Source organism: Platichthys flesus, chromosome 21 (genome assembly GCF_949316205.1).
Source record: "Platichthys flesus chromosome 21, fPlaFle2.1, whole genome shotgun sequence".
Lineage (NCBI taxonomy): Eukaryota > Metazoa > Chordata > Actinopteri > Pleuronectiformes > Pleuronectidae > Platichthys > Platichthys flesus.
Genome location: NC_084965.1, coordinates 18158170 through 18367154, shown reverse-complemented (window position 1 = coordinate 18367154; position 208985 = coordinate 18158170). Strand labels below are relative to the sequence as shown.

Genomic DNA, 208985 nt, shown 5'->3' with positions numbered 1-208985 from the left:
GTCACTAGATTCAGCAAACTATGAGTATTGAATATTCCATGAGCATTAAAACCCCCTGAGCAGAACATGGTAACAGTAAAGATAGCACTATGGTGAGTGGGTGTCTTCTTTTGTCTTTTTGAAAATCAGACGTTTCAGAGTAAAAGCCAGTTTTGAACTGAAATTGTTGCTGTGATGGACTCACTTCTCACTTCTAAAAAGATGTATCGTTGCCTCTCTGCAGCAGTGTTGTCATTTACCCTCCTCTAAGACTTTGTATCTGAGTTGTCTGACTTTATTGTAAAGTAAGATCAAGTGATTATGGTTGATTATTTTAATTCACATGAAGATGCCGCAATTGATCCCCTAACAAGTGTTTTTGATAGAGTTTTGAAACTTTTTTGCCATTTTATACTCAGGTATGACACTTAGCTCTACAAAATTGGATGATTGGATTACTAATATATTATGATTAATACAACTTAACCTCCTACCCTTTTAATCCAGATGCGACCTTTAAAATGTCGACTCATTAACATCTCAGTACTGACGTGTCATTTGTGCATCTGCTCTATTCTTACTTATAGCTGCTTACTCCAATAATTCCATCCCCACAAACACAATCTTGTTGGTCATCTTCTAAATAATTTAGACTCCTTTAGTTGAGGATTGTTAAAAGTTATCCCTGAATATGATTATCCTTTAAGACCTAACATCAACATAATTGGAACAGGTTGCAAAAAGAAATACAACACAAATCAGGCTGAAGGTGAAATCCATTCCAATCAAATTTATTGTATAACGCCAACTCACAACAAACATCATCTCAAGGTACTTTAACTTAGTAAGGATGAGTCTTTTGTTGTGTGTTTGAGTCATTGTTATGATATCGTTGCTACACAAGCGGTGACATCTCAAAATTGAAAAGCTGTCCAGCTGAGATTGTCTGAAATTAAATCAGAGCAAAGCTGAGGTTTAGGTTTTCGCCCTTGATCCGTTTTGTACCATCATCCTTCGACACCTTGGCTCATTAGCAATGGGTTTTTCACAAAAATCCATTATGACTCAAAGTTGATAAAAATCAAGTCAGTTTTTCAGTCCGGTTCCTTTCACCTGAGAAAAATCGCAAAAATATCCCAGGCCCAGAACACATCAGCAAACCAGTACTGCCTTGTTGTGTGTTGTGATGTTATGTTAGGTCATCAACGTTCTCAGACCTTTCACATATACAGAAAATCTATGTGAAGCGCTAGAGGAAAGTTTCACATGCACCTACATGTGAAACTGAAATTGCTACATGCTGGCTGAATACGATTACAGTCTATGACAAGCTGTGCCACAGACCCGTGTAATCTAAATTATTTTAAGATGACTCAATTTATCTTAAATACCCCTCCATTCCCAGCATCATCAGTCTCATTACTCATATATCGTCTTTGCCGTGTCACTGTTTTCTGTTGCCACGGATCTACTTTCCTGTGGGGTCACGACAGCCTCACCATGCTTTCTTCCACCATCTGTGATTCCTGTCTTTCCTCTCTTCTCTACCCAGCTGTGTGCTCACCATCCATGCAGGGGGGTGGGCAAAGTAGCGTTCTGCCCTTCCACGAGTGTTAATGGGACCAGCAACCCCCATCTGTCCCATCATGAAGCCACTTGTGCCTTGACACCATCTGCTGCCAATACATTCTTCGCCATGACAGGTGGGTTGGAAAGGAAGGTAGAGAGGGAGGTGATGTGGGATGGGAAATCGGGTGGAGGGTGACAGATGGCACAAAGAATGAGTGGGAATCAGACTAGAACTCCTAAGAAATACAGACATTAGCTGCTCCCTACGCTGGCCCTGAGAGCACAACGAACAGCAAGTTAAGAAATAACATGCAAGTTGACAAAACACAAGCAAAGTAAGAAAACATCTTCATAAAGTTCACAACACAACACAACACATTACAGAAACGCGCAGCAAATAAACAAACGCGCTACAGCTAGACAAACGCGCCGCAAATAGAGAAGAAGCGACAACGGAAGTGTTTCCAGAGGACAGCTAAAAGTGAGCAGTGGCTGTACAGTACAGTGTTGTGCATATGTTTCGCGAACGCTGAACTTAACGAATCAGTTTTCATATTATTAAGTCAAACGTCATGTTCATGTTTTAAATCATCATCGTATCAGGCCATCATGAAATACCAGGAGCGGGCGAGTGTGTGTGGGTGCGTGCGTGTGTGTGTGTCCCGGCGCTCCGACCCCGCCCACTCGCTCGGAGAGCACCAGTGTTGCCAGTCGCCAGTGTTGCCAGTCGCCAGCTTTAGCGACAAACCCTCATGGCGACTTTTTTTGTCATAAGCTAGTAGCGTCAAATCTAGCGACTTCTTCTGGTGATATTGGAGACTTTCTGGTGTTTTGGAGACTGACGTGAAAGCACGTATCGTTCTGCAGTTACTGTCCTCAACGACCAGCGTGTGCTCCCGTGAGCGCCTCCGCCGTCCCAACGCACTCACAGGCGGTCTGTCTCCCAGTAGCCTTGCGCAGTAGTCCCCGCTGCAGTCAGTGCAGAGAGGAGACCCACGCTCCGCGTCCTCCAGACTGCAAATGAATCGCGCGAGCGCAAGCCGCCGCTGATCTCGCTTCACTGTCACTGGAAAACATGAGTCATTGAGTTCAGTCTCTTCATTGATGCAGAGTCCACATCGTGATGCATCTAAGAATCGAGACATTTCCAGACCTCTAGTGTGGAACGTGGTGAAACTGAATCCTTTCAGGACCCTGAAAACAAAACCAAACGAAACTTGCTCTGCCAGAGTGTCTCTTTTGGATCATTTTGCCAGTCCCAAGCCCGGATAAAGGAGAAGGGTCCAATATCACCAGAAAAAGTCGGGGAACACCACCAACCAAAATGACACAAAATGACACTCTGTGGCCTAACACAGTACATATAATACATATAGTTAGTAATATAGTTACTAAATGTATTTACACTCACTCAGTGTAAAACCTTGGCCTGTTTAGGTGAACACAAAACTGATATCCTGGCCGGAACGGAAGAAACACACACACAAAGCTCTTCCTCAACAGCTCTAAGTGTCTCTCTGTTATTAGTTTTTATCGCAGTCATCTCCTGCAGCGCACATCTCCTGCAGCGCAGATGTGCGCACATCTCCTGCTGCTCACATCTCCTGCAGCGCACATCCTGGCGCACATCTCCTGCAGTGCACATCTCCTAGTGCGCACATCTCCTGCAGCGCACATCTCCTGCGGTGAACATCTCCTACTGCGCACAGCTCCTGCAGCGCACATCTCCTGCCGCACATCTCCTGCAGCGCAGATGTGCGCACATCTCCTGCGGGCACATCTCCTGCAGCGCACATCTCTTGCAGCGCACATCTCTTGCAGCGCACATCTCTTGCGGCACAGATGTGCGCACATCTCTGCTGGCGCACATCTCCTGCAGCAGATGTGTAAACATCTGTACCAGCGCACATCCTGTGGCGCACATATCTTGCTGCACATCACCTGCGGCGCACATCTCCTGCTGCGCAGATGTGCGCACATCCTTCAGTGCACATCTCCTGCAGCGCACATATCCTGCAGCACATATCTCCTTTTATCAACCCTAAAGAATAATCCGACCCGTATTACAGCTGATCTCCATTCCTGCAGTTTGTCCAAGGTATTGGACAAATCTCCTGCGGGAACATCTCCTGCAGCGCACATCTCTTACAGCACACATCTCTTGAGGCGCACATCTCCTGCAGCACATATCTCCTGCAGCGCAGATGTGCGCACATCTGTGCCGGCTCACACCCTGCGGCTCACATCTCCTGCAGTGCACATCTCCTTTGGCGCACATCTCCTGCTGCACACATCTCCTGCAGCGCACATCTCCTGCAGTGCACATCTCCTGCAGCGCACATCTCCTGCGGTGCACATCTCCTGCAGCACACGTCTCCTTTTATCAACCCTCAAGAATAATCCGACCCGTATTACAGCTGATCTCCATTCCTGCAGTTTGTCCAAGGTATTGGACAAATCTCCTGCGGGAACATCTCCTGCAGCGCACATCTCTTACAGCGCACATCTCTTGCGGCGCACATCTCCTGCAGCACACATCTCCTGCAGCGCAGATGTGCGCACATCTGTGCCGGCTCACACCCTGCGGCTCACATCTCCTGCAGTGCACATCTCCTTCGGCGCACATCTCCTGCTGCGCACATCTCCTGCAGCGCACATCTCCAGCAGTGCACATCTCCTGCAGCGCACATCTCCTGCGGTGCACATCTCCTGCGGCGCACATCTCCTGCAGCAGATGTGTGCACATCTGTGCCGGCGCACATCCTGCGGCGCACATCTCCTGCAGCACACATCTCCTGCAGCACACATCTCCTTTTATCAACCCTAAATAATAATCCGACCCGTATTACAATTGATCTCCATTCCTGCAGTTTGTCCAAGGTATTGGACAAATCTCCTGCGGGCACATCTCCTGCAGCGCACATCTCTTACAGTGCACATCTCTTGCGGCGCACATCTCCTGCAGCACACATCTCCTGCAACGCAGATGTGCGTACATCTGTGCCGGCTCACACCCTGCGGCTCACATCTCCTGCAGTGCACATCTCCTTCGGCGCACACCTCCTGCTGCGCACATCTCCTGCAGCGCAAATCTCCAGCAGCGCACATCTCCTGCAGCGCACATCTCCTGCGGTGCACATCTCCAGCAGCGCACATCTCCTGCAGCGCACATCTCCTGCGGTGCACATCTCCTGCTGCGCACAGCTCCTGCAGCGCACATAAAACAAAACAATAATCAATGGAAGAATACGGATATAACACAATAATATGTATCAGTTAGGCGTTTAAAGAATAGTTTATAGCGCTTTAGATGCAACAGGGACGTCTGAGTGCAAATTAACAAGTTTGACAAAGCTAATAAATGTTATTTGGATGGTGGATCGTGGTCCTGCTGGTTGCTGACCATGGACTGTGATTGCAGCGGGACTGCTTGGCATGTCATGTTGAGGTTGTCCCAGGTGGAGGAAGTATTTGGTAACCGAGGTCTATTAAAACCAGTCCTTCCTTTTCGCTCACCTTGGTCGTTATCAAAGTTTACCTTGAGCGTCAATACAAACTTGTCTGCTAGAACAGCAGCCTTATCAAGAGTGGTCACTTCTTGCTGATTGAGATAAGTACACACGGCAGTAGGCAGACAATCTTTAAAGTCCTCCAGCAGAACTAATTGTCTAAGATCTTCCTTAGTTTCCGCCTTCTGTGACTTGCACCAAGAGCTAAAACTGATCTCCTTTTCTCTTGCAAACTCAACATAAGTATGTTCATCCAGCTTACTGAGGCCTCTAAAACGCTGGCGGTACGCCTCAGGAACGAGCTCATAAGTTCTTAGAATAGCACCTTTAACTTTTTCATAGTCCTTGATATCCTCAATGTTCAAAGCAGTGTAAGCGTCTTGTGCTTTTCCCTCCAGAACACTTTGCAAAAGCGATGTCCAGGCATGTCTTGGCCAGTCTGACACAGTAGCCACTCGTTCAAAATGAGCGAAGTACCTCTCAACATTTTTCTCAGCAAATGGAGGTACTAGTCTGATGTTGCTTGCTACATTAAACTGTGCCGAGGCAGAACTGGATGAGCTCAAAGCAGCATGCTTAAATTCAAGCTCTTTTAGGAAACGCTCATGTTCTAGGTGCATTTGTCTTTCCCTAAGGATACACTCTTTTTCTTTATCCTCTAGTTCTAATTCTCGAAACGCCAACTCCTTCAACCTGAACTCCAGCACAGCATCTGACATTTGATGCTGATATGCTGGTAAAGCAGACGGCTTTAGGACGCCTCCTTCTGCTAGGCTAGCCTTAAGTGCTTCTCTTAAATTATCTTTAAGACGTTTATCACCACTGGCAATCTCAATGTCATAATGGCTGGCAAGGCTAAGGAGCTGTTCTTTAGTGAGCTGACAAAGCAACTCCTCCGAGGGTGCACTAATAAAGTCATCGATAGCCTCCATACCAGATAACTTCAGTAACCAAACATACAAAATACACCAATCGCCGCTACCCAAGGTTTCAACTTAAACCAGTACGCCCAATACACACCTCATCCAACACTACAGCTTAACACAAATTCTCTCTACTAAATGATTCTTGAAACCATGATCACAGAGATAGGCCTAGTAACTCCCATCTAGCTACTAAGTAGCACAAAATATTACCCATAAAAACCCATTACCAAAATGGACCCTGCTGGTAATCAAGACCAAGGCAACAACAACCTCCGGGAGAACTAGCCCACAAGGTCAAGCTAGACACCACACACACCGCACCTGACAAATCCACAAGCTTTACAAAACAAAGTTAGGACCCTGGACATGTTACCACAACTGTCCCCATAAAGCAGTCACTAACTCAAATAACTTTACAAATCAATCACTGCTGAGCACAGTGAGCAAGCCTCCGAGTGCAAATGATCATCTAAGCAAGCCCCCTGGTACCTGCCTAACTTCAAACTAACCCTAACTGTCTTCTGAGGCGTGCCGGGCTCGAGGCCTCTTTAAAGCAAAATTCAGTTAACCTCAGCCATGTGACCAAGGCCCTGAAATGCTCGCCCCCACCAGAGAACAAGGATCTCCACCCAGGATTACCTCGAAAAAAAATAAATAAGTAAATATAACAAATAGTGCACCGATGGAAGGACAGATTGCTCTGCCCAGCTGGCACACTCCCTAACTAACCAGGGAGATCACTCACAACTTAAAATCATAGCACTCAGATTCAATGCTCACCATACTCACCATGACAAGAAGAAAAATAACTCATCCAGATTGATCCGGGACGAGCCCCCAATATGTTACAACCCGGCTCGACGGAAGTAACATAAAGTAGACAAACAAGGATTAATTATAAGAAAACTGGGTTTATTGTTAATTTGGTAATCAGACTGGTGAATGGGATCCAGCCCTGCCTAAAGAGAGGGCCATGAGTGAAGCCTCCCAGGCTTTTAAGGCAGCAGCAGGTGCCAGGTGACGAGGAGAAGGAGGGGCTGAAGGAGGAGCTCCAGGAGCACTGCAAAACAAGGAGCAGATCTGCACATAACAGGGATGCTTACCCTCATCAAATGCTGCTAGAGACTTTAATCTTTAATCTTGAAGACTTTAATCTTGATGATGTTTTCCTGCACGTGGCATCTATTGCACTTCTGTCCGTCCTGGGAGAGGGATCCCTCACATGTGGCTCTCTCTGAGGTTTCTACGTATTTTTACCCTGTTAAAAGGGTTTTTAGTAGTTTTTCCTTACTCTTGCTGAGGGTTAAGGACAGAGGATGTCACACCCTGTTAAAGCCCTATGAGATGAATTGTAATTTGTGAATATGGGCTATATAAATACAATTTGATTTGATTTGATTTGATTATTTCAAAAGCCATTTTCACAGAATCTTTTTAGTTTTATCTGAACATAAGACTGAGAATCCTCTTCACACAGAGTGAAGACAAACGCAACCCTCTGCCTACAGCGGCAGCACAACCCGGTCATGATCCACGTGGATTTAACTAAGCTGAGCCTGTGGATAAGACATTAAACGAACCGATGATGAGACACCATTATGATGTCCACCTCCTCCTGTCTCCTTCCTCCAATGCTTTCCTCACTCTGTTCTGTAGCGCAGGGATTTTCAACCTTTTTTGAGCCGCGTCACATTTAATTTACAAAATCCTGGGGCACACCACCAACCAAAATGACCCAAAACGACACTCTATGGCCTAACACAGCACATATAATACATATAGTTAGTAATATAGTTTCTAAATGTATTTACACTCACTCAGTGTGAAACCTAGGCCTGTTTAGATGAACACAAAACTGATATCCTGGCAGGAACGGAAGAAAGACACACACAAAGCTCTGCCTCAACAGCTCTCAGTGTCTCTCTGTTTTTAGTTTTTTATCGCAGTCAAGCTTGAAAGGCTGAGCTCATACATATGTTGTGGAAAACAGGAGCAATGTCCAAATAGCTTTGGTGGCCAGATTTGGAGAACTCCTTTGCAGCAGATAACCAAAAACAGCAGATATGATGTGTGCTGGCGCACATCATCCTGCATCGCACATCATCCTGGCGCATATCATCATCACTGCACATCATTGAGCGGCGCACATCATCCTACGGCTTACATCATCCTGCATCGCACATCATCCTGGCGCATATCATCATCACTGCACATCATTGAGCGGCGCACATCATCCTGCGGCTTACATCATCGTGCAGTGCACATCATCCTGCAGGGCACATCATCCTGCAGCGCACATCATCCTGCAGCGCACATCATCATCACCGCACATCATCCTGCAGCACACCTCATCCTGCGGCGCACATCATCCTGCTGCACATCATCACCTCACATCATCGTGCGGCACACGGCGCACATCATCAGCGCACATCATCCTGCATTGCACATCATCCTGGCGCATATCATCATCACCGCACATCATGGAGCGGCACACATCATCCTGCAGCTTACATCATCGTGCAGCGCACATCATCCTGCAGGGCACATCATCCTGCAGCGCACATCATCCTGCAGCGCACATCATCATCACCGCACATCATCCTGCAGCGCACCTCATCCTGCGGCGCACATCATCCTGCCGCACATCATCACCTCACATCATCGTGCGGCACACGGCGCACATCATCCTGCATTGCACCTGGCAATGCAGCATCCTGGCGCATATCATCATCACCGCACATCATGGAGCGGCGCACATCATCCTGCAGCTTACATCATGGTGCAGCTTACATCATCCTGCAGGGCACATCATCCTGCAGCGCACATCATCCTTGCGCACACATCATCCTGGGGCGCACATCATCCTTGCGCACACATCATCCTGGGGCGCACATTTTCCCAGAACATCTTCGTGCGGAGCACATCATCCTGCTGGCTATATCATCATCAACGCACATCATCGTATGGCGCACATCATCCTGCAGCGCACATCTTCCTGGGGCGCACATTTTCCCAGAACATCATCGTGAGGAGCACATCATCCTACTGGTTATATCATCATCAACGCACATCATCGTTTGGCGCACATCATCCTGCAGCGCACATCTTCCTGGGGCGCACATCATCACAGCACATCATCGTGCAGAGCACATCATCGTGTGGCCTATATTATCATCAACGCACATCATCCTGCAGCGCACATCATCCTGGGGCGCACATCGGCGCACATCGTCTTGTGGCACACATCGTCCTGCAGCGCACATTTCCTGCGGAAAACATCTCCTGCAGCGCACAGCTCCTGCAGCGCATATGTGCGCACAGCCTGCGGCGCACATCCTGTTGGGCACATCTCCTGCAGCACACATCTCATGCTGCGTACATCCTGCGGCGCACATCTCCTGCAGCACAGATCCTGCTGCAGGAATCCTGCGCAGACATCTCCTGCAGCGCAGATGTGCACATTATCCTGTGGCACATCATCACCTCACATCATCGTGTGGCACAAGGCGCACATCATCACCGCACATCATCCTGCATCGCACATCATCCTGGCGCATATCATCATCACTGCACATCATTGAGCGGCGCAGATGTGCGCGCATCCTGCAGCGCACATCGTCCTGTGGCGCACTTCATCCTCAGCGCATATCATCATCACCGCACATCATACTATGGCGCACATCATCCTGCAGCGCACATCGTCCAACTGCGCACATTGTCCTCCGGCGCACATCATCACCTCACATCATCGTGTGGCACAAGGCGCACATCATCACCGCACATCATCCTGCATCGCTCATCATCCTGTGGCTTACATCATCGTGCAGCACACATCATCCTGCGGGCACATCGTCCTGTAGCGCACATCATCCTGCAGCGCACATCATCATCACCGCACATCATCCTGCAGCGCACATCATCCTGCTGCGCACATCATCCTGCCGCACATCATCACCTCACATCATCGTGCGGCACACGGCGCACATCATCACCGCACATCACCCTGCATTGCACATCATCCTGGCGCATATCATCATCACTGCACATCATGGAGCGGCGCACATCATCCTGCAGCTTACAGCATGGTGCAGCTTACATCATCCTGCAGGGCACTTCATCCTGCAGCGCACATCATCCTGGCGCACACATCATCCTGGGGCGCACATCGGCGCACATCATCCTGCTGCGCACATCTTCCTGGGGCGCACATCATCACAGCACATCATCGTGCTGAGCACATCATCCTGCTGCCTATATCATCATCAACGCACATCATCGTGCTGCGCACATCATCGTGTGGCGCACATCATCCTGCAGCGCACATCTTCCTGGGGCGCACATCATCACAGCACATCATCGTGCTGAGCACATCATCCTGCTGCCTATATCATCATCAACGCACATCATCCTGCAGCGCACATCATCCTAGGGGGCACATCGGCGCACATCGTCTTGTGGCACACATCGTCCTGTGGCGCACTTCATCCTGCGGCGCACATCATCCTGTGGCGTACTTCATCCTGCGGCGCACATCATCCTGTGGCGCACTTCATCCTGCGGCGCACATCATCCTGCGGGCACATCGAAGGAGGAGGGGTGGAATTGGTTTTATCTGTATACATGGTATTGAAAATACAGATGAATGCTAGTTTGTATCACCACAGTTCGTTCACTGAATGAACACTCTTTATTTAATCTTGCATGGCAGCACAGAACGTTGCTGATAATTGTTTTAAGATTTCACTTTATATTAGCTTTTATGCATAACTTGTGGGAGGACTTTTAACTAGAAGTTCCACCCCACATAACAGCCTTTTGATTAAATTTGGTATTCTAACATTTAAAAATACAGGACAAAATCAATTATGTATGTGGGTCTAGATACAGCATTAAAGTTATGAAGTTATTTTGAGAAGTGATGGCGTATTTCAATGGCAAGATAAAAAAAAGAATCAACAGAAGAATACGCAAGCTTATTGGATTCACTTTTATTTTTTTGGGCAATTGTCTCTGAATTTCCGAGATAATTATCCCAGAAAAACCGAATAATTGAATGTGAAGTGAATGTAGTACGTTTCTGTAGAAGAAAGCTTTTTTTAAGTTCTAAACATATTTAGTGTGTTTTTTTCTCACTTTTTCCTCACTTTCTGTACGTCCTATAGCGACCATTAAATTATGCAAATTAGGCGATGGCGTCATTTAGCGACATCTAGCGACTTTTAGGACAGCAAATAGCTACTTTCCTTACTGAGGAGTTGGCAACACTGGTCGACACATTTCTGTCCATTGATCGTGACACCTTTCATATTGAAGGTCCATGCCAAACAAACAGATGCAAAAGTCATCTCCTTTTCTGTCAGTGAACATTTTTCATATTCATTCATTTCAAACATTTAACTGCTCCTCACATCTGTCAAGGCAACTGACTTTGAGAGGCTGTCGACTCGTTATTATGCCACAAACCCTGCTGGTATGTCCATTTGTTGTATAACGATGTTAAAGGTGAGCATTGAGAAGTTCATCTATTCAGTAAATGACTGGGAAAACAAATCTATCGCAGTGAAGTAAATAGAAGAAAAACACAGTTTTGAATGAAGGGGGTTCTTTAAATTTGTATACACCAATTCAAGGACTTCTTATTTTATCTCTACAGAGCAAATTAAACCATTTCACAGGGAATCCAGACACTTCAACAGTAGTGTTCAGAACAATAATCAGTACAGACTCGCTATCATCCGTCACAGTGAATATGCCAATCAATTCGTTCATAAATAATGAATTGAATAAACTTAAGGAGTAATTGGATTAGAAATGGGTTCCTCCAAACACTTCAGATGAAGTTAAGTTCCACAGCTGAGCAGCAGACCAAGAGAGAAAGAAATGATGGAACTAACTCTTCTTCAGCTGCAGGGTCCTTTATCACACAGAGGTCCTCTTCATCACTAGCCTGTGAGCGAACTCATGAGTTTAGAGTAATTGACTTATACACTGCATTAACTGACTTTGTTGCCTTAACATTATATCCTTATCATACATTTCAGTATATGGAACCGAACTTTATCTGGATGACGACATCTGATCCACAGACATTTGCATTTACACTGGGGGAAGTTATTTTTATCTAGTCTACCTGTCACCCGCCTGATCTACGATTGTCCTCACGATATGTTCTTCAGCTAACCTGCTCAGCTCATAACCAGGTCCTCGGTCTTAGCCAGTTGCCAGCTGAGCTGGGGGGCGCACCAAGACCACACCGTGCCGAGCAAACCCCCGCAGCACGCCTTGCCTAGAATCCTAAAATAGAAGAATCTTGCCCTGAACCAACAGGTGTCATAGTTTTGAACTCTTCATTTAAACCTTTTTCTTGTTCGTTCCGCTGTGGTCTGGCTCGTGCGTTAACTGGAACAGAGTGATGAGGGAACCATTCGTAAAAGATGCTTTGAGCAGGGCAACCTCTGCAAGTCCAAATGGGTCTGGGTCCTTCTACTCATCCACCAGCCATCCAGGGGAGTGGGTGAGGGAGTGAATTGCCTTTCCATGAGTGGAGCAGAAGCACCATTTGCCTCAATATGTTGTCCTACACACACTGGAAGGGGTGGACCAATCACAACAATGTGGACCAGCTGGCCAATCAGAGCAGACGGACCTTTATCAGGAGGCCTTTAGACAGGGAACGAAACCAAGTGTTTCAGACAGTGGATGAAAAGAGGAGTATGAGGAACATGATGTATTGTCTGAATGTTAGAGCAGGTGAATCTCTTCAAGTAATAACCAAATTGAAAGTATGGAACTTAATACAAGCACAATATGTCCTCAGATTATAACTCACTTTTTGTGAAAAAAATGTATTTACTCTCTGGGCCTGGAAACAGTATCTGCAGTAAATATGCGCCTACTGTTGATGAAGGACTTAAATAAGCAGAAAGCGAATATGTTGCTAGGCCGTAACCTTTACGCTTCCATCCATTCATCCATCATCTTTTCTGAATTGACTATTCTGTCATCGTTCAAATCGGTCAAGACAAAATCATCCATTCTGTGCCACGATGATAAACTCCTCTTAGTTGATCTCCTCCATCATTTAAAGATTGTTTCCTGTATTCACATATTTTAATACAGTAAACATTTTTGAAGTGAATACAATGTATTTGTGATTTATTTTACTTGATGTGCATATTACGTGTTGCAACATTTTCTTTGCCTTTTCATTCTATCTCTGCCTTTCATCAGTGCTTATTTTCCTGCTTTGGCTGTCCACCCCTGGCTACCATGCTAAAAGAAATCCTGCACCTTGTTAAAAACCTTGTTTGTTTAATGTACTAATTCAACTAATGTCTGTCTGTATGCGATAAAGGAGACTTTGTTTTGTTTGTGAACAGCCGTCTTTAAAGTGTTGAGTCTGGGACTATGTCCAGCTCCACTTTGGATTTGTGAAACCAGAAGTAGTCAGGTGTGTGTGGCAGGGGGCGTGGCTGGCTTCTCCTTCACCAGACAAGGTACGCCTGCTTCCATTCATCTACCTGCCTATAAAACCCTGCTCTTCACTCCACTGCTCTGCTAGATAATTTAGTCTCGTTCAGTAGTGCCCTGCAGTCCTATCCTCAGTGAACCATCAGTGTTTTTTTTCTGTTTGCTCAGGTAATCCTGTATGCCTTGCTGCTCCCCTATGGGTCTTCAGTGCAGAGTTTCTTCCATGAGCTCAGCCCTTGTGCCGTCCCTTGGATTCTGCCAGCCTGCTCTCTGCCTCCACTGCCTGCTCCTTTTTGCTTTTTGTTGAGCAATAAAAACGCTTTATTTTTCTACCTACCTCTGTCAGTCTCCACTTTGTGGTCCAAAAAAAAACTAAACCTAACATAGAGTATGACAATCATTTACAAATATTTAATACAAAGATTGTTTTACAAAATATAAACTAAAACGATGAAATCTTGTTACAAACAATTATATTAAAATTAATGTACATGAATAAGTAAAAACAAAGTAAAAGCCCCCAAGATTCAAAAAATCTGTTTCAACAAGGAAATTAAAAGGCCAGGAAAGATGAGAACGTCCTGAAGGTCAAATAAAATGTCTCATTGGCCATTTATAGGAAAAAAACATCAGGTCATGAACCTGGACAGCCTGCAGTTGTTCATCATCACTGCAGTACAGTGCACTGTGGTGAAATCACCACAGTGCACCCGAGAAGAGCACGAGGCTGACTTCCAATGTCAGCGTCAAGAACCCTCACACTCTGTGGACATGAAGGTCTGTGATGGTTCACAGACTCCTCACTGTGAAATCAGCTAAGTTTCTCTTTCCATCTTCTGTTAGTCTGCAACTCTGCAGACTGTGTTCAAATAAACGCCCACAATGCAATGTGATGTTACATCAAATCTGGACGAGTTTTGAGAGAGGGAAACTGTCAAATAAGATAAGATAAAATAATCCTGAAACTGTCAAATAAGATAAGATAAGATAATCCTGAAGTCCCTGGGGGAATTTGCCATGTTACATCAGCAAGGGGACAGTCAATTGACATTGTTGTGCAATAGTAGGAGTAGAATTGACGTTGGCTAATTATTAATAATCATGAAATATGATTATTAAAATAACAATTATTTCTTAAAAATAATCAAAAAATGATAAAGCTATTAATTAAGAATAGTAACACATTTAATTAGAAATTATACGGTTATCCATAATAAATAATAGTTAAAATAATTAATGAAAACAATAAAATTATCAATTAAGAATAATACAAATCTGTAATCATTGCTTATTGTCGCGGGGCACCACCCTGGTTACAGGGACCAACAATTCAATCTTTAAATATCAGTCTCAATGATATAGGTTATATTAATAATCTCAATATTTAATATTAATGATTATATAATAAACAATGAAGGGTTTTAAGTTCGAACACAGGCTATAGTAATCCAGCTGTATACACATACATATGCACAAATAATCACAGAAATACAAATACTTTAATTAAAAAAGTATTTATTAAAAAGGGGAAATAAAGTTAATGTTATTTCAATGATTCTTCATTTAACAAACTCCAATATTTCAAAGATGGTAACAGCAGCAGCACTTATCACAATTGTCACACATGTAATACAGAGTATCTATGTGTGTGTGTGGTCGTGTGTGTCTGACTGTCAGTGGCTATGGCGTCGAGACGTGGTGACGTCCTCTCGCCGAATTCAAAGTGATGTTACATTCACGTACTTTCAAGATGGAGGTTACCTTAGTGAAGCCACGTTGCGAAAAGCAAAATGGCTGCCGGTCACTGACCTTAACAAAGGGGATCTTTAAGACAAAGAGATTTCTTATCTCGTGGTTTTGGCGCCGAGATGTATAAATGCTCGTCAAATCTAGATTTCTCCATGTAACGTGAAATGTATAAATGTAGGTCGGGACGTGTGTAATAACAGGTTTAGGAGAGAGAGAGAGAGAGAGAGAGAGAGAGAGAGAGAGAGAGAGAGAGAGAGAGAGAGAGAGAGAGAGAGAGATCAGGAAAGCTCTCAAAAAATCGTCAGAGACAAACTTCCAGCGAAGCAGACCAGTTACGTGAGATTTATCTTTTAACAAATGTAAATCTCCGCACAATATCTCTGACGGTAACACGCAAAAAGGAAGCGCAGGCTCTGTACCGCGCTCTTCTCAAAAACACAGTAAACAAAGGAACCGGATGTGTCGTTTCGGCCCGCCGTGTAGCACGGCTAAAAACAGATCAGCGATCTACAAACAAACATACAATCAAACAAATGACACGCTAAGTATTTAAACTAGTCTCTGCCCAGACAATAAAGCCTCTTACTGTGACCTCCGCGGTGTTGCTTGCGCGTGGGGCGTGGATTTCCGGGAAGTCCAGTGAATCTGTCGTTAAACCTCAGGATGCGTGCGAACGGGCGGATTCCTGGAAAACAAATCAATGTCCTGGCCTCTTAAGTGCTCCGGTGGGTCTCATGGTTGCAACGGAGGTCAGCGCTGGGCCGAATACAGCGAAGTCTCTTGCTCTTGGAACGGAATTCGGCTTCGTCTCTTCTGCAGGGATGAGCAGCGGTAACGCCGCTGTGGATTTGGAAAGAAAGTCTCTGAGCTCGGCCAGCGAGCGAGTGAGTTCCTGTGCACGGCCTTTTCAAGTTAAAAACAAAAATAGTCTCTATCAAAGTAAGATCAAACTTAAGATAAAAGAAAATGAAAGAAATGAAAGAAAATAACTCTGGTTGCCCCCTTTAGCAACTAAATCATCTGGAAAGACCCGGAGGGGTCTGTTGACGTCTTCAGAGCAGGGAAAATGGCAGCGATTATTGATGTCTCAGTGATTTTATTCTACCTGAGAGGTTCTGCCTCCTTGAGGTGCTGGTCATAGGATGATGCTGGCTTTAAGCCAATTGAGTGTCAGAGTTGGACCTCAGTGGGCGGGGCTTGGAACTCAGCAGGGGTCCTGAAGGCGCTTCAGGACATGTTCCAACCACCAGGGGGAGATTCTCAGGCCTGCTGGAGAATGTTTTCCCTCCAAAAGTTTTACAATCCTTTGTCCTCACCGTCGGCTCCAGTGTCTGGTGTTCAGCCTCTGGACTGTGGCCCAACAACATAGTACTTAATAAAAGTTATAATTGCAAGGATACATATATATAAAAAATGCAAACAATATGGATGTAAAAATAAGAACAAAAACACGGAAAAAAGGATAAAAAGAGAGAGTAAAAGCTTCAGAGTAGAAATTGATAAAAAGCGAGGGAGAGCTGCTCCCAACAGGCTGCCACTAGTGAGGCACCCTTTTGTTTTCACTTCGTCTAAACTATCATCGCCACGCTTTAAATGGGGAACACAAATGTAGTTTTCAGCTTTCAAAGCCTCCTGCACTCACAAACAACCCGTGATGCTGATGAAAGGGTGTGAGCGTTCACTGCTCCAGGTTTAGGAGACACATTGGAACTGATTCATACAGTCAGCTGTCAGAGCCAGCCCTCACCTGACCTGCAGCCCAGACAAGATATTCCTGTCTGTGAGGATGACCACTGCGTCACAGATGATTTTAGAGTCATAACTTCATCTTGTCTCGTGGCCAAGAGACATGAAGGAAAGGAAGAAAAGAAAGGAAGGAAAATAAAATGCTTGTGACTGACTTGTGGGGACAAGTGAACCAGAATGGCATATGAAGTGCTGTGTAAGACACCTAAAACCTTTCCTCCGCTTCACAGCTTCACTTTGAGACACCAACGGTATCCCATATTTCAAAGATAACAGCAGCAGCTTATCACAATTTAGAAAACACATGTATTAATCTATGTGTATCTGTGTGTGTGTATCTGTCTGTGTCTATCAATGTGTCTCTGTGTCTGTGTGTGAGAGAGCGAGAGAGAGAGAGAGAGAGAAAAAAAAGAAGAGGGGGCGTGGCGATGACGCAGTCACGTCACAACCAAGATGGCGGCCGATCATGATTCGTGGAAACAAGGCCTAAAAACTCTCAAAATGGCGGATTGACTACAAAACAAGATGGCGGAGCCGTTATGAATTTAGAGCCAGAATGGGAGGAGAGGAAGAGAGGAGGCGTGGCAATAATAGACTCAAAATGGTGGTTTAACTTGCGTTCTTCAAAATGGAGTCTATGTTAATGACACCATGTGGCCGGAGCTCACACTGGTGGTCGTCACATGAATTACACAAAGGGATTTTCAGACAAAGGGAATTCTTTGTCTCTACTTTGGCGTTCGGCCGCATGGCTTCCAGATGTGTCCAGCCTCTCTGAATATAGATTTAACTATGTTACATGAACTGTATTCTAAATACAGATCGGATGTGTGTATAGGTCGGTTTAGAAGGAGAGAGAGAGAGAGAATACAAGCTGAGAGCAAAGCTTTTAAAAGCACCGTCAGAGACAAGTTACATTTACTTTACCACTCAGCACCCAAGTGGCGTTGTGTGCTGAGGTTTGACCGGTAAAGTATCTTTAAAGTTGTTCAAACGGTCACAATGAGCTGGAGACGCTGCTCACAGCGCTTAAAAACTATGGCACAAGGCCGTAACCGGAAACCGGAAGTGGCGAATCGCCGCTAAAACACTGGAGACTCGGCGGTCTCATACAAAACAAATACATTCAAGTATTAAAACAATACGCTACGTATTAGATTAACATCTGCCCAGACAATAAAGCCTCTTACTGTACCACCCTCGCGGTGTGCGTGCGCATCGGGCCAGTGAATCACGTGGTCTCTCAAGCGGTGAGCCGCCGCTGCACCGGACAAGCAGCGGATTTTCTCGTGCTGCCTCGACGGGATGAACATCGTCCTTCTTCTTCAGGGATGTGGAGGTCGTGCTCCTCAGCGGAATGAATCTCGCGCTTCTGCAGGGGACGGCTGTGGAAGCCGTTTGTAGATCGTTGGGAAAAGAAAGTAAAGTCCGTGGGGAAAGTGAAACAGTTTGAGATTGTTCCGCGTGCAATTTCCTTTTTGGTCTTTTCAAGTTAAAACAGCAAAAGTCCTTTTGAAAATAAAACGTCGACTGAGATAAAGGACAATGAAAGGAATGAAAGAAAATAACTCTGGTTGCCCCCTTTAGCAACTAAATCAGCTGGGAGGCCCCGAAGGGGCCTGGTGATGTCTTCAGAGCAGGGTAAAATGGCTGATAAACTAAAAGTTAAGGTTGCCCCCTTTAGCAACTAAATCATCTGGAAAGACCCGGAGGGGTCTGTTGACGTAGTCAGAGCAGGGAAAAATGGCAGTGATTATTGATGTCTCAGTGGTTTTATTCTACCTGAGAGGTTCTTGCTTCCTCCAGAAGTGGTCACAGGGTTCAGTTGGCTCTCAGCCAATGAGTGTCAGGATTCCGACCTTAGTAGGTGGGGCTTGGAACTCAGCGGGGGTCCTGAAGGCTCTTCAGGACATTTTCCAACCACCAGGGGGAGATTCTCAGGCCTGCTGGAGAATGTTTTCCCTCCAAAAGTTTTAATCCTTTGTCCTCGCTGTTGGCTCCAGGCTGTTTGAGGAAGGTGTGAATTAAGACTGAAAACTGGCCAAACTGGTTTCAGCTTGGCCTAGCAGGGCCCAAGTATTTACAACCCTTAGATGAAACTAAATGAACATTTTGAAGAATATGTTTGTATTTTCCAGTTTTAGAAAATATTTAAAATCATGTAGCTGTCGCTACTTTAATATATGAACAATATTTATTTTTGGTAAGGTCATGTTGAATACTTAGCACTGGATGATCTTCCTCACACCGTTTCCTTTGCCTGCTGATTTTACCTCTATCAGTCCTTTGGGCACAAGTTGGGTTTGGCTCTTTGATTATTAACATCGGGAAGGATCGACAAACGAGGGCAGTCACTTCTGATTTGATAACATCGAAAAGATAAGGCAGCGCTGCCCTGCAGGACATCATCCCAGATATAGCGAAAGGCAGGCCTTTAACATTAAGAGACGACATAGAGGGCATATCTTTCTGTTTATTAAGCAGTGTTACCTGGTCATAGTTTACATATTATTGAAGGGCATCTTCAGCAAATGTGAACTGTGAATCAAGTGAGGCTTTGTGAGCAGAAAAATAAAAAAACAAAACAAAGGGTTAGGGTTAGTTTCAGTTTGTTTTCTTCTAGAAGGGCGTCATGTGACAGGAGCCCAACAAATCCCAATCTGCAAACGGTTGTGAGTATGTGCGTCATTGTTTCGAAACATCTCTGTTTCTGCCTGTTCAGACTTAAACGTGGCCACAGGCGGCTCCTCTGTAGCCGAGTTGATACATTTTCCCTTGATAATGAAGAAGTATGGATGCAGTCTTGGTATCATCCTTCACAGCTTTCAGGCTGCAGACAGCAGAGCCAGATGCTGAGGATATACCACATGATTTTTCCTTCTTCAGCCTCAGCCCATGGATTCAATGGGTCTGACACTATTTTACCAACTTGTTTTACACGCATCGCAGGATTCAGCATTTCATCCAGAAAAAGGCACCAGGGATGTGGCTCACTGAGGAGCCCTTGGTTGGAAACAGTTCCATCACCGACCTGAGATCCAGACCTTATTTTATGTGGCCCGCGAGAGTGGTTGCATTATTGTCCTAGAAAAAAGTTCACTGTATGCTGCTTAAAAGCGCACGTTGACCGTAAACTACATCCCCCACAATGCATGTCGATGCACCCGCCAAGGTAACGTATCTCACAGACACGGAGCTGTCTAGCTTTTTCATTAGCTGTGGATGAAAGCACAGACAACGTGGATACAGCGCATTTATCCATTTTTATTAAAGGCGTGAAGCTGGACCTCTCTGTCATTGAAGAGCTATTGGATGTAGCCGCCATGCATGGGACCACAACGGGTCGGGACATTTTTGAGGCAGTGGAGAAATCCGTAAGTAAACATAAATTGCCGTGGGGAAATTGGTGGCACTAACTACAGATGGAGCACCTGCTATGCGTGGAGGAAAATTAGGCTTGGTTAAACGAGTGAAGAAGAAAATGCAAAAAAGTAACTGTCACACGCCCCTGATAACCTATCATTGCATTATCCATCAAGAAGCTCTGTGTGGAAAGGTCCTGGAGCTGGATAATGTAATGAACACGCTCATGAAAACAGTGAACTTTATTCGGGCGCGTGGCCTGAATCAGCGGCAGTTCCAGCTGCTCTTGCAGGAGGCGGGCTCGGAGCACGGAGATGTGCCGTACCATACGGAACTAAGATGGCTGAGCAGGAGCAAAGTCCTCAATCGATTTTTTGAGCTTAGAGAATAAATTGCTCTTTTTTTTCAAATAGGTAAGCATTTTCATAAATCCTTTTTTTCAACTTGGTTTTTACTTTTATTTAATAAATGCTTTTTATTTACCAAGACTAAGAACAGTTGAATATGTGTACAAATGAATGATTGTGCTGGCATTTTGTTTTGTGTCTGTTATTTCCAGAACATGATCTATGAATGAGGATGTGTGAGGTGGCGTCTCAGGATGAGGAGGGATCTACTTGTGTGTGTTCAAGGACAGGCAGCATTACCTCATTGTTTTGTAAAATGCTGCTTCTGTCATATGCTGGTTGTGCCATAGTCCTACCCCCCTTGACTTGAATACATAATCAATACAGAAACAGTTATCTAAGAATATAATAAGTTGTAATTTAATTTATTTTAAATTACATTTAATTTAGTTACATTCATACTGTTAATCTGGCCCTTAGAGGCCAACCATTATGCTGATGTGGCCCTTGGTGAAAATGAGTTTGACACCCCTGCCTTAGAGAATATGCTTAGCAACGCACTCAATCTCACCTATGGGATGATGTTTCCCCCTCCCTGGGTCACTCTCCAGAGTTTAGAGTCTGTGAAACTCTGGTGCAAAAAATCTGCCAATCATATCAATGCGTAGGTTTCAGACTTAACTTGCAGCCAGGGGTGAATGTGTTAAGTGGTTAAATCTCTATTGAGAAACAAGCTATCTCCAGTAGAGATTTACACATTGAGTATAACTACAAACTGGCACCTCAGTATGGGTTTTTATTCACTAGTTATTTAATGTCAGGTTTTGGGGACTTGGAGACACTTTTTAACTTTTGGTCTTTTTATCTTCGATTCAAGTAAATAATCACTTCATATAAAAAATATTTGATGTAGGTTTGAGCTGGTCAAATAATAATTTGTAAAACAATTAAATTTATGCGAGGGATCAGAAGATTAGGCTATGATGGTGACTAACAATTCTTATGAATTTATCTCTATGTTTTCATATATTTTGTCTCTGTATAAGACAGGATTTATTTAGCAAAAAGGATAACAGGGAGATCCTTGGCAGACAGAGTTAGGATTTTAAGAGAGGCAGACTCAAAAACTGAAAAAAAAGTTTACAAAAGGTTCAGACCAGAGTTGGCCAAACTACTCCTACGACAGGGGTATACCCAGATCTGGCAAAGTAGTGGGGCTCAAGCTGCTCCTTATATACTGCAGCCAGAGACAGGTGATTATTGTGCATTAAAAGCAGGCAGTTGAATGATGTGGCAGAAGAAGCAGGCAAGTGGAAGCCATGCCCAGCCAGCTGCACACACACAAACATACAAACACACAAACACAATCAAAAAGCAATCAAAGAATGTTCCGATAATTTATGATCCTAATGAAACAGTTGCAATTATTGTGTGTGCAATTTGTTTGGAGTATCAAATTAGTTTGTGAGTTTGGGGTTATGATATAAAACAACATCAACAACAGGGTGGGTGTGTGGTTGCCCTTTAAAAATGTCCTTGGTGTATGATATGTGGGATTTTGACCTGTCATTATGGTCCAAAAACACAACTATTGATAAAGTATTACAGCCATTGATTCCAAAAGGTCTACTCAGCATCTACAAGGTTTTGGCAGGAATCCCATGCTGACTCAGGGATCAGTGTGGAACAAGGGATAGGTAGTTTTTTGCTGTTTTGGAGCTGAAAGAAACAAAAGGATGTTGGTCAAGGCCACAAATACTGCCAGGGAGAAATGGAGAAAGTAACACAACAACCGAAAGCCTCAGAGTAAAGAAGTCAGAGTAATAGTAAAATAAAATTGTATGTAAAAAAATTAAATTATTTTCAATTTCTTTCTAAAATGAGTTGAGCCAAAAAAATGAATGGTATCAAAAAAACGTCCCAACATTGTTCAACACTATCTAGCTAGCTATGGCTAGAAAGCTAGGCTAAATGCTAGTCTGCGTTGCTATAGCCGATTATTGCTTTGGATATGACTGGTGATACCAGCTCATAAAAGCATAATTATTCTTGCTACACAAGAAACTGGAAGATCAGTGGTTCAGTTCTCGCTGCTGATGTGTGAGTACATAACAGCTGACAGCTATTATTTTATATTATATTTTTTGACACTAGAAATGAAGAAACTTAACATCTACCGCCATTAAAAAAATGTAAAAAAAAATTCTAGGGCCGCCTTCTTCCACTTGCGTACTATCTAAAAAATCTGACATGTCCTTTATCAAAAAGATGCAGAAAAACTAGTCCACGACTTTGTTACATCCAGACTGGATTATTGTAATTCATTATTATCAGGTTCCAGCAGTAAGTCGTTAAAGACTCTGCAGTCCAAAATGCTGCAGCATGTGTCCTGACAAGAACCAGGAAATGAGACCACATTTCTCCAGTTTTAGCCCCACTGGCTTCTGCTTAAATCTAGAATAGAATAAAAAAGATTATCCTTCTCACCTTCAAGGCCCTTAATAATATGGCACCATCATACCTTAAATAGCTGATCGTACCATATCAACCCACTAAAGCATTGTGCTCCTGAATTCAGGCCCTAAAGTCTCTTAAAGTAGAGTAGGAGTCAGAGCTTTCAGCTATCAAGCTCCTCTCCTGTGGATCAGCTCCAACTTTCAGTTCAGGAAGCAGACACCATCTGTACACTGAGGGAGCTTTCCTCTTCCTTTTTTTTCCGTCTTTGACATCGCGCCCCCCCTGGAGAGTATTTGCGCCCCCCACTTTGAGAACCATTGGTCTAGATGGTCGGGGGACATAAGACAGGCTGATTGTGATAATAATGGCCGATCATGTATCGCGTTGGCATCTGATAATGGTGGTGGATCCGATCAAGGTGGCAGCTGATGGTGGATCCTGATGGCGGCAGTGGACAATGACTCTAGACCATAGTGGTATCCGATCTTGATGGTGGATCATGATCATGACCATAGACTATGATTAGAACATGTCTTGTTGATATATAATATTTCTCCTCAGATACTCAAAAATTACTGATAATAATCCATCAATACATTTACCTTACATTATGCTACAAAGTGTTTACTCTAATCAATGCGAATACCTTTATCTTTCTGATGTTCTCCTTTACACGTGGCATCTATTGCACTTCTGTCCGACCCTGGGAGAGGGATCCCTCAAATGTGTCTCTCTCTGAGGTTTCTAGGTTCTTTTTAACCTGATCAAAGTTGTTTTTCTTAGTCTTGTTGAGGGATAAGGGCAGAGGATGTCACATTTTGTTTAAGCCCTATGAGACAAATTGTGAATTGTTAATATGGGCTATACAAATAAGATTGGATTGATTGATTAACAGTGTTGTGCAAGATTATCACTTTATAGATTACAGTTAATAAAAGGAGGGTTTTATATTCGTTATAAGAATATACTGTTCTTTCAGTACATTGGTCCTTGTTGAGCTCAAGGCCCCATGTGATGCTTCCACATACACTAACAACTGTAAGTTCTAATCTTGGCTGCTTGATTTTACACAGCTGATATAACATTGTTACAACAAGTATATAATGATCTATTTTTTGAGGTGTTGCTCCTTTGTTCAATTTGATCCAATAGCTGCGGTCTTATGACTGCTGACAACATAAAAGGAGCAGTGGCGGTAGTGATATGGTGAAGGTCAGCAGGTTCAGGCTTGTCGACCAGCTTCACCTCCTCCACACTTTGTGTTTTCTTTTCTGAAACTGCTTACAGTTGGCAGAGTCCATGTTTTGGGCCTTTAGGCCCCCTCTTGTTAAGCCTAAACAAATTTTTGTTCTTTATGGTTGATAAAAATCTGTATCTGTGACATCTGTAGCCACAACACGGTTATCACTGCACTAACAAACTCATCGTACTGTATTTACCCGACACATTGACTCTGAAGCTCTGAGCCTCTATGGGCTTCGGTGTTTCTGTTTGCGGAGGCCAGGTCTTTAAGATGTAATCAAATAAATTAGTCCACTTTAATGTTTTATAATTTTATAACTTTCCTTTTTCTGTTTATGTCTATTCATTTAAAAATATATAATTTGAGAATTAATCTATAATAACCTATTGTTTACATTTTAACAAATAATGTTTGTATTTCTCAAATTACAATTTAATACCACTGAATATATTACATTTCACTTTTAAATTAAGTGTCAAATTCAACTCAATGACTGCCTCACGATACCTGTATGATACTTGCACAATGTCCCCTATATATTCTTAGAGGTAATACAAGATAAATTGTGTCTCCTAGACGGGCTTCAAAACGATTGAATGTGGAGGTCCAGTTTCTCAATCAATGTTGTGCTATTGTCCTAAAGAGACCTTTCATCTTTTACTTTCTGCCGATCTTTTTTCAAAGTTTAGTACATTTAAGAATTTGATACAATCAGAATGTGGTATTACTGAACACTGTATTAAGTCTGTTCCATTAAACCACTACAAAAGCAACATTTTGAAGGTTGAAAAGGTGCAAGTGGGTTTGTTTGACTTGTTTTGAACAGTTATCACAATTCGCAAAAACAATTACAACCCAGTGTTTAATTTGTCATCTTCGACTGGAGGCAGAACAATTTTGCAAAGTCTTTCAGGCTTGTCCTTCCCTAATGAAATTACAAGAAACATAATAATAGGGTTAGGGCGGTGGACTAGTGGCAGAACCTTGGACTATGGGCAGAAAAGGTCTGTGGTTCGTCTCTGGTTCGACTCCACGGAGAAACAACAAAAAGACGACCTGGATTGATCTGTCCAAAAATCCAAGAGGATTCTCCCTACCCTGTCTAGTGCCCCTGAGCAAGGCACCTTACTCCCCCAACATCTGCTCCCCGGGCGCCGTACATGGTCACTCACTGCTCTGTGTGTCCTGCACCAGATGGGTCAACATTTCCCTACCTGCATGAGTGTGCCTGTGCATGTCTGTGCATGTTTTTGGGACAAATAAATGCATCTTTTTTGTGATCAACTTTTTATTTTACTGAGAAATGTAGCAAGGTACAGATCAATGTTACAGTAATCAATAACAATATATATATTCACATGTACTCATACCTGTCAATGTATATAGACACACAAAGGTAAACAATAAAGGAAAAATAATAACTAGGCATAAGTCAAATAATAAAATAGAAAAAATATATATATATGAAAATATTAAATAAACAAACACAAATATACAATAGGTCATTAATACAAAAACAATAACATATGTATGTAATAAAACACAGGGAAATAAAATAAAATAAAATAACATAAATGAATAAAATAAAATAAAACTACCCCAAACATAAACCACCCACATCCCGGATCCAGCTTCCTAAAGAAACCTTAATCACATATTACAGTTGAAGCGCACGGAGGACAGTTAGGAGCGATTCCCAGGCCTTTATAGCGGATTCTTTGGCTCCATGTACTCGAGCTGTTGACAGTTCTAAATAGACAATGTCCAAGTATGTTAAAATCCATGCTCGGAAAGAAAGTGAGTGTGGAGGTTTCCAGCGTGTAGCAACAAGTTTTTTTGCAGCAGTGAATCCCGCCAACAACGCTTTCCTCTTGTCCAGGGTCAACCCCAGTCCTGATAAATCATTTAAAATGAATGTAGCAGGCAAACAAGGCAACTTAATATTAAACAACTTAGATAGATTCAAGGAGATCATTTTCCAAAATTCTGCCACAGGTGTACACTCCCATACATATGAAAAAAGCTGCCGATCGCTTTGGAGGAACATAACGTACATGTAGAATCATTTATAACTTTCATCAGATGAAGCCTTCTAGGAGTAAAATATACTCTATGTATATAATTATAGTGAATTTGTTGATGGTCAGGATTTCTGGATGCTAACCTCACATCAACCCATACTCTACCCCAGTCAAATGTAGTCTTCAGATTTGGAATATCTTTTCTCCATATTTTATCAAATGCCAGAGGTCTGTAAGAGTGTTGCAGAACAAACCAATAAAGTTGGTGATACCTGAGCGTTAGGTCGGAACCACGTTAATAAAGGTCGAAGTGTAAAGGCCCACTTATAAAATTTAAAGTTCGGGAGAGACAAACCACCAGCCTGTCTCTCCCGCTGCATTGTAGTGAGATTAATGCGGGATCGTTTACCTCGCCAAATAAATGTTGTTATAGCTGATTGTAATTTGCACCAGTATTGCGGGGGCGGAGGAAGGGGGAGCATCGAACTCACAAAGTTAACTCTGGGCAGAACATTCATTTTAACTATAGCTACCCTGCCACGAAGTGAATTTGGCAGACCATACCACCTGCCCAGATCTGCAACGATTTTATTAAGCGTATTACCAAAATTGTTTTTAGCTATTGTCTGTACAGAAGAATAGATATCTATCCCCAGATAAATAAAGTTTTTAGAGACTGGAATGGATGCAGGGATAGAAACATTACACATGGCCTGATTCAAAGGGAATAACGCTGATTTCTGCCAATTTATTTTAAAACCGGAAAGCTTGCCATAATCTTCAAAGGTTGACAGAACATGTGGGATACATTGCTCCGGGTTATTTAAATACAATAAGACATCATCAGCATAAAGCGAAATGTGATGGTGTGTTCCTTTAATGGTAATCGGAGAGATTGTGGGAGACCTACGGATGGCCTGTGCCAGTGGCTCAAGAGAAAGAGCGAATAACAAAGGGCTAAGAGGACAGCCCTGCCTTGATCTTCTCGATACAGCAAAGGGAGGAGAGCTGGTCTTGCCTGTAAGCACCACGGCTGTTGGGTTTTTATACAGCACCTTAATCATATTAATGAATGACATGCCAAACCCCATGACCTCAAGCACTGACCATAAAAAGGGCCATTCCAGGCGATCAAAAGCCTTCATCGCATCGAGTGAGAGGACAGCAGCAGGGGAACCCAGGCTCTGAGCACTATCTATAACATGCAATAACCTTCTAACATTATCTGTTGCCAATCTAGACTTTATAAACCCTGTTTGGTCACTGTGAACCAACTCAGTCATATGGCCTTGAAGCCGCCCGGCCAGTAATTTGGCATAAATCTTCAAATCTGCGTTTAAAAGTGAAAGCGGCCTGTAACTGGAGCACTCGCTTGGGTCCTTTCCCTTTTTAAGAAGGAGCGAAATTAACGCCGAGTTAACATCCCTCGAAAATGAGCCCACTTCGATCGAATATTGGATCATGTCCACTAGCAGCGGGCCGATCAAAGGCCAAAAAGTAAGATAAAATTCCGGTGGGATTCCGTCCGGCCCTGGAGATCTACCTTTACGCATGTCTCTGACCGCCGCCTCGCACTCCTGTAATGTAACAGAGGCATCCAGTTTTACAGAGTCACCTTCGCTGAGACGAGATAATTTAATGTCATTTAAGAAATTATTGCAAACATGTTTATCAAAAAGGCTTTCCGAACTATACAGCTCCTGATAAAAGGAGGCAAGAGAAGCATTTACTTTTTTTGGATCAGATTGTATAATGCCATCTTTATCTTTTACGCAAAAAATATCAGCAAAATGTTCATCTTTTCGGAGCCTCATTGCTAGTAAATGACTGGGTTTAGAGGAGTTAAAATAGTAAGTTTGTCTCGTTTTGTGCATGAGAAATTCTGAGCGGCGTTTCAAAAGAGAGTTAATCTCCTTTTTAATCAGTTCCTTCTGTAGGGCTGCGTGGTCGTTAAAATTATGTTGCAAGGCGGCATCAAGTGTTGCATATTTTAATTCTAATGCTTCCAATTTGGCCGAGCGTTCCTTATTTCGCATTGAGGCATATAAGGTGGTGTTGCTTCTTATAAAGCCCTTCACTGCCTCCCAAAGTATCCTGGGGTCAGAAGCAGAGCCGACATTAAACTCCAAAAATTCACTAAGATTGCTTCCAAACTGAGTTTTAAATTTTTCATCTTGAAGTAAGGATGAGTTAAAGCGCCACCTAGGGGCTTTAGTAGAAGATGGGCGAACAGTAACCGAACAGTGTACTGGTTTATGGTCAGACCAAGTTACCGGAATATAATGCGCATTTTGAATGCTCTGAAATAAGTCCCTGGAGGCAAAGATAAAATCTAGCCTCGAAAAGGACTTATGTCTCCCTGAGTAAAATCAGAAGTCCTTTAGAGAAGGGTTTAACATACGCCAAATATCAACCATGCCTGTATCGGCTACCCACTGGCGCAGTGCCTCAGATGCGAGACGTTGGTCTCTGGTCTCAACGCCGCCCGTTTTGTCCATACTGCTGTCCCACACCGCATTGAAATCTGCCCCTAGAACTAAATGAAATCCTGTGAGATTAAGCAAAGCTGTGGTTAATAGTCCGTAAAAAGCGGCATCAAACGTATTAGGGGCATAAGCAGAAATAAGTGCAATGTTTTTCCCATCCATACGGATTTTGGCAATGGCCATCCGTCCCGCATCATCAGCCCAAGAGTCAATCATATCAAATTTCAATTTTCGTTTACACAGTACCATTACTCCTCTGCATTTAGTGGGTGCAGAAGAGGTTGCAATGGGGTGATAAAATTTGTTGGCTAATCGACCTGCATCTTTGGATAATAAATGTGATTCCTGAATCATGGCAAAGTCTATATTTTTCTTACGGAGAAAATCTAATACAGTGGTTCTTTTATGTGGGATGTTAAGACCCCTGGCATTGACTGAAATTAAATTGAGAGCTGTCATATGTTGAAAAACGTTGGAAAATAAAAAATGAAGATACTTCCATGGCAGTAAGAAAGAAGTCTGGATCCAAAAAAGAAAAACACCCCAAAACAAGAGACAAAAAACATCAAAAACACCAAAAAGAACAGAGGAAGGTGAAGGAGAAAAAACCTTTCAAACCCTCCTGATAGATCCGCAACCGGACGACTAACTCAGAGAACTATGAGTTTCTGGCCACCCAAGTAGGGCAGCAGCACCACCCATTCATCAAATATCAAAAATAGCAGCAGTGTGAACTTCTCTCTCTTCCTCTTCAACGATAAAAACATCTGCCTTGTAACAGTTAGGTGACACCTTTAACAGCCCATGGCATCTTTTGGTCACCCTCCCCACCCCACATACACCCCCCCGGATCCACATCACTAGTAGCATAGGCACCAATATTAAAGCACACCTGTTGATAATACCCCTATGGCCGGTAAATTATAGAAAAATAAATAAAATAATTGTATGGTTATAAAAACAACAGTGACGGCAATAGCAAACATAAGGACAAGGTGTTAGACCTACACTATGAGGACTGTTACAGGTGATAACATGGACCCATGGCCGGGGCGAAAAAGCAAAACATTCCCCTCCTCAACTTTATGAAACTAATATGTCCAACTAAATGTCCATCATAAATAACGTTGTCTTACCCGTGGCACTCTGACGGAGGAGGGGGGGGGGGGGGGAGAGAGAGAGTCAATAACAGTTTGTGTCACCTACAAGTTTTTGATGCATTTCAGGGCCTTCTTAGGGTCATCAAAACGATGCTTCATCCCGCTTGCTGTTGTGAATGAAAGCACAGCAGGATAGCCGATGCCAAACGGGATTTTAGCTGAATGAAGCAGGCGTTTACACTCCAGAAAGGAGTGTCGTCGCTCCTGCGTGGCCTTGGAGAAGTCTTGATAGAAGCTTATCTTGTGATTCTGCCAACGGACGTCTCCGATTTCCCTCGACAGTTGTCTCACCCGCTCCTTCTGTTGAAACCTCAGGAAGCGCACGATGAAAGGCCTCGGTGGAGCACCGGGTCTAGCCGGCATTAGCGATCGATGAGCCCGCTCCAGATCCAGGCCCCCCCGGAAGTCAGCTTGGAGGATCTCGGGGAGAGTAACTCTCAAAAACGATATGGCATCTTTATCTTCAACCCGTTCTGGGAAACCATAAATGCGTAGATTTACTCGCCTTTCCCGGTCCTCGTATTCAGTTAGCTTGGCGTTCAGTCTTTCAACCTCAGAAGCCGCAGCCGGGGGCGAGTCGCACCGCTGCCTCTCCGCCTCCTCCAGCATATCCAGACGGGCCTCCACGCTAGTCATCCTGGTTAGCATGTCCGCTAATTTCGCTTCGACCGCCTCGACAGCTCTTCTCGTGTCTGACACGTCTTTGCGGACGTCTGCAAAGTATTTGGCTTGGTCGTTGAGGATTTTTGTTTGGGCTTCTGATAGTTTCTGAAGAAGCTCATGTATTTTAGCGATGGAAATCGGGTCATCCGCGACCTCCGGGGCCGGCGCTGCAGGAGATGCCTGGTTAGCTCTGAGGCTAGTAGCCCTGGAGCTCTGCTGTTGTTGAGGTGCATTTGCATCATTTTTCCGGTTATTCGGCATTTCGGTGGTGAGAAAAGGTTTCAATCGGCAGTTTGTGAGAGGAAAAAGTATGAAAAAAAATTGCAAGGAGATATATTCACACAAAGTGTAAGCGGGTGGTACCGCAGCCATCTCACTCGGCGTCATCACTTGACCACCAAATAAATGCATCTTAATCTTAATCTTTATCTTAATGAATAATCAATCAATCATTCAATCAAATTTTATTTGTATAGCCCATATTCATAAATCTAAATTTGTCTCATAGTGCTTTAACAAGGTGTGACATCCTCTGCCCTGCTGTTAGTCAAATAAAGTTTGTGTGTTTACATTCTGTAGAAATTTGACTCTGAATTCGATTGTGGTTTTAGATTTAACAGTGTACTACTAAGATAATGAATGCACATTATGCAGTCCAAAATGCCAGACACGGTCGGAGTTCTTTTCTAAAGTGAAATGTTTAGGGCTCTACTGCAACAGCAGAGGCCAGTCTGAGGCACAACACAGTCTTACCTTTGTGGAAGTGCTCAAACAAACCACAGGCAGTTGAAGCTGTCAGGCCAAGAAAACTCCACCTTGATATGTGCTTTTTACCATCTCCTCAAGGCTGTTGAGTTCTCACAGACAATATGCATAACTATGAAAGCTTGGCCCTGTGCGTATGGGCTACATGGGTAGGGGAGAGCGGGGTAATGTGGGACATTTTTTACATTTGCTCCCCTCTAGGCGAGCTAAAATGATATCTCAGTAAAATCTACACATTTACCATTAATTCAGGATGTTTTCTAGCAATGGAAATTATCAGAATGTCTTCAGGACAAAGAGCAGTGAAAATATGATTGTTTTTCAAAAAGTGGTCTTGTGTCTCGCTTTACCCCAGCTAAGGGGTAAAGTGAGACAGACCAGAGAAATCAAGGGGGTAAAGTGATCCACTTACCTTTTCTACTTTAAAACTCCCATAACAACACATGTTGTAATAGATAAAATCCTGACAGCTAGATTGACAACCACATATTCCAAAAACTAATATTGGACTACTAACAGAATCATGGGGAGGGTATTTTAAGCATATTTATGATTATTATGATTCATGTGATCTGTTGCACACCCTAGCTTACCTCCACATTTTTTTCTCTGTCCAATTGGCAGGGACAGGGATATTGTTTTCTCTGCATATTCAAATGCCAGTTCACGGCACTTAACTGGAGCAAGGCAATGGAACTGGTCAGCTAGTTGTTTCAAGTGTTTGGCAAGCTCCTCCTCCATTTCATCTGTGAATATTCTCTTTGCCTCAGCTACTGCACCCCAGGCTACTGATTTTACTTCCCCTTTCTCTTATTTTTCTTTAGGAATCTTTTGAGGGTTGTCTTGTCAATATTTCTATCCCTTCCGCCTTTTCTTAAGGACTTCTTTCCCTGCATGACCTCAGCGGCTGCACTCTCCATCTCTGCGAGGGGTGTTTGGCCCCAGGTTGTCTTCTTGGTGTAGTTTATTGGCATGATGGCTTTTCTACAATGTTTAAAATGACATTGACATTAAAAATAAAAGATATGTAATGAAATATTACACTAAAATATGTTTAAGACCAAACTTAACTTGTGCTGCATGTCTCACTTTACCCCACAGCCAACGTTTTAGAAAAAAACACATCTCTCAGCAATTCAGGCTAATCTTCAGCTAGCATCAAGCACATGGTTTTATATTTTGGAAGTTCATCAACATGTATGATATAAGTTTTTCTACCTGAATTAATTCGTTTTTTTGAAAAATCATAGTAACCACAGCACCAGCACCAACTTCTCCTTCATGGCAAGGAGGGAATGGGAGGGGCTTGAAAACATAATGGTCACATGACTACGAATGTGTTCCGTTGCCTAGAAACAGGGGGTGTCTCACATTACCCGATGTCTCACATTACCCCGCTCTCCCTTACAAATGGCCTATCTTTGATCTAGAAGCATGACTCAGCCTTAACTTTCAAGATCTGATATAGATTATCACTTTATTTTGTATGGGCTCTTCAGGCTTGTCCCTGTTGTGCCACATGATTCAGATAATTAACAATTGTGCTTAAGCAATTTCTTAACACCTCCTGCTGCTTCCCTGGATAACTGTGCACTGATTGGATTGGTTAATGTGCTTTAATAATTACACAGTGGCAATCGGTTTTAGAGTTTTGGTGCCCTTTGAATTTTTCTGTTGCAGTTTCTGAACCTGCACTAATGAAAGCAGCAGAAAGTCTTTGTCCAATAAGCTGTAGAGGAGTTTACACTCCTCCAAGCTATATGTGCTGGAATAGAAAACTACAATTCCATGCCACTTGTGCCATTTGTCACGTTTCCAGATAAACTATTATCTTGGCCAATTTTTAGAATTGAGAAAATGTCCTTTTTTTTGCCCCCCAACTTGATTAAACAGAAAAACCGAAATTATTGATGTTCAAGAAGTCTTTCAGAAAGTCTTTATTCAACAAAGGGTCTTTAGCCTGCTTAGGCATGCCAGTGTCACTCTGTTTATTTCAGAATCATGTCTGCCCTTGGAAACTATGAATAAAAAATTATGTCAAAGGGCCATAAGGATGAACAGTATCTTTTGCTGCTGTTTTTGGATTTCACCCATATGATAAGCTGATACATCACCGCCAGTGAATGATGCATGCTGGACAGATGTTACAAAAGTGTAAACGTATCCGTCTCTCTATAACGCATGTGATCTTATGTAATCCTCATAAGTGCAACTACGTCAGTAAGTGCTTTGTGGAAATAGCTGCTTCCGAGCAGGGGGGGTTCCCTGTGACAGCAACAGCTGAAGTCTCATGATTTTACTCTGGATTAAGCCGCCGTCACTATGTGGCCAGCAGTGAATGATGTTGGAGTGCTGGTTTCTGTGCAGTATGAGAAAAGAAAGACAGATCGCCATTTCTTGGATGATCTGACTAACAGGGATACACACACTCAGTTAGTATTATTAATATTAGTTACATTATAATAATCTATCTCTCTTCTCTCCCGTCGTTGCCACCCACACTGAGTCTGGTTCGTCCAGTAAATGAGGGAGGTTTTTTTCTCCACAAATGGCCGCTCATTGTGGGAACTGTTTGGTGTCTCTTTAAAATTGTAAGGTCTCAACCTTATTATTAGGGCCTGAGCACTGACAGTGGGAGGCCCTATTTAAATTTTAATGATTATTATTATTATTATTCAGGCAAATGAATTGGCTTTTTGAGGGCTTTAACATGCTCACATTTTTACCATAATTTGCAGAAACTTAGAAAGTGGTGAAAATGTATGTATTCTGGAGGAATTTTCAATGGGCGTCGCAAAATGTCTCAATGGTTCCTCCCGGGACCACCGGAACGTGTTCACATTGACCGATCTTTACAAAAATCGATGCACAAGTGTATCATGACCAGACAAACAAAAAAGTATTTTTGCCATTTTTACTTTGATATACTTGTACCAGGGCTTTCATTCGATTCTTCAAATTGAGATCAGTGACATCACAACAAGATGGAGATAAAAAGACATTAAAAGATAGATTTTTCGTCACACTGTGGCGTGGCGTCAAAGTTTCCATTACACGCCATTAAAACAAGATGTTGCTTTGATGCTGACCCGTAAACAAACAACTCCACTCCTGCAGTGACAGTGTTCAAAGATCAAAGGAATTTTTATGTCTTGCAAAGGTGACGTCTCATTCTCTCTCTTTCTCCCTCTCAGAATTGGGTGATTTCCTCAAACCAGGATGAAGATGAAGCAATTCTTGATCATGATTCTGAGTCTGACATCTCTGATGCTGATGACCTAGAATATGTGCCACAGGGTCAAGCTGTAGTTGTGGGCGTGTCTAGAAATCAAGTAATCAATTAACTAAACTTCGAGCATGTCTCAAGGACATAAAAACCTGGATGACCCGCAATTTTCTCTTATTAACTCAGACAAAACAGAGTTTATAATACTTGGCCCCAAACACCTTAGAGATACATTATCTAATGATATAGCTGCGCTAGACGACATTGCCCTTGCTTCCAACAAAAACTTGGGAGTGATCTTCGATCCTGATTTGTCCTTTAATAGTCACTTAAAACAAATTTCTAGAACCGCCTTTTTCCATTTGCATAATATCTCAAAAATGTCCTTTCGCAAAAAGATGCAGAAAAACTAGTCCACGCCTTTGTTACATCGAGATTGGACTATTGTAAATCATTATTATCAGGCTCCAGCAGTAAGTCGTTAAAGACTCTACAGCTTGTCCAAAATGCCGCAGCACGTGTCCTGACGAGAACAAAGAAAAGAGAGCACATTTCTCCTGTGTTAGGGCGGCTGTGGCTGAGGGGTAGAGTGGTCGTCCTCCAACCTGAAGGTCGGCAGTTCGATCCCCAGTCTGAACAATCTGCATGCCGAAGTGTCCTTGGGCAAGATGCTGAACCCTGAATGGCCCCCCATAGAAAAACAAAGTGCTGGGATAGATGCACTGTATGAATGTGTGTGTGATTGGGTGAATGTGAAACTGTACTGTAAAGCGCTTTGAGTGGTCATCAAGACTAGAAAAGCGCTATATAAATACAAATCCATTTACCATTTAGCATTGCTACACTGGCTTCCAGTTAAATCCAGAATAGAATTTAAAATTCTCCTCCTCACCTTCAAGGCCCTTAATAATATGGCGCAATTTTACCTTAAAGAGCTGTTATTACCTTATAAACCCGCTAGAGCACTCCGCTCCCAGAATTTAGGCCTACTTGTCGTCCCTAAAGTCTTTAAAAGTAGAGTATGAGCCAGAGCTTTTAGCCATCAAGCTCCTCTGCTGTGGAATAAACTACCACTTTCAGTTCGAGAGGCAGACACCATCTGTCCATTTAAGAGTAGGCTCAAAACCTTCTTTTTTGATAAAGCTTATAGTTAGAGCTAATTAGTGCGGCAGAACGTTACTTGTTCTATTTTATGACACATGACACACGGAGCTTCTTTTTCCAGCTTCTCCTTCCTCTTCTCCATCCCTATTCCCCTTCCCCGGAATCCCTTTGCTTTATCACCCGCAGATCCAGGGCCTCTGTGGCCGCACCATGGATTGCGGTTTGTTGATCGATTAATGGACTGTGATTGCAGCGGGACTGCTTGGCATGTCATGTTGGGGTTGTCCTTCGGGATGCTTACCCTCATCAAATGCTGCTAGAGACTTTAATCTTTAATCTTGAAGACTTTAATCTTGATGATGTATTCCTGCACGTGGCATCTATTGCACTTCTGTCCGTCCTGGGAGAGGGATCCCTCACATGTGGCTCATGTGGTTTCCATGTATTTTTACCCTGTTAAAAGGGTTTTTAGTAGTTTTTCCTTACTCTTGCTGAGGGTTAAGGACAGAGAATGTCACACCCTGTTAAAGCCCTATGAGATGAATTGTAATTTGCGAATATGGGCTATACAAATAAAATTTGATTGATTGATTGATTGATAGATGAAGAAGACTCCTTGGATTAGATCGAAGACTCGTCTGATGAGTCCTCAGAAGAGGAATCTCAGACCCAGGCCAATAGACTGAGTAAAAACGGGTCTTAATTCATTGAGGTGGTTCTGAAATGAATCAATTTAGAGGGACGAAGAGCAGCAGCAGCAGCAAATGAAAATGAGTGGAGATGCGTCGACAAAGTAGAATTCATGGCCTTTATTGGTTTCTTTGGTCCAAATCACTTCAAAAATAAATAAAATTTACATAATCATTATTACAGTATGTCTTTTTTTTTTAATCACACTCGCATACCTGGCTCATTTTTGACCCATGTGCATGAACCTGATGTAAAAATACAAACATATTTTAGTTCATAAATTTAGAAAGATAAAATGAAAATAGTGATTTGTGGTAAACAAAAACAAGATATTTAACGAATACTTTGAATATTAAATGCTCAAATGAATTGATTTCCAAAAGTATAGCAAAGAAACCCTCAGCCCTGCATGAAATAACATTGTAGGTCAATAAGCGTCATTTTTGACCAATGTTCTGCCTTAGAAGGGGTGTGCATAGCTTTTGTATCAAAGGGTTAAAGGGAAGTTTTAACCTATAACATTAAGGTAAATTCTAACATCATAAAGAACTATATAGTATAAACAATGAAGAGTAAGAATCGAAGAAGTAGGGTAGTGAGACATATCATTCTGCCTATCAACAAACTGCTAGCTAACAGTTGGAATTACTTTTGCTTAACTTTTCATAGCAGCAAAAATGTCAGCCAAAGACATTCCTTGCAACACATATAGGGTTCTGAAGCAACTAGGATCAGGGGGTTTTGGTAAAGTGTACAAGTGCATTACTTTAGACACCGAGGAGATAGTTGCTGTGAAGGTCATTCCCAAAAAATATGGCTGGTATGCTGAAAATGAGTTGGAGGCTCTTACGCAACTCAGGCAGCATGGCCGACGTGAGACCATAGTCAGACTTAACAGGCATTTCATAACCAAGGAAAGTTATATACTGGAATTTGAAAAGCTTGATATGACTCTTGATGATTTAATCATTGAGACTGGTAGGCCACTGTATCTGAATGAGATTCAAGAAGTCACACACCAGATAGTAAGGGCTCTCGATACTCTCAGCAGTATACATATGGTAGATCTGGACATCAAGCCAGACAACATAATGTTGGTTAACCATAAACGCTGGCCGTTCAAGGTGAAGCTGATAGATTTTGGTTTGGCTTTTTCTGTCGACAGACTGACCACTGGCTACAAAATACAGACCCTTGATTATAGGGCCCCTGAAGTCATTCTGGGCCTCCCTCTAACTGAGGCTGTAGACATTTGGTCTCTTGGCTGTATAGTAGCCTTCATGTTCTTTGGCAAAGACTTTTATTCAGCAAGGTGTGAATTTGATCGCATAAGAGAAATGGTGCGCTTGCAGGGCCAGCCAGAGGACAAACTGCTGAATTCTGGAATTTACAGCAAAAACTTTTTTTTTCACAACGTCCAATCAGTTTCATGGGAGCTACTTGAACAGTGTAACTGTCATGTCAATGGTCCTTCAACAACCCACAATATACACCCTTCTTTTATGTTAAAAGATCTTGATGAGATAGTAAAGGATCTCCCGAATACTACTGAAAATGAGGACATGCCAGCATTTGTAAACCTTTTCAAGCAGATGATGGAAGTAGATCCGGAAAAAAGAATCACCACAGAAAATGCTCTTTGGCATAATTTTGGCATAATTTTTTTGGAAATTGTGACTTGACCCAACAAGGAAGATTCCATAGAGAAACCTGTATTACCACCAATGAGGAAAGCAGAGTGGAGGAGCCAGCAGTGAAGTCTAAGTTAAAGTCCCCAATTCACATAAAAGAAGCAGCCAATACTAACTTGGATGCCTCACATCCAGTTCAGGATGAAACTGCCGCTTGCACCAGTAAGGAGTGCACATTGACGAAACCACCAGTGAAACCCAAGAGCAAGGTAAAGGTCGCTGTGCGGAGTGAAAGAGCATCATCTACTAAAATCGCTAATGCACTTTCCAATCATAAAAAAACTGCTGCTTACATCAAACTTCTATCAAGTCAGAAGAAAGCACCAGCTAAATCTAAGCACATGGGAAAGTTCAGAATTCACGTGAAAGAAGCAGCCAATACTAACTTGGATGCCTCACATCCAGTTCAGGAAGAAACTGCAGCTTGCACCAGTAAGGAGTGCACATTGACAAAACCACCAGTGAAACCCAAGAGTAAGGTAAAGTTTTCTGTGCGGTGTGAAGGGGCATCCTCTACCAAAGTCGCTGATGCACTTTCCGATCATAAAAAAACTGCTGCTTACAACAAACCTCTATCCAGTCTGAAGAAAGCCCCAGAGAAACCTAAGCGCAATGGAAAGTCCAGAATACACATGAAAAAAGCAACCAAAACTAACTTGGATACCTCACATCCAGTTCAGGAAGAAACTGCAACTTGCACCAGTAAGGAGTTCAGACCGAAGAAAGCACCAGTGAAACCCAAGAACGAGGCAAAGTCTTCTATGCGCATTGAAGTAGCATCCTCTACCAAATTCGAGGATTCACTTTCAGATCATAAAGAAACTACTGCTTCCATCAATGCTGAAGGAAATCTGAAGAAAGCACCAGAGAAACCTAAGCGCAATGGAAAGTCCAGAATTCACATGACAGAAGCAGCCAATACTAACTTGGATGCCTCACATCGAGTTCAGGAAGAAACTGCCACTTGCACCAGTAAGGAGTGCAGACTGATGAAACCACCAGGGAAACTCAAGACCAAGGCAAAGTCTACTAGGCACACACTGAAGAAAGCACCAGGGAAACCTAAGAACAAAGCAAAGTCTACTACGCGCATTGAAGTAGCATCCTCTACCAAATCCAAGGATTCACTTTCAGATCATAAAGTAACTACTGCTTCCATCAATGCTGAAGGAAATCTGAAGAAAGCACCAGGGAAACCTAAAAAGAAGGCAAAGTCTACTACGCGCATTGAGGTAGCATCCTCTACCAAATCCGAGGATTCACTTTCAGATCGTAAAGTAACTACTGCTTCCGTCAATGCTGAAGGCAATCTGAAGAAAACACCAGGGAAATCTAAGAACAAGGCAAAGTCTACTACGCGCATTGAGGTAGCATCCTCTACCAAATCTGAGGATTCACTTTCAGATCATAAAGTAACTACTGCTTCCATCAATTCTGAAAGAAATCTAAAGAAAGCACCAGGGAATCCTAAGAACAAGGCAAAGTCTACTACGCGCATTGAGGTAGCATCCTCTACCAAATCTGAGGATTCACTTTCAGATAATAAAGTAGCTATTGCTTCCATCAATGCTGAAGGAAATCTGAAGAAAGCACCAGGGAAACCTAAGAAGAAGGCAAAGTCTACTACGCGCATTGAGGTAGCATCCTCTACCAAATCCGAGGATTCACTTTCAGATCATAAAGTAACTACTGCTTCCGTCAATGCTGAAGGCAATCTGCAGAAAGCACCAGGGAAACCTAAGAACAAGGCAAAGTCTACTACGCGCATTGAGGTAGCATCCTCTACCAAATCCAAGGATTCACTTTCAGATCATAAAGTAACTACTGCTTCCATCAATGCTAAAGGCAATCTGAAGAAAGCACCAGAGAAACCTAAGAGCAATGGAAAGTCCAGATTTCAAATGAAAGACACATCCAATACTAAATTCAATAAGTCACTTGCAGATCACAAAGACACTGCTGCGTTCATCAAAGATGTATCCAGTCTGAAGAAAACACCAATGCAACCTAAGCACAAGGAAAAGTCCATAATACGCGTGAAAGAAGCATCCAAAATTGAATTCGATGAGTGCAGACACACCCCTCTCTGTTCCCATGGACTGTTAAAAAAATCTGGACTAGTTAGTTAAAATAAACAAAAACTGTTATTTAATTAGTGTGATTTTTATAAGTCTGATTGATGTTGCTTTGATATTTTGTTAATAAAAGCATTATTGACAGAGGTGTCAAAAGCATTCACATTCATTACTCAAGTAGAAGTATAGATACCAGGGTTTAAAAAGACTTCTGTAGAAGTTGAAGTATCAACTCAAGCTTTTTACTTATAAGTAAAAGTGTAAAAGTACTGGTTTCAAACTACTTAAAGTATAAAAGTAAAAGTAATGTAAGGGGAATTATTTTTTCCATTAAGGACAAACTCTTAAGCCGCGTCTCAGGAGCCTATAGTGCACTACCCCACTCCTCCAAAAAAAAACATTTTTCTAAAGGCCATAATGTTATATCAAAAAGGTTGTGTTGAAAAATGTGGGATGCACTAGGCCAGTGGCCCCCAACCCCTGGGTCGTGGACCGGTAGGGGAGAGCGGGGTAATGTGGGACATCGGGTAATGTGAGACTCTCCCTGTATCTAGGCAATGGAACACATTTGTGGTCAGACCATTATGTTTTCAAGCCCCTCACATTCCCCCCTTGCCATGAAGGAGAAGTTGGTGCTGGTGCTGTGGTAATTATGTTTTTTCACAAAAATGTGTTGCTTTGAACTTAATCGACTGTTGTGTCAAAAGAAATTGATTCAGGTAGAAAAACTTATATCGTACATGTTGATGAACTTCCAACATATAAAACCATGTGATTGATGCTAGTGTTATGATTTGGTCCTTGAAATTGAACTGAATTGAATACCTTTTATTTTAGTTCACTCATCTTTTTCTTATATATTCGTGTGAAGTAATTTTTAACCTTGTTTAGATAAGTGTTTAGATAATACGCATTATTATAATTATTATAACCTGTTTAATAGGTACACCTATCAGTCTAAAGCAACACTTTTATAGAACATAAGGCATACAAAAATAATCACCCTTGTTTTATATCATCAACTCTAAATGCTGTTTGTGGATTCATATGTAGGCAAATTTATATGTAGAACTATATCCATACCTCCTCAATGCTAGTGTTTCTGTTGTACACATCTATATATAGAGTAGGGAGGCGGGCCAGGTATGAATTCTTAGTTTGAATGAATTAGTAATGGGTGTGAACAACTTATCAGAGATTTCACCCCGTCCCTGCCAGGCTCCATGAGAGGCATGACAATACATTATTTCATCTAAGTCAGGTCTGACCTAACAGAAAGATAATGGCATGGAATCAAAGACAGCGATATCAACCTCATAAATGCAGTATCAGCGGTGGTGAAGGCAAAACTACTCATTTTTTTAGCTCAGCTGGAAACAAGAAGCGATGTCCAGAGTTGAGGAAAAATGACTGTACTCAACCCCAACTCTTCCGCTGCCCGTCCCTCTCTTTCACTCTCAATGCTATTCTTAGCTGCTCTCTGCGTCCGTGTCAGGAAAGTGTTTGATCACAGTTGCTCTCCTGCTGAGCAGATGAAGAGATTGCATTCTGCAGTCAAACTTAGCCCCGTGCCTCCCCTCATTTGCAATTACAACAACAGCACGAGAATTCAGCCCTGTCATCTTTAATAATGTTCGTGTGTATAACAGGTTCGGCTCTATGGGCACAGTTGCCCAGAGTGGATTCTTTTGTATTGTCAGTCGTGTGATGAAATGAGGAACATTCACTGACAGAACTTTGTGTTTATTTTGGTATTAAAGGCTTTGCTTGACTACAGCGTTCAGGTCAACTTGTTGTCAGAATCCTGGCTTTAAAGGTCAACCTGCGGAGACAGGATACAGGTAACAAGCTGACATCTTATACAACAAAGCACAGCAATACTGTGGTGAGTTATGTTATCTTCTTTTCTATCTCTCTTTCTGCTGTAGCCTGCTATAAAATTGTTTTCAAAGAAATGATTGTTATTCAAATATTAATATTTATTATAAATGCATGACTTTGACTCAGCTCAACTACCTGCGGCAAATGGCCACCCATCCACAGAAAGAATATCCCATCCTTTCTCGTCACTTTCGCCACGTTTGCTCATGTCTCCAGACCTACTCTATTTAAAAACTGCCCTGAAATAACTCTTGATATGACGCTACATAAATAATGAATAAAAACTAAAGTGACTTGAATCATAGTTGTAGAATACGTGCGTTGAGGGGGCAGTTCTGCAGATCAATAATGTCATGTTAAAGATAGCAATATCTTTATGACCTTTTTTAATGATAAAATTCAAACTATTAGAAATAAAATCAACCATCTCCTGCCCTCAATTGGCACTAATACCCTCCCAACAACAGAGATCTCAGAAACGGCTGAGAATCCTACCCATTACTTAGACAGCTTCTCTCTGATCACCCGTGATCAGTTTACCAAATTAATCTCAGGTTCTAAACCAACAACCTGTATCTTAGATCCCATTCCTACCAACTTACTTAAAGACATTCTGCCCCTAATTGATAGTTCGTTACTTAACATTATCAATCTGTCATTATCATCAGGTTATGTACCACAGTCTTTTAAAATAGCTGTCATCAAACCCCTACTCAAAAAACCCACCCTAGACCCAGAGGTTTTAGCCAATTACAGACCAATATCTAACCTCTCCTTCATTTCTAAAATCTTAGAAAAAGTGGTAGCCAATCAGCTGTGTGAGTTTCTCCAGGAAAATAATATATATGAAGACTTTCAATCGGGGTTTAGAGCCAATCACAGTACAGAGACAGCCTTGGCAAAAGTCACTAATGACCTTTTAATAGCCTCAGATCAGGGACTTGTGTCTGTCCTCGTTCTGTTAGATCTCAGTGCAGCATTCGACACAATTGACCATCAAATTTTATTACAAAGACTAAAACAGTTAATTAACATTAATGGAACCGCCCTTAACTGGTTTAAATCGTATTTTTCTGATCGCTCCCAATTTGTGCAAATTAATGATGAGTCATCTGTGCGCACCAAAGTTAATCATGGTGTTCCACAGGGCTCTGTGCTCGGCCCAATTTTATTCTCATTATATATGCTTCCACTAGGAAACATTATCAGGACACACTCGGTAAATTTCCACTGCTATGCGGATGACACCCAGTTATATTTGTCAATAAAACCTGAACAAAGTAATCAATTAACTAAACTTCGAACATGTCTCAAGGACATAAAAACCTGGATGACCCGCAATTTTCTCTTATTAAACTCAGACAAAACAGAGGTTATAATACTTGGCCCCAAACACCTTAGAGATGCATTATCTAATGATATAGCTGCGCTAGACGACATTGCCCTTGCTTCCAATGAAACAGTCAGGAACTTGGGAGTGATCTTCGATCCTGATTTATCCTTTAATAGTCACTTAAAACAAATTTCTAGGACCGCTTTTTTCCACTTGCGTAATATTTCAAAAATTAGACATGTCCTTTCACAAAAAGATGCAGAAAAACTAGTCCACGCCTTTGTTACATCGAGACTGGACTATTGTAATTCATTATTATCAGGCTCCAGCAGGAAGTCGTTAAAGACTCTACAGCTTGTCCAAAATGCTGCAGCACGTGTCCTGACGAGAACAAAGAGAAGAGAGCACATTTCTCCAATATTAGCATCACTACACTGGCTTCCAGTTAAATCTAGAATAGAATTTAAAATTCTCCTCCTCACCTTCAAGGCCCTTAATAATATAGCGCCTTTATACCTTAAAGAGCTGTTAATACCTTATAAACCCACTAGAGCACTCCGCTCCCAGAATTCAAGCCTACTTGTCGTCCCTAAATTCTCTAAAAGTAGAGTAGGAGCCAGAGCTTTTAGCCATCAAGCCCCTCGGCTGTGGAATAATCTACCACTTTCAGTTCGGGAGGCAGTCACCATCTGTTCGTTTAAAAGTAGGCTCAAAACCTTTCTTTTTGATAAAGCTTATAGTTAGAGCTAATTAGTGCGCCAGAACGTTACTTGTTCTATTTTATGACACATGACACACGGAGCTTCTCTTTCCAGCTTCTCCTTCCTCTTCTCCATCCCTATCCCCCTTCCCCGGAATCCCTTTGCTTTATCACCCGCAGATCCAGGGCCTCTGTGGCCGCACCATGGATTACGGTTTGTGGATCGCGCACCGGGGGTCGCGGTGTTGGATCCAGTGTGGCGGATTCTGAGTCATGTGGGCTGATCGTGGTGCTGGTGGCGGACCCTGTGTCGCGTTGGCATTGGGCACGGGCGGTGGACCAGGACCGCAGTGGTGGCTTGTGATGGGTCCTCCTGGTGGGCGGCGGTGGACGGTGACTGAGGACTGAAGTGGCGTCTGGTCTGGATGGTGGATCGTGGTCTAGATGGTTGCTGAGCATGGACTGTGCTTCATCAATGCTGCTAGAGACTTTGATTATTGCTGATGTTCTCCTGCACGTGGCATCTATTGCACTTCTGTCCGTCCTGGGAGAGGGATCCCTCACATGTGGCTCTCTCTGAGGTTTCTACATATTTTTACCCTGTTAAAAGGGTTTTTTGTAGTTTTTCCTTACTCTTGCTGAGGGTTAAGGACAGAGGATGTCACACCCTGTTAAAGCCCTATGAGATGAATTGTAATTTGTGAATATGGGCTATACAAATAAAATTTGATTGATTGATTGATGTTAATAGGAGCGTCAGAGGAGAATGGTGTGACAGGTTCAAACTGACAGGTCAGTGATACCTCCTTTTAGGGGCCAATGTTTACTCATTCCTTATTGATTACTTCCAGATGGATTATGTCTCATTTCACAAATCAACACCAAACGTGTTGTATGTGCTCGACTGTGGCTTAGGCCACATTTTTCTGTCCGACCACCTTGGTACCCAAGAGAAAAGTAACTCAGCGTGGATTAACCAATTAGCTTTTCTGTGTTTTGTTTGCTGATTTGACCTGAGCCCAATGCAATCAATCTAAGATGTACAAAGTTTGTGTTACCCTTTCCCTGAAACACATAGTTATTTTCCTGATAACAGACATATTCAGAAATTGACCCTTATGCAAAATTTGCCATTAGAAAGAGCAGAGGTTGTATAACACAAAGCAATAGTTTCACATACAGTTGTCCAGTTGAGTGGTCAACAATTATTAATCACTTCAGCATTTGGATGTGTTTTCTAAATGAATGCATGTGATGTCATATTCTGCAATGTTGCATTTTCACGGCTTCCACACCCAATGACATGACTTGTGTACCGTGCGTACAGGAAATTTATCACAGGCTCTCAGGTAAACAATAGTTACTTCAGAATCCAATTACCTAGAGCAGGGGTTCTCAAACTTTTGCAAGCTGGGCCCCCCCAAAGCTGGTTATGGTTATTTGGGCCCCCCCCCCCCCCCACCCACCCGCCGCCCGCCACCGCCGCCCTCAACTACACCTCCATAGATAGATAGCATATTGTTATTGATAGGCCTGACATGTCAAGGTTAGGCTATTCTTAGGCCCAAACAGACAATTATTTTTTTTTCTTTTTTAAATATGTATTATTATTATTGTTATTATTATTATTATTATGATCAGTAGTAGTAGGCCTGTTAATAGGCTATTAATATTAGCAGCTATGTGAGCCTGCATGCTTTCTTATTATAATAATCATCATTATTATCACCATCATTACATTATTATTATTAGCATAATAATAATAAGTGTTATTATTGCTATCATTAGGATACTGTTATTATTATGGGCCTTTTGTGATCTTTAAAAAAAAATCTTGCAGGTCTGTCAATGTGAGACATGAGGTCCTCAAATCTTGGGGCAATGTTTGACAAACATATCCTCAGGTCATCCTCGATCTGTGCGCTGTTGCGATATTTAGTTTTGAGCGCAGTCAGTCTTGAAAAGCCTGCCTCGCACAAATAAGTCGACGCGAAAAGGAGGATCATTTTTAAGGCTATGTCGCAAAGCTGAGGCTATTCCGGCATCAATGCTACCCAGAATGAAGAAAGAGTGGTGGTGGTAAACAAATGCTACTGTCACTCTTCAGCTCAATAAGCTGCTCTTGCATGTCTATTGACAGCTCGTCTGCTGAGCAGAGAAATGGATCCCGAACCCAGGCGAATGAACAGTAGTCCTCTTTGAAATAAGACCCAAACTGATTCTTCAGCACTAAAAGGTGATCAGCAGCTGATTGGAGGAGAGAGGAGAAATCAGTGCCACGTGCATCGGCAATGAAGTCTGCAAGGCTGGGAAACATGTTGCAGTTTCCAGAACTGATGTGACCATGCCAGAGAGCAATTTTTTGCATGAAGGCATTCACTCTATCAGCGAGGAGCAGAACGTTAGATTCGCGGCCTTGCAAAGAACGATTAAGGCCATTCAGCCGGTCAAAAATATCCACCAAATAGGAGAGGGAGGCAAGCCACATGGCATCATCCAGGTGCTTCGCCAGATCTGTTTGACTTTCAGTCAAAAACAACTTTACCTCCTCTTGCAGCTCATACAGCCGTTGTAACACCCGCCCCCTGGAGAACAGTAAATAAACCAATTTTATTTCAGCTGTCATCTTATGCTCCAAGGTTGGAATTCAGACACAAACAACATTTGCTGAAATATGATCCAAAGCTAAAGTGGGTGGATTTTGTGGGATTATCATCTCCAAGATTTTTTTTTTTTTGGGGGGGGGGGGGGGGGGGGGGGGGGTTTGATTCCCACTCATTCATACATCTAGTTACATGTTGAAACCTCATCATTTTATGCATTTACAAATCCCAGCACATTTTAAACAAATTCAAGTGTCTGGTAAAAGCACAAAGCTTTCCACACAACACAACAAATTGGGCGTCAACAGTGGCTTTATTGTTTTTCTTTTTTTTTAAACATAGGCCATTTTCAGATATGACCTCTGTCTTGAGAATTGGGTACGGAACTTTCTATGGATTCGCCTTTCACACATGGGCATCACAGCAGGAGACTCTTCACTCTGTGGCTCAACTATCTATTCATCTGCTGGGATTTTTTTGTGTTTTTTTTTTTTTTCATTTTTGTGTCTGTTGTGTGTTGAAAAACTTCATTAACACACCCTTGCTGTATTCTCACATCAGCTCCTCCGGACTCTATACAGGGGACTGGCCAGAGAACGTCTGCAGAACGTCTGCAGAAAGTCTGGAAGCTCTTACTTGTACATTTGCATTCACACATACAGCCCCTGCAGGGAATGTGCAGAGGTCAGTGCATGTCTGAAAGCAGCTATACAGTCACACTACCATCATGCACTTCCTTTGCAATTCAAACACATTCAGACACAGAGTGACAGCAAAGAAGTGTTTTGATGAAACCACAGAACAGTATGTGGGGAATATATTCAAAGTAACTGAAACATCTTACATTTTCCTTGATGCAGACTGTGTCTTTGAACACTGCAGGACATTGAGATATATTTTAACCCTCATCTTTGAAAAGTGCAACACAAATATGGTTTTATCTTGTTTACTTGGGTAATTGTGCTCTTGATGCTCGAGGCAAGAAAAACAAACAGATGGTAAATAATTTAGTGTCATGTCAATAAACTTTCTCTACCGTGTACATAAGCAGCCGGGAAGTTAGAACAAGCTTTAATTCAGTGGAAAATGACTCATCGCTTGAAAATTGCAAAAGTTATACAAGGATGCAGTGATTTATTTCTATATCATTTCCTTCAGTTGTCAGTATGCACCGTCGTTTGCAGCCTGGTTACCTTGTGAGTCTTGTTCAAGTTTAATATTTGACATATTGTGTACCGTGAAACATAAGGAACATAAATATTCATAGTCCTCAGGGATCACGATCGTATGTCTGTATCTTTGTGCAAAAAACTGCAGTACTCCCCACAAGACTGGAAAGAGTAGTCATCATGAACACATGTGACCACCATTAACATGGCACCAACATACATCAGGGCTTTGGACTGTAGACCTGACTGTGCTGGAACAGTTTCAACGAAGTCTGAGAGACAGACTCTCAAATTTCCAATCTCTGCATTGTAACCCTTTCTTTACTCTTGTCTCTTGGGCTGACCAGCCGATCAGCATGTTGCCCATTGAAATCAGACAAAGTCAAACTGTCCAATGACCCAAACTCAAGTTTTCAAGTTTTACGTAATTTCAGGACATAAAAGTAGTTTAATTCAGACACATTGGAGGTTTTTTTCGAGTAACACAGCATCCCAACTTGATTCAAGTTTACTTATTTTGAGCCGATGTGGACTTGCTTGTGTTCTTCAGATCATTGCCCTGCTGCATAGCCCAACTGCTTTTCAGCTGTGGGTCACAAACTAATGGGAGGACATTCTCATCGAGGATTTTCTGGTTCCATCGAAGATGGAGAATCGTTCAGGTCCTGAAAGGCTGTGATAGGTTTACAGCATGTGTATCCGGAAACATGTCTTTCAAAAAGTTCTACTTTTGACTGATCATTCCACAGAATATTTCCCCAAATGCCTTGAGAGTCATCACGTTTTTTTTTTGGCAAATGTGTCTTCCTTATTGCAGAATCATGGCCATTGAAGCAAGGAGCCCTGGAGTTCTTCAGATGTTTGCATTGGTCCTTTGTGACCTCCTGGATGAGTTGTCAAATCCCTCTTAGAGGAAATATGGTTCACCACTGTTCCATTTTTTCTCAGGTAATTTCTCTCACTGTGGTAAACTTAAGGCTCCACTTAAGGCTCCTACAGCCTTAGCTGTTACGCTCAGGATGTATTTTAGAACCTCAGCAAAGAGATGGAACAGTGAGCATGATTCAAAATGGAGAGCTCAAGGGTGTTTATTTTTCAAAACGCTGGATCTCAGATGTGGTAGCTGAGAGAGAATATATCTCTGGGAAGTCGTCAGCGAGGAGGGAAGGCAGATGGATCGACAGGTGAATCCTGGAGGAGATGAGGAGACAACATAGTGAGAGCGGTGTATAACAACACGAGAAGGTAGTCTGATTAATCTAAACAGAGGGGCCAAGGATGAAAAACTACCACAGCTTGTGACGAGGACGAACTGGCGATGACTGCGAACACGACCACAGTAGATATCCTGTTGCTGATCAGCGGATAAGCTGTGCCTGGCCGTGCCTCCGCCGAGTCTACACGAGAAGATGGCGCACACCTGCGGAGGGGAGAGAAACTGAGGGGCACAGAGGAGCTGTGTCACTTTTATGGCTGTGTAACCCTATCCACACTGATAGATTTGAAAGACTTTTTGTACTTGTGTTCTTCTGTTTCTTTCGCGGCATCATGCTTTTCCCATTGAGACCTTTAAGCTAACTTCACATTGCTTTAATAATTATGTTCTAGTGACCTTTAGATTGGACAGGTCTGGCAGGAATCCTGTCTGGTTGTGGCTAATGACATTTATCCCAATTAAATTTGGTTGGTTGGTGGATTAGGAAACCGAGGGGGACCAGTCTTCACAGGCTCAGGCAGGTTAGTATAGCTTTCTTCCTTTAGTAAATAACATATATCAGTTTTTTTGCGATTAATTCACCCTAAAACAATAAATATTTTATTATAATTATTTATAGTAGAAGTTATAATTTTTTCTGACCTTGGTCGATTTTTCTAAGGTTTCAATTCCGATGTGTAATTTGAATGAGTGTTGTTGACAACTCCACTTTTTTAAGTTGTAGAAGTAGAAGAAGACCAGCTTCCTCCTTTACTCAATCTGATATGAAGTATATTTGCTAGTTTGTTAAATATATTTGTCCTTGGCTATGCTCTCAGTTATTTTTGTCTTTAGAAGGCTATGAAATGTATTAAACCAAATATGCGCAGCTGGGACAACAGCAACACATCGGACCTTCCTCAAATTAAATACTCACGAAAACACATTAAGCTTGGTGTCAACTGTTGGAGCAGTTCTTCAAACTGTCTGATAGACGTCCTGATACATCCTCACACAGCTGTGGTACAGTTTGAGCTTGTTAACCAAGTAATGACATTGGATATTGGAGGTACCCAGGTATTTAATTTGGTTATTTTCATAAAATACAACAAGAACCAGATCATCATCATATCATGCATCTCTCTTTACCTGAGGTGCAATTTTTTAAATCCTTGTAATTTATTTATTTAGTGTGAGCTGCCCATAAATTTAGAATACTTAAAGTTTTATTAATCACAAGGCCATCAACGTTCTGGGTCTAGAATATATTTTAAATTCTTCTTATAGCCCAACAAGGTCCTTAAGAACAACTGATCAAAAACTTCTAGCTGAAAACTGAAAAACAAATGACATTGATTTTCAGTTAAAGCTTCTATATCTCTATACACAGCCTCCTACTCAGTGTGAAATCCACATAATCCACTGCAGTATATAAATCACTGCTGAAGACTCACCAAAATGGCCAATTTTTTATTTTCTTTGATTGTTTATTATTATGGTTGGATCATTTAAATCTATTATATTAAATCTGACGTCTTTTTTATAAATCTGATGTTTCATTTATTATAATTTCTGTATTAATTTGACCTTTATATAATTTTAGAATTGGAAAAATACTGTACACACCCGTTTGATATGAGATTATCTTTTTGATATGAGACGTGGACTAGTGGCAGAAAGTGCGACTATCCGACGGTGGTCTCTGGTTCGAATCCACGGAGTGACAACAAGAAAAACATACCTGGACGGACAACACCTGGACAACCCCTGGATCTGTTCCACACTGTCAAAGTGCCTACCCCACCCAACTGTCTAAGTGCCACTGAGCAAGGCACCTTACTCCCCTAACACCTGCTCCCCGGGGCGCCATGCATGGCTGCCCACTGCTCTGTGTGTCCTCCTGTGTACACCAGATGGGTCATTGCAGAAAACAAATTTCCCCCCTTGCATGTCGTGTGTGTGTGCATGTGTGTGGGACTAATAAAGTGTATCTGTATCTCAAGAGTTACAGTGCAATTCTTCATCCTTACCTTGTTATTTCCCACAATTAAATTTCACCCGTATCAATTGATGATGTTAGGGGGACTACAGTTGATGCATATGCTCATGGTCCAAACTAAATAATAATAAAAATGTTATTAGTCCATTATTGTTTTGTATAATATGCACAGACAGAATGTGTGTAGATCTCTTCTAGCAGGAAAGTCTATGTTTTCATCGTCGGCTTAAATAAAATAGTTTCCGACAGACTGAATTTAAAGGTGTCCTTCATCTTCCAGATGCCGTTAAAGTAAACAAACAAGCTTTGCTCTAAGCTCATTTCTCACTCAGATCATTGAGTTAGACTGCAGGCTGCTGTACTTTCATTTTGTGACGCAGTCAGCATTTTGGAGCGCAGTTTCTTTGTCAGCTTTCATTACCAGTCTACATATCCAGGTTTATAGCTACTGTCTGTTCCTTTGGATCAACGCAGTGCATCCTTATTTCCATTTTGATTTCAATGTATAAATATTTCCTTAGCATTTAAGTCTCTTGAGATGCATTATCTCTTTCATTGAAATTATTTGGCAAAAATCACTGCACTATGATACTGTAACGGACTGGGTTTATGGTTATGTGCGTTTTTGACGTTGTCAGTAAAACACTGTGTTCAAGGAGTATTCTGATATCCTGGGGTCTGTGAAGGGGTCAGGGGTGGGACATATGATTGCTTGCACCGATAGGATGGGGTTGTTCGGGGAAGACAGTCTCTCATTGGCTGTTTGTGTTGATGAGCAGGAGTTAATGAGGAAGTGGGGTTGTTGTGGAGGTGTACGAGAACGGAGTGAAGCGAAGAGTGACATGTCCGTGTAAAGATTAATAAAAGTTGTAAAACTACAAAGAAGTTCCTTGTCCTCTGTAAGCGAATCAGCATGTTCCATAAGAACAAATCATCATTTGACACGAGTTTAGGGTGATAACATTTCATATTTAAGCTATACACCTAGGTGGTGTTTATATGCCAATACAAGTAGCAACAAAAGATTCAGGTGGATTCAAGCACTGGAATGTAAATGTATTTAAAGATTTAAGAATGATCCATGTGGTCCAGAACCGCAACCAACCCTTCAAGTTCACTCGTCTTTGAAACCCAACTTCCCCTTCTGCCTTAAAAATGTGAGTAGACTGGATTTATGATTGGTTCAGCATAATAAGATATGAAGTTGAACCAACTGCAGCAGTTGAAGTAAAGTACCAGTACAAAGATAGGGACACTCACAGGAAACAGATTAGAGATCTTAAGGCCAAGTCTTTACTGATAATCAAGAAGGTCTAACACAGACACAGCAAGGAAAAAAATCCCCATGCGCTAACACAAAGAACAAATGTTGAGAGCAATTAACACACAAGGGAACAAAGAGTGGCAAGGAGACATGGGGAAGAGGGAAGGGTCTACTATGGGGAACACCAGGTGCAGGTAGGTAATGAGGTGTAGGGGTAGAGGGAATCACAAGGGCAGGACCTGAGAAGATAACATGAAATGTAACACAAGAAGTACAGGTGGGACACAGACAGAGGGGCAGCTGGTAACCCCCTTCTTCAAGGGACAGACGCAGCCAAGACCCTGAAGACTGCTCTGGGTTTTTTAGGTTCGGGATCAGTCAGGACACTGGCTCAGGATTAGACAGTGGATCAGCTGGATCAGAACAGAGCACATTTCTTTATTTTATGTTTTGATATCTATAGGAAGATGACTCTCCGCTTTACATAACAAAAGCCATCCCAGTTTTACATCTCTTCTGATTGTGTAGACCGTGAGCAGTTTTGAATGAGATCAAGTGGGACTCTATCTCAAAGTGAGAGTGCATGGAAAGGACATCTACCGCCAGTGTCATAATGTCAGCGTAGATGGTGAACTTTTAGGGTAAATAGGCATTGTCTCTGTAACTTACTAGTTTTTGGAGCTCACAGTCATTATCATAGCTGGTTTTCGGTCTATGTGTAACTCATAAATCAAGACAATGGATAAAACTGACAACTTAAACAGCAATATAAAAGGAATACAACTTTTGGTAGAAGAATTTCATAAAAAGATTATAAGCTAAAATCAATAGAGAACATGACCACAACACTAATAACAGTCCTTTATAGAGACTGACCTCCAAACAGAGGAACCAGCCACTGCCCCACATAGGCTATTTTTGTTATCAAGAGCTCGTTAATTTGTTGACTTTTGCTGCACAAACATATTCACACGCAGGCTTACATGCTAAACTAGTTGTTTACTTCTGTACAACAGCATGTTGCGCGACATTTTTTTTTCACATGCAGGTCAGTTCAGGACCATGACCAGTTCATCTGATACTGTTTACATTCTGGCCAGAATTACGAAGTTATGCAAGGCCAAAAATCCAGATCTGAGCAACAATCCAAACTGAGCACGAAGACTTGCAGTGTGAGTGTAGCTTTAAACATAAAAATCTAAATTTTCCCCCAACTCCTTGTGCTTCATGGTTTGCAGATCCAGGACTGCTGCTTTGGCTGCACCTTGGATCGTTGTATATCATGATCATGGATCATGATTGTGGATCATCCTCCATGATGGTCGCATTTTCTTAAGCCCTGTGATACAAATCGTGATTTGTGGATATTGGATATACAAATAATACATGATTGATTGATTGGTTGATTGAAAAATGTCAATCACACTTAAGCATTCGAAAAAGAAAACATTGGAGTGGCATGTTTTGTTGATGGTGTACGTTTCTCATTACTATCTCCAAACACTGATGTATGAAAAATTTTACGTTTTTCAAAAGTGACAGGAATGAAGTTCGAGGTACTCAAACATTTTACTCAAGCAAAAGTACAAATAAATACATTTAAATATACTCAAGTCAAAGTAAAAATACCTCTTTTCTACTTGAGTAAGTAAAAGTAAGCACTTGCTTTTAAATATACTTCAAGTACTAAAAGCAAAAGTAGTTGCTGAGCGTATCATATTGCCTTATGGTTATCTTCATCATATCCTGCGGCTATTGTGTATTCTGCTTAATACAAGAATGATACAGATTCTGAATACTGCAGGTGAAAATATTTTTGTTATAATATTAATTGTCTCTTCTGGATGTTTCCTCGTCGACAGTGTGATGAACCTGCTGCAGGAGGCGGGGTTTAATTGACCTGCCCTCTCTGATTGGATCAGTACAGATATATATATATAAACATACAGTAGTACAGTAACAAGTAAATGTACTTTGTTTCATCCCATCACTGGTTGGAAATTTGACATTTGGTATCAGGTCTGCAGAATAAACTTGTATTCTTTCTGGATTCCATCTTGACAAATTGAAACTGACAGGCTTTATTTCTATGGGAACTGCAGGACATGGAATGGGACATCCAAGTTACATAGAGTAGCAATCTGAGATGCAAATGATTTAAAAGGTCTGCTGGATGAGCACACCTGCACTGAACACACTCTGAGTTGTGTGGGACATTTGTTTTCTGCTTGTGTATCTGTTATGAACTTCTGTCATGCTGGACAAACAAGCCTAAAGGGATCAAACTTTCAGAAGTATACACCCATTCAATACTTGTCCTCATTGCTTCTGCCAAGGGGGTGATGCTTTCATCTGCGTTTGCTTGTTAGTCAGCAGGATTTCACAGAAATCTACTGGATGGGTTATTATGAAACTCAGTGAGGTGTAACGTTTGACCAGGACATGGTCAAACGTTACACCCCACCCCGTTCACTCCGCTCTGCTTTGGCCAATCAGCTCGTTGCTCCCTCACTGCGAGCTAAACACTCATCAAAAACACGACTGTTTTCCGTCCTGGCTCCTAAATGGTGGAATGAGCTCCCCATTGACATCCGGACATCAGAAAGTCTACACATCTTCCGCCGAAAACTAAAAACATACCTCTTCCGACTTTACCTTGAATAAAAAAAAAAAAAACTAACAACTTTTTGAAACTAACACTTTAGTAGCACTTAAATGGCACTTACTTATAGCACTTTGTAGTTTTGCTTTATTTGAAGAAATTGTATTTTCTTGATTCTTGTCGTCCTTGGTATGTACCCTCGGGTTTGAATGCACTTATTGTAAGTCGCTTTGGATAAAAGCGTCAGCTAAATGAAATGTAATGTAATGTAATGTAAAAATAATTCAGTAGTAGTCAGTGAAGAAGCCATTCAAGTTTTGGGTGACCGTTATTTATGAGGATGTGTAATTAGATGCAGATCCAAACAGAAAACCATATCTTGGGAATTTAAACATATATTCATAAAGGGAATGTTGGGCATTAATATAAAGTGAATGTAGTGTGGATGTAGCTATCAACTATTTGGTAAATGGTTTTGTATTTATATAGTGCTTTTCTAGTCTTGATGACCACTCAAAGCGCTGTACAGTACAGTTTTACATTCATCCATTCACACACACACATATATACAGTGCATCTATTCACAGCACTTAGTTATTCTATGGGGGGGGGCATTCGGGGTTCAGCATCTTGCCCAAGGACACTTTGGCATGCAGATGGGTCAGACTGGGGATCGAACTGCCGACCCTTCAGGTTGGAGTACGACCACTCTACCCCTCAGCCAGAGCCACCACAGAGCTCCAATCTGTAATATATTATTTTGTCTTACATATTGCAATTATCTTTGTACATGAGTGAAATTACGATGTGTACTTCTACTTTACATACACAGTGATAATGTGGTATGTGGGCTGTATAATGATTAAACAGTATGAAAAAAGGTTGGAAACACCATTTTGTTTTCTAGAACTGCACTCCATTGTTACTAAATATTTACAAAAGTACAGAGAAATACAAGATTTATTTATTTCTCCTTTACTCTCTCTCGTTCCCCAAAGCCTTGTTTTCTTCCACTGTACCTACATTGCACATACAAGTGCCAGTAGTAAACCAGTGAGAGTACACTGTAAATTGTGGGTTGTATTAAGTCTGAATCAGTGGAGACTGTTCAGAGAGTGTCAGAGTTGAGACATCTCCAAAATTGAGTAATGACTCTCCTTTATTTGTTTTTTTCGACCACAAACATCTTGCAAAGACAGCGAACCCTCTTTTTATCAAGACCCCAGCTCCCTATCACAGTGAATGACACAAGAGAAACACGAGCAAGTCCCTTCGTACAGTTGTACAACTTCAAGAAACCTTGACCTGGATGACTGAGCATCTTTAGGGAAACATAAACACACTCATCTCCAGTGTGTGACAGGGGTCTCATTCATAAACAATGATACAGGTTGAGATAAATACATTTACAATGGATGCACTTTCCATGAGAGAGGGGCGTAAGCCCAATTCATTCTTCTGCTTCAAAGCTACATATGCATGTAGCTGAGCATCCATATTTGTGTGAGTCGTGCCGCAATTACACCACCAGTTTCTATGCTGGTGTTGAGTGTCTTCCGGCTTCTTTGCAAATCCTCCAATCCTCCGTTTACTTCAGAGCAATGGCAAGTGTTCGTAAGCGAATCGTGTTGGATTTGGAGCTGAAAGATGTTGAAGGCGAAATTACTTTTCCTTGAAGAATTCCCACGAAGAAAAGAAAGCGGTTGTTAATGCTCTTTCCTTCAACTCAATTCAAGAAGGGGGGCGAGTCTGCCGGAAATGCGACGCTACAAACTATACCAACAGCTAAAATCTACCGTGAAAGATTCGATGATTGGTTAAGTGTTACAGAAGAACTACAGTTTAACAGAGAGTAGATCAATATAAAAATGTGCAACAGAAGAATCCAGATGAGTGGACAGGCAGGTGATGAGATGGATGGTGTGAACCTGAGACACAAGAAACAGGCAGAAGTCAGGACAGCAGGCGAGCAGGCAAGAACACCATCAAGAAGGCAGGAGGCAGTAGCAGGAGTCTCAGAGTTACCACAAGGTTAACAGGAGGATTCGATGAATACTGGTCGTATAGAGCCAGTGCTTAAATATTGTGTTAGCATGATAATTTGCAGAGGGTGTGATTAGGTAATGAGGAAGCAAGATGTAGCAGATCTGCGTGCCACACCCTGTATGCAAACTTACAGTAGCCGTTTTCAGACATGAACTCCAACCACACCAAGGCAATTTCCTGTATGTGCAAATATACATGGCAATAAAAATAATTCTGATTCTGATTCTGACTTTCCCCGGAGTTTGCCTTTCACACATGAACAATGCAGCAGGAGATTCTCTGCTCAGATGGGTTCTCAACAACCTAGGAATCTGTGGAGCGTTCAGGAGAGCGGCTGTGCAGCAGGCAGAGGATGTAATGTATTAATGCCATGGAGAATATCGTGTTTGTCTTCACACCGGCGTCGATCTTTATCACCGAAACCTTCTTTCAGATTAGTTAGTGTCTTGTATGGTCCAACTATTTTCATTCAGACAAATTAGATTGCGTGTCAGAAACGTCATCAACACTGCCACTCAATTGCACTGATTCCTGCGGAGGATCTGCTTCTGTTCTCTCACATTCTTCTTGGGGGTTTGACAGGAACAGCATGATAAAACAAGAAATAAGAAGAAATGGAGAGAGGAGAACTGCAGATCCCCCCCAAGATTAAAGAGAAATAAAGTTTTTGTGATGCCCTTTACTTTATTATGAATAAGAGTGAAATAAATGTAAGACAATAAAAGTTTTAAGTGAAAGGAAGCACCAACGGTCTTCAAATGCAGCCTCAGAAGACTGATGATGAATTGAAACACAGCTTTACTGCCATGATGACAAAGGGTTGTACAGAGTGAGCTGGTGAGTGAGCGCGCAATGTGGCACGAATGAAGACTGATGAGACAAAGAGATGTAGTACACCTTAAAGACTCTTCAATACATTCAAATTAATTGGAATAAATGGGAAGGGTTTCCTGAAAACATCTATAGCGGAAGCTTAGCAATTTGGTTTGAGCCACAACAAATGAATGCATCACCTCCTCATAGGTACTGTCCAGGGATAAACCCATTTTTTTCTTTGTAAGAAAAATGTTGGCTTTCAACTTTTTGTGTCAGCTAATGATTACATTTGTATATGCCATATCCTAGACAGACAGGGCTTCAGTAACAACACTATCAGAAGGAGACATGACAAGAAAATATTCACAGAGACAGCACAGTAAAACTCAAATGTCATTTAAAATGATTGTACGTCTCAAATCCAACAGCAAATCCCCTCCAGTCATGTTATATTTTACCAATTCATGCATGTATAGTATACATATATGTTGTATATGTATAAACATATATTGCATTCCTTCCTAAAAAATATTTATTTTGTGCCTTTGCTTTATCACATGAAGTACTTGTGAAGGAACAAAGATATGAATTGATAGTCTAATAATCTCTTTATCAACAATCAGGTGTTTGAATGAAAAAAATGTACAGTCCAAACCTACAAAAAACAGGAGACATGTTAAGAAAAGGCATCATGCTCTTCTCAGGACAAAGGAAAAACATACCCTGCTGTTATCTACAGCGAGACTGACGTTAGCAAAATATAAGTCCAGCTTCCCCTCCTTACCTGTGGCGGAGGTTTCATACTCCAGGAAAGGATTTATGGGTCTATGTGCCGAGTGAATGAGTGTAAGTATCATGAGTGATTGTAGGATGGTGCAGGAGACTGACATGCAGACTGAGGCAGCGTCTGCAGTAAAGCACACGCTGTACCAGACTGTTGTAGTGAAGAGGCAGCTGATGCAGAAGGCAAAGCTCTCCCCTATATATACGTTTCTAAGCTTTGGGTAGAGACTGAAGGAACAAGAAAATGGATACAAGACAGAGAGAGCTGATTAGATTTCCTCTGCAGTGTGGCTGAACTCAGCCTTAGAGATCGAGCAAAGTGCTCTGATATCAGAGGGAGAGCTCAGAGTAGAGCCTCTACCCTCTCTCACCTAAAGGAGTCAATTGAGGTCGTTCAGGCATCTGACTTGGATGTGTTGCGAGTTAATTCCAATGAGAGTCTTCTCTGTGCGTCCAGCTTTTAAGAGGCCACAGGCTAGACCCAGAACACACTGGAGAAATCCTACATCTTGTCTTGTCTAGGACTGCCTTGAGATCCTCCAGGAGGAGCTGGAAAACGCCTGGGAAGAGGGACGTCCGGGCGATACTTTGCTTGACCTACTGCCATCCCAGCCCCGGTTAGGCAACAGAAAATGGACAGATGGATGGACTGATGGATTGATGGATGGATGGATGCTGAAATTCTTTGTCAGTAAAAAAACATTGAGTTCTAGCAGCGATTAGGTCCTTTGTGAGTGGCAGAGCTCCATCCACAGCACCAGATATCAAGGTGGAGAACTAGAGTCCCAGACAGGGCACGGTCCGTTCCCTTTAATTAAACATGACAACCACATTGTGTGTGTGGGTGTGTGTGTGTGCAGTTCCTGGAACATAATTATAACAGGGCAAAATATTTATGAGTTTTCCGAGAATATTCTTAAATATTTGTTACCAAGAATGATTTTTTCATCTGACTGCGTCATCATAATTGAAATGTATTTTCATTACTATTTATCATGTGCACTGGGGCTGGAACAACCTAAAGCCATTCATAAGACCACCTCCTAAGACAGATCTACATTCCGCAAAGGTGATGTTTATTTCTCCTGTTGAAATTTGTCTTTTTAATTAGATAAAATAGCATTTATTAAATCCAGCTGCATGGAAGCTTTCTCCATCAACATAAATCAGCCAACATTAAATTTATCACAGCAATATGTGGTGCACAGTTTGCTTTCGAATTCCAATTCATATAAATTATTTAGCACTTATGTTTGGAACTTTTGGATTTCACATCATTGTGTTGAAAATATGAATTGAAACTCCTTTTTGTAAATAATATAAAACATTATCATTGAGTACCGTTTTTAAGCCCAATATTGACTTTAAATTATTGAAATAAACTACATGGGTCACGTAATGGTTAGTCGTTTGCCACAGCTGAAGCAGCTTTGGTTTTAATATCAAATCATCTGCCTTCTTTTTAATGATTTTCACCAGCTCTCTTCATCCATTAAACATGTAAGTATTGTTTGTATGTATTGGTTTTTCACTGGTTATGTCCATGTTTCCAGCCTGAGAACATAGTGAATTAAATATTGCACTACATGTGTAACAGGAACAGTGCCAGCCGCAGGCTGTGCACAGGGACCGATTTAAGGGGAATACAGGGGAAAGGAGAGGGGCTTGACTGAATGAGCAGCGACATCTCATCAAGTATAGAAATCTCGAGGATTCAGACAGAGGTCAGGTGCATTACTTTACCCTCATATCCTGTTGGGATCAAAACAGACCCATTTTTTTATTTAGAAATAAAAAAATGATCAAAACACAGCTTTGTTGCCTCCTCAGCAATCACCTGCTGAATACAAGAAAACACATCAGTGCTGCCAGATGTTCAAATGTCTTACCAGATTAATAGTACCATTCAGCCTTTCCTACCTGAAACATCATACCCACGGAACTATGGAACATATAATGTCCCTCCCCAATTGTTTGTGTGTAAGTGTGTCTTATTTTAGCTTGAATATGCTTTTGGTTGAGTCTTTAAATGGTTTTACTTCTTATCTGTAGTGCCTTCCATCTAATATATGCCTTTGTTCGTGTTTTCGTATTTCATACAGTTATGTCATTGCTTTAGTAATTTATGCAAAGTGACTTTTTAAGTACTTCTGAGTTCTTTCAAGTTACTTTATGTTGTATGTTTTTTGCCAACAACCTGCAAGGGATTGCAGATGAAAAAAATAGTTGCCTGGGACATTTACATGCTGAACTTAAGTACACATGTTGATTAACGATCATTAAATAAACATAATAATACCCAATACTTTTAACTCTATGTTTAATCCCCAAATATCATATTGTCTTGAAAAATTTCAATCCAATGTTTTTGGTTGGTGATGTTTGTGAGGTTAGTGCAGAGGGTCACATGCCCTCTCGGCTACGGCGCCGTTAATTAAACATTTTACTATCTTTTGTTGTTCTATTCATTGTTATTGACATGTATCACATCTTTTAATATGTTTGATACACGATTAAATATTTGGACGTCAATAGAGACAGAACATGCTGTGAATATCTGAGAATTTATAATTTGTTGGAGAACAATCACAGTTTTCTTGGAGCCAGCATCTAGAAGAACTGCAGCTGTAAATACCCTCACTTCAGTCTCATTATTCAACTGTTGTCTCCATCTTTTCTGCATGTCTATCATTTTCTAATCACAGTAAGACCTGGGTCATAATTAATTTAACTTCTCTTCCATTTCAGACAGAAACTTAAATTTGTTCCACAAAAAACAGTTATATATATATAGAACATTTGGATGAGTGGTGTGTGAATACATTCTGGGCAGGTTTCATGGCTCGCAGCGACATTTGATTGACTCACACACTCGGAAGGCTGGGTGTCAGAAAATCAAGTGGAGTTATCAAAGTAATGGAACTGTGTTCAAGAAGGCAGCAGAGGAAGGAAGGGACAGAGGGGACAAACAAATGACCAATGACATAAAGCTTTGTTTGTCTGTGCTATCGCTTGTCCCTCCCAGTTGCTCTTTGACCTTCTTGCTCTAAACACAACCAGAGAAGGGGTGAAAATATATTAACTAGAGGCATATTTACCACTAATACATCTATAACCAATTATTGATTTTGTCCTGAAAAAAAAACGTATTCATCGTCATTCATTTTCCACAGCAACAACCTCAACGACCTTAATACTACTTACTATTGGTCGCGTGTAATTTTGTGATTAAAGGTCGGAGCATTTTGACCACTCTATACACACTGTACGTCAGTGACTTTGTGTGTGTGTTGGTGGGTTGGGCATGAGTTGTCAGAGGGCCTCTCCATTAAACAACATCTGTTTGAGTAAACATCCCATTTAGAACTTTATCAAAAATCCTACATATGGTGTGTTTCTGACTCATCTTCAGTTTACAGTAAACACTGTCTGTTGCTCTACTCATTGGACCAGCAGCATTATTCTTATTCTCCCCCTTGCTGGGATCATTATGATAAATATGCATGAGCAAGAGTGTACCTGTGTGTGTGTATGCAGGACCATGCAGGGCTCAGTTGGACATCAAATAATAGGCCATCATCAATCTCTGTCACACTCTCCAGGGACTATGGAGGGTGTGTTAGTGCGTGCACACACCAGAGGGAGGGGGAGGGAATGGAGGCCCGGACAACTGTGTGTGTATGTGTGTCTACTCAAGTGATGAAGTTAACGTGGCAGAGAGGAAGCACCATCAGCTTTAGGACAATGTGCGAGGGCTGTCTTTGGGCATATGGTGCTGTGGCCATGATATGTTCCTTCAGTCAGAGTCACGGTGAGAAAATCTTTATGTCTGGCAAAAATCACATGAGTGTCTCCTTCCTGTCTGCCTTCCTCCAGGACTAAATAGATTTTTCCCTCACCAAGACACACTTTTCTGTTTTATTAAAGCCAGATTGTGTGAGACATGTTTAGAGAAGTCATACATCTTTTATTCTTTGACAAACCTTTTTTGGAGGCCAGAATGCAGTATGCCTCAGAGAAACTTTAAAATAACAAGATTACATGTAATAATACTAAGTTTTAAGAGCTATTGGGTATACAGGAATAACTGCTATATTATAAGATGTTTGTTAAAAAATTCGAAACTGTTTTTTGTAAAACATTGGTTGATGTGAATAAAAATGAATGAAGCCTGTAAATGTACACTTTGTCATTACAGTGAATGGCAACAGTGTTTGTTTACAGCAGTGGGAGCGTTGCTCCAGTGGGGCGGGGTGGGGCAGGTCCCACCGCCAATCAGGGCCGCTCTTCCCCCCAACAAACGCTGGAGAGGCAGGACTTACGGTGCTGTCAGCCAATCAAAGGCTACCTTCCTGAGCACTCGGAGAAGTTAGCACTGGGCTGCCAGTCTGGTCCGTAGCCACGATGGATGCAACACCATGCCTCCTGCTCGTCCTCCTGCTCGGGACAGGGATTGAAGTAAACAGCGGTAAGTGGCTTTTAACGGACAACGTTCAATTGGCGTTTTTCTCCGAAGTTTCTCCCGCGGCTCAGGCGGGCTCCGTTAGAAAAGCTCTTTGTTCAAGAGGCATGAAGAAGCGGAGTGTGTCTAACTAAGATGGCGCAGGGTCGGCGGCCAGCCTGCCGCTGCCTGCCTGAGGAATGTTTATTGTCTGGGGGGGGAAATGGAGCAGCGGAGCTAAAAGTCACGCTGGATGTAGAGGAGAGCCCACGGCCACCGCCCGGAACCGGAGAGGGTGTTTTCCTCGGCTTTTTGCGGATTTAGCGCCAACAAAGAGCTCCGGAGTGTTGTCCGGTCGACGGAACAGCCAGTTTCACAAACACAAAGTTGGCAGCATCCCTGGCTGGATGTTTGCCGTTTTGAGTCGGACAGTGGTTGTTCATTTACCTGCTGGTTGTCCCATCCCGAGGTTTTTTTCCTCCTGAGCACACAGTTGAACAGCAGAAGTTCACGGATCCTCTGGGCGGAGTGTCCGGATCCCCGTTACTTCTCTGCGTTCGATTGTTGACACCTCACTGAACTGTCCCCGTGTCAGGTCGTCGCTCTTGAGGGTTAAGCTAGCGATTTAGCTATTAAACGCGAGTTAAGCCCTTAAGGTATATTTTGATTTTTTTTCTCGCAGTTATTTTTCTGTCTATTCCATCGGTAGGTTTGTCTCTACCCTGTATGTCCTCTTGTCTATTTAGTTTATGAACTGTTCGCTGCTAGTTTGACTTCTCGTCCATATCTACTCTCCCCCGCGGTAGTTAGCCCGTTAGCATTTAGCCGCAGCGATTCACTAAAACAGACTTCTGACATGTGCCCGTGTTTTAGCTGCAAGTTTAACAGTTTCTCTTAGCGCGGGTCGTTGTCCTCATGTGCACCACATGTTTGCAGCTTACTGTGAAGACACAAGGCGGTCGATATCTTCCATACTTATCTAAATTTAACAGCATAACGGACTCGTGTGCGACAGTCACTGTTCAGAAAATGACGATTTAATGTCTTCGACCCCTCCTGTGAGCCTTCTGATGCATTTCTAATATGCACATCATTCTTTTCGAATCCCCTCTGCACACCGCTCTGCAGGGATAGTTTGAGTTCACCTCATGTGAACGCGGCTGAAGAAGACTGCGGCTGAAGCGGTGAAGGGAACCCTGCTGCTATGTGCTACCTGACATCATTTCTGCATGCCAAGAGGTGCACGTCTCTTAAACACACTCGGGGGAATCGGCGTGCTGATTTGTGAATTGGGCTGAAGCGTTTGTCCCTGCTCATTAGGGAATGACTCTGGTCCACCAGCCAGCACCGATGCTTCCATTCATGCATTGTTGTTATTGCCGCAAAACTGGCCATCTCCTTTGTTTGCATTAGCCAGCATGCTACTGCAAAAGGTGAGGGCTATTTTCCTCATATGTGAAAATAGCTGGTAGAGTCTGTTCTTTCCTATTGACTCGCAGAGTTTCCTTTGTGTCACATTCCTTTGTGTTGACGGAGAGGGAGAGAGAGTACCAGCCTCATAATGAATGGAGGAGCATGCTTTTCGGGCAGCATGCATTAAGATCTCATCGGAGCCTCCTCGTGCCGAAACGCATGGTCGTGTTCGCATGTTCCCCCCGCCACTGCTTCAGATGCAGGCTGGTTATCAAATTGATATGCTGGCTCAGGGACACGCGAGACGAGAGAGCATTCCGCCCCTTTGTCCAGCAATAGGATTGTCATGGCTGGAGTCCACGCTCAGGACTGCGTCATTTACATCAGACAAGAATCCAATATTGTAGATGCAGATAATCAGTCTTCCAATTTTCATTTCAGCAGTAATGTGACTAACCTGAATATCCAGCGTCTACAGCATGCATACATGTATATATGTGTCTCCACAAAGGAATCAATATCAGTTTGCCAGAGAACACCTTAAATTACACCTTTTTTAATATGAGCCGCTGTGGGGTGTTAAGCACCACACCCCTGCAGCTCACATGCACTTGTCTTATGTACAACCGTGTAGTGCACACACAAAAGCATCCACACACATCCGAGTCCCGGCAGCAGTCTAAATTAGGTGGTGTCACTACTACTCACCTCATCCTACCAGCCTAATCGGCTCTGTGCTCATGCTCTGTCACTTGTTTCTCCCTCTCCTTTGCTCCAGCCCTCCAATTTCATTTGACTGCTCTGAGTCTTGTGTTTCTCCCCCTATGTGCCCCCCTTTAGGCATAGTAAGTAAACGGGCCACATTTAGCTGGAGTGGCTGGTACAATCAAGTGCTGTGTCAGCACTCTGACTCAAATGTACACGGCAGCCAAGCAAGACTCCAAATCAATCCTGTAGGTCCCAGAACACAAATGATGTGATTAGTTTAGCATGTCATCACAGTTTTTGCTCCAGGGTTACTGCTAGTAATGACGCATCTGGTGATTTAGAGAGATACAATTTACAAAACCTGTGTCCCACTTTCATACAACATATTGCAAAGCATATGCGATATACTCACAGGCAGCATGCTCAGAACTGCATTTAATAATGTGGGAACTTGTACAGCCTAAGCATAAACAAATTACGCCAAGGACGGTAAAACATATTTATTGTAAGTCCAGCGATGGAGCAAATTTCTTGGTCCTGTTGATGGCCATTCTGACTATGAAAGATGAGTCACTGTGTTTGTATGTGAGAGAGAGCATTGGGTCATCGAGTTCTGCACAGCGCTCTACAATGAAGAAATGGCACAAAACACTGTTTAATGCTATTATGAAAAGTGTCCCTAAAGCAAAATGTAGACACTATAATTTTGTTCGGTTTGAGTTGGCGTTTAAATGAGCCTATCAGTTCCGATGTAATAACCAGGGAACAAAATTATCTGTGGTAATCAGACCTTCATTTTCTGAATAGCATAATGTTGTTTTTTTGTGTGTGTTTGACTGCACACAAACATAACGCTGACCCTACCCTGGCTACAGCCGAAACTCAACTCTCAAAAAATATCCTGGAAGATAAATTACTTAAAACATGTGGGGGGGGGGAAGGCTCGAAACAAGGGACATTTTCTGACATATTAAGAAACAAGAAATATGTTGTCAGGAAAAAAGCATATACTGCCTTGATTTGGGACTATGGGTGGGCATAATAAATTGATCATTAAGAATTTCGTCTGACATAATTTTTTCGTCGATAAAACTATTGCATGTTCGCTATGGGGCAGGAGGTCAGAATATCCGAGTTGCCCTGAACGCAGCATAGCGAGGATGTTAGCAGCTAGAGGAAGCAGCCTGGAGCTAGCCTGTGCTGATTGGCTTCATGTCCGCACACGGACCATCAGTCCACGCAGAGGGGAACCCATCAGACCCGGGTCTTGGTGAGAGTTTCCGGGAGTGACAACAACCGGACTGAGAGGTCGAGAACCGTCAAATCGAGCTAGCTCTCAGCGGCTAGTTGCTGATCTCTCAGCGGGGCTTAAGAGTACAGCAACTCATATTTTCAAGTGTAACCATTGAACGGATCCCGTTTAACTGCCACGGGAGTTGTTCATCTTGTAATAAAGATCTCAATGAGGAAACACGCTTTGTTTTCCATTTTCACTGCATTTTAATATAGCCTATAAATAGTGAATTTTAATATAAAAATCAATTAATCGAAAATTAACGTTAATCCGACGATCGATTAGGACAATTTAATCTAATGCCATCCCATTTGGGACATTAAATCTTCCGTACCTTATCCTTTTTGCCGTGTAGCAGTCCTTCCTCTCTCGTCTTCATCACCCTTTCTTTAAATTTCCGTCTTGATCTCTTCACTCTGAGCCAGTTTTTAGATTTTTGTCTGTGTCCCGGTGAGCATAAATTCAGGGTCAGTTGATATGCTAACGTTACACTCCCTTGCTATTATAATCTGTTTTTTGAAGATATTTATTTATGAAAAATTCAAAAGCAACGGCTTAGTCATCTGAATACGCAGGTTAGGATGAACTTGCAGTGAAAATATGAGGATTGACGTTTTTTAACGTAAATCTTATTCCGCTACATTAAATGGAAAAAAGCATTACATCTTGTTGAAAGTTATATTGGATGGATGGCATTTTTGTTAGATAGCTAGTTGGTTTATATCAAAACAATCTGGCAGCATAATGGACTACCTCTTTTGAAAGTAGTGCGAGTACACAGACGGTATGGTCAGATGATGTCCTGGGATGAAACACTTTGAACTACAAGCAGCCCATAAGTTCCTGAGTTACCACTACCTGTGTCATGTTTCGGCAGATTCAGCTGTTACAGTTTCTTTGACATAATTACGGAACCATAGTGTTATGTAAAGATTTTACAATTGTGACAATGTTTCCCCTACCATTACATGTTTTTTTAATATAGCGCTTGATCTCAACATAGGTCATTTAAGGTTACCTTTCCTATAAAACAGGTCTATAGCTTGCTCTTATTAAACCATCTAAATGGCCTTATGTTATTTATCTTATTTACACGACGGCATGGCTCTACATGGACACGCGTTTATATTTCTCCTCTGCTCTCTGTATCGCGTATGGCGTAGTTCCGTCCCGATGGGCTAACCCAGACACGTGCACGCTCACACACACACTGACAGGTGAGCACACTCCCACCAGCGGACAGAGAGTATCCATCGGAAGACATGTCGCATCACCACCTGAAAAGCAGATACAAATATCCGCCCCCCCCAAAAAACTGTAAACCTAGGGGAAACACTGGTGACAGGTTCATTCACTCAACCCACTTGAACACACAAACAATGACGCTAGTGATTGTATAAACAAATCTGTATTCTTTGTTGTGCCAGAGGTATTGGAATTAAAATATGTCCCTATGTAAAGCTTGAACAAACCAAGTCCTCAGAACCTTAGGGAAAGATAACGTTGTGCACACACACTGACTCTGCTGCCCTCTCTCACACTAACTCTTTCGAAGACTCATCTGACGTCTCTGACTCTGTACAATTAGTTTGAAATGATGCCCAAATATCAACGCTGTTTAGCTCGATTCGGTTGTTAGTGAACAGCTCCTCTCTGTGATAGAGACAAAGGTTTTATCAGTTCAATGCTGACTGAGACGGTAAAAATGGCAAAACCCGACTTTAAACACTCCAAACATGTATGAAAGATCCCAAATTAACACTGTGCGCAGACTTGGTGGAGCTGTGCATGGCTCTCTGGGTGTCTGCCCTGGACTTGGTGGCGCTATGGCCAGGCTGTCCTCAGAATACTTAAGCATTTGTTTCTTTATCGAAATTCTTATTGTCGTTGCAAAATTCAACAACGTTATTGCATATGGCATGTTTTCCTAGTATCGTGCATCCCTATTCCAGACCTCAATGACTTAAACTGTGAAAACACTTTTTAGCTTACCCAGCAAAAAAAATCCACGATCTTTAATAAGGAGCCCTTCTAAAGGGAGACTTGAGAGAGTAATGCATTTGGCTGTATAATTTCTATTTCATTTCGGTCCGTTTAGAAAAACAACAATAGTCATTACATATTTCATAATAACGATAGTTGGAGCTCTGCTTCCAGCTGTCCGTAGGGTTCGCTAGATATTTTTGCGTTTTTCATCTTGTTTTAATATTCCCTGTAGACTGGAGAGTATTTTCGACTAACTTTAATCTTCACCACATTCTAAGCCCCCCTCTCTAGCTGCTGAGGCCTTTTTGTCAGATGTGTGTGTGTTTCAATGAAGCGCCTGTGGAGCGTTGTTTTTCTCGGTGCTGTGTGCTTTGCTGTCAGTACTAGCAATGGAGGAATGCCAGGCATGTGGGTGACCCTGGACGCCCCTTGTCCTGGACCAAGGATCCACGACTAATTTGAGAGGTTGTAGCCGTGCCAGTGCCCATTGGATTCATAAGCACCAATGCCCCCCGCGCGATCGCTCCCCTCATGTGGAGGTTAGGGAATCACAAGCTATACTCCCGATTCATAGTTTGTGTGAGGAGCGAGTTAGGCCCCAGTTATACTCTGGTACATGGATGGCTGTGGACACCAGAGTCATGTTTGTATTGTCTCTGTTTGGAGTACACATTCTACACATGTGCCTTAGATCAGCTCCATATTAAAACAAAATGTCAACGTCCATGCAAAAAAACCTGCTATGACTGCTGTTGTCTGTGTTTTTATTAAATATGAAAATTGTAGTGAAGTTGTCACAGCAACTTGTAACTCGCCTTGGAGCAGGTTAACTGAAATTTAGACTAATCGTTGACCAAATTAATTGCAAACTTGTTATTCAGTGTTCGTACGGTCATGGAAAACCTGGAAAAGTCATGAAATTTTAAAATATTCATATTTTCATGTCGTTCATTTTAGGAATTGGCATAATTAATCGACGATCGATTAATTGATCATTACGAATTTCGTCTGACATTATTTTTCCATCAATGGAAACTATTGCATGTTTCGCTATGTGGCAGGAGGTCGGAATATCAGAGTTGCCCTGAACGCAGCAAAGTGAAGATGATAGCAGCTGGAGGAAGCAGCGCCGAGCTAGCTCCGTTGCTCGGCTTCATGTCCGCACACGGACCCTCAGTCCACGCGGAGGGGAACCCGGACTGACCCGGGTCTGGGTGCGTTTTTTTTTTTTTTTTTTCCTTCACTTTTTTGAGTATACAGAGAGATTTCACAAAATTTTGGGTCACGGAAATTATTGAAAAGTCATGGAAAAGTCATTGAAATCCATTGGTCGTTAATTCAATTAGTTGTTGCAGCCCTAATCTAAGTGCATCGATGGACTTTTAGAAAGACTATAAGAAACTAAAACTGAACAATAATTGCGGTACTGTTCTCCCTCGAGTTGCAGATTCAGAGCTTGTGGTATATCACAAATGAGAGGGGCGCCAGGCTCGACAGCAGCCAATCAGACAGTTAGCCAGTTCAATCTGAGCTTTGAGTCAGCTGCTTTAAACAGCACCCTCTCTGGCCTCCAATAACTTCCGCTGGTGTGTCCCACTCTGCCTCTTCCACTATCCCAGCCTCCCAGTGTGTGTATGTCCACATGTCTATTTTGGAAGTGACGTAGTCATTTATCTGTGGCTTTATTTGTTGTTGGACTGCCCAGCATAGCCAATATTGTGTACAAGGAAGTGTGAATACTGGCTCGTTAAGTTAAGGTAAAAGGTTAATAATAGTTGAGGTTTTTTGGGGTTAATATAAATAATATTTAATGAACCAAAATGACTTCCATTTTATATGAATTAACCACATTTCTCACATTGGGTTTTCACTGGAATCACTTGGACCTTTTGAACCTGAAACCTGAAAAGTCTGTGGCTGTGTTTTGGTTGGTGTTGTGAAACCAACTGAAAACAGGAAAAGGAAGTTGGCAGGGAGGAAGAAGCCTTCAAATTTTCTTATAACAACTGCTTTTCGACACAAATTGAGTTATTATACTTTTAGTTTTGCAAGCCTATAACAATTTATCGCTACCCATGTAGACCAAACAGGTATAAGTAGAAACCATCTCTTTTTGGTGCTTTAGAATCCTCTCTTCAACGAGAGTTGGCTGGCATTGAAACAGGTCCTTGCTGCATCAACAAGAGACGGCCTTGCTATGCAGCTTGTTTGGCTTGCAGGATATTTACTTGAGAAATGCTGTTTAGTGAAGACGTCTATGTTAGGAAGCAGTGAGAAGGACAGATGATAATGATGGTGACTATTTTATTGGACTCCTTGGTTAGGGGCTTCAACTTCAGATGTGTTTGTTATAATAGATCTTGTGTGTGTGTTAGGGGGGCTTTGACTGGGTTTGAGCAGCTGCCAAGGCACTGGCTGTCTAACCTTTAGATCGAGGTCCTGCATATTTATAATACTAGCAGCGTAGACAGATGTACCCACCCAGCCCCCTCACCATTCTCAATATGTTTAGCTATACATCCGTCCTCTTTGTTGTGTAGGAACAGAAAGCTTCCTCAGCATTACGTGTTCTTCAGTTAAGAAACAGGCAGGTTGCATCACAGGAGACATACTGTTGGGTTGTTATCAGGGTTGTCGTAGTATTTGTCTTGTGGTTGTGATAGCTGTGAGCGAAGGGTGCTAAGGCCCAAATTCTCTGCAAATGCAACATGAGATAAACAGGTTTGACCAACTGAGCTTAAAGTAATGTCTTCATGGTCAGTGTAGAGATTTTCTCATCATTGGCACCCTATCATAATCAGGGTGTCAAAGAACACTACACTTAGGTTTTGGGACACACCAATATAAAGCTCTACAGATGAGTGGTACTGCTATTCTCTCCTGTCTTCCTGAAATTCTCAAGTGAATGAGGATTGACTGCGTAACATGCCATTTTACTTCCCTGTTAGGGTTTTTTTCCTGGCCACCTCTGTAATCTCTAAGCTATTTGTGCAAAACTGATAATCGATCCCCTGTTTCTTCAGTGTCAAGGACGGTGTGTTTCAGCCACTGTTTGGTCTCTAGTATGTTGCTGAGCTTTAGCTCCTGTCCCAACCTGCAAGGTCAAACCATTCAGCAGGGAAGATAGCAGCCTTTCTGGTGTGCTCTGTGTTTTTGTGAGGGGGGAGGATCATCTGAGTCGGGGCAGTGGGCCCTCTTGCTCAACACACACATTCAGAGGGCACATCTGGTGTGGACAAAGGACTGGCCATAATGAAGCTGGCCCTCTGGCTGGGGGTAGGGTGGTTGGGGCCGTGACCTATGGAAATGACTCTCCAAGCTGAAAGGCCCCACTGAAAAAGGGGAACCGACACAGAATGATCTAAGGAAGAGAGTGGGGGCAGGGCAACATGTGTGACAGCATCTTTGCGATAGATTCATTTAACGATTACTTGAATAATAAAATAATATATTTGTCAAAAATCGAAATTGAAAAACTTGTCATTTTTATTTATTTAACAATCTTCTCTTAGTTACAAATAAATCTGCCAAAAACTAAGTATACTGCAAGGTATTTTTCCACAATAAAAAATAGCCCAGTCTGAACTGCTAATCTGCTTTTTAAGGACCTATATCCCTCCAAATATTAATTTCTGAAAGAGCTTGGTCCATTAAAATAAACTAAATATATCATCTGCATTAAGCCGTCCAACAGAAAAATAAATGAAAACCAAAGTAAATTTCAAGTAACTTTCTGGAGGAATATTAACACTGTGTAAATTCAAGTTCAAAAGTAAAAAAAAAAAAAAAAAAAAAAAATCTTGAACTATCCTACTTGTTGTATCAATATCAGCATGAGGTTAAAATCTGATTATACATATTAAATAAACATTCTGAAGATGAATAAAGTATAATTCAATATTATTTCCACACTGTTTATTATACATTTTCAGAAAGATCTGAAGTGTACTCTGGTTTTGGGTTTGCCCATATCTTCTCTTCCTTCATATATAACTACATTTCACATAAACAATCTTAACTAATATTAACAACTGAACAGCTTTAACTTTCCTCTTTGTTCCAACCTTCTCTGGTTTAGTGAAGTAAACTCTACCGTAAAGACTGAAAAATCTGCGCTGGTTAAACTAAGACTACTGTAAGTGCTAGAAAAAGTGTGCAGGTTTAAATAGAAACGCTCTGTTACGATCTAATAACAGCATGTGTGTCATGTGTTTTTTTTCCCTGCTGCAACTTGCTCCTCAGATGACTAGGTGCCTTGACTGTGCGCAGCCACCTTCCTTATGACATGTTGGCGCAAGTTCATTGATTCAATGCATTTACGTAATCGATGACATGGATTACGTTGATGAGTTGCCCAAGCCCTACAGGTGGGGGACTGATACTTATCATCTCCTTATAATTGGCATTAGAACACAAAACATTATCAATCAAATGGTCTGGTCTCAGGCAGAACTCTGCAAACACCTGTCATCGGATTGGACAACGCAAACAATTTACAATCCCTGATAACTGACTAATAACTGTTTGCTACAAATATATTGAATGAGAATAGTACAGTAATGTCACTCAGACAGTCACTGACATTTGTATCAACAGGCAGCCTTGCAGAAAAATAGCTAAATTTCTTGGCACATTACTGCCGCTTGTGTAGATCAGTGGAATACAGTGAAACCTTTAGAGAGAATGTGTAATGTGTCACTCTCGTTCTTTTCTGTGTTGATTGTCCTGCTTTTCTGCTTGCAAAAGATCTTACAAAAGATGGATGCACTTATCAAAATATTAAGGACTAGTGGTCAAGAACTCCATAAGCCTCTTTTTTAAAACCTTGGTCCTTGACTGCAGCGAACAAAACGATTTAATATAACAGACAGTATGAGACTGAGCTCGTTAGAGAATCTAGCAATATATGTTGTATAAACCTGATTAAATGATTATGTTGACAATAACCTTCCCTTTCATTCAAGATAATTAACCCCTCTGATTTTTATCTGTGTTTGGTTTAAAGTTTCTGGGAAGTTCTGTCGCTTACCTGCCTGTGTTTTATGAAAGTCAGTTTGTGGTATTTGCCCAAATTGGCAAACACATACTTGACAGGAGCTTCATCTACAGGGGAGATGTGCTCTCAAAGAGTTGTCAAGTTCAGAGGCATCCTGTTTGTGGATGAAGTGAGGCTGTGATGTCAGCTGGGTGCAGGCTTATCGGAGACTAATGTTTAATTCAGGACGGGTGTTTGAAATGTCTAACGGCATCTCTTTTTAGAGCCTAGGGATAGCAAAAGTGTTGAACATTTTGAATCAGACTTGGAAACTTTCATGTTTGTGGAGCCTGAAAGCAAGTCTTTGTTCCAAGCTGGCACAGACATCTCACCTCGCTCCAGGGAGATGTGTTTTTCCGAGTGCTTAAAAATGTACAGCTTTTGCTTCATTATAACTTGACCTCTCTCATCCAGGCATCAACGTTTCTTGTGATGTCTCTACCGGTCAATGCACCCCTAACTTTGTGTGTGTACATAATGAACAGGCTCTTTTTGCTGCATTGATTTGCTCTACAGTAAACCACTGATGTTTTATCATTAATGTCATCAATGGAGCTGATGTGTCACCTATTTTGCAACCCTTCTTTTACCCCCTGGTCTGCTGCAGCGTAATCTTACAGGGGGTGCACTCACTTAGTCCACAAACAGTGTTGCCTGTGCAGGGCTTCAGAATAATTACTGTCCTGTCGCCTTGGGGACAATATAAATTCTGTGTTGAGATGCATTCTTCCCATGTTTGCAAACAATTTAGAATTTATTTTAACTACCACTTAGGAAATGGCAAACTGAACAAAGTGCTGGCTTCCTGACTACCATGTAGTGAATCTTCTCCTGCTGTTACTATAGTTACTATCAGCAGTCAGCACAGAACTTGAAATATTCTGGTGCAGAAATCTGCGGTCGCTTCACACTATCTGGATAAAGAAAATAGAGTGACCACCAGGAGGGCAATCCAAGTACGTCTACAGACCTGGGGCCTCATTTATAACCATTGCGTACACAAATGCAAACATTTGGGATCTATAAAAACAAACTTGACGGGAGAATGTGCGCACATGTACGCTTTTTCGGACCCATGCGTACAGGCATTTTGGAGACGGGAAAATGACCATGCAGACGCATAGTGGTGAACTGAAGCCACATTATTGATCCAAAACATTCAGAACATGACTGTGCCATCAAGCGCACCATGTGCACTGGAGGTGTTAGGAGTGTGTGAGAGTGTCCCTCTTCATACACACACTGATAATCACATGGGGTATTCACCATCTAGTCCTATATTTTAAAATTGTTATAAATCGATGTTGTCGGCTCATGACTCCGGATCGTTCTGGTCACTTAACCCTGATGTCCTGCCTCTGTTTGAAGCAGATTTAAACATGTGTTGTTTAAACTCTAGAGCGATCAAACAAACACAAAGTTCAGTCCTGTACGTGTCCCAATAACTTGTGATCAGTACTGGTGTTTAGTGTTAAAGTGTAAAGAGATTGCAGGTCAGAGGAGTGAGGAGGAAGCTCCAACAGAAACTCTGACACAGGACGACCGGACAATTAATGAACGTAGTGGAAAACACGATGATGTTCAGTCTCTGCATCGATGCAGGGTCGTCCTCTCAACAGGAGTCCGAACATTATCACGTGCTCCTCCTCCTGTGCTCTGGAAATTATCCATCATTAATGAAAATTACTTTACATTCTTTAAGCAGCAGAACAAAGCTGTGGCCCACTGCTGCTTCACTGCAGACTGCTTAATTTTTCAATCAGCGGATTAATGACCCAAAGCATGGCAAACTAACAATAGGGATTAGTAAGAACGTCAAACACTTCAGTAGCAAAAACAGGACGGCAGTTTTATTTTATGCCTGAAGATAAGCCCCTAATATCCTCAGTTCTATTGGATTCGGCTGCTTCCTGGCTGCCACACTGTTTACCAAAATAACCGATAAAAAAAAACAAATATTTGCGACTTTTGGATGTTGCAGTTGAAATAGTTTCCCCCAAAATATTGGAAAATAAATGTTACACCACAATGCTGTGTACATAATCAATGTTCATCAAATGAAATATAGATTTAACAGCTATAGTTTTACAAAGGAAGTGCATACAAACATGTGTCATCTACTTAAAAAATTGCTTCTATTCCCTGTCTAAAGCTTAAATTCTCCTTACACCACCTGAAATGCAGTATTCACACCCTCAAAACACATTACGTGCTGAGAAACTCACTGTTTCAATGGTGTAATTTAACAGTTCTAACTACAAAAGTTTCAGTAGATATGTCATTAATCTTAGAACATCTTTTTGATTGGCTGCTTTTTCACACGGAGCACATAGACTGAGAATTTAATTAAATATGGCTTTTCCATGAAGGCTTTTAAGGTCTTTAGCGCCTGCCTCGTTGCCTCTAAATGCAATTTGAACATTGAATGACAAGCACCAAGGCAAGTAAACAAGCATAAGCACATTGGGTACATCCTCGGCTTGTGTCATGTATTTCTCTTTACATGGTGACCTTGCAAAGAAAACTAGCAGCCTGCATTTTAAAATGGCCTTACCATTGCTTCCATATGAATGGGAAGGTTATTGTCAACATAATCATCTATTCAGGTTTATACAACATATATTGATAGATTTTCTAACAAGCTCAGTCCATATTGCCTGTAATATCAAACAGTTTCAAGGACCAAGGTTTTAAAAAAAGAGTTCCCCGTTAACTTTCCGGGAAGAAGGTGCTGACGATGATAAATTGCCAATTTGACATACGTTTGCAGGTGTGAACGCATTCAGATCGAATATAGATTTGATCATGCCTCATTTCTCTATTTTACTCGCTCGTGCCGACACATGCACACACGGACACATACGTAACATTGGACACACATGTGTACTCAGACTGGGTAAAACCTCCTGTACTGACGTGTTGTTTGTTTTTCTAGAGCAGGGAGGAGAGATCTGATCTGAGATGTGATCATGAGACGCATGTGGGGCTACATTTTATTGCCAGGTGTGTCTGCCTGCCTGCAATCATAGTTGTCCACTTATGATCAGATCACAGAAAACACATGTTAATACGATGCATGTTCAAGGGCCACGGGGTCCTTGGCTGGCCCCGCCCACACTTACACAGAGAGAAACCTACAGTTAACCAGAGATGAGATTGGAGAGCCTATTAACGTGATTGAGGCAAATCGTTGAACCTGTTTGGGAAAAGTGGCCATAAAATGTGGGATCACAGGGTTTCTGCAACAGCCAGATGCTGGTTGATTTGAGAACACTTGACCCCAGCATCAGGTTTGTTTGATTAGTGTGAGCATTTCATACCTTACCTTGGTTCAGATCAACAAAGTGTGCCCTGGTCCCCTCAGGCACTGCGTTACAAAGCAATTGTAACCACTCTGAAAATGCCAACAGACAAAAAGATAACAGTTATCAGCTTATTCAGTGAGGATGAGTGCTGGCTTCCTGCAAGGACTATTAAAAGCTGCTTTGTTGGCACGTTGATTTCTCTTGTTGCTACTAATGGTCAGTCAGATAATGAAAGAAAGGTCAAATGTTTGTGTATGAAAGAGAAATCATGGCATGAGCTCTACAATGAAGCAAGGGTACAAAACACTGTTAGAGATCTCATGTGTTGTCTCATGTCAAAATTTAGGGTAATTATGAATCTATGGTGAGACAAATCACACTATGGCACACTGCCATAGTCTTGGTAATTAAGGGGAAACACTGGTTAATTTTACAGTTTGCAGACTTTCTTTGGCTTCAAGCTGAATCCCACAGAGCAAAGCTTTGATACTGCACAGCTGTCTGAGCTGCATTCAGCCATGGTGCACTAATGTCACAGCAAGTAAATCCCATCAGCTGTGGCAGACGAAATACCTGCTGTGACATCACTAGTAGGGGTGTGACAACACACAACTCGATGTGAAGAAGCACTGACGTAAGCTTTTATATGCATCTCATATTTCCCACAGCAAATTCTGAAGAGTAGGGCTGCGACTCGATTAAAAAAACACGAGTAAAATTTTGGCCCTGTCCAACTATTTATTTGAAATTAACTTAGTCCTTTAATACAACGCTGTTTCTATATGTATAACACACATCTGCAATTTAAATATGACTATTATTCCAGTTTCAGATGTCTACGTTTTAATTCTAACTCGTCATGGTCAAGATGTAATAAATTCATCTAAATCGTTCGTAAATAGGTTGTCAATAACCCAACACAAGTTATTTTAGATGGCACTGAGTGGTATAGATAGGACAGAAAATACCTGCTGTGAGCTCTGTTCACACACCTAGTGGACATTAGCACACTGACTTCAGGGATGAGCTGTCTTCAGTTACATTCATTTCAGCATTATGTACATTGAGACACCTTTGTATACAAGACTGCCACTACTCAAGTCGGCAATAAGTGTGTGCCCAACCATATGACATTTTTTGTAACAGGTGTGTTTGTCTCATTTGGTACCTGAACATCTGCACCAGCAAGAAGCGTTACTCTTCTAATGGAAAAAAAGAGAATTGACTAAATCAACAATTGCACTAATCAGGAAAACATAATGCTTCATTACAGAGAAATTTGTAAACAATTATTTCTAAGACATTAAGATTTATACAAGATTAAATGAAGCAGTTATTAAGCGTACATTGCAATTATATTTTATATATCTAATTCAAGAGCATGTTTACTAGAGAACATTTTCACACAAATGCAGTTTTAACAGACACACGAATACAATTTTGCAGAACTTACCAATGCCGTTATATCCCCACAGTTCCTTAGTGTCACCAGTGTAAAGAAAACACATTGTGCCATCTGTCTACTACTCTACAACACTTAGCCAAAGCTTAATTCATCCCAGTGATTTGCATGAACTTTGGAGGTGCTGAAACAGCCTCCAGAATAATGTATTTTCCCTTTCACTGTATGCAAACAATGTTTCAATCACACACCAGGCTCGCATGCAAACCCATCCAACGCCAGGCAGATTACACAGCATTTATTTCATGCTTGTATCCCGACATTTTGACTTTTTCTGATTCCTTTATTTTCTCTGTTCTTCACACTCATCTCAGTGTTCCCCCCTCTATTGTTGTAAGACTAAAAGGGTGGGAGGGAAAGGGTCAGAAGAGGGGAGGGGATTATGTGAAAAGAAAAGGGGGATGAGGGAGGGCGAATTTGACAGGGGTGTAATTACGGTGAGCGCACTATAGGCAAGGAAGAGAGAGGAGGGGTGGATGCAGAGATGCATGTTCAGCCTCTAACTGCTGACAGGCAGCGTTGTAATTTATTGTTCCTTTGTTGCCTGGCTATTACACAGCCAACAATACACAATATGTTACGTAGACATTTCATGGATCAGTGTGAAGGGAATGACAGGACATGCTGAACCTCCAGATGGCACTTTTGCATTTACTTCAATGTCGAGTCCAAAACGAGACCACAAAGAAAATGTGGGCCACAAACAAAACCTGACAATCCAAACACAAGGTCTGGTATTGGGGATTAGTCCAGAAACATTTATTTTGTAAAATCAATTTTTATACAAATGTTGAGAATCAATTAATAGTTAATTACTTGAAAGGATACAATTATCTAAACATTCTCTGGTTGTAGTATGAAGCAGGATTTTCTCCTTTTATACCATAACAAATTCTGTTTGTGTGTTTGTTAAATATGTGTTTCTTTTGAAAAATAATTAATAGTTTTTCTATAAAACCATGACACAGAGTTTTTGTTTTCACATTAGCACAAAGATTAGTTGTAACTGGTCCAACATGAACTTGGACCCTTTGCTGGAACTTAGTGGTTCCACATCATGGATGAAGATCCAAATTAAGTTAGAAGAAAATCCCTTTCCTCCTGAAACGACATCAATTTTTGGATGAGGTTGATTTTGTTCCTGAATAGAGGGCAGATGCAGCCAATTATCGACCGAAATAATCCTGAAGTGTATGGTCTTGCGTTTGTGTGTTTGGCCAAATTGTCTGGTGTGTGCGTTTTGACGATTATGATATGTCGATCATATGTCTGTAGTCTCAGTCCCCGTACCACACCTTAATTACACTTGTAGTCTCTCAATTTAGTCAAGGATATCTGTTGTAATGCTTCAAAGGTTAAATTTATAGACTGAAGTTTAAAAGATAAATTATTTTATCAGGGCAGTGTTTCCCGCAGGATTTTTTTCAGCAGCGGTGGTGTGGTCCCCGAGCCCTCTATGGGGTTCCGGGGGCATGAACATTTTTTGTACCCTTTACATTGGAATGCATGAATCTGGTGCACTTTGAGAGGAGAATATGCACTTAAATCCTATTCAAACAGTCCTGTGTATTACTGTAGATGGGATTATTGGTGTTGTAACTTTGCCTTTTGTGTCTTCATTTACAGATTTTTATATTTTTGTATAGTAATATTTAAACAAAAAATGCCACAACGCAAATATAATCAGGTCCAAGAACTGGCTAAACAGCTGCCCTTCCTTATCAGTGTATCTGATAAAGACAGATGACAAAATCAATTCAAACGTGTCACCTTTTACATATATTTAATTAAATAATTTGTACTTTTATCGAACAAACTTGCCTAACATGCAGATCAAGTTGACGATTTATGGCGACATCTGTGGTTTCATCCACCTCCAATCCGATGGCCACAGATGCTCGGATCTCCTCCAGAATAGGCTCTTCCACCACAGTGTTGATTATTTCTAGCATCTCATCAATGATTATGGCTTGTATAATTTGCATATTTCCCAATCTTAAGAAGATACAAATGAAACATATGGTTAATGTTGAATGAAAAGAAAAAATATATACTAAAAGTATGGCATTTACCTTTAGCTTTTTGAAGTAATCACACCCCAGTAGCTCTGCGAGTAATTTGTGTGGTGTGCCTGCTCCCTCTTTGTGAGGTGATAGAGGCACTTAAAACCTCCAATCACAGCCTCATGCTCCATCACCATCATCGGTTCGAGGGCAACCAAAACTGAGCTTGATCCTATGGAAACAAAACATAAAAATAAAAAAAAATAGATAAAAATACAGCTTATATGCAAGTATGCTGGTTACCTGTTTTGGTCTATTTACAGACCATATATTCAAAATGTTACCTTGCATCAATGCAGAGTGAGATTTCTCACTGTCCTGGTGATGTTGGGTTGAACGGTGTTTGTCCAGGTAGTCAACACGATAAAGTTCACACCCATTTTCAATAAATGGTCTCTTGGCCACACCTCTTTTGGGTGCTTTCTTGTGTTGACGACACAAGCGACAAAACATTCCTGCAAGTAACAAGACTTTAAATATTTCATTTTTTTCCAAAATGAATATGGTTGCTCACTAAGGTAATTTATAATGTTAAATACTCACCATGACCATGGATGTAGTACAACCAAGGCTTGAACCTGGGGATATCAACCCAGTTAGGGTCCCACCCAGACAGCCTGTGGCGGGTTTTAGATTGTGCTGCGGATGCCCCTTGCTCCTCTCGTTCTTCTCCTTGCTCCTCTCCCTGCTACTCTCCTTGCTTCTCTCCTTGTTCTTCTCCTTGCTCCTCTCCCTGCTCCTCTCCTTGTCCCTCTCCTTGTTCAGGATCTACCGCACCCTCTCTCTCTTGTTCTCCTTGCTTCTCTCTCACTTCTCTTTCCTCCCTTACTTGGTCTACCTGTATTTTATAAACTTGAGCACTTAAACAACAAGTATATGCTAGAACATCTTATTTGATTCCTTCAAATTACCCTATATACTGTACATGTATTTGTAATGTTCAAATAATATCACCTTGCATTATGCATTCAAATCCAAAATACAATTCTCATTAGCTTGAAAGTTTGCTTCCCTGATTTGCTTTACTAACCTCAGCTCCTCCATTGTCCCCGTCTGCCTTTCTTTTTCTAATCACCCAGCTTTTAAGACTCATCTGCAAATGTAATATATATTATTTAACTATGTTACATATATACATTGTGCACAGTGCATCCCTTAAGAGCTTGTACCAGCCTTTTAACCTCTGAGCCCTAAGCCATTTTTGAGATGTTTTGGTTCGCCTGGATTTATTCTCTTATTAAGATTGCATTCATCACCCTTATAATGCATAGCTGTCAAGCTATCATTTATTTGGGTCACAACCTGGACTATCAGAATATGTGTGCTGCAGTGATGTCGTTTGAATGTAGGAAATTATCAATTAGACAGTAAAAAAAGATAAGCAAATAATATCTCACAATTATTTATTGATATGACAAAAAAGGCAAATTGATTAAGCTTGTTATTGCTTAAAACACTTCTTCTTAGTCTTGGGCGTCAAAAAGTGATGAGAAAATTATAAAATAAATACAAGTTATACATAATAGAAACTATTCATGATCTTTTAAGAAGTCCTTAGGTTTTTTCCCTGCATTTATGCTAATGACCACATGCTTACAGGCGATTAGCATAAATCCCTAACTAAAATACGCGATGAAAACGGATTTTATAAGGCAATAAAGAACAACATCGGATCGAACAGTATGGATTCATTTTTCAAAGTTCCCGAAAATACCTAGGCTATAAATTCCTGACTGGATATAAGCTCCTGTAAAGGCTATGAGTGATCCCAAAAAGAGCGATAACACCCGCACACACACATAGGCCTACACGCACACACACAATACTAGAGGAAAAACGGCACGGAGGTTGCGGTTTATAGATACAATAAAATGATTGGGCTCAGAGGGTTTTTAACACTGGTGATCATGTAGCGACACATTTTAGCAACTTACTTTCTCTCTCTCTCTGTCTGTCTCTCTCTTTCCTTCTTTCTTCGATCTTCCGCTTCACCCGCTACTGCTGGAATCAGTGTAACTTTGCATCCGTGTAGGGTAGCCTCTTCTTTGATGTTGGTTACGTGACGATGTGCCGCGTGCTGCGCAATTGACGTTACGCGCTGTATATTTTCTAAAAGGAGCTACGTAAAAAAAAAAAAACAACAATTAGGAGAAGGATTTTTATTGCAGCGGCGGAGAAAATTCAGCAGCGGCGGCGCGCCGCTGCTGAGTGAACGTGGGGGAAACACTGCAGGGCCAATGTGGATTTATTTTTCCTCTCGAGTGGTTGAAAACTCAGTTGATTTTTTTGCGTTTCTGCTGTCTGTCTTGTAATTGTAGAGAAAACTACAGAAAATTTCTGTTTAGCTCCTAAATACTGCTCTCACTGAGGTGAAGAGAGTTTTTCTCTGAATTATTTGGAAATCTGTGGATTACACTGACCTGCTTTCCCAGTCTTAGCACTTCCACTCGTTCTCTCGTGTCTTTCACAGCATAGTGAACTTTAAGCATGAAGGGGAGAGATTGGCTGTCACAAATGCCTATACCGATTCAGAATCAGTCATGGAGGTTGGAGGTCTGACCTACCTGTCAAGATGTTGAGTTATGGTGAAGATGATGATGTAAGAGATCCAGAAATGGTGAAATCATAGCCTGAACAAGTTCTCCTTGATTTTATTGACAGAATGTTTTCTGTGAAGAACAATATGAGGAGTTAGAGACTCTTAAAATACAACATATCCTCACCTGGTCCTTATTTTTTAAAGGGACAATATAATAATTTGATATTGAAATCGGGTGGCTTGTGGCTAAGAACAGAGAAAATGGAAGCATCAGAAGTAGAGATACTGTGTCATGAATTTGATTCCTTGTATGAGTCATTACATTACATTACATTACATTTCATTTAGCTGACGCTTTTATCCAAAGCGACTTACAATAAGTGCATTCAAACTCGAGGGTACATACCAAGGACGACAAGAATCAAGAAAGTACAATTTCTTCAAATAAAGCAAAACTACAAAGTGCTATAAGTAAGTGCCATTTAAGTGCTACTAAAGTGTTAGTTTCAAAAAGTTTAGTTTTTTTTTTTTTTTTTTTTTTTATTCAAGGTAAAGTCGGAAGAGGTATGTTTTTAGTTTTCGGCGGAAGATGTGTAGACTTTCTGATGTCCGGATGTCAATGGGGAGCTCATTCCACCATTTAGGTGCCAGGACGGAATCATACTTACAACTCTCATTTGAGAGGTTGAGATTCTTCAAACCTTCTGTTTTTCAGCATGCACGTTTGTGTTTGTCCACAATGTTTCTGATTCAAGATACTTGATGTGGTTTGTTTTCAACATTGATTTGCAACATTCTTCAGACTTCTTCCGGTTTTACTATCCTGGGGAATGCACATTGGGTCTCATTTTTCATTTGTGTGGTCACAGAGACTTTGTGGCTATGCTGGTCTGGCAAAATAGTGGATGGAAACAAGAGCTCCTCTTACGACTGATGTAAAGACATGCAAGCAGCTTGTGGCTTGTTGACACCGACTGGAGGGACAATCAACCATTTCTGGCAGCCAGATTGTTGCACAGCTGCATCCGGTAGAGATCAGGTGTTATGGTTTCACATGAAAAACAGCACAGGTTGTATTAACCAGACAATGTGTGACTAGGCTTCATTACTCCACAGCTATCTATGATTGGGATACAACAAATGTATATATCTCATAAGATATAAGTGGGTGAGAAGGGACAGATGGAGAATCAAACATCCAGAATAAGAACACGGACCAATGACAAGACAGCAGTTCAAATCCCATGCAACCACATATACCTCACTGTACGCACGCACACACACACACACTTACTTCATATTAAAATATCCCGAGCCGTCTTGGGAACAGTGAGACAGGCTTGTGTGTGTGTGTGTGTGTGTGTGTGTGTGTGTGTGTGTGTGTGTGTGTGTGTGTGTGTGTGTGTGTGTGTGTGTGTGTGTGTGTGTGTGTGTGTGTGTGTGTGTGTGTGTGTGTGTGTGTGTGTGTGTGTGTGTGTGTGTGTGTGTGTGTGTGTGTGTGTGTGTGTGTGTGTGTGTGTGTGTGTGTGTGTGTGTGTGTGTGTGTGTGTGTGTGTGTGTGTGTGTGTGTGTGTGTGTGTGTGTGTGTGTGTGTGTGTGTGTGTGTGTGTGTGTGTGTGTGTGTGTGTGTGTGTGTGTGTGTGTGTGTGTGTGTGTGTGTGTGTGTGTGTGTGTGTGTGTGTGTAGTCTGGCTGTCGGCCTGGCGTCATTCTAAGCAGAATCTCAGATTAGTCAGCCACATTCTGTCTGACCACATCGTAAGATACTGGCCTTGTGTTTGTCTTCCTCTCTCATACTTCCTCTATCACATCAGACACACTGTGTGAATTTCCGTCCTAGTTGTTTTCATTACCAGTCTCACACTTCACACTACAGCCCACACAAGTGTAAACGACTTATGGATTTTACAATTTATTTAGCTCAGTGTCCTCAATACTGAGGGTGTGCTGCGCAACGCAGAATTGTCTTTGGGGTTTCTTTGAATGAAATGCATGGTTCAGATAGTTTGATATGAAAATTTGAAATTTGTTGGATAATTCAGTCTTTAAATTGCAGGAAGTTTAGACATTGTTAAACAATAGCAGTAGAAAATGAAGAGGAAGATGCTCGCAAGATAGCTGGAATATTCCCCTCCAAAGATATCATATTTGAACTTTCTGTTCTAAATCTGTTTAGAAATGTCAAAATCTTGTGGAGTTTTCATCATAATCAGATGTGTCCGCAACGACAATTTATTAAGTTTAAATTTACAGAAAACTTTTGGTTATAAAATATATTGACAATATATTCTATGCTACATCTTCACAAAAAAGCATTACGTTTATTTTACCCAATCTCAAACCGAATTTAGAATTTTGATTTAAAAAGACCGTACCAGCCCCTGTTTGTGCTTAACATTAGGAGTTCTATAATACTATTTCATTAGCTTCATCTCTTTCCAGGAAAACTGTTGAAGGTGTCTTGTTTCTTAGCTTCTATGCCTTTTCAATGATGTGAGCAACACAAACAAAATGACAAAAGTCTCAGAAACAAATATCTGAAACCAATCCTCACATCAGGGACCCACTGTAAGCTACATGTTGCTTCAGGCACTAGTTCAAAAAAATAAACTAAACCCTTATTCCCCCCTCTGTGATTTAAGCATTTCTCAACTAAACCTGACCGACTACGAACATTTTCATCAGGAGCATTCATATTGAATCTTAAATCTAGATCTGCAGTGCATTCAATAAATGTTTTCCCTGAGCTTTGATCGTAAACCATTTGTTCAATGTACGTCAGCTATTATATCACCTGCTTTCTTTGTAGTTAGGAGGATCTCTGAGCTGTTGTCGGCAGATGCTTCAAGTTGTTGTTCACTCAGAGATGAGCTGTGCCAATGAGAGAAAGGGAGGCTTGATCCTGGTAAGAAGAAAGAGCCTGCACCCCGGGGAACCGCTTATAAGGCGTGTTATTTGGATTATTTTGTTTCATAAAATCATTCAGTTGTTTGTCTGGAGACTACAGCTGTGCACTGAAATGTGAATCTCTGCAGGTGACTGCTTTTTAATAAAATCTTCCTCCAACTCTCCTGCTAACTTAATGTTGAAACAAAAACACATGAGAAAAGTTTAAAGCAGTATTAACTGGCTCAGACACTGTTGCCCTCTTTAATAACAGAAATGGGTGTGTACGTTTTGGTTTAGATTTCCTCACCAGATTTCAAGTAATTTGATTCAAGTGTTCAGATGAATTGGCCGTGGCCTTAACAAATGTCATGTGGTGCGACCGTAATTTATCTCAAAATGAATAAATTTCCTTAATATGCTTATATTTTTTTTACAATTTCTCAATATCAAAATTTCTCAATATTCTCAATATAATGTCACCGTCCCCCTATTAAATGTAGTTAACAGACTTATTTTTCCAGTAAAGTGCATACAATTGATAAAAATATAAAAGATACCATTTACTTATCAGATCAGAAGTATTTTATTGCCAAGTAGGTTTACACCTACAAGGAATTTGCTCTGGTTATTGGTGCTTACAATGAACATAGAAACATAAAACGCAATAAATACAACATACATAGGAAAAGCAATAAAAAATAGAAAACCAGTATATATTTACTCACTGTTTACTTCTTATTTACTCACTTTTTTCCAATATTTATACAAAGTAGCATTTATTTTGACATAAACATTTCTGAATAAAAATATATGAAAGATAAAAGATATAAAAAGTGAACTAAAAAGTGAAATGCAAAATAGTAAACAGTGTCCGATTTGCAATATGCATTGTAATACAGTATAATATAATATGAGATAATGTGTTAATTTATTAATTTAACACATCCTTGAGGTGTGGGATAAAAGTCTGAGTCAGGTGGGGGTCCCGGGCCTTGTTGATGAGGCCAATGGCAGCCGGGAAGAAGCTGGTCTTGCGGCGGGCGGTTTTGGTCCTGATGGACCCCAGCCTCCTACCCGAGGGAAGAACCTCAAAGAGCATACTCATTCAGGGATTAACATTCAAGCCATAGAAATTGTATATTTTACTTAAAATTTAATAGCGGCCTTGGTATTATTGGTCTCACCACATGATGAGTGGACGCTCCAAATGATATGAAAACCTCCTATAGTTTAAAAATATCAATAAACAATAAACCCCATACAAACATTTGACTTAAACCAGATTTCATTAAAATTCCATAGAATTTTGATGAACACAAACATTTCTTTAACATTTTTTTTAAAATAAAAATCTTATCAAGAACACATTTAAGTGCAGCACACATTGTTGTGAACATTTGGATCCTTCCGGTCAGCGTAACACTGATGTCCTGGCCATTGGCGTCTAATGTTGTGTGGCACATGAGTACGAAGAAATTCTGGACTTTTTTCTGAAAGTGTTTACATGCGTACCTCAAACTCTAGAGCGACTCAAACAATCACAAAGTAACCTTCAGTAATGTGAACAATTATTGAGTCAGAGGAGACCAGTGTCAGCTGCCTCTTATTTAGTTTTCTGTGGTCCACAGTATGATCTGCCCTCCCTTCTTTCTCCTCTTGAGAAACCTCACACACACACACACCATTGCTGTTTCGATTTCCTCACCTCCCTCACTTTTTCTGTCTGGAATTTACCCCCAGACAATTCCACGAATTCCAGGACTAGGAAATCATGTTACAGTGAAACTTTGATAAAGCTGCATCATTCTCAGACTGATGATCTTTCAAGTAATATAAAAAACACTTTTCGATTATGTAATTTTAATCTAACGATTTTAATCTAATTATTAACACCATCACTGTGAAGCTGTTGTACCACCCTTCACATTGTTAAAACCTTCTGTGTCTGCCATTTTACCCAACACGCTGTGTGGCTGACCTGTTAATTATTCAAAGGTCTCCTCTTAGAAGGTGTGTTGTGTTGCCTTTGGGTGGCCAGGCATGCATGAAGTGTTTCTGAGCTGCATAATGACACCAGGCTATGAGCTCCCTGACTTCTCTGTGCTGAAGGCAAGGACACGGAGAGAGAGAGTGACCTGGTTTATTCATAGAACTCTAGAACACCACTGCTAATGTCATGCTAAACAGACTTCCTTACTCTGTTGTTGACTGGCTTGTGATTTCCCAGTGTTTAGAGGTGATTAAAGATGCCCCTGGCTGTGGTTCCAGCATTTAAAAAAAAAAAGTTCAGCTCAGTTGAAACATTTTACATTTGAACTCCGTGAAACAACTGAAAACCTGTCAAAACATCACATATCTACATCATGCATCTGTTTTTTTTGTTAGCAGCACTTGGACTCTAATTAATGATTAGCTCTAATTAGCAATATAAAAGATACAGCAGTGCATTTAATCAATAGCCTGGGGCTTGACACTGCTTATTAGCTTCAAGTATGACCTAGAATTTCCTCTCTGAGACAACTTTTCCACATCATATGTTTATGAAAGAAAGTTCGATTTACTTGACATCACAGAAGTAATGTCTGTTAAAAAGTTATCAGAGATGGTTGATTTCTACAACAGCTATCAGATATTATCACAGAATAAGAAGAGTAAGAAAAGTATTTTACTGTTGGTGTAAGGTAGTAACGCTTGACTAAATGCACTTTTAAATCCCCCATTGCTTCCAAATGCCTTACACGACTTCCCCAAAATAGTCTCCGACATTTGGAGCCCACAGTACTTATATATTTTTGTCTGCTTGTTACTAGCAAGTTAATATATATTAAGCTGTGACGTTTGTGTCACAGCATTTTACTGGGAAGGATCACACGGCTCTGAGTTTCAGTTCCTGTCAGATGTGGAGGACTGGAAACCAAACACGCTTTAAGACAATCAGATTCTTGGCCTTTTTAGTGACGTCAGTCATGTGCTCTCCAGCTGCACTCCAGCTGTGAATGTGTGTTTGTGTGCGCCTGCATTTTCTTCTTCTTCTTCCTCTTTCACAGAGAGTTGCAGTGAGAGCAAACGTTTACAGGAAAATAAATCATTAAGTGTGTTTGACTGGAGATATTTAACCTCTCAAATTGCCTCCATGAGAGTTTCTTCCCAATCACAAACATAAAAGACACTTACACGCACAGACAATGACACACATTGTGAAAATGGCACTTTTTCAAATATATTTTTTTCTTTTGACAGATATAGGGACATTTTATGAAAAAATTAATTTAGACACAACAGAACACAGCAGATCAACTGAGGTGTAAAATAGCAGGAAAGCAGCTGAACTGTTTCCTGGCTCAGAGATGGAGAAATTAATTTCCCCATGGGACGTTAAACAGTGGATTGAAAAGAGGAGAGAACATGCCATAATAGAGGGAGTGCTTTGACTTGAGACACATAACAGAAATGAAAAATTAGTGTTGAATCTTATTTATCCAAGAAATGTTACCATGCATGTATGAGAAGCGTGTTACTGTGTGTAAAGCGCTGTCATGGCCTTGATTAAAGCTTTTACATATTAGTAATTTTGTAGTATTTTAAATGATTGACATGACTCTTATTCAGTCTCTTTTGATCAACTGTCAACTTGGGTCTAACTGCAGCTCTGAAAACTAAAATATTTTTGGTGAAGAAATGCAGCAAAAGACTGGAGAGATGCATGTTTTAAAAGTTGTTGACCTTTTATTGGATAATGATGTATCTCTTTCGCCTCTGCTTCCTTCCTCCTCCAGTCCTCCAGTGTTACTGTGACCGCTGCAGCGCAAATTCCAGCTGCACGACAGATGGTGTCTGCTTCGCCGCCATGCGCCAGTCCGGCAGCCGATTTACCACCGAGCAGCGCCAGTGTGTACAAGAAAATGAACTGTTCCCGCGAGACCGGCCCTTCATCTGTGCCCCGTCCGTTAAACATGACACGGGTATTTACCCAATATGCTGTACCACGGACTACTGCAACAAAGATCCTAACTTCAAATTGTTCCCTGGTAAGAAAAATTGCACACAGTAGGGTCACTGCGGTTGTTTGTGTTAGTGGTGTAACATGTTGTTCAGACACAAAACTGACTCACCGGCCACACCGCCTCTTTCATATTTTCAATATAAAATGTATACATTTATGTTTATCAGTGGTAGTCCCCACATTCATCAAATATAACATTTAAAATCATCTCAAGCTCACCTGTAAAATACTAGTTATCACAACCTACAGTTATAAACACTCATCTTTAAACTCTCCCCTCATTATAGGAGAAGCATCCACTAAACTATAATGTGACTACTGCTGCACAGAGCAGACAATTGCAGTTTAGAAGGACAGTTTAAAACCATTCTGGATGTAACAGCATGTAAAAGCATCCAATACAAATGTAGAGATCTTTAATATTGTAGTAAGTACACAGGCCGCCACAGTTACCTGAGACTGGCTGCGAGTTGCCGTGTATTACCATTTCCAAAGTAAACATTAAGAGGTCATGGCGAAGTGTAGAGTGGGACCATTTTGAGTTAAAAAATTACTTGGTTCACTGCCAATACTGCGAAGCTATCCCAGAGACTGGGGGAGACGAGGAGCCTGCGTTGTCTGACACGGACGAGGGGAATGCAAACACCGGAGCCGCGGCCAGGCTAGCGAAGTTAGCACGGAGCTACCTGTGTATCACAGGGACGTCAGTCCCCTCAGAGCAAGTTTTTGTCGGCGGCTGGACTGACTGTGACCAGGCTGCGTTCGCGTCTGACCTCAGGGAATGTTAACATGCTCATCTTTCTCAAAAAAAACCCGTAGGCTGGAGCTGAGGTTGTATGTGAGTTACTAGTTATATTTATGAGGCTTTCTCGACTAGGTGCCTTGTTTGATAGTTTTGTATTACATTTGGCATAACCTTTCAGACCTAAGTATTATATATTTGTGGTTAAGTTGTTGTTTTACATGATGTTTTTTTATATTTTTTTTTTATTTTGGAGGGGAAAAAAAAAACTAGGGTCAGTTGTGTTTATCAGCACCGGCTTCTAGCTGTCGGCTCCGCTGTTTAAGATTACATCAGCGCATATTTTGTTCATCTTGTAATAAAGATCTCAATGAGGAAACACGCTTTGTGTTTCACTAGATTTTAATATAGCCTATTAATAGTGAATTCTTGAACTTGAAAATATTATTGATTAATCGAAAATTCGTCATTAATTCTCCCGACGATCGATGAAGACTATTTAATCGAACGCCCATCCCTATTCTCGACCTTACTATGTTAAGTGCCTTGAGATAATGAATGTTATGATTCAGCGCTATACAAAAAATATATTATATTGAATGTATGAACAGGATTCTTTTAGGTGGGGCCTGACATACTCTGACAGTTGTCCATTATTCATGATCCAGTACAGATCGGATTAAAAAATGAATCAAATATAATGCACTGCAATCCAAATATAATGACATACAACATTTTTTTTTTACTTTTATTTCTTTCATTAAGTCATTACTTGAAAAAAAAAAAATCCAAAATAGCATTTATAACGTAGATAAAAAAAAATTGAATATCAAGATATATAGATATATATGAGAAACATAACATGGACATTTTTTCCACAATGTCTTATCCATTCTTTTTAGACTAGAAGAGAACAAATCCCATCCATTCTCTTGTATTCAATCTATTCGCTACAGCGATGAATCTGCTGTAATCCTGAGATAACATGTCAGTTTTTCCATGGAATGTATTTACTATACAATGACCTGCCACTTGCTGGTGGGGAGGGTCATGTTTTAACCAACTCCATGTTCTGGCCTTTTTATATGCGGGCATCGGGATATAGAAGAGATTCCTTTAAATTATGTCCCCGGGGCATCCAAATCCCGGTTACACAATCTGGGGGCATAACCCCATCACAGAGTGTAGTTCATACATGACCAGACAATATGTGAGCGATTGGGTTTCTGCTCACATTTCCTCAAGTACTGCTGCTCTTCACCCAATTGTTGGCCTGTCAGCTTCCTGGCCCATGGCTAGCACTTAAGATCTGCCACTTGCCAGTTGCCAGCCCTCCGTATGCTCCTTTCCAACAGTGTGTGGCCTCATTTGGTATCTCACGTTTTGAAAATGGTTTAACTGGCATGTTTAACTCAGTTTCTCAAATACACATTCACAGGTCACATAAAAACATTTGAGCTGTTGTACTGTGTTTTCTTATCTGATCTTTGTGTCTGTCTCCTCTCTGTCCTGCAGTCCCTACAGAATCGCCTCCTCCCCTGGGCCCTGTGGCCCTTGCAGCGGTGATCGCAGGCCCAGTGTGTGTTCTCTGCCTGCTGCTTGTTGTGGCATTTTATGTTTGCCACAGCCACAGGGGTCTGGGAGCCGGGGGCGCGGCCCACCATCACCACCACCACCGTGTCCCTAATGAAGAAGATCCCTCCATGGACCATCCCTTCATCACTGTTGGAACGACACTGAAGGACCTCATCTACGACATGACCACCTCTGGATCTGGATCAGGTGGGCACAGATGTGTACTTTGGGGTTTTTGTGTGTTACAGTGAAGTTAACAATATAGCAAGGGCTGATGATGTATCTCAGCACATGTTAGGAAGCTTTAAGGTTTATGTCCGTACTCATAACTTTGAAAATCAATGATGACCAAACAGGTTTAATAAAGTAAGAAGTTTGGCCGAAAGTGTTTCAGCTGTGACTCATTCTGAACAGTTTTCAGAGAGCAGTTGCGTTGACCTGAAACTGTTAAACGAAAAAACAAAAACCTTCAGTAGATTCAGAGGCTGAAAAAGGAACAATAGTTTTAAAAGATGCGAACATCTTTTTTTTTAAGTAAAGAATAAACATAAATCTGTAGTCATGTCCAAGTAAAGCCATGAGCTCATATTTTGGCTTTAAATCTCACATTTTTGTACTGATACCACGTCTTTTCTAATCTAAAAGCCAGCAGCAGATTATTTGATGTTAATTGGAGTGTTTGTTGCCGGGGTGCATATCTGAGTGTGAGACTGCAAATGTTTTTGGAACTATGCTAAACTGCTTTCTCTGAGAGTTTAGTGAGAAAACGTCTTCCTCTCTTTGATAAATAAGTCGCTGTGGAAACAATTAGCATGTTTTATTCTAGAATTAACAGAGTCCACTGGTAAATCTCCTCTAAAGCTGAATAGTTAGCTTGTTATAATTCTCATTTGTATAATCGAGACAGAGAACCAAAGTATACTGGTTTGTTTTACAGTCAGTTAGTTGCTGGACTATTTGTGTTTACAGTTCTACCAGCCTTAGGTCTGTGTGTTTGTATGTCTAATATATGTGTAGATCCAGGGAGGCCTGAACAGATAAGTGCATTACAATATAACGTAAAAACAACCAATCCGATTTTCACTAAAAGTGTTGAAGACATGGGTTTTATGGCAAATCATCTAGGTTATGAGACAACTTTCCATATATTTTATACTTGAACTAGAGGAATTAGATGATAATTTGTAGGATTGTTCTGCCGTGGCAGAGGTATGCACTCTATTGAGTGCCCCTCTAGTATTTTTACAATAGTTGTAACTCTGGGTTTGCAGAAGTGCCCTTTACAGGTAATACACTAAAAGCTTGTGTGATTCTGTTTCGGTTAATGTGTGTCTTCAAACACACATACGCAGAAGTTTTTGTGAGCTGAAGACTAGCACCTCTTTGTGGGGACTTGCACCTCAACAGGGGTGCGAGTCACATTAAGGGGGCTTGTGTTCCTTAAGTTGCACGGATAAAAAGCAGGTTCCCGTGACATAAATCATTTGATTATTAGGTGAAACCATGTTTTAAGTTTAGGATGAGTTTTAGGCTTAGGAAGGTAGTAGTTATATTTAAGCTGAAAGTCTCCACCAAACTAATGTAAGTCTCTCTGATTTTGTAGCGAGTATATGACATGACACAATGTACAGTCACTTTATGAGGCCAATCTCAACTTTTGAGTGGTAATTTGTAAATTAAGAGTGTGATTAATTATTAGTAGTATGAGTAACAGAGTATACAGTATTGATCAGTTACAGGATCTGCTAGAGACTGATAAATCAGCCATATTAATAGATCGGCCAATATTGGCTTATTTCAAATACATGGTATACTGGTGTATGTTGGCTGTAATGTAATAAAAGATGTTGTCATCACAAAACATTTTGTTATTTTGAAACTGTATCAACCTAAAAACATCTTATTGTGAATCATGCGAAGGTCTCAGACCATCCCTGTAACCGTACTAGCTGAGGGAGTGACAAGGGACAGACAATGCTCTGTTGCTCCATCTTCAGTCCTCCCCGGTAGTATCTTTATCAGGCCAGAAAGAACGTGTTGTCCATGATCTCAAGCCTTGGAAACTGTCCATGGACATCGTCCTTCTAAATGCTTCTATATTTTTCCACATGTTCCCCACTGTGACTATTTTAATTTAGTAACTTTTCCTTTCCAGGTCTTCCACTGCTGGTCCAGAGGACCATCGCCAGAACCATTATCCTACAGGAGAGCATTGGTAAAGGGCGTTTTGGAGAGGTGTGGAGGGGCAAGTGGCGTGGCGAGGAGGTGGCCGTGAAGATTTTCTCCTCCCGGGAGGAGCGCTCCTGGTTCCGTGAGGCTGAGATCTACCAGACTGTGATGCTAAGACATGAGAACATTCTTGGCTTCATTGCTGCTGACAACAAAGGTGAGGGAGAACCCTGAGAGGCCATAGGGGAAGAGTTTGAGTTAGCACACACTAAGGAAGATTGGAATATAAATCAGACTTGAGCCAGCCAAAAGTAATAAATTATTTGACTCAAATAACTGACTGAGATTTGAGAAAGCAGATCACACAGTTGTGAGGCTAAATAAAATGCATGTCGGTTCTAAACCCTGCAAATTAGGCCTTCATCATTCTGAGTTTATCATCTGCAAATGACATTGTGGGCTTATGTGAACTTGAGCTGTCAGAGAAGAAAAGCAGATCTGCTAAAGGCGAAGGAGGTGCAGGCAACTGTTCACTGACCTTACATGTCGGTAGACAGCATTGGGGGGTAGCAGTTCACACAGTTTAACAGCTTCCCAAATGTTCAAACACACTCGCACAGACAAGTCATGGGTGATTTAAAGAAAGACAGCTCAGGATTTGTATTCATGTTTCTTTCTTATATATCACAAACAACAATGGAAAAGGACAATCTCAAAATATATCTCACAACAAAAAGAGCAACAATGTTCATTAAAATATCAATATACACGTTGGTTGATTTTAATGATTTCTTTATGCCCTGAATCCATTATTTGTTAGTGGTAAACTATAGAAAACCCATTATCATGGTTCTTGTATCTCCCACCTGTGTTTAAACCTGTGGAAAAGACGTGTTTAAAATGTGCTGAACTTTTATATTGGCACAGAGACTGTTCCAAACCTTAGTATTCACTCACAGAGAAGGACATGTAGTGACTGCACAATAAGATTAGATCAGCTAGACTGTAGCGGAGATAACTTCTTTTTGGAAAAGCACAAGGACATAACCACATTCTTTTCCTTTATCTCCCTGTTTGTCTTCCTGGTAATGTTCAGATAACGGGACTTGGACTCAGCTGTGGCTGGTGTCGGACTACCATGAACACGGCTCGCTGTTTGACTACCTGAACCGCTACACTGTCACTGTGGAGGGCATGATCAAACTCTCTCTGTCCACAGCCAGCGGCCTCGCTCACCTCCACATGGAGATCGTGGGAACACAAGGTGAGACCCGCACTCTTTTTCCCAGGCTCACGTGTTTCATCCTGTGGATACAAATATACATGTGCAAAACTATGTTTGCAATTTGACATCTACTAGTTTCATGGATTGGATTTGAATCATGGATTATTTTTTAATATGTGAATCACATAGAAATACCAGAATTTAATTTATCAAAATAAACTGCCTGATGTGACTCACTTATTTTCTAAAGACGATTTGCTGTTCATTTGTATTTACATTTTATGGTCTGTTTTCTGCAAATATGAGATGAAAAAAGGTCCTCTGTAGTTGGAAATCTATCAGCTTGAGTGACATTGTGTTTTTCAGTTTTGTATGAATGTACAGAAAGGATTACGTCTGGAGGAAAATAAAGGGTTCCTCAAGGCAGTGTTCATTTTGGCAGCTATTTTTGATTTAGTCTTAGTCTTTTGACGAAAATGCATTTTAGTTTTAGTCACATTTAGTCATTTTTATCCTTCTTAGTTTTAGTTGACTAAAACAAATTCCATTTTAGTCTAGTTTTAGTCGACGAAAACGAATTCCATTTTAGTCTAGTTTTAGTCACATTTAATAGCCACATTTAACTCTTTTCTATAAAAACAAATAGCTGGAGCCTAATAGTTCAAAAATATATATTTAATTTTAAATGTGAAAACAAAAAGGGAGAGCAGGTCAGACTGGAGGCGAACACAGAAACTGCAGCTCGGTAAAAACCAACTGCAGCTTCAACTCTGATCAAGAAGCTGAGGCGCTGATCTCTGATCAACTGAGACCAGAGAAACTCTGTGTTTTCACTGTTTCCATAGTTAAGAAGTAGTCAGTCACTGAGAGGCTTCTTCACGTGTACTAGCTCTGATCTTGTGTCTCTGAGCGAGTGAGCGGGGCAGGGTGCGGAGCTACGGACCAGTGCACTATCTGGGAGCGCACAGGCACACACACACACACAGACACACAGACTCACTCGCCCGCTCCTGATACATTTTCGTCTCGTCTCGTCACCGAAAGTTAAAAATAGATTTAGTCATAGTTTTTATTTTCAAAGATCCGTTTTTGTTACGTCTTCGTCTCGTCTTCGTCATGGAAAAAGGGTTGTTAACGAATATATTTCGTCATAGTTTTCGTCAACGAAATTAACACTGTCTCAAGGGTAGGCTTGAGTATGAGCTGATGCACATAGGCAGTGTTCGCTGTCACATTAAAAATAATGTCAGTCTGAGTGCTCACCCTTTGATTTCTTAGAGGTTTTTATGTCTGGGTTTTGTCCAAAGCAGTAAAGAATTACTTTGTAATTTCTTAATGTAAACATTTACACAAATTTACAGTTACCTATTTTGTTTTTGTCACCCATTAATGAAAAGCTTTGTTGCAATTTCAGTGACACTCTTGGTCCTCCATGCAGCCCATCCTTATTTCAAATAAGCCTTATTTTATTAAATATCAAGTATAATCCTCACCCTTGTCTTTTGTCACACTCAGGTTTTTCTTGAATAGGTGATAAATAGAATCTCCAGTTAGACATCTTTGGTGTCAGCGCAGGATCTTTGTTGAACTTGTGAATCTTTGTCTCTGTTCAGGTAAACCAGCGATAGCCCACAGGGACCTGAAGTCAAAGAACATTCTAGTGAAGAAGAATGGTACCTGCTGCATCGCTGACCTGGGTCTCGCTGTCCGCCATGACTCAGCCACTGACACCATTGATATCGCTCCAAACCACAGAGTGGGAACCAAAAGGTAACCTGACCCCTTTCATGATGTAAACAGGTTGTTATCAGGTTTATTAGAGCAGTTGACTTATGTTTGAAAAGACTTCTCCCCATCTTGTTCTGCGCTCACTGTACCAGGAGGTTATTGGTCATAAAGCTGTGCTCTATCTTTTGTGATGACATGAGAATTCTTTGTGGACAAACTCACCTTTACTTCGCTGTGTGGGCAGGTGTTAGGGTTGCGGTGTTTCACAGCAGGTCTGAGCTTCAAAACAAGTCAATGCAGGGAATTGGATGAGTAAGTAAAGAAGTCATCCCATTACTGCCACCAAATATACAATCTTCAAGAGGCTACTCTATTCCAACTCTGAAGGTTCTCCTGATTTTAACTGTGGTTCATATGAATCATTATGTCATTTTTTGCACGCATACCATTCCAGAGGGTTGATACAGGCACTTGTAACCCCTGGACATCACAGACCTTGAAATGAATCCCCTGCTAAGTCACCAAGGCAACCACAATGTAGCCTTGAGTCTTTCCTTTGAAATGTGAAGCTCAAGGAGGCTATGAAAAAAGTGAAGAAGACATTAGGACCAACACAGAGATTTTTAAGGAATATGTGAAAAGATCAGTCTGTGATGCAGAAGAGACCAGGAATGTGCGGGCATAGACGTTTTATCATTTAGTGGTGAGGGACTAGGGCTAAAACAACTCGTCAGGTAAGAGATTTATTAGTTAGCATAGGGATTATATTTTTTTTTAAATGCCCATATTTGTCTCATTTTTTCACTCGCCCCACCGGTCATAACTGTTATATTTCTTTAATTATTCTTTGCTTTTAGCAAAGAATAATTAGCAGTTCTGCATCACCTAAGCCGGCCACAGGCATTAGTGCAGATTTACATCCATGTTACGCCCAGTATCACGTCGTGGATCTGGAAAATAAACATTACTCCTTATCATTTCTGCAATAATTGACTGTTCCACCTTTAAATGTTGCCAGAGATCAAGGTATTAAACACTCATCGCATTTATGGTGATTTAGCGGCAGCCTGGAATCTATTTATCTTCTTCCTTTTTTCATTTTACTCTGGATGTTTCAGGGATTTGCAGATTTGTGTGTTACCATACAACAGATGCTGCATATTTTGATTAACTTAAGATAACCAGCAAATCTCTAAGTATGTTTTTTGTGAAATGGATCACAAATGTATATTTTTACCTCAAAGAGGAGCCTTGTAATTTTATAGAAGAGCTGACTACTTAATTTTAATAAAGCATTACTCAATAAGCAGGAAATCGTGCCCCTAATCATTATTTTCGGCACTGGTATTTTTTACATTTAGCTCTCTATTGAGCATTTGGAGCTATTTTTCAAATGGCCAAAATAAATCTTAAAGTCAATGACATGTATAAAATGTAACACAATGACAGTTGCATTCAGTTTTACTACTCATCACCTGTCACGAACAACCAACCCTGTTCCCTTTTAATCCAATAATTTTTTTTTTTTTTGCAATTCCAACAAAGTTTGATTAATATAGTTTAAGTGCTCTGTTTTTTTTAAGCCAAACTGTCATTATTTAACACTAATTGTCTGGCACAGCCCTACATAAATCTGACTGATTTTTTAAATACAAGTCAAATAACTGACTTTAAAAATGTCTTTATATTCCATGCTTATTAAATGTTACAATTAAAACACCCACTCAAATACGTCCCCTTGCTTTTTCCATTTCCACTCAACTTCTCCAGTTCTTTGTCTCTCTGCATCCATACTTCTCCGTTGTATAATGCAGGCCTGTGTAGCTGCAGGGTTGGAAAGGCAGCAGAGCACTGTTTCCTACACTCTTCTCCCTCCAGCAGTGATGGCAGCATAGCTTTTGCATTGGAATGATTTTCACAACCCCCCCCCCTCTTCTTTGTGGTCTTGTGTACGTCTTGCCCCATCCTCCTCCTCTGTGTACTGGTATTATGATGCTGCGGGTGTATTTCATTGCCACTAAATGATTCAGGAAGCCTTGGGTCATTGGAGACAGAGGCTCTGGCTTTGGATGAAATCCATGTTACATACTGATGATCTAATCCCCATAGTTCCTTTTAATTTTTTATTAAACTTGTCTTCGCGGTGCCAAGCTTTGAGCAAAGTATCAGATTTGCTTCTTTGAAAACCAATAGTTTTGTGTGAAAAGTAAAGGCATATTGCTTTTAGTCAAATAGTTTTTGTGCAGGAATCTGTTCTCAGCATCACATTTTTTCCTGTCCAGCTTTTGGCCGCTTGGGTCCTACAGTTATCTGACTGAAGAATATCTGACGTGTTGTGCTGATTGTTGTTTTTAATGTCATGTCCTGAGGGCTGAGTTTTCCTCTGTAGCTACATAGCATTTCATTTCTATGCATATATATATATGAAAATGTTAATATCTTCAATTTACCTTATTACAATGTCATCCGCATAATTAAGCCTTCTCTAAGTTCTTCTTACTTTCTACAAAACTATTGATTAAGGTCCAATGTTCACAGTTTGATGTTTTCCTCATTCATCTGAAGCAGCAGCAGTTGCTGAGGGAGGCCACCCGTTCATCATTTGTACATCAGTTAAAGAATTCGATTTTGACTCGGTCTCTTATGCCCAGATTGAAAGTTATTTGATTACACCGCTGAATCCCTCTCATTAGAGATCATCAGCACTGTGCACATCCATACTCGTAGGTTTAGCTCTAACTGATTAATCAGATTTCAGTGTGTACAGAGACTGACGCCCTCAGACGCCATGATATGGTCAGTTTTTGCTCCCTCCACTGCGCTAATTAAATAATGGCAGCACGGTGGATATAATGGCTCTTAACCACGATGTGGCACTTTTCAAATTGGAAGCTGTATCTTCACTTACATCTGCTCTGCCGCCTTCACATGGCTGCATTGATTTAATGAACTGAAGACTTTAATTCTGACAGATACATCTAAAAATGTAAACGTGTCTACTGGTTAATCGTGTTCAAATTTTGCACCAATCAGCATTATTCCACAAGTCCTGCTCAATTCCTCAAATATTTGCTTTCGCGTTTTTGAAAGAATCAAGAGATTGGTTCATAAGTCAGGCTCTCATTTATACACTAAAGTAGCTTTAGATGGAGTTATCATTCCTTCTCTTCCTTTATTCTTATACCCATCATCTGCTTTAAGTCTTCTTGCGAACTTTATATGAAGCTATCAGTTGCATCTGTGGTCTGTGTGAGACAAATCGAGTGAATATTTCCCAAAGTCTGTCCCTGGGTGTTTTTCTGAAGGACTTTGCTCTGTTTGTGTACCCGGACATGTTTCTCTGTTGAACTGAAGCAACAGAAAAGTAACCCAACAATAAACGAGAGAACACAGAAGAGACTATGCTCTTCTGAAAATACAGTACTTTTTCACACACAACTTTAGATTTTCCATTATCCCTTTTCCTCGTAGTTGAGAAATTAAAGTAAAGCATTAATGGGTTCATCAGCACAGAAATATTTTATACTTTGAATTATTTTTGTATGAAATGTATCTTAATATAAATAAACGGTTTTGGCTGTTGTTGCAACCAATGTTAATTGAAGTACATTTTTATCCGCCTTTGCTCTTAGCAGCTTGTTCTTCCGGCCGCGATAATTGTTGTCACTAATTGCGATACAAAATGTTCAGTGTTTCGTCTGCACCTTATGACATGTGTTTTGTTTAACCCTTGTATCATATTCACTTTGGGTAACAGCGCTCTGGCTCTCTCTAAAGACTAACAACAGTTTTATTACTGCACACGTACATGTTTCTATGTACTTTACATCTGCATGCTGCTCTGGCCATGAAACTGTCAAAGTACAGTTCAAGACCAGGAAAGTACCTGCGTGTCATAGCTCAGTACTGTTTCTCTAATAATCTCCAAGGGTGTCTCAGTTCATCCTTTTTGCAATGGGTGCTTAAATGTCTGAATAGACGGGTAACAGTCTATTATCTCTGCTCAGGTATATGGCTCCAGAGGTCCTGGACGACTCCATAAACATGAAACACTTTGAGTCTTTCAAGCGGGCCGACATCTACGCCATGGGACTGGTCTTCTGGGAGATCGCCAGCCGCTGCTCCATGGGAGGTGAGGATCAAATGAGAGGGGGAGGAGAGAGGGGAGGATGAATCATTGAGTGAATGAATGGACAGTTGACAGATTAATGGAGCAAAAGAGGAACAGAGTTAATTATGGAAATATTAATGCACCATTATCAGCCTAGCTGGAGGGCTGGATGCAGGAATAGGCCGTCTGAAAACTGTATCATGGAACCACCAGAATTTAAAACCAGAATATTAAACACAGTTTTTGTTTTTCTTGCAGGCATCCATGAGGACTACCAACTGCCCTACTACGACCTGGTTCAGTCAGATCCATCAGTGGAGGAGATGAGGAAGGTGGTTTGTGAGCAGAAGCTTCGGCCCAACATTCCTAACCGCTGGCAGAGCTGTGAGGTACGACTTGTGTCGCTGGATCTGCCTTTAATTTGCAGGGTTTTAGGGAAGAGTTCAATTTTTTTCTTCATTTTTTTATTTCCATAATGGAATGTATGAGGCATACCAGTTTTGAATCTGCATATATATATATATTAAACATCACAGACTGGTCCTGAGTGAAAGTATTCCTCATGCGTCTGCTCCCAGGTATTATATTCATTTTTAACTACAGCAGTTGAATGTTGAATCAGAAGTTTTCTGTGAGGAGTGGCCTGGGAGAGATAAAGGGGGTCTTGGAGATAGAGTTGAGGTGAGGTGAAAGGGACAGATCCATGCTGGTGTTCTGAGGACAATACGAAGAAGGCTTTTGTAGACTTGTCCATTGAATTGATTTCTCTAACAACGAACAGGTTGTAGCAGAAGTTGTTGGAGGCACAAACATTGTCATCGGACACATTTGCAAACTCGGCTAAAACACCATAATTTTCTCATTGTGAACAGAGATGAGATGTTTTAAATTGGGTGTAGAGCGGGAAAGTGAAATCCGATTCCATGTGGTGACAGGAGACACATTCAGTATGGATTTTAATACAAGGTGTGAACAGACAAACCTAATGCTGTTCTCCTGTGATTGGTTCTCTCTGTTAATACCAGGTCTTTTTCAGTAGTCCAGTGGTAGTTTTCCTTACATCCATACAAAGCAAACTGGAACGCTGAGTTACTGATTCACCATACTTCTATTTGTACCACTTTTTTTACAAAATGTTAACAAATATTGACTTTAAAAAAAAGTTAAGCTCAAGTCACCCACAATTCAAATCACTGATCCTTCTTTTATTATTTTACATTCCCCAAAAAATCATAGTATGTGAATTGTGAACTTGAGCTGCAAAATGTGGAGCACGATTATTCCCCATATGGAAGAAAAGATGATTAGAGGGGGCAGTTGTTTTGTAGCTGTCTGTTGGGAGATCGACAACATCAGACATTTAAAACCCGGCACCGAACTAAATGTAAGAGTGAACCTCTGCTGGATTTTTATGTACAGTTAGTCCATGTCTAACGTTGAAAACTGAGATATAGAAATGTTGCCAAGGTGTCATGTAAGATGTTATGTTCAACTTGTTCGAAAAGTTGTATTTGGCTTTAAGCCCAACAATCCTTCTCAATACCATCACTCATTTATATGATGCAAACATACACACACACAAACACACAGGAGTACAAGCATTCATCTCATTCCCAGAGTCCCCAGAGAGGAAGAAACCACTCAGCGTGTGTGTGTGCACGTGTGTGTGTTGTAACATCAGACTTGGGTTTCAGATTAATACACTTTATTATGGGCACACACATTTTCATTATTGATTTGTTGACTTAGTTGAGGGTCATTATGATTTAATTTGAGTTGCTGGTGCTAAATGTAAGCGACATTATTGTTTTGCGGCTCAGACATGATTGTAAGTTTTGCAGTGGGTCTGCAGGCCCTTTTGTATTTAAAATGTGCTGAGTTGAGATAATCAGAATGAAAACAGTTACAGTCCAATGTATATTCATTCAGTGTGGGTATTTCCAAGGGACATTATTCAGGGTTTGAGGACAAACACTGACACAGAGGAAATTGTCTGTCGCTCTATTATTCTCAATGAAAAGAAAGCTCACAGACAGGGTCCAACTTCCGAAAAAGCCTGTGTTGACGTTACACAGGTCAAGACTATTTACCATCAACCTGAAAACATCTTGAGCTTTTGTGTGATTCGGAGTAAACAGCCTTTCCTTTGCTTCTCTGCAGACTTGGTAGATTTTTTTTTTTTTGAGATGTATATATTGTTTGTATATATATTTCATATTCCTAAACTTTGTGAGTATGCACTATTTTTCAACATTTTAATTTATTTCCTAAAAATGATTCTTCATACCAACCAACTGGACTTCCTTCAATTATATAAGTCAAGTCAAATGCGACCCATTGCAATTCTGGTTTTATATTTTCCCACCATTAAATACGCCTTTAATTGTAACACAGCTTTCATTATATGTGTCCAAAAAAACAGTTTATTCACTTTTGACAATTAGGGTCATGTTTAGTGTTTTGTTTATACCCAGACACAGGCATGTCTGAGATCAACTCTCGCGCGCACGCACACACTCCACGCACACAACCAACCACTATTTAGTAGCAACGATTTGTGATTTACATTTCTGGGCTTGAAATTTACCTCTTCTTAATATGTAAGAGAACCTGGAATGTGTCAGTTGCAGTTTAGTTTATTTTTTGTTGCTAAAAAAAGGAAGGACAAATTTATGATGATAAGCCACCAATCACCAGGGCCTCTCATGTTGAGTAATGGGATTCTAAGAATAGCATGCACCTCATTCTGATGCCTTTTAACAAGAAAGAATTGTGTAAAGGTCCAATTACACCAACGCCACATAATATGTGCAGATTACTTTCAGGTAACACTGCACTGCAGGGTTTGAGTTTATTGGCTCATTAGACTTTCCTATTTTATTATTATCATGAGAGGCACATTACTGCCGATAAATGGCGTATACTGTAGTGTGCACTTAAGATGTTTAGTTTCTTATCCACCACAGAATACCATCAGAGACCATCCGATTGGTCCCAAATTCAGTCATGACAACGAGCCCATGAAGCAATTAGCTTCAGTGACTAAAACAATTGCAACAGATGGTGTGGCTCCCACAGAGCACTGATCTCAACATCCAGTCGCTCTGAGACTACATGAGGAGACGCTAGACACTGAGACAGACATATATTGATAGATTAATATAAAACAGTTGGGCCTTTGTGGAGCTATGAGTTCTACTGAGTGACATTCTGGTTTCTAATGATTCCAGTGATACCTTTTTTATAGAAAGCATGTGTATAACAAAAATGAGCAAAATTTAAGAACATGATCGAAGGCTGGTTACATGCCCTGGATAAATGTATATTTCACCCTCTGCTATTGTTTCTTCATATGTGCAGCCAATGACTAACTGATCTACAAGAGACAATTGAACGGATATATTGTGTGACAGCATTTGGCTTATCCAATTATCTTTTTTTGTCTTTTTATTTTGCTGTATAATGGTCTGCCTCTGAAATGAATTCAACCGTAGAAAGTAACCTCAGAACTGACACTTTTTATATGTCATTAACTTAAATAATTTGATCCAGTCCTTCCCGACTGTCTTTCTCACTTCTCTCCTTTCTCTCACGCCGACAAACACATAAATGCAGTGTCGTCAGACACATCGGACTGACTAAAAACAACACCATTTTGTCTTCATGAACATAAATATTGTTTATTTGCACACAGCTGTGAAATGAGATCCGACCACAAGAGAAAACAGCTTCGCACCAATATATCGTCAATCAGAGGTTGTTGTGTTGATAGTCGCCTATTTAAAAATGTTTGCATATCACCCAACCCTATCAAAATCCCCAAGTGTATGAAGTGCTTGGTCAGAGTGAAGTCTTGTACAGTTTTACCTCTGTGTTGCTGCTGAAGATGTTTATTTGAACAGTGGAGGTTCACTCAGTTTGCCTTATCTCCATAAAGCTGCAAATCAGAACTGCAGATTAAAATAAATGTAATTGTGTTGAAAAGCATTTTAACCTGAAGAATTGAGCTTCAGCTAGCAGTGGGTGTGTGTGTGGGGGGGGGGGGGACTTGGCATTGGTCCACTTGTTGAGGGCAGGACTGGAATGTGTCCGGCGCCTTGATGAAAGTTTCACAGATGATGCACAAGAGTCTCAACAGACGGACACAGTGAGAGACTGACAGAGAGTGAGACACAAACAAACATTGACTCATACGTACCAGATGCTGTTTCTAGCCCCAACCAACAGAGATGTGAAGACATTAGTGTAAACTTCGCTGGCTCTGGCCCTCTATCGGTCCAGTCTATTTACAATGTCTTCACTCGAGTCGTTTTCCCAGGATAGGCAAGATCGAAGCAATAAAGATTTAGCAAGAAAATGGTTTATGAAAGAGCAGGGACAAACTATATCAAATTGTGAATTCCTGAAAGTGTAAGTATGATAAAAGAAGGACGCGGTGAAGTTTTTCTAAATAACTGAAACTAACTTTGAATGGTCATCTCCTCAAACAGGATCATTTCGTATAGCTGCAGATGTGAGAACAGTTAAAATGTAGAGTGTGGAAACTTGGTCTCGAACTGGAAATATTATTTTCTTCACACCAGGCCATTTACATCAGTTCTTCGAGTTTATGTGGATGTTGTCATGGCGACGGCTCATTTTCACACTAACTTTACATTATGACAGCTGTGCTACAGTTGGCAGCATATTTCTTGTTTCTTAAAGAACTGTCCAACACGTTGTGTTTCTCCATCATCTCACTCTAAAGACCTTTCATCATCATCAAATCTGTCTCTATTTATACTACATTACATTACATGACATGTCATTTAGCTGACGCTTTTGTCCAAAGCGACTTACAATTAGTACACTCATGAGGGGCCATTTAGGGGTTCAGTATCTTGCCAAGGACACTTCGGTATGCAGTTGGGAGAGAGTGGGGTTTGAACCGGCAACCTTCTTGTTGGAAAACCATCACTCTAACCACTAGGCCACACCGCCCCTACTACAAGAGATTAGTGCCTTTCCCAGACCGCTCCAGAATGATGTTGTAATAATGTCACATTAACGTTTGTCCTCTCTCTCCTCTACAGGCCCTGCGGGTGATGGCAAAGATAATGAGGGAGTGTTGGTATGCCAACGGTGCAGCCCGACTAACCGCGCTCCGGATCAAGAAAACCCTGTCCCAGCTCAGCCAACAGGAGGGAATCAAGATGTAGATGCAGCCACCAAACATACATATACATACACGTCTTTGACTGGCATTCATATCTTTAGCGCAACAGCATTATTATCTTTAATATTATTCATCGATTCTTCCTCCACTTGTGTTTGAAGGGAAGTGAAGAATATTTTCCAGCTTGTGCTCTTATTTTCCGAAAACCCATTTCATTCATTGATAACCCGATAGATCCTGCATCTGAAACTCAGGGACCATTTGTGTGTGTCTGTGTTGCATTGGGCTGACATGCACACACGAATGGCTGGATCGATGGATGGATGGATTGATGATAGACAGATCAGATGGTTGTTTCTGAAGCAGATTAAGGAGTCAAAGGAACCCTCAACTCATTCTCCATGTTAATTCACTACATTCATCACAAGAAGTCTTTCAAAGACCCCTTAAAGGCAACTGGTGTCCCGCTCAACTCCAGCCTCTACCGCTCATACACCCCCAGCCAATTAGAGCTCACACCTCCTCAGCTAAGCTCAAGCCCAGACAGGGAGGACTCTTCAGTGGGGCTGCAGGTAACAATAATAATGTAATACTATGCACAACTGATTGAACAAAAGAAAATCAGTGAATATCTATGTCTTTTTATAATAATGTTAAGCTAAAGAAACTACTTTGGAGAAACATTTCCCAATTTAACGAGTTATACTACTCATTTTTATGCTAAAATAAACAGATGTTGATCAGGAATCCTCTCGCTGCAAACAGTGACTCGGCCATGATCAATCTAGATCATCAAGATTCGGCAGTTTGTCATGTGAAGTTGTTTGCAGCCCTACTCTTGGGTCATGTTACAGTAGCTATGGGGACTGAAGCAAGGAATCATGGTACTGTGTGTGCGCTGCTCTATGGGGTCCACACAAATACACGTCGCCTTCTTCTAGTTGAGTTGTAAAAGCAGAATCTCTCATCTTTGCAAGAATTTTCACCTGTTTTTACTTCTGTTATTGTGTTTCCCCGTCTCCCATCATGTTGTCAGGGAGTCGGATAGGTCAGTTTAATTTATTGTATTTCTTTTTTATTTTCTTTTTGGTGGCAGGGGATCTTTTGCAAAACCTAACAGGACATGATGACCTCATTCATTTTTGGCGAACATGCTGCAACATATGCAATTTACAGTAGATTAATCAGTCTATTTTCTATACTCTGCTAAACCACAAACACCAAGAACAACAACAACAATCAGCTGCCACCATGCCTGCCAAGCCAGCTGTTACCGGAAACTGCAGTGCTTTAAAAACCCAACTCCTCTCATGTCGGCTGCCGTGGAGTCAGTGTGCTGGAGTGTATGCAGCTCTTTGCGAGTGTGTGTCAGAGGAGGCCTGCCGAGCACTGCAAGCTCGTACTATGCACACCCAAGAATAGGGATGGAAAGCAAGAACGGAAACGCTGCACTTCACAACACCCACGGCACAGCCGGCACCCTGGTGCCATTTCGTCAAACCCACACCTCCCCCACCCTCTGACACCTGAACACCTCAGCAACAACTCATTTTACAGCTTCTCTTCTCAGCGGACTGAGTCTGGAAACTAAGCTCCAGCACCTCAAACTGTGTTAAGTTGGGAAAACTTCGCCACAAAAAGCTCACGGCGATTTTCAAAAAGAGACACAAAGACTTGTAAGCATTACTGTTGTCGCCCTATAAATGTAAACTCTTGGATTTCTGATTTGTTTTCACGTGTGTGCGCCGCTGACCGCGCAGTAGCACGAATCAACCTTTTTAAAAGGTTTCTTTCTCTGTAGGATAATCCACAACAAAAAAAAATCAGTGAGGTACATTCATTTAAATATAGCAAATGGATAATTACTAAGCCATAGGTTTTCCAGGTGTATGTTTTTTTTTTGTGGCAAGTTGTTTTTCTACTAGAATGTACATTTACGAAAAACAAAAGATGAAAAAAACTATGAACAATTATGTCATTTCAGTTTAGCAAGCCTTAAGGGACCAACGCAGAGGAGTCAGGATCTGCTCTTATTCTTTTCTTTGTTTTTGTTTTGTTCTGTCTTTTGAGATAAATACACTATCTTTATCATAGGGAGCAATGATACATGATTTTCTTTTGTTCTATCAGTTGTAAAGATAGTGTCATGATTCTATCTAAAGGATAAAAAAAATATAATGTAGCATCTAATTTCATAGTTTAGTTTGTTTTGTCCTGTTGCCAAAATTGCCATACATCTAAACCCATTCTCTTAATTTACAGATTAACTTGTGTTACTTCTGAAACATACTTTGTTATCATCATTACAGTTAGATACATAAAGTATTAAAAGGTCAAAAATGAATACATCCAGTGCATGAGATCTGCCAGTTTCAAAAAAATCCCACAGTCCCTTGATTGTTCAGCAATAAGTGCACTTCTGAACCACTTGAGGGTTTACCTGTGTGGCAGTTTGGATGTTGGTAAGTTTGTCTTGTCTTCATTGTTTTTCTGACAGTATGGATACATAACCTATTGATGTGCTGCTAATAAGTTGTCCACCTCGCTTTTTCCAAGTCGAGGTGAGGGCTGCCGTTGGGTGTAAATATCCTCAAATTGCCTAAATCTGCTCATTCTGTGCCATGTTGCTCGGATGCACATCCAGCACATTTGTCATTTGTTAGGCAGTCCTCTCAAAGATTTGCCGATGTGTGTCGACGCAGTGTTTGCAGTCGCGGTTTCCTGAAGAGTGGAGAGTCCACCTCTCTCACTGCAGCAGCTTATTCCACTGATGAGCTCTCTCAAAGTGCACATCAGTTCAATCAGCTGCTGTTTGGTGAAACGCTGCAGCCTCCATTGACCATGTCTGAAAACCACCGTGCCAATCTTTCAATGGGGTTCACAGGAGCTTTTTCTCTACACTTTGAGGCCCGAACAGTTGAAAATGCATCTAGAGACAGTTTTCCTTAGTTTGGACGATCCCATGCAAAAGCAAGGAAATCTTTTTTTCCAGAATCAAGTACTTTTACTTTTTAAAACCCATATTAGTGGCTTTTGTAGCAACTGATCATGTAATAACATACATAATACAAGTCTAAATTGAAAAAATAGTTTTAATAAAAATCTAAAATAGACAGGTCCAGTCTAAGTAGACTAAGTTTTTAAACTGGTTACTGCAACTCCAAGTCCAATGAAAACAACTAGTATGTCTCTCAATCCAACAAATACCTCCCCCCAATGAAAGGAATGTGTTGGAAATATAACATAAAAAAGGAAGTGTTCTGATACCCTAAATAATTTATGTTGTGCCTTTGGGCAACCATATGTTCACAATAGATTATCTATGAATTTGGAACTATAATAGATAATTAATTTAATAACCGTGGATTCTGAGTTCTTCGCAGTTTTGAAGTTGCCAAAATTCAGTGAGCTTTATCTGCTAAGGAAGACTGTGTAGTAGAAATGAAAAAGTAGTTTTTTAGTGGAGGTTTATATTGCTCGTCATTTCTAAAGAAAAAACTAAAATTTACTAAAATATCCAATGCCATTGTAAAAATTACATCTTCAGTTGCTACAGGTTTTATTCAGTAATTCCTTTGTTATCCTTGAAAAAATCGTTGAAAATCCAGTTTGACAAACAGCAGTGCAGGTGTGACATACCCACCTGTGTACCACTGCTTTGAGTCGCTGTGAATTCCTAAATATCTAGAAAGGTTCAGCAGTGGCAGAAGGGACTTAGACATCCTTGTAAATACCTTGTGGAGTAGACAACAGAAGAAAGCTATCCTAATATTTGAAGAAAGTAAAGTGGATATTGCTGCTATATTAAATACAAAAAGGGTGACAAACTATGCTGAATTAAATGTTCAATGTTTAAAATAGTTGGTCAACTGGGCCTTGCCAGGCGAAACCAGGGCCAATTCTTCTTCTTTCTAATCCGTGCGGGTGGCGGGGAGGGATTAGTGGTGGTACAGGAAACCCTACATTTTAAATCTCTACCTTCCCTTTAAGAAAGCCCTGGCTTGTCCTACTGGGCCACTGTCTGAGATTGAACCTGTACATTATGTGTATTCCATTTCAATGTCATTCTCTGGGACGTTAGAAACAACAATAGCTCAACTCAACAGCACCTCTGGTATGCCTCTACTCGGACAACCTTCATTCTGTCTTAAAGTCACCAGCAGCCTTGTACTTTTTCTTTTTCAAAACCCAAGATGACTTAACTGTAAAAAGATGTTTTCAGCCAATTGTTGTTCCTCTTGTGGTCTTTCTACAGCAGTCGTTCTCTCTTTTATTCTATCTTGCCTTTCTCTCTTGTCATTCAGTGTTGTCTTACAGACAGATGTGTCATTGCTACAAGGGCCACTTGATTGCAGTCACCTCTCTTGCCTCACAGCTCCATGATGGCTGAAGCAACTCGCATCCATCCCTACCAAATTTGAGTCCCTTGTCCCTCTGAACTCGGGGCGTGCTTGAAACTAACCAGTTTATATGACGCAATGAACTGCACAGATTTCCAGAAACTCTCTCCTTTAAGGCATTCATGGTGTTTGCCCTCAGTTCTACACAAGACAAGAGACAGAGGAGTCACCTGAAACCGTCTCACCTCCAGGCTGCATATTCCTCAACTTGTTAGGTTTGGAAAGTTCAGAAACCCGTCAGACACAGCCCAGATTACCATCCTGCTTTTAGTAGTAAATCAATATTGCGTAAGCATTATGAGATTGGATTGTTAGGAGGAAAAAACAAGGTGAATACAAAATTGATGCTGCAGAATCTGAGGTATTATCTTTTTAATCCCACACAGTTTTCTACTTTTTCTACAAAATCTGGTGCCTACATTGACCACAATGCAACTCAACCAGGAACAGTTGAATCAGAAATTTGAGCGTGTCATGCTAGAAGCAGATAATCTAGCATTTAGCTTCAAGCAGGGAAGACGAGGAAGTAAGGTGGTCTGGTAAACTCAATTCTCTTTCAGGTTGATTGAAGAAGGGCTGCATCCAACACAATGTAGTTTGTAGGTTACTGATCACGTCAGTTTGACCAACAACATGAATGTCTTCCAGGAGAGATTTTCTTAAGTGTGCTTCTTAATTTATATGTGAAAGCAGAGTTTACAGGCTGCAGGAAATGTCTGGAAACTTGTGTAGACATGGCTGATCATTTTGTTCAAGCTTGTTTCGAGCATGCATTGACCTTCGGGGTCCTTTTGTCATTGGGGTTAAAACTGTAAAACAGTTCAAACAGTCCACAATTGGGTTGTTATTTGGATTTTACTGTTTTGCTTGGTTATTTCAATCACTAAACCATTAGAAAATTTACAAAGAAATCCCACTGTACCTCCCATTTGTGAATCTCACCCCATCGTTCTCTAGCTCAGATTAAGGGGTGGGGGGGGGGGGGCACTGTACACTGCTGATATGCTGTGTCCATATAATTTCAAACCTCAGTACCCTGAACAACACAAGCAAAGGTCATGAGTGGGAGAAGTGCCATGGCTGAGCTGTTTAGTGACTCAAACCCAGACAAATATGCAGCCTGCTCGTGCATCACTTTGTGACTGAGAAAGGTAGAAAACAAAGAGTATTCTTCCGCTCTGTGAACATGGATGGAGGGACCATGACGGAGAGGTTATCATGAACTATGCCAGCAGCTCTACCGCTTCAAACCACGCACTGAGAAATTCCCACAGCTGTGAATGTATCAGACCTCTCAGAGCAAACAACCGATCTGAGCACAACCTGCATAGCTCAACCCAAAGGTCGTGGCAGCAACGTAGTGAGCATTGCAAATATCCGCCACACGCACGGGTCTGTTTCTACGTCTCTGCCTCTCGTTATGCAAAGTCTGGGCAAAACATGTTTGCCCACTCAGTCCCCCTGGGTCACCAGGATGAATGACCTAACTATGCTCGTATGATCCACACACTGTGAAGAGGTCCGTGTTAGGGTCAAAAGGTGGGACCGCTCACCTTTCGTGGTTTCCCTCTATAGTCTCGGCAAAGGTCTGAACACCTCAGTGCAGTGCTCAAAAGCCAGGGAAGTGTTATAGGTCGATGTGAAGAGGGGTTTGGGTCACTAAAGGGCTCAGGCTCTGCTCAGTCAAAGAAGTTTGCTTCTCCATTTGGTTGCTGCTGTGAGGCCTTTGTGGCAACAAGGTTGGCAGAAAGCTTTATCATGTTTTATTTGGTGCCTAAGTTTGACAAGACTTATTTTTTACCTTCCACTTTGAATGACAAGACTGCATGTGATTGTGTCTGCATTGATGTCTGCATTATCTGCTTTATAGATATCATCCAAAAGCTGAGATCCTTAAAAAGCATAGTTAACATTTTGAAAAGGTCACTTAATTGAAAAGAAAATACCTCCTTTTAAAGACCAATGTGTTTTACCTCACTGTAAATGTATATTCTTGATTTGTTTACTCCAAGTTTGCAATTTATCTTTCTCTTTTGTTTCTATGAAATGCTTAAAAAAGTTGAAGAAGAAAATTTGTTTTTCTTTTCAATTGTACTTTTTTGTCAAATGGCATTGTATTGTGTTTGTGTTGTGCCCAAGCAGTATACTATTCCTCTTTTACCATGCTCTGTATATGACCTGTTGGTTGTGTTCTGCGTGAGCTGTACAGTCAAAGCGCTTTACAAATGTCCAAGCCCCCTTCTGAGCTCTGGTTTAAAAAAAAAAAAAATGCCTTGTTCAATATATTCTTTTGTTTAACGAGAAAAAAAAAAATTTGAAAAAGAAGAGTCAACGTGGAGGTGGAGGAGGCTGGAAGTTAGGGGAAGGACTGTATACCCCTTGACAACGGTCACACTCCTCGCCCCACAATCCTCTTGGATTTCTAAACATATTATAATCTTGACTTTTTTTATATAGTATGTACAGATGAATGAGAGATCAGCATAGGAACTAGAGGATTGACACTTATGTTAACTTCTAACATAGCTGGAATAGAAAATGGTGTGAATAAAGAAACAAAGTTTCACAACAAGTTTTGTCCTCATTTATTGGCTCAGCAACAAACCTCTAGATGAATCCTTCACAGAACAGAAATCATCGAACTGGATCTCTGTATTATTGAGACTCTGATCTTCAAACATGGTTTAATTAATCCAGACTGAAATGATGTTAGCCATGTACCATAATCCAGATCATTCTTACCCTTCGTTTGTAAGCACCCTTCATACTCAGAGGTAGATTCAAAGTGCTGTACTGACATACAATGAAAAATCGAAAGGCACAATTTGAGCAAAATAAAGGATTAAGAAGAGAAGTATAAAATCTGTATCAAAATGTAGAAATTAGGTGAAAGGGAAGAATTATAGAAATGAAATATACCAAACTGTCGGATGATATTGAAAATACCATATCACCTTGTAAAACAGCTCATTTGAAGGCACTTCTGAATGAAAAAAAGTTCTCAAACAGAGTTTTATAATTGCAATGGATCAGGCGGTTGCTTCCAGCGCTGTACTGAATAGTGACTAAAAGCTGCTTCTCGATGTTTCGATTTGACCCTTGGCACCGCTAGCAGACAACTCCCCAAGCCACTAACAACCAATCACAATCACATACACACCCATAGTCCCTTTAGAGTCTCCAATCAACCTAACCCCCAATCTGCATGTCTTTTGACAGGGGTCACATGTATTTAATTTTTATTTCCTAACATGATCCCATTATTATTTGAGTATGATTTGTTGGTGTTAGGTAGAAATTCTCATCCAACTCTGCATCTCTTCTCAGCTTTGACTCATCAGCGTCAGCCGTATAATATCACAACAAAACATTACAGTACTAAAATATATATGGTTCAGCAGTTTTTTGTCCTTCGAGTTTAAATTTTCATACCAAGCCATACAATAGAGTAAGACCAGATTTGTTACAAGAATCTTTGTCTACATTAAATACAATACATACCTTGTAGTCAAGGTGCAGAAGAAGTTAAAATGTTATTCTCGAATCCCTTCGCAATTTGGCTGACATCAACAGTTATGGTTTTAAAACACCACAATACATGACATTTGAAACGGTGCAAACCACATTTATATCATTTTCAAACATGACCTGAGGAGGAACCCTGGAGAATTGGGTCTGGACTTTCTCCTGGATTTTCCTTCCACACATGAACAACACAGCTGCAGGCGCGTTGACAGCAGCCACCTATTTTCCGGAAAATTCGGGGAAGGGCTGGAACAGCAGGCAGAGGTTGTACGTACCGTCATCATTCTGCTGCAGAGATCATGTGATTATGTTTACATCACATCCACACCGTGTCTGCCCTTATCACCAAAAACTCTCTCCGCCATATTTGTATCCTTTTTTATATTTTTTTATAGTCACGTGTTAGAGGCGGCATCAAACATCGAACTGCGGAAGATCTCTGACGTTCAGTGCATGTCTGAAAGCAGCTTTTGCAAGATACAGTATCCATTTTTTATTGAAAACAGGTAAATCCACTGTATTGACCCACTTCAGTGTCACTCCCTGTGTAGCGTGCTGAGCAGCAGATGGGAGCGGTGAGAGTAATCAATACAAATCCCCCCATTTGGAATGTAGGGAAGGAGCCTGCTAGTGGGGGATGAACAGAGAAACGTGCACCCATGCAGCAAATGGAGTGACAGGAGTCCTCCGCCGCAGCTGATGAACACGTATAAGGAGATCTGTCAGGGACAGGTTTTGATGAGGAGGATGAATCTCCTCCCTGTGAAAGAGCACGGCAGTTGGATGTGTCACAGGCTTTGTCTCATTTCCCTCAGAGAACTTTCATATTAAAAATGTAAAGCTTATGGACACCAGTTGAGCAGCAGACGGGAGCACAGGGAGTGATCAGTGAGTGAATCCACTGACATGCTCATATCTCTGCCACCGCAGTGGAGCAGTTGCCACACATTTACCTGATGAGACATCCCAGCCTAGGCATGTTTATTATGATAAGGACGCTTTAGAACTGGAACTTAATCCCAGTATTGATTCCTTCGACTCTGACCAACCTGAGGCCGGTACCTCATTTGTAAGCAGAATCGACTGCAGGCTGCTCTGATGATGACTGAGCGTGTGGAGCATCATCCAGGCTCATTTTGATCCATCACCTCCACTGATTGTACTGACGCGTGTGATTGAAGTGCAGCCAGAAGACAAGCTACCAAACGATGGAGTGCAAGTGACACACGCACACATTACGTCCGTCTTTTGAAAAGAATACACTCAAACCGTTTCTAGTTTTATCCTCGTCTTTTCTCTTGCTCTATTTTTACTCGTTTATTTTTCACTCTCTGTTGCTATTCCTGTACATCTTCCTTTCTCTTTTTTTCTCTCATCACCTAGAGTGCAATCGAAATGCACCTTATTGTTTTGTTAAGGATCAAACCCACTAATCTGACCTTATTTCTCTTTCATTCGCCCCTCCTGCAGCGCCTGTACATCTTCTGCTTCCACAGGACCTCGACATTGTGCGGTTTTACCATTGACTAGGTGCCGCCCATCAGGGGTCCAATTCATTTAAAAATCTACTTCAAGTTATTATTGACCGACTAATTCCACAGACACCTGTCTGTGTGCCGGCTCCGCCAATCTTTGAGGCGCCAGGAACACGAAAAATATAATAAGCCGGGACAACTTGCCAATCCTAGCAGCTGCCCTCGGCTCCCCCGACATGCCTCTCGTGTCTTAACTCCTCAACATGTAATCTAGTTAGCTAGTTTTGAGTTTGTAATGTTTGAGGCATTTGTGAGCTTCACACTATCTTCCCTGTGACTGGACCAGGTTATTAGTGTTAGAAACTGATCCAATAGTTTTGTCATGATAGGTTTGTTTTACCAGTGTATTATTCACACTTGCTTCTCGTGTGCTGTTCCCTCGTCTGGGTGGTGTCTTGTTTTAAGTCATAATTTCTTATATATATATTTCTTTATACAGTCTGTGCTTTTCAGTATAAAATGAGTCTTTTAATATTGCGTTTTAATTCCTAATTGGCAACATTCCAGGCCTCCAGCTTAATTATACTCATTAATTTAACACTCCCTGGTGTTTAAAGCATTTTTATACTTTTATACTACAATGACTAATGATGTGTTTAAAGTGGTGGCAGAAATCTAAAACGGGCATCTGAAATCCTTGACTAAAAGGATACCAAATGGAAAACTTGATACCTCGATGGAGTTAAGTGAGGACATGTGTTTTTATATCTAGGGTGAACTGACATGTAAAGGTGAATTACCCTGTTTTCAACCCTGCACTGGTAAAAGAGAAAGTACTTTAATCTTACAGAGTGACTAGCAAATTACATAAATGCTAAATATTCCCTTGTGAGTATTTCACATCCAAACAATTCACACCAGCAGAGTGTCAATCCGTGACAGGTCCAACACTGATTGAACGGTTTTTTAATAGATTTGCATCAGCACATTCTTCAGGGAAAAGAAGGGATTCAACATCATCCTGGGATTAGGATCTTATCCTCCTAACTTGACAAAAGGATTAGGTTTAGGGTAAATTCCATTTTACAATGTAAAGGAATTTAAGGAGAGCTGCTCTGCCTAATGCAGGGTGTCATTGGGGTAGTTGAAGACGTGATGGGGATGTTGGTTCTTTATCCGTGAAGGCAGAATTTTATCCTAGGGTATTACTGACCCACAGCAGCTTCTGGAAGTCTGACTATAAGGTTAGATGTTGTGCAGCCTAATTTTCACCTTTGAAAGTTGTTATGGCAAAAACAACACTTTGACAAATGTATTTTCATGTGAATTAATCACATGAAATGGCCCCAGTGTGTATGGAGCAGTATATATACACTCTCATGAGCAAACCTGTGACTCATTGGCCCCTTCATGTATGAATGTGTTGCACTCTCCAATGGTGTGCCCCTGGGTTCCATCCTAGGTCCTTATAGGGATTATGCAAAAACTACAGCATTTCCATGGAACTTGGTGGAAGGATGGAACATGAGCCAACTTAAGGTAGGGGTGAGACAAATCAACATATCCAGGATCTTCTTTGACTTGATTTAACATTTCATTTCAAAGAATTTAGTTTTTCACAAATTCACTAAACTGGCATTTTGAGGAAACACGTTAAATTGTGGCTCATATAAAAATCACAAAAAGTCACAAATTAAACAATGTCCATTTGGAATCAAGGATGAATAAATCAAAATGTAAAGACAAAAGGAGCACTGTGACTTACCACAGCTAGCAGGTAAAACATACCTCTCTGGAATACTAAGGGGTGACAATAGTCACAGTGTTTGATGAGAAGGTGTATTTTTATCTCTCAAGCCTTCAGATGTGTATTAATCTGCTGCGGGAAATATGCACTGTTCCCTCAGAGTAGTGTCGGAAAAAAAATACAGAAGCATCTCTTTCAGAGAATTCCTGAGCCTTTTTTCAAAAATAAAACCTTATATTTTTGAGTTGTTTTTAAAGGTTTACATCTTTGAGTAGGAAGCGATGGGCTTAGAGCCAAAGACAGAGCAAGTAGTGGGAGATAGACTGGCAGGTTGACACAGGCCAGTCTGAGGGTTGGCTGACATGAGGAAAGTGCATGGAATGTAAATATGCTGTGTGGAATCAAGTCTCTCCATGGACCAGGCAACAGATCATTCATATTTATATCCATAATTGAACATTCAGTAGAACTCAGGGTGGAATTTCAGTGCAGTAATAAACGATTCCCAGTGTCTTTGATTCTTGTGACTGACAGGATTCCTTTAAAGTTAATGAAAAATATAGTTTATAAAGATTTTTTTTTGTACAGTTGAAAATTCTGATTAAAGGGTAAAAGAAACTAGTTAATTTCAAGGTGAATATGTGATGCTATTACTGCATGATCCTCTTTACTTACTTCAAATCAAATAAGTGCTGCTCTTTACTCAAAACCTCTGACTTTTTATATTCACAGAATCAGTGCTGCTACTTAGATTGTTGTCTTATTTCAGTAGTTATTGTCTAATCTGTACTAAATCTTAAAAAGCAGCGGGGCAGCGGGATCATCAGTGCATCAGCAGATCTTCTCCTCCTCTTCCTCTCCATTTAAAGCTTAAAACACTTGTCTTCCCTCCTCTCCTCGCTGTGTCACAGTCGAGGCCCGGAGCAAGCAGCGGGAACGAGAGGTCAACAGCAAAATCAGGAAATCGATGCAGTGAATCATTAAGCGAGCTGTGGCTGCAGCACCCCCACACACTGCAGTGCTGTGGTGCCATGTGCAATCTCGGAGCCATTGAGCTCTGGACTACAGAAGCAGCACTTGTTAGGATATAGACTAAGAATGCCTCTACTACAGGACATCCTGAAGGGGGTTCCATGTGGAGTTAAATGATCTGGGCAGGGTGTTGTCAGAGACTGGACAGATTTCCCAGGGGAGAGGAAAAACTGGTGCAGCAGGTGTCTTCACAAGCGCTCTGTGTATTGGTAAATAACATGTAGCAGCACATCTCTGTGTCCAAGCACATGAACGTATGTATTTGTCGGAAATATTATTGTATGATTTTGCATTCCCCCTTTTCATTTCCCTTCGGTAATGCTAACCATTCCCAGTTCTCCTCATAGGTCGCAGGCTGCAACAGCGGCCATAAATCAAATGTCTGATAAGCGCTCTGACACTTGGAATCCTCCTCCTGCAGCTGCACTGCCTCTCCACTTCTCCTCTGATGAAGCTTCTATTCCACCTGCACTTCACTGCAACACTTTATCTGAGGGAGGGAGGGGATATGGTCTAAGGTAAGTCGCCTGTGAAGCACGGAGCTGTACTTTATTTTCCTCCTCAGTCTAAGAATAGCTTGACCGGCTCCCTTCGGATTGACGGTGATGTATGGATGTTGGCCTGCTACTCCTGCTGCTGTTGCAACATCTGTCAGCAAGCTGAGGAGAGCAGGCCGGAAGTCTGCAACATTACCGTAAAGTAAGCTGAAGATAATACTTTAACACATTAAATTCATATTATTTTTTAAACGATGGAGTGTTTCACGAGTCATTTGCTGTCAAAATAGAAAAAGATGTAAAGCTGTGATATGCCTGATCTACACTTTACATTTTTTGCTCATCATATTTAGATGCACTCTCGACCTTATCATTTTTCATTTTTTGGATATGCTTTCCATGCAGTTAAAAACATTTCGGGACAGAATGTAAATCAATAAGCGAACTGTAAACCTTCTGTTGTGTAATACATCTCAGACAGTATTAGTTATATTAATTTATTCAACTCTGTCACTCTATGAAAACTCAGTTCAAGAGAAGCACCTCTTTCCATAGCATCACCTCAAAACCGCAATTTAACATTCACAGCAGTTAATGCCACATTAACATCAAAGTGATGGAGCATCTTAACTTCTTAACATCTAACCTTCGTGCCTTGTGTTTGGTTTATTGATTAAAGGGTCTGAACAGTGTACTCTAAGTGTCCAGCTCTCTCACATGGACCACAACAAACTATTTAAACACTTAACAACAATAGGTGCATTGATGTAGTGTATTTGGAATTGGATATGTGTTATCCCTGTATTTAATACATTTCTACATCACCAGAATTCCAATGATTGCATTGTTCAAAAACACTGGGGCGGCTGTGGCTGAGGGGTAGAGTGGTCGTCCTCCAAACTGAAGGTCGGCAGTTTGATCCACAGTCTGACCTATCTGCATGCCGAAGTGTCCTTGGGCAAGATGCTGAACACCGAATGGCCCCCCATAGAATAACAAAGTGCTGCGAATAGATGCACTGTATGAATGTGTGTGTGAATGGGTGAATGTAAAACTGTACTGTAAAGCGCTTTGAGTGGTCACCAAGACTAGAAAAGCACTATATAAATACAAAACCATTTGCCAGGTTACAGGCTGTGATGGGTCTGTCTCATCAATTAATAATATGGAGCAATAAAGCTCTTTAATTATCATTCAGCTTCAATTATTTATTAATTCTTGCCAATTTCCTTATGGCCGTGTCTGGAGGTTGGAAACCTCAGACTGGACTGTATAAGAAACAGATAAGATACAATTATATTGATCTCACACCAGGGAAATTCACTTGTTACAGCAGCATACAGTCAGAATAAATAATAAGTACATAATATACAACTGCAGATATATTATTACAGTTAATTCCCCCATCTTGTCGTGTCAGTCTTCCTGTGTGGGACCTGCTGGGATCACTTGGTTGACAGTGGGTTTGTTGCAGTTAGAAAAAGTCGCCACTGGAGGGTGTGCTTCTGTCCCTCACATCAGTAATGCCACACTGTAAAGATGAGCATACAACAGTGTCATCAGTGAGGATTCATATAGACCACAGCTTTGTGTCTGTAAAAATACTCAACTCAAAAATAGAATTACAATGACTCAGTTAGTCAGTCCTGAAGTCTCCATTCATGAAAAGGGGTTTCTGTTCTTTGTCATTTGAACAGAGCCAAGTGGTGGAGCCCCTTTAGTTTTGTCTTTTTAATTAGTATTTATACACTGAGTAAAGGACTTGAAGCTTGTTCAAAATTCAAAAGCAACAAAAGGAATCCATTCAATAGGACTTCATAGTTGAATTATACTCTCCTGTAACAGGCCTCACAAACGGATCCTTGAGCTGCTCGGGTGGATCGGGATCAAACAATAATATCTGATGTAACTGAAGGAAACATTTCAATTTATGATCCAAGAGTATCCATCCATTGTATTTGTAGCTGAATCAATATTTTTCTCACTTTCCTTTTAAATAAATATAAAAAAAGTCATTGTTCTTCTTTATTTTACTGTCATTGTTCATGTCTTATTTGTATCAATCAATCAATCAATCAATCAAATTTTATTTGTATAGCCCATATTCACAAATTACAATTCATCTCATAGGGCTTTAACAGGGTGTGACATCCTCTGTCCTTAACCCTCAGCAAGAGTAAGGAAAAACTACTAAAAACCCTTTTAACAGGGTAAAAATACGTAGAAACCTCAGAGAGAGCCACATGTGAGGGATCCCTCTCCCAGGACAGAAGTGCAATAGATGCCACGTGCAGGAAAACATCATCAAGATTAAAGTCTTCAAGATTAAAGATTAAAGTCTCTAGCAGCATTTGATGAGGGTAGACATCCCGAAGGACAACCCCAGCATGACATGCCAAGCAGTCCCGCTGCAATCACAGTCCATGGTCAGCAACCAGCAGGACCACGATCCACCATCCAGACCAGAACGCCACTCCAGTCCTCAGTCCACGTCCACCGCCACCCACCACGAGCTGCTGCCGCGGTCCAGGTCCAATGCCCGTACCCGATGCCATCGCGACACAGGATCCGCCACCACCACCACGATCAGCCCACACGACACAGAATCCGCCACACAGGGTCCGCCACCACCACGATCAGCCCACACGACACAGAATCCGCCACACTGGATCCACCATCGCGACCCCCTGTGCGCGATCAACAAACCGCAATCCATGGTGCGGCCACAGAGGCCCTGGATCTGCGGGTGATAAAGCAAAGGGATTCCGGGGAAGGGGGATAGGGATGGAGAAGAGGAAGGAGAAGCTGGAAAAAGAAGCTCTGTATGTCATGTGTCATAAAATAGAACAAGTAACGTTCTGCCGCACTAATTAGCTATAACTATAAGCTTTATCAAAAAGGAAGGTTTTGAGCCTACTCTAAAACGAACACATGGTGTCTGCCTCCCGAACTGAAAGTGGTAGTTTATTCCACAGCAGAGGAGCTTGATGGCTAAAAGCTCTGGCTCCTACTCTACTTTTAAAGACTTTTGGGACGACAAGTAGGCCTAAATTCTGGGAACGGAGTGCTCTAGCGGGTTTATAAGGTACTTACAGCTCTTTAAGGTAAAGTGGCGCCATATTATTAAGGGCCTTGAAGGTGACGAGGAGAATTTTAAATTCTATTCTGGATTTAACTGGAAGCCAGTGTAGCGATGCTAACACAGGAGAAATGTGTTCTCTTTTCTTTGTTCTCGTCAGGACACGTGCTGCGGCATTTTGGACAAGCTGTAGAGTCTTTAACGACTTACTGCTAAAGCCTGATAATAATGAATTACAATAGTCCAGTCTCGATGTCACAAAGGCATGGACTAGTTATTCTGCATCTTTTTGCGAAAGGACATGTCTGATTTTTGAGATATTACGCAAGTGGAAAAAGGCGGTTCTAGAAATTTGTTTTAAGTGACTATTAAAGGATAAATCAGGATTGAAGATCGCTCCCAAGTTCCTGACTGTTTTGTTGGAAGCAAGGGCAATGTGGTGTAGCGCAGCTATATCATTAGATAATGTATCTCCAAGGTGTTTGGGGCCAAGTATTATAACCTCTGTTTTGTCTGAGTTTAATAAGAGAAAATTGCGGGTCATCCAGGTTTTTATGTCCTTGAGACATGCTCGAAGTTTAGTTAATTGATTACTTTGTTCAGGTTTTATTGATAAGTATAACTGGGTGTCATCCGCATAGCAGTGGAAATTTACAGAGTGTGTCCTGATAATGTTTCCTAGTGGAAGCATATATAATGAGAATAAAATTGGGCCGAGCACAGAGCCGTCCAGTGCGGTCGGGTGTGGAACACTCTGGTCCTGTTTGTTCCACTGTGGTCCTTTGTAGTCCTGTGTGATCTACTGTGGTCCTGTGTGGTCAACTGTGGTCCTTTGTGGTCCTGTGTGGTCTACTCAGGTCCACTCTGGTCCTGTTTGGTCCAATGTGGTCCAGAGTGGTCCACTCCGGTCCACTGTGGTCCTGTGTGGTCCACTGGGGTCCTGTGCGGTCCAGTGTGGTCCACTCTGGTCCTGTTTGTTCCACTGTGGTCCTTTTAGTCCTGTGTGGTCTACTGTGATCCTGTGTGGTCAACTCAGGTCAACTTTGGTCCAGTGTGGTCCTGTGTGGTCCACTCCGGTCCTGTCTGTTCCACTGTGGTCCTTTGTGGTCCCGTGTGGTCTACTGTGGTCCTGTGTGGTCTACTCAGGTCCACTCTGGCCCATTTGTGGTCTACTGTGGTCCCGAGTGATCCACTCCGATCCACTCTGGTCCTGTGTATTCCACTGTGGTCCTTTGTGGTCCTGTGTGGTCTACTGTGGTCCTTTGTAGTCCCTTGTGGTCCTGTGTGGTCCAGTGTGGTAGAGTGTAGTTCACTGTGGTCAAATTGGGTCCAGCCCAGTATCCTGTGGTTTGCTCTAATTATGAGGGTAATATTTTTTGGGAAGAATACATGTAGACATACAATTCACTCTGTGGAGAAAACTGCAGTTTTGGGCAGAATGGACAAGCTCTCTCTCTCTCTCTCTCTCTCTCTCTCTCTCTCTCTCTCTCTCTCTCTCTCTCTCTCTCTCTCTCTCTCTCTCTCTCTCTCACCTTGCCTGCCTGGGGTTGAGACGTTTGGCCCTCTGAATGTACTCAAGATTTTTGTGGTCCGTCCAAACCACAAAAGGGTGCTGGGCCCCTTCCAGCCAGTGGCGCCACTCCTCCAAGGCCATCTTAATAGCCAGAAGCTCACGATCCCCCACATCATAATTCCTTTCAGCAGTCGAAAGGCACAAGGATGTAGTTTTCCATCTGCCAGCCGCTGGGAAAGCACTGCCCCTACTGCCGCCTCTGATGCATCTACTTCGACCACAAAGGAGAGAAAGGGGTCAGTAAAGGTCAAGATAGGGGCGGAGGAGAATCTCACCTTCAGTTCACGAAAAGCCCGCTCTGCCTCTAGAGACCACTTAAAGGAGCCAGACTTCTTCGTGAGATCGGTCATAGGGGCGGCAACAGCACTGAAGTTTCTGATAAACTTCCTCTGAAAAATTCCTCTGAAAAGTTTCTGAAAAATTATCAAAGCCAATGAACCGTTGCACCTCCTTGACCGAGGATGGTTGAGGCCAATCCCGAACAACTTGAGTCTTCTTGGGATCTGTGAGAAGTCTCCCCTTGGACAGGATGAAGCCCAAAAAGGACACCTCAGAGACGTGGAACTCACATTTTTCAGGTTTTACAAAGAGATGATTTTCAAGCAGGCGCTGGAGAACGACTCTGACATGGACGTGTTCATGGAGGGATTTGGAGAAAATCAAAATGTCATCCAAATAGAAAAAAACAAAATGGTTTAACATTTCTCTGAGAACCTCGTTAATGAGTCCCTGGAAAACGGCTGGTGCATTGGACAACCCAAATGGCATAACTAAATATTCATAATGACCTGTAGGTGTGTTGAAGGCCGTCTTCCACTCGTCTCCCTCCTTGACCCGGACCAGGTGGTAGGCGTTACGGAGGTCTAATTTGGTGAAAATAGTTGCCCCTTGTAGGAGTTCAAATGCTGTGGACATTAAGGGCAAGGGGTAACGATTCTTCACCGTGATTTTGTTCAAGCCCCGATAATCAATACATGGTCTGAGACCGCCGTCCTTCTTCCCAACAAAAAAGAATCCGGCACCGGCAGGGGAAGACGAGGGGCGAATAATTCCCAGGGAGTCCTTGATATAGTCCTCCATAGCTTGAATCTCTGTGGATGAGAGGGAGAAGATCCTTCCACGTGGAGGGAAGGACCCTGGGTGGAGGTCAATAGCACAGTCAAAAGGCCTATGAGGGGGCAGGGCAGTTGCCCTCTTCTTGCTAAATACCTCACTCAGCTCATGGTACATGGAAGGGATTTGGGACAATTCCAGAGGACTGGGAGGTTTAGGAACTGAGGCCACCGCTCTAGTGAGGAGACAAGAAGATTTGCACTTTGGGCCCCACTCGATCACCGTTCCCAAAGACCAATTGATATGAGGACTGTGGTGAGACAACCAAGGGAATCCTAGCACAACCGGAAACTCAGGAGAGTGAATAAGATTAAACTGAATCTTTTCGTAATGTTTCTCAAAAATAGACAAAACAACAGGAGCGGTAATATGAGTTACCCTACCTCTGCCCAAGGGCCTGCCATCGAGGGCCGTCACCGAGAGAGGATGGTCCAAGCTAGTGTTGTGCAATAGTAGGAGTAGAATTTACGTTGGCTAATTATTAATAATCATGAAATATGATTATTAAAATAACAATTATTTCTTAAAAATAATCAAAAATGATAAAGCTATTAATTAAGAATAGTAACACATTTAATTAGAAATGATACGGTTATCCATTAATAATAGTTAAAATAATTAATGAAAACAATAAAATTATCAATTAAGAATACAAATCTGTAATCATTGCTTATTGTCGCGGGGCACCACCCTGGTTACAGGGACCAACAATTCAATCTTTAAATATCAGTCTCAATGATATAAGTTATATTAATAATCTCAATATTTAGTATTAATGATTATATAATAAACAATGAAGGGTTTTAAGTTCGAGCACAGGCTATAGAAATCCAGCTGTATTCACATACATATGCACAAATAATCACAGAAATACAAATAATTTAATTACAAAAGTATTTATTAAAAGGGGAAATAAAGTTAATGTTATTTCAATGTTTCTTCATTTAACAAACTCCAATATTTCCAGGATGGCAACAACAGCAGCAGCACTTATCACAATTAAGACCACGCATGTGATACGGGGTATCTGTGTGTGCGTGTGGTCGTGTGTATGTCTGCCTGTCTGTGTGTGTGAGAAAGAAAAGGGGGAAGTGGCTATGGCGTAATGACGAGGTCACATGGTGACGTCATCTGGCCGAATTCAAGGTGATGTTACATTCACATACTTTCAAGATGGAGGTTGCCTAGTGAAGCCACGTTGCGAAAAGCAAAATGGCTGCCGGTCACTGACCTTAACAAAGGGGATCTTTAAGACAAAGGGATTTCTTATCTCGTGGTTTTGGCGCCGAATGGCGTCGAGATGTATGAAGGCTCTTTAAATCTAGATTTCTCCATGTAACATGAAATGTATAAATGTAGGTCGGGACGTGTGTAAAAACAGATTTAGGAGGAAAGAGAGAGAGAGAGAGATCAGGAAACATTAGAAACATCGTCAGAGACAACTACTAGCAAAGCAGGCAGTCCAGTTACGTGAGATTTATCTTTTAACAGATGTAAATCTCCGCACAATATCTCGCGGATTTCCGGACGTCCAGTGAATGTCTCGTTAAACCTCAGGATGCGTGCGAACGGGCGGATTCCTGGAAAACAAATCAGTGAAAACCTGGCCTCTTAAGCGGTGAGGCCAGCTCCGGTGGGTCTCGTGGTTGCAACGGAGGTCAGCGCTGGGCCGAATAGAGCGAACTTCTCTTGCTCTTGGAACGGGATTTTGCTTCGTCTCTTCTCTGATGGGATACTGCTTCGTCTCTTCTGCAGGGATGAACAGCGGTTGACGCAGCTGTGGATTTGGAAAGAAAGTCTCTGAGCTCAGCCAGCGAGCGAGTTCCTGTGCACGGCCTTTTCAAGTTAAAAACAAAAATAGTCTCTATCAAAGTAAGATCTAACTTAAGATTAAAGACAAAGAAAGAAATTAAAGAAAGTTACAACCACTTTGTAACTCTGTCTTGAAAGGTTCTATATAAATATTATTATTATGGTTGTTGTTGTATTATTAGCAATATCAGGGGAATTACGCACATTTTTTGTTTTTCACCAGCCTGGAATAAAAGAAATAAAAAAAAGATGGGTGAAATAAAATGCTGCAGAATTTGACGCATCGGACAAAATGTTCATTGTGGCAAGCCCCACCCCAAAGGTTCCCAAGCGCTGTCCCCTAGAAAGGACATTTTTGTAGATTATAATGCACCCAGGCGCTATTCACTCTCCCTCGTCCTCCACAGGCTCTGGGAGCAGCTGAATCTCTCAAGGTCAAGGTCTTTTCCTTTTCTTGAGAAAGATTATTATTTAAAAGAAGTCTTATCATTAGTTTTCTTTCTTCGTTCCTTACGTTCTGTCTTCTTTCTTTTGCTACCCTGTTATTTCAGGTGCTCTCGAAATCACTCCCACAGCATGGCAGGTTTCTATAGCACATTTGCACACACATTCACGTTTACACATTAACACAAATCCAAACAGATTACCCTGCACCTTCTCATATAAATACTCTCAATAAAACCAAATAGACAGTAACGAAAAATGCCCTCTTTAACTATTTAAATGTTACATTTTGGGATTTTGAATGTTGTTAAACACCTCAAACAAAGCTCTCATGATTTCATCATTGCATTTCGAGAGAAACCAGCTCTTACCCTCGTCAGAAAATAAGGTTTATCAAATGCTCATTCTTTTCATCATCACCCAGATTCCTGTCGTATAAACACAAAATTCAAGGAATGTAAAATTAAATATCTATAAAGGAACGAGTATGCTCCAACAGCGCTTTTATTTGTGTGGCTAAATGTTGGCGTGGTGTGTGTGACTGCTGTGTGTGTTGTGCTTGGCGAGACAGGCTGACGAATTATCCCCCATTGAGGCGAGGTAATGAGTAATTTGAAGCGCTGCCATAATTCTGCAGCGGCGCTCTGCATTTGGATTTCAGTCTGATCTGCAAAGCTTGGTAAACAAAACATCAAGAGGAACACTTCTCCCTCTGCTACTACAGCGATAGCTCACACACAGCAGAGAGAGGAGAGAAGGCTACTCGGGTACTTCAGATCAAAATGAAACAGCTGAGTGTGCAGTTCTGGCCGTCTCTCTGCAAGAGCTACATATTGTTATGGACAGGGCCGGTCTTTCCTACAGGCGACATAGGCGGTTGCCTAGGGCGCCATTCAGAGGGGGGCGCCAAAAACTGCGCAGAGCAAAAAATAAAATAAAATAAAATATATTTCTTTTTTGCTAGGCAGAGTTTTAGGCGCCCCCTTCTCTATGTGGTATGGCCAAAAATATTGTATTTAATTACTCTGACAGTAATTTAAGTAGTTTCATTAGAGAAATCAGTAAATCACAGCAGCACTCATGTGGAACGTTTGGCACCGGAGCAGTTGCACCCCGTACTGTCAGGTGCAGTCTGGATGAGGAAGTGAATGCTCCGTGTCGTTCCTGCTGCTGCTTCCATCCTGTATTCTACAGGTTAGTAGTGGGTGAGAGTCACCTACGTTAGCTCCAAAAGCCTCGCTTGATCACCATGTCATTGAGACGTGTTGACTGGTAAAACTTAGAAACTCCGCTGGGCAGTGAGGAGAGACACTCGCGCACTAGGTGGGCGGGGCTACATTCGCCTGTATAGGTGTTTAATTTAGCTGCACGTCGTCTTGCAGGCGCGTCGCGATAGTATATTGTTTACTTTACAGTGTGTAGTTCAGCTCCGACACACACAGACTCTGTAATTCATGTATTGTTATTGTGCCTTATAAAGACCAGTTATAAGCTAATGTTCAATAGGTCTATATTGTAAATGTTTATATTTCTTTATGAGTGATGATGTATATTAAGATGTTTGGAGGAAAGAGACACCATAATAATTGAATGTATGTGTTATGCACTTAAAAATGCAGTTACACTCAAAGAAATGCTTGTACTTGAAATTGTGTTTAATTTGAATAAGATGCAGTCTGGATGTGGAACTGAATGCTCCGTGTCGTTACTGCTGCTGCATTCATGCTGTATTCTACAGATTTACTTTGTTGCTGTGGTATCAATTTTGGGACCCATAACATATATCTCCAACCAATACTTTGACATTAAAAAAATGTATCTAACATTAGGATAAAATGAGGCAAAAATTGAGGTACGAACCTCCTTGGTATTGTCAGAACATGCTAGCACATTGAGGCTTATGGTTAGAGTGTGTGTGTCCAAGCAATTTCGACGAAGAAAGAAATAATTTTATAATAAGTTTTCGTGTGGGGGGGGGGGGGGGGGCGCCAGGAGTGAAGCTTGCCTAGAGCGCCAAATGTGCTAGGGCCGGCCCTGGTTATGGAAATGAGAAGCAAATGTCACCGGCAGAGGAGCAGAGCTGAGAATGAATCCTCTGTCCCTCTGGGACCACAGGGGAAGAGAGCAAATTATATTGTAATATATACATTATTATAACTTATGATCTCATAAGTCAACAGTAATGTCACATATGTCTCTTCAAAGGAAGACCTGGAGAACACCCATGCCGGCACAATGAGAACATGAGAACTCAACACAGAACTTTGATGTTACCTGGGGTCATTGGGTGTTTCGGGTCTTTCAACATCATACAATCTCAGCCAGGAGATCCAGGTTGATCAGACTCTGACTTGTGTGGATATTAACCCTTGCTGTGAAAAGGTGCTTTCTCCCCCTTTTCCACTCAGACCTGTCTCCCTATAGTATAACATTTGGTCATTTGATTATTATTAAAATGTTGATGATAAATTATATTCTGTAGATACTCTGGTTTAGAATTGTTTGTTGTGTTATTTTACTGCCCGTATGTTTGGACAGTTCTGTGATGTCTGAGATGTTGCTCTGTTTGATGCTTTTCCAGATATGTGCATGGGATCAGCTTGAGATGAGGCTTCAGTTTTCTAGTTTTGTGCTCTTTTTCTTTCTCTAGTATGATTGAGATTTTTTTTGCATTTCCCAGAGACATTTTTGTCTTTCTGTTGTAGAACCTTTTTGTTGATAAAATGCAATTTTTTTTCATCTACTTTCATAATTTTTTTTTTCAAGTTGTCAGTCCCAAATAGCACCCTCCACCCCTTTCTGTTGCTGACGTCGCTACACTTGCCTAGCAAACCTCATGGTATCCATAAAAAGGCCCACATTGGCCCAAACTGGTGGCATGCGAGATTAAAAGTGCAAAATACAAGTCGGAGCCACCCCTGCACTCAGCTGTACACATAGAACCATGTGGACTGTAAATAGAGATTTTACATGAGGAGTTAGTTTTGATTTGTGACACTAGAGATGAAAACTACAACGTCACTGACAGAGATCAACATCAACATCAATCATCCAGCGCTGCAGGATGATGTGCGCAGCGCGATAATGTGCCGTGATGTGCACCGTAGGATGATGTGCGGTGATGATGTGCGCCGCAGGATGGTGTGCGCGGCAGGTTCATGTGCGCTGCACGATGATGTGCGCCGCAGGATGATGTGCAGTGATGATGTGCCCTCAAGATGATGTCGGCAGCACATTGATGTGCGCGGCAGGATGATGTGCCCGGCAGGATGATGTGCCCGGCTAGATGATGTGCTCTGCAGGATGATGTGCGCCGCACGATGATGTGGGTGCGCCCCATATGACAGAGTCACCTGTGACTGATGACATCACTACCTTTATAAGAGTGATGTTACCACCCTCTTTCTCTGTGTTGCCTGACTCTCACGGAGAGCAGTATGTATGATCACCTCTGCAATAAATAACGCCACGTGGCTAAAGAAACACACGTCAGTTAGAATTATTATTCCGCTAGGCAGGTAGGCAGAAGGTATAAGCCTACCTGTCAACAGGTTATGGGCCCAGATAACCGAGAATAATTCTAAAGTTGGACGGACACGTGAGTCGAAGCTAGCAAATGAGACAGACAAGGCGTGCACAAAGAAGGAGCGAGAACGGAGCGCCTGGTGTGTGTGTGTTCAAGATGAAGGCGGCGACGGCGAACGTAAAGCAGGCCGTGAACCAGATGGCGCGCGGAGAGCCACGACAGGAGAAGACTGCATCTTCAGGGCACAAACAGAAGATGCCAGTCTCTCGGAGCAACGGATGCAGATCCAGAGAAAGGGACTAATTGTGGACACGGGCGCGTCGTCCCACATCATCAACGACAGGAGCAAGTTCAAGAACTTCGACAGCACCTTCAAACCGGAGAGACACAGCATGGAGCTGGCAGACGGGAAGCGATCCGTCGGGGTGGCAAAAGGCAGGGGAGACGCACAGGTATGTCTCATAAACAGCGAGGCGCGCCAGTGTACAGTGACTTTAAAGAACGCTCTCTTTATCCCCTCCTACCCCCAAGAACTCTTCTCAGTGAAGTCTGCTACAGCTCACGGTGCCAAAGTGTTCTTCGAAGAAGGTAAAGATGCCATAGTGTCGCCAGATGGAACAAGGTTTAATATTCATGTATGTAAAAGGATGTATTACTTGCAAACCGAGTGTGATGTCGATGATGTGTGTCATGTCAGCTATGATATCCAGACATGGCATGAGATAATGGGTCACTGCAAATACGATGATATCTTGACGCTGCAGAATGTAACAGAAGGCATGCACATTAAAGGTGCAAAGCGTAGGCCTGATAAAGAATGTGCAGTGTGCATAGAGGGAAAGTTCACTCAAACGAGAAACAGAGATCCGACTGAAAAAGTAAAGACACCACTTGAGCTGGTGAACACAGACCTAGCTGGTCCAGTAAACGAGTCAATAGATGGTTTCAAGTACATGCAATCTTTCACGCCACGTGGCTAAAGAAACGCACGTCAGTTAGAATTATTATTCTGCTGTGCAGGTAGGCAGAAGGTATAAGCCTACCTGTCAACACAGCGAACATCATCCTGCGGCGCACATCATCACCACTTATCGCATCCTGGCGCACATCTCCTGCTGTGAACATCTTCTGCAGCACACATCTCCTGCAGCGCATATCCTGCAGCGCACATCTCCTGCAACTCACATCATCCTGCGGCGCACATCATCCTGCGGCGCACGTCATCGTGTGGCGCTCTTCATCGTGCGGCGCACCTCATCCTGTGGCGCACATCATCCTGCAGCGCACCACATCGTGCAGCGCACATCATCGGCGGCGCACACCATCCTGCCGCTCACATCATCCTGCCGCGCACATCATCACTGCACATCATCGTGCTGCGCACATCATCCTGCAGCGCAAATCATCCTGCAGCGCACATCATCACCGCACATCATCGTGTGGCAGACATCATCCTGTGGCGCACATCATCACCGCACATCATCACCGCACATCATCGTGCACCTCATCAATTGATTCATTGATTTTATTCCAAACATTAGGTTTTTTATCTTGGTCTATTGGTTCACTCTGCAATGGCCAACCCTGGTGGCTTCCACCCTGGAACTGCATTCAGCATTTGGCGAGTAAAGTGATCTCTGACCTTTGATTGAATTGTGGTTGAGGAGTTGTACACGTGAACTTGCATGTATTTCATGTGTGACAACATTTTCCTAGACGTTCAGTCATGGAGGTCATGTGTAGGAGACGCAGTGTGGCTCAGGGACCAGGTGGTGGCGCCAGTGACGGAGGAGCTGGTGTTCCGGTGGGGCCATGCTGCCCATACTGGTGCCCTGTGCAGGACACACGGGGCCATCTTCATAGCACCATTGTTCTCCGGTGTCGGTATGGCAACCAGGATTTCAAAATGTAAAAAGTGATCTATTTCTGACTCTTTCACAGAAAAAACATGAAAATGGATCTTTGAATTAAATTTTTTTCTTAAGATCTGTCAGCGAGTTCTACAATGACATTTGTTAACCAACATTCCAACATTTTTGCTGTTGTCTTGTCTTATTCTAGCTTATTTGCACCACGTCATAGAGCAACGGCGCCTCCACAAAGAGAGTATGAGTGTCATTCTCCTGGTGGCAGGTCAGTCGACTTACAATCCTCCGCTCAAGTAAGTTTTTCTCGATTGCTTAAACACTCAAGTCAACTCTTATAACAACTAAATCTACTCTTATATAAACAAAATCTATTTCCAAAACGCCACAACAGTGCTGTTGGACTGGGCTGTGAAACTGCTTTGTGTTTGTGTGTGTGTGTGTCTGTGTGTCCAGGGATCATCCCATTGTGATAAAGCGTTGCTGTGCCAGTGTGCTGCTGGTGGCTGCCCTGTCACCTGTGGCAGTGAAGGCGTGGACACATCGGGCTGAAATCAGGGTGAGTACATGTGGACGTAAATTCACAGTCTTTAATTCTCAAGTTGGGCTTTTTTTAAACTGTGATCAACATTAACTCAATAAATCCCAGAGAACTGAGTTCTTCCTGTTTAAATACTAATGATCTGAACTGAACTGTGCTGCAGGGAGGAGCCCAACAGCATATTTACTAAAACAATGTCGTACAGACACTTCTCCATTCCTCCACCTCACTATAATTCACCTTTCTCATGATGAACTAATAGAATATGACTTTCTTTTTTCTACAGGGTTATTGGAGTTTCTTTAATGTAGTTTGCTCCACCTCGAGTTATTATTAGCTGTGCAGTGAGCCAAACACACTTAAAATAAAAGTTCAAGACACTTTTCTGGAATTGGTTGTGAAACTGTGAAAGCATTATGGGAGAGTCCATTTTATTTTAATTTTTAATGAACACATGCCCCTGTCTGCTGCCACTCTCCTCCTGCCCACCGGATGTCCCCCAACTTTCCTCCCTGACTCCACCCACCCACCTCACCTGTCTCTCATTCCCGTATCAGCTCACAGCACAAATAACAGCCATCTTCTCCCAGTCATTCCATCTTCATCCCTGTTTGTGTTTCTGCCGGTGTATCTGCCTGAAAACAGACACGCCAACTGTTTCCACCTGGCTCCTCTGTGCCTGCATTTTGTTTCTCCATCCCGATGCCTCATGTCAACTGTCATCGATCAACTTCATGTTTAACATTTCACTCTCACAAACGGCTTTGGCAGACAGCATTTTGTGAACATTATAAAAGCTGAGCAGGTTACATACATCAGTGAATATACAGACCTTTTTGACCACAGAAGTATAAAATAGCAAGGAAGTGTAAACACAAACATTTATTTCCATTTCCTTTTAATGCCTGATCTGTATAAAAAGTATCTGAGTAACTTAGGAATGGACTTTATTTCATGGCTGGTGTTGCTCCGAGAGAATTAGCTTCCAATTCTCAAATGCCAACCTCAAAGGTCTCCTCTGCAGGGACCTGAAAATGTAGTTTTCAGGTATCAAGTGTTTTGTTTATTGGCAGGTGCCAATTAACATCAAAGCGCACCACCCAAATCTCCTTCTACCATATGTGATACATGGACTCAAGAAGAAAACTCAATGACTCAATGGTAAGATTGTCTCGTCGTCTTTTTTTCAATAATCTTTGCCAGCAAACGTTATTTATTCATTTCATGAAGAATTTGAATGCAGTTTTTTGGGTGCAGTTTATCCTTACCCCCAAAAAACTCAATAGAAGTGGAGCCTCCGGCGGCTTCTAATAAAGTGAGTGTTGGCAAACCGGTTGTCATTTTTATGTAGAGGCAGCTGCTGAATGTAAATAATAAAGTAACTTGTAATCTAACTTAGTTACTTTTAAAATCAAGTAACTTGTAACGTAACTAAGTTACTTTTAAAATCAAGTAATCTGTAAAGTAACTAAGTTACTTTTTCAAAGTAACTGTGGCAACACTGCTCACCACTAAGTGTGAGTAGATAATGAGTGAATTTTTTTTTGGTGAACTATCCTTTTAATTACACCATGGTTTGCTTTTCATGTGATATGTATGAATAATACTGAGCTCATGTGTGTTTCTATCTTTTAGACTTATGAACCAGTCCTGTTTATTGCCACTGAGTACACACAGCTCCTGGCAACTGTGAAGGGCCTCAAAGATTCCTTCTATAAAGACAGGGCTATGATTAAGTCTGTGATGGATTGGGCTCACTTGCGTGAAAGCGAACAAAACAAACTAGAGGTGGAGCTGATAATAACCGATGAGCTTCTTGCAAGAGAGACTGAGAAGGACGTGCACACACCGAAGCCCACATCAGCTACCTGACTGAGCTTGCTCAAAAGGAGAACAAGCTGAAGAGCAGTGAGCTAATGTGGAGCACAAAAGTGCAGTCTCTTAAACAGCAAAATAGGTATCTCTAGGAGCAGGCTGACCTGCTGAAAAGACGACAGAGCCAGCTTGAGGAGGAGCTGGAACAAACACATCAGCTTCTCAAGAGAGAGACTGAGAAAAGGCAGGAACCCCCGATGGCCCTTGTAGACTGCCTGACTGAGCTTGATCAAAAGGAGGAGCTCCAGGTGGAGCTTGTGCCAGGAGCAGGTTCAGAATGAGGAAGTGTCCATCACAACGGTGCAGAAGGTGGAGATGGAGAACAAAATGCACACAGAAGAATTAATAGAGAGCAAACTGCTCAAAGATGATACAATAGAGAGCAAACTGCTAACAGAAGAGTTAACAGAGAAAAAATGCTCACAGAAGAGTTAGTAGAGAGCAAACTGCTCACAGAAGATTTGATTGAGAGCAAGCTGCACACAGAGGAGTCGATGGAGGTGAAAAGCAGGAAGCAACCCAGAAAAAGAAGGAGGCGAAAGAAGATCCAAGAGTTAATAGTGAGCAAACTGCAAACAGAAGAGTTAGCAGAGAGCAAACTGCTCACAAAAGAGTTAATAGAGAGCAAAATGCTCACAGACGACTCAATAGAGAGCAAACTGCACTCAGAAGAGTTAATAGAGAGGAAACTGCAAACAGAAGAGTTAGCAGAGAGCAAACTGCTCACAAAAGAGTTAATAGTGAGCAAACTGCTCACAGACGACTCAATAGAGAGCAAGCTGCACACAGAGGAATTGATTGAGAGCAAACTGCAGACAGAAGATTGAGGAGTGAGCAAGCTGCACACAGAGGAGTCGATGGGGGTGAAAGCAGGAAGCAACCCAAAAAAGAAGGAGGCAAAAGAAGATCCAAGAGTTAAAGAGTAGTGCAAACTACTCACAGATGATTCAATAGAGAGCAAGCTGCTCACAGATGATTGGATAGAGAGCAAGTTGCCCACAGAAGATTGGATGGAGAGCAAGTTGCCCACAGAAGATTGGATTGAGAGCGACTCACCCACAGAAGATTGGATTGAGAGCAACTCACCTGATTTATAATGCCGAGAAAACCAACAATCTACTAGGGCTTCTTCTGTTATCACGCAACAATGATCTGTCTCTACAAATAAAAAATTAATATTTTGCTACAGTCAGCTTCCCTCTTCTATTAGTGCTATTTCTTTCAACCAACAGTTATTCTTTTCTTATGAGCAAATTCTCACTGCATCGCTTATATTATTTGCTTTCTGTGAGGGGAAGTAATTAAGTGAAAAATTATATTGTTCATGTAACTGTGTAGCAATTTGAACAAACATTGACACACCTCTAAATTTATGTTAGTCTTTTGTCATTTGTTGATGTGCTCTGTTACACACATCAGTTTACACTTCGATCCACCACGAGAGAGGGATCGTTCACATGTGTCTCTCTCTGAGGTTTCTACGTTAATATGTTTTTTGATAGTTTCCTCTCACTTGTTGAGGGTCAAGGAATTAGGATGTGGCACCTTGTTAAGCCCTATGAGATAAATTGTTATTTGTAAATATAGGCTATACAAATAGCATTTGATAATTTTTTTGTTTATTTTGTTTCTTTCCTTCCACTTTCTGATGTACACATAGTGAACTGAATATTCTTATCCATTGCTTCTCGAGATTGGGCCATTTTTCTGAGGGGAACTAATCCACCTCGAGGAAAAAGGTAATGTTTATATTCCACCTGAACATTTGTGATATTAATAAGATTATATGACAAATAGAGCAGCTGCTTTTTCCAGTTGATATCATAAGTTTGCTTAAGGCACTGATTTGATGACACTGAGAAGTTATAGATACACCTCAGGAGGTGACAAAGCACAAAGAACACAATAGAACAAAACATGATTTTACTTTTACTCCCTTATTTTCTTGACATGCCAAAGTTGAGATTAAGTTCTCAAGTCAGGTTAAAGACAGATTAAAGTTGACAGAAATGACGACATCACTGCTGAGCATCTGTGGATCCTGTTTCATTTATGAAATGTAAAAGGCAGTTTTGACACAACAGAGATTCAGTTTCCTCCAACTTTACAGTACAGTTTTACAAGTTCCATTGGATTCATGCATTTTTCAGTGCATAAGTGAATACATCTGCCAAGGCAATAAAATCCTAGAAATAATTGTCTAGTTCTTATAGATGAAATTAAAAACTTTTATTCTACCCCCACACCTCAAGGATGCGTTAAATTAACACATTATATTATATTATATTATAATGCATTACATTGCATATTGCAATCTGACACTGTTCACTCTTTTGCATCTAGAATTTAACTTTTTACTTCACTTTTTATATCCTTTATCTATTGTATATTTTTATTTAGATATGTTTATATCTAAATAAATGTTACTTTGTATAAATATTAGAAAAAGGGAGTAAATAAGAAGCAAATAGTGAGTAAATATATATTGTTTCTTTTTATTGCTTTTCTTATGTGTTGTATTTATTGTGTTTTTATGTTTCTATGTTCATTGTATGCACCAATAACCAGAGCAAATTCCTGGTTCATTGGAATCTTTGGAAGACAATGAAGGGAAAAAGTTTAGAGAATATGAAGATCATGTTTCTGTCAATTCAGAGTCTGACAGTGAGTTTGGGTTAGAAGAGGATGAGATTGACCATCAGCCAGCTACGTAAAAAGATAATCTGGAGCCAGTCCCAAATCCAGGCCAGGCCATTAGCAGCCAACATATGGAAGACAAAAAATGATGACAATTTAATGGTCTTTTTGCACTTTAGCCACCCCGCATGGCTACCAATGTAATAAGGTGCAATCAGGGCCGACACGGATAGCAGTGACTCATGTGCAGGACATCAAGCCTTCTTACGAACTTTTCATTACGAAAATCATTCTGGATTGCACTAATTTGGAGGAACAGCATGTTTTCGTAGAAAGCTAGAATAAGTTGGACCAAACCCATTTATTTGCATACTTTGGGGTTATTATCCATCCTGGAGTTTTCAAATCCAAAGGGGAATCAACATAATCCTTGTAGGATGCAGTAACTGGCAGAGAACTTGTATGTAAATGTGTAGGATTGTTTGAGCAGAGGTGATTGAAATATACAATTTACACTTTATGTAGTCCTGGGTCCAGTGGACCCGAACATCGCATATGTAATATATGTTCATCACAGAAAATGAGCCAAGGCCAATGAGTCTCAGGTTGAAAGAAATATTTATCGCATCATTTTTCTTATAGCAAACATTGAAAACGGGTCCCACAGACCCGAACACCGTACAAGGGTTAAATGCAAACAAACTTAATATGATGAAAATATGCTTTCAAAACTTTAGGATTTTATCAAGTAGGGGAGATCCCCATGTGAGACATCGGGTAATGTGAGACACCTCCTGTATCTCGGCAATGGAATTAATTTGTGATCATGTGACCATTATGTTTTCAAGCCCCTCACATTCCCCCCTTGCCATGAAGGAGAAGTTGTTGCTGGTGCTGTGTTAACTATGTTTTTTGACAGTAAAAGTAAATTTTCTTGCTTTGAACTTAATCAACTTTTGAGTCAAAACAAATTGATTCAGGTAGAAAAACTTATATCATACATGTTGATGAACTTTCAAACATATAAAACCATGTGATTGATGCTAGCTGAAGATTAGCCTGAATTGCTAAGAGATGTGTTTTTTTCTAAAATGGTGGCTGTGGGGTAAAGTGAGACAAATGCTGTGGGGTAAAGTGAGACATGAAGCACAAGTTAAGTTTAGTCACATATTGTAGTGTAATATTACATGACATATGTTTTATTTTTAATGTCATAAACATTGTAGAAAAGCCATCATGCCAAAGACTACACCGGCGAGACAACCTGGGGCCAAACACCCCTCGCAAAGATGGAGAGTGCAGCCTCTGAGGTCATGCAAGGAAAGAAGTCCTTAAGAAAAGCTGGAAAGGATAGAAATATTGACAAGACAACTCTCAAAAGACTTATAAAGAAAAAAGAGAAAGGGGAAGTAGAATCAGTAGCCTGGGCTGCAGTAGCGAAGGCAAAGAGAATATTCACAGATGAGATGGAGGAGGAGCTTGCCAAACACTTGAAACAACTAGCTGACCAGTTCCATGGCCTTGCTCCAGTTAAGTGCTGTGAACTGGCATTTGAATACGCAGAGAAAAACAATATCCCTGTCCCTGCCAATTGGACAGAGAAACAATGTGCAGGTGATCATAATAATCATAAATGTGCTTAATTGATCAATCCCCATGATTCGGAAAAAATTAGTGGATCACTTTACCCCCTTGATTTCTCTGGTCTGCCTCACTTTACCCCTAAGCTGGGATAAAGTGAGACACAAAACCACTTTTTAAAAAACAATCATATTTTCACTGCCCTTTGTTCTGAAGACATTCTGAGCTTTTCCAATGCTAGGAAACATCCTGAATTAATGGGAAATGTGTAAATTTGAATGATTATATCATTTTAGCTCGCCTAGAGGGGAGCAAATGTAAAAAATGTCTCACAATACCCCACTCTTCCCTACAGTAAAAATGTTTGATATTCAGTATGTTGGTAGTCAGAGAGGTCCTGAACACAGGCATATCAGTCTCACTCTGAACTTATTGAGCAAAGTGTTTTTATAGAACTTTGAAATATAAAAAAAATTAACTGATTTGATTGTACACATGTTGGACTTCACTTTGAAAAATCTCCAAATCTATACAGTAAAAAATGTTTGTTCTTCAGAATGTAGGTAGTCATAGAGGTCCTGATCACAGGCTTATCAGTCTCTCTCTGAAATTTTTGAGCAAAGTGTTTTAACATTACTTTGAAGTATCCTGAAATGATCTATTCCACAGTGAAAATGTAGGACTTTACTTTGAAAATCTAGTAATCTAGTAGTAATCTAGTGAAATGCCAGTCATGTGTACCTCGCACAAATGACTGGCAGGACAAGCTAACCTAGCACTCATAGCAAAAGTCAGCAAAATACGAATTAGTTCGGTCCTGTGTCTTGGAGTGTTTCATGAACTTATAGTGGGATGTATAATCAGAGTAGATGTATGATTTATTTACCAGATTCTGTTTTCCTCTTTCTCTTCAGCTTGCCCTCTCTGCTCTCTGCTCTGATAGGGGGCGTGTTGCAGAGCGCAGGGTTGCCAGGCCTGCGGTTTCTCCCCCTGCTGGTCATTGGTAAAAACTGCAGTTTGAGTGCACAATCATTCAACAACGACAAGCGCTATTCGCGCTGCGTCTCGCGCTCTAAGACAGACGTTGCCTAGCAACGCCGCTCGAGCCCCGTCCCCGCTTGAACGCCAGGTATTTTTTGTTGCGCTGTTGTGAGGACTAGAATAAATGAATTCACATAAACTTTTAACAACTTTAGATTAATATGCTATTCTATAAGCTATTTTATTTAGTGGTTTTATTGTGGAAGGTTGATGTGTAGTTCCTGTTATAAGCAGGGTGTTGGTTGGGACTCTTGTTTTGAAGGGGGGTTCTAACGGAAGGGGGTGTTGTCGAGAGAGAAGTTTTGAAGTGTGAAGGAAAATAAACGGGTGTGATGTCCCGATTCAATAACCATCTCTCGTGTCATTTTTTGGCTAAGGCCTCCTGACAGTATAATAGGAAAAAACCATCGGCTACACATCTAAAGAGTTTTGAATTTGAAAATGATTCCAGACTTTTTAATACTTTTTAAGGGTCTTGATTTTTCCTAAAATGATATATCATCTTTTAATACTTTTCAAGACTCCACCAACACTCAATAATGAAGGTATCGGCAGCAGTGATGATGGTTATTCACAAAAATGGCCAGTTTGTTCTTCAGACTGATAATCAAGACTTAAACTCAAAAATCACAAAGACTATTGAAAAAAGACAATTCGTGGAAGTTACGAAGTAGTAATAACAACATGATGGATCACAAAAATAAAACATGGATGTGCTATCTCTGTTATCACAACTCAAAGTGAATAGTTTGCACTTTGAACTGTCATATTCAGCTCACAACAGCACAGGTTGTAAGATTCACATTCTTCAAAGTTTCCAGAAAAGTTAACGTATCTTTTCAAGGGAATAAAAAACAACTTACAAAGTGCTTCACAAATGAAAAACACCAGTAAAAAATACATTAAAACACACGAATGAAAGAGTCAGAAAGAAAGAAAGAGTTGTGCGGCGTGTCCGATTGGGCAAGTCGGGCAGTTGCCCAGGGCCTCGGCCACCAGGGGTCCTCGTTGTATTTTTTTTTTTATAATTCAAATAAATCACTTGTCATTGCACATGCATGTGACTGGAATGTAATGTTTCTAAGTGTCTTCTTAATTTGTTGGGTCTCATACTGTCAGCTTCCAGAGTTTTCAGACCTAAAATACACACTGGTCTCTCCTCATGTCATTTCATTCACTGTGAACCCAAAAGCAAGACAGGCTTCATCATACTTTCTTTTCAACTTGGTTTTTGATCACCGTGTCTTGTTTGTCACTGACCGGCTGCTTCACAGGAACGTACTCTGATCTCACTGTGTGTCTCTGAGCGAATGAGAGAGGGCGAAGCCCCGGGGCCTGTGTGTGTGTGTGCTGTCTGGGGACACACACACACACACTCGCCCGCACAACACTGTACAGGGAGCCGCCGCGGGTTGCTGACCCCTGGCTACGGCGAAACAATGATTTGTGTACAGTTCCATCGTTAAAGTCATACGGACGTCAAAAAAAAGTTTTGTGGTGGAGTGTATGTGATTGCGGAAACATGAACACTAATTGACTCACTTTCACATAACATGGCTCATTAAGTGTGTTTGTGTGTCTGGGTGGGTGTGGGGTTGCAGGGGATTGGTGCCTTGGTCGGTGGGATTTTTTTTTGGGGGGGAGGGGGCCTCAAAATTGTTCTTTGCCCAGGGCCTCCAATTAGCCAGAACAGCCCCTGAGTGAGGTTATTACAACATTGTTTCCTTTGGCGAAGGATGAACCTTCGAGGTAGTTTTTATCTCCATCCTGTTGTGATGACACTCACGTCAATTTGAAGTTAATCTGATGAAAGCCCTGGGACAAGTTTGTCAAAGTAGTTATTATTATTATAATTATTTTCCTGCATATGAATTGGCTTTTTGAGGGCTTTAACATGATAAAATTCTTACCAAAATGTGCAGAAAATTAGAATTTGAAAAACGATTGCTGCAACTGATGAGACTTGTACAGATGGCATTATCGCTGCCTGCTTACATGTTTGGAGCCAGCCTCTGAGGGATTAGAACATCATTACTGCCCTTCATGACTCCATCAAAAACCTCCCACTGAGTCCACGAGGAAGTTGAAAACAAAATGATCAGGGAGTAGCTGTTTATAGAATAATATTGTGGATGCTGTAAATTCAGCAAGTGAACCATATTAATTGCTCAACCAGCAGATGTTTTCTAGGATGTGACATGCTCTCCATAGTCCACTTCATCAAGCTCCTGGGGCTAAATGCACTGTGTTAGTCTACTGTGCATTCTGGGCTGTTCTAGCGTCTGCTTCGCTCTGATGAAATGCATGTAAACCACAAGCTCGTAAAGACACTCTTTCCAAGAGCAAGGACACCATTGTTCTTTTTTTTTACCATCCATGGCCACAATGTTGTTTTACTCCAGGATCAATCTGTCACAGTCATACAAATACTTTTTGTAATTGTCATTTGTGGAATGTAATGACAATCTATTTCCTCATTTAGTCTGGAGAACCTTTCCTTCGGCTGATATATGATGGGATATTAATGTAACTGGGTATTCATGGTCCCCTGAGGATGAGTCCTGAAAGCATTAACAATGACAATAATTTAACAATGAGCATTTACCAGACCTCTGTAGTCCCCTCATCTGGCTAAAGGGCATCCAGGCTACATTAACAACACATTAGAATATCTCAGTAACTGATAGGAATTTAGGGGCCTCGATTTACACAGGGGGGCCAATTATATGTCCAACATCCATACAGAATTCCTGATTCAGTAAGGTGCACATTCCTTGTTTGTTTTGTTGATCTTTAGCTTTGAGCAAAGCCACACATCATTTAATATATTTTGAAAATTGTTCCTTGTTCAAGAACATCGTGCACTTTAAATAAGCTTTGAAAAGAGAAATACTAAACAATTTGTCACATTTATTATCAGTGTTAGCAAAGCTGCTTTCAGACATGCACTGAACTCCAGAGATTCTCCACTGGCGATGTGCACAGAACCTACCGCTTTGTTGTGAATGTGTGAAAGGCAAACTCTGGACCCAATTCTCTGGACTTTAACCGCAGGTCATATCTTCAGGGGCCAATCAGATTTCAGTTGACGTGTACACAGGAAATCAAATTCCATGGCACTGATTTCTTTTTTTTTAAACTGTCATTAATCCTCCCCATGCATCACAGAGACTTTATCCTTAATCTGCCTCACCCTGACTCATGAAGTTAAGTCCCATTTGCTCAGCACATTCATTTACAGCTTGTCCGTATGTGATGAGGATCTGAGAGAATGGGACCGGATGAGAGAGTGGGAGCTTCAGTGGAATAAGGCAGCAGGTCAGACTGATGCTGCTATCCACGCACTGTGTTAAGGCTGTGATCTCACTCATTGTAACCGTGGCCTGGTCTGTTTGGAGGGGGGGTAAAGGGCTGGAGGGATGGAGCTAAAATTGTATGCTGATGAAATCTTTCGAATTCTAGTAAATAACAGTTAATGTCACAATTTGTTAAATTGACACTCTACGTTTGATGCTCATTAAAACAGTGCTGCAAGAAAAGAGTGATACATGGTGAAGCAGGAGGAGAAAGTGACAGAGGTGGACGGGGGTGGTGGTGGGGGGGAGGAGACTGGGGGAGGTGCTGGGATGTGTGGAAGGGCTAGGGGTGTGGATTTGTTTGTTATATTGCCAAATCCCGGCAGCACTGCATCACACACAAACACCATCTGTCACCATTCATATTTGGAGTCAGCTGCCGGGGACTGGACGCGTACTGGCTCGTACAGGCGGGTCCAGGCGGGTACTGGTGGGTACTGGTAGGGTGTTGGAGGCAGGGCTGGGTCCGCACACCTCCCGCTGCAGCCTGTGCTCTCAGACCGGAGCGGAGGTGCAGGGTGGGGGCAGCAGCAGTAGCAGCAGCAGCAGCAGCAGAAGCAGCGCCCTGGTGGTTGGGTGCTCTCAGGCACAGAGGAGCGTGCAGGACGCAGATGAGCGACGCGGTGATTCGGTGACACATGTCCGCCTGAGCACGCTCTCACTGCGGCTTCCACTCTCCATTCACCGGAGGTTGGCCACAGAGGAGGGGGAGGCTGGACACTGGGACGCTGAGAGACGCTCCAGCAGCAGCGACCACGATTAAGCAACCGAGGCAGCTCTGGAGAGACCGGGGAGCTCAGGCACTGCTGATCGGAGATTTCCTCTTGGTAAGCTCCATCCTGGCTCCAGCTGTCATCACCTGCAGTGTTATAGTGACTCATGTAAAGATGGGTTTTATACAGCAGTCACAGTGTGGCAACCAGTACCATCTGTTTTCACTGAGGGAATTCAATATGTTTCCACGATTTGATTATGTTGGCAAAAGTGGAGGTGCTGAACATTCTGCCATTTCTGGTGTTAGCATTTACATTTATATGTGTTGGAAAATCAGCCATCAAACATAGTCGGGGCCTGTATGGACAGCCCAGCATTCCCAATGTGAAACCCAATGCCTTAATAATGGTCCACATGGCCTGGGCTGTTTCAATTCAGTTTTTCCTCCTTATTTGCTTAAAAGTTTCAATGAACTAACTTTTTCTCTTCTTGGGCCTGAGGTAGGTCCAGTCTTTAGTGGAATATGTATTTGTATAATAATAATCACAATAATATTAACAACAACAAATACAATAATAATAACAATAATGACAAAAAAATATGTTATACAATCTGGGCTGATTCATATTATTCAGATAATTGAATAGATATAGTATATATTTAGATCACTGTGCTATGTGTAACAGGCTGATAAAAGTATAATATGGTTGTTACATTGAAGTTGTATCAGGTATATGGTCTTCAAATGAAAGCGTTTGTAGTCGACTGATTATTTTATGTCACTACTATCATTCTTAATTAATTCTGGAGGAGTAGTCATTGTACTGCAGGGCTTAACTTGTTTGAAATTAATTCAGTTGTTGTTTAATGAGAAGTAGTATATGCGCCTGTTTACGTATACGAATAAAAATACATTTACTCTATTAGTTCGTGTCACTTTGCTGTAAAATATTCATTATACAAAGCGAAATCGTTTTTTTCCCCCTTTACAGTGTGACTGAGGGTTTTTGTCCCTACCGGGCCGCCGTAGCCATGGGAGAGAATGTGTCCAAGCGACTGAAGCTTATCACGTCTTCGGAGGCGGAGATGGAGGAGCGCTCGTTTCCAAACCGCTTCCCTGACTGGGACCAGCGGGCCGTCACCTCCAACTCAGGAGCGGACGTAGATTACAATGATCCGTTTGACGAAGAGGGAAAGGTGAGAGCTTTCGTTTGCCACCATGTTTGTTTTGAAAGAACATCCTGCTAACAGACACAGCAGCTGGCTTGGTACCACACCTGCACTTGTGGCTTCGTTTCCAAAACTTGTCTGTGATAGTTTTTTCAGTGATGATTAACATAGAAGTACATATATTAAAAGTGACATGTGAAGGTACTGGTGGCATTGTGGGTAAACTGTACTGAATAGTCTATAACACACGTCTATGCTAAATGCAACATAGGACAGCTTATGATAAACACACAGTGTATGTTGCTCTGAGCTGTCTGGTTTCAGTGTGTCCTAGTGCAGTGTGTCCTCAGCACCACAGAGCTCACTGGAATCTGGTGACATTTGGTTTACAGCAACAAATGTTTGACTTCATGTGTCATTTTTGTAGAACTTTTGTTGTACATGGGAAACTTGGAAACATCAGTGTTGTGGTGGAAATGTGCTGGCAGCCCATTAAAGTTCCATACCATTAAGTCACCTGCAGTTTAAATCCAGTTTCTCTGTGTTGATTGTTAATTTGCCCCTTGTTATTTCCCCAAAACAAAATCATTTTTTTATTTCTGTCTTTTCTCCTCCTGTAAAGTCTCATGGTCTCCTGCACTCAGGGCATCTCTAATTCTGCTTCCAATGATAAAGCTCTCTTGAATTTGTATCTCCCTCCCTGTGACTATAAATCCTGACTGTTAGTGACCGGTGTACAGGGACCTAGGGTGTCCAATTCATCAGGTAAATCCACACCGGTGTCACCTTGCCCCGAGACCAGGCTGTCACCATGACTTTCCACGTTGAGCTGCTGGTTACTGCTACCTCACACACATTCAGCACTTTTGGCTTCAGTAAACACCAAATTAATATATGTGACATTCCTTCAATATCATGTTATCATTTAAGGACTGCATTTCAACGACCCTACTTTTTATGGTAATTTTATGTATCCACGTATGCGAGACGTTGAATTTGTAGTTTCTCTAAATTGATATGATAAACATGAGCGATTTGCAGTATTTGTGCAGTCATAGTTGTCTTGAATTCAAGTCCATCAGTCATTGTCATAAATTAATGAGCAACACCGTTGGATAGTTCGCAAAATCTGTTTGTTATTCATACCAAGGTGCAGATGTGGAACTTTTAATTTGTAATTAATTTAAGTATATACAATATATTTAACTGAACTGCGGTATGGATTTTTTATGGCAGCTCAATTATCAGACTTGAAATGATATCAATAAACAATTTCCCCTCACCTTTTCATACAACTGTGTCAATTATAAGGAACATGGTAATTTTTACTTTGCTTACTCTGTGTTAATATTATACATTGAAAAACAGATATCATTGGAACCCTGCATTTCAGCTTGCTTTGTGCCGTTGTAATGCATCTACCATAACAGCCACAATACGGGTCACTCCAAAGTAAGGTTCATGTGGTTTGACCATGGAGAAATGAATGACAAATTGGTTCGGAGTCAGATAAATGGGGTCCTAGAAATACTGCAGGTTCTGGTATTGCAGGAATCCCCTTTCTCCAATCCCCCCAAAGCTTTGTTTTAACTGGACACATGTAAGAATCCAAAATTGATCTGACTTTTTTGTTCCATTGAGTCTTTAAGTCCTTTTTAGATATAGTAGCGCTGCCAAAGAGGAGATAACATTATTTGTGTTGCTTTGGAAGGCTCCTCAGCATCTCTGTTATTCCTATCCAGTTTAAAGCAGTTACCCAGTGGTAGAACTTTATAATGGGTACGGCCAGAGCTTTTCTCTCAGAAATGGCTACAACGATGGGCCAATGTGTACCCAATCTGTGTGTGTTTTTTACTGAGTTATAATGTCTGAGATTGTGATTTGATTCTTAGTGTGCAGTGAGACTCAAAAGCAGTGCAGTGTTAAAAAAAGAGTTTCACTTATGGATTACTTCAGGGGCTAATGAGACAATGAGAACGATCCAGGAAAACCAATAAGAGAAGTAGATCAATTAGTTTTACTGGCTTATCAGGCTTCTAAAGACGTCACAGCACTTTATATCAATATTGAAATGAATTTACCAATGTAGAAAGTTATCATGGTCAAAGACACTTAGCCCTGTTCACAGTAATCACAAGGTTAACAGGGCACAATCTTCTCAGGTTCTCTGGGTTTTGAGCTTCACAGACTGTTCAGTTGCAATATTTGTCAGTTGCACATTTTATCCCATGATGCATTGAGTAAAAAGGAGAAATCAATTGCAGTTGGGCATTTGCTTGTTGAAGACTGTTTGCACAGGACCGAGTTTGAGCAGATTGACAAACCATTCCTCTAAGTGGTTCCTGTTAATTAATCAAGCCAGTAAATTGGTGTTAAGTCCAACAAACATCAACAACAACAATATTCTGCCATGTGCCGTCCCAGACTCCCATATGTGTTAGTTTGAGGAGGTGACTCGTAAGAGACACTGAAAGCTCTATGGCTGCTGTGATTCATACAGTTCACATTGTAAGCTGAATGTAAATGGGGCCTGTAGAGAAATACCTATCTCCATATCCAGGATTTAACCAGCCTTTGAAGTACTGTCTGACCTATACGGTTAAGTCTGTAAAGGGTAAATAGAGCCTTATCGAAAATTATCTTATTACCATAGTGTGTTTTCCCCCAAAAATCCTAAGAGGCGCTGGACTAGTGGCAGAAACTTGGACTGTGGGCAGAAAAGGTCTCTGGTTCTTCTCTGGTTCGACTCCACGGAGAAACAACAAAAAGACAAACCTGGATTGATCTGTCCAAAAATGCAAGAGGATTCTCACTGCCCTGTCTAGTGCCCCTGAGCAAGGCACCTTACTCCCCCAACATTTGCTCCCCAGGCGCCGTACATTGTTGTTCACTGCTCTGTGTATCCGATGGGTTAAAAGCAGAGGTTACATTTCCCTACAATTGAATGAGTGTGCCTGTGCATGTCTGTGCATGTGTTTGGGATAAATAAATGTATCTTAATCTTAATGATGAACGGGTTTGGGTCATAAAATGCCTGTAATAATTAAGCTTCCCATGACTTACGTCCACAATAGACAAACACACGAGCAGGCTTTAGACCCCTAAGGCAGATGTAAAGTTGCAGATTGTTGATTCACTGAAGATTTTTAAATGAAAATCTTTAGTGAATCAACTATTCGATTGAGTCATGAGAAGTATGGGGAGGTTGTAGGTGTAATGTGTGCAGGTGACATTAGTTTTTAGTTAATGCTCTGACAGACTCACGCTAGCCTTTTGCACAGAAACCATTTTGACATGTGAGATTAGGAAACAGACAAACTGCAGTTGATAGTCATTATTATTCATTAAGTGTAATTGATTGCTTCTGCTGCTGTTTCTAAATATGCTCTCTGTCCTCCTTAGGTGAACACAGCATTCCAGAATAAAGTCCAGAATAAGATCAAAGATCTCCTCCAGCAGATGGAGGAGGGCCTGAAGACTGCTGACCCACATGACTTCTCCACCTACACTGGCTGGACAGGTCTGTCACCAGCACCATGAAACTGTGATGAAAGGCCAGTTCTATATGTTAGGATCAATCTAGGATTCATCCCCAGTTTAATTGCTACAGCACATCTATTCTCTTTACAACAGGTATTGCCTTGCTGTACCTGCAGCTGCACCGGGTGTCCCAGGAGGCCTCCCACCTGCAGAGGGCACTTGACTATGTGAAGAGGGCCATGAGGATCCTGAATAGCCGCAAAGTAACGTTCCTGTGTGGCGATGCAGGGCCACTGGCAGTCGGCGCGGTGGTCCATCACAAACTCAACAACACTGCTGACAGCAAAGACTGCCTCTCTCGGTGAGTGGCTTCTACTGTGGATATTGCTTGGGATTTGATCCTACACTGTGTAAAAAATAGACTTGGACTTCGGGTCTAGAAAGTGAGGCCACTGCGGTCAGTTAGTTTCTATAGTTTCTTCAGTTTCAAGTCTTTTTCAAGACTGCATGATGTTCATAATTTTAAGTTCCCATTTAGAGTAAAATAGAAGATAAAGGATTGTAATGAGGCATGGATACCGTCTGACTGACTGCCGTCTAATGGGTGAAAGTTTCAGGCATAGTGGGCCTGCAGTTTCATCGAGGTCTCTGTTTATGTGCTTTAAAGTCATAAGGTGGAAAAACATGCTTGCTTTGAAACAAAATGTGTTGTATTTGTGTGTTAAGAGCATTTAAACGACATATTTACACCTCTTTTTCCAGTATTTGCATGATAAAGAAAGCTAAGAAAAAGGATCAAGTGTGATGGCATATAAATAATTTACAGGAGACCTATTTAGCTGTTTCAGTCTTTCCCAGTCCTCTAGTGGGTTGTATGTGTTTTTTGAGAATCTATACAGTGTGCATTGCTCAAAATCCCAAAGTCTGCAGCAGTACGAGCTCCTCTCTCCCACAGTAATCACTTTTCTGGGGGCTGCTGAAATGGCTTATCTTAGATTTGTCCAATTGTTCTGCTGCACTCTTCGTCAAAACGTGGGTAATTAAGCTGGGCAGAGATGAGGGTGGAGGAGAGATCAGCGTCTGCTGTAAGTAAAATTTAGATTTTGGGGATTTGTCGGAAAAGCAAAACACTACACAGTTCAAACAAACTAAAATCTCCCGGTGTACAGGGGGCTGTGGAATGTTTTTTTTTTCCACATTGTGTTGTGTTTAGTTGAAGTGACGTCCGTTCACAGCTTCCTTCCATTCAACTTACCTGAACTCATCACCACAAACTCTTGACATGTTCGTTTATTTTTTCTATGTGTGTGTCCCTGCTTTTTCACCAGGAGATTTGTTTTTCTATTTCAAATATTTGCGTCTGTTGCGTCTTAGAAGTGTCATCACCCCCACACTCACTCGCGGTGAATCCAGCAGGGATTGCTGTGTTGTCACAACAACTTATCCTGGATTTCTCCAGACTTTTTACTAGGAAGTCAGGTAGATCAAATCTGTATAAACTGTGGAGCTACTCATTCCTACATCTTGGTTCACACATGCACCTTCTCTGTAGAAAATATGGAGGATCTGCAGGGTCCAGTGCATGTCTGAAAGCAGCTTTGGTGTTTTTTAAACCATATTGTCTCCTATTAAATGGCAGCCTCATCCCTATCAGTGATTCTTGTTTCTTCCTGTCAGACTCCTCCAGCTGCAGAGGTCAGTGCTGAGTCCAGACTCTGAGATGCCAGACGAACTGTTGTACGGCCGGGCTGGCTACCTCTATGCTCTGCTCTACATTAACAAAGAGATCGGAGCTAACACGGTGGATGACAGCACCATTACAAAGGTAAGACACCACATATTTATGCATTTTTACAATTCCTTTTAAGTTGGCTTTGGTCTATTTTTAGTCCAAGTAACACATTGTCCGTGGAAGGATGTTGTATGGGTCGGTGATCCTGAACTTACAATAATGAGTGTGTGCAATTTGGTGCAGTTCGATTGAATTTGGGGACTGTAGTGCCTTGCTGGAGATATGCACTCTAGTTTACAAATGAAGCACTGACCAGAGCCCATGTTCTGCAGTTGTTAGGGTTTTTAAATGAGCCAATATAATGGTCTGCTCAAACAAATTTACAGAGTAGCCAACACTTATTATATATTATGAATATTCAGTCAGTCAGTCTATCCTGATTAGGCTCGCTTACTTATTCCTAGACACTGACTCAGCTGATATAACTATCCATAAGTTTAAACATTTAGACTGTGTCCATGGGATGAATCTTTTTCATTTTTTAAGCAACTGCCACAATGTCAACACTGATCACCAGATAATGATTAATCATTTTATTTATTGAGTAAAATCATCATAGTTGTGTGTATTTATCCACTTCAGGTCATTCGGACTCTGCACTCAAAACAGGTCATTCTGAGGAGGGCTGTTTAGACGAGAAAAGGTGCTGTTTTAAATGATCCTTGTGGTACTTTGACCAAAATATGTTACAGACATTTCATTAAGACCCCAAGGACCATATCGATTGTGGTAAAATGGGCGTAATATGTCCCCTTTTAAGACATTTTTCAAAGTGAGGGTGCCGTAATAACCATATGCTGTCACGGAGCGGGGACAAGAGTGAACAAGTACACACACACACACACACACACACACACACCACACACACACACACACACACACACACACACACACACACACACACACACACACACACACACACACACACACACACACACACACACACACACACACACACACACACACACACACACACACACACACACACACACACACACACACACACACACACACACACACACACACACACACACAGAGACTCACTCGCCCGCCCGCTCCTGATACTTTATGACGGCCTGATACGATGATGTTAAAAAAATGATTGTGACTTACTCAACCACCAACATTTTCGTCTCGTCTCGTCAACGAAAGTTAAAAAAAGATTAAGTCATAGTTTTTATTTTCAAAGATCCGTTTTCGTTACGTCTTCTTCTCGTCTTCGTCATACGCACACACACACACACACACACACACACACACACACACACACACACACACACAGAGAGAGAGAGAGGGAGAGAAAGGGACACAAGAGTGGATATTAATCCCTGTACTCACTACTGCTTTCCTCTTCATGCACTCACACATAAACACGCTGCAGTAACAGCAGGACCAGCTGTCATCTTTGGAAAAGTACCTGGCCAAACACCAGAACTGTTCGTGCATGCATGCACAAACACTGACATTGACATTGACTTCCTGGGCCTTACTTTATCCTTTACCATACCTACCCTTCTTCTAATCTAGACCATGCGGCTCTTCAGCCCCTCTGCAGGGGCTACCTGTACAGTTCATGCTGCGCATATTTTTCGCGAACGGTGAACTTAACGAATCAGTTCTTTCATATGATGAACATGAGTGAACGTAATGTTCACGTTAATTTTTTAAATAATCATCGTATCAGGCCATCATGAAATACCAGGAGCGGGTGAATGTATGTGTGTGGGTGTGTGTGTGGGCGCTCCCAGATAGCCGACAAACACACAGAGCAGCCGCCCTGAGCCCCACTCACTCGCTCAGAGAGACACAGTGAGATCGGACCTCGTTCACGTGGAGCAGCCTCTCAACGACTGACCGGCTGCTTCTCAACAGTGGAAACAGAGTTTCTCTGGTAACAGCTGATCAGAGATAAGCGCCTAAGCTTCTTGATCAGAGCAGAAGCTGCAGGTGGTTTGTACCGAGCTTCAGTTTCTGTGTCCGCCTCCAGTCTGACCTGCTCTCACGTTTTTTTTAAATATTTCAGCAACTAAAATATGCGTCACATCCTATTACGTCCCGGCGCTCTTCCCTGCAGGTCGCTAATCTATAGTTCCGACCCCCGGCCTCCGTTAACTAATCATGGATAAATCCCAGAAAAGAAAAGTCTGGGAGGAAAATAGAGTTTAATTCTGCGTGGTCAGATTAATTAGCTTTCACTGCCACCGATGCTGTCTTAAATGTATGCTTGATATGTGGCGAGGAATTAGCAAACAATAAGAAATGTAATGTTGAAAGATATTTCCAGAGCAAGCACACAGCATCTGCTGAAAAGTACCAAGCTGGAGATGAGCAAAAAAAGCTGAGTTCTGTGTTTAATTTATTCCAAAGTAGGCCCACACATGTATTTTGTTCTCCAATTCATACGAGTTTGGTGTTTTTCTATTTTGTAACAGGTAAAAATAGCAGTTAAATGTCAACAGTTTTTTTTATTGTCGTTCTATTATTTAAAAAATGCAACAAACTATAGTTTTTATATATATTGTATAACTATGTATATATATATATATAACTTTATAACCTGTGTTATCAAATATGTTGTGCGGCTCCAGACAGATTTAATTTGGGGGAAGAGGGGGCGAAATGGGTCGTTCGATAGTAAAGGTTGCCTACCCCTGTTCTAGACTGTGACAGCAAAAACACACACACACACAGGGACAGAAGGGCTAAAAGAGTAGGTTACAGCAGTGTTGTCTTTAAAAGTGTTTGAGCTATTATTATAACTAATGAAGGACTAAAGATTTTGAGCCTTTAGAGCTCCATGTAGCCTGTAGTACTGCACTCTTGTTCATTTCACCTTCTTTTGTCCACAGCAGCAATCTGCTAGCTTTATTGTCTTTTGTCCCGTACCCTGATGTTGTTCTCTGTGATGCTCTGTGAAATATTTTCTTCTTTTGTCAACATTTTTGTTCATGATTGTTTCATTATCTGACTCTTCAGGGTGTTGTGTTTGTGTGTTTGTCTGTTTCGCCGACATAGTTTGGTGCTAGGCTGGTTAATTGCACTGGATTTTCACCTCTGACTGACAGCTTGCAGAGTAGGTAGTGTCACTCAGTGCTGAAAAGTAAGTTTTAGGAGTCTGCTTTTTACCATCAGCAGATTGTCTGTTGTTTGGCTTTGGCTTGTTTCAAACAGGTGAAGTTTCAAAACATACACATTTATCAAAATCAGCTGAGTTGAAACAGACAAACGTCAACCAATTACTCAAACTAAACTGTAGACATCCAGAGTCAGGAAACGGGCAGGAAAGATCACTGCAGACCCCTCTCACCCTGGACACAACCTTTTCCAACTCCTCCCCTCTGGTAGGCGCTACAGATTGCTGTTCACCAAAACCACCAGACACAAAACCAGTTTCTTCCCCCTCGCTGTCTCACTACTGAACAGCCAACCCACTCTGGCACTGTGCAATAACTCTGGATCCTTTTAATAACCACTCCCGAAATTATATTATATTATTTATAATATATATTATATTATATTTAATTATGTTTTAATTCACCCTCAATGGATAATTGTAACATGCACACCTGCACTTCTTTTCTTAGAACGTCGCACTGTTCGGACTGTTTGTATTGTTTTGTTTTGTTATGTTTGTTTTTGTGATGTGTATTCTGTGTAAGCACCTGAGAGCCACTTTACCGAGTCAAATTCCCTGTTTGTGAAAACTTACTTGGCCAATAAACCTGATTCTGAAGGATGAGGTCACTTACCAGCCTGCACTCCAGCTCAAGCTGATGTCAGCATATACTGACAGCACTGACGCACTATGAGTCTGAGACTCTGTCGCTCCTCTCATCAGTTTGGATTTGTCCAGATTCTGTTCACTTTACAAGCAAATAAATAGCCTTAACACTTGTTTCAGGTAGTTATATTTAATCTGATAGGCCAGCTGTGTGCAGACAGATACGATTCAGCCTCCTCAAACCTCTTGTTGCTAAATCAGACCAGCTCTGGTTGGTTTCCAGTGATTAATTAGCACATTAGACAGATTAAGTTCCCCTAAATAAAATGTCCTCCCTTTCTCAGAGACGGCTGATTGCTTATTGAGGTGTGTTTGTCTGTGTGTGTTTCTCTCACAGTCTACACAGCACACGTTGTGAAAAATTTGTTGTAGGGAAAAAGAAGGGAGCATTTGAGGTGAACAGATTGAAGTATACATCTAAAGGTGTGAAGGAATTTGTCAATGAACAAGCTGGTTATTAATCTGCTTTGTCATGACGGAGGTATTGCAGCTGCACCTACACTATCTGACAAATTAAACTGCTGACTCAGAACCCCGAACCCCTACACCCACACATGAATATACATGCAGTGCAGACTGTATATAAACCAACTTATAGAGTAAAGCAACAATCTCAGCAGAAAACTGGAAGAAGGTTTATTAAAAACATCCAACACAACTCTAAAATGTGACAATTAAACCAGCAACCAACCAAACAGAAACCCCCTGTCTGGTCCTCAATCCACGAACAACAGTCCTTTTTCATTGCATTCATTTTGAGATGATATAGATGATACATATTTTTTTGGTTTACTATGATACAAATTATAATTCGTCATTTATGTGATTAGTAAAACCTGTGTTTACCCACTGCTTCCTTCGGAGGCTGCATTTGTAGACCGATTAAATCACAGCAGCGCCACTAGACTGTTAATTTGAAGGATCGGACAAATGCAGCCGACAAATATGCAACAGAGGCTCAACCAGGTGGACCTGGCTAAACATATCCCATGATTCATTCCGCTTTTGTGACATGTTTTTCAAAGATGTAATGGCGGCAGCAAGAGAGGCGAAAAACGTTAGAAGTATATATTATTTAAATGTTACTACTCAACAGAACAGCCAAAAGAACACATTACAAAAATATCAACACATCTTTTCAAACTTTTTATTCAACAGAATAACTTTTTCGTGTGTAGCTCTGTTATGGCTGTAGGGTTGGGACAGGCTAGTGAAGCAATAGGAAGACCAGACCTTCACATGTGGTTCGACCCAAGCAGTCTATGCACACAGTGTTTGACAGAACCTTTCTAAACCTGTACCCAAACAGAGTCAGAAGAACTTCTTCTTTATTTACAAAAATATGAAGCATTTACTTCCCAGGCTGAATTTAGGCAATGTGTCTCACAGGTTGCATTCACTAGATGTAATCGAAGAGTGAAAAGAAAAAAGTACTGAAGGTTTATTTATTCTGCCCTTAGGTGTGTCCATTTCAAACAATGTAACTGTCATTGCACACATATGTCATTGCATCCTTGCGTTGGCATGGTTGTAAAGTTATATCTCCACTAGAGGGCAGGGCAGCATCGACAGTTTCTGACCACAACAAACATTTAGACCGAGAAGGACGTTGTGGTAATGTACCTGGGTGACGAAATATAATTGAAATGCCTCTGTTATCTTACCTACTCTTCAAGACTTGCATCAAATAGTTCCACTAATGTAGAAATGTCTTCCCCGATGCACACAATGTTCAAATTGCCATGCATAGTTGGCAGCGCTACACATACCTCTCCTCATTCATGTCAAATGTTGGTCAGTTCAGAAGAAATGACTACGGTGGTCCATGGTAGTGGTCCTTGTAGCTGCGGTTCTATGAGCCGTCGTTTGTAGTAATTGGGATATGTTGTTGCGATTGTTCCACACAGTACAAATAATTCAAACTGAAACACAGTATTCAACGATGTCCTGTCAATCAGGTACAGAATCTTGGGTCCAGATTTTTGGCCTTTCACACATCAATCAATCAAATTTTATTTGTATGGTCCATATTCACAAATCACAATTTGTCTCATAGGGCTTTAACATGGTGTGACATCTTCTGTACTTAACCGTCAGCAAGAGTAAGTAAAAACTACTAAAAACCCTTTTAACAGGGTAAAAATATGTAGAAACCTCAGAGAGAGCCACATGTGAGGGATCCCTCTCCCAGGACGGACAGAAGGGCAATAGATGTCAGGTGTAAGAAAACAACATCAAGATTAAAGTTTTTAGCAGCATTGATGAGGGTATACATTTTGAAGGATAACTTCAATACTACATATCAAGTTGTCCTGCTGCAATCATAGTCTATGGTCAGCAGCCAGCAAGATCATGATCCGCCATCCAGATCGGATCCAGTATATTCCACAGTCATTGTCCACTGCCGCCAATTAGGATCCATCATCAGCTGCCACCTCGGTCGTGGTCCACCACCATTATCTCACTCCATTGCGACAAGGGATCCGTCATTCCCACTCGAAGGAGAGGCAGTGGTCTAATGGCAGAAACTTGGACTAAGGGCAGAGAAGGTCTCTGGTTCGTCTCTGGTTCGACTCCACGGAGAGACAACAAAAAGACGAACCTGGATTGATTTGTCCAAAAATCCAAGAGTCTCCCTACTCTGTCTAGTGCCCCTGAGCAAGGCACCTCACTCCCCCAACATCTGCTCCCCGAGCGCCGTACATGATCGCTCACTGCTCTCTGTGTGTCCTGCACCAGATGGGTCAAAAGCAGAGATTAAATTTCCCTACCTGCATGAGTGTGCCTTTGCATGTCTGTGCATGTGTTTGGGACTAATAAATGCATCTTAATCTTAATCTTACAATCAGCCGGCACGACATAGAATCCACCACACTGGATCCACCACCGCGACCACCGACACGCGATCCACAAATCGCAATCCATGATTATGGATTGCGGGCGATAAGGCACAGGGACTCCGGGGAAGGGGTCAAGTCAGAAGCATGTATTGATGTGATATTAATTACTTTGATGTGATACGGATGGAGAAGAGGAAAGAGAAGCTGGAAAGAGAAGCTCTGTGTGTCATGTGTCATAAATTCCCTCTGCACCATCAGGTGTTTTTGCCTTGTAATCAATGATGCAATGATACAGGCCAAACTTGCGGGTACCGTGAGGCTCAAGGTAAATCTGACTGGCTACTGGTTTGTATGGTAGTACGATGAAAACCATGTGGTCCACTCATTAGATCAGACATCAATACCTCTATTCCTTTTTAAACTAAACGCCTCCTATTTGAGAACATCAGACAAGTTAAGTTCTACGGCACTAATTAATGCATAGCGCCAGTTGATGTTATCAACCTTCTAGACCTATAGCAGCATACCTAAGAGCAGGTCTAAGACTGGACCAGCTCTAACCATAAGCTTTATCAAAAAGGAAGGTTTTAAGCCTACTGAAAGTGGTATATTATTCCAGGCTCGATGGAGAGGGGCTCGATGGCTGAAAGCTCTGGCTCTGACTCTACTTTTAGAGACTTTAGGGACGACAAGTAAGCCTGAATTCTGGGAGCGGAGTGCTCTAGCGAGTGGGTTGATAGGGTACTAACAGCTCTTTAAGGCAAAATGGCGCCATATTATTCAGGGCCTTGAAGGTGAATTATATTCTAGATTTAACTGGAAGCCAGTGTAGTGTTATAGTATTATACTCTCTGTTTGAGTTTGATGAGAGAAAATTGCGGGTCATCCAGGTTTTTATGTCCTTGAGACATATTTATATTTAATTGATTACTTTGTTCAGGTTTAAATGACAAGTATAACTGCGTGTCATCCGCATAGCAGTGGAAATTTACAGAGTGTGTCCTGATCATTTTTCCTAGTGGAAGCATATATAATGAGAAAAAAATTAGGCCGAGCACAGAGCCCTGTGGAACACAATTGTTAACTTTGGTGCTCACAGATGACTCATCATTAATTTGCACGAATTGGGAGCGACCAGAAAAATAAGATTTAATCCAGTTGAGGGCGGTTCCGTTAATGTTATTTAACTGTCTAAGCCTTTGTAATAAAATTTGATGGTCAATTGTGTCAAATGCTGCACTGAGATCTAACGGAACGAGGACAGACACAAGTCCCTGATCTGAAGCTATTAGAAGGTCAGTGATTTTTGCCAAGGCTGTCTCTGTACTGTGATTGGCTCTAAACCCAGACCTGACTTCATATATATTATTTTCCTGGAGAAACTCCCACAGCTGATTGGTTACAACTTTTTCTAAGATTTTAGACATGAAGGGGAGATTAGATATTGGTCTGTAATTGGCTAAAACCTCTGGGTCTAGGGTGGGTTTTTTGAGTAGGGGTTTGATTACAGCTATTTTAAAAGACTGTGGTACATAGCCTGATGATAATGACAGATTGATTGTATTAAGTAACGAACTATCAATTAAGGTCAGCATTTCTTTAAGTAATTTTGTCGGAATCGGATCTAAGATACAGGTTGTTGGTTTAAAACCTGAGGTTATTTTGGTAAACTGATCACGGGTGATCAGAGAGAAGCTGTCTAATTAATACACATTGACACTTGCATCGGCTTCTATCACCAGAAACTCTGTGTCAGTGTCTTCTACGTGTATGGCTGTGCTTTTCCAACTGCTTTAGAAGCACCATCATTCCCCACTTACTTGCCAGGAATTCTCTGGGGGATCTCATGCTGTGCTTGTCTCTTCAAGACTTTCTGCAGACTTTATACTGGGGTGCCAGGCAGGGAAAGTCTGCAGAAACTCAGCAGGCTCTCACTCTGACATCAGCGCTCACACATACACGTCCTCCGGTGATCAGGGCATGTCTGAAAGCAGCTCAGGGGTTCAAATAATATATTACATATGGTGACCCTACTGCGGCATAAAGATTAAATAAAACAACTATTATGTCTCACACATTGACCCCAAAACATATATTTTATCAGTGAGCTTATATTAAGCCCTCAGAGAAAATGATATTGATCTCTGGGTCCTCTTTGTAGCTGTTCTCTTTAACGTTCTCAGCTCATTGCTCCTCTCAGGGCTTGCTTGACCTTTCATAATGGGAGCCACTGATGCATGTGTGTATTGGTCTCAAATTAGGGTCAAGAATGTTTAGAACTTGAACATGAATGTTCACAAATAATGTAATGAATAAAATACAAAGATTTGCGACACAAAATGCATTTATAAAATATAATGTTCAAAGTTTAAACATTCATTTTACAGTGCAAATACTTGCATTCACTTAAAAGCTCTCCTAATTTCCTTAATGTTCAGCAAGCCCTCTGTACACATACAGCTCTACGGTAAATGTATTATGGGCAAAATGCATATAATTCCACGTTTCCCAAATTGTTGATTAGAGGATCTCAGAGACCTGCTGCAGTGTACATCAGAACAGCAGCATATATCTTATGTGGACTGCTTCCTGAGCAAGCACAGCTTTAAAACAGCTTCATGCTGTATATGGTGATTATAAAAACTGGCCTAACAATGCTTGTGTCGCAGTTGCTCCAGTGAGTCAGCTAGAACGTGACAATCACACACTGTAGACATCACAACACCAACAACAGCCTCCTTCTGTCTGCCCAGCTAACCGCACCAGTAGAGCCAATAATGCGGCGTTGTTGCTACGAGTGATGTGTGAACCAACACCCAGTAAATCCAGTTTGGAAGGCAGCACCAAGGCCTCAATCAGTTCCGTTAGTTGGGCAGAGAGAAGGACACTGTTGTTGTTGCTGTGATGAGTTACTGCGACACAATCTTTCTCTCAATAGTGTTTAGTTAATATGAATATATTAGGAGGTGTTGTTTTAATGTATTTTCGAGATGCTTTTAATACAGATAATCAACAAGAGGCATCAAATCAAGACACCAGGGGAGGGTAGTGTGTTTTCATTCACATGAAGTTTGGTCGGAGTTAAGATCTTAAACTGTATTAATGCCGTTTTACAGTGATGTCATCATAAAACTAAAGTGGATTACTACACTATTTGACAACATTTTCAAACTTCTCAATGAATGAAATTCCCACCATAAGATTATAAATTAAATTTTTGTATATACCTAAGCTATAGACTGTACACAGAAAAGAGTGAAAGGGAAGATCTGCTTGTGAAGGAAATTTTCAGTGTCTTTTTATGTTGAATTAATCTCATACAAAATGCAATCACATACCCTCCCATGTAACATCCCCAGAATGTTTGCTGACACACACACACAGACACACACGGACATCATAGTCATGTTTAATTACATATTCATACAAAGTCAAACTTCAATATTGGATTACTGTAGATTTTCTACAGGTTAAACACACATGTGTTCTGTCAGGTTATATTCAGACCAGTCACCTTTCTCACAAACCTCCTCTTTCTCCAATTTCCAGGTGGTGACGTCCATTGTGGAATCGGGGAAGACCATGTCCGCAGATCAAAAGAAGACAGAACGCTGTCCCCTGCTGTATGAATGGCACAAAAAGCAGTACATCGGTGCTGCTCATGGCCTCGCAGGAATCTATTACACACTCATGCAGGTAAGTGACAGGAAGTGGCTAAATGGGCCGACTGGCTGGTGGAAGGATGGTTGTTTCTTCTGTCTGAACAGCGATGTTTTAAAGACTTTGTCACGCAGCTCAGATAAAAGTCTGTCCAATCTCCAGTTGCTAATCAAAAACTGTTTAGTATAAAAAGCTTTCTTAATGGGCACAAATGTGGAGGAGTTGTTGCTGAAACTGAAATGTTTTTGTTTAATAGTTATGATGACAAAGCATGAGTAATACTAAATCGAAAAATGTAAAGACCAACATATTAGCTCAATGATATTATTATTAGTATTAGTATTACTTATATAGTAATAAGTATATAAGTTTTTTTATTATTATTATAATTTACAGAATTTATTTTATTTTTTCAATAGTTAATATCTGTGTTTGAGCCATTTTATTTTAGAACAAGTTTGGCTATAGCTGACCAGCAGAGACTAATACCAGTCAGTGTCTTCACATACAGCAGAATGAGATTCATGGAACCATATGTGTGCGACGAGAGACAAAGACACCGCAGAGAAACAGTTTTTCAACCGTGCGCTCCTTCATCATTGGAGATTTTGTTAATTGCCTTTGTAATTTTTTTGGACATCATTTAATAAGTATACGTTAAGCTATCAATTGCCTTGAATTAGAAGCAGTGTTAATTTCGTTGACGAAAACGATGACGAAATATATTCGTTAACGACCCTTTTTCCATGACGAAGACGAGAAGAAGACGTAACGAAAACGGATCTTTGAAAATAAAAACTATGACTTAATCTTTTTTTAACTTTCGTTGACGAGACGAGACGAAAATGTTGGTGGTTGAGTAAGTCACAATCATTTTTTTAACATCATCGTATCAGGCCGTCATAAAGTATCAGGAGCGGGCGGGCGAGTGAGTCTCTGTGTGTGTGTGTGTGTGTGTGTGTGTGTGTGTGTGTGTGTGTGTGTGTGTGTGTGTGTGTGTGTGTGTGTGTGTGTGTGTGTGTGTGTGTGTGTGTGTGTGTGTGTGTGTGTGTGTGTGTGTGTGTGTGTGTGTGTGTGTGTGTGTGTGTGTGTGTGTGTGTGTGTGTGTGTGTGTGTGTGTGCGTGCGTGTGTGCACTCCCAGATAGCTCACCGGTCCCGAGGCTCCGCCCCCCGCCCCGCTCACTCGCTCAGAGACACAAGATCAGAGCTACAACACGTGAAGAAGCCTCTCAGTGACTGACTGCTTCTTAACTATTGGCAACAGTGAAAACACAGAGTTTCTCTGGTCGCAGCTTCTTGATCAGAGCAGAAGCTGCCGTTGGTTTCTACCGAGCTGCAGTTTCTGTGTTCGCCTCCAGTCTGACCTGCTCTCACTTTTTGTTTTCACATTTAAAGCTAAATATATATTTTTAAGCTATTAGGCTGCAGCTATATGTTTTTATAGAAAAGGAGTTTAATGTGGCTATTAAATGTGACTAAAACTAGAATAAAATGGAATTTGTTTTCGTCGACTAAAACTAGACTAAAATGTAATTTGTTTTAGTCGACTAAAACTAGACTAAAACTAAGAAGGATAAAAATGACTAAATGTGACTAAAACTAAAATGCATTTTCGTCAAAAGACTAAGACTAAGACTAAATCAAAAATAGCTGCAAAAAATTAACACTGATTAGAAGTCAGGCCACCTCATATACAGACATTCACACCACACGCAAGCATTCATTCACCTCGTCTCTGCAACGGGACCGGCAAGCACTTCAGTTGGATGCCAGAACAATCTGTTTAGTACTAACATACAGACCAACATAATCTTTTTGGCAGAGGTAATTAGCTGAGGATTAGTTTTTCTTATAACACAAATTATCAAAACAGATACTTTCTGAACAATACAATATTGGAATCTACAGAGGAATGCTCATTTACGTTATAACCTTGGTCCTCTGATTGATGAAATTATCTCAAGTCAAAGGCTGCTTGGAGACGTGTCAATATAACAACTATCAACTGCTTCCACACCATCTCTGGCGTTTTATAGGTAAATCATGAGAGCCAGTTGTGACTCTTTAAGAAATATATGTGCATCTTCACAGCAGGGGGATAATCCCTTTCACATATGGAATATGTAACAGAGTGGAAGTATAAATAGTCTTTATACGATAGAGAACAGCAATCACTCATAGCAATCAGAATTCACGAAAACCACCTCAGGGGTCATAACGATTATGGGTCAAGTTTTGCTCGATCAGAGATACTTTCAATTTACAAAACAAAATTGAAAAATGATTATCGAAGAGTTTTCTAATAAATAAAATGTGTCTGTTGTTCTGAGAGGCCACAGGTGAAGGCGGAGTGAAATGACAGCCATCAAAAAGATAAATGACATGATAGAATTTAAATGTAGTTTAACGGATATTCCACACACATCATGCCTCTGTAAAGTGCTCTGGCTGATCGATACTCTTAACAAGTGTCACTCAGTTTGTCTGTATAACTGATATGGAATTAATGTTACTATATCTTCAGTCTCTAGAATCTTTATCATTTGCTCAAGTCTCTTCCCAGATTTTTACTCTCCTGTTCTGACTCAGTCCAGCCTCAAACTGCCTTAACGTGATAAAGATCAAAAGAAGGAATCCCATCATGCTGTTCAATAAGGATGATAGAATAGAACTGAGTAATCTCTCCTCTCTCTTCGTCCCATTTAAGCCAGAAGCAAAGGTCCCAGCAGACATCCTATCTGAGTTGGTGCGTCCCAGCATTGACTATGTCCGCCACAAGAAGTTTCGCTCGGGGAACTTCCCATCCTCCCTGAGCAACGAGAGCGACCGCCTGGTCCACTGGTGTCACGGAGCACCTGGGGTTGTCCATATGCTCATCATGGCTCATAAGGTGAGACAGGTTTACGGTTTGTAGTGTCTGGTTCACATCACAAATCAAATCAAAGTTTACTGTCACATGCACCAATGACAGTGTCATCGGAGCAGTGAAATTCTTATGACATGGCAGGCAAACATCTACGCAGTAGGCGACTTTACAAAATGAAAAAAAAATAACATTCTATGTAACATAACATAACATTGTAACATATAACATATAACACAGTCACAGCATATGTCTGAACTCGAGCACATGGACAACGCTGGCATGGCTCTGTACTAAATGGACAGTGTGTAAAGTCACTGACATGTTGAAATGTGTAGAATGATTTTTGATTATTTTATGACACACAGACATTATCTTGTCATCGATGTAAGTGACGACAGTTTATTACAAAGCTACCTGTGACTGACTGAAAACAACAACTCTCTCATTTCAATATCCTGACTTCATGCTGACAAACACACAAGTTTGTACTTCTATCTTATTGAGGACATTCACATTAGCCCCTTTCCCTAACCTTAACCATCATAACTAATTATTTAACCCTTCCCTAAACCTAATTCTAACCATTAAACAGCCCATTGAAAAAGTGAGGACCTCACACTTTAGGGGCTATGCTTAGATTGGTCCTCACAAATCAGTACAGGAACACACACAGCAGTTATGCTTTGCTGGTTACTTTGTTCTCTTCTTGGCAGTTACGCAGCCACTTGGCATCTAATATGCAGCTATTCTAAGGTTTCTCATTCCTCCCACTAATGCAGAGGCCCTTTGATAACACACAGAGGAACACTCAGTGGAAGACACTCTGACTTATCACTGTATTACTATGAACAATTCTGACATTTCCTGCTGCAGGAGGAGCTTTTTAGTGGCTGCATTTATTTTATCAATGGAAAGTTTCACATTTGCTGTAGCAACTGTATCTTCTACGTACAGTGTTCAGTAATGTGTTGTAATTTGTTTGGTATTTATTTTGTTAAATATTTATAATATTTATGGTTAAACTGTAGAATATCAAGCCTAATTACAATTCTTACACAAACACAAATACACACAATTGTTTCACAGCTGACAGTGCATTTTAGACATAAGACTTGGTTTTATCAAGGGAACTGTCTGCAGAGCTCAGAGACAGAAAAGCTCTGAGCTCAGCAAAAAAATTGAAAATCTGAAGTATTTGATATTGAACTTTCTGTCAGCTATTGTAATAGACCATTTAAAACACCCACTGTGTCCACGTTAAAACAGCAGCTCAATCCTCAATAACTTGAATATTCTGCTACAAGAATTGGACTTAAAATACCAGAATTAAAAGCACAGGCTCATTTAGAAAAATACATTAAAAAAGATACAAGCTTGAGAAGCTTTGTGGAATTGGTCTGTGTTTGTTTTGGTCATTCAACTTCCAGAAAAAGGGTATTAAAAACAATTTGTGTTATATGATTTTCATTCTATCTAAAAATGTAAGTTTTGATAGAAGGCCTTTTCCATTTTAATGTTCAAAATGGATGTTTGATTTTACGTTTTGTAAAACAAAAAAAACATTTGACTTTCGATTACATATCATGGATAAAACTGAAAGAATATTACTTTGTTTCCAGGTTGCACTTTGCTAAGGAAAATAATTAACATCGATGTCCATCAGCAAATAAACACATATGCATGGCAGTCTTGCAGTTTTCCTCAGAAAGGCAGAACTCAACCTTTTGTCAGCTCTTTTATGGAATATAGAAGTATTGCTCTCAGATTTATTAGCTTCTAATTAGTCAGATCTGACAACACTCATACTTTGAGGTCAAGACCCATCTAACTGACACAGATATCATGATCTTGCGCCACACATGGCTTTTCTCTCACTAACTTTTTATTGTGACCTGCTGAGCATGAGCTGAGCAGACCATTTTAATTGAATGATTATATTCTTTAGTAGGCAGTGATGCAACTAATGATGCCTAACCCCCTATTAACCAAGAAGAAGAAAATGTACAGTTAGAGGAGCAAACATGGTCATTTGTTCAGTGTTATGAATTTGTCAGGTCTGTCAGTGAAAAGTCATTGCCACTCTTATTTACATAATTTCATGCCAAGATCATGTATGTTTGGTTGTAACGAACTGCTTCTCTGTCCCTTGTTGTATTCATCTTCATTTGTGTCTGTCTAGATCTTCAAAGAGGAGAAGTACTTGAAGGAAGCTGCAGAATGTGCAGAGGTGATCTGGCATCGCGGCCTGCTCAGAAAAGGCTACGGCATCTGTCACGGCACCGCGGGCAATGGCTACACCTTCCTTACTCTATACAAGATCACCAAGGACAAGAAATACCTGTACCGGGCCTGCAGGGTAAGACAAAGCATCCGCCTACATACTGTATGTGGAGCTGAACACAGGAAAACAACTGTCTTCTTAAAGCTGATTCTATGATTTTAGATATGAAAGGGACAACATGATAATATCGGATGTTGGATCAGCATTGTTTAATTAAGGCTTCACATGAAAGTAATGATAATTGATGAAAAAAAAGATAATTGAGTTGATCAGTCTTACGGATATGGGTGATGTTCCAAAAAATGAATATGTGTTCCAACCTTAGATGTAGTTTCTGTTTTATGATGATCTGATGCCAAACATAAAAAAAGGTTCAACAGAAGACAAAGTATAGATTTTAGACAGTGTTAGATATGTTCAATTTCTGTACCAATTCATCAACTTACTATTAAATCTACAACAGAATAGAGTTGAATAGAATAGGTGCTTGTTTCTGACAAAGATGGATAATTTTGATTTTTTTTTTTTTTTTTTCAATTAGCCAACAGTTGCATTAGTGTATTATGCCAAATCAGTGAAGGTACTCTAAAGCAGTTATATTCAATATCAATTAACAGTTAAGATATTAGTAAAGGTATATGTTAACTTACTAAGAAGATACAAAAATTATAAGATACATATTTTGTTTGTTAGCAGCCTCATAACCTGCTGATATTATTATTTTACAAAGCAGTATTATTTCTTATTTCTTATTTCTTATTACTTGTTTGATGGGACTAGCCGCCTTCACACAAGTGAAGTGTCAAATTAATGATGTCATCAATGATGTCTGTTATGAAACAGCAGACACACATTAGAGATTACATTTTCCTCACCATTAGTTATTCATAGCCTTAATGATCTACATACTCTTACTTAATATTTTTCCTACAAGTCCACCTCCCCTAAATCTCATCAGTGGGGCAGATAAGGTGCGGTGGATGTGCTGTTGTCTATAAAAATTTATTGAGGTAATTTTTTGAGGTATAATGTTCCTCCTATTTTCCCAAACACATAAAGATGAACGTCTATAAACATGTTATTTCATTTCTTTAGTTTGCTGAGTGGTGTTTGGACTATGGCACCCACGGCTGTCGCATCCCAGACAGACCCTACTCTCTTTTTGAAGGTAAGAAATCATTATTATTATTTAACTTTTATTCAAACCTCATCTTTTTAATCAACATTATGGGAGACCTGTTGTTTGTGTTGCGGACATTGAGTCTCTTGTCCATCGAGGCCAATTATACAGCAGACTGAATCATTTTGTCTGTTTGAAGATAGAGTGGACTCCCAACCTGCTACAGCAGACATGCTCCTCAGTGTAGAAATATGTGTTTTGTATTAAGGACCTAAAACACCTACAAGAAATATCAATGTGTGTGAAATGTTTGACCCGTGTGATAAAAGAAACCAGTCAGACTGTAAACAGTGTACGGAGAACAGAAGGCAGTCTGGGCCTCAATACCAGCTGGGTACACCAGAAGCCCTAAATATTGGCCTTTGCTCCCCGATTGTAATTCATTGAGGAGTACTCTGAGATAACCTGGCACGAATAGCTTTATGTGTTTTTGTAAATGTTAGTTATTAGTTATCAATGTGTTTCTTCTCCTCAGGTATGGCAGGGGCCATCCACTACCTTTCAGAGATGGCGAGCCCTGAAACTTCCTGTTTCCCTGCCTTTGAACTTTGACCTGGCCACTGACAGGACTGAGGGCGGTGAAGGGGGCCAGGGACCAACTGTTTTACTGAAACACTGAGCAAGGATATATTTGTGTTATAGCTTTCAACTGTGGTCATCATTGATTAGTTAAAAAACTGGACTGAGGCTGAATGAAGATGAGACAGTAACTGGGCGAAGTGCAAATCAAAGAAATATCCAGAAAGATGAAGGGAAGATTTTCCTTTTGGACAAAACTACAGGTTGAACCTTTTTTTCGATCCAAGCAAAACAAAAGCAGCGAATGGATCGGACAGGATGGTGTGGATTGATGATTCCCCTCTTCAGGATGGGCCCCTGCTTCCTGTGGGCCTATCATAGGAACTATGCGGGTCCCGTGTCGTCCTCCTGCAGTGCACTGTGTTATAGTAAAGACATGGACCCCATGAGCCCCCTTCACACCAATTCTATTGTTGCCAGGTGGCACAGACACAGAGGAACACTCTCTTAGCCCACAGCCTTTAATATCGTTGCACTGAGGCCAAGAATGAGGGTCTGGGTCTGTATGTGTCCGTGTGTGTGTCTGTCTGTGTGTATCTGTGTGTTTGTGTACTTTTGTCTTTGTGAGGACAAGTTTGACTATTAGACCCTACATAGAGGACATTTTTGCTTGTCCTCACAGTCTGCCACATAGTTAAATGGCTGTCAGAGGGTTAAAGGAATAGTTCACCAAGAAATTAAAATTCACTCATTATCTACTCACCCCTATAAGTGGTTGAAGTGTTTGAGTCCACAAAAAACTGTTGAGGTAGTAACAGCGTAGCTTATTAGTGACTTATCTTTAGACGTAATAAAAAATTAAAATAAAACCTACATGCCTCAATACTGCTCATGGGGTGTCATATGAGACTGGAAGCCCCGACATTCATAATAGACATGAAACATGCTGTTTCAAGCCTAAAAGTGCAACAGAAGTGCCTGAGCGGGTGTACATTGGCCTTTTCGACGCTCCCTGAATCCTCGGAAGATATCGGAGCGCATTTAGGCTAAAAACAGGCTGAAAATGATACAGTTTTAGCGTAACAATTAGGTTAGGTAAGGGAAGGGAAACTGAGCCTGTCTCCTCTGGATATTCACAGGAGGTGCACTGTCCTTCCCCTTGGATGCTACCTCCTCTGGTCCAAGGGACGCTGACAAGGACGACTATGTCTACTGGCATAGCGAACTGTGGTCCACTCCTCATCATCAAAAATAGTCATTATTGAGAATCAAGTTGAGGTCGGGGGGAGGGTTATAATAAGAAGAGAGGCCTTATGTCAATGAGTGTCCTCAGAAAGATAGAAGTAGAAGTGTGTATGTGTATGACTGTGTGTTTTGATATCTCTGCCTCTGCATGCTCACTGTTGATGCTTTATGATCCCTCATATCTCAGTGTCAGTGTGGTGATTTCTCCTCTTTCTGTATTTGTAGGTGTGCTGTTGCAGTTTACTGGGTATTTGTCACATTGTGGGAAAGTGAAGAAAACATTCTCCCATCATTCATTCTATTGAGAAACCAGCTTTGTGTGGAGATGACTACAAATGAGTGTGAAGGCTGCTGGGTCCCAACGTAAAGAAAGTCAAACATTAACTGTCAGTTTACAACACTGATCATATGAGGATGCTATTAAGACTCGATTGCTAACAGTAGCACAGATTCAAGCAGCATTGCTTCTTGCGTGTTGTTTGAGTACGTGCTGAGTCATGAGCAGATCATGCACACTCACTGTTGTGTCTGTTCCACATTATCCAACAGAGGGCAGTGTGATTGGTGTCTTTCCTTTAAGGTTTGTAATGGTGGTGATAACATTTGCTCATATTGTGAAAACTCACAATTTTCACTGAAGAAGAGAGTACACAAGTCAAAACAAACGCATGAAATAAGTTTAATTTAAACTTAACAAAATAAAAACTGATGTTGTGAAGAAGCATGTGATTTTGGGAGTTCCAAACCAACATTAACATAATTGCATTCAGCTTCTCCAAGTTCAAATTCCTTCAGTGTTCATGGTTCAAGACATTTTAAATAAAAGTTGGACTATAGGTACTAGTTAAAATACCTTTTGTTTCTATTGATATAACATCTGCAGAAACCTGGTGAGGTAAGCTTCTAGCTTACAGCATGCATTAGCTCTTGCTTTGGTATCAGTGCATTTTGAAAATAAATTCATCACTGGTTGGTATTGTTACTCATGATTTTGGGTACAAAATATTATGACGTGATGGATAAAAATTTACAGCGAGGAAGAGTCAAGGTTTTCACTTTGTCAGTGTTATTTCACAGGTAAAGGAACAATCTTTAAAGTTTTGCAACCATAAGATTCTAATCCTGTTTTCTTTCGCAAATACCGCTCGCTTAAGTTCCTTTTTTTACTTCTACTGATCTAATGCACATGAACAGCTGAGGAACTTGACATCTGCTTTGTGTACGTTCATGGAGTTCTGCTGAAAATAAACTAGACATGGAGATGTTGAAGCGTATTGGCCTATAAATAATTAGGCCACACCCTAACCCTAACCCTAAGATATGTATGCCCCAACTTAACTATTGTGTTTATCACATATAGGAACAAGACCGGAGGCGGGGTGTACAGTATGCACAGTCTTATTAATAGTTAAGATTGTTGACTCAAATACATTTTGGTTCTGATCATTACATTAGTGTAACACCACTGGAATATTATGTTAGGCATAGTTTGATGTTTTAAGTTATTTTTGTTAGCAGACATGTTTAGACCCACATCAACACCCCAAAGTAAAGTTAGAATTACTGCTCTGAGTTTAGATGGTTGCCATGGTTTCAACATGGAGTTGAAATTACGCCTGTACATAATATCCAATAATTCCGACAGCACATGGATGCACATAAATGCCTAATTCTCTTGCATAGATCTTGTCATGAATTTCATTGCATGAGGATAATGTGACGTGTTAAACCATGTCGGTGTTTCTAGGTTCCTTGGTCCAGTTTTGTGGGTTTGATGGTGAATCGTGTCCTGGTCCCAGCAGAAGGGGGCATCAGAACAGATGTGTTCAGTGTTTGACCTTTGCCCCTGTCTATGTATTTGATTTGAGCCTTGTTGTCATTATATGAATGAGTATGTTTCTTAAGTCTTCATTAAGCTTGTTTGTCTTAATTGTTCTTATTGCTTTCTCTTTGGCTCAGACAGTGGGGAATAAAATGAGTAGAGTACCTGTGTCTCGATTTATTCTTATTATTTAACAGAAAAAATTAATGAAGATGTTCATGTGTGGTCATCTGTTTCTCAAAGGGGCAGAAATTAATGAATTGAATATCAAACTGATTTAAAATAAACTTAGGAACTTGCAGTCAATTTATTCGTATTTTTGCTTTGTAATGAATAAAAAACATCCAGTTCAATCATTGGTCGGTATCACATTTTATCAGAAGTGAAGTTTATTTACATATTTCACAATGTATAATGATATTATAAAATTGAAATACTCGAAGGAGGACACAGGGTCAAGACGCTTTTGTAATTGCAGAATCTGTTGCATAGTTTGACATGATCAAACAGAATATACACTTTCTAATATTTAGCTATATCTGAATTCCAATATTAAACAGCAAGAGACCGGAAGAGACTCTGTTGCTGCAGGGGCCACAAATGATTCTAACAGAGTTCAAACAGGCTTGGCTGTTCTCAAAAGCTGTTCCAACCACATCTGGTGACACAGGGGGATTCCACTGGAGGACAGGCTGCATCTATCTAAATAACAACCTGATGGGGACACATACACGTTAGAGACTGTATGTAAATTCCTGACAGAAATAAATTTCGATAAAGTGCTGATAACCAGGTTCAAATTAGGTTTCCAATCTCTAAATGCAAAATATAACGATAGGCCAGATCACTCTGCACTTAAATTTGCCATTGATGTTCCTGGTTCTCACAGATTGAATTTTCAATCTATCTTCATAATACCTCAATAGATTCAAAGCCAAATAAAATAAAATGTGTAGCATCTCATAAAAGTATGAAATGACTTGGAAAATCCCTGAATTGGTATCTCATAAATGATTAATAATCATGAGAACCCTTCAGAATCTATGTGATAGTACGTAAATGATGGTAAAATATAGTTTCTCATAATTATTGGACACTATAGTTTGAGGTACCACGTCACAAACGAAATAAATTTGAAGTACGTATTATCATTTTGTTTTTGCAGAATTGGTCTTCATCATTTTACAGACATTCCTGTCAAATTCCTCCATTTTGTGACCAATGCCAAACAAGCTTCTGTGAGATTCATCCTCCGAGGAGAAAAAGGTGAAATATTTGTTCTGTAAAAGCGATAAACACATGATCCTACTACCCATGTATCCAGCAACTTTCTTTGATTAGTTTTACATTGTTTACTGTGCAACTCAAACAGTAAACAGACATTTTCATTAAAATTTCAACTGTTCCATGTCTCCTCTTTATTTTCACAGCCTTTTGTCCAGAGGCTGTGGAAACTGTTATGGCCACCAGATGTAACTGCAATAACTGAAAGTCCTCAGCCCAACTTAAGGAAAAATAGGCTTCATGCAAGCACCAAGCAGACCAACAGTTTAGTGGGACATGTAGTGGTGATAAAAGGGAACCTGCCGCATTCTTCAATTTACAACTTTCTCTTAAAGTACAATTCAAATTCACGTGGCCTTGTTGTACCAATCATCCAAAGATTTTTTGCCTTCACAGAAACAAAACACTTGTTTGACTTTAGAGTCCTAATCCTAAATTAAATTAAATTAATACGTGTGCATGAAAGTGGAGTTTAATGCAGTAAAATTAATGTCTGATGCAGTGTGATGTGTGTCATGGCCTGCTGAGATTCTTGGATAAGGCCCATGGTGCTTTCAGTGTGGTTGGTGCTTCTTGAGTGAGCATGACTATGGGATGTCTGTAAGGACAAATCTACAGAAAGAGCTCGGCTATCGGATGAAACTACCACATCATCATCGTCCAAGTATTTATATCACCGCAAAACTCCAAACTGGAGCTAACATGTTCAACCTTTTTATAAACACAACGAGGAAACAAGTCGTCTCGCGATTCTCTGAACATAAGCACTGAGGAACCATGAACAAGCACATGTAAAGGGAAATATAATTAAAGAAATAAACTTCAGGTCGTAGTTAGGAAACAGTTTGCTTGATATTTTTACAGAGGGTTGATTTGAACTTCAGTTCATTCTCATTAGATTTTATAAAACGTTATTTATCCTAATGTCATTTTGGCTTTTACTCTGACAGTCAAAGTCATTTCCAGCCTCAAAATTAGAGATTTGACAAAAATCCTAAAATTATCCAGTGTGAAATTGTGTTTAATTACACTTTTAGCTTAACGCAACTGTTCTCATCTTTTATTGTGTGTTACTGTGTTATTGTTTTGTGGCTGTTTTTCAGTGAATGTCTGTGTCTTGTTTTTGTCTTATTTTTACCAGATTGCCTTGAGGATTAATAAACTATTGTATTGTACTGTAATGTATTAAAAATGGTTTAGCTTCATGTCACAGATGCAGGACCATATACCAGTAAATTGTAGAACTGCTAATTAAATGAAAATAAGAGCTCATCAGACAATAGGACATTTTCCTGATGACTTTTTTTTAAAAAGGAGCATGATATATTCATGCAGATCACTCAGTTCTGCCACTGGTGGCCAAATGGTTACTCCCAAACTGTCTGTGTTGAAGAGTTTGATTAAGAGTAACACTGATATTGCAGATGTTGATAAGTATGAAGCTACAGCCAATAGCCAGCTAGCTTAGTTCAGGTTAAAGATAATCTGCGTCTAAATTCAGGGGTTGCATCCTTTGGAGGCCGCCAAACTAAAATGAGACTGGTCTGGTCTACAGATGATTTAAACAGTTGTGTTTAGTGTCCCATGTGTCCCGCTGTACGATGGAGTTGAAGCAAGGACACATTTGAAGGAGCCGACGGACCGAGTCACAGCCTGGTTGCGCCGCTGTGACTCGGTCCGTCTTCATATGCAGCCTCTGAAGGATGCAGCTCTTGAACTGAGACACAGCAACAACAAAAAGTCTGCCTACCAACAGAGCAAATTTCAAAAGCAGATCTGTAAGAGAGGACTGGCTCACTCTCAACAAAGACACTGAGTTACTTCACACCAACCAATGGGTCCCTGTTTGTGCACTTCACTTGATCTCAATCACCATATTGAACTCAACTATCAAACAGTGGTGTTCACGGTAAATCACTTACACAAGACCAGGGGGTGATTATGAAGAAATTGTTACGAGTAGGAATAAATAAACATATTTTACCAAATATTTCAGGTATGAAAAGGCAGCCTGACTAAGGGCATCATCAAATAAGTTAATAAATATCAACTCTTTTAAATTTGAAGAAGTGTACATAAAGTCCTGTTTAAGTCAAGTTCTTATCATCAGTTCAGTTTTGCTCGTCTCTCTCTCTCTGATTTTTCCAACCTCCACTTTGGGTTTGTTTTGAAATCAGTGTTTGATTTACCTGAGATCAAAAACTATTGCCATAAGTTAGCGATGTTTGTTTCAGCAACTTGAAGGAAAAAGTGAACGTCAGAACCTAACGTGTATTGTCGAGGAGACAATGTGATGTGACAGAGTGACTGTTAAACAGAACAGAGAGTGACCTTGTCGAGCAGCTGATTCTCCGTCACCAGGTCTGAAAGTGCACGCAGTGAGCTTCACAGAAATAAGCTGAGTGAAGACCAGTTGTTTACTAAAGTGTGCGAGGCTCTTGGCACGTAACACTCAGTGATGCAGCAGGACTGTCACATGAGAGATATGGATCAGTGCTGCAGCTCCTACAGCAACATCCTCCACCCCGGCTACAGCATCTCACTAAGAGAGCAGGGGAACGGTCATTAACATTCACTTCTCTCCTTCCTCTTACTATCTTTTCAGTTTGAGCACATACAGACAGGACAGGATTTATTAACTTACTTCCCCTTTTCCTGTTTACGCATTTGTTTCAATTTGATTTGATTTAAATGTTTTAATGTAAGTGCGGTCAATGCAGCAGCACAAAGTGTGTTTTCATACCTGTGTCTTTGCTTGAAAATGCCAGTAAAGAAGCTAGAAATGCAGTTGGTTATGTACTGTTTGTAATCAAAGTTATACTCTAACTATGTTCACATGGACACTAGTAATCTGAATATTGACCATATCAGAATAAGACATTATTTCGATTTATGATGTTGACATGAGTTGCGGTGTATTAGTCTGTTCAAATTCCGTTTGCATGTTAAGGAGCATAGACTATTATTCTGCCAGTTTTAAAACCCAAACCTGAAATGGTTTATTGTACGATGCTAATATTTTCACCATTTTGCGTGTTTTCTTTTATAATTTTGCTAAAGCTACAACTCCTTTCTATTCTTCATTTTGCCCAGGCAATGTTACATCAAGCATTTGGTAACTGCTGCATGTCGATACCGCAAAATTCTGTTAAAACTTCAATAGGACATAATAATGCAACTAAGACATATGCATGTCTACGTAATGCAACTAAGGTCGGAATAATTTTGGATTGTTTAAATTAAATGATTGCTTATTCCAAGTATGACCTTATTCAGGTTAGGGTAATCTGAAAGTCATGGCATTATCTCATTCAGACTATTGGTGTTAAAATTGGAATATTGACGTCGTTGACAACGCAGTCTCTGGCATTTCTTCCTATCTAGCTATCTTTGTGGGTCAAAGTTTGAACTCTAGGCTTAACAATTCCTGCCTCTCACAGGCAAATCCAGTGTTTCTACAAAATGTGGATGTTTTCACTGCTACTATGACCAGGCCTTAGTATGCAGTAACACTCCCAAGTTAAAAAAACAGTTGATTTTCCTGCAGCACACATGATCCAACTCTGCTAGTAATACAGGACTGACATTGTTGCTGGCTCAATGCCACACAATGATGATGACTGATGATCATGTCAGCTGTAGACAGCTGTTACCTTCCAGAGTAATGTGATGGTGAAAACCAGCTGTTTTACACCGTGAGCCAGAAAGTGTCATTTCCGTACGTGGGAGCCAAGACATTGCATTAGACACTGGAACAAGAGCAGAATGCCATCACCACATCTCAGCAGCACTGTGGCCAGGTCTGATGAGGTCAACTAAAAGCCTTAATCAGAGTAACAGAACAATGAGCCACACGCTGCTGTAGTGGCTTATTATACCATTACATAACTGGATGACACTTACTGTCATAAAAAATGCATCAAGAACTCATCATTTAGTAAAAAGCCCAGGCTACAGTAAAATGGTGGATAGAAAATAAGTCAGTGTCATGCGTGAAACTGTTTTTTACGAACCGTTTGTGTTGAGGTGTTTCTGTAGAGTGTGCAATTACTTTTAATCAAAATTACCCGGCATTTGAATGCAATATGAGTGTGACAGGCATGTTTCTGTTTACACAGTTCTATCTGTAGCAGCACAGGGAGGGTTGAGGGGAAGGGGACAGTGGGTAAATCACTTCAGCTCAACGGGTCCATCATCACTCGTCCTCAGTTCAACAGGTCCGGCACGCTCGCTGTATACACGGGTCCACAAGTAATCAAAAGTAAAAGACTCACTTCAGGTGAAGCAATGTGCATGTGTGTGTCTGTGTGTGTTTGCGGGAATATGTGTGTTTGTGCATCTAAATTACTGGTACTGTTCATTTTGGTCTTTTCCACAGAACAAAATATTGTGTTTTCCAAGTTTTACATCCCAAAAAGAAGAGTTGCAAATATTTGGCAGGCCTCCCCTTCCTTTTCATCATCTTCATCAGATTTCCCTGGAATTCTTCTCTCCTTCCCTCACTCAAGTTCGATCTCCTCAGCGGACTGCAGACGTTACTTCTTGTCGCTGTTTTGAAATATTTGTTCGTAGGACGGTGGTGGGTGGTTGCAGTAGGATGGAGGTGGAGGAAAGGAGCTCATCATCATATGGGCGGAGCCAGGCTGTGCTGCGTATGCTGGGTGGGTCATGGTGATCCCCGGTTCACCACCCGTCATCCCATTGACCCCGAAGCCATGCATACTTCCTGGCTGCTGGGAAACTGGAAAGGAAAGGAACCAAAATGGTTAACATTTATCATCAGTTTACAAATATGGATAATCTTTGGCTATATGATCATACACTGTCATATTTTATACATCATCAGCATCACGCTATTCTAGTTGTTCAGTTCATAGATTTCAGTCTGGCTGGATTTGTCGACACATGTGATTACTGGTGGTGACCAAATACTTCGCCAAGTGCAAATGACAAATATATTGACCATCGGGGGCAGCAAACACCCCTTGAGCTGGACTAAGATAAATAAAGTCTGAGTACATACCAGGCCTGAGATCTAGACCCAAGGCCCATGTAATTTCTGTCATTATCACACGAAGGAGGAAGAAGGAGAAGGAACTGAAGATGAAGACATTTCCATTTTGAGTACTATGATCCTTTCTTGTCTATACTGGCTTACGAGTTCATTCTTGAAAATATTCTACTCAGAGAAGATGGAACTTTGAACATGATGTGTCATACTGCTGCTACTGTAGCCTGACGTTGTCAGACTCACAATTCTAGTCAGAATGTGAGTCTGAGACCACTCCACTAATTTCTCCCCAACGGAGCGACTCCAGACCGAACTTCCCAACCTCAAATGTTGTGGGCGGGGCTAAGTTCGTCTGGCATCCAGGCTACTGCTACTGCACAACTGCCGCTGGATATTTGGTGTTAGGAAAAGAAATTAAGTGTGAACAAATAATAGGGAAAAATATGTATGTGTGAGAGAGAGAGAGAGAGAGAGAGAGAGAGAGAGAGAGAGAGAGAGAGAGAGACTGTACAGTCAGCTGAACATTGGCCTCTGGGAAACTGAGCTGTCTGCAAACATCCAAATGAACAGAAGCTGTTACACTGTCCCTGTCAGCTGATGCAAGTACATGAAAACCGCAGAAAACCCTTTGACTTAAAGTATATTTTTAAATAAAGTTGGTGAATGTGAAGCATTACTTCAGAACATTGTCCACACTGACAATTTTGGGTTTCCAAAGACATCAGTGTTGCTACATGTATGCCTGACCCCTTCACTGCACGGGAGTTTTTAATTGCCTAAATGTTGGAAATGCTGCCGGTCCTGTTTAAGTTTAGAATTTCTAGGGTTATGTTTTAATCTGGATGGACAGAAAATTAGATTTTTAGAAAACGATGATATCAGCCTTCTCCTCGTCTTATCGGTCACGACTCAACTAGAGGTGAATACAAAGTGTTTCTAGCGCTGACTGTCAGAAACAGTTCCTCTGTATCAGGCTAAAAAAAGAAAATCCTGCTGTTCTCACCATTGCTGCTCCATGGTTGTATTATTTTCTGCAACGATCTGCAAACCCAGTGTAAGTGAATGTACATGGGATATGAGATTTCAGGTGTTTTAGGATGTAGAGATATTTGTTTCTGATACACAAGTTATATAATTTATCTGGATGAAGAATTTTTCTAGTTGTGTTTGAAATATCAAGCCTTATATGCCAATACAATGTCATCTGAATGTTTATTTACAGCATATCTGTTCTTTACATAAATCGCTTACTTTTGTAAGTATTGTTTTGCTGATGATTCAACATTTGAAAGTACATATTTTCATCATTCCCAAATGCCCTTGCACATCCCCTCACCTCCACTTCGCCATCCCAGCACCTCAGTCCACCAGAAACTTTGAGAAAATCCTGTCCCATCTAGTTTCCTTCAGAATAGACTTTTACTTTACGGGTTCTCCATTCAATTTCTTGCTTGGCTGCCTGACACAGAGTGAAGTCCCATTCATTTAATAGTAACACAATTACAGACTTTATAGTCAGATAAAAGTTTTTCCTGCTGTCAGTGGAACAGGACACAGCGCTGATGAAAACAAAACAGAGTTTTGATTAGTTTGTCGGTTATTTAGTTTAAAACCCATTCCCCTTGGCAGTAGAATAAAATAAAACACAGTATTTTGAAAGAGAAATAAAGACTCATTTGAATAATTAACAAATGTCATAGCCTAAGATTTTTATCTTCTGTGTACAGTGTTTACCAAACTCAGTAGAAATTCATCAGACAGCCTCCATCACACACACTGCCTTGAATCCTAAGCTTTTCAGCATCACAAAAAGCCTTTTCACGAAACCTGTTGGTGAATAGTCACCTTATCTGTCCAAATTAAACTCTTAACCCATCATATTCAAGTCCAATACTTCTACAGCCCCTGCTTGTGCACTCAACAAGTGCTTGAGAATCATTATTACAAGACTTGAGGTCTCTACATGAGATGGGAGTGGTAGTCACCTTCTGTGGACATTTCGTTTACAGCAGCAGACCTATATAGACGTATACGTCATCCTCTAAGGACCATTAAAGTTAGACTTTTCTAAAAATTCTTCCATTAGCTTTCTGGGATCCATCTCATCAATCAAAGTGCTGACTCATGCTTTTCATTAGTCAGACTGTATAAATACATAAATCTCCATTTCTTAGCAACAGGGCCCGAAGCAGCCTTCCCACCCCTTTTCTTGATCGGGACCGATGAACTGATTTGCTGACATTGGCTTGTTGTCTTTTCCACATATGCACCAAAAACTTTAAGGGATAGTTTACCCAAAAATGAAAATTCACTCTTTATCTTCTCATCGCTATGCCGAAGGAGGGGCTGTTGAAGTGTACGCTTTCATATTTAAAAAACAAACAAACAGAAAGGGAGGGTAAAGGAGGACATTCAGGCTAAATACATGGTGTAAAGGAAACCGTTTCGAGTGTGATTTGCTTACGGACACTTGGATGACACCAAAGGAGCAGTATGGAGGCATGTTGTGTTTTTTTCCGTTGTTTTTGTTTTTCGTTTGAAGAATCAGTGACCATTACTTCAACTCTAATACATTTGGCTCTAACTGGTTATCACTGAGACCACACCCACCCTGCCATTGGCATAGTGGTGAGTTGATAGTGAGTGAATAATTATGTTTGGATGAACTCTCTCTTGATTGAAATTACCAAACAAATCCTGTGATATTTCATGAAAGCACTTTAATGGAGGAAATATTTGATGGCGACCCTATAAATAGATGTTAGAAGAAATAAGGCTAGTTAAGAATAGACTACATCAAATACTGTGTCATATTATTTGTGAGTGCAATGTCTAAACACAGATGTCTCGTGGACCACAGCGGTGGATCTCACCAGCTTCCATTCTGGGAGAAAAGATTGTAAATGACCAAAACACTGGTTTAAAGAGCTGTTACGTCAGTTGTATGGTTTTCTTTTTTTTGTATTGTGTAAATTCTTCCTTAAGGATCATTATTCAATTCATAATTCGGACGTTATCTTAATTATTCCAGTTGCCTCAAAATATTCTCCTCTTACAGCTTACATGACAAACTCCTGATCACTTTTTATTGGTGTGCTTTGTCCTACTTTTGATTTTGTTTTAACATGTTGTTTATTTATCTTGTCTCATCTGTAACATTTTAATTTCTGTACTTGTGCTCTATTGCTGTGTTATCTTCGAAATGAAAATGAACTTTCCTAAATTAAGCCTTATCAAGATTTCCTCTTGTTTGCTTTTTAACTGTTTATCATTTGCCTTCAATTTTTAATTTTTTAACTTTTTAGCACCTAGTAATTGTGTTTTGAAAGATACTACATTATATAAATAATGTTGTATTATTCTCTATTATTATCCTGTCATGTAGAGTGAATCTAAAAGGCCTCTGTGACCTGGACTCACTGAACTTTGACTTCACAGCGTTTTAATCTCACAGTACCTGGTGAGGTGGCTGGGTGCCTGGTGAAGGACACGTTGAATGTCGGATCGTCTCTCAGAGGGGACGGATACATCCGTCTGCGGATGAAGAAACCAGCCCCACAGCAGAACAGCACCCCCATCATCAGCAGCACCCTGTGATAAAGAGAACAGACCTTTCACCAACCCAACATTATGAGTGAATATGACCTTAGTGTTTTAGAACCAAATATTTCAAACTCTCACATGCTCAAATAGTCACAGACCTCATATAAGAGACATCCTGAGGACAAGATTCTGGAATTTCAAGGCACTGTTAATTCCAGTGGATTCCGAATAATTAGTAGATTCACTCACTGGGACAAAATTTATCTGCAAATCTTTTCGTCTAAATCTCAACTTAACGGAGCCGGATGTTCAATAAACAAACTACAGAAGCAGTGTCTTTATTACCCAATGCCTAAGAGAAGCTGAGCACACAGAGTATAGAACTACCTTGCTTATTTGTGTAGTTTAAGGCATGATCTTTTTTATTGATAAAGATGATATGGTGCATTTATATATAGTTGTAGTAGGAACTGTGTCACCAAGCTTCTGAATATTAGGATGACATGTTCATTGGCTATTTTAATCTCTTCATCTGAAGAGAAAAGAGTGTAGCTGCACAAACTCACCAGAAATACCATAGTCTCTGGATGGACAGGGCCCTCACACAGCAGCGAGTCCCACAGCAGTCCTCATAAGAGCGACATCTGAAACAAAGAGGCACAGTGAGGCGTGCAGCTCAGCAACAGGCAGGGGGAGTTTACTGGTAAAGCACATCTCAACAGCAAGCCAATAGACAGTGCTTCACACGGAGGCCGTTAGCACAAAGACATATACAACATGACAAAAGAATGCATTTAGATAAAATGTAAAGATTGAGAATTCAAAAATAGACAGTAGATCAGAAATGTATTTTGGCCCCAATCCAATTTAGTGCTTTATAGACCAACTGTAGCATTTTGATTCCAATTTTTTTGACATACAGGGAGCCAGTGTAAAGATCTGGGCGCTGGACTGCTATGATCCACTATCTTGATGTTGATTAGGACTGTCATCAGCGTTTTCAATCAGCTGCAGCTTTATGATCAGTTTTATTAGTTTTACCTGTACATACACGATTACAAAAATCAAGTCATCTGAAGGTAAATGCCTCAACACCTTTTCCAAGTCCTTCAATCCTCCATATGTTCTTAAAGTGGTAACCGGCTGATTATGTAAATAAAATTACACCACCTGGCTTGGCTTATGGTTTCAGTTATTATTTTCAATGATCAATTATTGATTTATTCATTATTTTTCCATTATCTGGGGTAGTGGGATGATGAACAGTAGAGACTCGAGGATGGAGCCTTGGGGAATTACACATCATTTTTGTCCACTCAAATGTGTAATAACCAAGTTGTCCCTGTTACAATAACACAAATACTCTCAAAATAAACTCACGCTGTGCTCTCTGTATGTGTAACACCAAGTCTAATATCAAGATGTTCAATGACTGTTAAATTGTGTAGAGTCAGGGACAGAGTTACAACCAGACCCCCATACACATACCCATAAATGATTTAGTCAACAAACTGATAAAGGCGGGTCGATCCTCTGCATGACAAAGCGTCCATGAGGATGACACTGAACACTGAAATTGCCCCTATTGGCTGTGCCGTTCCCATAGAAAAAGTGCTGCCCATAGATGCACATGGACACATGAACATGGCAGTACAGCATTAGTTTGCACTGTGCAAACAACCTGGTTACAGAGAGACGTTCCAATAAAATAAATCAGTTGAGCAAAACAGACCATACCCTCAGCCACAGCTGGGGCGGCTGTGGCTGAGGGGTAGAGTGGTCGTCCTCCAACCTGAAGGTCGGCGGTTCGATCCCCAGTCTGAACAATCTGCATGCCGAAGTGTCCTTGGGCAAGATGCTGAACCCTGAATGGCCCCCATATAATAACAGAGTGCTGGGATAGATGCACTGTATGAATGTGTGTGTGATTGGGTGAATGTGAAACTGTAGTGTAAAGCGCTTTGAGTGGTCAAGACTAGAAAAGCGCTATATAAATACAAATCCATTTACCATTTACCATACGTCAGTCACCTTGGACATGTGGTCTCAAATATTCAATTCAATTGTATCTGCATAGAGCCAAATCATAATATAGGCCAAGGCCTTAAAAAGAAACCCAACAATTCCCACAACAAGCAACTACTTCCTGTCTCTATGCTGTACAGGAAGCAGAGGCTCTCTATAAATATTCAGAACAGACACCAACTGATTGATCAGTCTGTGGAGAGCCCCATAAAAGCTGAATTAATACAGCTGAAATAGCAACAAGGTGTGTGTGTGTGTGTGTGTGTGTGTGTGTGTGTGATATACAACTGTGGATAACCACCATGACAACGCAAACCTTAGACTCACGGTGCTGTCTGGCATTCCAGCAGCAGACCCGAGCTGAGTGTCCCTGGAGGCCCCTGGGCCCAAAGCATGACGTTCAGTAGGATGTTTTGAATTGAGACACATTTACGACAGCTCCTGCTATATTCACTGCTCGTTCGCATTCATAAATATTCTTAGTAGCTACTCGAGGTACAGCAGAGAAATTAGAATCAATTCCAATCAGAGTTTTTCAAAGCTTGAATCAGTGGAATCTCAGGAGACCCTCATTTCAAAGTTATAAAATCTTTCATCCTAACTTTGAGATATAGTAAGTGATGAAGATTAGTGTTTATTTTTTTCTCAAGAATGAATGAGTCAAAATTATAGCTTAAAGGTATTGATTTGCATGCTTTTATTTGCAAAGGGAAAGACTCCATCTTAACCTTGAAAAATACCACAAATAAGTTTTTCATTTGCTGATTCTTATGTCATCATTTTGTCTTCAGACAAAGAGACTGAGACTCTGAGTTGAAAGAATACCATGAGAAATGAGCAGTGAGGCTTAAAATCCTCCAGCCTAGACTCTTAAATTTGGTTGCAGCTAAAGCACCACAGAACGGTGGAAAAGGCAGATGTGGAGGAAAAGATATGTTAAGAGTCTTACAACAGGAATTAGGCTAAAACCCTCTGAATGATGTGGTTCGGGCTTGAACTGTCAAGGGGCAGAGACATTTCACTTGCATGTCTCTGTGGGGGAAACGTGACTGCTACAGTAAGAAAGGTCAGTCTCAGGGCAACAGAGGCTCTTCTCCAGTCAAAATCTGTCGGGTAGACACGTGGGTTCATAACATACAGTAATCTGATCAGCACCAGGAGCCATTAGACATTTAATGTACTGTATATGTAGATTGTGAGGCATCAGAAAATGGATTGAGCTCCGAACTAATAAATAAATGTTTAAAGTAACATTGTTAAAACAATGTGAGACACCTGTTGAGCACAATGATTCTGAAAGTGTCTTGTCGTGGCAATTTCTACGATCCCACTACCAACGAGGAAACAAGACACAAATTCTCTTATAGCATTCTCACCTTTAATGCTCGAGCATGGTGCATACTACAGACTTCAGTTTGTAATATGCACACCAGATAGGAAACAGTGGTTTGTATTTATACATCTGGCTAACCCCTTCCATTCGGGAGGGGGGTTGTTAAAATGTCAATGGATGAGATCTTCTGATCACATGAATACAAACAATGCCTAGTTAAAGCAATCAGGCCAATATGCATTCAGTAGTACATGAGGGCATCATAAACAGGTAACTGTGAAATGGGCTAATTAGGTTACTTTGTCTAGGGTATTCAGTTTACTGTGCTTAGACTAATCACGTTACAATGCAATGGATCAACTTGTTACAGACCACTGTGTTTCCAACCAATCAGCCGCCTTTCGAGAGAGTAACCATTGGTAAATGTTGAATTATCTTTTCTAGTCACGCAAAACAAAGGAGATCGAACCACCTACTCTCATGTTCTTATAAAGTGTCTGGAGGAACAACTGGTAGCTATAGCCCTTACAGCATCACCAATGACTGCTCTTTAATAGGTTAGTTATGAGATAGCATTAGATATATCAAAAGGCTCTTCTCCATGGAGAAGACTTTGCCACTCCGACTGGCTTTATCAGCTCTCATAGAGCGTGATAAACAGATGGTTCATCACCTGCCATGAAAGCACCAGACCGATTCCAAGAAAGATTCCCAGGATGGTTCTGTGTAATGAACCATCTGGCAGATAAGGTTAGGTTGTCTTGTGACCCTTTGTATTTCCTGTCTGTCTTTATACTGAATATACACAATCTTCCCCAAAAGCTGTGTATAGCCCCAACAACTTTCACCCAGAAGACCCGGAAGCTTGGTTGTTGCCTGAAAGGTGAAATCTAGAGCAAAAAAAGGTTGTCAAATTTAAGAGCTGTGCACCAATTTTGACATTTTGACAGTGAAGCAGGTGTAACTTAAACTATAGGTTAAAATTGGGGTTGCTAAATTAAGGTTTCTGTTGGCGTAGCCTATTTAAATCATAGCTGTTTTGTCATTTAAGTTATACAACATTTTTTAAATATAGATTATTTTCCTTCTTTTTATCTATAGACTGGAATCAGAGCAGTGCTTCATGATGTCCTTATACATTAATATAGTTAATTCTATGGGTTTAACCTGAGAGAGAAAACAGTTTGCCGGGGGCTTGAGGAAGAGGAGACAGAGAGTGGGAAAGGGAGGAGGTGTCGGAGTTGTTTTTCATTGCTAAGGTCATCTCTCCTCACTGACACTCTGTCTCTTTCTCTCTTCCTCAGCGCAGCTGAAGCTGTGGCCGGCAGCTAGAGAGCAAACTAAATGGATGAAAGTTTAAACTGTGGGAGAAGACTGTCGTCTGGGTTTTCTGTTAAACACAATTGGCCTCATTGACAAAGCGTCCTTTGGCTTCTTCTTCCTAAAACCCACTTGAGGACCACTCTCACTGAAGAGCTCATCTGTTACACTATTGACAAATAAAAATTGTGTAAAATAGGCTAAAAAGAAAGAAAAGAAAGTTCTTATAGAGATAGAAGATATTGCGGAATTAGGCCCAATCTGCTTCCCTCAATAGCTCTGAAAATAACAATGCGTTTAACGACTTAGATTTAACCAAGAAGTCTCCATCAAGCAGTCCCAACGATGGCAGGCATACCTTTGTTGTCAAGGTTACAATATTAAATAGACAGTGTACCAGCAGCAGGCAACCAGACCTTCTGCATTCAGTATTCAGTATTCATTCATAAATATTCAGTGTAGCTCATGAATCTGTCATAAAAACATGGTTATAGGTTGTGGAGCAGTTATGGACAGAACAAACAAAATAAGTTTTATTCACTGAAACAATGAAAAGATATTGTGATCTAATGTTGAAATATTTCTCAATCTAAGTTGCTGTGATCACTTTAATTTCCTGCATGTGTTTGACAGTAAATGCGTGTGCACATTAAAGTGAAGGTGGGCCTTGTTTCCAGAGGAGATTAAGCAAATATTCACTTTCCAACCTTTTTCTATGACTACATGAAGAGATTTGAAACACTTTTTCTTTTAGATTTGTTTTAGGCTTTATAATATATATGTAACATTTATGTTCAAAAGGCAAGTACTGATGATATCGTATTAATGACAAAATAAGTATATGTTGTAAAAGAAATGACCCACATCATTATGCAAATCCGTTTTCAACAGATCACTTGTTCATCTATCCCAGACTTGTGGATATGTTTCAGACCGTCTCCACACATCAGGCTGTACAGCCGGACGGTGGAGTATCAAATGTCTGTGTAGTGGCTATAGAGATGGACAGACAAGGGTTTTGTGTGCAGAATTTTGTTTCTTTGGTGTACAGTTGTAGAACATTGTTGTACTTACATGAAGTAGATGGGGTATCCACCTTCAAAATACCAGCAGTATTTTTTCGCCCCTACACACTGTAACAGAGAAGGACAGATTATTAAAGACTGACACTAAACATACATGCATTGAACAGAAAACTTCCAGAGAAGATGTTGGTAATGGCAAATAATTTCTTCTCAAACACAGGACAGAGACAAACTGACACGTCAGCCAATCAACTTGTATGGATCTTGGCAATGACAGCTGACATGGGTCAGAGGCGGGGTTACTGCAGGTCGCCAGTATATCACAGAGCCAACATACAGAGTCAAACAACCATTCACTTTCACATTCACATCTTTACCCTAACTCAAATCTGCATGTGTAGTGGGAGGAAGCTGGAGTACCCAGAGGAAGTACAGAGGGAGAACACTCCATCAAGGCCTAACCCGGATTTGAACCAGCAACCTTCATGAAATGTAATTGCTTACTACTACATCTCTGTGCGGTTAGTTAAAATAACTTACTTAATTAAAATATCTTAAGTGGAAGTCAATCTGTTGTTATACCACATGTACGACAACTTTAAAAAAACGTTTTTCTTTTATTATTTCTGATATGTGTTGCATCTTCTATTAATCTATTTTTTATTTTCAGCACTTATTGTCCATCCATCCATTATCTATTGAGTATCTAGGTGGGGGGTTCTCCTCATTGGCTGAAAGTCCACATTCTGTAAAACCCAGTCCTTTAACATCTCCATCGGTCGTTACCTGGTCCAGGTCAAGCCTTGGTCTAATTCTGGACATTACCCTCTCTTTCTGCCCCCATATCAATATTATCTAACGCTCTTCCCAGATAAACTCGTACAACCTCTCCAAACCAGCGGTCGGCAACCTGCGGCTCCGGAGCCGCATGCGGCTCTTCAGCCCCTCTGCAGTGGCTCCCTGTACAGTGCATGCTGCGCATATTTTTCGCGAAAGGTGAACTTAACGAATCAGTTCTTTCATATGATGAACGTGATTGAACGTAGCCTTCACGCTCATTTTTTAAATAATCATCAGATCAGGCCATCATGAAATACCAGGAGCGGATGAATGTGTGTGTGCGCCCTCCCAGATAGCCAACAAACACACAGAGCTGGGGCTCCGCCCCCCGCCCTGAGCCCCACTCACTCGCTCAGAGAGACACAGTGAGATCGGACCTCGTTCACGTGGAGCAGCCTCTCAGTGACTGACCGGCTGCTTCTCAACAGTGGAAACAGTGAAAACAACGAGTTTCTCTGGTCTCAGCTGATCAGAAATCAGCTCCTAAGCTTCTTGATCAGAGCAGAAGCTGCAGGTGGTTTGTACCGAGCTTTAATATTTCAGCAACTAAAATATGCGTCACATCCTATTATGTCCCGGAGCTCTTCCCTGCAGGTCGCTAATCTATAGTTCCGACCCCCGGCCTCGGTAAACTAATCATGGATAAATCCCAGAAAAGAAAAGTCTGGGAGGAAAATAGAGTTTAATTCTGCGTGGACAGATTAATTTGCTTTCACTGCCACCGATGCTGTCTTACATGTATGTCTGATATGTGGCGAGGAATTGGCAAACAATAAGAAATGTAATGTTGAAAGATATTTCCAGAGCAAGCACACAGCATCTGCTGAAAAGTACCAAGCTGGAGATGAGCAAAAAAAGCTGAGTTCTGTGTTTAATTTATTCCAAACTAGGCCCACACGTGTATTTTGTTCTCCAATTCATACGAGTTTGGTGTTTTTCTATTTTGTAACAGGTAAAAATAGCAGTTAAATGTCAACAGTTTTTTTTATTGTCGTTCTATTATTTAATAAATGCAACAAACTATAGTTTTTAAAATATATTGTATAACTATGTATATATATATATATATAACTTTATAACCTGTGTTATCAAATATGTTGTGCGGTTCCAGACAGATTTAATTTGGGGGAAGAGGGGGCGAAATGGCTCTTTCGATAGTAAAGGTTGCCTACCCCTGCTCCAAACCATCCAAACCTCTGCGGCCATGATGATAGGATCATTATCCACACCAAATCTACATGCCTCATCCAACCCCTCCTCAGCCAGCTTCAGTCTATCAATTAATCCTAAACCTAAACTCAGCTATAACTCATTTGAATGTCTTGTTCTTAGTCTTCCACGCCTATCCAGGAAACACCAACAGTCAATCATATTTGCTGTGGTTTACCGACCAATCAAATTATTATTGTTGATGACCTTAATATTCATGTTGACAATAATAAAGATAGCCTTAGCGTAGCATTTATTTCGTTACTAGACTCAATTGGTTTCAGGTAGTGTGTACACCAACCTACTCATTGTTGTAACCACACACTTGACCTTGTATTATCGTACGGTGTCGGGATTGAACATTTAACAGTACTTCCACGCAATCCAGCTCTATCAGACCATAATTTAATGACCTTCGATTTTTCATAAACTGAATATATGCCACAAATAAAAAACTAATTTTCTAGTTTGTCTACTTGATAGTGCTGTAGCTAAATTTAAGGAAATAATTCATTACATTTAAACCCGTATTATCCGTAGATATAAACAACAAATTCTTTAAAAACCAGAGCTCCATTGAGATCGACCATCTCGTCGATAGCTCTGCAGACTAATTACGATTAACATTAGACTCAATAGCGCCTCTAAAAAAGAAAATGTCAATCATAGTAAATTAGCTCCGTGGTATAATTCTAAGACAAGTGAGTTAAAACAATTATCAAGAAAACTAGAAAGGAAGTGGCGCTCCAGCAACCGTGTTGAAAATATCATAGAATGTAAGAATAGTGTTAAAGAACATAAAAAGGCCCTCCCAAATTTAACCAAAATAATCTCAGGTTCTAAACCAACAACTTGTTGCTTAGATCTGATTCCGAAAAAATTACTTAAAGAAATTCTGCCCCTAATTGATAGTTTGTTACTTAATGCAATCAATCTGTCATTATCATCAGCTTATGTACCACAGTATTTGAAAATAGCTGTAATCAAACCCCTTCTCAAAAAACCCACCCTAGACCCAGAGGTTTTAGCCAATTACAGACCAATATCTAATCTCCCCTTCATGTCTAAAATCTTAGAAAACGTTGTAGCCATTCAGCTGTGTGAGTTTCTCCAGGAAAATAATATTTATGAAGACTTTCAGATGTTCTGGGTTCAGAGCCAATCACAGTACAGAGAAAGCCTTAGCAAAAGTCACTAATGACCTTCTAATAGCTTCAGAGAAGCATTCAACACAATTGACCATCACATTTTATTACAAAGCCTTAAACAGTTAATCAACATTAATGGAACCGCTCTTAACTGGTTTAATTCTTATTTTTCTGATCGCTCCCAAGTCGTGCAAATTAATGATGAGTCATCTGTGCGCACCAAAGTTAACCATGGTGTTCCACAGTGCTCTGTGCTTGGCCCAATTTTATTCTCATTATATATGCTTCCACTAGGTAACATTATCAGGACACACTCTGTAAATTTCCACTTCTATGCGGAAGATACCCAGTTATACTTGTCATTAAAACCTGAACAAAGTTATCAATTAACTAAACTTGAGCATGTTTCAAGGACATAAAAACCTGGATGACCCGCAATTTTCTCTTATTAAACTCAGATAAAACAGAGGTTATAATACTTGGCCCTAAACACCTTAGAGATACATTATCTCAAGATATAGCTGCGCTAGACGACATTGCCCTTAGTCCCAATGAAACAGTCAGGAACTTGGGAGTGATCTTTGAACCCTGATTTGTCCTTTAATTCACACCTAAAACAAATTTCTAGGACCGCCTTTTTCCACTTGCGTAATATCTCAAAAATTTGACACGTCCTTTCGCAAAAAGATGAAGAAAAACTAGTATACGCTTTTGTTACATCGAGACTGGACTCTACAGCTTGTCCAAAATGCAGTAGCACGTGTTCGTGACGAGAACCAAGAAAAGAGAGCACATTTCTCCAGTAGCATCGCCAACCTGGCTTCCAGTTAAATCTAGAATAGAATTTAAAATTCTCCTCCTCACCTTCAAGGCCCTGAATAATATGGTGCGATTTTACCTTAAAGAGCTGTTAGTACTCTATCAACCCACTAGAGCACTCCGCTCCCAGAATTCAGGCTTACTTGTCGTCCCTAAAGTCTCTAAAAGTAGAGTAGGAGCCAGAGCTTTCAGCCATCGAGCCCCTTTCCTCTGGAATAATCTACCACTTTCAGTTCGGGAGGCAGACAAAATCTGTGCGTAGACTTAAAACCTTCCTTTTTGATAAAGCTTATTGTTAGAGGTGGTCCAGTCTTACGCCGGGTTCACACCGGATGCGGAAGCGACGCAGAAGCGAGGCGTGAGCGCAAATCCCTAGCGCGCCGGCGCTTGGCTGTTCACACCGGGCGCGGTAGCGACACCGAAGCGCCGTTGTTATCAGCCTGCAGTAAAAACGGCATTTTTTTTTTTTTTTTCAAGCATATACTTACTTGTTGCTCCAAAATTTACTGCATCAGCGTCCCAACATGTGTCCTTTTTATTCTTGTCTTTATACAACATGTTCCGAGGATCATACAACTCACTGTACTTCTCCACTTCAATTATTAATTTAATATCATCCATGTTGACGAACTTCTCCGCTGTTGGCTCCTTTAAATGTCGGGTGTCGAGGGTGAATTACGTATTCTCCACACAAACCTATGTGGAGAATACGTCCCCCCCTCTCTCTCTGTTTATCTTTATGTTTGCTTGTGTGGCTGTAGTGGATGGGCAGAGGGGGACATTTAATAATGTGGTCGGTAAAAGTGGTAAAATTAAAACTCCTGGACAACAGAAGGTGAATACAAAGTATGGGATGCATATTTGATCTTTTATATCATATAAAATATGTCGTCAATATCGTTTAAAATCATTTTTCAGTGTGTTTCCTGTTGCAATACGCTCGCGTTAAGCGGAAAAAATTGACTCGACGCTGAAACGATCGCTGCACGGCGCAAGGCAGCCGTGGCGCAACGCTACGCTTCAGCGTCCGGTGTGTTCAGCACAACGATTTAACATGGGAGTGGATGGGAGCCAGAGGCTTGGCGCTGCGCTTACGCCTCGCTTCGGCATCGCTCCCGCGTCCGGTGTGAACCCGGCGTCAGACCTGCTCTTAGGTATGCTGCCATAGGTCTAGAAGGTTGATAAAATCAACTGGGGCTATGCATTAATTAGTGCGGCAGAACTTAACTTGTCTTATGATCTAAAATAGGAGGCGTTTAGTTTAAAAAGGCACTGAGGTATTGATGTCTGATCTACTGAGTGGGCCACATGGTTTTCATCGTACTACCATACATACCTAGCCTGGATGCCAGAACAACTTAGCCCCACCCACAACATTTGAGGTCGGGAAGTTCAGTCTGGCATTGCTCCGTTGGGGAGAAACTATACCCGAACAGAAGCTGTTCGGACCAATCAAATTGTCAGGGCGGGCTTTACAGATGATCAATAGTAACGTAATCAACCACGTCACCAAAGAGCGCTTGGGCCCCCGGTCTCTTTTTTCTGATGCCTCAGATGAACACGCTTCTTCAGCCTGGTCTCCTTCGTCGTCTGTCCATTTTTTAAACAGGGGAATGGAAAATACAACGTGACATCGTACATCTTGAGATTGTGAAAAGAAGGTTGCATCGACCAAGATAACTTGCTAACTTCACACGGAAAGACCAAGGCTATAGGAGACATTTCAATCATCGTAATAAAAAATTATCTTATAATTGTTGGATTGTAAAGGTCCTACAAACATCTTACTCATCAAAACCAGGAAGGAATCAATCTATTGTATCATATTGATTTGTTGTAGAAGTTGCAACAGCAAAACATAGGGGCGGTGTGGCCTAGTGGTTAGAGTGGTGGTTCACCAATAAGAAGGTTGCCGGTTCAAACTCCCACTCTCTCCCATCTGCATGCTGAAGTGTCCTTGGCAAGATACTGAACCCCTAAATGGCCCCTCATAAATGTTGAGTGTACTAATTGTAAGTCGCTTTGGACAAAAGCGTCAGCCAAATTACATGTATTTTAATCTAACATGCAGTGATCTCAATGAGGATTCCCCCGCATCCTCTGATCCCCTCTCCATACTGGCTCCACTTCACAACACACACACAGCACTAATGCTGACATGCTGGGTAGTGCCTTTTATGAACTGCTTTTGAAATGATCTCTTATGAACACACCCTGCTTAGTAAGGGTTTTAAGGCTTTATTCCTCTGGGTCCTGCAAAGAGGGAAGGAGTGAGGGACAGGCGGAGAGAAAGACAGAGGGAAGGAAAGTGTGCTAAATGTATTGGATGAGACTGCAGGGATGTTTTGTGCCTCAGGGTGGGAGGCGGCACGCACATCATCACGTCCATTAAGATGGAGACATTTTTTTAGGAATGAAACATTTAAACTGAGGTCTAAATGGCGACACCCCCAGTAATACAATTTTCAGTTTTAAAAAAAACATCACATTTACTATGTTTACGCCTCCTGTCTATCCAACTGCAGACAATTTTAAAAGCCCTGTTGTAGTTTTATGGTTGTGTTTTCGTCTGAAAGAGCAGAAACTGCACAGACATCTACACTAGCTTCCTGACTGAGTCGCAACCAGTCTTAGAGCTTCTATCGTGTGAACCTTTACCAGAGGAAGACAAACTGCATAATCCTCCACTCTCAGCGGCAGGGGTTGCTAATCTCGTTTTCGTCTCTAGCAGCTGATGTACAGTCAGAATCTGGTTGTACATACCCAGTGTGCGTGATGCGTCATGTGATATGTGTAATAATGGACAAACATTGTTTCTGATATATATAAAGCTGAAATGCTTGTTTGGATGGAGTGAAGTATTAGTGTGGACATAGCTTCGATCCAAATATGGATTTCATATGGTTATGAAGTTGAACTGACATTTAGTCATATCCTTTTCTTCTGCTCTAAACTCAATTAACTCCAGTAGGTGATTAAGAATCCCTAAGGATTAAGGAAGTAGCCCAGTAAACTGATTACAGTTTTCCTTTGGAGTATCATCTGCAGGTGCAGCGGCCTCTCATTCCCTCAGCGCAGCTATCCTCAGTACATGAACAATGTCAATTATCACCGACGTTTGGTTAGAGGACGACCCGCTCTACCTCCTGAGCCAAAGCCTCTGATTCTACCTATAGCAGTGTTTTGTAATAATTGCTTGGATCTTAAGTTTATAGTTTTTTAAGGCCTGTGCATCAAATGTTGCTGTAACTACACTGTATAACTGACTAGATGCAAAGATTTAAAAAAAATCCTAAAAGATATAGTGATGTATTAGACTAACTGTTTTGTTAGGGCGGCTGTGGCTGAGGGGAAGAGTGGTCGTCCTCTAACCTGAAGGTCGGTGGTTCTGATCCCCAGTCTGACCCATCTGCATGCCGAAGTGTCCTTGAGCAAGATGCTGAACCCTGAATGGCCCCCCATGGAATAACAAAAGTGCTGCGATTAGATGCACTGTATGAATGTGTGTATTAATGTAAAACTGTAATGTAAGACTAGAGAAGCGCTATATAAATACAAAACATTTACCATTATTTATATCCCTTTTTTATACATTAACACATTATTATATAGGCTGTATACAAAGTTGATATACTTTCAATCATTTTATTTTATAAAATTGGGTGAAACTTAGACTGACTCACGATTGGTCAAGTGTAACCAGTCTTCAAATGCACCAGACGGCAGCGTTTGTACCTGGGATATTTTGGCTTCATTTCTGGATTGTGGAAACGGAGATGCATCCTCCTTCTTTATTTACAGTCTGTGTGAATTGTGAATGAACTGTTTTCCATGCCTTTCAATGGTAAATAAAATCACTGTCTTCACCTTTTGTGAAACTGACACTGGCAGGTTGTGGTTTTTGGGGTTTGGGTTGTAGTACAGGAAGCTGAGGGTTTTTCTTGCCACAGTCCTTGGTGATTCGTAGCTAGTAAGCTATTGCCATTCATCAGTGAACAGTTCAGCTATATGGATTTGCCCTTCAGTAATTTACACCCACATTTAAAAAATAGAAAAATCTGCTGCTGATAGAGAAGGAGCAGAGGGAAGATGGAGGAATGTGATTGCCAGCAATCAGTTACTTACTTTTTGCACCCCTAATAATTGAATTGTATTATAATAATTTGTAACTCTCTAACATAAGTCCGAACTTCTACATTCAGCAGTGATACACAACGTGTCTGAAACAGTGTGGAGAGCAGAGCTGAGGGCGGGTCGAGTTGTTTTGGTGGCTTCCAACATGCCGGCACAATGGCTTACTTGTCAGGCTACTGGTGGAGAATGGGAAGATCAGAGAAAAGTCTCCTGTCCCCTTTCACTCAGACGATGTACAGTACATCCACTCTATTTGTCCAGACTGTGTCCTGTTATCCCATCCACACAGGAAGCGTGTAATCTAATCTTCAAAGGGCCGCGATCTGAGGACCAATAAACCAATCTGTTCCATCTTTTATTTCAGAGCTTCTGGATTAATGAGCCTGATTTTAAATGACAGCATCAACATTTCATAAGTGTTTTAATAAAAAACATCTGAGCAGAGAGTGGCAACAGAGCGAAACTAATGCTGATCTAATGACGTGAATCTGTCGGTATATTATGAGAAAGAGTGTAAAGCAAGACTATAATAGGTCCGAGAGGCTGCATGTATGACAGTGGTGCTTTTAGCTTCATACTATTGTCAGTATTATAACATACTCATGACAATAACAACATTTTTATGTATGTTTACTACATTAACCACCCCTAGCTTTCTAATATTTGCTAATAAGCACTTAAGGCAAATTTCTCAGGCTGATAAGAATGTCATTTATTTAGAAAAAATTTAACAAAAGCCTTGGTTTGACCTGATCATGGCAATAAGTGAGAGGATCACCAATGTTATGACCAAAAATCTGGAGGGGGACATTTACATCTACAACATTGCTGTCCATGTAAATGTAGAGACTGACTAAATACTGGTGCCGTCCATTTCTCTTCATTTCTCTTTGTATTAATTTGCCTACTGTTCTGGCTGCAGTGAAATCCTAACGCTGGCCTCTGTGCTTCTGCAGACACAGCCTCTGATACTAACACAGCCCTTCACTTTGACCTAACAGTTGTACATAAAATGAAATATATGTTTTGGATGAAAATATGGCAAAACTTGCTTGAAATAAAGATTGAATTCTTCAGTTGTTGCCTTGATATTCATCTACAATGGTCGGGACCTAATTGTTATCCAATCCCCAGCACTCTGTCAGCAGTGCAAACTGTCCAGCTCTGTTCATTGTCTTCCTCTAATTAGAGGCCAGGGAAAGCGCTGACAGGAGAGGGAACTGTCTCTCTGTGCTCCCACAGGATAAAAATGGCCGCTACACAACTAGAGTGTGTTTCCCCGCTCTAAAAGCAGCTCGGATGTGGTTCGACCGGAGGATATTCAAAGGGGTGAATAGTCCAATGATTCTACACTGCACATTAAACCTTTAGAAGAAGCAGGTGTGTGGGTGTGTGTGAGTGTGTGTCGATGAGGAAGTGCTTTGCCTTTGAAGATACGGGGTGCTGTAGATGAGATTGTGAATGGAGACGGGTCAATACAGAAGCTCCCTTTGAAAAGTCAAACATTACTGCATACCGCTTGGCTCCGATGCCTTCACATTTAATGGAATCTTTGTGGCTTGAAGCGTTACAGGAGTGGGGGGATTTAAAAATACAGGATGTTTTTTAATAGATTTGAATCATACTGCATTCAAATCCTGATAGTGTCCTCCTGGATTTCAAGGCAGATTATAGGCTCTGGTCCAAATGGTGCCAGGAACAAATTCTAAATCCGTTGGATTTTTATACTAATGACCACTTTTCTGGCTATTCGTCTCCCTTCTATCCTCCACAATCAATGCTTTTGCCTGAATCTATCATTCTGTTTCATCTCTTTGGCTCCTTTGCATTTCACTCCTTTCTTTCCTCCCCCATCCATCCATCCATCCAGAGATGACTCTGTCATTAGCGAGCAGCAACAGGCCAACAGGCATCATTTGATTGTCAGTGTTCGTTTGGCATGATGTGGAGTCGACAGAGTGGAGGGAAGCAGGGGGAGGTGTGATGTACAAGAACATGTCTTAATCTGCGAAGGTTAGTCTGCCTTCGTGTGTTGGTGAGCAGTGGTTTCTAAAGGATTTAATTCCTAATATTGGTCTGAGATAAATACTTTGTGCTATATATATATTTTAATCCAGTCAAGAAAAAGTCAATACTCGAATTCCAATCCCAGGTCTGAGACGGCACTTGATAAGATAAAAAATTACCTCCATGCAGATAAAATGATGAAGTGATGCATTTGATACTGTGGATCATAGCATTCTTTTGTAAATATAAACTGTATGTATTTCCAGAGTGCTTTTCTAGTATTGCCATCCACCTTTTCACACAGTGCTTCTTTGTAAGGTACTTCCTCTATTACATATCGTCCATTGGGGGCAATTTGGGATTCAGTCTCTTGCCCAAGGACATTTAGAAAAACAGAATGGGGGAGAAGGGGATTGAACAGTCGGCATTCTAGTGAGTGAACCACCCACGACGTTCCTACCTCTCCGACAGACCTTTCTCAGTCACTGTTGATAACTTTGCTTCCTCATAAGCTCATCTGGGATGTGGTGTCCCCTTCTGTTTTTCATCAACATGCTGCCTCTTGGCCAAGTCATTTAAAATCATGATGTATTTTACCATTTGTACCAGACGACTCTCAGTTATATATTCCATTAAAACCCTCAGAGCCCAGCACTGTAACCAATCTCACGGCCTTCCTCTGATATTGATTCCTGGCTGTCCCACAATTCGTACACAATACACCAGCCTCACCAATCACATGTCCATCTCAGCTGTCAATCATGAATTCTCAGACATTATTATTGTTTCAAATACTTCATTAAACCAATTGTAACAGAAAACACGAACACTTGAACATATGTCAGTGGGATATAAACAACACACCCACTAACACTGAGGGACCTTTTCGACCTATTCTACAGCCAGCTTATAATTTCTAAATGTAAAGAACCAGTTACTGCTGCACTGAAGAGTGTTTTTATTATGTCAGGCTTCTTTTAGAGACTAGTCAAACCTCAGGGTAGGATTGCACAGGAGGGATCTGAGCTCACAGTGTCAGTGTTTCTAAAAGTAGTCTGAAAACTGTGCTAGTCTTCACAGGCAGAAACAGAGATGTTTGGAAACAACCCCTTGCTGATGGTGTCTTTTCCACCACGACATAGCCTTCTCTGATTCGCCAGGCTCCTATCATGCGACCCCGTTCTGGAAGAAAGAGTGGCAAGGGGTGAAGCAGGTCATCCTATAACCGGAAGGTCAACGGTTTCATCCCAGGGGATGAATAGATATGGAGCCAAAATGCTTGTTATATCCCACTCCTCCCTTCACCTGCGTGTTCAGCATGTTCTCTGTGTCAGTTAGTGGAAGTATTGTGAGCCCGTAGAAGCCTTTGTCTGTCGTACACAAGAATCTGAACATTGATATTTAATGACTGAAAATATACAGTTTGTACTATTCTTCACCGTCATGAGTTGTCCCGTATATGAATGAGTGCAAGTGGTTACCATAGGAATCCTTTCCATCCATGATGTGAACTATGTTAGTGACAGCAACACAGTACACACTAGTTGTACATGATCCTGCCTTTATCTAACATAAGAAAGAGGGGGGGGGGGGGGGGGCGCAGAAGCAAGAGACAGTTCATCAAATAAAAACACTGGGAATCATGAGTGATTTACTAGGTAGACCAGTACAGACCACACACGAGGGGCGGCTCAGGAGAGACATCGAGTCGTCCTCTAACCACAGGGTAGGTGGTTTGATCCCAGTTAGATCCCATTCTGCATGCTTGAGTGTCCTGATTGCCCCGGATGGCTGTGCCAACAGTGCAATAGAGAAAGTGCTGCACATAGATGCACTATTTGACCGCGTGTGTGAATGGCTCTACTGTAAAGTGCTAGAATGATGGGTTCATGACCCATCTGATTGTACACCCCTAAAGATGAATGGTTCGGGCTCACTGTTAATCATAGTTTTATAGTGTTACAAAGTTTGGTCAGTTCATGGAAAGGGCAGTTAGAATGAGCCCTGGCCCCTGACAGAGGACGTTCATCATTAGTGGTGAGTTACAGAACGATCAAGGTCATGGGTCAAAGAAACTTGAGGGACATCAGCACTTTGAACTCTGTCTTTAATCTTCCCGTTCTTCCTATGTAGGCTCATAGGGTATTATTATAATATTATTCACTCCAGGAAAGTGGAAACAACAAGACAAAAAAAATCAACTATTTGTAGTGTAGAGGAGAGAAAACACAATGAATACTGGTAGGCACAAACAAACAACAGAAAGCTCTGGAAGATAATTCGCTCCCTGAGTACGTCAATTTTTTTTACAGTACTTAAATATTCCATATGCTCAGTTCTTTCAATAGTGTTTGAATGTGCAAAATTATTCCAGCTCAGAATATCAGTGGTCCATGCCATGGTTAATTTCACTGCTGAACTGCTTCAGACAGATGTACTGCCTCTCTGACACCAGGAACCAGACAAAAACTCACATAAACACATGCATACGCAAAATCCTTTATTCAATCAGTTTCATAAAATACCACTGATCTGTAAGTGATCAGATTCACTATACTGCAACTTGCCATGAATACTGTTGCAATTGTTTTTTTATCGACACTTTTATTTGTATAGCCCAGGGGTCTTCAACGTTTTTCAGGCCAAGGACCCCTTACTGGTGGAAAGCTGGAGCAGTGACCCCCTACTATATATATTGTATAAAATTGTGTTTTAAATTAAACTGGGCCTAGTGCCATATATAAACATAGCTACCCTGTTATTGTGCATTCAATACTAAGCTATTCAAATATTACACAGGCTCATATATTCAGGTTTTTAATTTAAACATGTGCAAGGTACAGGATGGCCATGCCACTGCCATTTATAAACATACATCTTGCATACAACACTGAGCTATTAAAGTAATTCACAGATTCATGTTTTTACTTTAAACACATATGTAGAAGAGATAGTGAATCCTCAAGCCATCTGTGGATGGCACACATACGCCCACATTAGTGAAATGTCGTACCCTGATGGGTAGCTCACAACTTATCTAACCTTGGACGGATGGAGGTTGTCTGGCAGAGGGTCATATCAGCCTCACAATATGTTGGATGCATGTTAATGTGTATTTACAGACATTTAAATTTGTGAAAAAAAAATTGTTAGAAAATAAATCAAAAATTATAAAATTTAAAAAAAAATATTTAATCTGCCAAACATTTCGCGACCCCCCTGCAGTACCTCCGCGGGTCGCGGACCCCCTGTTGAAGACCTCTGGTATAGCCCATATTCAAAAATAGCAATTTGCCTCACAGGGATTAACAATGTGCAACATTCTCTGCCCTTAACCCCCAGCAAGAGTAAGGAAAAATAAAAATAAAAAAATATGTAGAAACCACAGAGAGTCTCATGTGAGGGATCTCTTTCCCGAGTCGGACAGAAGTGCAAAAGATGTCACGAGTAAGAGAGCACATCACAAAAAAAACAATATTTACCAGATTCGTGAGAAAGGACAGTGTCTAACATAAATGGAGACATGTATTGATACATATACGTCAACAAATTTAGTACAATTCTAATGATAGCAATATAGCCAATACTATATCTATATTTAAGCTAGTTGTAATCAACTGCCATCACGATCCACGATACCTATGAAATCATTTTTCAAATGAGAGCAGACATCACTTTCTCATATTTGGAGACTACGTGCGTAGTATCTGTACGCACTGTCGTTTAAGATTGGCTGTTCTGTACTCAGATTCGATATTTTCCAGTCCTATCAAAGATTCCAACTTCACGCAAGGAAGAGACAGTCATGGCTTGACAATATTTAGCCCTCTCTGGTAAATGGAAATGGTCCCAGGATTAATTTATATTGCACTTCACCAGCAGTTATATACACAGCACTTTTACCATCACATACTTTGCACAACCATAAAGAGACATTCCGGGTTCAGTATCTTGCCCACAGATGCCGACTGGAGGATCCTGGCATCGAACCGACAACCTTATGGTTAGTGAACGTCCCTCTCCACCTCATGAGGCACAGACACCATGATTTAGAAAAACTTGATCCTGAATAGAAAAGCCATTAACATCATCCATTTCTGCCTCACGTCACAACACTTAGAAACCATTTAAATCTGTGCGCTGTATGCTCTTGCACTGGAGTTCTGCAAAATGGCTGGAAACCACTGTCATTAGACCTAATATCACTGTTCTCTATTTTCTATTTAGCCCAATCGATAAGTGTTGCAATTCATACTGTCCATCCATCATCTCTTAGTCCAGCAGGAAAGCGCCATCATTTCAATGCAAAGAAATCACTTAACGTGTCACAGCTCCAAAGTTTGACACTTATAATGAAATCAATATAAACCTGCCTGGCTTGTACAGCACACACTGAGTCATACATTACAAACGTACTTACAATGTTTGAGAGCACCACGTTTCATTAATAAATCTGTAGAAATCATCTTTTTGAGCCCTACAGGGGCTGTTACACCAAAGAAGACATACAAAAGGTGTTTTTCCTTTCCTTGTCCAAGCCAGAAACATCAGCCGGCTCGGCTCAGATGTGCAGGTCGTCTGAGCCACTTATCAAACAAGGTCTAAGGGCTGGATTCCCTCTAGGCTGCCTGCTCCCATTCAAAATGGATGTGCTCACTAAGTCAGCTGAACGAAATAAAATAATAATGCTGAGAATTAATAATACATGAACAGACATGGAAGTCAGAGATACAGGACAGAGAGGAAGAGTGGAGGCTGTAACGACATTGTGCTACCATCATAGAACCAGTCAAATAAAGCAAGTAATGAAATATGAACCATAATTGAACAGTACACTCGTTTTGAAAGAATGGTAAAGAGGGTTAAGAATGAAAGGATTCCTTCTGTGCCTGCAAAAGTCTCACAAATGAATGAAACGTTTGTGTTTAGACACTGGTTGGACAAATCGAAAGAAATAACACTAAATAAAATGTAATAGGAGGAAATGACAATGAATTATCGTTGCCTACAATCTGATTCATCCTATACTTTCTACCTGCTTTGTGAGTGTGTGAGTGTGTCCTATAGGCCCAGTAACCTAGAGAGTGATTACAGGGTCTGGGTACAAAGACAAAGGATGACATGATCTCAGGTGACTCTGATACGCTCAGCCAACCCTGCTCCATCAGAGGCTAAGACACACAGCAGTGTTTTCCAGTCCTCTCCTCTACCTGCACATTATTCCAGCAGCATGACCTCCTCTCTTATCTCTGTTTTTGTCCTCGTGCTCAATGCAGGCACTTGCATTCCCAATCTCAATGTCAGCATCTGCCGAAATAAAAGTTACGATTTCATTGACGTGCGGTGTTCCCCTGTGGATCGCACGCACGCCGAATCTCACAGAAGATGCCATTTGAGTGAATAAGATACAAATTCGTCAGCGAGGATGTGTGACATCTACGCGCTGATTGAGGGAACATTTAATTGTGTGGAATTTTAATTGAGATTGGCACACAGTAGCGCCGGGGAGACAATACCGAGCCGCATCTCAGGGTAGAGAGCGATAACCTCCAACCAAACCACTTCTGATCTCATGACCTTTCATCCATCACAGCTCTCACACACAGGACCCAGTGAACCAGAAGCTCTCACCTCCACAAAGAACCAGAGGGTCAGCGCCACACCGGCCAACGGATTCCTCATGTCCCCGCCGGGAGGAGGGTGAGAGCCGAGCTCCGCTTCTGGAAGAGAGGAAGCGACGAGGAGGAAGAGGAGGAGGATGAGGAGAGACGCTCCTTTATCACCACGTCCGTTTCATCCCGGTGTCAGAGACGCATACCATCCAGAGGTCCGACACGGAGTCACACGGTGACAGGACCCCGAAGCCCGGTGACGTTCCCACGGCTCCGAGGACACAGATTGACGGTGTGATGGAGTCTGCGTTAGTCTGTGATGCTGCCTGAATCCACGCCCCTTTCCCAGCCTCCCCCAACCCCCAGCCGCCAACACACACATTCAACTTATTTTAATAATAATAATCATCATTTATACCTAGCGCTACTAATTCATAGGTTTCGATTCCAGGGGTAAGTTTACATACCTTCACAAGTTTTGGATTCTAATATTATATTGCATTCTCTAGTAATATTCGGAGTTCCTCTGATTATTTTCTGTTTCCTCTGGATTCATTTTGCGTTCAAACACAATGTTTTGCAATCTCTTGCACTATTTAGTGTTTTCTTGCAGTATTTTGCACATCAAGCACATAAGCACATTATTCACAGTGAATTTGGGAAAATATTCATTATTTTACTATATGTTTAAAGACACAGGTTATATAAAGCAGATGAAATAAGTAAAGCAGTAACAGAAAGGATCATATCTGGATCATAGAGCTACTACATTAATAGTATTGATCTTTAAAATGAACAAAGGTAAAGATTAAACTAATCTCAGTGTAAATAATATTTATAAAAACATAGTAAAGGTGCATCACTTTTTTCGTCGTTTATTCTGTCCATCTACTTTATTTTGTTATTAGTAAGTTATTTTTCCTGACAGTGTTGCAAAAATGCATATGTTCTTCACTCTGTCCTGGTTTAGAGGTGGGCATTGGGTCTTTATCATGAGTATTTTACAAAATGATGTTATAATGCCAGTTGACACCAACTGTGTGCTGTTTTATCAACCCTCTCATCTAACAATACCTGCTGTTTGACAGTTAAATTTGTATTAATATGGCTGTACATAATAATTATATAGTATATGTCAACAGTAATTTGGTGCCATCTACAAGTTTATAATGATCCTTTTTGTGTATTTTCTCTCTTGATGTTTATGTGTATTGGTGAAGGGCTTTCTACTGTCTGTCAGCTGTGGCACTGAAATTGGCTGTTTTATATTCAGCACCATGGACAGCACCTGATCGGACACCGGCAGCTGAGACAGGAGAGACAGATGCTGTGGGGGGGAGGGGGGAGGGGGGAGGGGGGGGGGGTCTGGATGTTCCACCCACTTCTCCAGCCAAAACCACTGTGTAATGAGGCCAAAGTGAGATCACGTGACGCACTCTGGCTCCATAAACAGGAACAGGTAGCATCTTAGTAATAATAGCAGTTACAGTGAGCCATGACAATGTGATCGTCAGCAGGCACAACATCAGCACAACATCGGGAGCCGGACACTGAAGCAGGTAGGTGGAGTTCATCATTAGTGATACAACGATTTTGATTCACATTCAAATCTAATTTAATCTAGAAAATCAGACACGCCTTTTCTTAAAGATGAGATAAAATGAGATAAGATAATCCCTTATAAGTCCTACAATTTACTATGTTACGGCAGCAAAAGTCAAAAAAGAATAGACATCAATTAAGTAATGATAAGTAAAAAAGCGACACTAAAAATACAAGGAATTATAGAGTCTATTACTGAAGGTGTGGCCCAGTGCTGTGATGGTGTCCTGAAGGGGGTGGGACTGGTTGTCCATCAGAGATGACAGCTTATCCATCATCCTCCTCTGTCCCGCCACCTCCACTGGGTCAATCGGGTATCCCAGCACCGAGCTGGCCCTCCAAATCATTCTGTGCCAGTCTCTTCCTGTCAGCAGTTGAAATGCTGTTGCCCCAGACATAACATGCAGACAAGTTAGTCCACGCATCATTACCTCAAGACTTGACTGTAACTCATTATTCTCAGACTCCAGAAGTAAGTCGTTAGACACTCTGCATCTTGTCCAAAATGCTGCAGCACATGTACTGACGAGAACCAAGAAGAGAGTTCATGTTCTCCTGTATTAGCTTCACTACACTGGCTTCCTGTTAAATTTAGACCAGAATATCTAGGATCAATACAGGATCACACACGTGGAAGGACAGATCTGGGCTCGAGCATTTGCATCGAACAATGCCAACTCCTTCACTGCATATTCATATGTAATATTGATTTTTTTTTATAGTGAACTGGTGCTCTGTAATTATTCATTCTGATTAATAACATTATCAATGTTGACAACATCTTTGATGATTATTCATAATAATATTCATTCTGCTCCTTCCTGTCCACAACTCTGGTTTGAGCAGGGTCTGTTTGGATTAATGGATGTGTGTTAACAGGAAACGTATTGACAAGCTACAATATAAATCAATAGATTAAATACCGATGATTGGGTGTTTGAACTGAATTTTTAGCAGGTTTTTCATTTTGGCTCGGATAGTGTGTTTTCATATGAAAAGACAAAAAGCTCCCCTGCTCCTCATCATAGAAACTAATGACAGAGCTTCTGTTGGTCTTTTGTAGCACTGCTTTCTGTTGGACAACTTTGAAATGCTCTACACCGCCTCACTTTGTTTTCTGTGCTGAGATTAGACTTGAACGTGGCAAAGAAAAGTCCTCCCAGAATGGAAAAATATCCCATTTATTTACAAAAGACAAAAGTGTACTAAAACCACTTGTCTTCAACAAAAACTTTGACAGAATTCAATGAGATTTTATTCGTATAGCACAACATACGTTATTTCAAAGCACTTTACATAGTAAGGATCCACTAAAGGTAACCTCCAGCCGAACCAGACTCATTGTGGGTGTAGACCTGCCTCGACCGTTCTGTCTGAGCAATGGGGAATATAGGGGAGGTGGGTGGACAAGATGGGTAGAGATGAGAGAGGGGAGAGGAGAGGTGGAGAAAGACCAAGAACAATCGTGTTTAAACCCTCACCAGACTGGTTGTTATAATGACACCAACAAGATTGATATTTATGGAAGTAATGGTGTTATTACTGATAGCAGAACCAGTTAAAAATAATAATATTAATAATAATACTCGATAAAAACTATTGTAGAAAATGTTTTTGAAAGTACATAAAGAAGAATGGTTCAACAAAGTATTTTTCCACAACCTACACAGAACTGCAGATAATTTCCCTCCTGCTTTAGTCATTTTTACAGATTTTTGTTTTATTTCTTGTTGTTAATCTTTTTGTAACACTATTGAGAAAAGTCAATATTAGTTTGTTGTTTTCATTTAGTATTCCTTTTTTATATTCTATATATTTGTACCTATCGCTCCCTTCAGGATGAATCATTGAAGCTTATTTCTCATCTGTAATCAATTGAAATTAATTTAAATGATGCCAATATTTTGGTTTTCCATCTAACACCTGCCAAATTAATGACATTCATCAGCCTGTTGACTGTAATCAGGGAAAACCAGTTGCCCTCCAGCTGTATTCAAGATGCTGATGAGACTGCTAAAACAGAGCTGTGTACTGATATGACTGGTAACACAGCCTTCAGCCAATTAGAATTAAGAATCAGGATGTTGTGTTGCTATGGCACAAAGGTAATCTTTGTAGGCAGGAAAGGGGGAGAGCATGGATGATGCAGCAAAGTCTCCTGGGAGAGGGGGATTAACATGCAACACATTGAGTTCTTTCACTGAATGAACAGTCTTTTTTTTTATCTTGCATGGCAGCACAGAACATTGCTGATAATTGTTTTAAGATTTCACTTTATATATTAGCTTTTATGCATAACTTGTTGGAGGACAACGGCTGCAAACCATTTTTTGGCCAATGAATAAGGAAGGAAAGTACAACAAAGTCTTGTTTCACAACGTACCTACACCTGCAGACAGTTTTCCTCCGATGCCCAAAACATGCCTTGTACAGACAAGGAATAATTTGATAATAAACACAAAGTTATTAATTCGACCTGATATCAATGTTTCTTGGAAGAAACATATCAAGGAACTACATTAATCTTCAATCTACTGAGAATTACACAGGCAGCACATAGACATTTCCTCTGGCTCACTTTCCTGTTGCAGTCAAAAGGAATAAGTATGTTCCAGCAGTTACCATTTATCTGTCCCCTAATGTTCACTGAACAAAGATCACAACACTGATGTTATCCAACTGCAAAGCTGAACCCAGTGATGCTGCAGTAATGAGAGAGAGATATCTGTAACCATGGTAACGCTACACACAAATGGCTTTAATAGGGACAACAACAGAAAATTGTATTTTCGTCAAAAGAAAAAAACTAAAACCATGAGAACACACACACACACACACACACACACACACACACACACAGTTTATCAGATTCTTTCGCGCCTCAGTCTTTCATCTGTTCCATTTGCAGCAGTGCCCCCAGACAAATGAGTCCTGATGTAGTAATTATTGGTTCTCAGAGGATGTAAACACTCCAGTGCATGTGGCAGAGATCGGCCCCCAAATCTAGGAAGATTACTCAGCTATTTCACAGTGTATCTCAGAGGGCTCTGTTTCCATCGTAAAGGACCGGAAGCAACATGTGAGCTCACGGGAGAAAGGAACACACTTAGAATTAACACAGAGAGCACTAGACTCCTCATGTAAAATTAATCCTGTTGATCTCCATTTTAGTACGACCATAATTTATGATGCTGAACATAAACAACTGCTGTCTACATTCATGTTGTCTTTTAACAACCTTGCGAGTTGTATTAGATCCTTCATGGAGTTTTGTGCTCAATATTCTCAAGTGGGATAGTAGAATTAATTCATATAATTTTTCAATTAAATTCAAATTGACAGTGGTCAGTTTCTGAGGCGAGGAACATTTCCTCCATATTACTCTTCTCTTTTTGCACACACTGCTCAGCCACAGCACTAATATTGATACTGTTGTTTTGCAGATCTAAATGTTGAGACTTGGAAATGAACTCTTCCTTAGCTCCAAGGGAGATAGCAGCTGTCTGTACCGCTCTAAATATTTCAGATGGTTTCATTTAAATAACTTGGTAAAGCCCAAGGAGGTCAAATTAGACCATATTTCTCACAGATTCAAAGATGAGAAAAGTGACCTGGACACTGTTTGGGGGGTAAAAACAACCAAAATGTAAATAAGGACTATAGGAGATGCTTCATCTTAAGCAGCTACATCAGTAATATCTCAAACTGTATTCATGTTTTTCCATCAATGTATTAAACATACATAAAATCAATTAGTTATTATCTTGAGGACAGGTCTGAAAGTGTCAAAGAGTCTACATGTTTTGTTTTTCTGCTTCTGTCATACATCCATTAGAGAATGATAACGGAAACAGCAATAACAACGTAAACCTTTTTACTCTGATGCTTTCAGTTCCTTTTTGAAAGGGGAGTACATTAAGAGAGGATGGACATGTGAGGCTACAGATGTTTTCTAGTTTGGTGCTCTTTTTCTTTCCCTAGTATGATTTTGATATTTTTGCATTTCCCAGGGATAATTTTGTCTTTCTGTTGTCAACAGCTGAGCTAAGAAATTTTCTTTGTGTGATTCTTTTACACATAAATGAGCCTCTAAGGCTGTCATGAATAAGAGCCAAGAAAGTGTCTCTCAATGGAACCTGTTACCTGTTACCTCAGGAACATATACTTCATTAAAACAGTACAGAGTCAGCTCGTCCCACTTAATGACACATTTATTCTTTCATTTGGAGTGTTAACGCAGTCATCACCTACTATTTACATCGTTCATGTTAGTGAGTAACAAAATGTAACATAGAGTAACTTTCAAATAAAACATTAAAATGAATTCAGCTTTAAAATGTGTTTTAATACTCAATAATTGAAACATTGGTGTTTTATTAATTAGCTCCCCCCCTCCTCCTCCAAGCATTGTGAGCAGCTAAAACTCAACATGGCCTCTAATTGAGTCATTGCTGCCATCTGGTGGTCATCTGAGATAAAGCTCACCAGTCAGTGAATTGGCATCATTTGTACAAACTGGGTATTCCAGGTTATTTCATGATGTCATGAATTCCCCCCACATCTTCCCCAGAAGATGGAGTCGATCAGTTGGTGGTATTACTGTAGATGGGGGAGGTGATCACACATGTCTCTGTAGCCAGATGTGAAATTCCTCCTTCCTGTTCTCATCCACTGTCTCCTGATGAACGTTAATCTGTTTCCTGTTATTCTTAGGCAGTTTGATTTTATATATTGTCATTGATTTCTATATAGGATTGTATACATATATCATATTCTGCACACACACATATATTTATAATGAATACATCATAGCATGTGTGTACGCTCAGAGTTTGTTGTCTGTTTTCTTACCGTCTCTGTGCTCCTGTAACATGTAACATGTGAAAGGAATAAAAACAAAGTAATTATTTTATTTCGACCAATCAGATTTTTTTGCAATTCTGTGACTGCAAATGAGAACTTGTAGGTTACTCTATAAACTACCCATAAACTGACCCACCTACATGACGAAGTGTCCTTGGGAAAGATGCTGAACCCTGAATGCCCCCCCATAGAATAACAAAATGCTGCGAATAGATGCACTGTATGAATGTGTGTTTGATTGGGCGAATGTAAAACTGTACTGTAAAGA

General features: G+C 41.0%; 4 protein-coding genes across 14 annotated transcripts; 3 read left to right on the top strand and 1 right to left on the bottom strand.

Moving 5' to 3' along the window:
* Positions 1-63018: 63018 nt before the first annotated feature.
* On the top strand, positions 63019-189812 carry tgfbr1b (transforming growth factor, beta receptor 1 b). 2 transcript variants are annotated; one of them, XR_009911979.1, is made up of 10 exons: positions 63019-63098; positions 89541-89792; positions 92025-92291; positions 94240-94470; positions 95350-95517; positions 97092-97248; positions 101214-101338; positions 101576-101706; positions 106390-107108; positions 189803-189812. XR_009911979.1 is itself a non-coding variant. In XM_062379527.1 (9 exons), exons 1-9 carry the CDS (start codon positions 63035-63037, stop codon positions 106513-106515), a joined length of 1521 nt encoding a protein of 506 aa, XP_062235511.1. In that variant the 5' UTR covers positions 63019-63034; the 3' UTR covers positions 106516-113444. The 2 variants fall into 2 exon arrangements, 1 of the variants encoding a protein (XP_062235511.1); XM_062379527.1 differs by lacking the exon at positions 189803-189812 and having other exon boundaries at positions 106390-113444.
* Positions 118654-140551, top strand: LOC133932997 (uncharacterized). Of its 10 annotated transcripts, none has more exons than XM_062379932.1 (5): positions 118654-119169; positions 132412-132579; positions 132757-132828; positions 133017-133119; positions 140109-140551. In XM_062379932.1, the coding sequence occupies exons 1-5, from the start codon at positions 118970-118972 to the stop codon at positions 140199-140201; spliced, it is 636 nt and encodes a 211-aa protein (XP_062235916.1). In that variant the 5' UTR covers positions 118654-118969; the 3' UTR covers positions 140202-140551. The 10 variants fall into 10 exon arrangements, with proteins under 10 accessions (XP_062235916.1, XP_062235913.1, XP_062235920.1 ...); XM_062379929.1 differs by having other exon boundaries at positions 132412-132603; XM_062379936.1 differs by having other exon boundaries at positions 132412-132603; positions 132757-132856.
* Positions 144163-171106, top strand: lancl2 (LanC lantibiotic synthetase component C-like 2 (bacterial)). The gene is made up of 10 exons (XM_062379528.1): positions 144163-144418; positions 145298-145502; positions 148878-148995; positions 149109-149316; positions 150633-150780; positions 160918-161064; positions 163737-163919; positions 166075-166251; positions 167272-167344; positions 167832-171106. Exons 2-10 carry the CDS (start codon positions 145338-145340, stop codon positions 167906-167908), a joined length of 1296 nt encoding a protein of 431 aa, XP_062235512.1. The 5' UTR covers positions 144163-144418; positions 145298-145337; the 3' UTR covers positions 167909-171106.
* On the bottom strand, positions 171341-204201 carry vopp1b (VOPP1 WW domain binding protein b). The gene is made up of 6 exons (XM_062380038.1): positions 204051-204201; positions 202272-202360; positions 186533-186591; positions 181347-181424; positions 180695-180828; positions 171341-176967 (listed from the first exon to the last, which is right to left on the bottom strand). The coding sequence occupies exons 1-6, from the start codon at positions 204199-204201 to the stop codon at positions 176762-176764; spliced, it is 717 nt and encodes a 238-aa protein (XP_062236022.1). The 3' UTR covers positions 171341-176761.
* Between the last annotated feature and the right edge of the window lie 4784 nt (positions 204202-208985).

Excerpts from the sequence above, each read along its gene's own strand:
- tgfbr1b (XM_062379527.1), top strand. The coding sequence starts at position 63,035 with ATGGATGCAACACCATGCCTCCTGCTCGTCCTCCTGCTCGGGACAGGG. Across the intron at positions 89,793-92,024 it reads TAACTTCAAATTGTTCCCTG|TCCCTACAGAATCGCCTCCT; the intron begins GTAAGAAAAATT and ends TCTGTCCTGCAG. Across the intron at positions 95,518-97,091 it reads GGAGATCGTGGGAACACAAG|GTAAACCAGCGATAGCCCAC; the intron begins GTGAGACCCGCA and ends GTCTCTGTTCAG.
- lancl2 (XM_062379528.1), top strand. The coding sequence starts at position 145,338 with ATGGGAGAGAATGTGTCCAAGCGACTGAAGCTTATCACGTCTTCGGAG. Across the intron at positions 145,503-148,877 it reads CGTTTGACGAAGAGGGAAAG|GTGAACACAGCATTCCAGAA; the intron begins GTGAGAGCTTTC and ends TGTCCTCCTTAG. Across the intron at positions 149,317-150,632 it reads AGCAAAGACTGCCTCTCTCG|ACTCCTCCAGCTGCAGAGGT; the intron begins GTGAGTGGCTTC and ends TCTTCCTGTCAG.
- vopp1b (XM_062380038.1), bottom strand. The coding sequence starts at position 204,201 with ATGATTTGGAGGGCCAGCTCGGTGCTGGGATACCCGATTGACCCAGTG. Across the intron at positions 186,592-202,271 it reads CCCTCTGGTTCTTTGTGGAG|TGTGTAGGGGCGAAAAAATA; the intron begins GTGAGAGCTTCT and ends TCTCTGTTACAG. Across the intron at positions 181,425-186,532 it reads GGATACCCCATCTACTTCAT|ATGTCGCTCTTATGAGGACT; the intron begins GTAAGTACAACA and ends TCTTTGTTTCAG.
- LOC133932997 (XM_062379929.1), top strand. The coding sequence starts at position 118,970 with ATGCTAACCATTCCCAGTTCTCCTCATAGGTCGCAGGCTGCAACAGCG. Across the intron at positions 119,170-132,411 it reads GGGAGGGGATATGGTCTAAG|ACGTTCAGTCATGGAGGTCA; the intron begins GTAAGTCGCCTG and ends ACATTTTCCTAG. Across the intron at positions 133,120-140,108 it reads CACATCGGGCTGAAATCAGG|CTTGCCCTCTCTGCTCTCTG; the intron begins GTGAGTACATGT and ends CTTTCTCTTCAG.